Source organism: Scyliorhinus canicula, chromosome 4 (assembly GCF_902713615.1).
Source record: "Scyliorhinus canicula chromosome 4, sScyCan1.1, whole genome shotgun sequence".
NCBI classification, from domain to species: Eukaryota; Metazoa; Chordata; class Chondrichthyes; order Carcharhiniformes; family Scyliorhinidae; genus Scyliorhinus; species Scyliorhinus canicula.
Genome location: NC_052149.1, coordinates 143,508,193 through 143,765,286, shown reverse-complemented (window position 1 = coordinate 143,765,286; position 257,094 = coordinate 143,508,193). Strand labels below are relative to the sequence as shown.

The 257,094-nt window shown below is 47.5% G+C and overlaps 2 protein-coding genes and 1 pseudogene across 5 annotated transcripts; 2 read left to right on the top strand and 1 right to left on the bottom strand.

The window, feature by feature from the left end:
• Nucleotides 1-58,136: 58,136 nt before the first annotated feature.
• On the bottom strand, nt 58,137-233,564 carry LOC119965055 (transcription factor SOX-30-like). 3 transcript variants are annotated; one of them, XM_038795293.1, is made up of 6 exons: nt 233,417-233,564; nt 148,508-148,922; nt 125,546-125,785; nt 121,212-121,400; nt 87,442-87,943; nt 58,137-58,613 (listed from the first exon to the last, which is right to left on the bottom strand). In XM_038795293.1, exons 1-6 carry the CDS (start codon nt 233,453-233,455, stop codon nt 58,238-58,240), a joined length of 1,761 nt encoding a protein of 586 aa, XP_038651221.1. In that variant the 5' UTR covers nt 233,456-233,564; the 3' UTR covers nt 58,137-58,237. The 3 variants fall into 3 exon arrangements, with proteins under 3 accessions (XP_038651221.1, XP_038651223.1, XP_038651222.1); XM_038795295.1 differs by having other exon boundaries at nt 87,442-87,940; XM_038795294.1 differs by lacking the exon at nt 233,417-233,564 and adding an exon at nt 232,262-232,348.
• A 169-nt stretch (nt 233,565-233,733) lies between these two features.
• thg1l (tRNA-histidine guanylyltransferase 1-like) lies at nt 233,734-254,324 on the top strand. Of its 2 annotated transcripts, none has more exons than XM_038795292.1 (7): nt 233,734-233,844; nt 239,757-240,000; nt 243,141-243,317; nt 248,519-248,688; nt 249,805-249,893; nt 252,256-252,363; nt 253,655-253,813. In XM_038795292.1, the coding sequence occupies exons 2-7, from the start codon at nt 239,765-239,767 to the stop codon at nt 253,811-253,813; spliced, it is 939 nt and encodes a 312-aa protein (XP_038651220.1). In that variant the 5' UTR covers nt 233,734-233,844; nt 239,757-239,764. The 2 variants fall into 2 exon arrangements, with proteins under 2 accessions (XP_038651220.1, XP_038651219.1); XM_038795291.1 differs by lacking the exon at nt 233,734-233,844 and adding an exon at nt 233,869-234,048 and having other exon boundaries at nt 253,655-254,324.
• LOC119965498 lies at nt 239,049-239,166 on the top strand (annotated as a pseudogene).
• Nucleotides 254,325-257,094: the final 2,770 nt, after the last annotated feature.

Here is a 257,094-nt window from a genome sequence, read left to right as displayed (position 1 = left end):
AGTCTGCCTCCTTCTGACATCAGCGTGCTGACTCAGGAACAGGTTCTTTTTAAAAATCAATGGAGTCTTCTCTCCAGAAGAGGCAGCAGAGAGCATGTACACTGACGTCATATGCTCTGGGCGCGAGAGGGATTCCTCCATTTTGTAGCTGCCGGCAGTGCTGGTGAGAGCTCCAGAGCCTCTGGTGAACAACCCATGAAGAAGAAGCTGAAAACAGGAACAAAGAAGCATAAAGATCATTTTTTGAGGTATGGGCTTATTCATTGTACCACTGCAAATCAGGATGCAAAGTTCATGTGTGTTATATAGAGGGAAGTACTGGTAAATGAAAGATTAAAATCCTCAAAACTTCAAAGGCATTTGAAGACTAAGCATGGCGAGTTCTAGGGCAAACCTCTTGATTTTTGCAACGGATGCAGTGAGATCTTAAATCATCATCTGAAGTCCTTTGCAGAAATGTAACATTGAATGACAAAGCAAGTGAGATCATGATGACCAAGCAGGCTCACGTGTCACATTAAAGGTAAGCAAAAATGATGGGTCGTGAAATCTGGGTGGCATGGGTCACAAAGGTCAGCTGGCGTGGGTCACGAAGGTTGGCCGGCGTGGGTCCCAAATGATGGCTGGTTAGTAAAAATGTGTAGTGGGCAAAAAAATTTGAAAAACACTGTTCTATACAATTAAAGTACGACCTCACTACTCCTGTACTCAAATCCTCTTCTGATGGCTAACATTCCATTAGCCTTCCTAATAGCTTGCTGCACCTGTATGGTGTATTCAGTGACTTATGGACAAGGATACCCAGATTCCTTTGTACATCTACACTTTCCAATTTCTTACCATTTAGGAAATACTCTGCATATCTGTTCCTTCTATCCAAATGGATTACCTCACATTTTTCCACATTACATTCCACTTCCATGTTCTTGCCCAAGTGCTATATTTAACTCCTTCTTGAAAACATACAATGTTTTGGCCTCAATGCTTTCCAACAGATTAGATAGGTTCACCACTCTTTGAGTAAAGACATTTCTTCTCATTACAATTGTAAATGGCTTGCCCCGTTTCTTTAGACTATGATCCCTGGTTCTGGACTCCTCCCGCCTTCAGGAATATCCTTCCTGAATCTACCATGTCTACTCCTGTTAGAAGTTTATAGGTTTCTATGAGATTCCCCTCATTCTTATAAACTCCAGCCAATATAATCCTAACCAACTCAATTTCTCCTCTTACATCAATCCCACCATTCCAGGAATCCGTTTGGCAAACCTTCGCTTCACTCCCTCTATCGCAAGAGGATTCCTCTTCAGATAATACTGCACACAATATTCCAGGTATGGCCTCACCAGGGCCCTATATAATTGCAGCAAGACATCCCTGCTCCTGTACTTGAATCCTTTCACTATGAAAGCCAACATACCATTTTCCTTCTTTACCGCCTGCTGCACCTACATGCTTACTTTCAGCGACTGGTGTACAAGGGTCTCAATCTATCGAGTTCCCTCCATCTATAGCTATTCAGATAATAATATGCCTTCCTGTTTTTTTCTACCGAAGTGGATAACCTCATATTTATCTACATTGTACTGCATCTGCAATGTATTTGCTCACTCGCTCAACTTTTCCAAATCACAACAAAACATCTCTGCATCCTCCTCACAGTTCATCATCCCACCCAACTTTGTGTCATCTGTAAATTACATTTAGTTCCCTCATCTAAATCATTAGTACATATTGCGAACAGCTTGTGTCCTGGCACTAATCCCTGTGGAGCCCCACTAGTTACTTCCTGCCATTTGGAAAAGACATGTTTATTCCTTTGTTTCCTGTCTGCCAATATGTTTTATATCCATCTCAATATACTACCCCTAATCCCTAATGTTACACTCTAATCTTTTATGTGTGTGATGAATGTAAAAAAATTGGTATATTTAATATATTTTTTGCAGTAATGCTATTAAAACCTGTTTTAAGGTGCGTACAGACAGTATGTCTGCTGCAGCTGTTATTAAGGGCAATAAAATTGTGGTAATCATTGATTTTGCCAGCTACTCCCCGAGGCCAGTGATGGTATCGACTTTAAGGGTGTGGGGGCAGTGGAGGCAGCACTTGGAGTTGGACGATATGTCGGTGTGGGCTCCGATTTGTGACAACCATAGATTTGTGCCGGCGAGACTGGATGCAAGGATCCGGGGATGCTGGCAGGTGGGATGGTGTACTTCAGGGACTTTATAATTAGGGCCAAATTTGCAGGTCTGGAGGAGTTAAAGAAATTGTATGAGTTGCCCAAGGGGAATGGTTTAGGTACCTGCAGGTTCCGGATTTTGTGAGGAGAGAGGTGACGTCCTTCCCGGGACTGCTACCTCTGGCATTGCTCTTGTCGGAAGATGAAATAGGGAAGGGGAAGGTGTCAGATATTTATACGGAATTGATGGAGGGGGAGGGTACTACGGTGGAGGATGTTAAGCACAAATGGGAGGAGGAGCTGGGATGGAAGGTGGGGATCAGGACATTGGCTGAGGTCTTGCGGAGGGTCAACGCGTCCTCATCATGCGCGAGGTTAAGCCTCATCCAGTTTAAAGTGGTGCAAAGGGCCCACGTGATGGTGGCGAGGATGAGCAAGTTCTTTGAGGGGGTTGTTGGAACCAACAATTCTCCGGGAACTCCACGAATGCGTACTGGGGGTTGGAATGGAGGAGGCGCACCTTTTCCACAAGGGGGTCAGTTTTGTGCCCCCTGACGTGCTTCCTCAGGAGGACCGGGCCTGGTGTCCTCAGCCACGCCGGAAGTGAGACTCCCGTGGTAGTGCCCCTAGAAAAAATGAAGAGTCACTCGTGAGGGGTTTGATTTGTAGCTGTACAGAGGAGGGATCTGATAGCGTGGAGCGCGTCTGGGAGGACTTCTTGCCATTGGGAGACTTGGAGTTTTCAAGACCGGAGGGTCAGCAGGACGGTCTTCCAGACCGTCGCGTTCTCCCTCTCCACCTGCCCGTTCCCCCTGGGGTTGTAGCTGGTAGTCCTGCTCGAGGCGATGCCCTTGTCGAGCAGGTACTGACGCAGCTCATCGCTCATAAAGGACGAACCCCGGTCGCAGTGCACGTAGCTAGGGAAACCGAACAGGGTGAAGGGGCTATGCAGGGCCCTAATGACTGTGTGGGAGGTCATATCAGGGCATGGAATGGCAAAAGGGAATCGGGAGAACTCGTCGATGATGTTGAGGAAATAAATGTTCTTGTTCGTGGAGGGAAGTGGCCCTTTGAAATCGATCGCAAGGCGTTCAAAGGGCCTAGAAGCCTTGACCAGGTGGGCCCTGTCTGGTCTATAGAAGTGCAGTTTGCACTCCGCACAGATCGGGCAGTCCCTGGTGACCGCTTTTACCTCCTCGTTGGAGAAAGGCAGGTTTTGGGCTCTGATGTAGTGGGCGAGCCGGGTGACCCCTGGATGGCAGAGGTCCATGTGGATGGCTTTCAGGTGGCTGATCTGCGCGCTGGCGCATGTCCCGCGGGATAGGGCATTCAAGGGCTCGTTCAGCTTCCCCGGTCGATATTTAATATCGTAACTATAGGTGGAGACTTCGATCCTCCACCGAAGGATTTTATCATTTTTAAATTTGCCCCTTTGCGAGTTGTCAAACATAAAGGCAACCGATTGTTGGTCGGTGATGAGGGTGAACCTCCTACCTGCGAGGTGGTGCCTCCAGTGACGAACAGCCTCCACGATGACTTGCGCTTCCTTCTCGACTGAGGAGTGTCGGAATTCTGAAGTGGATAGGGTACGGGAGAAAAATGCAACGGGCCTCCCTGCCTGATTTAAAGTGGCTGCTAGAGCAACCTCTGAGGCGTCGCTCTCAACCTGAAAGGGAGTGGATTCATCCACCGCCCGCATGGCTGCTTTGGCGATGTCCTCCTTGATGCAGCTGAAGGCCTGGCGCGCCTCAGCAGACGGGAAATCGTGTGGCCTTAAAGAGTGGGCGGGCTTTGTCCGCATATTGAGGGACCCACTGGGCGTAGTATGAAAAGAACCCCAAGCACCGTCTGAGGGTCTTGGGGCAATGAGGGAGGGGGAGTTCTACAAGGTCCGGGTCTGGACCCAGGACTCCGTTCTCCACGACGTAGCCGAGGATGGCCAGTCTGTTTGTGCGGAAAAAACGCATTTCTCCTTGTTATAAGTGAGATTTAATTTCTGTGCCGTTTGGAGAAAACGGTGGAGGTTGGCGCCGTGGTCCTGCTGGTCATGGCCGCAGATGGTAACATTGTCCAGATACGGAAACGTGGCCCACAGCCCGTACTGGTCTACCATTCGGTCCATTGCTCGTTGGAACACCGAATCCCCGTTGGTGACGCCGAAGGGAACCCGGAGGAAGTGGAAGAGGCGGCCATCGGCCTCGAACGCCGTGTAGTGGCGGTCCTCCGGGCGGATTGGGAGCTGGTGGTATGCAGACTTCAGATCCACCGTGGAAAATAGCTGATATTAGGCGATCTGATTAACCATGTCTGCAATTCTGGGGAGGGGATACACGCCTAGGAGCGTAAAGCGATTTATGGTCTGGCTATAGTCGACGACCATGCAAACTTTTTTCCCGGTCTTGAAGACCACCACCTGAGCTCTCCAGGGACTATTACTGGCCTCTATGATCCCCGCACTGAGCAGCCGTCGGACCTCCGATCAGATAAAGACCCTATCCTGTAGGCTGTATCGCCTGCTGCGAGTAGCTACTGGCTTGCAATCTGGAGTGAGATTGGCGAAGAGAGGAGGGGGGGAGATGCGCAGCATGGCTAGGCTGCAGATAGTGAGTGGGGGCAGAGGCCCGCCGAAGCTGAGGGTGAGGCTCTTGAGGTTGCACTGGAAATCCAGGCCTAATAAGAGTGGCGCGCAGAGGTCGGGCAGGACGTAAAGTTAAAATTTTGAATAACTAGCGCCTCGAATTGTGAGCGTAGCGACGGTGCGTCCTTGGATTTGGACTGAGTGGGAGCCCGAAGCGAGGGCGATAGTTTGGCTCACCGGAAAAATAGAAAGCGAACAGCGTCTTACCAGCTCTAGATGTATAAAGCGCTCAGTGCTCCTGGAGTCAAAGAGGCATGGCGCGCTGTACCCGTTAATCTGGACCTCCGCCATCGAACTTCGTAGGTGCTTGGGGCGGGATTGATCCAGGGTGACTGCGCTGAGTTGCGGGCCGTGTGGTGAGTGCCCGGAGAAGTCGTATTCTTCAGATGAACTTTCTGAGCATGCCGATGCAGATGCGGCCCGTGGATCGCACGTGGTGAATGGCGAGGAAGATGGCGGCCCCCATGAGTCGCACATGGCCGGCCGCATGGTGGGGGTTTGCCAAGGTGGCGGCCCCCATGGATCGCACATGGCGGGAGGGGGCGGAGTCGGGGCATAGGCCGCAGTGTTTCGGGCCCCGCGGGCCCGCTGGTGTTGGGAGCGATTTGTTCTCTCTGCAGGGGAGTTAAAAACTGGGGCCCTTTTCGCGAGGCACACTCTGGCATAGTGGCCTTTCTTCCCACAGCTGCTGCAGGTCGCGGATCGGGCTGGGCAGTGCTGCCGCGGGTGCTGGCTTTGGCCACAGAAATGGCAGGCTGGAGCAGTTGAGTAGCTGGCTGGAGCAGCTGAGTAGCTGGCTGGGACAATAGAGTAACTGGCTTTGGCAGCGCGGTAGCTGGGGGGCCGTGCGGCACAGGCCTGGGGGGACTGCTGGTCGGGGGTCCACGATAAGGTCGCGGGATCCGCTGGAAACGACGTGAGGCTGCGGAAGGAAACTTCCATAGTGGTAGCAGCCGCCATAGTAGTGTCTAAGTCCTGGACCCCCTTTTCTTGCAGTCTTTGGCGCACATAGTTAGACCTAAGGCCCGCTACGAAAGGTCCCGCACAGCAAGCTCCCTATGTTCAGCCGCGGTAACAGCTTGATAATTACAGTCATTGGAAAGATTGTTCAATTCCCTTACAAACTCGGCAAGCGTTTCTGTAGGCCGCTGACGGCGAGTCGTAAACACGTGGCGTGCACAAACCTCGTTAATGGGCCTAACGTACATTTTGTCCAATATTGCCAGCGCTGCGGTGTAAGAACCGGCCGGATTCAGCTGTGTGGAGATTCTGTGGCTTACCCTCGCGTGCAGTAGGCTGAGTTTTTGTTCCTCCGTTGTTCCGGCGTTGCTGGCTTCTGCCGGGTAGGCTTTAAAACATCTCAGCCAGCGGGAAAAAATTTCCTTAACATCTGCATCCTGTGGGTCGAGTTCTAGGCGTCCTAGGCTTGAGGGCTGCTTCCATGATTTCTTCGGCTGTTTCCTAAGTATATTAAATTGTTGGAACCAACAATTCTACGGGCACGTGCTTGTAGGATTAGAATAGTGGTTTTAATATACTTACAACAGAGCCAGCCTGTTAGCCGTTGAACTTTCGGTGAACTGGCCGGCTGACCCTGTGGCACTGATCTTTATACAGCAGCTCCCGGGGGAGGAGTCCTGGGCAGAGCCAAGGGAGAAGCCCGTACAACTCTCGAGCATTCCCAGAGCTACTCCCCCTGGAGGTCAGGTAGTGCAACTGCACTTACAATACAGACACATGTATATACAGATTATAATCCGGTGTGAATCACATTCACCACAGGGGTGGAAGATAGTTGTGGGTGGTGCGCAGAGGGGCCAGCAAATCATGTCCATATGTTCGGGGTGTCCAACACTGAGGGGATTCTGGCAGGAATTCTCGGCTGTTATGTCCGAGATGCTGGGTGTGGGCATGGACCCAAGTCCGGAAGTGGCAATATTTGGTGTGTCGGAAGAGCTGGGAGTCCAGACAGGGAGAGAGGCTGATGTATTGGCCTTTGCATCCCTGATAACCCAAAGATGGATTTTGTTATGTTGTTGGGACTCGGAGCCGTCGAAGGGTGAGCAACCTGGCAGAATTCCTGAGGCTGGAGAAGATCAAGTTCACCTTGCGAGGGTTGGTAGAAGGATTCACCCGGAGGTGGAAACTGTTCATTGATTTGTTCAAGAAGGATTGAAGGGTCAGCAAGGGAGGGGGGGTTCTTAGGTGGATAAGGGAGTTAAAATGGGCAAGAAAGAACATGGCGTTGGGTTGGTGTTGGGGGGCTGGAGGTTGGTGGTTGTTTATTGGGTTGATGCGTTGTTCTTCTGATATTCTGTATATTTTTGTTAAAAAACCTTGAATAAAAATATTTTAAAAAGATTTTGCAGTTGTGTTCTGCTAATGGAATATTATTTATGTTGAAAGGACAACTGGGGTGAAGATAATTTATGAGGGCTATTGTGTTCGGCCCTGGCTAAACAGGTCAGGAGACATCTTGTGGGGGTAGACAAAAGAATACCTTATTCTTCGGGTAAGATAATATAATTCACGGGAAGATCCAGGTCTGTCTGAAAAGTTAGTTCTTCCTAGGATTTTAATTTGAACCAAGGGGTTTCAGTTTTGGCCCTAAAAGGTTATCTCTCCAAAGATCCTGCACAGAGGAAAGCAAGTAAAACCCTGGTTGTTAATTTTATTCATGGGTGGTATTTAAACTATGTTGGTTTTGGCTAATTGGAATACAGAGGCAGGTTTATGAAATAAATGTAAGTTTTTTCTTTTACTTGAGAATTGTAAAGCTATTTCTCAACATGGTTAATTCTGTGATTAAATTAAAGTTTGTTTTGACATAAAAGATACCTATTAGTTGATGTTACCACTCCTGTGGTGCAGTAACATTTTCTCACAGTTTTAGAAAATTGCAAATAGTTGGGTTCTCTTCCGGGATTCCAACATGTGGGACTTTGTCAAAAGCCTTCTGAAAGTCCATAAACCATAGCCAGTGGCTCCCCCTCATTAACTCCACTAGTTACATCTTTGGAGAATTCCAGTAGGTTTGGCAACCATGATTTTCCTTTCGTAAATCCATGCTGACTCTGTCCGACACTGCCACTGTTTTCCAAGTACTCTGCTGTTAAATCTTTTTTAATAGAATCTAGCATTTTCCCCACTACCAACGACAGACTGACTAGTCTATAATAAATAAAAACAAATTACTGCGGATGCTGGAATCTGAAACCAAAAGAGGAAATGCTGGAAAATCTCAGCAGGTCTGACAGCATCTGTAGGGAGAGAAAAGAGCTAACGTTTCGAATCCAGATGACCCTTTGTCATGTCATCTGTACTCGAAACGTTAGCTCTTTTCTCTCTGTACAGATGCAGTCAGACCTGCTGAGACCTTCCAGCATTTTCTCTCCTACTGGTTTATAGTTCTCTGCTTTCCCTCTACCTCCCTTATTAAATTGTGGGATTACATGAGTTACCCTCTAATCTGTAGGAACTGTTCCAGAGACTATAGAATCTTAGAAGATGACCACTAATGCACCCACCATTTCCAGGGTCTATTTCTTAAGTACTCTGGGATGCAAATTATCATGCCCTTGGGATTTTGGTCACATGTAATGTAAGAAAGAATATTTAGGTATCTCAATGATCAGCATGAAGTACTGGTTCTTAAGTTTGTGGGATCATACTTGTGTAAAAATGGCTACTGAATTTAATAATAATCATCATCATCTTTATTGTCATGGGTAGGCTTACATTAACACTGCAATGAAGCTCCTGTGAAAAGTCCCTAGTCGCCACATTCCTGCGCATGTCTGGGTACACAGAGGGAGAATTCAGAATGTCCAAATTACCTAACAGCACGTCTTTTGGGACTTGTGGGAGGAAACCGGAGCACCTGGAGGAAACCCACCCAGAAACGGGGAGAACGTGGAGACTCCGCACAGACAGTGACCCAAGCTGGGAATCGAACCTGGGGCCCTGGAGCTGTGAAGCAACAGCGCTACCCACTGTGCTACCGTGCTGCCCATCCCACTGTGCTACTGTGCTGCCCATTTGAGAGGGCCCCTGATGTGGATCATCATGCCCACCTGTACCTGAGACAGAAGCTGAGGGTGGGGGAACCACCCTGAGCTGTGATTGTGTACGTTCACAAATTTCAGGACAAAAAAAAGATTCTGAGGTGGGCCAAGGCAACTCGGGACTGTGGCTGGGAAGGGAACTGGTTCCGGATTTTCCAGGACATTGGGCTGACCTGGCCACGCAACAGGTGGGGTTCAACAGGGCCAAGGCAGCACTGTTCCAGAGCAAGGTTCAATGTGGGATGCTGTACTGTTTAAGGGCAAGGAACATTACGTTCAGGTGCCAGAAGTGGCAAATGACTTTGTCCGAGAGCATGGGCTGGGGGAGGGTAGGGACGGGACGTTTTGTATGGTTCACAATTCGTCAGGTGTATGTTAAATTGTATCTGTAATATATGTGGTGAACGTATTGTACGAACCATTCACCGCTGTATTACACTGTATCACGCTGTTGCCCATGTGGGCTCCACCTGTGGACCATTGTACTGTACTACACAGAATGGATCATGTTGGTGCCCTTGTGGGCTCCGCCCCTGGCCCCACCCCCCTGAGGGGAGGTATAAAGAGCAGCTGCCCTGTAGGCAGCTCTCACTAGCAGAGCAGTTGCAGGCGGGCTCTGTTCTAGTCGATTAAAGCCACTGTTCACTTCAACTCTCTGTCTCGCGTGAATTGATGGTCCATCAATTTAATCGACTACAACATCACTATGGAAGCAGCCCACAAACCTGACCGACTGGAACTCAAACCACAGGCCACGGAAGCCAAAGGGATTTTTTCACACTGGCTCCGATGTTTCGAGGCCGACCTCGCCGCCTCCTTCTCTCCCTCCATCACCGATGAACAGAATCTGAGCCTCCTCCATGCCCGGGTGAGCCATCGAATCTCTGTACAACTTGAGGAAGCCTCCACATACGCGAACGCCCTCGCGATGCTGAAGCACCTATACGTGAGGCCGGTGAATAAAGTGTACGCGCGGCATCTCCTCACCACTCGCCGCCAACGCCCTGGGGAATCGCTGGAGGAGTACCTACGCAACCTCAAAGTCCTCGCGCGAAGCTGCAACTATCAAGCCGTTACGGCCTCTCAACATATGGAACTCGCCATGTGGGACGCCTACGTGTCTGGAGTAAGGTCCAACTATGTCAGACAGCGCTTGCTTGAGAAAGGCGCCCTCGATCTAGAAGAGACGGTAAAACTAGCCACATCCCTGGAAGTAGCGTTCCAAAGTCTCAACGCGTTCCCGTCCGATCACGCAACCCCCTCGTGGACCCCCGACCAGAGAGTACCCAGGGCCTGTGCCGCGCGGCTGCCCGCCCAATCCAGGGGTTACCCGGCTATTACTGCGGCCAGCACCAGCACCCCAGGCAGCGCTGCCCGGCTCGGAACGCGAATTGCAGTGACTGCGGCAAAAAGGGACACTTCGCCAAAGTTTGCCTGGCCAGGTGCAAATCCTTCAAATCGCAGGCCCGACTCTCGGACTCGCAAGCCCGTAGACCCCGCAGTGTGGCTGCATGCCTGCCGGCTCCGCCCCCTCCGGACGCATCATCTGCCTCGTGTTGTCCGTGGGGGAAGCCATCTTCAACTCCGCACAACATGTGCGACTCATGGGGGCCGCCATCTTGGCAGCCATCTCCCACGTGGCCCGCCACGTTCGACTCATGGGGGCCGTCATCTTGGACACCATTTTCCTCGCCGCCCGACACGTGCGACCGATGGGGGCCGCCATCTTGGCCACCATCTGCAACGCCGCCCGACACATGCGACCGACGGGGGCAGTCATCTTGGGACCACCCCATCACCTCTGACTACGCCGGATACCCGGTCACCCTCGACTACTCATGACCGAAACATCTCCGGAACTCCATGATGACCTTCCGGGTCAATGGATACGCCTTGCCTGCTTGACTCCGGGAGCACGGAGAGCTTCATTCACCCAGACACGGCAAGGCGCTGTTCGCTCCAAATCTTCCCCACACTTCAAACAATCTCCCTCGCTTCCGGATCACACTCAGTGCAGATCCGGGGGTACACTGTCGGATACCTCGCGATACAGGGCGCCGAGTACGCCGATTTTAAATTATATGTGCTCCTCGATGTCTGCGCTCCTCTCCTGTTGGGACTGGATTTCCAGTGCAACCTCAGGAGCCTGACCCTAAAGCTCAGCGGGCCCCTACCCCTCTCTCACCGTATGTAGCCTCGCGACCCTGAAGGTCGACCCTCCCCCGCTCTTCACAAATCTCATCGCCAACTGTAAGCCAGTCGCCACCAGAAGCAGGCTGACAGGACAGCATCCAGGCCAGGACTTTTATCAGGTCCGAGGTCCAGCGACTCTTGCGGGAGGAGATTATCGAGGCCAGTATTAGCCCCTGGAGAGCTCAGGTAATGGTCGTCAGGACCGGGGAAAAGGACTTGATGGTTGTAGACTACAGCCAAACCATAAACCGGTACACACACCTCTATGCGTACCCCCTTCCCCGGATAACGGACATGATTAATCAGATCGCACACTACCGAGTTTTCTCCACGGTGGATCTGAAGTCCGCATACCACCAGCTCCCAATCCACCCGAAGGACCGCCACTACACGGCCTTTGAGGCAGATGGCCGCCTCTTCCACTTCCTCTGGGTGTCCTTCGGCATCTCAAATGGGGTCTCGGTCTTCCAAAGAACGATGGACCGAATGGTGGACCAGTACGGGCTGCGGGCCACATTTCCGTACTTGGACAACGTCACCATCTGCGGCTACGACCAGCAGGACCACGACGCCAACCTCCAGAAATTTCTCCAAGCCGCCCAAGCCCTCAACCTCACTTATAACAAGGAGAAATGCATTTTTCTCACAACCAGACTAGCCATCCTCGGCTACGTCATGGAAAACGGAGTCCTAGGGCCCGACCCCGACCGCATGCACCTCCTCCTGCAACTCCCCCTTCCCCACTGCCCCAAGGCCCTGAAAAGGTGCATCGGGTTCTTTTCCTATTACACCCAGTGGGTCCCCAACTACGCGGACAAAGCCCGCCCACTGATCAAAGCCACCATCTTCCCCCTGACGGCTGAGGCCCACCAGGCCTTCAGCCGCATCAAGGCAGATATTGCCAAAGCTGTGATGCGCGCAGTGGACGAGTCCGTCCCCTTCCAGGTGGAGAGCGACGCGTCAGAGGTCGCCCTCGCCGCTACCCTTAATCAGGCAGGCAGGACAGTAGCATTTTTCTCCCATACCCTCAATGCCTCCAAAATTCAACACTCCTCAGTCGAAAAATTACGATATAGTGTATCATCCTGGGAAGCTCAACGAGCCCCCAGATGCCCTGTCCCACGGCACGTGCGCCAGCGCGCAAGATGACCGACTCCGGGCCATCCACGATGACCTCTGCCACCCGGGGATCACCCAGCTTCTCCACTACATCAAGGCCTGCAACCTGCCCTACTCCAACGAGGAGGTCAGGGCCATGACCAGGGACTGCCAAATCTGCGCGGAGTGTAAGCCACACTTCTAACGACCGGATAAGGCCCACCTGGTGAAGGCATCCCGGCCCTTTGAGCGCCTTAGTATCGCCTTCAAGGGTCCCCCCCCCCCCTCTACCAACTGCAACACGTATTTCCTCAACGTCGCTGACGAGTACTCCCACGACCCCTTTGCAATCCCTTGCCCCGACATGACCGCGGCCACCGTCATTAAGGCCCTACATAGTGTCTTCACCCTGTTAGGTTTCCCCACTTAAGTCCACAGTGACCGGGGCTCCTTGTTTATGAACGACGAACTGCGCCAGTACCTGCTCGGTAAGGGCATTGCCTCGAGCAGGACTACCAGTTACAACCCCCGGGGAAATGGACAGGTGGAGAGGGAGAATGCGACGGTATGGAAGGCCGTCCTCCTGGCCCTACGGTCTATGAATCTCCCAGTTTCCCACTGGCAGGAGGTCCTCCCCGACGCGCTCCACTCCATTAGATCCCTCCTTTGAACAGCCACAATCGAAATCCCTCATGACTGCCTGTTTGTTTTCCCCAGGAAATCCACCTCTGGGGTCTCGCTTCCATCCTGGCTAAAGACACCGGGGCCCGTCCTACTCCGCAAACACGTAAGGAGCCAAGTCCGACCCCCTGGTCGAGAGGGTCCAGCTCCTTCACACCAACCCCCAGTACGCATACGTAGAACACCCCGACGGCCGACAGGATACGGTTTCCCTCCGGGACCTGGCACCCGCAGGTTCCCCTACCTCCACCCCAACCTACCCCCCCAACCTACACCGACCAGCACCCCACCCTTACATAGCCTTCACACCCCCTCCTATACTCCATCCCCCCTTCGCCGACCTACAGGAATGAAGCTCCAGAAGACACGCTCCCAGAGTCCACGCCTGTGCCCGCACCGACGAGTTCACCACCCATGCCTGCACCGACGAGTTCGACACCCGGGCTCGCTGCGATACCAGAGCTCCAGCGATCGCAGCGCAGGATCAGGGTGCCGGACATACTGAACCTGTGAGCCCTTCACCCCTGTCGGACTTCAATGTTTTAACAGGGGGTGAATGTGGTGAACGTATTGTACTAACCATTCACCACTGTATTACATTGTATCACGCTGTTGCTCATGTGGGCTCCACCTATGTAGTACATTGTACTGTACTACACAGAATATAGAACCATACAGCACAGAACAGGCCCTTCGGCCCTCAATGTTGTGCCGAGCCATGATCACCCTACTCAAACCCACGCATCCACCCTATACCCGTAACCCAACAACCCCCCCCTTAACCTTACTTTTTTTAGGACACTACGGGCAATTTAGCATGGCCAATCCACCTAACCCGCACATCTTTGGACTGTGGGAGGAAACCGGAGCACCCGGAGGAAACCCACGCACACAGTGGGAGGACGTGCAGACTCCACACAGTAATATATCATGTTGGTGCCCTTATGGGCTCCACCCCTGGCTCCGCCCCCTTGAGGGGAGGTGTAAAAAGCAGCTGCCCTGTAGGCAGCTCTCAGTAGCAGAGCTGTCACAGGCAGACGCTGTTCTAGTCGATTAAAGCCACTGTTCACTTCAACTCTCTGTCTCACGTGAATTGATGGTCGCATCAATATATTATTGATTTTTTTGTTTGTATGTGTGATGTGACTTATGTGTGTTTTCTATTGCTATTGGGTTGTTGGTCTGTCCTGACATTGATACTTTGGTAGGATGGATTATGGGTAGTTCTGAGAAGGTGGGGGTTTAGGGTTGGATTCTTTGTGTTTCGGGTGGTGGGGAGTGGGGTTGGTTGAAGAGGGGAGTGGATGGAGTAAGCAGACTGGGGGGATGGGTAAGTTGGGTGGTAGCCATGGGGCCTTTTGTTTGGGACTCCAGGTAGAAACCACCATGCTAGTGAGATATGCTAGTAAATGGAAGCAGAGTGGCAGTGGGGTCAGGGATTGGTATCCTGGGTCTTGGGGGGGGGGGGGGGGCGGGGGGAAGGTGGCCGCGGGTGGGAAGGGGAGGGGAAGGGGATGCTGGTGACACAGATGTTTTTCAAGTTGGACTCAGGTGAAAATGGGGGAACCAACCGGCCATTGTGTGTGGGCTAAAGTCAGTTGGGGACGGATGGTTGGGCGAGTTTTGAATTAGGGGATGATGACAGACCTTAATAAACGAGGGAAGTGGAAAACCCCCGGTAAGGATTGTAGCTTGGAATGTCTGAGAGCTGAGTGGGCTGGTCAAAAGGTTAAGGATTTGGATTGGATTTTAATTTGGGTTTATTATCACTTGTCCCGAGGTACAGTGAAAAGTATTGTTCCGCGTACAGTCCAGACAAATCGTTCCACACATGAAAAAACATATGACAAACGATAGATAGACAATGTAAATACATAGACACAGACACCGGGTGAAGCATACAGAGTGTCGGACCACTCAGTAGAGAAGATGCGTGGAGAGATCAGTTCAGTCCATAAGAGGGTCATTCAGTAATCTGGTAACAGTGGGGAAGAATCTGTTTTTGAATCTGTTAGTGTGTGTTCTCAGACTTTTGTATCTCCTGCCCAATGGAAGAAGTTGGAAGAGAGAATAAGGGCATTTACGCATTTAAAAAGTCTAAGAGCATATGTAGTTATCCTGCAGGAGATGCATTTATGGGTAAAAGACCAGGTACGATTAAGGTTGGGCAAAACGTTTCACTCAGGCTTTGATTCGAAGTTGAGGAAGATTGCGATCCTGTTTAGTAAAAAGGTGACATCTGTGGTGACGAGGGTGGTGCGGGAGCCATGGGATGGGGGTGGGGGGTGGGGGGGGGGGGGGGGGGGGGGGGTAGGTTTCTGATTGTGAGTGGGGTGCAGATGGGGGTACCGGTGATTTTGGTTAATGTGTACACACCCAATTGAGGCAAAGCGGATTTTATTAAGAAACTGTTAGCATCCATTCCAGATTTGGACTCCCATAAGTTAATTATGGTGGGTGATTTTAATTGTGGAGTGATCGAGGCCCAAATCTATGGTTAGGACAGGTATGGCAAGGGAGCTGGGGAAGTTTATGGAACAGATGGGAGGCTAGACTTGTGGAGCTTTAGGCACCCGGGAGAGAGGGAATATTCCTTAATCTTCCATGTTTATCCTGTATACTTCCGAATAGATTACTTTGTTGAGGGGAAGGAATTCCTGTTGGGGCTGGTAGTGGTGGACTATTTAGGTATAATCATCTTGGGCCGCACTATGTAGATGTGAGACTTGAGACAAAGAGGGCACAGAGGCTGGGGTGAAGGTTAGATTCAGGTTTGTTGGTGGACAAAAAGTTTTGCGATAAGGTGCAATTGGCCATAAAGAACTATGTGGAATTTAATTGCGGCCACGTTCTGGGAGGCATTGAAGGCGGTGGTCCGGTGGGAGGTGATTTCTTTGAAGGCTTATAGGGATAAAATAGAGAGGGAGGAGAGGCAGAGTGTGCCTACTTTATGCATCCCATGGCGTGCGTGAGTACAAATGGGATAGACTCTTAAGTATTTTAGGCTACATAGGGGAATGAGCAGGTGTGCTCTTTGTCGCCATTGTTGTTTGCATTGGCAACAGAACCCTTGGGGATTGCGCTCCAACTTTAGGAGGAGTGGCAGGTGATTGTAAGGTAGTGCAAAGAACACAGGAAGGCATTGTGTGCTGATGATCTATTGCTATATGTGGTGGATTAGTTGGAGAGTATGGGGAGAATTATGGACTTTATGAATTATGAAGAGATGGGATGCCATGCCGTTGTCATTGGCTGGGAGGGTACAGGCCAAAAGATGAATTTGTTACCTAGGTTTCTGTTTATCTCCCAGTCTCTCCCAATTTTTCTTCCCAAGACCTTTCTCCAGAGGGTGGACGGAATGATATCTGAGTTTGTCTGAGCAGGCAAAACACCAAGGGTTAGCAGGGCCCTGTTGCAGAGGACGGGGGGAGGGGTTAGCGCTCGAAATCTGCTGTACTATTATTGGGCAGCTAATGTGGGGAAGATGAGACAATGGTGAACAGAGGGGGGGCTCAGAATTGGTGAGGGTGGAGGAGGTTTCTTGTAAGGGGTCAAGTTTAAGGGCTATGGTAACAGACCCGCTCCCATTTGCCCCAGGGAAATACACCTGTGGTGGTGTCATCAATAAAGATCTGGAATCAACTGAGGAAGCATTTTAAGTTAAGGTTGGTGTCAGTAGTGGCACCATATGTAGGAACATATGTAGGCACCATATGTAGGAACCTACAAACCTATGTAGGAACCATAGGTTTAGGCCTGGACGGATGAACACAATGTGTGGAAGGTGGCAGAGGGTGTCGAGTGAGTGAGGGACCTTTTTCGAGAGGAACGGTTTGCAGAGTTGACGGAACCTCAGGAGAAATATGAGTTACCAAGGGGGAGTGAGTTCAAGTACTAACAGGCGCGTGATATGTACGAAGGGAACTGACCCACTTTTCCCCAGTTACCAGAGAACAAGCTACTGGAAAAGCTACTAGCTCCAGATGAGTGGGAGGGAAGGGGAGATCAGAGACATCTTAGGCTGTTTGGGAAACAAACAGATAACGTTAGTAGAAATGGTTAAGTGTAGATGGGAAGAGGAGTTGGGGATCAAGTTAGAGTGGGGAATATGGAGTGAAATACTGTCTCGGGTCAACTCGACTTCTTCGTACGCGAGCATGAACCTTATTCAATTCAAGGTGGTGCATAAGGTACACATGATACGGACCTAGATGAGTGTTTTTTTTTCCCTATGGTAGAGGCTCTTTGTGAGAGGTGAAACTGGTGGGGCTTTGGGAAGCGGTGTTCAAGACTTTGTCAGAGATGTGGGGTTTGAGGTATTTTGGAGTCTCGGAGCTGCCGGGCTTGCAGGAGGGCAAGGGGGCCAATGTGGTGGCCTTCGCCTCGACTGATTGCTCAGTGAGGGATTTTGTTGAACTGGCAGTCGGCAGCACTGCTGGGGGTTGCAGCGTGGGTGGGGGACCTGCATTGGTTTCTCAGCCTGGAAAAAAATCAGGTTTGCCCTAAGGGTGTCAGAAGATGAGTTTTGCACGTGGTGACGTCCATTCCTATCCATGTTCAAGGACCTGTTTAGCACCAGTGGGGAGGGATAGGTTTAGGGGGTTATAAACGGAAACATTTTACAAACTCTGTATAACCTGTTTAATTAGAGAGGATCTATGTTATCTAATTTTGTTTGAGATTGGAATAAAAATATATATGATTTTTTAAGTTCACAGTCTGAAGAGTTACTCTGTGAGTTGCAAATCTCCAGAACTCACGAATCCATTCACCTCGTTCCACCATTTATCTTGTGCAAATCACATAGTAGGCACAAACTAGCCAAACAAAACAAGTCCATTCTGGGCAGGAATCAAGGGGTCATTCCCGGCGCTACAACTCAGCTATAAGCGGGTCCTCAGACTCCCTGCACCCCACCTCACATGGGCAGGGCACCCCCAGGCCCGATCCCTGGCATAGGCAAAATGCCAGCCTGCCACCTTGACACTGGTGCCCTGACAGTGCCACCCGGGTACCCTGGAAGTGTCAGGCTGGCACCCAGGTGGTACTGACAGGGTGCAATCTTGTCCGGAGACCGGTTTCCAAATCCCTGGGAGACCCCCCCCCCCCCCCCCCCCCCCCAAAGTGCTATCCCACCTGGCCCCCATTTTTACCGGACGCCGAGTCCTTCGGCGAAGGGGTTAGATCCCAAAGCCTTGGGTAGATTAGGTGAGCGCACATTAGAGTTACTCACTAGCTACTCACTCTAATATGAAAATTTGCCAAATATTGATCCCACCCACAATGGGCAAGATCCTGATTATGACATCTCATGAGGTCCCGCTAAATCTTGCGGGGTGTGCCAAGCCAGATTAATCCCGGAAGAGGCCTCTCCCGGCATCTAACGGCCGCGTCATGCCCAACCTTTCTGTTACTTCCAAAACTGCTGGATTTGTCCATTAATCGCCCCGTTAAACTCGCTTCAGGAATTTAAAACTCACAATTAATTGCATAATTACCCTTTTTACACCTTACTAATTGTTAATGCAATGCCAACCAATCTCTTGAGGATCAGGAAGGGAACAATTTAACCTGTTGAGTCTTGCTCCTGCATGTAGAAAATTGTTTGTGATTTTTTTTTACATTTAAATACTTGTTTTTGTCTTTCACAAATGTACAAATTAGGAGCAGGAGTAAGCCAGTCAGCCCCGGAAATTGCTCTACCATTCAAGATCATAGCTGATCTGATTGCAAACTCTGGCCTACCCTTGATAACCTTTCACCCCCTTGTTAGTCAAGAAACTCTCTAACCCTGCCTTAAGAATATTCAAAGTCTCTGCTTTCACTGCCTTAAGGATGAGAGTTCCAAAGTAATTGCTCCTCATTTCTGTCTTAAATGGGTGGTCCATTACTTTCAGTGACCCCCTAGTTCTAGATTCTCCCACAATAGGAAACATCCTCTCCACGTCCACAATGTCAAGTATCCTCAGGATCTTAAAATTGCTCTTTACTCTTCTGAACTCGAATGGATGTAAGCTTATCCCATCCAAACTCTCAAACAAGACAACCTGCCCATTCCTGGTATTAGTCTAGCAAACCTTCTCTGACCTGCCTCTAATGCATTTCCATCCTTCCTTAAATAAGGAGACCAATACGGTACACATTACTCCAGATGTCGTCTCCAGATGCCTCGTACAACTGAGGCATAACCTCTTTATTTTTATATTTCATTCCCTTCACAATAAATTATAACATTCTATTAGCTTTTCTAATGACTTTCTGTACCTGCATACTAACCTTTTGTCATTCATGCACTAGGACACAGATCCCTCTGAATTTCAGAGCCCATACAATCTCTCACCATTCAGATAATATGCTTGTTTTTTATTCTTCCTGCCAAAATGGACAATTGCATATTTTTCCACATTATACTCCATTTCCACATCTTTGCCCACTCACTACTTAACATATCTGTGTCCCTTTGTAGCCTCCTTATGCCCTCTTCACAACTTACTTTCCTACCTATCTTTGTGTCATCAGAAAATTTAACAACCATTCTGTTGGTCCCTTCACCCAAGTCATTTATATAAATTGTAAGAAGTTGATCCCTGTGTAACACTACCGTTACACCCTGCCAACTAGAAAAAGATCAATTTATGCCTCGTCTCTGTTGCCTGTTAGCTCGCCAATCTTCTATCCATGCCAATATGTTACCCCCTACACTATGAGCTTTTATTTTCCGCAGTAACCTCTGATGTGGCACCTTATCAAATGCTTTCTAGAAATCCAAGTACAGTACATCCATCAGTTCCCCTTTATCCACAGCAGATGACTCCTTCAAAGAACTCCAATTAATTGGTTAAACATAATTTTCCTTTCACAAACTCTGTTGACTCTGCCTGACTACCTTGATTTTTTTCCCCAAGTGCCCTGCTATAATATCTTTAATAATAGCTTTTAACATTTTCCCTATGGCAGATGAGAAGTTAAATGGCCTATAGTTTTCTGATATCCCTCCCTTTTTGAATAAAGGAGTTACATTTGTTATTTTTCAATCTAATGGAACCTTCCTTGAATCTAGGGAATTTTGGAATTGAAACCACCATAACAGTTATCTCACTAGCCTCTTCTTTTAGGACTCTAGTATGAAGTCCATTAGGACCCGTGATCTTGTAAGCCCACAGTTCCAACAATTTGCTAAGTATCACTTCCCTGGTGAATGTAATTTTACTGAGTTCCTCCCTCTCTTCCATTTCCTGATTTATAGCTATTTCTGGGATGTTATAGTGAAGCCTGATGCAATATACCTGTTCAATTCAACTGCTATCTCCTTACTTTCCATTAATCATTCCTCAGACTTATTTTCTATAAGTCCAAAGTTCACTTTTCCAACTTGTTTGCTTATTTAAATATGAAGAGATGTCTCTATCTTAGCCCATTTTTTTCTTTTTTCTTTCTCCATCTATACCTGATTTGACTCGGATTTACTCTCCTTCTAGTTCTTCCTCAATCCTTAAATCTTTTTTTTTTTAAATTTAGATTACCCAATTATTTTTTCCAATTAAGGGGAAATTTAGCGTGGCCAATCCACCTACTCTGCACATTTTTGGGTTGTGGGGGCGAAACCCACGCAGACACGGGGAGAATGTGCAAACTCCACACAGACAGTGACCCAGAGCCGGGATCAAACCTGGGACCTCAGCGCCGTGAGGCGGTTGTGCTAACCACTAGGCCACCGTGCTGCCCGATCCTTCAATCTTAAGAAGTCTTACAACACCAGGTTAAAGTCCAACAGGTTTGTTTCAAACACAAGCTTTCGGAGCGCAGCTCCTTCCTCAGGTGAATGGAGAGGTACCTCAAAGGCCCGATTGGTTGTCAAAGGCCCGATAAAAATGCAAGCTCCTTGTTTCTCCAGTCAGGAGGGAAGCTCACATACAAATGTCCTCTACCATTTGTCATGGGAATCCTACTCCACTGAAGCCCTGGGGCCTCGATGTCTAAAGATATAAATTGAGATCAGCCGATCTTGCTCATATGAACTCGGGAAAAGAATAGAGTGCATTATTTCTGGGATCACATGAGACTGTGTGGGTGGGGCGAAGCGACCCGTGCTCAGCACAATAATATGCAACTTATCATCATTTCTCTCATGTTGAACCTAACTTTTGAAAATACAGTCCCCTATCACCTTACACTGCCCGTGCTTATCCAGGACAGCTGCCCAGAACAGGCCTATGGCACTAACCATTTGCTGTCATCAAGGGGTCGATTGCAAAGGCACCACTTAATACCGTATTCAGCTATTTGGCTATTTTTGGCCCATTTTGAAAAGCTGGGTGGATTTCAGGCAAAAATACGACTTGGAGCAGTTTTGATCAGCTGTGCACTGTTGGCGGAAGTGTGATTATCTCAATAAGATACTGATTGAAATGACTAATAATTATTAGAGGCAATGGTGTAGAAATTTCCTCAGTTTTTTAAAAAATGTATTGACTTTTAAACTTCTTTTTTTTACAGGCAAATTGTATTAACACCAATGTTACATGCAAATTACTTTGTCTTGTGACAGTGATGCTACTAATTTAATGTCACACAAATGGCTTTCTGTTTTTTCACTCTAAAACTTAAACGCGAACCATTATTGTGTACTCTACAGAGAGAGAAAAACTTCACTGAACCTGCATTCTTGTCAAATATATTTTCATCTGCCTCGATCTTTACTCTTGTCCCTTCCTTGTCTGCAGGATCTATACCACCTGCTGGGAAATAGTTTTGGCAGCCTTTCTGTAGCTCAAGCACCTGGCCATATATGCAGAATCTCAGGCAGTCATCTTTAGACTCCAGGGGTATGCAGTTGAGCATAATCCTGACCACAAGTGCATTTTTCTTGCAGGAGTCACTGGCCATCGATCAGGAGCAAGAACCTCGGCTGATGTTCCCCTTCGTCCATGTAAACCAAGAAAGCATAAACTGATTCTCATTCAGTTGGTGTCTCATGTCAGGCACGACGATAATTTGCAAAGATATTGTGACTTTAATAAATGTAGCAACTTGCATTTATATAGTGCTTTTAGTGTAATAAACTGACCCAAACCACCTTCCAACCCACAACCACTACCTTCTAGAACGACAAGGTCAGCAGGCATAAGGGAACGCCACTTGCAGCCACCTCACTGCCCTGACTTGGAAATATTTTGCACTAAGCTTAGTGCCATTCTCCTGCCTTTTCCCCGTAACCCGTAATTGTTTCTAGTCATTTTTTAAAAATATTTTTATTGAGGCATTTTTATATATATATATACACATGAAACACAACCAAAGCCAAAAAGAGAACAAACAGGGAATATCATAACAAATAAATAATACCCCACCCTCCCTGCCGTTCCCCACTGCCTTTCCTGCCTCCCCCATTTTTACCCTCTATAACACCCACGCCCGCTACTGCTGACACCTTTACTATCCTTGGGGAAGTCAATAAACGGCTTCCATCTCCAGGCTAACCCCTTTACAGATCCTCTTGAAGCGTTCCAGCCTAAGGAATTCTGCGAGGTCATACACCAACACCCCCGGCTTCGATGACCCCGAGTTCCTCCACTCCAGCAAAATCCGTCTCCAGGCTACCAGGGAGGCAAAGGCCAAGACATCGGCCTCTCTCACCCCCTGGACTCCTGAGTCTTCTGACACTCCAAAAATCACCACTTCCAGACTCAGGGCAACCGTCACCTTCACATAACGTCAGTGAACCCCTGCCAGAATCCTCTCAGCTCCGGACAAGACCAAAACATGTGGTCATGGTTCACGGGCCTCTCCTCCCACACCTATCCTCCACCCCCTCAAAGAACCTGCTCATTCTGACCACTGTCATATGCGCCCTATGAACCACTTTGAATTGAACCCATTACCGCTGGGCAGCTCATACTCCTCTTCCAATTCCTCTAGGCTCATGAACCTGCCACCAACAAATAGGCCCCCAAACCATTCGATCCCCACCTGCCACCACCCCCGGAATCCTGTGCCCAACCACCCGGTGCAAATCTATGATTACCACAGATCGGTGCCCAGACCGAGGCACCCTCCAACCTCAGGTGCTGCCGCCACTGTTCCCACACCCTCAGGGCCGCCACCACCACCAGGCTCATGGGGTACCTGGTCGGCGAGAATGTCAGAGGCGCTGTAGACAGCGCCTCTAAACTAGTGTTCTTTCAAGAAGCTGCCGCCATCCACTCCCACCCCCACTACCCACTTCCTGCCCATGGCTATATTTGCTGCCCAGTTCATTAAATCTGGCAAAGCCAGCCTACCCTCCCCCACCATCCTACGTCCTGGTTCCAGCAGCATCTTCTTTACCCATGGGGATTTACCCGCCCACACAAATCCTGAAATCAGGGCATTAAATTTGCTAAAAAAGGCCTTTGAAATAAAAATCTGAAGGTTCTGAAAAACAAATAAAAACCTCAGGAGCACCGTCATTTTCACGGTCTGCACCCGCCAGTGACATCAGGAGCATGTCCGTCTCTTAACATCCCCCTTTGTCTGTTCTACCAACTGCGCCAGATTCAATTTGTGTAGTTGTTCCCATCCCCGCACCATCTGGCTGCCCAAGTATCTCAAGTTCGACCCCACCACTTTAAAGGGTAGCCCGCCCAGCCTCCCCTCCTGCCCCGTTGCTTGGATCAGGAAGACCTCACTCTTTCCTATGTTTAATTTAAACCCGGAAAACCGGCTGAATTCCTCTAAGGTGCTCGTGATCCCCCTGATGCCCCCCCAGTGGGTCCAAATTGCAAAGCAACAGATCGTCTGCATATAGCAAAAGCCTATGCTCCACCCCCCCACCCACACTATCCTTCTCCAACTCTCTGACGCTCTATGCGCCATTGCCAGTGGCTCTATCACCAAGGCAAAAAGCAACGGGGAAAGTGGTCATCCCTGCCTTGTCCCACGATGCAATCCAAAATACCCCAAACTCACCCGATTCGTCCTAACACTCGCTACCGACACCCTATCTGGATCCAATCCACAAACCTCTGCCCGAACCCGAACCGTCCAAGTGCTTCCCACAGATATTCCCAGTCTAACTGATCAAAGGCCTTCTCCGCGACCATAGCGACTACCACCGCCACCTCCTGGGTCCCTCAGGGGGCATCATAATCACATTCAATAAGTGCCTAACATCTGCCAACAGATGCCTCCCCTTTGCAAACCACGTATGGTCCTCCCCTATCACCCCAGCACACAGTCCTCAATCTGCGAGCCAATCTGAACTCCCTCTCAGTGTACCTGAACAGGCATCAGACTGTGGCAACTAAGGGATTTCCACAGTATCTTAATTGCAGTGTTAATGTAAGCCTACTTGTGACACTAATAAAGATTATTATCATCTTTGTCAACAGCTTGGCATTCACATTTAGCAGCGATATCGGGCGGTAAGACCCACACTGTTCCGGGTCGTTGTTCTTCTTCAAAATAATAATAATAATAATCGTTCATTGTCACAAGTAGGCTTCAATGAAGTTACTGTGAAAAGCCCCTAATCACCACATTCCGGCGCCTGTTCAGGGAGGCCGGTACGGGAATCGAACCTGCGCTGTTGGCATTGTTCTGCATTACAAGCCAGCTGTTTAGCCCACTGTGATAAACCAGCCCATAAATTAAGGATATCAAAGCCTGCAATAACATAGGGAGAACCTCCCCCTTCTCCCGTGCCTCATTGTATGCCCTTACCAGCAGCGCCCGGAGAGCCTCTGAAAACTTTTTTTTAAATTCCACAGGGAACCCATCCGGACCCGGGGCCTTCCCTGCCTGCATTGCGCCCATGCCCTCCATCACCACCACCAGTTCAATGGGTGCTCCAGCCTCTCTACCGGATCCTCCTCCACTTTGGGGAACTCCAACCCATCCAAAAATCACCGCATTCCCTCTCCCCCCCCCCCCCCCCCCCCCCCCCCCCCCCCCCCCCGCTGGGGCTCCGATTCATAAAGCCTCTTATAGAATTCCTCAAACGCCCCATTCACCCCCACCGGGTCCGAAGACCCCCCTTCCCCTCTCATCCTTCACCTTTACGATCTCCCTCACCGCCGCCTGCTTCCTAAGTTGGTGGGCCAGCATCCTACTCGCCTTCTCCCCATATTCATACACTGCCCCTCTGGCCCTCTATACCGGCCCCACTGCCTTCCCTGTAGACACCAGCCTGAATTCCACCTGGAGCTTCTGCCGTACCTTCAACAACACTGCCTCCGGGGCTTCCGAGTACCTCCTATCTACTCAAAGGATCTCCTCCACCAGCCGAGCCATCTCTGCCCGCTGCGGCCTATCCATATGCCCCCGGATCGATATAAACTCCCCACTGACCACTGCCTTAAACGCCTTCCATAGCGTGGCGGCCAAAATCTCACCCATGTCATTCAGCTCCACATACCCCCAAATGGCAGCCCTCACCTGCTCACACACCTCCTCATCTACCAGCAACCCCACGTCTAATCTCCAATGCCGGCGCTGCGCCCCCCACCCGGTCCACTTGCAAGTCCATCCAGTGTGGAGCGTGGTACATAGATACATGGATACATAGAAGATAGGAACAGGAGGAGGCCTTTTGGCCCTTCGAGCCTACTCTGCCATTCATCGCGATCATGGCTGATCATCCAACTCAATAGCCTTATCCTGCTTTCTCCACATAGCCTTTGATCCCATTCTCCCCACTATATACAGCTGCCTCTTGAATATATTCAAAGTTTTAGCATCAACTACTTTCTGTGGTAATGAATTCCACAGGCTCACCACTCTTTGTGTGAAGAAATGTCTCCTTACCTCTGTCTGAAACGGTTTACCCTGAATCCTCAGACTGGGACCCCTGGTTCTGGACACACCCATCATTGGTAACATCTTCCCTGCATCTACCCTGTCTAGTCCTGTTAGATTTTTATAAGTCTCTATGAGATCCCCCCTCATTCTTCTGAACTCCAGCGGGAAAAATCCCAACCTAGTTAATCTCTCCTCATATGACAGTTCCGCCATCCCTGGAATCAGTTTGGTAAATCTTCGCTGCATTCCTCGAGAGCAAGAACATCCTTCCTCAGAGACCACAATCGCCGAATACCCCGAGTTGACCAGCCCCGCCAGCAGAGCCTTATCCATCATAAAGTAATCGATTCATGAGTACACCATGGTCTCCCTTAGTCTCCCAAACCTCCACGGAACTACCCCCCCTCCCCATGTGTCCATGAACCCCTTTAACTCCATCGCCACCGACGACACCCTCCCCAATCGTGGACTTGACTGATCCAATCTCAGCTCGATAACCGCATTAAAATACCCCCATAATCAACCAGCGCGAGTCCAGGTCCAGGATCTTCCTCAACACCCGCCTCATGAATTCGACATCATCCCAATTTGGGGCATACACATTCACCAGGACCTCTGGCAACCCTCCAATTTCCCGCTCACCATCACAAACCTTTCCCCGGATCTGCTACTATATTCCCCACCTTAGACGCTACCTACTTATTTATCAGCACCGCCACTCCCCACATCTTCATATCCAAACCTGAGTGAAAATCCTGTCCTACCCACTCCTTCCTCAGCCTAGTCTGGTCCCCAATCTTCAAATGCATTTCCTGTAGAAATGCCACATCCATCTTCAAGCTCCTCAGGTGTGCGAACCCGCGCGACCTCTTGACTGGCCCATTCAGCCCTCTCACGCTCCATGTGACCAACCTGGTCAGGGGCCACCCTACCCCCCTCCCTTGCTGATCAACTATAACCCTTTTTGGGCCAACCCCCAGCTAGCGACCCGCAACCCGCCAGGCCCACCCTCAGATGTCCACCGTCACCAACTCCCTCCTTATTGAACATCAACAGCCCCACCCCTGTCAGCAGTCCCCCCTCCCCTAAACAACAGAACAATCCCATCCCCCTCTAAAACTCTAACCACCTGTTCACCCCCACTGCGCTGCCGCGATCTGGCTCGCCCATCTCGCCTGGCAGCCAAGCATCCTACTCCCCACTGATTCCCCTCCTTCCCTCACTTGCCATTCTGCAAACAACAATAACAATGAAAAGAAGAAAAAAAAGTGCACTTACCCTCCACAGTCCTCTGGCCTCCCACCAAAGAACCCCATACCAAAGTTAAACAGCCCCTGAGAGTTGAGAGGTTCTCCACTGGCCGTCACCAAAAAAAGAGCACAAAGCAATTCAACAAAAAGAGGTGCAGGGAGAACCAAAACCACCTCACGTTCCCTCCAAAGTTCACTGTCCTCCCTCTCCTGCCAGTTCATTATCTCTCAAAAACTCTGTTGCCTCCTTCAGTGTTCCAAAATAATACACGGGGCCGTTGTGGGTCACCCAAAGGCGAGCCGGGTATAGCATACATTCTTTCTATTCAAGTAATCATCATCTAATATCCTCTTGATTGCCTTAATTGAACTTGGCTCCACCACACTTTCAGGCTGTGCATTCCAGGCCCAAAACACTCGCTGTGTGAAAACGTTTTTTCTCACATCACATTTGCTTCTTTTGCAATCACTTTAGATCTGTGCCCTCTCTTTCTTGATCCTTTTTAATAGGGAACAGTTTCTCCCTACCTGCTCTGTCCAGCCCTCTCATAATTTTGAACATCTCTGTCAAATCTCTCCTTAGCCTTCTTCTCTCCAAGGAGAACACTCTCAACCTCTCCAATCTACCCTCATTCCAGGAATCATTCTTGTAAATCTCTTCAATCTGCATTTACTCCAAGGCATTCAGATCCTTCCGAAAGTGTAGAGCCCAGAATTGTACGCAGTATTCCAACTGAGGTCTAACTCATGTCTTATATATGTTCAGCATAGCCTCCTTGATTTTGAACTCTTTGCTTCTATTAATAAATCCCAGGATACACTTTATTTATGCCAGGTGTGCATTGGAATAATAAAGCCAAGAGGTAATGAAGGAATTAATGAGGGCGACATTAGCATAATAAAACACCCCAAAACATTAGACAGACATTGACACCAAACCAAAGAATAGGATATTTGAACAAATGATTAAGAGTGGTTGGCTTTAAGGAACGTCTTAAAGGAGAAAAGAGGGGTGGCAAGCCAGAGAGGTCTCAGATGGGAATTCCTGGGTTTATAGGGCCGAGACAGCTGAAAACATGGTCACCAAAAGTGAGGCAAAAGGAGGGAGTTGGAAAGTATAAATTGGAGGAACTTGAGAGAACGATTCCTTGAACGAGTGTAAAGCTGGAAAAGTGATATTGATAGTGAGGGGCAAATAGCGTAAGAGGACATCGGTGAAAATGAGCTGGTGCTTTGGGATGGTGGATCATTGAAATGTACGGAATAAGGAAGTTTCCTAGTCTGATAGCTCTTCCTCATTCTTCAACTATCGGATGTCTCCTACTAATGGTAAGTGTAAAGTCTTCATGGGTAGGTAAATGGTATGCTGGAATGCACACATCAAAATGCTGTCATGATCTTGACTTCTGGTAATGTTTCAAGATATCCAGGGCAAGTAAGGTCTCCAGAAGGTGTGTCTTTGTGATCTGGTCCTAAACCTAAACAATGTACTAGCAACAGCCCACCTTGGCTAATGCACTCCTGGACAGATGGGATGGTCCTATGAACAGCAGCCCACCCCACAGATGCCAACAAGATGGGGGCCGCAAATTTCGTAGCCCTCACTCTCACTGAAACAAATGATAAAACCCATCCATTAAAAAGTTGAAGGTTAAATAAGAGGGAGGAGAGGCTTGGCAGGCTGAGAATCCCGTGGACTAGACTGTGAAGTATGCATATCATTCAAAGAATGAAAAAGGCCCCAGCAGGAATGATAATCTGCAGCCCCACCTACCATAGTAGCATACCATGGATTTAGGAAGGGAAATCCCTGCAATGAAGCATGGAAACCAGCTGTTGGAACTGATCAGCCCTAGCCACAAGTTGCAGTTCCATCTGTACAGTCAGGTTTCATTAACTGTAGAGGGGGGTTACCGTGCTTCTAAATAAAGCCTTGTTGGGCGATGCTCAGGAAGCTGCTGTGGAACACGCGGAATGGTCGGTTATAGAATTTTACAATGGGGGGGAAAGCTATTTGATCCATCAAGCCTGTGTCTCATCCTCCTGCTCTTTTCCTATAGCCCTATAACCTTTCTTTTCTGAGTATTTATCAATTTGTCTTTCGAAAGCTTTTATTAAAACTGCATCCTCCAGCCTTTCAGACAGTGCAATGCAATCCATAACACACTGCATTTAAAAAACACCTTGTCTCTTCTGGATCCTTTGCTAATTATCTGAGATCTGTGTCCACAAGGTAAAACAATTTCCTTATTTCTTGCCTATCATCATTTTGAACACCTCCTACTCTGCCACTGGGCAGCAAATGTAGAAAGGGTGTGGGGATGGCCAGGAGAACCACAGCCACAATGGAGGAGACCTATATTGGAACGCCCTACAAGCATTGACCACGGCCCCACTTCCATTCCCCCCAGCAAAATATTCAAGGAGCCCAATGGTAGCTTTTTAATGGATGGGTTTTATCATTTGTTTCAGTGAGAGTGAGAGCTATGAAATTTACGGATGCTAAGGATCTGGAACCATGTCAGATACCATTTCAAACTTGTCTGCTGCGGCCCATCTGCAAAAACCATAAATTCATACCAGCAAATATAGACGACACCTGCAAAACGTGGAGCAAGGACGAAGGGATGCTGATGATAAGGGACCTGTATGTAGAAGGCAGAGTAGCGGTCCTGAGGGAATTAACAGAGAAGCTCCAGCTCCCAAAAGGGAACAGGCTCCGAAGGTTACCACTTCCTCCGCTACGAGACCACGTCGATCCCCCAGTTACTCGGACAGACTGCTAACAGCAGACTAATTAGAACAAAGAAAAGTACAGCACAGGAGCAGGCCCTTCGGCCCTCCAAGCCCGTGCCAACCATGCTGCCTGTCGATACTAAAATCTTCTACACTTCCTGGGTCCATATCCCTCTATTCCCATCCTATTCATGTATTTGTCAAGATGCCCCTTAAATGTCACTATCGTCCCTGCTTCCACCACCTCTTCCGGCAGCGAGTTCCACGCACCCACCACCCCCTGTGTAAAAGACTTGCCTCGTACATCTCCTCTAAACCTTGCCCCACGCACCTAAAACCTATGCCCCCTAGTAATTGACCCCTCTACCCTGGGGAAAAGCCTCTGACTATCCACTCTGTCTATGCCCCTCATAATTCTGTAGACCTCTATCAGGTCACCCCTCAACCACCGTCGTTCCAGTGAGAACAAACCGAGTTTATTCAACCGCTCCTCATAGCTAATGCCCTCCATACTAGGCAGCATCCTGGTAAATCCCTTCTGCACCCTCTAAAGCCTCCACATCCTTCCGGTAGTGCGGCGACCAGAATTGAATACGATACTCCAAGTGTGGCCTAACTAAGGTTCTATACAGCTGCAACATGACTTGCCAATGCTTATACTCTATGCCCCTGCCAATGAAGGCAAGCATGCCTTATGCCTTCTGGACTACCTTCTCCACCTATGTTGCCCCTTTGAGTGACCTGTGGACCTGTACACCTAGATCTCTCTGACTTTCAATACTCTTGAGAGTTCTACCATTCACTGTATATTCCCTACCTGCATTAGACCCTCCAAAATGCATTACCTCACATTTGTCCAGATTAAACTCCATCTGCCATCTCTCCGCCGAAGTCTCCAAATGATCTAAATCCTGCTGCATCCTCTGACAGTCCTCATCGCTATCCGCAATTCCACCTACCTTTGTGTTGTCTGCAAAATTATTAATCAGACCAGTTACATTTTCCTCCAAATCATTTATATATACTACAAACAGCAACGGTCCCAGCACTGATCCCTGTGGAACACCACTAGTCACAGCCCCCAATTAGAAAAGCATCCTTCCATTGCTACTCTCTGCTTTCTATGACCTAGCCAGTTCTGTATCCACCTTGCCAGCTCACCCCTGATCCCGTGTTACTTCACCTTTTGTACCAATCTACCATGAGGGACCTTGTCAAAGGCCTTACTGAAGTCCATATAGACAACATCCACTCCCCTACCTGCATCAATCATCTTTGTGACCTCTCCGGAAAACTCTACCAAGTTACTGAGACACGACCTCCCCTTCACAAAACCATGCTGCCTCTCACTAGTACGCCCATTTGCTTCCAAATGGGAGTAGATCCTGTCTCGAAGAATTCTCCCCAGTAAGTTCCCCAACACTGACGTAAGGCTCCCTGGCCTGTTGTTCCCTGGATTATCCTTGCTATCCTTCTTAAATAAAGGAACAACATTGGTGATGGAACCATCAATTCACCAGACACGTGCTTTCCGAAATGAACAGTGGTTTTAATCTACTTACTACAGAGCCAGCCTGTTACCCGTTGATGAACTCTTGGTGAACTGGAGGCTGACTCTGGACAAGGGTATTTATACAGCAGCACAAGGGGGAGGAGTCATGGGTGGAGCCAAGGGTGGAGCCCCGTACAAACTCCTGAGCATGCCCAGAGCTACTCCCCCTAGTGGTCGGATAGCGCTACTGCGCTTACAAAGATACAGTGTGAATTACCAAGTTACATTCACCACAATTGGCTATTCTCCAGTCCTCCGGGACATCATCTGAAGACAGTGAGGATCCAAAGATTTCTGTCAAGGACCCAGCAATTTCCTCTCTAGCCTCTTTCAGTATTCTGGGGTAGATCCGATCCGGCCCTGGGGACTTATCTACCTTAATATATTTCAAGACGCCCAACACCTCGTCTTTTTAGATCTCAATGTGACCCAGGCTACCTACACACCCTTCTCCAGAGTCAACATCCAACAATTCCTTCTCTTTGGATGATGCAAAGTATTCATTTAGTACCTCGCCCATTTCCTCTGGCTCCACACATACATTCCCTTGCCTATCCTTCAGTGGACCAACCCTTTCCCTGGCTACCTCTTGCTTTTTATGTACGTGTAAAAAGACTTGGGATTTTCCTTAACCCTATTTGCCGATGACTTTTCGTCACCTCTTCTAGCCCTCCTGACTCCTTGCTTAAGTTCCTTCCTACTTTCCTTATAGTCCACACAGGCGTTGTCTGTTCCCAGCCTTACAGCCCTGACAAATGCCTCCTTTTTCTTTTTGACAAGGCCTACAATATCTCTCGTTATCCAAGGTTCCCGAAATTTGCCGTATTTATCCTTCTTCCGCACAGGAACATGCCAGTCCTGAATTCCTTTCAACTGGCATTTGAAAGTCTCCCACATGTCAGATGTTGATTTACCCTTAAACATCCTCCCCCAATCTAGGTTCTTCAGTTCCCGCCTAATATTGTTATAATTAGCCTTCCCCCAATTTAGCACATTCACCCTAGGACCACTCTTATCCTTGTCCACCAGCACTTTAAAACTTACTGAATTGTGGTCACCGTTCCCGAAATGCTCCCCTACTGAAACCTCTACCACCTGGCCGGGCTCATTCCCCAATACCAGGTCCAGTACAGCCCCTTCCCTAGTTGGACTGTCCACATATTGTTTTAAGAATCCCTCCTGGGTGCTCCTTACAAACTCTGCCCCGTCCAGGCCCCTCGCACTAAGTGAGTCCCAGTCAATATTGGGGAAGTTGTTTTTACTCGTTTCCAAAATCTGTCCACCTATCTGCTCCTCAATCTCCCGCTGGCTGTTGGGAGGCCTGTAGTAAACCCCTTCTTATTCCTGATCTCTACCCATATAGCCTCGCTGCCCTCTGAGGTGTCCTCCCGTAGTACAGCTGTGATATTCTCCCTAACCAGTAGCGCAACTCCGCCACCCCTTTTACATCCCCCTCTATCCCTCCTGAAACATCTAAATCCTGGAACGTTTAGCTGCCAATCCTGTCCTTCCCTCAACCACGTCTCTGTAATGGCAACAACATCATAGTTCCAAGTACTAATCCAAGCTCTAAGTTCATCTGCCTTACCCGTAATACTTCTTGCATTAAAACATATGCACTTCAGGCCACCAGACCCCCTGTTTTCGGCAACATCTCCCTTTCTTTGTTTTCATTTACAGTAGTGGACTCGCCAACACTAAGGGCATTCAAATGGTCATTGGATAGACGTATGGATGATAAGGGAATAGTGTAGATGGGCTTTAGAGTGGTTTCACAGGTCGGCGCAACATCGAGGGCCGAAGGGCCTGTACTGCGCTGTAATGTTCTATGTTCTATGTCTGCTCTTCCTCAGAGCCATACTGGCCCTATTCCCTAGTTCTCCCTCAATGCTTTCACCTTCTGAGGTGACAGTTAATGCTCCGACATGTACGGATGAATGTTAGAAGAGATGAGGGTCCCACGAGACGAGACACGCAAAAGATGGGAGGAGGAACTGAGCATAGAGATAAGGGGAGGACTCTGGATTGAACCAGTACATAAGATAAACTCCACCTCCTCATGCTCAGGGCTAAACCTGACGAAGCTGAAGGTGGTGCACAGGGCACACCTCACCAGGACACGTTTGACTGGGTTCTCCCCGGAGGTGGAGGCTAAGTACGAGCAGTGTAAGAGGTGTCTGGCCAACCACACCCACATGTTCTGGTCCTGCGCAAGCTTGTCGGGTACTGGACCACCTTTTTTGAGGCCATGTCCAGGGTTGTGGGGGTGAGGAGAGAGCCATGCCCATTATTTACGGTCTTCAGGGTGTCCGAATAGCGAAAACGCTTTATGGGTAGAGGGGCAGGCGCCCTAACCTTTGCCTCCCTGATTGACCGCCAAAGTCTCCTGCTTGGTTGGAGAACAACAGCACAACCCAAGGCAGCGGACTGGTTGTCCGACTTAGTGGAATTCCCCAAATTTGAAAATATAAAATTTGAATCAGACGATCGGAAGAAGGCTTCCACTACACGTGGAGGCAATACACCATCCTCTTTGAGGACCTGTCCATGACCAGAAACTCTGGGGCGAGGGGGTGAGTAGGGAGGGGTGGGGAGGAGGGTCAGGAAGGAACGGGGAGGGCAAACTAAATGGGGGAAGAGGAGGATGGGGTGAGTGAAAGGGGGGGGGGGGGAGGGGAGAGGAGGCAGCACCCAAAACACAGGGGAAATACACACTACTGTAGGGGTGTAGGCGCCCAAGAGCAGCACTACAGAAGCACGCCTCCAAAAGAAGGGCAAGTTCTCCTGAAGAGGCCTCATCACCCTCGGTGGGCCTCGCCCTCGAGTACAGTGTACTAGGACTCTCCGCTTCTCCACTGGGGACAACAGAGGGGGGTCTATGCTGCGTGACCCTAAATCATAAAAGCTACCAGACCGGGCACGATCCACCACATAGACCACATCAGTGAAATGTACAGCACAGGTGTATGGTTTAACCGCATGGTGATTAGTGGGAGCCGATACTTATTTATGTTGCCATAGCTATTTCTGTGTTACGTTTTAGTTACTTTGAGCATATTTCTATTATGTTCACTACAATGGGATGCCTGTTTATACTTTATGGTATGTTTGTCACAACTGTGTATTTGGATTATACTGTTAGTATGCTTTTTTTTCTTTTCCCCTCTGTTATAAATATAAATGAAAATCTTCACTTAAAACACTTTAAACAAAAGTACGTATTTAGATGTGCACTGGCAATGCCAAGGTATACAAGGCAATGGGCCAAATGCTGGAAAATGGGATTAAAATACGGTGATTGGTTTTGATCGGAGCAGACATGATGGGCCGAAGAGCCTTTTCTCTGTTAGAGACCTCTATGATGCTATGAGAACTCCAATTAGTGTCTGTGGTTTCCTCCTCAGAACTTCCCTATGTGCGAGTTCCAAACTCCAGTCCCAAAAATCACGCTTTAAAATCTTCAACCACCGATGTCCTGTCTCCCAACTACAATATATTCAGTTGGAACTAAAACTTAATAGCTCTTTTATCTTACAAGGGCCTCCAGTTGCTAAGCAACACCCGCCAACCTCTGCTGGCCCATTTATTCTTCATGTCAAAGCTCTCTCTAAGCACAATAGAAACAGAGTTGTAACTGAATCAACCCCCACACACACAAACATCTTTGCCCAACTTGAATCTAACTATCAGTTTTACCCTTCCAGGCACAGAAACATTAAATTAAACACACTTAAAACTATACCTTATTTCTTTTTTAAAAATTTCATTTTTAATTTTAGAGTACCCAATTCATTTTTTCACATTAAGGAGCAATTCAGTGCAGCCAATCCACCTATCCTGCACATTGTTTAGGATGTGGGGGGCGAAACCCACGCAAACACGGGGAGAATGTGCAAACTCCACACGGACAGTGACCCAGAGCCAGGATTGAACCTGGGACCTCAGTGCCGTGAGGCAGCAGGGCTAATCCACTGCGCCACTGTGTGGCCCCCAAACTATACTTTATTTTTAATGTTTACCAATACAAATATAAATCCTTTGAAACTATCTTTGTTTTCCTAACAATTCCAACGATATTCTATCATGCCTGCTGCAATTATTGTTTTAGAACAGATAATTGCATTTTCATATCGCATCTCAAAAACATTTGAAAAGGATAGTGTGAATCGACAGGGGATGGTTTTTTTCATACTTCCCAGAGGGTTGAGTGTATGTTTTCATCCTACTTTGTGGAATGCAAGCTGTGTGTATTGCAGCAGTCTGAGCAGGTTTTCCATTGTCAAACCCGTTGTTTAATTTAAATTTTTTTAATCTCTATTGTCAAAGAAAAAAAAATTGCCCCTTAATTGGAAAAAAATAATTGGGTACTCTAAATTTATTTATTTATTTAAAAAGGTTTTAATCTCTTTTTGGTTCTATTGCCACCTGCCAAAACCAGTCTGGCAGATATGCCGTTAAGCTCAGTAGGTAGTGGTGCTATCGAACCTTAACTACCCTCAGTTTTTCCTTCTATTGGTGTTCAACATGGAGGAGTCCCGATTCAACAGTTAATTGTCAATTAGTGTGGCCAATCCACCTAACCTGCGCATCTTTGGGTTGTGGGGGTGAGACTCACAAAGACACAGGGAGAATGTGCAAACTCCACACGAACAGTGACCCAGGGTCGGGATCGAATCCGGGTCCTCAACGCCGCAGGCAGCAGTGTTAACCACTGCGCACCGTGCTGTCCTTAGGTTAAAACCTTCTTAACCTTGTCCTCACCAAAACATCTGGCGCAGATACCTCTGTCCACGACAATATTGGTAGGAACAACCACAGCACGGTTCATGTGCAGACAAAAGTCTCACCTTCACATGAAGGATGCCCTCCATGTTGCTGTGTGGCACTACCATTATGCTAAATGGGATAGACACAGAGTAACTCTAGCAACTCAAAACTGGATATCCGTCTGGTGCTGTGAGATATCAGCAGCACAAAAACCGCAATACAACACAATTTGTAACCTCATGGCCCGACATATCCTTTACTCTCTCATTACCATCAAACCAGGGGACCAAACCCAGTTCAATGAGGAGTGTACAAAAACATGCCTGGCACAGTCTCAGGGATACCTAAAAATGAGGAGTCAACTTGGTGAAACTACAAGGTTTGCATCTAAATGTCGATACGAAAAATTGCCCAGGTATGTTCTGTCCTCAAAATGCCGAACAAATCCAATCCAACCAAACCTCCTCCACCCCCATCAGTCTACATTCAATCATCAGCAAGGTGATGGAATGTGCTGTTGACAGTACAAACAATTCTTAGTCATCAATAACCTGCTCACTGATGTTCAGTTTGATTCTACCAGGGCTAGTTGAATTTGATTTGATTTATTGTCACGTGTACCGAGGTACAGTGAAAAGTATTGTTCTGCGTACAGTCCAGACATGTCTTTCCATACATGAGAAAACACAGGAAATACAATAAATACACAATGTAAATACATAGACACAGGCATCGGGTGAGCATACGGAGTGAAGTATTACTCAGTAGAGACGATGTGTGAAGAGATCAGTTCAGGCCATAAGAGGGTCATCCAGAAGTCTGGTAACAGCGGGGAAGAAGCTGTTTTTGAACCTGTTAGTGCTTGTTCTCAGGCTTTTGCATTTCCTGCCCGATGGAGAATAACCTGCTTGCAAGGGGTCTTTGATTATGCTTCCCGCTTTCCCAAAACAGCGGGGACAGCACGGTAGCACAGTGGGTAGCACTGTTGCGTCACAGTTCCAGAGTCCCAGATTTAATTCCCAGCTTGGGTTACTGTCTGTGCGGAGTCTGCACTTTCTCCCCCTGTCTGATTGGGTTTCCTCCCACAAGTCCCAAAAGATGTTCTGTTAGGCAATTTGGAAATTCTGAATTCTCCCTCTGTGTACCCGATCAAGCGCCGGAATGTGGCGACCAGGAGCTTTTCACCGTAACCACATTGCAGTGTTAATGTAAACCTACTTGTGACAATAAAGATTATTATTAGGTGTAAGCAGAGTCAATGGATGGGAGACGGGTTTGTGTGATGGTCTGGGCTGTGTTCACGACTCTCTGTAATTTCTTACGGTCTTGGGCTGAGCAGTTGCCATACCAGGCTGTGATGCAGCCAGATAGGATGCTTTCTATGCTGCACCTGTAAAAATTGGTAAGAGTCAATGTGGATATGCCGAATATTCTTAGTTTCCAGAGGAAGTATAGACACTGTTGTGCTTTCTTGTTCGTAGCATCGAAGTGGGTGGATCAGGACAGATTTGTTTTTAAAATTTAGAGTGCCCAATTCAATTTTTTCCAATTGGGGCAATTTAGCATGGCCAATCCACCTACCCTGCACATCTTTTGGGTTGTGGGGACGAAACCCACACAAACACTGGGGGGATGTGCAAACTCCACACAGACAATGACCCAGAGCCGGGATCGAACCTGTGACCTCGGCACCGTGAGGCAGCATTGCTAACCACTGTGCCACGGTGCTACCCGGGATCAGGACCGATTGTTGGTGATGTGCACACTTAGGATTTTGAAGTTGTGAACCATCTCCATCTCGATGCCATTGGCGCAGACAGGGGCGTGTAAGGTACTTTGCTTCCTGAAGTCAATGACCAGTTCCTTAGTTTTGCTGACACTGAGGGAGAGATTGTTGTTGTTACACCACACCACTAGATTCTCTGCTCCTTCCTGTACTCTGACTCATCTTGTTCGAGATTCAACATCCAACACAGTCGTGCCATCAGCAAACATGCCGATGGAGTTTGAGCCAAATTTTGCCACAGTCATGTGTGTATACGGAGTATAGGCGAGGGCTAAGAATGCAGCCTTGCGGGCACCCGGTATTGAGGATTATCGTGGAGGAGATATTGTTGTTTATCCTTACTGATTGTGGTCTATGGGTCAGAAAGTTGAGAATCCAGTTGCAAAGGGAGGACCAAGTCCTAGGTTTTGGAGTTTTGATATGAGCTTGGCTGGGATTATGGTGTTGAAAGCAGAGCTGTAGTCAATAAATAGGTGTCTGACGTAGGAAGTCATTGTTGTCAAGTCCTGAGTCAGTCCCTGACCTCAGTAACCCCTTGGCCCAGACATGGACAAAGGAAATGAACCGAGGAGGTAAGGTGTGAGTCACAGCCCCTGACCTCAAGGCAGCATTTGACTGAATGTACCAGTAGATGTAGTATATTTTGATCTTCAAAAGGCATTCGATAAGCTACCACACAAAAGTCAATAGGCAAACTAAGGGCTCATGCAGTTGGGAGTGGTATACTAGCGTGGATAGAGGATTGGCTGAAGAAGCTGAGAGAGGGCATAAATGGGACACTTTGAAGTAGGCAAGCCGTGAAAGGTGTAATGTCACAAGGATCAGTGCAGGGGCCTCAGCTATTTATAATCTACATTAGTGATTTTGACAAAGAGTTATGCATCTAAATTTGATGATGATACAAAGCTGGTGAAAATGTAAGCTGTGAGGAAGACATAGAGCAGTGTTCTTCAAACCTTTTTTTCGGGGACCCATTTTTACCAACCGGCCAACCTTCGGGACCCAACCCGGCCGACCTTCGTGACCCACGCCGGCCGACCTTCGCGACCCATGCCGGCCGACCTGCGCGACCTACCATTTTCTCTTACCTTGTTTGCTGCTGACAAAAATGGAGGAAATGGTTTTGGGTCCCTTTGGCCCTCGTACACGCTCCTCCAATGGAACCTGTTGGATGAAGGTGAAGCCTTCCGGTGTCGGAAAGTATGGAGTCTCCATCTGTCCAAAGTTCTGAATTATTTTCCTGTAAAATTTTATCAAATAAACACCCGCCCCCCCGAACCTGTAAAAAAAATAAAAAATAAAATGAGTAAAATAAATAAAAAAATTAATAAAACCACGGCCGAACTTGTAAAAAAATTAAATGAATAAAATAAATGAAGAAAATAAAAATTAAATGAATAAACTAAATAAATAAAAACAACTACAGAACTTGTAAAACAAAAAGCTGCAACTATTTTTTTAAAAATAGCGGCCGCATTGCGCATGCGTGACCAATTATTGGCGCGCATGCACGCTGAATGTTGTACGCGCATGCGCAATGCGGTCGAATTCTTTTAACATGTTCGCGGAATGCGCATGTGCGAGCGAACATCGTGCGCGTATGCGCAATGCAGCCGAATTTATTGGGCGCGATTCTCCCAAAACGGGAGAAATCGTAAGGCTGGCGTCAAATCCGGGCGGATTTGACGCCAGCGCGCCCCTTCCCGACCGGGAACCGATTCTGGTCCCCGGTCGGGGCTAGCAGCCCGACGCCGCAAGCTCCGGCATCACGGGCTTAACGAATTTCGTTAAGCCCGCTTGCCGGAGTTAGCGCCGGCTGATGCGTCATATGACGTCAGCCGCGCATGCGCGGATTGGAAGACTCCAACCCACGCATGCGCGGATGACGTCATCGCGTATTTGCGCGAAACCCGCGCATGCGCGGGCCGGGATGCCCCTCAGCCGCCCCGCGAATGGATACTGCGGGGCGGCGGAAGGACAAATAGTGCGCGGGCATCGGGCCCGCTGCCCGCGATCGGTGCCCACCGATCGCGGGCCCATGGCACCCTTGGCACGGCCGTGGTACTGCCGTGCCAATCGGTGCCATGGTTATAAAAAGCGAGTTGTTCCCGCCGTTTTTACGAACGGCCAGACCAGGTGTGTTTGCCGTTCGTAAAAACAGCGTAAAGGGCTGAGACTTCGGCCCATCGAACAGCTGTGAATCGCTGCCGGCCGTAAAAAAACGGCGGTAGCGATTCGTGTCGGGAGTTGGGCGGGGGGGGGGGGGGGGGGGGGGGGGAGAATAGCGGGAGGGCAGGAAAAATGTCGGGAAGGCCCTCCCGCTATTCTCCGACCCGTCGTGGGGGGCGGAGAATCGGGCCCTTTGTTTTTACACATGTTCGCGGCCGCTTGCAGCCGCCGTTATGAAAAGCCGGCTGCTGTACGGGGATTTGTGCGATCGGGAGCGCCGCGGACAACGTTTCCGCGACCCTCCCGACACCCGCCCGCGACCCACCCGCAGGTCGCGCCCTGGACTTTGAAGAACACTGACATAGAGAAGCTGCAAAGAGATATAGACAGTTTAGGTGAGTGAGTAACAAGGTGGCAGATGGAGTATAATGTGGGGGGAGTATGAAGTTATTCACTTTGAATGAGTGAATAGAAAGATGAAAATGTTTTAACAGGCAGTAAACCTGCAACTGTTGATGTTCAGAGAAAGTTGGGTGTGCTTGTACATGGAACTCAGAAAGTTAGCATGTAGGTACAGCAAACAGTATGGGAGGAAAATGGCATGTTGGCCTTATCTGCATAGGGGTGCGGCTCTGATGCCAGGAAGTCTGCACTAATGGATGGTACCGTATTTAAAGGACATTAGCCCTGTGTTAGAAATGAAATGAAAAATGAAAATCGCTTATTGTCACGAGTAGGCTTCAATGAAGTTACTGTGAAAAGCTCCTAGTTACCATATTCCGGCGCCTGTTCGGGGAGGCTGGTACAGGAATTGAACCGTGCTGCTGGCCTGCCTTGGTCTGCTTTAAAAGCCAGCGATTTAGCCCAGCGTGCTAAACCAGATGGAAGTAATCTTGCTGGAATTTTAAGAAAGGTCTGCAGTTTAAATCGGCAGCATTTGAATTTCTGTTACTCTGACACAAAAAAGACAATCCCTCCACCGAAACACAGAACCACTTGGTGGCATCAATGAGTTCAACTGAGGTCTGAGATGTCACAGTCCAGCCAGCACATCCCGTCCAGCGCTCGAGAATGAAGAAGAACAGGGTGGATGATTCCCATGCTACCATTAACTCCCCTTTTCCTTTCAGGCGCACTCCTAACTGACCTTCCCTTCGGGATGCGGAATTGGGATGTCACTTTAAGGGTTGGCGCATCTGCATCTTAAATGCGTGCTGCCTCTTTAAGTTTTGCCCTCAGCATTTCCAGGTTCTGGATTTTTTGCCTAAGTGTCTGCTCATGTCAACCCAGCAAGTCTTTACTCAGAGAAAAACTACTCCAAGAGCAACTTAATGTCCTGCTATTAATTCTCCTGGAGGTCCAAAGGACTCACAGGGTAAGTTAGCGAAGCCACATGTAAGTCACCAGCTACCATGGTGTGGGTTACTGAAGGCACAAGAGACACATGTGAGTTTCACTAAATCAGGGGAACAAGATTAAATCACATAAAATAGGACAGCACGATGGCGCAGTGGTTAGCACTGCTGCCTCATGACGCTGAAGACCCAGATTCTATCCCGGCCTCAACTCACTGTCCGAGTGAAGTTTGCACATTCTTTCCGTGTCTGCGTGGTCCCACCCCCACAATCCAAAGATGTAAAGGGTAGGCGGATTGACGTTAAATTGCCCCTTAATTGGAAACAAATGTAAAATCCACATTGAATTGTATTTAAATGATTGGGAAATGAAGCATGTCAGTAAACTCCCCACCACTGAGGGAAGGTTTTAGGGTTGCCAACGCTCCAGGGTTGGCCTGGAGTCTCCGGGAATTGTCTCCAGGACACAGCTGTGTGCAACCATGGAGAAAATCACCAGGACATTAAAAATGTCATTTTCTTTGAGCATTTTTCTTCACCATATATAAAAATATTGAGAATGGGAAAATGGCTGTTTGGCTGACAGTCAGGAATCATCCAATCATTGGGTCATGGGTCGTTTTGTTTTCCGATTGCCGTAGGAAAGACGTGTGTCATAAGGATGGATGTGTTGGCCAACTGATGGGTCTCTGTGTCTATTCGGAACCCTGGATATCCGTTATCCCTTCTCAGTTCACAAATAATGGGGCAGCACGGTAGCATGGTGGTTAGCATAAATGCTTCACAGCTCCAGGGTCCCAGGTTCGATTCCCGGCTGGGTCACTGTCTGTGTGGTGTCTGCACGTCCTCCCCGTGTGTGCGTGGGTTTCCTCCGGGTGCTCCGGTTTCCTCCCACAGTCCAAAGATGTGTGGGTTAGGTGGATTGGCCATGCTAAATTGCCCGTAGTGTCCTAATAGTAAGGTTAAGGGGGGAGTTGTTGGGTTACGGGTATAGGGTGGATATGTGGGTTTGAGTAGGGTGATCATTGCTCGGCACAACATCGAGGGCCGAAGGGCCTGTTCCGTGCTGTACTGTTCTATGTTCTATAACAGAGGTCAAGCCTGTGCTTTTTGGCAAAGTCCACTGGAACTTTATTAGTCAGCTGTAGTGCTCACTGGTAACTTTATTTTCAATACTACGTTAATAGAATTCCGACTAGCCCTTGAACAAGCTAGTCAGTTTGATTATCTTTTGCGAATATAGTGGTTGAGTTTTAAAATACAGATCGTGGTCATTCTTCAAATCATAATACACAGTATAAAATGACTGAGTGACTAAAACAAAAGAAAGATGGTGATTTAGCAAAAGCAAGCAGCAAGGAAATAGTTTTCAGAAAGAGATAGATTGATTCCGGAATGAGTTTTTCCATCCCGGGTAAGTGATTCTTAAGGCGATAATTATCTTAAGGTCTCGCCTTCCTTTCACCTGAAAATGAAAATCGCTTATTGTCACGAGTAGGCTTCAATGAAGTTACTGTGAAAAGCCCCTAGTCGCCACATTCCGGCGCCTGTCCAGGGAGGCTGGTACGGGAATCGAACCGTGCTGCTGGCCTTGCTTGGTCTGCTTTAAAAGCCAGCGATTTAGCCTGGCGAGCTAAACCAGCCCCTTATCTGATTGGCTTTAACTAATTTATAATTCACTCAATTCGGCCAATCTGTCTGTCTATCAATTTTAAGAAATATATGTATTTCAATATCTTAGTTCCACTTTCCCTTACCATTACTTGCCAATTTTCCAACTTATCACACCTGCATCTGGACATTATTGGAAAAATACAGTTTTTGCTAAGAAATTATCAGCCCTAGACTGGCTGTTACTCTAGCGACGGAACTAACAGTACTATACAACAATGTGGCCTTTTAGCTAGTTGACGCCACTGTCCTTCTAACCTCAAGCAACTTGTAAAATGTGAGAAATTGAGAGTATTATCTGGATTAACCAGTAGCGGATTCCCAGCTGTAGTTGCACTGAAACAATGCCGAATATGATTATAGTTAATTATTCTTAATACGTTCTCATTTAAACCTCTTATATCTGACTACAATAATCAATTTCTATCACCAACTAATGACTGGAGTGTGGGGGGGAAGACAGGTGATGAAACTTCCAAGATTACATTTAATCACCGTTGGCAACCCTGGCAAGTTTCATGTTTTGTTACCTTCCCTCCTCAGTCTTAATTGCTTAGTTTTCCTGTTGCTGGGATTCTGATGCAAGCTGTCCACAGAATCCATTTTTCCCACTCCAGCTGGCATCATAAAATCCAGCCTACCATGTGCAGGTTTGGTCTCCATATTTACGAAAGGATACACTTGCATTGGAGGCAGTACAGCTAAATTCATTAGATTGGTCTCTGGAATGAGATGCTCCAATGAGAGGCTGAGTAAATTCTTTGGAGTTTAGAAAAATGAGAAACAAGCTAATTAAAACATTAAATAAAAAAAAAAATTTAGCGTGCCCAATTATTTTTTTCCAATTAAGGGGCAATTTAGCGATGCCAATCCACCTAACCTGCACATTTTGCGTTGTGGGGGTGAAACCCATGAAGGCACAGGGAGAATGTGCAAATTCCACACAGACAGTGACCTGCAGCCAGGATTCGAACATAAGGTCCTCAGCGCCGTAGGCAGCAGTGCTAACCACATACAAGGTTCTGAAGGGATGGACTTGGTCGACACTGGGAAGTTGTTTTCATTGGTTGATGAATCTAGAACACAGGGGCACAGTCTCAGGATAGGGTGTCTATTGAATAGGATGGAGATGAGGAGGAATTACTTTACTTAGAGAAGTGAATCTTTGTAATTCTCCACCTTTGAGGGGATGCTCCATTGTTGAATATATTTAAGGCTGGCATGGACAGATATTTGGGCCCCAAGAAACCAAAGGATATGGCGAGCAGGCAGGAAAGTGGAGTTGAAACCCAGAATTAAATATGATCACATTGAATGGAGAAGCTGGCTTGATGAGATTATAATCTTCTCCTGCTCCTATTTCTTGCATCCAAGATGCTTAAACATTTGAACCAGGGCCCAGGTTTAGGTTGGCAGGCTTATGACCCACCCTTGTTATTCTTGGGGCAGAAGGAGAGCCTAAATATCTGACACTGAAGGCAGTGAGTGCTTTCCAGCTATTTGGCCATGGAAGTTATCAGAGTCAAACTTTGGCAGCCTTCACGGATCGAGACACACACGCAGACAATCTTTGTGTATTTATCATGTTGCTATTTGGTTAATGTAAATGTCACCAGTCTCAGAGGACCATTGGCTGCTCTCCTCTTTAAGAGCTGACTGGTGGTGATTTAATCTGAGGGTCACCACACTCAGTCGAGGGGCAAGATTGAGAAGGCGGGGACTTCATGAATAACCACAGCTGGTACAAGAATTTATCCCACGCTGCTGCCGACACTCTGTGTCTAAACCAGCCAACTGAATGAACCGGCCCTCTATTAATACCGGGGAGGCAGTTGGTGCAGTGATATTGTCACTGGACTAGTAACCCAGAGACCAAAGTTAATCCTCTGGGGTTTGATTCATAAAACATAGAACATACAGTGCAGAAGGAGGCCATTCGGCCCATCGAGTCTGCACCGACCCACTTAAACCCTCACTTCCACCCTATCCCAGTAACACAATAACCCCTCCTATCCTTTTTGGTCACTAAGGGCAATTTATCATGGCCAATCCACCTAATCTGCACGTCTTTGGGCTGTGGGAGGAAACCAGAGCACCCGGAGGAAACCCACGCAGACACGGGGAGAACGTGCAGACACCGCACAGACAGTGACCCAGCGGGGAATCGACCCTGGCTTCCAATCTTTGCTCCACCTGATCAATTCCAATCTTAATCAGGTACTCTTGTCTTTGCTTTGGAAAGCTCTCCTGGAGGAAGCTCACCAGCTGCTCGGTTGACCACTGGGCCGGCGATCCCAGTCCCTGAGTCATGCCATATTTTCCTGTGATGCAGACTCCACTCCCTTCTTTGACCAACGATTTCTCCTTTTCAGACCACTTCTGGTCCACGAATCCATACAGTGGTGGGGTATTCTTCTCCTCTATCTCACCCACTAGGGGTTTTTCACACAAACTTCATTTGAAGCCTACTTGTGACAATAAGCGATTTTCATTTCATTCATTTCATTTCATCTCCTATTTTGCCGATCCAATCCCCCATAAGTCTGGGGAAAAGGTCTCAAAGGTTCACCGCGAGTGGGAGCTACCAAATAAGCGACCACTCACTCCTTATCCGCCACCGGAAGTCATCAATTTTCAACTTTTAATATGCATATTCCATTGTATTGTTCTTTCACCAAAGGGTTATTTTATACTTCCGTGGGACATTTGGAGGCAATTCAAGCAAAATAATGTAATAATGGTTAGTGTCTGTGGGATCATGTACACAGATCTCAGTGAGAGACAACCTACCATGTTAAAATGCTAGCCAGTGTCCTACAATTAGGATCAGGTTTCCCTCATTCAAACCCTGCATGATGAAGGCGAACACAGAATCATTGAATTTACAGTGTAGTTAGAGGTCTTCGGCCCATCGAGTCTGCACTGGCCCCTGGAAAGAGCACCCCATTTAAGCCTGGACCTCCACTCTATCCACTCTATGAGGAAAGGCTGAAGGACTTGAGGCTGTTTTCATTAGAGAGAAGAAGGTTAAGAGGGGACTTAATTGAGGCATACAAGATGATCAGAGGATTAGATAGGGTGGACATCGAGAGCCTTTTTCCTCGGATGGTGATGTCCAGCACGAGGGGACATAGCTTTAAATTGAGGGGAGATAGATATAGGACAGATGTCAGAGGTAGGTTCTATACTCAGAGAGTAGTAAGGGCGTAGAATGCCCTGCCTGCAACAGTAGTGGACTCGCCAACACTAAACGCATTCAAATGGTCAATGGATAGGCATATGGACGATAAGGGAATAGTGTAGAGGGACTTTAGAAGGGTTTCACAGGACGGTGCAACATCGTGGGCCGAAGGGCCTGTACTGCGCTGTAATGTTCTATGTTCTATCCCCGTAACCTAGTAATCCCACCTAACATTTTTGAACACGAAGGGCAATTTAGCATGGCTAATTTACCTAACCTGCACATCTTTGGACTGTGTGAGGAAACCGGAGCACCCGGAGGAAACCCATGCAGGCACGGGGATAACATGCAAGATTCTGCACTGACAGTGACCCAAGCTGGGAATCGAATCTGGGACACTGGAGCTGTGAAACAACAGTACTAACCACTGTTCTACCGTGCCGCGCCTTATCCTGATACTAGCTCATTTTCATGGGTCAGGTTATCAAGCATCCATGGCAGACTCCCTCGGCCTTATAGCGGCCTGTCAGTTACCACACGGGGTGATGAGATCACACCTGGAGTACTGCAGTTATGGGCACCATATCTTAGGTTATAATGGTACCTGGGCCTACATCTTCCAGTCCCGCCCGCTGCCGGAATCTGCCCTGGGGTGGGTGGGTCTGGAAAATCGCACCCCTGGACTCCAAGGCTAAAATGTGAGATTAAACAAAAGAAGGCTTTCATTCCATGAATTTAGAATCTTATGGAATGATTTAATTGAAATCTTCAAGAGAGTAAGGGGAACAAATAGTTAGGGGTAACTATTTTTCTGGTTGGGATTTCTAAAGGTGGCACAATTTAAAAGTTAATGCCAAACTTTTCACGAGTGAAGTTAGGAAACACTTAGTCATAAAAAAGGTAGAAGAAGATTGGAATTGTTTCTGAAAATGGCAATTCATTCTCACTCATTTGTAAATTTAAAAACTGAGATTAATAGATTTTTGTTCGTCAAAGCTATTGAGAAATATAGGACAAAGGTAGCTATATGGATTTAGGTTGCAGATAAGCTGTGATCTCACGGAATGGTGGCAGAACAGTTATGAGGGTCGAAATAATTACACCTTCCTACATTCCTATCTCAGGTGTCACACCTGTCAATAAATCCCCACGATACACCCCTCCTCCATCTCACCAAGTGACAAAACCCTCTTCAGCAATGAGGTTGGCAGCACCACAGGGAATGTCGGAAATATCTATTTCGTAAGATTGCAAACCTGCAGATACCTAAATGCATCCAACTGCAAAAGCACAAATTTCCCCGACATCTCTTCCCAGCTCGCAAAACGTCCCTCCAAAAACAAATTCCACATGCCTTCCACTCTGTTTTCCTCCCATTCCCTAAACCTGGGTCTGGATTCTTTGAGCCTCTGCACCAAAATCGCTGCGAATCGCGGGTAGGGGGCCATTGACAGAGGCCCCCACAGCGGTTCTCCAAGGAAAACTGGCCGAGTTCCCGACGGCGTGGTTCTAACCAAGTTTTGCCTATCGGGAATGGCCACTCTGGTGGGAAGCGGGGGGATCCTTCACCGGTTGAGGGGGCCTCATGGACGGCCAGGCAAGCAATCAGGCGGCACCGATCTGTGGGCACCGTGATCTCATGGGGACCTACTTCTTGCATCTGGGTCCGGGGTGCGAGTCCACCATGTCCCACGGGATGGCCGCCGCAGGCCGCCGCTGTGCGCGTGCGGGGACTCCCGACCGGAAGCGCAGGGCCCGTATCCGCAGTCAGAGCTGTGAGAAGCACTCTGGGGCCTTGACGCTGGCGTGGGGACATAGCCCCATCATTGGAAAATCCCACCCCTGATGTCCAACTTTGCTGGCTCAATGGTTCACACAAATCAACACCAGCTTAGATACTGCCCTCATTTAAAGTGCTACCGAAATAGTCTCCATATCTTGAGTTTGGAGACCACCACCAGGTTCGCTATTTCCCTGGAGAAAATGGAAGCAACCCATCACTAATGCCCTCAACCCCGACCCCCTACATGAAACTGACTCCATCCGCACCCATGGAGCCTCGGGATCCCCACACCAGCCCCCGCACCCTCTGCATTCACTGCCCTGTTGGGGCTGGTTTAGCACAGTGGGCTAAACAGCTGGCTTGTAAAGCAGAACAAGGCCAGCAGTGTGGGTTCAATTCCCGTACCAGCCTCCCTGAACAGGCGCCGGAATGTGGCGACTAGGGGCGTTTCACAGTAACTTCATTTGAAGCCTACTTGTGACAATAAGCGATTTTCATTTTTCATTTTCATTGCAGTAATAAGAGATCAAGCTTAGCAATTCCAACCTTCCTGATTGCCGGTCCCTCTGAAGGACCGTCTTCCGAATCCTAGCTATTTTACCCTCCCAAATAAAGAACAAAATCAATTTCTCAACATCCCCGAAGAAGGAGTTTGGCAGAAAAACCGGCAACACTGGAACAAAAAGCAGAAACCGTGGTAAAATGTTCATCTTCGCCGACTGAATTCTACCCACCAAGGGAGACTATCCCACCTCTGCAAGTCATCCTTGGCCCTACTCACCAAGCTCGTAAACTTTAACTTACAAGGTCGGGCCAAATAACAAGCTACCTGCACCCCCAAATACCTAAAATGAGAACCTGTTAAGTGGAATGGTAACACCCCCAGATTGGCTCCCCACCCTGGCGGAGTGACCAGAAAACACTCACTTTTCTCCCAATTCAATTTGCCCCCTGAAAAAAAGCTCTAAACCTTCAACAGCTCCATGATCACCCATTGTGGGGATCGGATCTGTCACATACGAAAGAAGATCATGGGCGGGATTCTCTGATACCCCGCCGGGTTGGAGAATCGCCGGGGGGGGGGGGCGGCGTTAATCCCCCCCCCTCGCACCGGCCGCCAAATTCTCTGGCACTGGAGATTCGGCAAGGGCAGGAATTGCGCCACGCCAGTCAGTGCCCCCCCCCGGCGATTCTCCGGCACGAAATGGGCCGAAGTCCCGCTGCTGTAATGCCGGTCCCGCTGGCGTGAATCAAACCACCTCCCTTACCGGCGGTACTGGTGGCGCGGGCGGGCTCTGGGGTCCTGGGGGGACCGCGGGGCAATCTGGCCCCGGGGGGTGCCCCCACTGTGGCCTGGCCCGCGATCGGGGCCCACCGATCGGCTGGCGGACCTGTGCCGTGGGGGCACTCTTTTCCCTCCGCGTCGGCCATCGCCTCCACGATGGCCGACGCGGAAGTGACCCCCCCTGCGCATGCGCGGGGATGGCATCAGCTGCCGCTGATGCTCCCGCACATGCGCGGACTTCCCCCGGCCGGCCTAGTCCCTTCGGCATCGGCTGGCATGGCGCCAAATGCCTTCCACGCCAGCCGGCGGGACAGCAACCACTCTGGCGCGGGCCTAGCCCCTCAAGGTGAGGGCTTGGCCCCTAAAAGGTGCGGAGAAATCCACACATTTGGGGCGGCCCGACGCCGGAGTGGTTCCCGCCACTCCACCCCGCCGGGTAGGGGAGAATCCCGGCCCATCAGTGTACAAGGAAACCCTGTGTTCCCCCTCTCTCCCCCCCCTCATTATCCCTCTCCACCTACCCAATACCCTCAGGGCAATGGTCAAAGGCACTATTGCTAATACAAACAAGAGGGGGGGACATAGGGCACCATGTTGCCCTGAGAAGCTGAAAATATCCCAAACTCACATTATTTGTACAGGCACTGGCCTTAGGTGACTTATGTAACCAAACCTACAACACAAATTTAGGCCCTATCCCAAACCGTTCCAGCACCGCAAACAAATATCCCATTCTACCCTATCAAAAGCCTTCTCGGCATCCAACTTCACAATAACTTGCTGCTCTCTATCTTCCAACGGGGACAACACCACATTTAACAGCCATCGCACATTAGACGACAAACGCCTACCCTTCACATACCCTGTCTGATGCCCCCACCCAATAACTTTAGGGAGACACTCCTCCAACCTCAGCACCAGATCCTTGGTCAAATTCTTAACATCCACATTTAATTTGGAAATCTGAAGGTACGATCAACACTCCACCGGGTCCTTATCCTTTTTAACAGAAGCAAGATGGAGGCTTGCATCAATGTCTCCGTACAAAGAAAAACGCACTACCGAATCCCCAAACATCGCCACCAAAAACAGGACCAGCCAATCAGCAGACTTTTTATAAAATTCCACTTGGAACCCATCTGGCCCCGCTGCCTTACCAGTCTGCATCCGCCCAATAGTTGTCCGGACCTCCTCCACCCCCAACGGCTCCTCCAACCCTTCCCGAGCCTCCTCCTCTACTTTAGGAGACTCCAACCCGTCCAGAAACTCCACCATATCTGACTCCTCCCCAGGCGTCTCCAACCTATAGAGATTCTTGTAAAACACCTCAAATGCCCTGTTAGCTTTATCCGGCGCAGTCATTCGTCCACCGCTTGAATCTCGAATCTGAATAATTTCTTGGGAGGCCGCCTGCCGCCTCAACTGACCGGTCAAAAGACGACTGGTCTCTCCCCATATTCGCACATTACCCTTCTCGAGCGCCGCAACTGGTGCACTGCCTTATCAGTGGATAATAAGGCAGACTACATCTGCAGCTTGTTCCTACTAGCCAGGAATTCTGGAGTGGGGGGGGGGGGGGGGGTCACTCGAATACTTACCTCCTACTTCCAAGATCTCATCCACCAACCTTTGGCGTTCCTCCCTTGCCTCCCTATCCACCCACGCCTTATGCAAAATTATCTCCCCTCTCACCACTGCCTTCAGGGCCTCCCACAGTACCGAACGGGGAGCCTTCCCATTTTTTTGTTAAACCCCACATACTTATCAGGCATCCTTGCCATCTTCATACAAAATCCCAGATCTGCCAACAGCCCCACATCCAAACTCCACGCCGGCTGCTGAGCTGGCTCCGTCCCCAAAGCCACAACTACCAGGCGCGGAGGATAATCCAAAATAACTATTGATGAATGTTCTGCTTTCCTCACCCCTAGTAGCAGAGATCTCTCCATCAACAAAAGGTCGACACACAAATACACGTAATGCACCGGAGAAAATAAGGAGAATTCCCTGTCCTCAGGGGACAAAAACTGGCACGGCTCCGCTCCACCCATCTCCTTCATAAAGGCCCTTTGCTACCCCCGATGGGGCCAACAACTTTGGCTAAGGATTCAAAACACAATTCAAAACTTCCCTCAAGATCAACTGGTGTGTGTCCAAGTCTTGTATGTCAGCCAACCTCCTCTTCATGAAGGCTACATTGTCCCAATTTGGAGTGTACACACTCGCTAAAACCACCGACTCACCTTCCAAAGTCCCCGTAACTATGACATACCAACCACTCTGGTCCTCTACCACCTTCCCCATCTGAATCCAAACTCCTTTATTAATTAGTATCACCATCCTGGGTCCTGCTATCAAAGCCCGAGTGGAACACGAGACTTACCAATCCCTTATGGAGCCTAATCTGGTCCCTCACCCGAAAGTGGGTATCCTGCAAAAGCACCACATCAGCCCTCAAACTCTTCAAATGGCAGAAAACTCTTGCATGCTTCACTGGGCCCCAAACCCAGCACATTCAACTTAACCAATCGAATCAGGGGTTTCTCACCATGCCCCTCCCCCTCAGGTCAGCCATTTCCACCACGAGGGATTATCCCTCCATCTTCCATATTTCTGAAACCGGACCCCACTCAAGATGGCGCTTAGCCCTACCCAACCGATGGGACAAAGAATAACTCCAAGTCACCGTCAGCAATTTACCCCTTCCTGCTCCCCATCCCAGAAATCCCCCAGCAACTTCCTCTCAAACCAACATCTCTCTCCTCTATCCCGTTCCCTCCCAACCCTCATTCGCTCCTTCTAGGCTCATCGAAACCTTGCTAAACAGATCCAGCAAGCACAGCCCTTCCCCTCACCTCACTCCTGTTCACCAGCCAACCTCAGCCTGTGAGCGAGGTAGCCCTTCCCCACCCCCCACCGCTAGAACCCACTTCACATAAGTAAACAACAAAAGAAACCAAAACCCAAGCCACCAAACCCCAGAGTCGAAATTGCCCGACCCCCCTCCATCAACCCTGAAATTACCAAACACCCCTCCCCTTACCCCCAAGACATACACTCCCTCAAAACCAAAAATAACAAAATAAAACCCACACAAATTTTAATTACCAACTCCATACCAAAAAGAAAGGGAAAAAGAGAGAAAAGAAAAAACACACAACTTTACATTAAAGTTCCAATACAGATCTGTCCCAGCGACCAGCAAAGTCCCATTCAAACCCCTTCACTTCAGTCCAAGTCCTTGAACTTTAATGAGAGCCTCCGCTTCATCCACCGACTCGAAGAAATGGTCTTTGGAATTATGCGTAACTCTCAGCCTCGCTGTGTACACCCCACCAAAACACACACCATTCTTATAAAGTGCTGACTTCATCTTGTGAAAGGCTGGACATCTACTTGCCAATTCTGCGGCAATATATCTGGTACATACGAATACTGCTGCCATCCCACCGCACCTCCTGATTGTCCTTGGCCCACTTCAGAACCCTCTCCTTCATCCGATTGCTATGAAAACATACTATCATCGCTCATGGTGGCTCATTTGCCTGTGGTTTTGCCCGGAGTGAGCGGTGGGCCCTATCCAGCTCAATGGGAGGACATGGCCCTCCTCCCCCAACAACTTGGTAAACCTCATTGTAAAAGACTCAGTCGGCCTCGGGACCTCCACCCTTCAGGCAGCCCTGCGATCCTGTGATTCTGCCACGTCGAACTATTCTCCAGGTCCTCGACTTTAGCTCTGAGGCCCTTGTTCCTGTCCTCCACCCTCCGCAACTTGGCATTCAACGAGGACAATTGGTCATTGTGTCGCAACAGTGTCGCCTCCACTTCCTTCAGCTCCTCACTATGCTCCCACACTGTTTTTGAGGTCTTTCCCAATGCCTCCTTTATTGGGACCAATGCGTCCTCCACTGACTTTTTGAGGGTCTCCAGAATCTGCCTCCCTTGCCTTTCAAATGCTTGCCCAGTTGCCTTTCAAATTTAACCGCCATTACCTCCAGCACTTTAGCCACCATAATAGGTGCGGCCCCATCGACAAGATTACCTCAGCCATCTTCGATCCCACTGGGCTCCGCGCCTTGCTCAGCTCCTCAGGAGGGCTACCGCTTACTCCCTTCTTCCCAGTATTCCTTCTTTCGTTTTTTGACATCCTCTTACAAAAGGTTCTCAAATGGGACAAATCTGTCCACCAATTACCCCCGAGAACTGGGTGAAAAGGGCCAAAAACCATGGACTCTAGCGGGAGCTATCTTGCGTGCGACCTCTTTCTACATGTCACCACTGGAAGTTTCTGATATCCCTCAAAGTTGACCAACATTAATACACTGGAATAATGGCTGCTTGGTCAAGGTCAGGCTGATGGTCAGCACCTCAGGCAGCCCTATGTCAACTACCTTCATGGCAAAGCCCTCTATGTGAGTGTTCACCTTAAATGCAGTGATGCACTGTTTACACTTTGAATGATTTTATTTTTATATTCCAATGTGGGCCAAGTTTTGTATCTGACCAAAGAACAATCGTGTTTCTCCTGGATGGAAAGTGGAAGAACAGAATGCTGTCATAATTTTTAAAAATTGAATATGTTGTAAATACATATCTATAAAGAGAAAGTATGGGTTGATAGTTCAGGTGTATTTTCTGTTGTACGTTTTCCCCATTTTCTATTTTTAGATCTGTTGCCAGAAGTTTGATATTGATACAATTTTTTGCTGTTACTTCAAGCACTCTGACACAGGGTTGACTGGTATTAAAGTGATCCCTGTGGTATAATGGCTTCATAATTCACTGCATATCAGAATTGGGATTTGTGAAATCTATAATGTCTTATTTGTGAATAATTTCTCAGTTCACTGGAGATGTTTTCAACTGTGGTTGAAAGAAAAGGACAAATTATACCAACAGAAAGAGGATTTTATGACTTCGAATAGCAGAAAAAATATTTGAAAGAAAAGAAAAAAAGGAAGAGGGAGGAGGAAAAGAGAAAATTACTAACAAAAGAGTAAAAAAGTTGAAGAAAAAAAGGTAAGAAATAAAGAGGGGCAGCGCGAGCGCATAGTGGTTAGCATTGCTGCCTCACGATGCTGAGGTCCCAGGATCGATCCCGGCTCTGGGTCACTGTCCGTGTGGAGTTTGCACATTCTCCCCGTGTTTGTGTGGGTTTCGCACCCACAACCCGAAGATGTGCAGGGTAGGTGGATTGGCCACGCTACATTGCCCCTTAATTGGAAAAAATGAATTGAGTACACTAAATTTATAAAAAAGAGAGAAGAAAGAAAGCCATAAGAGAGAAGAGAAAGTCAAAGAGGTAAAGGAAGAGATAAAGAACATTCATTGCATTTACTTAGCAGCTTAACACATTTTCCGATTATGCTAAATCTCCTCACATCAAACAAATTATATATGAAGTGCAGTGAATGCTATCATTTAAGACTAATCTTGAAATTAATTAATGTACACGGCACCCAGCCCCGGGTCACTGTCCATGTGGAGTTTGCACATTCTCCCTGTGTCTGCGTGGGTCTCACTCCCACAACCCAAAAGGTTGTGCAGGGTAGGTGGATTGGCCACGCTAAATTGACCCTTAATTGGAAAAAAAAAGAATTGGGTACTCTAAATTTAAAAAAGGAAGAAATTAATTAATGTTGAATACACATTAGTATTGATACAGTGGCACAGTGGTTCGCACTGTTGCTTCACAGTGCCAGGAATCTGGGTTCAATTCCCGGCTTGAGTTACTGTCTGTGTGGAGTCTTCATGTTCTCCCCGTGTCTTTGTGGGTTTCCTCTGGGTGCGCTGGTTCCTTGCCACAAGCCCCGAAAGACGTACTTGTTAGGTGAATTGGACATTCTGAATTTTCCCTCGAACAGGCACTGTAGTGTGGCAACTAGGGGGTTTTCACAGTAACTCTTTCTGTATCTCACCCAAATGGCTACTCTGCAACTGTGAGTCCAGACAACAAGAGCCTGCAAGCTATTCAACCATGGAAGACGTGCATTTCAGCCTATCCCTGATCAGCAGCGTCCACAAAGGCAGTGCACACTGGTAAACTGCATACATTTACTATGTGTTGATATTCTCTGATTATTTATTAATCTCTTTATTCACATTACCTCAAAGATGGTCAGGCCCTTCAACAACACCCACAATACTCTGTCATTTTCATTAGAATGTTATCATCAATGAAATTAATCATTAAGATGAAGAGTCTCAAGTATTGCAAAAGTTTTTATCTAATTCTTATGTTCCGTGTTTTATTATTTGTATTTCTATTGATGGTGGTAAAGGTTAAAGCCAGCCATAATTTCTCTTTTCCTTTCATTGGATCCATAGAATTTCTACAATGCAGAAAAAGACCATTCAGCCCATAGAGCCGTCACCAACCCTCTGAAAGAGCATCCTGCCTAGGCCCACTCCCCTGCCCAATCTCAGTAACACCACCTAACGTGCACATCACTGGACATTAAAGGGCAATTTAGTAGGGCCAATCCACCTAACCTGCATATCTGTGGACTGTAGACGGAAACCAGAGCACCCGGAGGGAACCCACATGGGGAGAATGTGCAAACTCCACACAAACAGTCACCCAATGTCGAAATTGAGTCCGGGTCCCTGGCGCTGTGAGGCAGCAGTGCTAACCACTGTGCCACCATACGGGCGAGACAAAGTTCTATGGCGCTCCATTACCTTAACCAAATAGCTTTTTAAAATCTTAAAGTGACTGGCGGCAAATTATTTAACCACAAAAGACACGCTAGTGTACCAACTCCTGTCCTTACTCAACTTTCAGATTGTACTTTCCGGCAGAATTTTACAGAATTACAGAACGGTTATAGTACCGAAAGTGGCCATTTGCCTCATCATGTCTGAGCAGGCTCTCCAAAAGAGCAATTCACCTGGTGGCACTCTCCTGCTTTCTCCCCATAGCCCTGCATATTCTTCATTTTCAAATAATAATCCAACTTCCCCTTAAATGCCTCAGTTCAACTTTCTCCACCATACTCTCAGGCAATGGATTGTGAGTCCTAACCACTCGCTGTGTGGGGCAAAAGTTTTTCATTATGTTACCATTGCTTCTTTTGCAATGCCTTTAAATCTGTGCCCGCTTGTTCTCGATCATTCCACCGTGGGAACAGTTTTCCTTTATCCAGACACCTCATGATTTTGAATTCCGCAATCAAATCTCTTCTCAACCTTCTCTCTTCCAAGGAAAACAGTACCAACCTCTCCAATCTTGAAGTTACTGGACAAAGATCAGGAGCAGGAGCCTTAACCATTTTTTCTATCCACTAGCCAGAGCACTGAGGACAATGGCAGTGCCCCCAGAATGGTGCTCCAAATGACTTGGGTGGCTTAGTGTTACCCTGAGCTGTGTATTTTAACAACTAAACTATTGACTGTGGCCCAGAAGTACACTTTAATTGTATAGCATGGAATAGTGTTGAGCTTTGTTAATGTTGGTTTCATGAAGGTTCACTGAAGAAGGGTGCTGCCCTACAATAAACAGTGACACGGTACAAAACGTAGTGGTGTCTGCCTGTGCTGAGCCCGACACAGAGTGCTGGTCCCCAATGATATAAAGTCACCAAGCTTTCTGTGTACCTGCCTGTTTACAAACTGGATTTGTCCAACATGGTGAAAATATCCCTTTAAGAACTAGCAAAAGCCCAAAATGTCCGTTAAGAAAATTTCAAAAAGCGGTCTGGTTAAAAGTCTGGTTGGAAAGAGAACAAAGTTTTAAAGTATGAAATAAAACCAGCAAATACTGGAAATTCCCAGCAGGTCAGTCAGCACCTGTGAAGAGGAAATTGCAGGTCAATATTTCAGTGGGGAAAACCCACAGCAGAACTTTGGGTCATTGCTTCCCAAAGCATCTTTATTCATGCAATAAAAACACGCCAGAGATGGACTGCAATAAATAGAAATATTTATTATAACAATAAATATGAATTTGTGATAATGTTACAAGTTAGGGATGGCAAATTGATTCCCATCCCTTCATCGTCCATCAATACTGGAATGTTCTGAACTGCTACTACTATTTTAAAAAGATTCAAAAAAACTAATTGGTCTATGCCACAGAGTTAATGTTACTGTTAACTTCCATGCATTATACTGAATTATGAAAGCTCCCTGTAATCAAAAATATGGCGATTTCAACACTGAACAGTCCTTGATGGCTTATAATAAATAATTTTCCAAAAGTCAAAACAGCTCGGATTAAATAAATTCATAAACTAAAAATCGGTAAGGGATTTGCTCTCTCACTTTGGGCCCTTGTACCACCTACCAGTCCCTGGCCAAGGAAGTTGGCATGCAACCCGCTGCTGGGTATCGGTGCCAGTTCTGCTCTCTACTCTGTTGCTGGGAGGTATGAAAGAGCGGTCAAGCAGAGATCAGCATCAGTCTCCCCTTGCTCCATTCAGTACCTACTTCTGACAGGGTTGCCTGCTGTTGGCGAATGACTGTGCTGGGGAATGGTAAATACCAAGCCACAGACAGTCACTTCACTAGGACAGCAGCCCTGGCATTTTGGTCACCTTACATCTCTGGGTCTGAGTGTAATCATTTTATTAGATTTTTAAAATAAGCCATAATGAACTGCAACTTTTATCATATGTGACAAGGGAGCATTTTTTAAAAAAAACTATCATTTTTTAAAAATGTAGATTTAATGTTAGTTTATTAAAAAGAAACTATAACAACATGAACAACACTCACATATGTCTAGCAATAACTAGAATCATGAGCACTAACTATTAGTTAGGTGTGTTTCAACTGAATTTTGAAACTGAGTCAAAAGTAAAGATCACTGAGGCATTTTAAAATGTATCAATAACAATCTGTAACACCAACAAATTTTTCTTTTTGTATTTTTTGTGTGCAAAGGTTAAAATTATATTTTTACTGCTAGATATTTTCATGCATGGATGTTATAAACATCAAGTGCTCCCATGTGGAGACAAAACTGTGAATTCTCAGTTTGGTTTATTATAAATAAAAGAATCATCATTCCACAGAGATACTTTTTATGATGGTACGTTTAAAAAAAATTGAATAGTTTCTTTTTAGCTACAGGCTTTTTAATACTTTGCCTTCTTGTTCATCATCACTGTGGACCATCTCCACTCGTTGTGGCTGTGTTGGAGCAGACATTGGGGTTGTGAAGACATTTTCCAGTGCTCCAACATCTAACTGTGGCACGGAATTCAGGTACTCTTCTCCTCCAAGGCTGTTCGAGTGGGGTCCTTCCTCGATGCTGCTATTGCTCCTGGAGTCCGTGTTGCGTTGACAGTCATCCGGATACTCCCTAAAAGGGTAATCTCTATTCAGCGCAGAGAACATAGCCTCATGCTTCTGGTATCGGTCCTCGTAGTAGCCCAGGCATTCAGACATGCTGTTTGCAAAATCGCCATAACCATAGGGTGGTCTACTGTAAGGACAAGTACTGTAGTGGGAAAACAGATAGAATCACAGAAATGTTGTTGATAAATTATCGCCACTGACTATTAGACAACAGATAGTATAGAGCGCGTAACAAAGGAGTAATTAAACAAACAGTTTGGAGGACATTATAAACCAAAAAACGAAGGTTTAGCAAGATAATCACTACATTAACATATTGCTAAGGTTGCTGTCCTTCAATCATCCCACTGTCTCAATTTTCACCTCCCCTCCAAAGACATAAGCCTGTAACTTCCTCAAGAGTGGTAATGTCCGGCAGATTGCCACTCTGGATGGACTTATCCACGTTGAAATTCCAAAGCCCCAGTCTCGCCCAACTTTCCTCACTCGGGCTGGGTGAGACAGAAACAGCAAAGCTTGCCCCTGGCTGCATCGACGAGGAGTAAATGGGAAGAAAGAAACACACTCTTTTTGTGGCACTAGCTACCATAAAGGAGATATTTAAAGGGACAATTTAAAGGGAGAAGGTGAATTTCAAAGGAAAGTGATTCAGACAATTGGGGGGGGGGGGGGGGGGGGGGGGGTCCACTCAGCCAGTCTGAGGATGGGGGGGAGAGGGGATGGACTGGGGGTGGGGGAGGGGGTAGTGTGACAAATTTGCTGGGGTTTGGGTATTTGGGGGGTGTCCCGTGCAAGGCTCGGTTTGGGTAAGTAGATAGTTACCCAGGAGTTATAAGTGATTTTGTTTCCTCCTAACTCAGTAACGATCAGGGTAAACCTGGCAGAGCCATCCAAAGTTAGCGATTTAAATTCCAGCCCAGTGCAATTGTCCAGGGGAAAAGCTAGCACTCTAGCACTTCTGTACAACTGCAGTGTAAACCCTTACATGGGAAGTTCCTCGGTGGATTTCCCAGTGATTCATTGGGGTACCCCCGAAATGTGCCACTGGGGAACCAAGAAGTTTTGGCCCATTACCTAGGTCTTCTGCTTGTTTGACTGTTAAGCTAGATAAAATGCAGATAGAACTTGCACATTGTAACAATGTGTTCCTGACCCAGCCCAGTTTTATGACTCATGGCTTATTAAATCATGTTGGTGCATTCCCCAGCCTCCTAGAGGAGGGTTGGAGGCTGACTGTAGTAGATCTGGCTGGGTATAAGCCTGTTCATCTTAAAACGCACATGTTTCAATAGTTGTTAGGAAGCAAATAATAGTCATGACAACTGTGTGACAACTGTATGGGCAGCACGGGAGCACAAGTGGATAGCACTGTGGTTTCACAGCGCCAGGGTCCCAGGTTCGATTCCCAGCTTGGGGTCGCTGCGGTTGAAGGTGGAGGAGCAAGAGAACAGGTCCAGGTGACAGAATGTGCAGAGTGTGGTGCTGCCGGAATGTGTGGAGGGAACGAGCGCCACAAAGTATGTTTCGAGGATGTTGGCCAGGTTGGTGCATTGGGCAAAGCCCCAGAGGTGGACCAGGCCCATAGGTCCTTGATGCAGAAGCCGAGAGCACGGGCGGTGATTGTGCGGATGCACAAGTTTTTGGACGAGGAGAACCTGAGATGGGCCAAGGTGAAGCAAATCTGTGAATGGGAGGGGAATCGAGTCCGGATTTACTATGACATTGGCACGGAACTGCTGAAGAGGCGGGCGGGCTTCAAGAGGCAAAGCGGTGTTGTACAGACGACAGATTCGGTTTGGGGTGCTGTACCAGACCAAACTCTAGGTGACTCATGACAGCCAGGGGGGGGGGGCATCGCTCCAACCTTCCATCTTTTGTTTTGTTGGGAGGAGGTTATTTGTGAATTCTGGTATTTTTTCATGTAAGGTGTGCATTAAATGGTGTCAGAGCCAGAAAGGAGAAATGAAGTGTTCAGGGGGTACTACGAGAAGCTGTGTGAGGCCGAGTTGTGGGGAGAGGTGGGAGATATGGGGCAGTGTCTGGATGGGTTGGAGCTCCCAGAGCTGGAGGAGAGGAAGAGGCAGGCATTAGAGGATCGTTGGGGCTGAGGGAGGTGATGGATAGTATCAGGAGAATGCTGTCAGGGAAGGCCCTGGGGCTGGATGGATTTTGGGTGGAGTTTTATAAGCAGTTTGCAACAGAGTTGGCCCCCTCACTGGTGGGGATGTTTAGTGAGGCGGTGGAGAGGGATGAGTTGTCAGCAATGTTGTCTCAGGAGTCAATTTTGCTGATTTTGTAGAAGGGGAAGGACCCACTGGAGTGTGGGTCCTACAGGCCATTTCTTTGTTGAACACTGATGTGAAAGTACTGGTGAAGGTTTTAGCGTGTAGGTCGGAGGGGTATATATCAGAGGTGGTCTCCAAGGACCAAACAGGGTTTGTGAAGGGTAGGCAGCTCTCCAGCAATATTAGGAGGCTGTTGAATGTTGTATCACTCCGCCGGGGAGCGGGCCCTGGAGGTTATTGTATCTATGGATGCGGAGAAGGCCTTTGACCGGGTAGAGTGGAGGTACCTGTTCGAAATTCTGGGTAGGTTTGTGTTTGGGCCGAAGTTTGTGGCATGGATGCATCTTTTGTATGCATCCCCAGTGGAAGCATGCCACTGAGCAAGATGAGTTCAGGGTATTTTGGACTGCATAGGGCAGTAATGCCCCCTGTGGCTGTTGTTATTTGCGCTGGCGATTGAGCCCTTGGCGATGGCCCTTCAGGGGTCAGCCATGTGGTGAGGGATTGTGAGGAGGGGAAGGGTGCATCAGGTTTTGGTGTACGCAGACAATCTGCTGTTGTTGGTGTCGGGCCCGCTGAAGTGTATGGGCAGATTATGGGCCAGTTGGAGAGGTTTGGGGCCTTCTCCGGGTACAGGGTGAATGTAGGGAAGAGCCAAATGTTCCCGTAAATGGGGCGGTGGACCAATTTGGCGGTACTATTGTTTAAGGTGGCAAGAGAGAGGTTAAAGTATTTGGGGATTCAGGTGACACATGAGTGGGCCATGATGACAGGTGGAACTTGACAGCGTCAGTGGAGGAGGTTCAGGGGGATTTCAAGAGGTGGGATGCTTTGCACACTGTCATTGGCAGAGAAGGTGCAGGTGGTAAAGATGAATGTGCTGCCAAGGTTCCTGTTTGCCTTTCAGACCCTCCCAATCTTTCTCCCTAAAGCCTTCTTCCGGAGGGTGAAGGCACTGTTTTTGGAGTTCATATGGGTGGGGAAGGTACCGAGGATGAAGACGGCTCTGCTACAGAGACGGAGACAGAAAGGGGGATTGGACATCCCGAACCCGATGTGCTATTATTGGGCTGCGAATATGGAGAAAGTGAGGCGTTGTTGGGGAGGGAGGGGGCGGAGTGGGTTAGGTTGGAGGATGAGTCCTGCAGAGATTCTAGTTTGAGTGCCCTGGTGACAGCCCTGTTGCCATTAGCCTTGGGGAAGTATACAGGGGTTTTGACTATCAGGATATGGCACCCCTTGAGGACGCATTTAAGTTGGATAGAATGTTGGTGCTGAGAAGTTTGGGATTGAACCTAAGTTTGTGGCATGGATGAAATTGCTATACAAGGACTCGACAGTATATGTGCAAATGAACAATACAAATTCGGGATACTTTCCACTATTTTGGGTAACGAGGCAGGGATGCCCCATGTCCCCACTTCTGTTCGCGCTGGCGATTGAGCCTTGGCCATTTCACCGGGGGGCTCGGACCTCTAGAAGGGGGATAAGACGGAATCATAGGTTTGAGCCAGGGAGGATGGTTGCGAGGTTCTGGGGATGGGAGAAGAAAAGGGTAAAAGAGATGAAGGATCTGTTTTTGGAGGGGCAGTTCTCCAAGCTTGGAGGAGTTGGGGGTGAAGTATGGGCTCCAGTGTGAGGAGGGCTTCAGGTATATGTGGTGCGGAATTTCACAAGAAAGATGTTCCCAAACTTTCCGGTGGCACTGTCCTCCTCATTGTTGGAGGAGATGCTGTCGGTGGGGGGACTGGAGAGTGGGGTCATTTCGGCGAGCTACAGTAGGAATATGGAGAAGGACAAGGAGTCTACAGAAGGGATTAGGGCCAAGAGTGAGGAAGAGTTGGGGCTGGTGTTGGAGTAATGATTATGGTGCGAAGTGTTGCGAAAGGTCAATGCCTCGGCCTTGAGACTGGAATTGATTCAATTAAAGGTGGTGTACAAGGCGCATTTAATGAAGGCGAACATGAGGTGGCTGTTTGAGGGGGCGGAGGATAGCTAAGAGCGGTGTGGGAGGGGCCCAGCCAATCACCATAGAACATACAGTGCAGGTGACCAGTCAGCCCATCGAGTCTGCACCGACCCATTTAAGGCCTCACCCACCCTATCCGCAAAACCAAATAACCCCTCCTACCCTTTTTTGGACATGAAGGGCAATTTAGCATGTCCAATCCACCTAACCTTTGGACTGTGGGAGGAAACTGGAGCACCCGGAGGAAACCCACGCAGACACGGGGAGAACGTGCATGGAATTGAACCTGGGAGCCCAGCGCTGTGAAGACACAGTGCTAGCTACGTGTGCTACTGTGCTGCCCTCAACTCCATATGTTCTGGGACATAGGCTACTAAAATTAAATCAAAAGAGCCAAGATGAACTATGAAAGGCAACTAGCAAAAAACATAAACACTGATACCAAAAGTTTCTAGAAGTATGTAAAAAGGAAGAGAATAGCTATAGTAAGTGTTGGCCCTTTAGAGGATGATACTGGCGAGGTAATAATAGGGAACACAGACATGATGGAGACACTGAACCAATATTTTGCCACTGTCTTCACAGTAGGAGATAATTTTTTTCTGAAAACTACAGTTAATGCAGAGGAACTTGGTGCAATAACCATCACTAGGGAGGCAGTATTGGATAAACTTGTGGGATTAAGGGCAGATAAGTCTCTGGGACCTGATGGCCTGCACTCGAGGATATTAAGGAATGTGGCAGCGGAGATAGTGGATGCATTGCTCATGATATTTCAGAATTCCCTGGATTCTGGAAGAGTCCCAGTGGATTGGAAACACGCTAATATGACATCCCCATTCAAAAAGGATGAGAGGCAAAACGTAGGAAACTATAGACCGGTTAGCTTGACCTCTGTAGTGGGGAAGTTGCTGGAATCAATCATTAAGGAGGAGATGACTGAACATTTGGAAAGAAAAAGCTCAATCCACCACTGTCAGCATGGTTTTATGAGGGGTAAGTCATGCTTGACAAACTTGCTTGAGTTCTTTGAGGGCGCAACCAGCAAGGGGGATAATGGAGAATCTGTGGATGTAACATATCTAGACGTCCAGAAGGTGTTTGATAAGGTGCCACATAAAAGACTGATCCAGAAGGTGAGATCACAGGGGATGGGGTAGAGTACTACATTGAATTGAGGATTGGCTGACTGACAGAAAGCAGAGGGTCGGGATAAATGGGTCATCCACTGGCTGATGAACTGTAACTAGAGGGTACAGTCAGTTCAGTCCTCAAATCTCGACTGTTTACAATTTATATAAATGATCTGCAAGCAGGGACAGATTGTAATACAGCAAAATTTGTGGATAATACTAAAATAGGTGGGAAAGCAGGCAATGAGGAGGAGATAAAGGTTTTGCAGATGGAAATAGATAGGCCAAAATTTGGCAAATGAGGTTTAATGTGGATAAGTGTGAGGTCATCCATTTTGGCCAAAAAAATAGAGAGGCAAATTATTATCTAAATGGAAAGCAGATTCAAGATGCGCCTGAGAAGAAGGACCTGGGTGTCTTTGTTCATGAATCGCAGAAGGTCAGTATACAGGTACAGCATGTAATTAAAAAGGCAAATGGAATGTTAGCGTTTATTGCAAAAAAACTGGAGTATAAAGTGGAGAAGTGTTGTTGCAATTGTATAGGGCATTGGTGAGACCACATCTGGAGTATTGCGATCAGCTTTGGTCTCGTTATTTGAGGAAGGATGTGGCGGCATTGGAGGCAGTTCAGAGGAGGAAGGAGTTGACGTATGAGGAGAAATTAAACAGTTTGGGCTTATACCTGCTGGTTTTTAGAAGGATAAGAGGGGATCTGAATGGGATTGATAAAGTAAATGTAGACCAAATGCTCCCCCTTGTGGGGAAATTTAGAACGTGAGGTCACGGATATACGTTGAGGCGGTAGATTTAGAACAGAGATGAGGAGGAACTACTTCTCGCAGAGAGTGGTGAATTTGGGGAACTCTTTGCCCCATACTGCAGTGGAATCTGAGTCATTAGATGTTTTCAAGAAAGAGATAGATATATTTGTGACAAAAAAACGGGTTAATGGGATATGTGCAACAGGTGGGGAGGTGGATTTGATACCAGGAAGAGATCAGCCAATGACCTGATTTAATGGCGGAGCAGGCTCAAAGGGCTGAAGGTGGAGAAATTTTTGGAGTCATAGGATGGGAACCAGAGCTATGGATCAGAGGATAGGGTAGCTGTTGAACAGGCAGAAATAGTATGCAGCAAGTCTGTGAGGAAGGATAGACAGTTGATAGGGCAAAGTTGCACTTAGTAGAATGGGTTAAAGTGCGTCTGGTTCAATGCAAGGAGTGTCAGGAATAAGGGAGATGAACTTAGAGCATGGAACTACAATGTTGTGGCCATTACGGAGACATAGATTTCACAGGGGCAGGAATAGCTGTTAGATGTTCCGGGGTTTAGATGTTTTCAGAAGAATAGGGAGGGAAATAAAAGAGATGGGGGGAGTGGCACTGTTAATTAGGGAGTGCACCACAGCTACAGAAAAGGAGGTAATTGATGAGGGTTTGTCTACTGAGTCAGTATGGCTAGCAGTCAGAAACAAGAAAGGAGCAGTCACTTTATTGGGAGTTATCTGTAGACCCCCCAATAGCAGCAGAGAGATAGAACAGATTGGGCGGCAGATCTTGGAAAAGTTCAGAAGTAACAGAGTTGTTGTCATGGGTGACTTCAACTTCCCTAATATTGACTGGAACCTCCTTAGTGCAAATGGTTTGGATGGAGCAGATTTTGTCAGGTGTGTACAGGAAGGATTCCTGACTCAATATGTAGATAGGTCGACTTGGGGGAGGCCATATTGGACTTGGTGCTCGGCAACGAACCAGGCCAGGTGTCAGATGTCTCGGTGGGAGAGCAATTCGGTGACAGTAACCACAACACCTTGACCTTTACCATAGTTATGGAGAGGGATAGGAACAGACAGTATGAGAAGGGATTTAATTGGGGGAGGGGAAATTATACTGCCATTAGACAGCAGCTGAGGTGCATAAAATGGGAACAATTGTTCTTGGTGAAATGCATAACAGTAATGTGAGGGTTGTTAAAGGAGCACTTACTGTGAGTGCTGGATAGTTTCGTCCCACTGAGACGAGGAAGGAATGGTAAGGTGAAGGAGCCTTGGATGACAAGAGAATTGGAGTTTCTAGTCAAGAGGAAGAAGGAAGCTTACGTAAGGTTCAGGAAGCAAGGATCTGGCACGGCTCTAGAGGGTTACAAGGTAGCCAGGAAGGAACTCAAAATTGGACCGAGGAGAGCTAGAAGAGGGCATGAAAAGCCCTGGCGGGAAGGATTAGGGAAAACCCCAAGGCGTTCTACACTTATGTGAGAAATAAGAGGATGATCAGAGTGAGAGTAGGGCCGATCAGGGATAGTGGAGGGAATTTGTGCCTAGAGTCTGAGGAAGTAGGGGAGGCCCCCTAAATGAATATTTTGCTTCAGTATTCACTAGAGAGAGGGACCCTATTGGTCATGAGAACAGTGTGAACCAGGTTAACAAACTCGAACAGGTTGATATTAAGAAGGAGGATGGTAATGATCTTTGTGTCCTCACTCTCCACTGGTGTAGTACCGGATGATTGGAGGGAAGCAAATGTTGTTCCCCTGTTCAAGAAAGGAAATAGGGAAATCCCTGGGAATTACAGACTTATCAGTCTTGTGGTTTGTGGTGAGTAAAGTATTGGAAAGGATTCTGAGAGATAGGATTTATGATTATTTAGAAAAACATAGTTTGATTAAAGATAGTCAGCATGGCTTTGTGAGGGGCAGGTCATGTCTCACAAGCCTCATTGAATTCTTTGAGGACGTAACCACATTGATGAAGGTCGGGCAGTGGATGTGGTGTATATGAATTTCAGTAAGGCATTTGACAAGGTTCCTCATGGTAGGCTCATTCAGAAAGTTAGGGGGCATGGGATACAGGGAAATTTGGCTGTCTGGATACAGAATTGGCTGGCCGAAAGAAGACAGCGAGTGGTGGTGGATGGAAAGTATTCCGCCTGGAGGTCAGTAATCAGTGGTGTCCTGCAAGGATCTATTCTGGGACCTCTGCTCTTTGTGGTTTTTATAAATGACTTGAATGAGGAAGTGGAAGGGTGGATTAGTAAGTTTGCCGTGACACGAAGGTTGGGGGAGTTGTAGATAGTGTTGAGGGTTTTTGAAGGGTACAGCAGGACATTGACAGGATGCAGAGCTGGGCTGAGAAGTGGCAGATGGAGTTCAACATTGATAAATGTGAAGTGATTCATTTTGGAAGGTCGAATTTGAACGCTGAATACAGGGTTAAAGGCAGGATTCTTGGAAGTATGGAGGAACAGAGGGATCTTGGAGTCCACATACATAGATCCCTCAAAGTTGCCACCCAGGTTGATAGGGTTGTTAAGAAGGCATATGGTATGTTGGCTTTCATTAACAGGGGGATTGAATTTAAGAGCCACAAGGTTTCGCTGCAGCTTTATAAAACTCTAGTTAGACCACACTTGGAATATTGTGTCCAGTTCTGGTCGCCTCATTATAGGAAGTATGTGGATGCTTTGGAGAGGGTATAGAGGAGATTTACCAGGATGCTGCCTGGTCTAGAGGGCATGTCTTATGAAGAAAGGTTGACGGAGTTAGGGCTTTTCTCACTAGAGCGAATAAGGCAGAGTGGTGACTTGACAGAGGTGTATAAGGAGATGAGAGGCATGGATAGGGTGGGTTGCCAGAGACTTTTCCCCAGGGTGGAAATGGCTGACACGAGGGGACATAATTTCAAGGTGATTGGAGGAAGGTATAGGGGAGATGTTAGAGGTAGGTTCTTTACACAGAGGGTGGTGGGCGTGTGGAATGCACTGCCAGCAGAGGTGGTGGAGTCAGAGTCATTAGGGATATTTAAGCGACTCTTAGACAAGCACATGGACAGCAGTAAATTGAAGGGGTGTAGGTTAGGTTGATCTTAGATTAGGATAAATGGTCGGCCCAACATCGTGGGCTGAAGGTACTGTGCTGTACTGTTCTATGTTCTATGAGTAATTTTTCAGCACAATCTCTGAGGTTCTACACATGGATTTGGAGCCCGGTCCCCTGGAGGCCATATTCGGGGTGTCAGACCTGTCAGAGCTGAAGATAGGTGCGGGGACTTTAGCTGCCACTTCATTGATCACTGGCAGGTGGATCCTGCACCCCCCCCCCCCCCCCCCCCCCCCCCCGCCCATCCCTTAGCATGGCTGGGGAATCTAATTAAGTTCCTGTGCTTGGAGAAGGTGAAATTTGCTCTGAGAGAGGAAATGAGGGGTTCCACCAGAGATGGGGTTTGTCTTACATTTTGGGGATCTGGCTGCCATCAAGGGGTGGGGGGAGCATTTTGGGGGATCGGGGAGGGGAATGTTGGCCTTATTTGTCGTAAAAATGTTGAAAATTTGAATAGAAATCCTTTTTAAAAAGTTACAATACGTCTGGTATACTTTAGGGTTATTTTCAGGTAGATGGTCTGTGGCCGGGTGTCTGGTTATGCTCTAATACAGGATGACAGAATTTGGTTGGCTAATGAGAAGATCATTCAGAATATATAACAGTGAGTCTCCACTGATGACAGGACACAGGATCACTTGTTGTGATTGGCTCCTACATCTATGGTGGACCTCAACATTTTTAATCAGCAGCCAAGATTACATCAAATAAGCAAGATGTCATTGTCCAAGGGATATGGAGAGCGCTTAGTAGGTGGAGCTGAAGGCTTCAGGCGGCGGCCATGGAGTGAGTGGTCGCATATTTGGTAGCTTCCACTCGTGGTGGATCTTTTGGACATTTTCCCCCAATTTACGGTGGATTTGATTGTCAAAACAGGAGACTGGTGAAGTGGAGGAGAAGGATTCCCCACCAGTGTATGGATTTGTGGACCAGAAGTGGTCTGAAAAGGAAGGAACGTTGGTCGAAGATGGGAGTGGAGTCTGCAATACAGGAGAATATGGCGGAGGGTCAGGGACCGAAACTGCCGGCCCAGTGGTCAATGGGGCAGCTGGTGGTCTTTCTTCAGGAGAAATTTGCTCAGCAAAGAATGGAATACCTGGTTCCAATTAAGATGCGGATTGATCGTGTGGAGCAGAGACTGGAAACCGAGGACCAGGCAATCCAGAAGGTGGAAGAGCCGGTGGGCTGAGCACGAGGAACAGCTAGCCATGATGGCGGTGGAGATAGGGCTGATGAAGGACCACCAGAAGAGACTGCAAGAGAAAGTGGAGGACCTGGAGAATAGATCGCGCAGGTAGAACCTGAGGATTGTTGGCCTGCCGGAGGACAGCGAGGGATCGGAGACAGGTGCATATGTGGCGCGTATGTTCGAGAAGCTGCTGGGGAGACGTGCATTTGCTCAACCCTTGGAGGTGAACAGGGCGCACAGGGCGCTGATGAAGAAACCGCTGAGGAATGAGCCACCGAGGGTGATGGTGGTATGAATGCAACGTTTCCTGGAAAAGGAACAGATCTTGAGGTGGGCCAGGCAGACGAGGAGCTGTTTGTGGGAAGGCAACGAGCTGCGTATCTACCAGGGCTTGGATGCGGAACTGGCCAAAAGAAGAGGAGCTTTAACAAGGTGAAATTGGCCCTCTTTAGAAAAAGAGGTGACGTTTGGCATGCTGTACCCAGCATGTCATTGGGTCACTTTTTTGAGGGCCAGGAACTTTATTTCGGACGCCAGATGAGGCGATGAACTTTGTTAAAGACAGGGGACTGGCAGGTGATGGAGGACATCGAACTTGGGAGAGAGTTACTATGTATTTGACTTACTGCTAAATTTCTTTTTTTCTTCTGGTTTTGTATGTATTGTTTTGTACTAAGTTGGGGGCTGTTGCTCCATTTTGTTAATGGGTCAACTTTGTTCTTAATGGGGGATGGTGGGTGGAATTTTCTTCTTTGTGTTTGTTGGGAATTGTAATGTTTGCATATGTATGTTCGAGCGGGGGGAGGGAGGGAGATCAGTGGGGGGTAGGGTGCTTGGCGCCATGGGTGGGGCTACTAGGCTAGCTGGGCGGGCTAGCTCATGGAAGTGCAGTGGGGGGTGAGCAGGTGATCAGTTTGTTGAGGGGTTTTGGGATTGCTATTTTGTTATGAGGGAGGGGGAAGGATGGGGTGAATTGTTCTGCTGACAGGGGAGGGACTGGCGCTTGGACAAAAATTGGAGGTTGATGACGGCGGGCCTGAGGAGGCACAGGACGTGGGCTGGAGGCTGGCCTAAGAAGGGTGACCCCCCCCTCCCCCCGATCAGGTGGATCACATGGAATTTGAGAGGGCTGAATGGGCCGGTCAAGAGGGCTTGCGCATTTGAAAAGTTTGAAGGTAGATGTGGCAATGTTACAGGAGAAGAACCTGAGGATAGTGTATCAGACTAGGCTGAGGAGGGGGTGGGTTGGGCAGGTATTTCACTCGGGGCTGGACTCTAAAACTAGGGGGGTTGCGAACTTGATCAATAAGCCAGTGCCATTTGAAGTAGGGAGCATAGTGGTGGACTCGGGGGGTAGGTATGTTATGGTGAGTGGGAAGCTGGAAGGGATCCCGGTGGCATTAGTGAATATCTATGCGCCAAACTGGGACGACGTGGAGTTTATGATGTGGATGCTGAGGAAGATTCCGGACCTAGACTCACATAGACTGATCATGGGGGGGAGACTTTAACACGGTTATGGAGCCGAGGTTGGATCGGTCGAGTTCAAGGACAGGGAGGCTGCCAGTGGCTGCGAAGGAACTAAAGGGTTTATGGAACAGATGTGGGTGGTAGATCCATGAAGGTTCGGACGAACATGACTGATGGAATTTATTTTTTCTCCCATGTACACAAAGTGTATTCCCGGATTGATTTTTTCGTTTTGAACAAGGCTTTGCTGGCGGGGGTGGGGGTGCCGGGTATTTGGCGATTGATGTGTTGGATTGTGCCCCACACTGGGTGGATTTACGGGTGAGCAAGGAGGGAGGGTCAGCGCCCACAATGGAGATTGGATGTAGGATTGTTAGCGGATGAGGAAGTGTGTGGGCAGGTGTGGGAGGCCATCCAGAATTATTTGGAGATAAATGACATTGGGGAGGTTTTGGTGACAACGGTATGGGAGGCATTGAAGGCAGTAGTTAGGGGGGAACTGATTTTGGTATGGGCTCATAGGGAGAAGGTGGAGCGGGCAGAGATGGATAGGCTGGTGAGGGTGATACTCCAGGTGGAAAGAAGATATTTGGAAGCCCCGGAGGCATGACTGTTGAATGAGCGGCAGAAGCTGTAGATGGAGCTTGGTCTAATATCCACAGGGAAGGCGGTGGGGCAGTTGAGGAAAGCAAGAGAGGTGATTAATATATGAGTATGGGGAGAAGGTCAGTAGAATGGTAGCACACCAGCTCAGGAAAAGGGGGGAGGCCAAGGAGATAGGAAGAGTGAAGAACAGAGGGGGAACACTGTCTTGGACCCAGCGGGGGTGAATGGGGTGTTCAAGGAATTTTACAGGCGGTTGTATGAGTCGGAGCCCCCAGCTGGGGTGGAGGGGATGAGGCAGTTCTTGGAGGAGTTGAAGTTTCCGAAGGTGGAGGAAGGGTTAGTGGAGGGGCTGGGACTCCCATTTGGGATTGTAGAAATAGTAGAGGAATTGGAGGCCATGCATTCAGGCAAAGCCCCAGGACCGGAAGGTTACCCAGTGCAATTTTATAAGAAGTTTTCTGGGGTGCTGGGTCCACTGCTGGTGAGGGCATTTAATGAGGCAACGAAGCGGGGTGTTGTTCCCCCAACATTGTCACAGGCTTCAATCTCATTGATCCTGAAGCGGGTGAAGGACCCAGAACAGGGCAGTACGGTAGCATAGTGTTAGCATAATTGCTTCACAGCTCCAGGATCCCAGGTTCGATTCCGGCTTGGGCCACTGTGGGGTGATAGGGGAGGACCAGACGGTGTTTGTTAAAGACAGGCAGTTAACGGCCAATGTTAGAAGGCTCTTGAATGTAATCATAATGCCCTCCGAGGGGAGGGAGATTGAGGTAGTGCTCGCTATGAATGCAGAGAAGGCCTTTGACCGGGTGTAGTGGAAGTATTTGTGGGAGGTCCTGAGGCAGTTTGGGTTTGGGTAGGGTTTTGTAGACTTGGTCCGGTTGCTGTACCAGGCACCGGTGGCGAGTGTGCGGACGAACTGAGTGAGCTTGGAGTATTTTAGACTGAGCTGGGGGACGAGGCAGGGATGTCCACTCTCCCCACTGTTGTTTGCCTTGGCTATAGAGCCATTGCTGGTGGCCATGAGAGTGTCAAAGGACTCAAAGGGGTTAGTCCGGGGAGGGAGGTGGAACACAGGGTATCGTTGTATGCGGACGACCTACTCCTGTAATTTCTGACCCGATTTGGGGGGGATGGAAGAGATTATGCGGATCTTAGGGAATTTGGCTGGTTTTCGGGATATAAATTGAAGATGGGTAAGAGCGAGGTCTTTGTGATCCAGGCGCGGGGGCAGGAGAGGAGGCTGGGGGAGTTGCCGTTTAAAGTGATGGGAGGGAGTTTTCGATCATTGGGGATTCAGGTGGCACAGCGTTGGGAGCAATTACATCAATTAAATCTGGCCGGTTAGTTGAGCAAATGAAGGAGGATGAAGGTGAGACATGCTCCCGTTGTCACTGGTGGGGAGGTTACAGACCGTAAAGATGACAGTTCTCCCGAGATTTTTGTTTGTCTTCCAGTGTCTCCCTATTTTCATACCAAAGGCCTTTTTTAAGCGGGTTAATACGGTGACTCTGGGTTTGTGTGGGCGGGTAAAGCCCCACGAGTAAGGAAAATGCTGCTGGAGCGGAGCCGGTGGGGTGGGGAGTTGGTCCTGCCGAACATTAGGAACTATTACTGGGCGGCAAATATAGCCATGATCAGGAAGTGGATGGTGGGGGGGGGGGGGGGGGCGGGGGTCGTATTGGGAGCGAGTGGATGCGGCATCATGTAGGGGCACACGTTTAGGAGCATTGGTAATGGCACTTCTGCCGTTCTCGCCGGCCCGGTTCTCTACAAGCCCGGTGGTATTGGCGGCCCTGAGAGTTCGGCAGCAGTGGCGGAAGCATATGGGAGTGGAAGGAGCGTCGGTGTGGGCTCCAAATTGTGGCAATCACCGGTTTGTCCCGGGGGGCTGGTTGGGGGCTTTCGGAGGTGGCAGAGAGCAGGTACTGAGAGACTGGGAAGTCTGTTTGTTGATGGGAACTTTCCTTGTTTGGTGGATCTGGAGGAGGAATTTGAATTGCCGGGAAGAATGGATTTCGTTACCTGCAGGTGAGGGATTTTGTGCGAAGGCAGGTTTCGACCTTTCCGCTTCTACTGCCAGAGGGGATACAGAACAAGGTAGTCTCTAGAACGGGTGTCGGGGAGGGGAAGGTATCGGAAATCTATAAAGAACTTATGGAATGGGAGGGATCCCAGATAGGGGAGTTAAAGGGTAAATGTGAGGATGAGTTGGGAAAGGAGTTAGAGGCAGGTCTGTGGGAGGATGCCCTGAGCAGTGTCAACACATCCTCATCATGTGCCAGGCTTTCCCTGATACAATTCAAGGTGGTTCACCAGGCACACATGACGGTGGCCGGATAAGTAGGTTTTTTGGGGTAGAGGACAGGTCTGTGAGGTGTGCAGGAGGGCCCGCAAATCATGTCCACATGTTTTGGGCATGTCCGAAGCTTAGGGGATTCTGGCAGGGATTTGCTGATGTCATGTCCACGGTGTTAAAAACAAGGGTGGCACTGAGTCCAGAGGTGGCAATTTTTTGAGTGTCGGAAGACCCTCGAGTCCAAGGGGCGAGAGAGGCTGACATTTGCCTCCCTGGTAGCCCAGAGACGGATCCTATTATCCAAGAGGGACTCGGAGCCCCCGAATTTGGGGGTATGGGTTAGCGACATAGCTGGGTTTCTCAGGCTTGAGGAAATCAAGTTTGTCCTCGGGGATCAGTGTTAGGGTTCTTTCGGAGGTGGCAGCCATTTATCGACTTCATTGGGGAAAACTAAACTGTTAGCAGACATGATGGGAGGGGGGGGGGGTTAGGGGCTGGGGTATGGGGGGGTAGGGAGTTAGTTTAGTTTAGTTCAGGCGGGATCATAGATCATAGAACATACAGTGCAGAAGGAGGCCATTCGGCCTATCGAGTCTGCATCGACCCACTTAAGCCCTCACTTCCAACCTATTCCCGTAACTCAATAACCCCTCGTAACCTTTTTGTTTTTGGTCACTAAGGGCAATTTATCATGGCCAATCCACCTAACCTGCACGTCTTTGGAAAATGGGAGGAAACCGGAGCTACAGGAGAAAACCCACGCAGACATGGGGAGAACGTGCAGACTCAGCACAGACAGTGACCCAGCGGGGAATCAAACCTGGGACCCTGGCGCTGTGATGCCACAGTGCTATCCACTTGTGCTAGGAGATGGAGGGACTGGAGAATTGTGTGCGTAAGCCAGGTTGGCTGGGTATGGTTGTTGGCTGGGGAGGGTTGTGTTTTGCACTGAATTATGTTCACATTTGTTTTTGTACTATCTGTTATTATAAAATAATAAATGCCTTAATAAAATGTTTTTAATAAAAAGAAAGTGGAGCTGAAGCCAAAGATCAGCCATGATCATATTGAATGGTGAGCAAGCCTGACAAGCCAGCTGGCCTAGATCACCAGCAATGAGGCCACACTGAAAACCATCATTGGATAGATGTTCCTTTTTCTTATGTTCTTATGTTGAACGGATTTGCCAATTAAACTACAGATTCCAAGAATATTCACATTGTTGATTAAACGACACACTTCTTCAGGAGTTTCACCAATCAAATGTTTGGTTGAATGGGAATTCCATCTGTTCTTTAATTTTACGTAGAAATGTAGCTCAGTCGTCTGCAGCAAGCACACCAAGAGCAAATTAATATAGCAAACTGTAAAAATTCCTTTGCTCTGCTCCCCAAAAATGTTCCTTAGCCTCAACCTCGTAAACCTGGCCACCCATGTACTAAAATCATGTGTACATTGTGCATTAGCCATCCCTATGGCCTCCAAGTGGGGAGGCATTGGCGTGGTTGTATTGTCACTGGACTAGTAACCCAGAGTAATGCTCTGGAGATATGGGACGGGATTCTCCGACCCCTGGCCGGGTCGGAGAATCAGCGGGGGCCGGCGTCAATCCCGCCCCTGCCATGTCACGAAGTCTCCGGCACCGGAGATTCGGCGGGGGTGGGAATCCCGCCATGCCGGACGGCGCCCCCCCCCCCCCCCCCCCCCCCGGCGATTCTCCGGCCCGCGATGGGCCGAAGTCCCGCCACTGTCATGCTGGTCCTGCCGGTGGGGATCAAACCACCTACCTTACCGGCGGGACCAGGCGGCGCGAGCAGGCTCCGGGGTCCTGGGGGGGGGGGGGGGGGGGGGGGGCGGGGGGGCAGGGCAATCTGGCCCCTGGGGGTGCCCCCACGGTGGCCTGGCCCGCGATCGGGGCCCTCTGATCGGCTGGTGGACCTGTGCCGTGGGGGCACTCTTTTCCTTCCGTTTTTGCCATGGTCTTCACGATGGCGGAGGCGGAAGTGACCCCTCCCCTGCGCATGCGTGGGGATGATGTCAGCAGCTGCTGATGCTCTTGCGAATGCACAGACTTCCAGCGGCCCCGGCTGGCGTGGCGCCAAAGGCCGTTCCCGCCAGCCGCTGGAGCGCCAACCACTCCGGCGCGGGCCTAGCCCCTCAATGTTAGGGCTTGGCCCCTAAAGGTGCGGAGACGTCCGCACCTTTGGGGCAGCCCAACGCCGGAGTGGTTCACGCCACTCCATCACGCCGGGACCCCCCGCCCCGCCGGGTAGGGGAGAATCCCGGCCCATGGATTCAAATCCCGCCAGGGCAGATGGTGGAATTTGAATTGAATAAAAAAAATCTGGAATTAAATGTCTCATGATGACCATGAAACCACTGGTCGATTGTTGTAAAAAATCATTTGATTCACTAATGTCCTTTAGGGAAGGAAATCTGCATCCTTACCTGGTCTGGCCTACATGTGACTCCAGATCCACAAAAATGTGGTTGACTCTTAAATGCCCTCAGGGATGGGCAACAAATGTTGGCCACATCCCATGAACGGATAAGGAAAAAAAAAGGTGATATTGCCAGTTAATTTTAAAATTGGACAGTTCTAGGGGCGGCATGGTGGCACAGTGATTAGCACTGCTGCCTCACAGCGCCAGGGACCCGGGTTCAATTCCAACCTTGGGTGACTGTGTGGAGTTTGTACATTCTCCCCGTGACTAAATGGGTTTCATCCGGGTGCTCTGGTTTCCTACCACAGTCCAATGATGTGCAGATTATAGATAGATAGATAGATAGATAGAGAAATACAGCACAGAACAGGCCCTTCGGCCCACGATGTTGTGCCGAACTTTTGTCCTAGGTTAACCATAGAATTTTGGACACTAAGGGCAATTTATCATGGCCAATCCGCCCAATCTGCACATCTTTGAACTGTGGGAGGAAACCGAAGTACCCGGTGAGATTAGGTGAATTGGCATGCTAAATTGCCCCTTGGACACTACCAAAATATTAGGTGGTATTACAGGGATAGAGCGGAGAAGTGGGCCTAGGTAGGGTGCTCCTTCGGAGGGTCAGTGTAGACTCGATGGGCTGAATGGCCTCGTACTGCACGTAGGGAGTCTATGATTCTATGTATACCCACAACCAGTAGGGACTGGGTCATAATTATCCAAACTTAATTAAATCCTTTAACATTGTTATCAATTCCATGTCCCAGGGAGTAGAGACTACTGAGCCACCAAATTCCCTTAACAGATTTTCTTTTGTATAATGAGCTGGTCATGACGGGGAGGTAGGTGATGGTGGGGTGAAGGGGTGTTGATGCAGTTATCAGGTAATTATTAAAAGAGTGCTGGTTATGTTTTATGATGTGTTGAACACTGAAGATCCTGAGGGGCTGGATCCTGAAGATCCAGTGTAAGTGTGCTGGAACAGAATCATCATTCAACCTAGTCAAACACCAGATGCCATGACCCTGTGTTTCAGTTGCATGGCCAAGATGCACTATGCCTGCAAGGACATTTCAGTGACTGCTGTCCCAGTCTTGGCTACCTAAGATGGATCAGCATTTAGATGGATATGACCCCAGATTCTTTTTGACCAAAATTTAAATTGACCAAAATAATCAGTCTTTGTTGAGTCCTGGTCCCAGATTTTCACCACAAGGGAGAGGCTCCCCATTGTGGCTCAGAAATGGCTGAACTTTCTAAGTCCTGCCCCAAACCTGACATTTCCCATCTTCATGGTGACAGGAGGCCCAGGCTTTGCGCATGTGTGATTCGTGGAGGTGCCGGCCATTTACATCACAAGCTGCTTCTGCTAAAATTGAATTTTAGGAGTGTAAAACCCAGAATATGCAGATTAGAACAGGTAAGAGGAGATCTGAACTCGGTGGATTTGTTTGGACAGCCAAGGTACACCTTCAGATGGGCTCCTGGAAACCCTTTGGGAGAGGTAAGGCACCCTTTGGGATTGTTAAAAATGAACATGATTGTGCACTTTTATGTACAAACTCATCTAGCTGTCAAACAACTGTAAAAGAATGGCTCAGCTGTCAAAGCTGTCAAAGAAATGCCAAATCTGTCAAGGAACTGTCTAATGATACTGGGTGAGTTGGCATGAAGGAGGTAAATGCAAAGGATGGCAGGTGAGGGGCTTGAGTTGACATAAGGGGTATGAGGAGCCGTGGGGTGGGTACAGGAGACATGGGGGATGGGGAGAGCTGCCTGGGCTGACATGCAGTATGAGAGTATATGGGGAATGTGTATGGGGGGGGGGGGGGGGTACGAGGGGTCATTTGGATAACAAGAGATATTGTAGGCCTCGTCAAAAAGAAAAAGGAGGCATAGAAGGTAGGCCTCGTCAAAAAGAAAAGAAGGCTGGGAACAGATGAAGCCTGTGTGGAATATAAGGAAAGTAGGAAGGAACTTAAGCAAGGAGTCAGGAGGGCTAAAAGGGGTCATGAAAAGTCATTGGCAAATAGGGTTAAGGAAAATCCCAAGGCTTTTTACACGTTCATAAAAAGCCAGGGAAAGGTTGGCCCACTGAAGGATAGGCAAGGGAATGTATGTGTGGAGCCAGAGGAAATGGGTGAGGTATTAAATGAATACTTTTCATCAGTATTCACCAAAGAGAAGGAATTGGCGGATGTTAAGTCTGGAGAAGGATGTGTAGATAGCCTGGGTCACATTGAGATCTAAAAAGACGAGATGTTGGGCGTCTCGAAAAATATTAAGGTGGATAAGTTTCCAGGGCCTGATGGGATCTACCCCAGAATACTGAAGGAGGCAAGTGAGGAAATTGTTGAGGCCTTGACAGAAATCTTTGAATCCTCACTGTCTTCAGGTGATATCGCAGAGGACTGGAGAGTAGCCAATGTTGTTCCTTTGTTTAAGGAGGGTAGCAAGGATAATCCAGGGACACAGGCCGATGAGCCTTACGTCTGTGGTAGGGAAATTACTGGAAAGAATTCTTCGAGACAGGATCTACTCCCATGGAAGCAAGTGGACTTATTAGCGAGAGGTAGCATGGTTTTGTGAAGGGGAGGTCGTGTCTCACTAACTTGATAAGAGTTTTTCGAGGGGGTCACAAAGATGATTGATGCAGGTAGGGCAGTGGATGTTGTCTATATGGACTTCAGTAAGGCCTTTGGCAAGGTCTCTCATGGCAGACTGGTACAAAAGGTAAAGTCGTACGGGATCAGAGGAAAACTGGCATGATGGATGCAGAACTGGCTAGGTCATAGAAGGCAGAGAGTAGCAATGGGAGGGTGCTTTTCTGATTGGAGGGATGTGACTAGTGGTTTCCGCAGGGATCAGTGCTGGGACCTTTACTGTTCGTGGTATATATACATGATTTGGAGGAAAATGTAACTGGTCTGATTAGTAAGTTTGCGGACGACACAAAGGTTGGTGGAATTGCAGATAGCGATGAGGACTGTCAGAGGATACAGCAGGATTTAGAGTGTTTGTAGACTTGGGCGGAGAGATGGCAGATGGAGTTTAATCCAAACAAATGTGAGGTAATGCATTTTGGAAGGTCTAATACAGGTAGGGAATATACAGTGAGTGGTAGAACCCTCAAGAGTATTGACAGTCAGAGAGATCTAGGTGTACAGATCCACAGGTCACTGAAAGGCGCAACACAGGTGGAGAAGGTAGTCAAGAAGACATACGGCATGCTTGCCTTCAATGGCCGGAGCATTGAGTATAAAAATTGCAAGTCATGTTGCAGCTATATAGAAGCTTAGTTAGGTCACACTTGGAGTATAGTGTTCAATTCTGGTCACCACGCTACCAGAAGGATGTGGAGGCTTTAGAGAGGGTGCAGAAGAGATTTACCAGGATGTTGCCTGGTATGCAGGGCATTAGCTATGAGGAGAGGTTGAATAAACTTGGTTTGTTCTCACTGGAACGATGGAGGTTGACGGGTGACCTGATAGAGGGCTACAAAATTATGAGGGGCATAGACAGAGTGGATAGTCAGAGGCTTTTTCCTAGGGTAGAGGGGTCAATTACTAGGGGGCATAGGTTTAAGGTGTGAGGGGCAAGGTTTAGAGGAGATGTACGAGGCAAGTTTTTTACACAGAGGGTAATGGGCGCCTGGAACTCGCTGCCGGAGGAAGTGGTGGAAGCAGGGACGATAGTAATGTTTAAGGGGCATCTTGACAAATACATGAATAGGATAGGAATAGAGGTATACGACCCAGGAAGTGTAGAAGATTTTAGTTCAGACGGGTAGCATGGTCAGCACAGGCCTGGAGGGCCTGTTCCTGTGCTGTACTTTGTTCTTTGATCTTTGCTCTTATATTTATTTTATTTAGTTTTTATTATTTTGGTCTGTGGACCCATAATTGGGATGGGCCTTAGCTGAGACAGTCTGCTTGCCAGGACACTGTGTTCCCAGGTTCTGTATTTTGGAAAGGAGAAACCAGACTCTTCGGCACCAAATGGATCTCAGGAATCAGTTTTGGAGGGAGTTAGTCAAATGGTTAATTTGTAACTGGTCCGTGATTAGTTTCTGTGTGATACTTTCTGAGAACTTGGTAAAAGTGTTTCGACCGTGGAAGTGAAAGGAACTGTCCCCTGGTTTGCTGAAATGAAAGAACTGTTCTATTGTTCTGAAAGCAGTGAGTGCCTTTGCTGTGAACCTGAAATGGTACTGAATCTGCGGAGAAAGTTGACAACCTTGCCAGAGAAAACCATCTCAAGTTTCAAAGGAAGAAGTACCAAAACAAAAGACTGAATTTCAGAAAGACACTGATTGGAAGTCATCCGAGTGCACCAGAGATCCTTATCCTTTTATCTTTATTAATATTGATTCTCCCTTTCCACCACATTTCCCCTCTGAGATTTTTGTCTGTATGTGTATGTGTGTAAAAAGTGGGATGTATTAGAAAGGGGGGTTGGGAAAGGGGTAGTAGATAGTCAATTACATTTTCTGTTGTTAATTATAATACTGTACCTAATAAAATGTAATTGTGTTTTAAATTTTCAAACTTGATGACTAGTTTATTGGGATCATCCAAAGATCTTGGGTATTTTAAATAAAATCTAATTTCACCTGTGTTGCGACTCTGGGTCAAGTAGGACAGGAATTGACTGCGCAGCAGCCCAGGATGTCGTGACAGTTCACATAGTTTGGCATGGATTTTTCACAGGGAGTGTGTGGAGGATAAGAGCTGGAGGGCTGCTTTTTAAAAAATTATTTTTTGAATTTTATTTTTTTTGAAATAATTTTTATTCAAGTTTTCACAAATTGTCAACAATAAAAAAAAAAAAGAAATAAGAACAAACCCCCGCCCCCCCCCCCCCCCCCCCCCCCCCCCCCCCCCCCATATACACAAAGAATAAATTAACAAAGATAAATGGTATGAAGCAAATATACACACCCAATCAAGAAAAACAAACAAACCCTCATGACCCCCCACCCCACCCCGAACTCCCCCAAGTCCCCCCCCCCCCCCCCCCCCCCCCCCCCCCCCCCCCCCCCCCCCCCCCCCCCCCCCCCCCCCCCCGCCCCGGGTTGCTGCTGTTGCTGACCATCGCCTACTGCTCCGCCAGAAAGTCTAGAATGGTTGCCACCGCCTGAAGAACCCTTGTACCGATCCCCTTAAGGCAAACTTGACCCTCTCCAATTTAATAAACCCCGCCATATCGTTGATCCAGGCCTCCACGTTTGGGGGTCTTACATCTTTCCACTGAAGAAGAATCCTTGCCGGGCTACCAGGGACGCAAAGGCCAGAATACCGGCCTCTTTCGCCTCCTGCACTCACGGCTCCTCTGCCATCCCAAATATTGCGAGCCCCCAGCTCAGCTCAACCCTGGATCCAACCACCATTGACATTGTCTCTGCTTCGCCCCTCCAAAAGACCTCCAGCGCTGGGCATGCCCAGAACATGTGGGTCTGGTTTGCAGGGCTCCCTGAGCATCTACACATCTGTCCTCTCTCTCAAAGAACCTGCTCAACCTTGCCCCGGTCATGTGCGCCCTGTGCAGCACCTTGAATTGTATTAAGGTGAGCCACGCGCAAGAGGAGGGGGAATTCACCCTCCCCAGGGCATCCGCCCACGTCCCCTCGTCGATTTCCTCACGCAACTTCTCCTCCCATTTACCCTTCAGCTCCTCCACCGAGGCCTCCGCCTCCTCCTGCATCACCTGATACGTTGCCAAGATCCTCCCCTCTCTAACCCATATCCCCGAAAGCACCCTGTCCTGTACCCTTCGTGGCGGCAGCAGTGGGAACTCCACCACCTGCCGCCTAACAAACTCCCTTACCTGCATATATCTGAAGGTGTTCCCTGGGGGGAGGCCAAACCTCCCCTCCAGCTTACCCAGACTCGCAAATTTCTCATCCATAAACAAGTCCCCCATCCTTTTAATGCCTGCCCTGTGCCAACTCAGGAACCCTCCATCCATTCTCCCTGGGATAAACCGGTGGTTCCCTCGTATCGATGACCACACCGAGGCCCCCACCTCCCCCCTGTGCCGTCTCCATTGCCCCCAAATTCTGAGGGTAGCCGCCACCACTGGACTCGTGGCATACCTCGTTGGAGGAAGTGGCAGCTGTGCCGTCACCAGCGTCTCCAGGTTCGTGCCCACACAGGACGCCATCTCCAACCTCTTCCATGCCGTCCCCTACCGCTCTATTACCCACTTGCATATCATCGCCACGTTGGCGGCCCAATAATACCCACAGCGGTTAGCCAGCGGCAACCCCCCCCCTATCCCTGCTCTGCTCCAGGAACACCCTTCTCACCCTCGGGGTTTTCTGCACCCACACGAACCCCATGACGCTCCTGTTGACCCGCCTGAAACTGCCTTAGGGTTCAGGATAGGGAGGCATTGGAACAAGAACAAAAACCTCGGGAGCACCGTCATTTTGACTGACTGCACCCTGCCCGCCAGGGAGAGTGGCAGCACGGCCCACCTCTTAAACTCCTCCTCCATCTGCTCCACCAGCCTCATGAAGTTAAGCTTATGTAAGGCCCCCCAGCTCCTAGCTACCTGTATGTCCAGGTACCTAAAACTCCTCTCCGCCTTTTTCAACAGGAGCTCACCAATCCCCCTCTCCTGGTCCCCTGGGTGCACTACGAACAGCTCGCTTTTTCCCAGATTGAGCTTTTACCCGGAGAAATCCCCAAACTCCCTAAGGATCCTCATCACCTCCGCCATTCCCCCCATCGGGTCCGCCACATAAAACAGCAGGTCATCCGCATATAGCGACAGCTGATGCTCCTCTCCCCCCCGCACTATCCCCTTCCAGTTCCTTGAATCCCTCAGTGCCATGGCCAGGGGTTCAATCACCAGCGCAAAGAGCAGGGGGAACAGGGGACACCCCTGCATCGTCCCCCCGTGCAATCGGAAATACTCTGACCTCCTTCTGTTCGTAGCCACACTCGCCACTGGGGCTCATATAGCAACCTCACTCACCTGACGAACCCCTCCCCGAACCCGAACCTTTTCAACACCTCCCACAGGTATCCCCATTCCACCCTATCAAAGGCCTTCTCCGCATCCATCGCCGCCACTATCTCTGCCTCCCCTTCCACTGCCGGCATCATTATAACATTCAAAAGCCTCCGTACGTTAGCATTCAACTGCCTCCCTTTCACAAACCCCATCTGATCTTCATGTATGACCTGTGGCACACAGTCCTCTATCCTTGTGGCCAAAATATTTGGCAGCAACTTTGCATCTATGTTTAGGAGTGAGATCGGCCTATATGACCCACACTGTAGGGGATCCTTGTCCCGCTTCAGGATCAAGGAGATCAGCGCCTAGACATCGTCGGGGGCAAAGCCCCCCTTCCCTTGCCTCGTTGAAGGTCCTTACCAACAGTGGGCCTAGCAGGTCCAAATACTTCTTGTAAAATTCAACCAGGAACCCATCTGGCCCCGGTGCCTTCCACGCCTGCATGTTCCCTATCGCTTTGACCAGCTCCTCCAGTCCTACCGGCGCCACCAACCCCGCCACCTGCTCCTCCTCCACTCTCGGAAACCTCAGCTGGTCTAGGAAGCGACCTAACCCTCCCTCCTCCAATGGGGGCTCAGACCGGTACAGTTCCTCATAAAAGCTCCTAAAGACCCCATTGATACCCACCGCATTTCATACCATGCTCCCTCCTCCATCCCTAACTCCACCGATCTCCCTAGCTGCTTCCCGCTTCTGAAGCTGGTGCGGCAGCATCCGGCTCTCCTTTTCTCCGTATTCATAAACCAACCCCTGCGCCCTCCTCCACCCCGCCTCCGCCTTCCTGGTGGTCAGTAAATCAAACTCAGTCTGGAGGCTACGCCGCTTCCTCAGCAATCCCTCCTCCGGGGCCTCTGCGTACCTCCTGTCCACCCTCACCATCTCCCCCACCAACTTCTCTCTCCTCTCCCCCCTCTCCTTGTGTGCCCTAATGGAGATTAGCCTCCCAGACCACCCCTACTTGCACCTTCCCATTATCATTAGTCTCTAGGTACCTCTCTATACACCTCCGGACCCACCCGCTCACCTCCTCTACCGCTAACAACCCCACCTCCAGACGCCACAGCGGACGTTGGTCCTTCTCCTCCCCCAACTCGAGGTCCACCCAATGCGGAGCGTGATCAGAAATGGCTATCGCCGAATATTCCGTGTCCTCCATCCTCGGAATCAGCGCCCTGCTCATGACAAAAAAATCAATCCGGGAGTAGGCGTTGCGGACATGGGCGAAGAATGAAAATTCCCCGGCCCCCGGCCTTGTAAACCTCCATGGGTCCACCCTTCCCATCTGGTCCATAAACCCACTCAGTACCTGGAGCGATCAAGTGCCGCGTACAGCACCGCGTTGAAATCCCCCCCCCCCCCCATTATTAGGCCTCCTGTCTCAAGATCCGGAATCCGGCCCAACGTATGCCGCATGAACCCTGCATCGTCCCAATTCGTGGCGTATACATTGACCAGCACCACCCGCTCCCCCTGGAGCTTGCCTCTAACCATCACATACCTACCGCCATTGTCCGCCACAATGCTCGACGCCTCGAACGACATTCTCTTCCCCACCAAAATCGCCACCCCCCCCGGTTTTTTGCATCTAAGCCCGAATGAAACACCGGCCCTACCAACCCCTTTCTTAACCTTACCTGATCTGCCACCCTCAGGTGCGTCTCCTGGAGCATGGCCACATCTGCCTTCAGCCCCTTCAGGTGCGCGAACACCTGGGCCTGCTTGACCGGCCCATTCAGTCCCTTATATTCCAGGTTATCAGCCGGATCAGGGGGCTACTCGCCCCCCTCCCCTGCCGATTAGCCATAGCCCTTCCTAGGCCAGCCACGTGCCCGTGTCCCCCGCACGGCCCATTCCCCACAGCGGCAGACCCCCATCCCGACCTCCTCTACCACCTCCAGCTCTCCCTTGGCCATTCCAGCAGCAGCCCAGTCCCTCCCCCCTGCCCCCCCCCCCCCCCCCCCCCCCCCTAGTTAGGTCCACCCCTAGCTGCGTTGCTCCCCCCCATAGTACTCCCGTGAGTCAGCTGACTCCTGCTGACCCCGGCAACTCCCGCCGCACCGTCGACCCCCCCCCCACAGTGTAAAGCTACCCCTCCTGTCCCTTGCCCACAAGCAGACTCTCGTCCTTCCAATTCCACTCCCAACGCGGGAAAAAGCCCACGCTTCCCAGCTCCGGCACGGCCCCCTTCAACCCTTAGCGTGGGAAAAAGCCCACACTTTCCACTCGGCCGGCCCCGCCTCCTCTGGCGCAGGTCCCTTTTCAGGCCCAGTCCCACTAGCCCCATCTCAAGCCCCCCCCCCCCCTCCCCCCGTGAGGCCCCATCAACCCCTACCGACCATCAACCCCCCAAGCTGTTTGCCTATCCCCCCCCTCATGAGCCCATCCGGCGGGCCTAATCAAAACAATGCCCTATCACCCCCCAGAAAACAAAGAACCCCACCTCGGAACACAACACAACAATCCCCAACCATCCCCCGACCCTCAGCCTGAGTCCAGTTTTTTGGCCTGAACAAATCCCCCGGCCTCCTCCGGGGACTCAAAATAATGGTGTCAATCCTTGTAGGTGACCCACAGACACGCCGGCTGTAGCATGCTGAACTTCACCCCTCTCCTGTGCAGCACTGCTTTCGCCCGATTGTAATCGGCCCTCTTCTTCGCCACCTCCGCACTCCAATCCTGGTAGATCCGGACCCCCGCATTCTCCCACCTGCTGCTCCGCTTCTTCTTGGCCCACCTTAATACACACTGTCGATCAGCAAACCGGTGGAACCGCACCAGCACCGCCCGCAGCGGCTCGCTGGGCTTGGGCTTCCTCGCCAGCACTCGGTGGGCCACTTCCGACTCCAAGGGCCCCTGGAAGGCCCCCGCTCCCAACAACGAATTCAACGTTGTGACCACATAGGCCCCCCATGTCCAATCCCTCCAGCCCCTCCGAGAGGCCCAGGATCCGCAGGTTCTTCCGCCTGGACCGGTTCTCCATCTCCTCGAACCTCACATGCCATTTCTTATGGAGCGCCTCGTGCGCCTCCACCTTCACCGCCAGGCCTAGGATCTTGTCCTCGTTCTCCAAGACCTTTTGCCAGACCGCCCGGATCGCCGCCCCTTGGACCGTTTGGGTCTCCAGCAGCTTATCGAGTGAGGCCTTCTACGGCTCCAGCAGCTCTGCTTTTGGCTCCTTAAAACAGCGCTGGAGCAGCTCCTGCTGCTCCTGCGCCCATTGCGTCCACGCTGCCTGGTCTCCGCCCGCCACCATCTTGGTCCTCCTCCCTCGCACCTTTCTTTGCTGCAATGCTGCTTTTTTAATCGCCCCGCTCCTGGTCCAATCCGTACACTAGCAGGGGAATGTTGCTGTCCCCTTCCCACACCAGGAAACGTCGAACAAGTGCCGTTGCGGGCCCTAAAAAGAGCCCAAAACTCCTTTGCTAGCAGGAGCTGCCGAACGTGCGACTTAGCTCCACATAGCCACAACCGGAAGTTCCTTTTTTTGAATTTTCTTAAACACAGTGCCGGGGGGCAGCATGGTGACACAATGGTTAGCACTGCTGCCTCACAGTGCTGAGGATCTGGGTTCAATCCAGGCCCTGGGTCACTGACCGTGTGGAGTTTGCACATTCTCCCCGTATCTGCATCAGTCTTACCCCCACAACCAAAAAATGTGCAGATAGGCGAACTGTCCATGCTAAATTGCCCCTAAATTGTAAAAAAAAAAGATAACTGGGCACTTTAAATTTTTTTAAAAATAAACACAGTGCCGGAGAACAAGGTAAACCTTGCGCCCCATATACTGCTGCACCCAGCAGTTTCCACCTTTGTTCTGGGATTGCCCCATCCCAACTCCTATTTTAGCCCACCCATCCATACACCACCCCATCACCAACCAACAATGTGACCTATTTTTAAAAGTTAGGGTCACGGAGCCAAAATAGTCTCCTAACTCCGCGGACCCAACTCATCTACGTAATCTGGGCTTTAATCACTGCAAACTAAATTACATCAAACCTCTCTTAGTCTCGGAAGACTCATGCCGACCCAGCAACCAGGGAAAAGGAGTTAAAAGATAAGCCCATTCACCTTGCTCCCCTTTTCCCCTGTGGAATTTAAAGGTGCTCTTTGAGTAGGTAGAATCCTGACAAAACCAGGTTCCTCCCAAAATTCCTAGTTCCCGGTCATAAATCTTGCTTTCTGCTCCAGGAATTCAGGGCCGAACCCTTTACAGGTGGCCACAAAAAATATCTGATGTGAGAATCAGGTCACAGAAGCTATGGGCAGTAGTTCTTGCCACAAGATATGGCCCCATGTGTAGCAAGGGTTCAACAGACATGACAGGAGCACCGCTTGTTTGAAGGCTTTTCTTGAAGGGCCTGTTGCAAACAGACAGCGGGCATCAAGGTTGCTACCGTGGTGCTTCAAGAGCATTATGGGGCTTGCCCTTCATTTACATAGGAATTGGAGTCTCGCTGAGCCTTGCAAACAGTATGTTGCCCAACTATGTAACATGCTTCTAAACATTTAAATCACCAGGCATGCAAATTTGAATTTATGGGTTGGTTAACAGACTAGGTTATCTCCTGCAACAAGTGAAAGCAAATATATTTCCATCTCTCACTTATTGCGACATTTCAATATGAATTCTAACGATAAGGATAATGCAATTCTAAATCTGATTCCACATACCTTGACGGGAAATAGGGTGGTCCAGGCAAGAAATAAGGATGGTGAAAAGGAAATCGGGCAGCAGCTCCAAACAAATTAGCAGCATGCCCCATCGGTGGATGCTGGTAAGCATGTGGATGTGGAAGGGTTGCCGAAGGCATTGGTGGTGGATTTCTGGGGCAGCTGGAAACAGTGGGTATCTCCTTTTGTGCTGGGACTTCAGGTATGGTACTTCTGTTGTGTGTGTTATTAGTTTCATTGGTAGAATTCCTTTTGCCAACATCCACTGACATCGTAGGTATCCTTTGCTCTGAACAATTTGACACTGCACTTGGACCGGGAACCTCATGATGGACCTCATTTCTACTGTGTCCTGGAGGACAGGTGGCTGGCACAGTGGGGTGACTGGATATACTTTGCGTAGGCAGGCCAACCTGCACGGGATTTGTTTGTGGATAAAGTATAATTGAATTTGGACGAGGACCTTGAGCAACTGGCATGCGCAGAGACTGGCTTTGACCTGCTGGAGAATTAGGATATAGCACATTATAGCACAAGGCATCATGAAGCCAGTTGTAATATATTAAATTATTTTACAGCTTCAAATTATAATAATCAATATTCATCAAAAATGGGATTTAAATCAATTAACCCTAAATCATTCCTTGGTCTGAATACTTACGTCTTTCAAAATCCTCCCACTAATTAAGACACTGAATATTTCAGTGTTACAGGTCATCGATGCTACAATTTGGTGGGGAATTTTAATACTGTCCCATTCAAATTACATAAATGTTCCCCAGTTATGGACTACTGGTAATGGCTGGCTGGCATGGTGACCAATATTATTCATAAAATACAGATGCTGCATAGAAGGGACATGGGTTAATCTTCCTGATCGTGGAGTGTCACAATATTACATTGACACTGCTAAAGAAAATCCAACAATCATCATCACTGCAGTAGGTAGAAACTAGCAAAATCTAATACTGCTTATTAGAAGACCCTGAATTTCTATGAAGAGCCAAATCTCTCTCATTCTGTTCTTTGATAATGTGTAAACTAAACTGCAATTCTTTTGAACATTGCCAAGAATGTAAAAATATGTTGTAACTGAGAACAATTGCAATCAAAGTTGTATAAATCAATAACAATGTATCATTATACAGATCTGTAATTAAATAGAATTACTGTGCATAATTAAATTTAGCTCACTGGTGGCTTCCTGAATTCCTGTGGGTTTTTTGTTGTTTTTCCTTCCATTTTAGAGCTGCATTTAACGCGTCCTTTGTTGAATGTTACAGTTCTCTTTCCAGAATTTTAAAATCTATTGACGTAGCTATTACATCCCCCAAATGTATTTTCCAATTTAATTTCTGAATTCTAATATTTGTGATTTTTCATTTTATTATTGCACTTGACTTCTGGAAGTCCCATGCAGTGTTTGGAAGTGCTACACTTCCAAACCTAGTTTGCCTTAAACCATAACTATTACTAATTACACATCCTTCTCCTTCATCAATCGGGGCATTGAGCATAAAAATTGGCAAATCATTCAGCAGCTGTACAGAATCTTAGTTAGGCCACATTTGGAATATTGCGTACAATTCTGGTCGCCACACTACTGGATGCTTTGGAGAGGGTACAGAAGAGGTTTACCAGGATGTTGCCTGTTCTGGAGGATATTAGCTTTGTAAAAATAAATTTAGTGTACTCAATTATTTTTTTCAATTAAGGGGCAATTTAGCATGGCCAATCCACCTACCCTGCACATCTTTGGGTTGTGGGGGTGAGACCCATGCAGACACGGGGAGAATGTGCAAACTCCACACAGGCAGTGACCCGGGGCTGGGATCGAACCCAGGTCCTTGGTGGTGTGAGGCAGCAGTGCTAACCACTGCACCACCGTGCCGCCCAAGGGAGGTTATAAGCTATGGGGAGAGGTTGGGTAAACTCAGATTATTTTCACTGCAATGACAAAAGTTGAGCGGCGACCTGATGGATATTTACAAAACTATGAGTGGCATGGACAGAGTGGATAGTCAGACTCTTTTTCCCAGGGTGAAAAAGTCAATTACTAGCGGATATAAGTTTAAGGTGCGAGGGGGAAAGTTTAGAAGAGATGAGTGAGGGAAAGTTTTTACACAGAGGATGGTGAGTGCCTGGAACGCGTTGCCGGGGGAGGTGGTGGAAGCAGATATGATAGCGATGTTTAAGAGGCATCTTGACGAATACATGAAAAGGATGGAAATAGAGGGATATGGATGCCGGAAGTGCGGAAAGTTTTAGTTTAGATAGTATGATCAGCGCTGGCTTGGAGGGCCAAAGGGCCTGTTCCTTTGCTGTACTTTTTTTGGAGCCTTAGAGACTGTTGGAGGTCTTTAAGGTTATGGAAGGAATTCATAGGGTACATGTAGTGAAATATTTCCATTTGTGGGCAAGATCAAAACTCGGATGCAGAAGTATAACATAGTCACTAAAAATCCAATAGTAAATTCAGGATAAATTTCTTTACATACAATATACTCAGAATATAAAACACACTACAACAATCAGTAGTTGATGTGAATAGCATAGATGCATTGAAGAGAAAACTTGCGAAGAGGTAGAAAGGTAGAAGGTTCTGATAGGGTCAGCTGAAGAGGGTTCACAGGAGGCTTGTGTGAAGCATGCACGCTGCTACAGACCTGTTGTGCCAAAGGGCCTGTTTCTGTGTTGTATATTCTATGTATGTCTTTCAAAAGAGTCCATTGCATGCCGGTGGTAAGACTGTTTCCTTGAAGTTCCATCAAATAGAAATACATGACTTCCTGCAGTTGCAGCTAAATATTTTAAATTATTTTAGCAAGCTCATACAGAGTAACAGCAGGGATGTTTCCCGTAGCCTTTCCTATTTGTGGTACTCCCAGATACTGGGGGCAATTCTCCGGGCTGTTAGCCCTAACCAGGATTTCTGCTGGCCCATTGAATCGGGTGCAAGGATTCTCTCCCAAAAATAGCAAGAACTGGTCTGGACTCATTAGCATTCATTGCAATCTCAAGATTGAAGTGGAATGCTGCAGCCTCCTTGGATGCTCATGCCCACCCCAGCTGGAAATCCCGCAGGCACGAATCACTATTGGTCTCTAAAAGTGGGGACCAGGTGCCAGGGACACCGAGGGGGAGCAAAGGACTGAGTACCATCTCCACATTTGCTTCCGCAGAGGTCGAGGGGGCATCCTTCAGGGGAGGTGGGGGTCAGGAGGGTTCTTGGGTTGGCTGGAGGGGCTCAGCTCAGCGGTCTTTCTCAGGATGGGGGTTGTATGGAAAGGTCTTCCTTCTGTTGCCTTGAGAGACTTTAAACTATCTCCTAGCATGTCAATATTAATGATCTGTCAGATGAAGGTAAAATGTCTTTCCTCTGCAGTTGTCAAACCTTTGATTTCTCGCCTAGCATTTCAAGTTCAAAGATCTGTCATGATCTCTTTGATGTGTTAGAAACCTTTGAAGTGTTTTTTCCACTTTCAATTTCATTCCCGTTTAACTTTTTCAAGCCTCTGGGCTCATTGAGAAGCCCCTCTGGGCTCGTTGAAAAGCCTAAAAGCTTTGAGCTACATTTTTTATCTTCAATTTCATGGTCTACTACCTTTTAGAAGTCTCTGGATTGACCAGCTCAGTCTATTTCAAAGGATGGCTAGCTTTGTTTGTTTTTATTACTCTTAACAGTCCATTAACTCAACTCTGAAGTGCTTCCTCTTTTGAGCAGGTGTTGTCTCACTGCTATTTTTTCATAGAAGCTGTTTTTTTGTTCTGAGTTGCTTCCTCTTTTGAGACAATGTTGTTTCTAATTGTAGGTTTTTCTGCTGGGGTTTCCTCTGTGCTGAAGTCCTTCCTATAAAGGCCAGGTGTCTGAGTGTTGCTCCCAGCATCCTGGCAGTACCAACTTGGCAGGGAGAAGGGGCCTGAAGGTGAATGCATAGTGGGGTGTTGTTCATTGTGGGGGGGGGGGGGGGGGGGGGTCTTAGCAGCTATTTGGGAGTCCTTGCCAATTACCTGATAACTGATATACTATCTCGTTGTCTTCCTTGAGAAATTTATTTCAATCTTCTGAGTGCCTAGGTAGGCTATAAACAAGGTTAAAGAGTCCAACCTATCCCCATGATAGTGGCTCATTCACACCCATCAGACAGAAAATAACACCACTGGGCAGTAACTCAGTATCTATAGTCAGCACCCTGGTCTCCACTCACTACAGTTGTCTGGGGAGGCAGCGGTGTAGTAATAATGTTACTGGACTAGTAATCCAGAGGTCCAGGTATAACGCTATGGGGGCACAGGTTCCAATCCCACCATAGCAGCTGGTGGAATTCAATTCATAAAGTCTGGAATTGAAAGCTAGTCTCAGTAATGCTGCTCATGCAACAATTATTGATTACCACAAAGATCCATCTGGTTCACTATGTCCTTTAGGGCAGGAAGTCTGGTCTTGCCTTGTACCTCCAGATCCTGTGGTTGTCTCTTAGCTATCCTTTGAAATGGCCGAGCAAGCCACTCAGAAGTGCAATCAGAGATGGCAACACCCACAATGCATGAAGTCATAAATTTAAATAAAAGAGAATGACCCCAAACCTTTTGAGAGCTGGGAATACCATCACTGTCAGTAGTCTCTGTACAGATGCGAGTACCCACTTGGTGTCAACTGATTATTTGAGATGATGTTCCAGTCTTTATACGAGGGAGCTGTTTGGAGTACAGTTCAGAGTTCTGACCTACTGACTCATAGGCAGGAATACTACCACTAAAAAAGGCACACTCCGCGTTCTAAGTGACATAACTTTATTTAGAGAATGAGTGTACATGGTGTAAACAATGTGCGTTGTGTGTCTCTTAGAGATGCTTTTCTACCTTGTGCATTCTTGGTTGATAACAGTTCTGTTCAACCTAAGTTCTCCAGCAGCGATCATGTGCAACTACACTATAATGTTTTACACAATTTTTTATGATTTTCAAAGTTAGTGGGGCTGGATGCTCTGATTCTGAGACTAAGTGTTGACGCCATTGTGAAAACTGGTCTATTATGCCAGGAAAACTGGTGTCAAAAGGCCACCGATTTCCCGTTTAGCTGGGGGCTAGCAGGGAGCCGTCGTAAAGCTCGCAGTTCTAGCTGCTGATAGAGCCCCCATCACTTCTGGTTCAGAGACCACGGATGTGCACGCCGGTGGCCTGCAGCGGCCACGCCGTGCTCCATGGCGGACTCAGCCCACGGACCTGCACCACCAAAGTAGTGCCCTGCATCGGCTGCTCACGCGGAACGCCCACCCACATTGCCCCCTGCTATGAATTAAGCCCGCTCGGTCCGCCGACTGGTCCTCCCCCGACTATGGCAGCCCTGAACGGAGTCCGCAGTCGCCATGTGAAGATCCCGAACACACGTAAGCCTCGCCATCAGGAATTCGGCTGGTTGGCAACGGAGCATCGCAGGGCGGGCCTCAGGCAACAGAGGTGGTGGATACTCGGCTTAGTACACCAATTTTCAGGGGGCGGAGACTGAAAAACGGGCGACGCTCCCCATTTTGCCGGCAAAATGGATTCTCCGCCCTGCCACCGAACGCGATTTTGACGTCGGGGAGCAGAGAATCCAGCCCGTGATCTTTCTGAGCATTCAGCAGTGGACGTATACAAGTTTTTGTAATTCTACCATGATGGTTGCCTTTAGGCTATGTCCATGCAAGTCAAATTTTTCCTTAACTTGTTTTTCTGAGCTTAAGAGCCCAAAACTGTGGAAGCATTCATTGGAACAACTTTGACTGCAGTTTTTGTGGGTTGTTGCTCCCTGCTCAATGAGGATAGCAATGGACACAAACTTTCAACCATTTTATTCAAATCTGAGAGTACAGTGTCAAGAGCTTGTCAAATATAAGAACATAAGAATTAGGAGCAGGAGTAGGCCATCTGGCCCTTCGAGCCTGCTCCGCCATTCAATGAGATCATGACTGATCTTTTGTGGACTCAGCTCCACTTTCCGGCCCGAATACCATAACCCTTAATCCCTTTATTCTTCAAAAAACTATCTATCTTTATCTCAAAACCATTTACTGAAGGAGCCTCAACTGCTTCACTGGGCAAGAAATTCCATAGATTCACAACCCTTTGGGTGAAGAAGTTCCTCCTAAACTCAGTCCTAAATCTACTTCCCCTTATTTTGAGGCTATGCCCCCTAGTTCTGCTTTCACCCATCAGTGGAAACAACCTGCCCGCATCTATCCTATCTATTCCCTTCATAATTTTATATGTTTCTATAAGATCCCCCTTCTTCCTTCCCAGTCCCAGTCTCCTCAAACTCTCCTCGTAATACAACCCCTTCAGCTCTGGGATTAACCTCGTGAATCTCCTCTGCACACCCTCCTGTGCCAGTACGTCCTTTCTCAGGTAAGGAGACCAGGTGTGGCCTCATTAACACCTTATACAATTGCAGCATAACCTCACTAGTCTTAAACTCTATCCCTCTAGCAATGAAGGACAAAATTCAATTTGCCTTCTTAATCACCTGTTGCACCTGTAAACCAACTTTTTGTGACTCATGCACTAGCACACCCAGGTCTCTCTGTACAGCAGCATGTTTTAATATTTTGCCATTTAAATAATAATCCCTTTTGCTGTTATTCCTACCAAAATGGAGAAACTCACATTTGTCAACATTGTATTCCATCTGCCAGACCCTAGCCCATTCACTTAACCGATCCAAATCCCTCTGCAGACTTCCAGTATCCTCAGCACTTTTTGCTTTACCACTCATCTTAGTGTCGTCTGCAAACTTGGACACATTGCCCTTGGTCCCCAACTCCAAATCATCTATGTAAATTGTGAACAATTGTGGGCCCAACACTGATTCCTGAGGGACACCACTAGCTACTGATTGCCACCCATTAATCCCCACTCTTTGTTTTCTATTAATTAACCAATCATCTATCCATGCTACTACTTTTCCCTTAATGCCATGCATCTTTATCTTATGCAGCAACCTTTTGTGCGGCACCTTGTCAAAGGCTTTCTGGAAATCCAGATATACCACATTCATTGGCTCCCCATTATCTACCGCACTGGTAATGTTCTCAAAAAATTCCACTAAATTAGTTAGGCACGACCTGCCCTTTATGAACCCATGCTGCGTCTGCCCAATGGGACAATTTCCATCCAGATGCCTCGCTATTTCTTCCATGATGATAAATTCCAGCATCTTCCCTACTACCGAAGTTAAGCTCACTGGCCTATAATGACCCGCTTTCTGCCTACCTCCTTTTTTAAACAGTGGTGTCACGTTTGCTAATTTCCAATCCGCCGGGACCACCCCAGAGTCTAGTGAATTTTGGTAAATTATCACTAGTGCATTTGCAATTTCCCTAGCCATCTCTTTTAGCACTCTGGGATGCATTCCATTAGGGCCAGGAGACTTGTCTACCTTTAGCCCCATTAGCTTGCCCATCACTACCTCCTTAGTGATAACAATCATCTCAAGGTCCTCACCTGTCATAGCCTCATTTCTATCAGTCACTGGCATGTTATTTGTGTCTTCCACTGTGAAGACCAACCCAAAAAACCTGTTCAGTTCCTCAGCCATTTCCTCATCCCCCATTATTAAATCTGCTTCTCATCTTCTAACCAATATTTACCTCAGCCACTCCTTTTTGTTTTATATATTTGTCGAAACTTTTACTATCTGTTTTTATATTCTGAGCAAGTTTACTCTTATAATCCATCTTACTCTTCGTTTTAGCTTTTTTAGTAGCTTTCTGTTGCCCCCTAAAGATTTCCCAGTCCTCTGGTCTCCCACTAATCTTTGCCATTTTGTATGCTTTTTCCTTCAATTTGATACTCTCCCTTATTTCCTTAGATATCCACGGTCAATTTTCCCTTTTTCTACCGTCTTCCTTTTTGCTGGTATAATCCTTTGCTGAGCATTGTGAAAAATCGCTTGGAAGGTTCTCCACTGTTCCTCAACTGTTTCACCATAAAGTCTTTACTCCTAATCTACTTTAGCTCATTCTTCTCTCACCCATTGTAATCTCCTTTGTTTAAGCACACAATACTAGTGTTTGATTTGACTTTCTCACCCTCCATCTGTATTTTAAATTCCAACATATTGTGATCACTCGTTCCAAGATGATCCCTAACTATGAGATTATTAATCAATCCTGTCTCATTACACAGGACCAGATCTAGGACCGCTTGTTCCCTCATAGGTTCCATTACATACTGTTCTCGGAAACTATCACGGATACATTCTATAAACTCCTCCTCAAGGCTGCCTTGACCGACCTGGTTAAACCAATCGACATGTAGATTAAAATCCCCTATGCATCAGTTATTTCTTTGTTTATTACCTGCCACACCATAATGTTACTATTTGGTGGCCCATAGACTACTCCTATCAGTGACACGTTCGCCTTACTATTCCTGATTTCCGCCCAAATGGATTCAACCTTATCCTCCATAGCACCAATGTCATCCTTACTATTGCCCAGATGTCATCCTTAAATAATAGAGCTACACCACCTCCCTTACCATCCACTCTGTCCTTCTGAATAGTTTGATACCCTTGGATATTTAATTCCCAGTCATGACCATCCTTTAACCATGTTTCAGTAATGGCCACTAAATCATAGTCATTCACGATGATTTGTGATATCAATTCATTTACCTTATTCCGAATACTACGAGCATTCAGGTGAAGTACACTTATGTTACACTTATATTACACATCTTGTAGTAGATTCTGATGATAAGCAGATCCACAAGACGTTTATACTCAAAGACAGGTCAAGAAGAACATGCAACACTTGGGATGATTACTATGCACCTGCTGTCCCTTCACCAACTGTTTCTTCCAACTTATTTGTGCTGCCTCTTCCTGATCACTAAGTGTCATGTGAGAATATCTTTAAGAAATGGGTATTTATAAATGGGTGTGCATATAAATATCTGCAGTGAGCGTACCTTTAGGAAATGAGTGTTTACTACTGCAGTGATGTCAGAGAGTGGGTGGAGCAGGGCTGTCAGACAGCTTTTTACTTTCGTTTTAGGCTGTTTGCTGCAGGGTGTGTTTTAGTTTCGTTTTCAGTGTTGGAGCTGAAGCCAGACAGAGCAGGTGCACTGTTGATCTCTCTGCCATCAAAAGACTATATATTGATCATTTGGTGAATTCAGAATTATAAATGTTCTCAGTAGTGAATGTAAACCTAACGTGCTTTTGTTAAAAGATGTTTATTTTGTCTCTTGGTGTTGTTTGGGAAGTTATTAAGGATTACTTAGTGTTGTATTCTCTGGGGGCTGTATTTTAATTGATGTTGCTAAGATGTTCACTGTATGTTTTAATAAGTTAACTTGAGTTCACAGAATAAACATTGTTTTGCTTTAAAAAAAACTTTTCCATTTCTGCTGTACCACTCCTGTAGAGTGGGCTGTGTGTTCCCCATACCACAATCTATTAAAAGTTGTGGGTCAGGTGAACTCCATGATACACTTTGGGGTTCTCTAAACCCTGGTCCATACAAATTGGGGGCTCGAGGGGGATAATTGGATTGGTTCAGTGAACGTAAAGACAGTGAAGTGTGAGCATATTGTGGTTGCTTTTTAGGTGTGGTGTTTCAGTTTAAGTGGGGAGTGTGTTGTGGACAAATGCTCTTTCAGAGGCTCTGAAGTTTTTGGGGGTGGAGACGGTCACACGCAGTACCTTACGGACAGGGACTAAAAGCAGACTGTTAGAATTGGCAAAAACATTGCAGTTAACATTACCTGACAAAATGCAAAAAGGTGAGGTAATTATGGTGATGGCTAAGCATTTAAAGTTGCCTGAGATACAGTCTAACTCACTAGAAATTGCAAAGATCCAGTTGCAGGTTTAGCAACTTGAACATGAAAAAGAATTAAAGCAGCTTGAATGTGCAATGAGAGAAAAAGAGAACGGGAGATACAGATTGGGGAAAAAGAAATGGAGAGAGAAGAAAGAAATAAAGAAAGAATAGCCCTAGCAGAACAAAAAAAAAGAGATAGAGAGGAAAGGGAAAAAGAGAGAGAGTTTGAACTTCAGAAAATGGCTATGAAACATAACAGTCAGTTAAAATTGGCAGATGTAAAGGGAAATGTACAGTTGGTGGATAGTGATGAGGATAGTGAGAAAGAGCGTCATAGTCGAAGGCTTGGTGGGGATCTATTTAAATATGTCCAAGCATTGCAATGAGCATTGTTTGATGAGAAGGAGGTAGAAGCCTTTTTCATTTCATTGGAGAAGGTAGCTAAACAAATTAAATGGCCACAGGTCATGTGGGTATTACTGATTCAAACAAAGCTAGTAGGTAGGGCTAGTGAAGTGTTTGCATTACTATTGGAGGACGTATCTGGGACGTTTGAGGAGGTGAAAAAATCCATCTTAGTTGCATATGAACTAGTGCCTGAAGCTTACAGACAAAGGTTTAGAAATTTAAGGAAAGAATTTTGTCAAACACACATGGAGTTTGAAAGGCTCAGAGTAATTTTGATAGGTGGATAAGGGCTTTGAAAATAGACCAAACGTATGAAGCTCTGAGAAATTATACTTTTGGAGGAGTTTAAAAATTCAATTCCTGATGTAGTAAGAATTCATGTGGAAGAACAGATGGTTAAAACTGTGAGATTAGCAGCAGAAATGGCAGATGATTATGAATGAGTTCATAAATCAAAGCTTGGTTTCCGACATCAGTTTCAGCCTGTGAGGGATAGAAACTGGGGGCATGAGAAATACTCAAGTGGTAAAGGTAAAGGTGATCTGGTGGCCGATAATAAGGAGAGTGTACCTCAGATTAAAAAATAAATCCAGGAGGGTGGAAAAGAAATGAAAAGTTTCAAATGTTTTCACTGTAACAAACTAGGCCATGTAAAATCAGTGTTGGTGGTTGAAGAAAAGCATTGGGAATGCTGATGTGGTAAAATAGGATAAGACAGTGGGGTTTGTTAAAGTGGTGAAAGAAAGCCCAAGTGAAGCGAAGGAGGTGCAAAAGATTGTACAGTCTGATCAAGAGGTGATTGATAAGAAGGTGCCAGGTGTCTTTAAAGGACTTACTTGTGTGGGTAAAGTTTTTTTTTTAAAAAGACAATGTTATTGAGGTATTTTTTGGCATTGTAAACAGTAACAATATACGTTAGTGTGCAGATACCAATTACAAAAAACATAGTGCAAATAACGCAAATAGACCCGCCTATTCTTTCCCCCTACTCTACACTATTCTACCCCCCCCCCCCCCGCCGCTGATGATTAGTTGATTAGTTCCCCGCAAAGAAGTCGTGAATGGTTGCCACCTCCGGGCGAACCCCGATAGTGATCCTCGTAAGGCGAATTTGATTTTTTTCCAAGCCAAGAAAGCTTGCCATGTCCGACAGCCGTACTTCGGTCTTTGGGGGCTTTGAGTCCCTCCAGGCCAACAGTATTCGTCGCCGGGCTATCAGGGAAGCAAAGGCCACAACGTCGGCCTCTATCCCCTCCTGTACTCCCGGGACTTCTGACACCCCAAAAATTGCCACATCTGGACTCATCGCCACCCTTGTTTTCAGTACCCGGGATATAACGTCCGCAAATTCTTGCCAGTATCCCCTGAGTTTTGGACACGCCCAGAACATGTGGACATTGTTCGCTGGTCCTCCCCCACATCTAGCACACTTGTCCTCCAGCCCAACGAATTTGCTCATCTGCGCCACCGTCATGTGGACCCGGTGAACTACCTTGAACTGAATCAGACCGAGCATGGCACATGCTGCAGTTACATTTACCCTCCTCAGAGCGTCTGCCCATACGCCTCCCTCCAACTCCCCACCAAGCTCCTGCTCCCACTTGAGTTTCAGTTCCTCGGTCCCTGTGTCCTCCGCTCTCATAAGCTCCTTATAAATATCCGAGACTCTCCCCTCTTCTACCTCACCCCTGGAAACTACCCTGTCCTGGATCCCCTTGGTGGAAGGCGTGGAAAGGACGGGACCTGTCTACGTACAAAATCCCGCACCTGCAAGTACCGAAAGTCATTCCCCCTCGCCAGCCCGAACTTCTCATCCAGCGCCCTCATGTTCGCAAAGCTCCCTTCCAGGATCAAGTCACCCATCCTTCCCACCCCCGCCCTCCGCCACGCTCGGAACCCGCCATCCATCTTCCCCGGGACAAATCGGTGGTTGTCACATATTGGGGACCAGAGCGACGCACCCACTTCCTCCGCATGCTTCCTACATTGGCCCCAAATCCGCAGAGCCGCCTCCACTACAGGGCTGCTGGAGTACCTGGCCGGCGGGAGCGGCAGGGGAGCCGTGACCAGGGCTGCCAAGCTGGTGCCCCTGCACGAAGCAGCCTCCACCCACTCCCAAACCGACCCCGTACCCACCATCCATTTCCTTATCATGGCTATGTTAGCCGCCCAGTAGTAGTTGCTGAGGTTCGGCAACGCCAGTCCCCCCTTGCTACGGTTCCATTCCAGCATCCCCCTCTTTACCCGCGAGGACTTCCCCGCCCAAACAAATCGTAGGATGATTTTATTGATTCTTTTAAAGATGGACCGCGGAATGAAAATAGGGAGACACTGAAAAATAAACAGGAATCTCGGGAGGATCGTCATCTTCACCGTCTGTACTCTCCCCGCTAGTGACAGTGGGAGCGCATCCCACCTCCGAAACTCGCTCCTCATTTGCTCCACCAGCTTAGACAAGTTCAACTTATGCATCTTGCCCCAGTCACGCGCCACTTGTATCCCTAAATACCTAAAACTTGCCCCAACCAGCCTAAATGGTAGCTCCCTCAGCCTATTCTCCTGACCCCTCGCCTGCACCACAAACATCTCGCTTTTTGCCATGTTCAACATGTAGCCCGAAAACCGGCCAAATTCCCTCGGATTTCCATAATCCCGTCCATCCCTGCCACTGGATCCGACACATACAAAAGCAGGTCATCTGTGTAGAGCGAGACCTTGTGTACTATCCCCCCCCCCCCCCCCCCCCCGACCATTCTCATCCATCCCCTTGCCGCTCTCAGAGCAATTGCCAGCGGTTCTATGCCCAACGCAAATAGCAGTGGAGAGAGGGGGCATCCCTGTCTTGTCCCACGGTATAGTCTAAAATACTCAGATGTCGTCCTGTTCATCCTTACACTAGCCTCCGGGGCCTGATATAGCAGTTTAACCCAGTCCACAAAGCCTTCTCCAAACCTGAACCGTCCCAGCACCTCCCATAAATAGACCCACTCCACCGGTCAAAAGCCTTTTCGGCATCCATTGCCACCACTACCTCCACCTCGCTGCCCTCCGGGGGCATCATAATCACATTGAGTAGCCTTCTTAGATTGGCTACTAGCTGCCTGCCCTTAACAAACCCCGTTTGGTCCTCCATAATCACGTCCGGTACACAGTCATCGATTCTGGACACCAGGATCTTGGCCAGCAGTTTAGCGTCCACATTAATCAGGGAGATTGGCCTATAGGACCCACAAGCTTCCGGATCTTTTTCCCGGTTTAATATCAGCGAGATGGTCGCTGACATCATCAGGGGTAACACCCCATTGTCCCTTGCCTCGTTAAACACCCTAACCAGCACCGGCCCCACTATACCCGAGAACTTTTTGTAGAACTCCACTGGATACCCGTCCGGCCCCAGGGCTTTACCCGACTGCATGACCTTCAGGCCCCCCATTACTTCTTCAGCTCTAATCGGGGCCCCCAGGCCCTCTGCCAACCCCCTGCCCACCTTTGGAAAGGTCAGCCCATCTAAGAAGCGCCTCATCCCCTCAGGCCCCGTGGGGGGTTCTGAGGTATACAGCTTGCTCTAAAAGTCCCTGAATACCCTGTTCAATCCTGCCGGGTCTCCAACCCTGTTCCCTGCCCCATCCACTACCGTCCCTATTTCCCTAGCCTCCTCCCTCTTCCTACGTTGCTGTGTAAGCATTCTGCTGGCTTTCTCCCCATACTCATACACCGCGCCCCTGGCCTTTCTGAGCTGCTCTAAGGCCTTCCCAGTGGATAGCGCCCCCAGCTCCGCCTGCAGTCTCCGTCGTTCCCTAAGTAGCTCTGCCCTCGGGGACTCCGCATATTCCCTATCCATCTGTATCATCTCCTGCACCATCTGTCCATCTCCGCCCTATCCGTTCTGTCCCTATGGGCTCGGATTGAGATCAGTTCCCCTCTCACCACCGCCTTCAGCGCCTCCCAGAGCACCGCTGCTGAGACTTCTCCTGTATCGTTGACCTGCAGGTAGTCCTGCATGCATTTCCCCACTCTCTCACACACTCTGCCAACAATCCCACCTCTAACCTCCATTGTGGGCGCTGGTAACTTTCTTTGCAGACCTGCAGGTCGATCCAATGTGGAGCATGGTCCTAAATTGTGATCGCCGCGTATTCTGTATTCCTCACCCCCTCCAAAAAGTCCCTACTCATAATAAAGAAGTCAATACGAGAATAAACCTTGTGAACATGTGAATAGAACGAGAACTCCTTCCCCATCGGCCGGCTGATTCTCCAGGGGTCGTAATCTAATCTGGTCCGCCACTTTCAAATGTGTCTCCTGCAGCAACATTACATCCGCCTTCATAGCCCGTAAATGCGCGAACACACGTGTCCTCTTGACTGGCCCGTTTAATCCTCTAACATTCCAGGTGATCAGCCTGGTTGGAGGGCACCCTGCGCCCCCTCTACACCGATCAGCCATCCCCCTTCTTGGGCCCACCCCCTGCCCATGTGCCGCACCTCCCCTGGTCCGCCTCTTGGCAGCTCCCACCCCCGACCTCTTCCCTGTTACCTGGTGCAGTTCCCTCCCTCGTCAGCAGATCATCTCCCCTCGCCCCCCCCCCCCCCCCCCCCCCCCCCCCACCCCCAGCAACAACCCCTTGTAACCTAACCCCTGCCATATACTGGCTGTATACACAACCCCCACCTCGCTCCCATTGACTAGCTCAAAGCAACTAGCCTGGTGGCTCTCAACTCCGGCGCCACCACGTCTCCCACCTATTGTTCCCCCACTCCCTTCCCCCCCGCCCATCAACACCACCTCCCCAGAACAGCCCTGTTCGAACAATCGCTCTGGGACCGAAACAGAGAGAAAACAAACAAAGAACAAAGCTCGCCCCCACAATAGTGCAATTCAAACTGTAATGAGGTGGGCGCTACCACCCACCCCCCTCCCAACATTCCCAGAAAGATAGCAAAAAGAACCCGAACAGCCCCCCAGCACCCAATAACTTAAACTTTAACTATAACTTTGGCTTTAACTTCAAAAGTTTCAAACAGGCAAACACAAACACAAGAACACCCCCAATTTGAAGTAAAAGAGCATGCCGAACGACATCGCTAACACGAAGGGCAATCTGCGAACAAATGCAAACATCCTTTAATGCACTCTAACTTGAGACCATGGGTCCTCAGTTCGGCACCAGTCCATGCCCCTTAGTGAAGTCCATCGCTTCCTCCGGGTCGTCAAAATAATGTTGCTGTTCCCGGTATGTGACCCAAAGCCGCGCCGGGAAAAGTAACCCGAACTTGACCTTCTTTTTAAACAGGATCTCTTTAATTTGTCTGTATGCTGCCCTCCTTCTGGCCACCTCCTGGCTCAGATCCTGGTAGATGCGCAGGACACTCTTGTTCCATGAGCAGCTCTTTGTGCTCTTGACCCATTGTAGAACCCGCTCCTTGTCCACGAACCTATGGCACCTGACCACCATCGCCCGGGCCGGGCCCCCCCCCCTCCCCCCCCCCCCCCTCCCCTCCCCCCCCCCCCCCCTCCCCCCGCGGCTGCCTCACCTGCACTCTATGTGCCCTGGCAGCTCCAATGGATGCGGGGAAAAAATCATCCCCCACCAGCTTCTGCAGCATGTCTGCCACATATGCCGTGGCATCCACTCCCTCAGCCCCCTCCGGGAGCCCAATGATTCTCAGATTCTGCCGGTGAGACCTGTTTTCCAGGTCCTCCAGCTCTGTCCATCAGCCTTGATTGTTGCTCCTTCAACTTACTAATTTCCACGTCCGCTACCGTTTGGAAATCCGCCTGCTCTTCCACTGTCCTCTCCAGTGCCTGGACTTTCTTATCCTGAGCGTCCAGCCTCTGGTCCAGTCGCTCCACCGCTTTCTGGAGCAGTTCCAAATTATCCCGCTTCAGTGCTGCAAAGCTCTCTTTCATGACCTTCAGCATGTTGTCCAGTGCTGTCTGGACCATCCGTTCCGTGGTCCGTTCATCGGCCATCTTTCCTCCCACTTGAGCTTCCACACCACCTTTATTCAGCCCCTTCTTTGCCTGTTTTCGCTCCCTTCTGCTCCTTAAGTCCATACAACTCTGTATGGATTCAGATCTAGAGTGCTATTGTTTTTCACTCCAGCGCTCAAAAGTTCAAAAAAGACGGGGGAAAAGGTCTTAAAGTCTGACCGGAGCGAGAGCCACCAAATGCGCGACTTACTCCCTCATAGCCGCCGCTGGAAGTCTTGTGTGGGGAAGGTTTACTCGTGTATCCGGAGGAGTAGGTAAAGAAGTCACAATTTTAAGAGATACGGGAGCTAGTCAATCTTTAATGGTAAGAGATAAGGAGTTATGTAGTTTGGGAAGAACGTTGCCAGAAAAGGTGGTAATATGTGGAATTCAGGGTGAGAGGAGTAGTGTTCCATTACATAAGGTAAGGTTGGAAAGTCCAGTGAAGAGTGGTGAAGTGGTAGTAGGAGTAATAGAGAAACTATCTTGTCCAGGAATACAGTTTATCTTGGGTAATGATATAGCTGGATCGCAGATGGGAGTGATGCCTACTGTGGTTGATAAGCCAGTGGAGAATCAGACAACTGAGTGTTGAAGGAGGTATATCCTGGGATTTTTCAGGATTGTGTCGTAACAAGGCCACAAAGTCACAGGTTAAGACAAGTGGAGAAATCAAAGAGTGAAGATGAAGTTGAAGTGCAATTATCAGAAACCATTTTTGATCAGATGGTTGAAAAAAAACAAGAACAGGTGGAGGATGAGGTGGATATTTTTAGTTCAGGAACATTGGCGGAGTTACAACAGAAAGATATAGAAATAAAACGGATGCATCAGAAAGCATACACGGAAGAGGAATCTGAATGTACACCAGAGAGTTATTACCGTAAAAGTAATGTCTTGATGAGAAAATGGAGACCTTTACATATGCAGGCGGATGAAAAGTGGGCAGAAGTTCATCAAGTAGTATTGCCGGTAGGGTAGAGAAAGGAGTGCGAGTTGCATATGAGGTACCAGTGGGAGGTCATTTGGGAATAAGGAAAACTCAAGCTAAAATACAAAACATTTTTTTTGGCCTGGACTACATAAAGATGGAGTTAAATTTTGTCAATCATGTCACACATGTCAAGTGATAGGGAAACCTCAAGCAGTGATAAACCAGCGCCCTTAATACCCATTCCAGCATTTGCGGAACCTTTTACAAGGGTCTTAATTGATTGCGTACGACCGATTCCAAAACAGAAAGTGGGAATCAATAAATGTTGACAATAATGGATGTGCCTACTAGGTTATGAGGGGCCATTCCAGTACGTAATATTACAGCTAAAAAGATTGTGGAGGAGTTACTTAAATTCTTTACTAGATATGGACTACCCACAGAAATACAATCGGATCAAGGATCAAATTTTATGTCAAGGTTACTCAAAGAAGTTATAGATAGCTTAGGAATAAAACAATTTAAATCAACTGCGTACCATCCAGAATCGCAGGGAATGTTAGAAAGGTGGCATCAGACATTAAAGACAATGTTGAGGGCTTATTGTCATGATTACCCAGAGGATTGGGATAAAGGAATTCCATTTGTACTGTTTGCAATTAGGGATGCACCTAATGAGTCAACCAAATTCAGTCCTTTTGAACTAATTTTTGGTCATGAGGTAAGAAGACCACCTAAATTGATTAAAGAAAAATTGGTGAGTGAGAAACCAGAAATTATATTGTTGAATTACGTGTCAAATTTCAGGGAACGATTAAATAGAGCAGGTGAATTGGCTAGACAACTTTTAAAAGTTGCACAAAATGTGATGAAACTGGTAGCAGACAAGACATCCAAAGTTCGTTGTTTTGCCTGTGGAAATAAAGTTTTAGTCTCGTTACCAGTGGTAGGTGAACCTTTAAAAGCTAGGTTTGTAGACCTTATCAGATTGAAAGGAAATGTAGATGTAGGAAATGGTGTTCCAATCAAACAACATCCATACAGACTTAACCCGTTAAAATTGGCACAGGTTAACAAAGAGATTGAGAGTATGCTTAAAAATGGCATAATTGAAGTGGATTGCAGCCAATGGAGCTCACCCATAGTGATGGTACCTAAACCAGACGGTACCCAACGGTTGTGTGTGGACTATAGAAAGGTTAATGCAGTTACAAGAAAGGACTCTTATCCTATCCCACGTTTGGAGGATTGCATTGAGAAAGTGGGACCATCAGCTTTTATTTCCAAACTGGATTTACTTTAAGGTTACTGGCAGGTACCTTTATCCAAAAGGGCAAAGGAGATTTCAGCTTTTGTGACTCCAGATGGTAAATACCAATTCAAAGTTATGCCATTTGGCATGAAAAACACACCAGCCACGTTTCAACGGTTAACTAACAAAGTTGTTTCAGGATTACCCAATTGTGTAGTACACATCGACGATCTGGTAATTTTCAGCCAAACATGGACAGAACATTTGAAACATCTGATGGAGTTATTCGATCGACTTCAGGAGGCGGGTTTCGAGATAAATCTAGTCAAAAGTGAATTTGGAAAGGCCCAAATCACTTTCCTTGGCCAGACAATCGGACAAGGTTGAATGGCCCCACGGGATGTGAAAACAAAAGTTATTGGGGAGCTTCCGATACCCTCGACACGACGGGAAATAATGCGATTTCTTGGTATGAGTTGATTTTAACGGAAATTTGTACCGAATTTTAGCAGTGTGGTCACTCCACTGATGGACTTGCTCAAGAAGCGTAACAAATTCCAGTGGACAGCGGACTTTCAACAGGCATTTGACGGCCTGAAAGCTGTGATAGCCAATGCTCCTGTGTTCGAGAATTACAAGGGAACCTGCGATCAGATTGAACTAAAGTATCTGACTTTAAAGAGAAGTGCCGAGGCGTAGAGAAATGGACAGATCGTGCAGAGACCTTCTTGTTCAAAGAGACTGTCAATCAGGAAGGATTTCAATTGCAGGAAGAAGAACAAAAATGGACTCTATTATTGTACCTGTTTGTGTGTGTTGTTTTTTTTAAACAAAAAAGTATATTTACTGTATGCATTTCTTAAAGGATAGTGAAAAGGTTAAAAATGAAACCATCTTGAAGTTGATGGTTTATTTCTTTTCTTGGGGGAGGTGTCATGTGAGAGTACCGTTAAGAAATGGGTGTTTATAAATGGGTGCGTATATAAATATCTGTAGTGAGAGTACCTTTAAGAAATGGGTGTTTACTACTGCAGTGACGTCAGAGAATGGGTGGAGCTAGGCTGTCTGTCAGCTTTTACTTTCATTTTAGACTGTTTGCTGCAGGGTGTTTTAGTTTCGTTTTCAGCGTTGGAGCTGAAACCAGACAGAGCAGGTGCACTGTTGATGTCTCTGCCATCAAAAGACTATCTTTGATCATTTGATGAATTCAGAATTATAAATGTTCTCAGTAGTGAATGTAAACCTAATGTGCTTCTATTAAAAGGTGTTTCTTTTGTTGCTGGGTGTTGTTTGGGGAGTTATTAAGGATTATTTAGTGTTGTATTCTCTGGGGGTTGTATTTGAATTGATTGTTGCTAAGATGTTCACTGTATGTTTTAAAAAGGTTAACTTGAGTTCACAGAATAAACATTGTTTTGCTTTAAAAAAAAACTTTTCCATTTCTGCTGTACCACTCCTGTAGAGTGGACCGTGTGCTCCCCATACCACAATCTATTAAAAGTTGTGGGTCAGGTGAACTCCATGATACACTTTGGGGTTCTCTAAACCCGGCCCATATTAAGTGACAGTCATTAAGTATATGTAACTGGGCTGCTGATTTATTCAGGCTTAGGTGATGACTCATTGTTAAAGTGAATGTTCCTGATCAGTTACACTAGCAAAACTTCTCCATGCTCTGAGAAGAGAACAGATGAGAGATCACTAGTATGCAAACACAATTATCCATTGATTATTGTATTTTCATTACATGTCGTAAGTACTTGTGGATGGAGTTCCTGATGTTAAATATAATAAAAATTGTACAATATATGATCTGCATAGTACATACCTTATGTTCTATGCTGACATCAGTAGGACCAATGGTTTCCAAAATCTCCCTTCACATTTGCTCATGTGTAATGTTAATACATTGCCACAGCCCTTGTGGCGGTGGGCCAGCATTTGTTTAGTTTCTTGCCCTTTTTTATTAAAACATTGGCTTTTGAACATAAGAGCAATGTGAATTAATAAGAACCTCATGTGGCACCTGATGTGGCATTACTGTGTCTGCGTGAACAAATGTTTTCTTCGTTCAAAGCTTTAAAAAGTTAACATTAAAAATGAATTGTGTATATGCCCCTCATGAACAAATATATTAAGGCTGGTTTATACTATTGCCTTATTAATTCATAAAGTCTGCATTATACCTTCTCCTAGCCTTGGAAGTGGAAGACCCTTGTTTGACCAGGATAACGGTGTAATGTCACAATTTCTGAGTCCAGAACATGTTCTTATGCTGTTCTTATGTTTCAGAGCAATACTGCTAATAGGAGCTCCATATCACAATCAATAAACAGTTTTTACAAATACTTTGACCTATTTTCACCATGGTATAAACACTACAGTTGGATATAGAATAATAAATCTTTATGATTTATAGGATTTAATTGATATTAAATTGTTTGAGTAGTGTGAACAAGTATGATTAGAAGGATGTCCTGATTGGCCATTCTTCATTTATTACCATTAATGGATAAAGAAAACATGAAAGGAAAATGATGCACCATTATCATGATTTTCATCTTTTCTACAAATTAATTATTCACAGAGCAATATGTACCTCCAGTGAGTATGGATTTTCCCACAAGTTATATTGGGTAAAATTGGAAGCCACCCTGGAATTACATAATTTGGTACTGGGGATAATCCAGTATACTCATTATACTCTTAATACTGCAGGCTCTTGGAACTGTGTCTCAGGCTAAGTTTCTAGAACCCCAACAAGATGCATTTGTGATGTGAGATTGTGTCTAGTATGAGGTCATTCATTCTGTACTTGTAAATACATTTGGGTCAGGTCTCCCAGTATGTGATACAGGTAATGAACTATGTGTTCATATACAGTATAGAGTAGTAAATTAAGGCGGTACAATAGATATTGGAAACAGCTATCTAATAGATTTGGGTGAACTGGAAATGTGTTTATAACCATTCAAGTCCGGTAAGTCTATAGATATGAGGTGAAACTATATGTATTAAAGGATTAATTAACTTGTAGAAAGTATTAGGCTAGTTTGGAATATATAAAGGACAGATTGCGATGAACAAGTTTAATATATTTTTATGGAAAACAGGACATGAATAAAGAGAACTTGGTGGGTGTGTATTTAGATTTTTGTGAGACTCATCATGGAAATGAAGACAACATTTGTTAAAGAACATGTTGGTAAATGGAATGAAAGTTAGCTAGGAGACACCTTGAAGTATAAGCAAAATGGTCCGGTGGGTACAGCAATAGTGGCTTACCCAAGGATCTGTACTATTTTCCATTTATATAAATTACCCCAAGCCTTCCCCACCCTTACGTTTCCCGCCTTCCCTCAGGGTGCCATCAATAAGCCATTGTACTGGGGAGCCCGGCCTGCACAGGCACCTCCGGCCACAGCAGCAGACCCTGGGCACCGGACCCCGGATGGGAACATAACCTGGTACGGGCTCAAGTATCCTCCCCGATCCACACACACTCACCCTCTGGTTGGAGGGATATCCCCAGTGCTGAAGCCCAGCTCTTGGGTGTTTGATTGTTGGCTGCTGCCTCTGTGGAAGTGATGCCTCCCGGGTTCAGAAAGGGTGCCCAGGCATCACAGTTTGATTGGGACACTCGGCAATAATACTCGCCAGAGGCATGGCACGTCTACCCACTGGAATCCACTTGAGAGCTGCAAAGTGTTTGTTTAACAACATTGCCAATTCTTTAGTAGTAAGAGCCTTCAGTTGTGCAGCCAGAGGGAGTTACAGTGACCTTTCCCATATTACCATGGATAGGGCTGTGCCCTGGGGGTGTTCAGTGGGACGGACAGGAGTCGCCTCTGGTATGGGTATACACAATTCTGGGGTGGCCTGTTGGACCCGTGGGCACTGAGCTCCTCACTCCCCAGCCCAGGGTGACCCCTCCCCCCCCTCTCCCCCACCGATGGTGGTGGTGACCCTTCCCACCGATAGTGCCTTAACAGGCCAACTACCCAACCCCCCCAGGAGTGCGGCAGCAGCTGGGCTGCACGCCTGGGGCGAAATTCTCCGCGGACCGACATGACGCCCATTTCCGGCAGGAAAAAGCGGTGCGCATGACTCCGGCGTCCGGGCCTTCTTTTAAGCTGCCAATCTCCGTTCCCGGAAGGGCCAGCAGCGGACTGACGCGATAGGCGTCAGTTTCACCAGCTGCGGAAGTGGCGAGTCCCGGCGTTTGTGTGGTGGGGAGAGAGAGAGACCCAGTGGGGTGGGGGAAGAAGAGCGACCCGGCATTGGGGGGGGGGGAAGAAGAAGAGCGACCCGGCATTGGGGGGGGGGGGGGGGAGAAGGGAGAGACCCGGCGTTTGGGAGGGGGGGAGAGGAGAAAGACCCGGCGTTTGTTGGGGGGGGGGGTTGCGGAGTTGAGAGGGGGAGAGGGAGGGAGGGAGGGAGGGGGAGAGCCGGAGAGAGGGGAGGGAGGGAGAGAGGGAGGGAGGGAGACAGGGGAGGGAGGGAGAGAGGGGAGGGAGGGAGAGATTGGAGGGAGGGAGAGAGGGGAGGAAAGGAGGGAGGGAGAGAGGGAGAGAGGGAGAGAGGGAGGGAGGGAGAGAGGGGAGGGAGGGAGGGAGGGATGGATTGCGGCGTGGAGAGGAGAGGAGAGGGGGGTTACGGCATTGAGTTGAGGGGGGGGGAGGGGGTTGCGGCGTTGAGTTGAGAGGAGAGGAGAGGGGGGGTACCTGCGTTGCTCTTTTGTTCTCTCTTCCAAAATTACCATACATTTTCCCACATTATACTCCATTTATCAAACTTTTTGTCCACTTATTTAACCTATCAATATCTCTTTGCAAACTGTTTGTATCCCTCTCGGAACTTGCCTTTCCACCCATTTTAGTGGTGTCTGAAAATTTGGCTGCACTACATTCGCTTACTTTCTCCAAGTCATTAATATATATTGTAAAAAAGTTGAGGTCCCAGCTCTGATCCCTGTGGAAACCCATTGATTACAGATTGCCAACCTGAAAAATAACCCAACTCGCTGTTTCCTGCCCATTAGCCAATTCTCTTTCCATGTCAATATGGGCTATTATCTTTTATTTAATCTTTTGTGAGGTACCTTGTCGAACACCTTCTGGAAGTCCGAACAACACTGGCTCCCTTCTATCCACACTAGTTGAGACTTCCACAAAACTCCCAGGTCCAGGACTGTATTGAAATCACCCCCCATAATCAGCCAATGTGTGTCCAGGTCCGGAATCTTCCCCAACACCCTCTTCATAAAGCCCACGCCGTCCCAATTTGGAGCATCGTCCCAATTCGAGGCATAAATGATCATCAGGACCACCAGCATGCCCTCCAACTTCCCATTGACCATCACATACCTAAACCCCCCCCCCCCCCAGAGATTGGCTACAATGTTCCCCACCTCAAACGCCACCCTCTTACTAACACCACTCCCCATCATCGGCCCCCATCGAAACCCACCCCAAAATACACACCCCATACATTTACAATGAACACAAAGCTCCTCTCCAAAGTTTAATACCCTCAAACTCCTCCCAGTCCATGGTCCCTCAAAGTCCATCGCCGACTCTGGTGAGTCAAAATAAAACTCCTGCTTCTGATGTGACATCTACAAGCGGGCAGGGTACAAATCCCCGAACTTCACCCCATGGTAGATCCGCAACTCACTCCCTTCCCACGTGCATTTCCTGGTCTACCTCACCCATTTCAGAATTTTCTCCTTGTCCAAAAAACGATGCAGCCTCACCACCATCGCCCTTAACGGCTTCCTCACCTGCGGTCCCCTCCTCAGCGCCCTGTGTGCCCGATCCATCTAGAGGGCCCCCTCCCACATCAACTTCACCAGCATACTCACCACATACTTGGCGGCCTCCGTTCCCTCGATAAGCCCAGGCATCCTGACGATCCTCAGATTCTATCTCCTGGAGCAGTTCTCTAGATGCTCCAATTGCTCCCCAGCGAAGCCATCCGCTCCTCATGCTCCCCCACTACCTCCTTCACATTCTGGATCGCCAGGTCCTGACCCTCCTGCCTCTGCTCCACTCTCTCAATCGCAGCTCTGAGTGGCACCTCCACCGTAGCCAAATTCTCCAAAGCCTCTTTCCTCTGCTGTTGGAATTTGTCATTCAAACTACTGGGCAGGCAGTGCTGCCCCTTGCCCTCTGCCATCTTCACCTGTGGCACACCTGGAAAACTTTTGCTCCAGCTGCTCTTTCTCGTGGCACTTCTTGTCCTTTAATCCATTAACTGACACACCAGAGGAGTATTACCTTTTGTCCTCAGAAAACCTTGAGTGGGAGCCACTTAATCAATCACTCACTACACGACTGCCACCGGAAGCCAATGTTGTTTGCTTTTACTCATTTTGGTTCCCCGAAGCTTACTAAAATCACTTACTTTTGCTTCCTATATACTTTTTCTTCCAACTTAATACACTCCCTAACTTCCTTGGTGATGCACGATCAATAACTCCCGAAGCGAGGTTGTAGGACTTTATTGAAGGCTTTATTGAACTCGATGTTTCCCCCAGCAGTGCAGGTACAGAATGCAGCAGCTAGGGAAACACAGACTCTTATACTCTGCCTTACTGGGCAGAACCAGCAGGCAGGCTTCACCAATGATCTTACTGTATCAGGTACCTCCAACACCAATGATCTAACAGCATCGTGTACCTCCAACCTAGGTACCGTAATACCCCTAATACCGACTACCACATTCACCCACTGTTAAAAAAGAGTCCGATGGGGGTGGTGGTCTCGCGTTATATAGTGGTGGAGGTTATGGCGGTACCCGTCGGTGGTACAGTGTTTTGCCTTTTTACATGTCACACAAATTATTTACAGTTATTTATTTACAGGTACATTCATAATGAAGCTATTAGTCGATCGGGGGCCCTGGCCGCCCTCTGTGATTGTCGCAGTTTCGGCGGTGATGCAGGCGCCGGCTCGGGGCATCCATGACTCCGAGAGCGTGGCTTCTTCAGCTTCATCACCCCTGGATGGGACCACTGGAAGGACCGATCCCCCTGGGAAGGGGGCAGTCGTGGGGTGCGCCAGTGGGAGGATGGGTGGGGTTGGTGAGGGGGGTGTGGGTGGGGATCCAGCGGGCGCCAGGTCCCGGAGGGAGACCGTATCCTGCCAGCCGTTGGGGTACGCCACATAGACGTACTGAGGGTTAGCATGAAGGAGGTGTACTCTCTTGACCAGCGGGTCCGACCTCTGCGCCCGCACGTGTTTGCGGAGCAGAATGGGTCCAGGAGCTGCCAGCTAGGTTTGGAGCGAGATCCGGAGGAGGACTTCCTAGGAAGACAAGGAGACGTTCATGGGGTGTTTCGTTGGTCGTGGTACACAGTAGTGATAGAATGGAGTGGAGTGCATCGGGGAGAACCTCTTGCCAGTGGGAGACTGGGAGATTCCTGGACCGTACGACCAGTAGGACGGTCTTCCAGACCGTTCCGTTCTCCCTCTCCACCTTCCCGTTTCCCCGGGGGTTATAACTGGTCATCTTGCTTGAGGCAATGCCCTTGCTGAGCAGGAATTGACGCAGTTCGTCGCTCATGAAGGAGGACCCCCTATCACTGTAGACCTAGGCAGGGAAACCGAACAGGGTAAAGATGCTGTGGAGGGCTTTAATGACAGTGGCAGCGGTCATGTCGGGACAGGGAATGGTGAGCGGGAACCAGGAGTACTCGTCAATCACGTTCAGGAAGTACGTGTTGCGGTTGGTGGAGGAAAGGGGCCCTTTGAAGTCCATGCTGAGGCGTTCAAAGGGGCGGGACGCCTTCACCAGGTGCGCTTTCTCTGGCCGGTAGAAGTGCGGCTTGCACTCCGTGCAGTTTTGGCAGTTCCTGGTGACGGTCCTGACCTCCTCGATGGAGTAGGGCAGGTTGCGGGTTTTGATAAAATGGAAGAAACGAGTGACCCCCGGGTGGCAGAGATCATCGTGGAGGGTCCGGAATCGGTCCACTTGTGCGTTGGCACATATGCCGCGGGATAGGGCACCAGGAGGCTCGTTTAGCTTCCCGGGACGATACAAGATCTCGTAGTTGTAGGTGGAGAGCTCGATTCTCCACCATAAGATCTTATCGTTCTTTATCTTGCCCTGCTGTGCATTATTGAACATGAAAGCTACCGACCGTTGGTCAGTGAGGAGCGTGAATCTCCTGCCGGCCAGGTAATGGCTCCAATGCCGCACAGCTTCTACTATGGCTTGAGCCCCCTTTTCAATGGAGGAATGGCGGATTTCGGAGGCATGCCGGGTGCGTGAGAAGAAGGCCACTTTGCTTCGTCGAGTGTGGCCGCCAGAGCTACGTTAGATGCATCGCTCTCAACTTGGAAGGGAAGGGATTCATTGATTGTCTGCCTTTATGTGACTGAAGGCCTGGTGGGCCTCTGCCGACAGGGGGAAAACCGTGGATTGGATTAGTGGGTGGGCCTTGTCCGCATAATTGGGGACCCACTGAGCGTAATATGAAAAAACCCCAGGCAACGTTTCAGGGCCTTGGAGCAGTGTGGGAGGGGGAACTCCATGAGGGGGCACATACGTTCGGGGTCGGGGCCTATGACTCCATCATGCACTACGTAGCCGAGGAGGGCTAGACGATCGGTGCTGAATACGCATTTCTCCTTGTTATAGGTCAGGTTAAGGAGACTGGCGGAATGGAGAAATTTGCGGAGGTTGGTGTCATGGTCCTGCTGTTTGTGGCCGCAGATGATACGTTGTCAAGGTACAGAAACGTGGCCCGCAAACCATACCGGTCAACCATTCGGTCCATCTCCCGTTGGAAGACCGAGACCCCATTTGTGACACCGAAGGGAACCTTTAGGAAGTGGTAGAGCCACCCTTCTGCTTCGAATGCAATGTACTTGTGGTTGTCCAGGCGAATGGGGAGCTGGTGGTAGGCAGATTTGAGGTCCACCGTGGAAAAGACCTTGTATTGTGCAATCTGATTGACCAAATCAGATATGCGGGGGAGAGGGTACGCGTCGATCTGCGTATACCTGGAGATGGTCTGACTATAATCTTAGACCATCCTGTGCTTCTCCCCGGTGTTTACAACCACAACTTGAGCTCTCCAGGGGCTGTTGCTAGCCTCGATAATACCTTCCTTCAGTAACTCCTGGACTTCCAACCTAATGAAGGTCCGGTCCTGGGGGCACTGTACTGTCTGCTCCTGGTGGCGACGGGTTTGCAATCAGGGGTGAGGTTTTCGAAAAGGGAAGGAGGGTCGACCTTGAGGGTCGCGAGACTGCAGACAGTGAGGGGGGGGGGGGGGGGGGGGGGGGGGGGGGGTACAAGGCCGCCGAATTTAAAGGTTAAGCTCTGGAGGTTACATTGGAAGTCCAATCCCAGGAGTGTGGCAGCGCAGAGGTGAGGGAGGACATAGAGTCGGAAATTCTTAAACTCTCTTCCCTGGACTGTGAGGTTAGCTATGCAGTACCCCTTGATCTCTACAGAGTGAGACCTGGAGGCCAGGGAGATTCTCTGGTTAACTGGGTGTATAGGGAGGGAGCAGCGCCTTACTGTGCTGGGGTGTATAAAGCTCTCTGTGCTCCCAGAGTCGATCAGGCAGGATGTCTTGTGTCCGTTGATGAGTACAGTCATCGTAGCGGTCGAAAGTGTTCGGGGCCGAGACTGGTCCAGAGTCACCGAGGCGAATTGTGGCAGAAGCTGATGGGATTCCTTGGGCGGTGTGCGGTCATCTGAATCGGGGTCTTGAGACTCAGCCAAGATGGCGCCGCCCACGGGTCGTACATGGCCGGGGATGGGCAAGATGGCGGCGTCCATGAATCGCACGTGGTCTCTGGGGAACAAGTTGGCGGCGCCCGGGGTCCGCACATGGCTCGCGGGATCGAAGATGGCGGCGCCCACAGGCCGCACGTGGCCTGTGATGAGAGTAATGGCGGCGGCCCCGGTTTGCCACCAGAGACAGCGGTGACCGCCCGGTCCTGGCATACCGCCACGAAATGCCCCTTTTTTCCACAGCCCTTGCAAGTTGCTGAGCGGGCCGGGCAGCGTTGCCGGGGTGCTTGGCTTGCCCGCAAAAATAACATTGGGGCCCCCTGAGGTTGCCTTGGCAGCTGCCCTGCACAAGCTTGTGGGGGGGGAGGGGGTTTGGGGGATGCGACGGAATTGGCTGCGGGTGGGGTCCACGCTGCCCATGGGGCTACCACGCGGTCGGGGATGTACGCTCGGGCGTTGCGGGAGGCTACGTCTAAGGAGCTTGCGAGGACCCGTGACTCCTTGAGACTCAGCTTAGAGCTGTCCAACTTCGCACAGAACTAACCCTAATGCACTCTATGAATTTGTTGTTGTAGCTATCATTTCCAGCTTTAGTAACCCATTCAGATGAAAATGAGGAAATTACATTAGGTTTGTGCAAGATGTTGGTTAGGTTTCAGTTGAAATGCTTGTGTGTAGTTCAGGGTACCACAAAATGTAGGTCAATGTTTTTGGTACTACAAGTTTTTAAAAATTTGTTCATGGGTCGTGGGCATCGCAGGCTGTACCAGCATTTATTGCCCATCCCTAATTGCCCTTGAGGGACAGTTAAGAGTCAACCACATTGCCGTAGGTCTGGAGTCACATATAGGCCAGACCAGGTAAGGATGTCAGATTTCCTTCCCTAAAGGACATTAGTGAACCAGATCTGTTTTTACAACAATCAACAATGTTTGCATGGTCATCACTAGACTTTTAATTCCAGATTGTTATTGAATTCAAATTTCACCATCCTGCAGTAGTGGGATTTGAACCTGGGACCCAGAGTACTCTAGGACTCTGGATTACTAGTCCAGTGACTATAGCAATCTGCCACAGCCTCCCCCAAAGTGCATTTATGGTGTCAAATGCCATTTTGCTGAGGGCATTAGCGAGCATGCCAGGAGGGTCTGGCAGTTGTAGATAGGCACAGGAGGCAGATCATGATGCCAATCAGTGTGCAATGCTGATTTGGCTCCAGTTCTGCCATTTTGGGTCTCAGCATTGAAGTTAATGCTATCTCTTAAGACACACAAAGCTGTTCAGCAGCAAGAAGAACTCACCCCTTCATTCCCAGCAGTACTTAAAGGGAGCATCAACTACTTTCAGCCTAGTTGTTGATTGAATTTCTTTTTTAAAATTCCTTTATCAGAGTTACAAAGCCAGAGCTCAGAGTGTGGACAGGGACAAATCCTTAATCCAGCTCCTTCCCTGCCCCAAAAAACAATTCACATTGAATCCAATTCACGGTCCCCACAAGTTAGACATACCAGATCCAGGTACTTGATCTCACGCTCATCTTAGCCAAAAGGCCGAGAAGCGATGCCGATTGAATTTCTAATGGCTCTTGCTATAATTATAGAAGTGTTTGGTGAGTTGTTTAAAGTTGCAACGTCTACAGCAAGTGTGTGGCACGTATGGAATGACTTTGTCCTGATATCAGGTACTCTGCACAAAGCACTTGCTCCCAGACATGGGCGTAGTTGTTTTCACCTTCCTTGGCTTGCAGCATGACAGGGAGAATGAGCAGAAATGAGACAGAGCAGGACCAGCCGCTGGAAGAGGGACAATGAGGAATAAGAGTGAAGGGCTCTCACCAGCAGACTACAGTTGTCCAATGTGTTCAGCGAGCAATTCTCCACCTTGAAGTTCAGTGAGGCACAATATGCAAAATGCCTCTGCTTCACAGAATTCTGCCACTTCCAATGAAGGTGACCATAACTATGAATATTTACACGTTTGCAGCAGTTAATATTTGAAACCTTTTCTATTATACCATCCACTGTTGGAGAAGGGGGGTCCCTAAGCCTGATTTCCAATAGAACTGAGTACATTATATCCCCATTTTCCAGAGAGAAACAGGTGGTATGTGCATGGGACTTTGCAAAGATTGCAGGTTTCCCCATGGTGCAGGGTGCCATTGAGTGCCTGCACGTCATTTTGCAAGTGGCGCATGTCAACTTTGTGATGAAATATAACACGAATACTCCTTCAAAATCAGGTGTGTGGCAATTTATGCAGGTCAATGCTTGTGATCCTGGCAGCTGCCTTGATGCTTCATTCTGAGGCAGTCTGCTCTGCCATCTGAATTTGAGTGCGAGGGGGAGGGCAAATACCGTCTTCCTGAGAGAGGGAACATCAGGTTCATGTTCTATGATACCACAGCAACTCCTTCGAGACAACACCTCAGCCTCTGGTTATTTGTTAGAAGACAGATTGCTGGACTGCTGTGACACCCTAAAAGCCTCTTCAAACACTGGTATCAGCAACTATAATGCATTGTCTGAGCCAATATAGCAGGGAGCTGAGGCTGCATGAAAGCACACACAGCTTGTAAGCCAACAAGTTGACTTTGCATGCCAGAAGTCCAAGTTTCTACTACAGTACTCAGGCATTGGAAGCTTAGACACTGGCCATGAAAAATTGTATCTTGGTTGGATCTGCATAGATTATTGTGAATCTGACCATGGACTCCAGGCTGGAGGAGATGGACTCTAAGCTCCATCTGTAGTTCTGTGCGAAGTTGGACAGCTCTAAGCTCCTTTCTGGCAGGGCTCTAATGCATCAAATGTTTCATTGTTCATACTCATCAGCTTTTTTCTGTAGGCCACAACATCAAGTCCTTATCGGAGTCATCAGCAGCAGAGCTCAATTGTAAGCTTACCCTCTGGCGAGCTGACACCTGTATTATCCTTGTTCCTTGCCCAGGCGGAAGGCCACTCATGCCCGGTATCCCGTATATGCAGATCCCACTTTACTCCTTTAAAGTATGCACAATGTTAGTAAGTGAGTTAGTGGATATGAATGTGAGAGCGAGTGTCAGTGTTTCTTCTTCATCACTGCTTTCTTGCTCTTCACCTCTTTCCCTTCCACCACTGCCTAGCCAGGTGGCTGTTCTTGGATATCTGAAAGGAGAATGATACAAGGGTAGGGTTGTGATGAGGGATGGGGAGAAAACAAGGGATACAAGCTTATTCCATCTACACCTTATAAATCAGAAAAAATTGTTAGATGAGGGGGAATTTGGAAGTAAGAAGGAGGTCGAGATGTCTTCTTATTTTTATGTTGCAGAGTGACCAATATCATTATTGTAAAATAACTTGATTAGGAACACAATATGTACACACATTGCAGGCCTGTAGCCTGATTCCAACTCACATTTACAAGTGCTATCTGACCGTTGACCTGCCCAGATCAGGTGACCCTACAAAGTACTGAGTATACCATATAATATCTAATACTGGAGTACCATAATCACTCTAAAATCATGGCAGGTGTGAACATTTCATCAGCTTCGATGGTTCCAATCCGCCATTGCCTTGTTCCAGGGACTGGTTTAGCACAGGGCTAAAGAGCTGGCTTTTAAAGCAGACCAAGGCAGGCCAGCAGCACGGTTCAATTCCCGTACCAGCCTCCTTGAACAGGCGCCGGAATGTGGCGACTAGGGGCTTTTCACAGTAACTTCATGTAACATCAAGCCTACTTGTGACAATAAGCGATTTTCATTTCATTTTCATTTTTCAATCGTGACTGCTCCAATGCTCCTTCTCCTCCATGGGGGTAAGGGCATGTGACAGCGTGTGTTTGACATATCTATGAATGTGAGGTATGAGTCGAGCTTGCTAATAATAGAGATAGTTGGTCAGTGAGTGCTCAAAGTGTGGCGGACTGAGCAGTGTGACTCTAGTGACCATGACCACTGTGTGATGTCTTTGAACTGCCTGTGACACCTTATCCAGGACCTGGCCAATGTTCCTTCTAATTTCCCTTGGATGTCTGCTGACCACTTCACAATCCTTTTAAGATTTCTACCTGATCGTGGATGAATGCATCTTAAAGGGAACGCAGCTCGTGCAAGACATATTTGTTCCTTGCATGGCACATTCCTGATTTCTAAACGATCTTACACACGCGAAGCCTAGAGAGATCATTGCCCCTGGCTATATTGACTGCAATGGCTATCTGATCCCACTGCTTTTGTAAAGACTGTCCTGGCCCCTGTGGATCAATTATATTTCTTCTGCTCTCCACATCTCACAACACGACGTTCAGTGCAATAAAAAAACTGCATGAAACTACACTAGTTCCCCTCAGTTTTTTCAGGTTTGCAGTGCCTGATCAGCATTACTTAGAGGAACCACTGGAGGTTGTTGAGGAACAGGTAACCTCTTGTTTTTAATGTACCTTCATTTGAAGCCAGGATGAGTCCTCTTCTATCTTCCTGTCTCCATTACAATTCTGCGGATTATTGCTCACCCATGTTTGTCCCCCTTCAGTTCACCTTCACCTCTCCCAGGACTTATCTCTGAGCTAGGGCTGGCTGAATTGACTATTCCTCGGCTGACGAGCTGTTTCAGGTCATCCGGTTGGCAACTGCAACTTGCCGGTTTTGTAAATGCAAAGTCTGAGATCCAATTTCAAATGAGCCTCCGGCCTTCTCCCTGAGGCAGACATAGCAGGCGCAGCACCAATTTTAACTTGGAGGAACAGAGAGATGGAGAGAGAGGAGGGGAGGAATCAGGGAATGATAACAGCAGGGCAGAAGCAGGCAGAGGATAAGCAGATGGAGGAAAGGAAGAAAAGTGGGGAGGGTGGAAGGGGGGTAGGAAAGAAGAGCTAAGTGGAGGAATGGGACTGGGAGAGGATAAGTGGGAATAGAGGGGCAAGACGGAGACGGCAATGATTAAATAAATAAATTGCATGAAACTAAAAAAACAGCAAAGAGGAATAGATAAAGTTAAGAGGAGGGACAGGAGAAATTCCGATAGAGATGAGAGGCTCTTTAGCCATCAGTAGTAATGGTATGGATAGTGGTGAACGATTTTGACCTCAATCAGAAGCTCGGATGGGGTGGATACTGGAAGTTCCATTGGTCTGGGGGCAAAATTGAAAAAGTGATCTGTGAGAAAGTCATTGAGGGGGGAAGAATTTGCCTCAGAGGAAGGGAGGCATGTTGATTGGCTATTTAGGCCTCGGTGGGGTGGCTGGAAAAATGCAGACAATTTTTGTCCCAGGTTGGGGCACAGATGGTCATTTATTTATTTTGTTAATCTGTGCCTTCCAGAAGGATCAGTTTCAGTGAACCTGTAGCCATGTCCTCTTTTCACCTCTCGAATTGTATTCGTGACGTGCTCAGCATTTTAAATATGGTTACTAATTCTGCGTCCATTTCATGGACCTGAGATCGCTTTACAGTGATTCTGTGTGTCTGATGAATGGCTTTGGAGTCGTTAAGATAGTCGAGAGCTATTATACCAAATATAGTGCGACCCCACTATTTAGAATGTGTTTTGTTGTGCTTATAGTACCATCTACTGGTACCATTAGAATCTGGAGCTCACATAACATTTTAATTACATAATATAGTTCACTGTTCAACACGCCAATTACATATTTCACAACTTACCAATAACCGATGGACGGTTGACATTAGTCTGTAAATTTGGAATAACCACTGAGTATGTGGCAGGCCGATAGGGGTAAATGGTTGCTGGAGTTGTCGAAACAATATTTTGACCACTTCCAGGAAAGACGTTTGAAGGAACACCCAGTGCAAAGCGTTTTTTCTTCCCTGGTCGTGGTTGGTATACCCATCCTAAAGAGTCAAATTAATATAGTATATAAAAATGTCAGATGAAATTTGCACCAATTCACATGTCAAACTGTAATGGACTTGCACAAAATATATTATTTGACAGTTTGAGAAAAGAAATATCACTTATTCACTTACTGAGTTGGGTTGATTGAATGTTGGATTGGGGCCCAGATGATTTTGCACCCAAGTACCCAGCAGGGTCATTCTGTCTTTTACCCCTCAGAAAATGGTGGCACTGTTGCCTCACAGCGCCAGAAACGTGGTTTCTGGCGTTGGGTGACTGTGTGGTGTTTGCACGTCCTCCGCATGTCTGTTTGGGTTTTCTTTGGTTGCTCTGGTTTCTTCCCATAGTCCATAGATGTGCAGGTTAGGTGCATTGATCATGCTAAATTGCCTCTTAGTATCCAGGGATGTGCAGGTTAGCTTATGTGGTTACAGGGATAAGAGTGGGGGAGTGGACCTAGGGCAGCATAGGACAGCATGGCAGCATAGTGGTTAGCACAATGGCTTCACAGCACCAGGTTCGATTCCCAGCTTGGGTCACTGTCTGTGCGGAGTCTGAAAGTTCTCCCCGTGTCTGCGTGGGTTTCTTCCAGGTGCTCTGGTTTCCTCCCACAGTCCAAGGTTGTGCAGGTGTAGGTGGATTGGCTGATAAATTGCCCTTAGTATCCAAAAAAGGTAAGGTAAGGTGGGGTTACAGGGATAGGGTGGAAGTGTGGGGATAGGGTGGAGGTGTGGGCTTAGGTAGGGTGCTCTTTCCAAGGGCCGGTGCAGACTCAATGGGCCGAATGGCCTCCTCCTGCACTGTAAATTCTGTGATTCTGTGAGTGCTCTTTCAGATTGTTGGTGCAGACTTAATGGGTCGAATAATAGAGATAGTTCTGCACTGTAGGGATTCTATGAAAATGGATAACATTCAAGAGCATGACGGGGAGCCAGAGACTGCAAGAGCTGTATGTATTGCAAGGTGTTAGAAGTAGTTTCTTCAAGGCTACTTAATAGCTAGCAATAGAAATGGAGTTCCGCATCACTTCATACAAGTAGATCCTACTGTGAATGAGGAATTCTGACTCCTTGTGAAGAATTCCATTTTTTTGCATATTGGTACAGTTTCTTTTTGCATAATGTTTACAGATGTGCAGGTTAATGTAAATGAATCTGTTTCAATCTGGACCTTTCAATGTTCCCTTTCTAGAAAGGGAAGGCGGGTGGAAAACCTGGAGAAAAATCAGGACACATGATTCTCTCTGGAAAGATTGTGTTTCCTGGTTTTCCCCGCCCCTCACCGGAATGTCATGAGGTTCACGAACAAAGGGCGGGAATCTCATTTCAAAAAATGTTAATACATTTAAATATTATTAACGGACTCACTGCCACATGAACCCCCCTCAGTAAATATTTATACTTCGTGGCACAGTATACAACAGGTTTGGCCAAGGGAGAATCAGTCGAGGGAATCCCTCTGGTGCGTACAGGTAAACATAGACCCGGGGTGGGGAGGTTGAGGGGGGGGGGGGGGGGGGGTAAGGCGCTGGCACTAAGTGACGGGAATACCGGCGATACTTCCGCAGTGGTGGGGTGGTGCAGACTGCCGACAGTGATTGTCGAGAGGTGGGGAGGAAAATGCTAACAATGATGGTCGAGGGGTTCGCGGGGAGGCAGATGGTAGAAGCCTTAATACCTCAGTGGTGTGGGCTAGGGGACATTAGGGGCGGGATTCTCCAACCCCCTGATTGGTCGGAGAATTGCCCGGGTCCGGCGTCAATCCTGCCCCCGCTGTGTCCCGAATTCTCCGCCCCCGAGATTCGGCGGGGGCGGGAATCGCACCGCGCTGGTCAGCGGCCCCCGCGGCGATTCTCCGGCCCGCGATGGCCGAAGTCCCGCCGCTGACAGGCCTCTCCTGCCGGCGGGAATCAAAACACCTACCTGACCGCGGGATTGGTGGCGCGGGCGGGCTCCGGGGTCCTGGGGGTGACGCGGGGCTATCAGACCCCGGGGGAGTGGCCTGGCCCGCGATCGGGGCCCACCGATCGGCCGGCGGGCCTGTGCCGTGGGGGCACTCTTTTTCTTCCGCCTTCGCCATGGTCTTCACCATGGCGGAGGTGGAAGAGACCCCTCCCCTGCGCATGCGCCGGTATGACGTCAGCAACCTCTGACGCTCCGGCGCATGCGCGGACTTACGCCGCCGGCGAAGTTCTTTCGGCCCCGGCTGGCATGGTGCCAAAGGCCGTTCACGCCAGCTGGCGGAGTGGGAACCACTCCGGCGCGGGCCTAGCCCCTCAATGTGAGGGCTTGGCCCCTAAAGGTGCGGAGAATTCCGCATCTTTGGGGAGGCCCGATGCCGGAGTGGTTTACGCCACTCCAACACACCGGGACCCCCCGCCCTGTTGAGTAGGGGTGAATCCTTCCCTAGGTTTCAGTGCTCATCAGGCATCCTTTAAAGGTATTGCCGCCATCTCTCTGGAGCGGGTTGACGGCTCTATCAGGTTTCGGCCACCAGAGTAACGGCATAAGCCACGGCCACTCATTTGTTTTCTTTAAACAGGCTTAAGATCTGGAGAGAAAACTGGTCTGTGCAGCTGGAGAGTTACATGCCAGTTTTCAGTTTGAAACTTTGCTAAATTCTGATAAGATTCCACCCAAAATGTTCTAATGTGGCTACACTTAGAATGCTAAATATTGGGCTTGAGATTCAACCTCGACTCCAGGTACAAAGCTTGATGTGGGGCTTAAACCTACAAACCTTTGGAGAAAGTGTATTAACCACGATGCCAGGACTGACCATCATCAGAGGTAACTCAATATCACTTATTTTTTCTCAGCATTTCTGGTGAAGCAAAGTGTCCAAAGTATCCCTCTCAAAGGTTATTTTATTGACAGAATTGTTTTGGGATTTTTTGGGTGGGATTTACTGCCCTTCCCACAGTGTGTTTTGTGGTGGCTCATCATTGGAAGGTCAACAGGTTTCCCATTGTTTGCACCCTCCACTGCCAGGGAACCCTCAGCGGAGTGGGTCATTGTCAACAGGACAGAAAATCCCGTTGGTGGAATAGCCAGAAAATCTCAGTCAACATTTTATTTAAGCTGCAAACATGTAGTTAGATCACACAAAACAACTCAGTGACATTCCTTAATGGTGATAGCAGTGAGAAACTATTGAAATTCTTCACTGCAATGGGAAATTTTAAATTTATTTATCAAGGGCAAGTGGTATGCTTCTAATAATATTTTTACATAGACTTTGGAGGAGCATTGTTCATGAAAAGTACTGCTCCTATATATCACATAGAACATTCAGTGCAGAAGGAGGCCATTCGGCCCATTGAGTCGGCACCGGCCCACTTAAGCCCTTACTTCCACCCTATCCCCGTCAACCAATAACCCCATCTAACCTTTTGGACACTAAGGGCAATTTATCATGGCCAATCCACCTAACCTGCACGTCTTTGGACTGTGGGAGGAAACCAGAGCACCTGGAAGAAACCCACACAGACACGGGGAGAATGTGCAGACTCCGCACAGACAGTGACCCAGCAGCAAATCGAACCTGGGACCCTGGAGCTGTGAAGCCACAATGCTAACCATTATGCTACTGTGCTGCCCGCACAGTATGCCTTCTGTTTTCAGTTTTAATTCTTCCAGCTGAATGTTGACACCAGAAATGGCTGGGTTGGAGTTATGTCAGATGCTAAAATTTGAAAAATGTAAAAACCCAATTCCAACTCACCTACTTCCAGGAACAGCTTTGGGGAGAATAGCTTTTACAGCACTCCTTGTGGGCCAGGAGAAGCAAAGGTGCTTCCCCAGCTCTCACGTCCCTCAATCTCCACTCACCCCCATACAAAGATCCCAGAATCGGGATTCTGACTACCTCCCGGGATCGGACAATCTGCAACCCATCCTGAGGATTGGGAATAAGATCTACCAAAGTAGATCAATGGAAGCCAAGTCTGTTAATCAAGCTGACTTCTGAGTTGGAAACCTTTCAAGTACAAAAGACAGGAACTGACTCCCAAACACATTCCTCCACCGTCCCCCCCCCCCCCCCCCCCCCCATCCCCCCCAGCTGTCTAACCCATCCCTGTTCATATTGGCCTTCATTAAGGCTAATAAATCTGCTACTGTTCTAACTACTTCTAACTCACCAGGAAATTCTTCCCTGTGTTTCTCTTTTATCTTTTGTGCTTCATCATAGTAGGGTTTCTTCTGCTCTTCAGTCAGCTTGTTCCACTCCAGGCCAAGTTGAACACTAATTTCAGCATTATTAGCATTGGGGTTTGCCTTGGCTAATGATGGTCTGTGAATCCGTGCCCAAACCATAAATGCATTCATCGGCCGTTTTATGTGACCACTTCGATCTTTGGAGGGTGGCATATCATTGATTTCTAAAACCAGAACAAAGGAAGAAAATTCGGATGAATGTGTAATTGTACAGGCGGTTGAACAAAATGGTATAATTGGAGTGTCACAATCTATTGAGGTGATTAAAACAAAAGCTTTTAAAAACTTGAAAACACCAAGTTGTGCTTCTGGGAAAATCTAACTACACATTGAAACAATTAAACTGAAATTGTCGTGGGAAATAGTACACACATAAATTCTAATGTACAATACAATTGCGTCAAAGGTTGTCAAATAGCTAACAAATTAATCTGTCATTGGATTCCTGCAAATAGTCACTGGGTAAATATACAATTTGTATTGTACTGAGCGATATAAACCAAAGTATTCCTCCCTATTGTTTTTCTCCTTTGCTCACAGTACTGATGCAAATGATGTAGAGATGCCGGCCTTGGACTGGGGTGGGCACAGTAAGGAGTCTTACAACACCAGGTTAAAGTACAACAGGTTTATTTGGAATCACGAGCTTTCGGAGAGTAGCTCTTTCATCAGGTGAGTACTGATGCATGCAAGGTTACAGATTCAGATGCACTGTTAATTACTGGTATCCTGCCCAAACGTACAGGCTGGAATTTTTCAGCCCTGTCGTAATGGAACCCACCGTGGAAGATGTGGTGGGCTAGCCAAAGGCCCTCTGACTTTCAGCAGGACCGCAGGATACTGGCAGTGGGCAGGGTCCGGAAATCCCGTCCTTTAAGTTTAAACCTAAATGTTGAACAATGTTGGAGTAATGGAGTTCAACCTAGTCCAGCTCACAGCTGCCCTCTTCTCAAATGTACTTTCTGACAGGAGAGTGTCCAAAGACATTAAAGGACATTGGTTCAATTTTCCCCTTTCTAGCCACACTGAGGAAAACGGACATTAACTGACTCAGAATAATTTCTCTCTATGCTAAATTTCTTCGCTCAAGAACAGCTTTTAGGAAAACAATTGTTTTCAAATTGGCTGCTGCAACTGCATACTAGGAACTTGGCATCAATTCTTTTTGCAGAACAGAAGTATCTGATAGAACCCAATAAATCCAGCATAGTTAATAACTGACAAATAGATGCATCTGGGAAACCAATCATCACATATATCTGGGAGCCAGCTACATTCATTCAACAATTAGTAAACAAAGATGGGCTATAAATTACTTTGCCCCAAAAATGAGTGTGGGGATCGAAATGCGTAAGTGGAATGCAGAAAGCATGCCAACCCGGTGCTAACTACAAATTGTAATGATTTCTGCATGCAGTCAGAGGTTCCCACGCTGTTCATTGGCTGCAAGCATCAATATTGTTTGTAAGTTGTATTTCTTAAAGCCGACCTGCTCCTCTTACAGGAGAGAGGTATTGTCAAGGTAACAGGTGCTGGAATTGATTTTGACCAAGGAACGTTTGAACATGGGAGAGAACAGCCCCTGGGATTGTGGACACTCTGCAGGAGGTCCTGTTAGAGTAGGCAGAAAGGAGGAGAGACATCTTGTAACCTCAGGAGGCAGGAGGCCCTCCATACACATATGAAAAGACAGTGGGAGCAGTTAGATTTAGGTGCCAAGGATTTGGATGCAATGCCAGAAGATATTTGGCTATCTCACATGGGTGGGCCATATCACTGAATTCATTACAAATGCCATACCGTGGGCAGGAAGGTAGCACAGTGGTTAGCACAGCACAAGGGACCCGGGTTCAATTCCCGACTTGGGTCACTGTCTGTGTGGGGTCTGCATGTTCTCCCCATGTCTGCGTGGGTTTCCTCCGGGGGGTTCCAGTTTCCTCGCAAAAGTCCTGAAAGACGTGCTTGTTAGGTGAATTGGACATTCTATATTCTCCCACAATGTACCCAAACAGGCGCCGGAGTGTGGCGACTAGGGGATTTTCACAGTATATTCTTTGCAGTGTTAATGTAAGCCTACTTGCGACACTAATAAAGATTATTATTTTACCAACTGCACCACTAGCCTCAACCATTGCTGAATTCACCACACCCACGTCATTCAATTCCTGTCAAACAGGACTTATACCTAATGTGTTGACCGTCACGCTCGTAGCACTGTGGTAAGCTTCAGACCCACATCGCACAGCTTACACACACTGGCAGCTGCCACATCACCTAAACAGACTTCATGACACGCACTGACAAGGTGTTAACCTTGGGTAGGGTGCTCTTTCCAGGAGCCGGTGCAGACTCGATGGGCCGAATGGCCTCCGTCTGCACTGTAAATTCTATGAAAAAAAACTTGGCACTGGGCTTTGCACAGTGCTTGCAGTCCATTCTTTCCATCATGAAAGTGTGGCCAATTCATGGGAAGACTTGCAAACTCAACCATGAGGCAGTATGTTATGGCTGCTGCTTCAGGTTCCATTACAGCACAAGCAGGAACCATATTATCATAGAATTTACAATGCAGAAGGAGGCCACTCGGCCAATCGAGTCTGCACCGGCTCTTGGAGAGAGCACCCTACACCTCCACCCTATACCCATAACCCAGTAACCCCACCCAACACTAAGGGCAATTTTGGACACTAAGGGCAATTTATCATGGCCAATCCACCTAACCTGCACATCTTTGGACTGTGGGAGGAAACCGGAGCACCCGGAGGAAACCCACGCACACACGGGGAGAACATGCAGACTCCACACAGACAGTGACCCAAGCCGGGAATCGAACCTGGAACCCTGGAGCTGTGAAGCAATTGTGCTATCCACAATGCTACCATGCACCCTAATATGCGGGTGCTACAGTGTAATCTAGGCTCTGTCATGCAAGATTATCTTGCTACCATGCAAATTCAGACTACTGCCACCATGAGTCCAGATTCAAGTGTTCAAACCAGCTTCGAAGGGAAATATAGCAGTCTGAAAGGATTTTTTTCATAGGCTGTGGATTTTCCTAGTAAGGCCAACATTTACGGTGACTCCCTAATTGCTCGAGTGGTGAGATTGATTCTTAAACCACTGCAGTCTACGTGGTGTAAGAACTCCCACAGTGCTGTTTGGTGGGTGCTGTTTGGTGGGTGCTCCAGGATTTTGATTAAGGATTCATGAAGGAATTGCAATATATGTCCAAATCAGGGTGGTGTGCGATTCGGAAGGAACTTGTGGGTGGTGGAGTTCTATCCATATTCTAACCTTATCCTTCGAGGCAATTAAGGTAACTACAAGTTGCAGGTTTGTGAGGTATTGTTGAAGATTACTAGTTGTTGAGGTGTCGAGCCAGGGAGTTACAGTAGCTCTATAAAGCATGTTTCCTCTCTCAGAATGACAGAATTCATCCTCACACCACTTTCTCTCCGTCAGTGGCCTTGCTGTCGCATGTCAGTCAGGCGGCCCAGACTGCTTCATCCCGTGCTAAGATGGTGCAGTCTGAAGCTGGGCCTAGGTCCAAAGCTTCTCCTGGTTATCATGGTGTCCCACTGAAAGTTAACAGCTTTTTATATTCTATGCCTCAGATCGTGTTTTTGGGATCCTTAAGGGGGAGGGGGAGCAGCCCCAAGTCGTGGTCCACATAGGTACCAACGACATAGGTAGGAAAAGGGATAGGGATGTAAGGCAGGAATTCAGGGAGCTAGGGTGGAAACTTAGAGCTAGAACAAACAGAGTTATTATCTCTGGGTTGTTACCCGTGCCACGTGCTAGCAAGTCGAGGAATAGGGAGAGAGAGCAGTTGAACAAGTGGCTGCAGGGATGGTGCGGGGGGGGGGGGGGGTTTCAGATTCCTGGACAATTGGGGCTAATTCTGGGGTAGGTGGGACCTCTACAAACGGGATGGTCTACACCTGGACCAGAGGGGTACTAATATCCTCGGGGGGAGGTTTGCTAATGCTCTTCGGAAGGGTTTAAACTAGTTCAGCAGGGGATTGGGAACTTGAATTGTAGCTCCAGTACACAAGAAGCTGAGAGTAGTGAGGTCATGAGTAAGGTTTCAAAGTTGCAGGAGTGTACCGACAGGAAGAAAGGTGGTCTAAAGTGTGTCTACTTCAATGCCAGGAGCATCCGGAATAAGGTGGGTGAGCTTGCGGCATGGGTTAGTACCTGGGACTTCGATGTTGTGGCCATTTCGGAGACATGGATAGAGCAGGGCGAGGAATGGTTGTTGCAGGTGCCGGGGTTTAGATATTTCAGTAAGTTCAGAGAAGGTGGTAAGAGAGGGGGAGGGGTGGCATTGTTAGTCAAGGACAGCATTACGGTGGCTGAGAGGACATTTGATGAGGACTCGAATACTGAGGTAGTATGGGCTGAGTTAAGAAACAGGAAAGGAGAGGTCAACCTGTTAGGGCTTTTCTATAGGCCTCCGAAAAGTTCCAGAGATGTAGAGGAAAGGATTGCAAAGATGATTCTGGATAGGAGCGAAAATAACAGGGTAGTTGTTATGGGGGACTTTAACTTTCCAAATATTGACTGGAAACACTATAGTTCGAGTACTTTAGATGGATCCGTTTTTGTCCAAAATGTGCAGGAGGGTTTCCTGATGCAGTATGTAGATAGGCCAACAAGAGGCGAGGCCATATTGGATTTGGTACTGGGTAATGAACCAGGACAGGTGTTAGATTTGGAGGTAGGTGAGCATTTTGGTGATAGTGATCACCATTCGATTACGTTTACTTTAGCGATGGAAAGGGATAGGTATAAACCGCAGGGCAAGAGTTATTGCTGGGGGAAAGGCAATTATGATGCGATGAGGCAAGACTTAGGATGCATCGCCTGGAGAGGAAAACTGCAGGGGATGGACACAATGGAAATGTGGAGCATGTTCAAGGAACAGCTACTGCGTGTCCTTGATAAGTATGTACCTGTTAGGCAGGGAGGAAGTGGTCGAGTGAAGGAACCATGGGTTACTAAAGCAGTTGAATCACTTGTCAAGAGGAAGAAGGAGGCTTATGTGAAGATGAGACGTGATGGTTCAGTTGGGTCGCTTGAGAGTTACAAGTTAGCTAGGAAGGCTCTAAAGAGAGAGCTAAGAAGAGCCAAGCGAGGACATGAGAAGTTTTTGGCAGGTAGGATCAAGGATAACCCTAAAGCTTTCTATAGGTATGTCAGGAATAAAAGAATGACTAAGGTAAGAGTAGGGCCAGTCAAGGACAGTGTGGGAAGTTGTGCGTAGAGTCCGAGGAGATAGGAGAGGTGCTAAATGAGTATTTTTCGTCAGTATTCACACAGGGAAAAGACAAAAAGTTGTCGAGAATACTGAGATACAGGCTACTAGACTAGAAGGGCTTGAGGTTCATAAGGAGGAGGTGTTAGCGATTCTGGAAAGTGTGAAAATAGATAAGTCCCCAGGGCCGGATGGGATTTATCCTAGGATTCTCTGGGAAGGTAGGGAGGAGATTGCTGAGCCTTTGGCTTTGATCTTTAAGTCATCTTTGTCTACAGGAATAGTGCCAGAGGACTGGAGGATAGCAAATGTTGTCCCCTTGTACAAGAAGTGGAGTAGAGATAACCCCGGTAACTATAGACCAGTGAGCCTTACTTCTGTTGTGGGAAAAGTCTTGGAAAGGTTTATAAGAGATAGGATGTATAATCATCTGGAAAGGAATAATTTGATTAGAGATAGTCAACATGGTTTTGTGAAGGGTAGGTCGTGCCTCACAAACCTCATTGAGTTCTTTGAGAAGGTGACCAAACAGGTGGATGAGGATAAAGCAGTTGACGTGGCGTATATGGATTTCAGTAAAGCGTTTGATAAGGTTCCCCACGGTAGGCTATTGCAGAAAATACAGAGGCATGGGATTCAGGGTGATTTAGCAGTTTGGATCAGAAATTGGCTAGCTGATAGAAGACAAAGAGTGGGGGTTGATGGGAAATGCTCTGACTGGTGTCCAGTTACTAGTGGTGTGCCACAAGGATCTGTTTTGGGGCCGTTGCTGTTTGTCATTTTTATAAATGACCTGGAGGAGGGTGTAGAAGGATGGGTGAGTAAATTTGCAGATGACACTAAAGTCGGTGGAGTTGTGGACAGTGCAGAAGGATGTTACAAGTTACAGAGGGACATAGATAAGCTGCAGAGCTGGGCTGACAGGTGGCAAATGGAGTTTAATGCAGAAAAGTGTGAGGTGATTCATTTTGGAAGGAATAGCAGAAAGGCAGAGTACTGGGCTAATGGTAAGATTCTTGGTAGTGTGGACGAGCAGAGTGATCTCGGTGTCCATGTCCATAGATCCCTGAAAGTTGCCACCCAGGTTGAGAGGGTTGTTAAGAAGGCGTACAGTGTGTTAGCTTTTATTGGTAGAGGAATTGAGTTTCGGAGCCATGAGGTCATGTTGCAGTTGTACAAAACTCTGGTGCGGCCGCATTTGGAGTATTGTGTGCAGTTCTGGTCGCCACATTATAGGAAGGATGTGGAAGCATTGGAAAGGGTACAGAGGAGATTTACAAGAATGTTGCCTGGTATGGAGGGAAGATCATATGAGGAAAGGCTGAAGGACTTGAGGCTGTTTTCGTTAGAGAGAAGAAGGTTAAGAGGGGACTTAATTGAGGCATACAAGATGATCAGAGGATTAGATAGGGTGGACATCGAGAGCCTTTTTCCTCGGATGGTGATGTCCAGCACGAGGGGACATAGCTTTAAATTGAGGGGAGATAGATATAGGACAGATGTCAGAGGTAGGTTCTTTATTCAGAGAGTAGTAAGGGTGTGGAATGCCCTGCCTGCAACAGTAGTGGACTCGCCAACACTAAACGCATTCAAATGGTCATTGGATAGGCATATGGACGATAAGGGAATAGTGTAGCGGGACTTTAGAAGGGTTTCACAGGACGGTGCAACATTGTGGGCCGAAGGGCCTGTACTGCGCTGTAATGTTCTATGTTCTATGCTGCAACCATTAAGGTAGCAACACACAGGAGCACTGTGTCAGGCCAAGGCACATGGAAAGGAACATATAAGGGTGATCAGTTGACATTTTTACATACTATGGCATGTTTGATTTATAAATTTGATTTGGAATGTTTATTTTGTGGTGGCTTTAACTTTTGCATTGTGACCAAGTGGACTTTGTGATGGTCAGGAACAGAAGGAAGGTAGGAATGGGACTGTTGTTGAATGGGGAATTGGGGCTATGTTTGCTGGTATTGCACTCTGCTGTGTTGTTCAGGCAGCCTGGCAAAAAAGAAGGCTTGCTGATTGTCTCCTCCCTTCCTTTTTCCTTCTCATCCTCTCCCTCTTCCTGTTGCTAGGTAAGAAGTCCTACAACACCAGGTTAAAGTCCAACAGGTTTGTCTCAAATCACTAGCTTTCAGAGCATTGCTCCTTCCTCGGGTAGAAGTCTTACAACACCAGGTTAAAGTCCAACAGGTTTGTTTCAAACTCATGTGCTCACCCCAGTCCAACGCCGGCATCTCCACATCAAGCCTTCCTCAGGTGAAGGAACAGTGCTCTGAAAGCTAATGATTTGAAACAAACCTGTTGGACTTTAACCTGGTGTTGTAAGACTTCTTACTGCGCTCACCCCAGTCCAACGCCAGCATCTCCACATCACATCTTCCTGTTGCTAAGCTGTTTACCATATCATTGATGAGCATGTGCAGCAGACCATCACAAATCTTGACCACCCACCCTACTGGGGACTGCAGGGCACCTCCAGTGTAGGTAGGAATGTTGTTTCAGCACCCCAGTGGTTTACGCCATCACATTTTATGTGGTAGCGTAACTTTCATTAAATACATGTTGCCCGCCGAGGTCCCAGGTTCGATCCTGGCTCTGGGTCACTGGCCATGTGGAGTTTGCACATTCTCCCCGTGTTTGCGTGGGTTTTGCCCCCACAACTCAAAAATATGCAGGGTAGGTGGATTGGCCACGCTAAATTGCCCCTTAATTGGAAACAAATAATTGGGTACTCTAAATTTATTTATTTAAAAAAAATACATGTTGCCCATGTGTGCATGGGATGCACATCAGAGTCATCAGCCATGTCATCAGTGGGTATCCCAGTAGGCATCCTCTGGTTTTTCGTAGTGGCTCAAATCCAGCTGGCACAGCAGACTGCAACAGAATGAAGGCACTGTGACTGCTACTAGGGCACCAGGCATTGGTTTGCTGTGTTTGATTGCACTTCAGCTGGACATTGAGGGAGTGGAATCCCTTTTTGTTGCAGTATATCTCTGATTAGAAATGGGATGGTTTTTCAATCCAAGGTCAGGAATCCAACCCCAGATCATTTCCTGGTCCGGACCACGCTAGTGACATGTCAAAATTTGCAAATGTAAAGCCCCTAATTGGCCCTTAAGTGAGTTTGGTATCCAATAAAAGACATTGGGAGTGGCCTGGAGGGGCCTCATCATTGAGGGCAGTTTAAAAGGTAAATGGCAGCCAGAACCAGGCTCTGAGCATAGAGCTTAGAGGACCAGCACTGACCTAGGGAGCCATCCCCAGCGTGTCACATGCTTTGCTGATGCCTCCCTTGAGACTTTGCCAAATGCTGTCGCCAAGTGAAGAGATCTGCTCTTCCTAAATCTGGAAGAGAAAATCGTCCAAGAGGGCCTGAATAGACATGGGGAAGAAGGTCAGAATCCTGGGAATCACAAGGAGGACATGAGTGGTCAGAGAGTCAAAGTTGGTTACAGCATGGAAACAGACCCTTCGGCCCAGCATGTCCATGCCACCCAGTTTCTATCATTAAGCTAGTCCCGCTTGCCCGCATTTGGCCCATTTCCCTCTATACCCACCCTGTCCATGTAACTGTCTAACTGCTTTTTAAAGGACAAAATTGTACCCGCCTCTACCACTGCCTCTGGTAGCCAGTTCCAGATGCTCACCACCCTCTGTGTGAAGAAATGTGCCCTCTGGTCTCTTTTGTATCTCTCGCCTCTCCCCTTAAACCTATGCCCTCTAGTTCTAGACTCCTCTACCTTTGGGAAAAGATGCCGACTATCTACCTTATCTATGCTCCTCATCATTTTATAGACCTCTATAAGATCACCCCTAAGCCACCTACGTTCCAGGGAAAAAAGTCCCAGCCTCTCCTGATAACTCAGACCATCAGGTCCTGGTAGCATCCTCGTAAATCTCTTTTGCACTCTTTCTAGTTTAACAATATCCTTCCTATAATAGGGTGACCAGAACTGAGCACAGTATCCCATGTGAGGTCTTACCAATGTCTTGCACAACTACAACAAGACGTCCCAACTCCTGTATTCAATACTCTGACCAATAAACCCGAGCATGCTGAATGTCTTCACCACCTTGTCCACCTGCGACTCCACCTTCAAGGGGATATGAATCTGTACTCCTAGATCTCTTTGTTCTGTAACTCTCCCCAACTCCTTACATTAACTAAGTAGGTCCTGCCCTGATTTGATCTACCAAAATGCATCACCTCACAATTATCCAAATTAAACTCCATCTGCCATTCATCGGTCCACTGGCCCAATTTTTTAAGATTCTATTGGAATCATATATAACCTTCTTCATTATCCACTGCGCCACCAATCTTGGTGTTATCTGCAAATTTACTAACCATGCCTCCTACATTCTCATCCAAATCATTTAGATTTAGAACAGTACAGCACAGAACAGGCCCTTCGGCCCTCGATGTTGTGCCGAGCAATGATCACCCCACTCAAACTCACGTATCCACCCTATACCCGTAACCCAACAACTCCCCCTTAACCTTACTTTTTAGGACACTACGGGCAATTTAGCATGGCCAATCCACCTAACCCGCACATCTTTGGACTGTGGGAGGAAACCGGAGCACCCGGAGGAAACCCACGCATACACGGGGAGGACGTGCAGACTCCGCACAGACAGTGACCCAGCCGGGAACCGAACCTGGGACCCTGGAGCTGTGAAGCATTGATGCTAACCACTATGCTACCGTGCTGCCCCATTTATATGCATTAAGATAACAGTGGACCCAGCACCAATCCCTGAGGCGCACCGCTGGTCACAGGCCTCCAGTTTGAAAAACAACCCTCCACAATCACCCTTTGGCTTCGGTCGCCAAACCAATTTTGCTACTTCACCCTGGATTCTGTGATTTTTAACCTTTTGCAACAACCTACCATGCGGTACCTTGTCAAAGGCCTTGCTAATATCCGTGTAGACAACGTCGACGGCACTGCCCTCATCTACCTTCTTGGTTACCCCTTCAAAAAACTCAATCAAATTCACGAGACATGACTTTTCCCTTACAAAGCCATGCTGACTTTGCCTAATTAGCCCTGAGGGAATGCTTGTAGGGAATGCTCAAATGCTTGTAGATCCTGTCCCTTAGAATAACCATCTAACAACGTACCCACTACAGAAGTAAGGCTCACTAGTCTGTAGTTCCAAGGCTTATCCCTACAGCCCTTCTTAAACAAGGCCACAATATTTGCTATCCTCCAATCTTCAGGCAACACTCCTGTGGCTGTCGATGATTCAAATATCTCAGCTAAGGGGCAGGCAATTTCCTCCCTAGCCTCCCACAACGTCCTGGGATACATTTCATCAGGTCCCGTGGATTTATCTATCTTGATGCGCTTTAATACCTCCAACACCTCCTTCTCTGTAATATGTACACTCCTCAAGCCATCACTTTTTATTTTCCCAAGTTCCCTAACATTCGTGCCTTTCTCAACAGTAAATCCTGACGAGAAACATTCATCCTGAACAGATGCCGGAATGTGGCGACTAGGGGCTTTTCACAGTAACTTCATTGAAGTCTACTTGTGACAATAAGTGATTATTATTATTATTATTTAGGACCTCTCCCACCCTTTGTGGATCTGCACAAAGATTACCTTGTTTACCTTTAAGAGACCCTACCCTCTCCCTAGTCACTCCTTTATGTATCTGGCAAAGCTCTTTGGATTTTCCTCAGCCTTATCTGCCAAGACAATCTCATGTCCCCTTTTTGTCCTCCTGATTTCTCTCTTAATTTTATTCTGACAAACCCTATACTCTTCAAGGCATCCACTTGATCCCAGTTGCCTATGCATGTGATATGCCTCCTTCTTCCTTTTGACCATGTCTGCCTCCTTCTTCCTTTTGACCATGCATAGGCAGCTGTGTACAATGCAGAAAGTGCATCAGTGGTCTGATAAGGTCTGGGCAGTGAGTGACAAGTGACACCTGGGTGATAGGCTTCTAGCTCTGTATAAATCAGCATGCATATAAGCAGAAAAACTCTCCTTAACATTATCAGATCAACTGGCCAGTTGCATCACTGAGATGTCAGCAACACTCACACATGGAGCCTTGTTGAACAGGGAGTATCACTGAGGAATGAACCATCTCATGTGAATGTTATGCTGGAATAGGTGAGGGAGAGGAGTCTCTTCATACATCACCCTGTCTTCATTGTGCAGGACAAGAGGGCACATAATTCGAGAGAGGTACTTCACAGACTGGAGGTGGTGTGCCACAGCTTCATATGCTGACCCTGATGGAGGAGATAGTGCTGAAGATGACGAGGGTGCCATTGAATCAAGCCGTGAGCGATGGTGAAATGGGAGATCATCCACATCCACTTTATACCCTGAAAACTGACCAGATTCCGCTAATGTCCCCATAATCCTTCTAATCCCCTTCCCCTCCCAGCGGCTCTGAAATATACAGAAATAGATCATTCTGTATAGCAAGAACTGTGCTCCACCCACCCTCCACCCCGCACTATCCCCTGTCAGACCCCCAACGTTCTCAGTGCCATCGCCAACGGTTCTATAACCAGGGAAAACAGCAGCGCGGAGAGTGGACAACCTTGCCTCGTTCCCCGATGTAGTCTGAGATATCCTGAACTGATCCGGTTTGTCCACACACTCGCCACCGGTGACTGGTATAACAACTCGACCCAGTCCACAAACCCCTGCCCAAACCCAGACCGCCCCAGGACCTCCCACAGATAGTCCCAGGTGCCTCCCCTTCACAAACCCCATCTGGTCCTCCCCTATCACCCCGGGCACACAATCCTCTATTCTCGAGGCCAGGATCTTGGCCAATAGTTTGGCATCTACATTTAGCAGGGAAATCGGTGTGTATGACCCACATTGTTCCGTATCATTTTCCCATTTCAAAATGAGGGAGATCGAAGCCAATGACAGCATAGGGGGGAGTTCTCCCAGCTCCCTTGCCTCGTTAAAAGGCCTGACCAGCAATGGACCCAGTATGCCCAAAAACATCTTGTAGAATTCCACCGGGTACCCATTCGGCGCCGGGGCTTTGCCCGATTGCATCGCCTCCAACCCCTCCACCACATCTACAAGGCCAATTGGGGCCCCCAAGCCCTCCACCAGCTCGTCCTCCACCTTCGGGAACTCCAATCCCTTTAAGAACTGCCTCATCACTCCGGCCCAACTGGGGGTTCCGACTCATACACCTTACTATAAAATTCCCTAAACGCTCCATTCACCCCCTCCGGGTCCTATAGCATCTTTCCTCCTGTGTCCTTCACTTTCCTGATCTCCTTGCTGCCTGCTGCTTCCTCAACTGGTGCGCTAGCATCCTGCTCGCCTTCTCTCCATATTCATGCACTGCCCCTCTCACCCTTCTCAACTGCCCCACCGCCTTACCCGTAAATATTAACCCAAATTCCATTTGCAACCTCTGCAGCTCCTTTAACAGCCCCGCCTCCGGGGCGTCTGCATATCTCCTGTCTACCTGCAGGATTTCCATCTCCGCCCGCTCCGCCTTCTCCCTATGTGCCCAAATTGATATTAACTCTCCCCTAACCACTGCCTTCAGTGCCTCCCATACCATACCGGCCGAGACCTCCCCCCTATCATTAATTTCCACGAACCCCTGGATGGTCTTCCTCACCCTATCACACACGTCTTCCTCCGCCAACAGTCCCACGTCCAACCTCCATTGCTGCCTCCGACACCAACCTGCCCCTTTTTGTTCACCCACAGATCCACCCAGTGCAGGGCGTGAGCCAACACCACTATCGCTGAATACTCGGCATCCACCACCCCCGCCAGCAAAGTCCTGTCAAATACACAAAAGTCAATGCAGTGCACATGGGAGAAGAATGAAAACTCTTTCGCCCTCGGTCTCCCAAATCTCCACGGATCCACTCCCCCCATGTGCTCCATGAACCCCCTTAGCTCCTTTGCTACCTCCGACACCCTCCCTGACCTCAAACTCAACCAGTCCAGTCTCGGATCCAGAACTGCATTAAAATTCCACCCCCATAATCAGCCGATGCGAGTTCAGGTCAGGGATCTTCCCCAGCACAGGCTGCATAAAATCAACATCATCCCAGTTTGGGGCATAGATATTTACCAATACCACTGGCAACTACTCCAGGTACCCACTTAACATGACAAATCTCCCCCCAGAGTCAGCCACTATACTTGCCACTTCAAATGCCACCTGCTTGTTAATCAAAATTGCCACCCCCCTCCCCCTCACTTTAGAGTCCAATCCCAAGTGAAATACCTGCTCTACCCACCCCTTCCTCAGTCTAGTCTGGTCCCCCACCTTCAGATGCGTCTCCTGAATCATAGCCACATCTGACTTTAAGCTTTTAAATGTGCGAATAAGCAGGACCTTTTAAAAAAAAAATAATTTGTATTGAAAAATTTTGAATTTATACAACAACATCAAACCATACTAAAATACCAACGATAACAGTAATGACAACAATCATGAACCTTCGCCCCTCCTCAATGAACAACCCAACATATTAACGACAACTTAAGTTAACACAATGTTAAGTTACATAACCGTAGCGAAAAAATATAGAAACTATAATAAGGAACACCCACCCCCCGGTTGCTGCTGCTTTTGACCAAGATACCTATCTTTGTGCCAGGAAGTCCAGAAAAGGCTGCCACCGTTTATAGAACCCTTGTACTGATCCTATCAGGGCAAATTTGACCCTCTCCAATTTTATAAATCCCGCCATGTCACTGATCCAGGTCTCCACACTTGGGGGCCTCGCATCCTTCCACTGCAGCAAGATCCTCCGCCGGGCTACTAGGGACGCAAAGGCCAGGATACCGGCCTCTTTCGCCTCCTGCACTCCCAGCTCCACCGCAACTCCGAAAATCGTGAGTCCCCACCCTGGTTTGACCCTGGATCCAACCACCCTCGACACCGTCCCCGCCACCCCCTTCCAGAATTCTTCCAGTGCCGGGCATGCCCAGAACATATGGGCATGATTCGCTGGACTCCCCGAACACCTGGTGCATCTGTCCTCACCCCTAAAGAACCTACTCATCCTAGTCCCGGACATGTGGGCCCGGTGCAGCACCTTAAATTGGATGAGACTAAGCCTCACACATGAAGAGGAAGAGTTGACTCTCTCCAAGGCATCCGCCCAAGTCCCGTCCTCTATCTGCTCCCCAAGTTCCCCCTCCCATTTAGCCTTCAGCTCCTCCACTGACGACTCCTCCACCTCTTGCATTACCTTATAGATGTCAGACACCTTCCCCTCTCCGACCCACACCCCCAAAAGCACTCTGTCCATCGTCCCCCGCGAGGGCAGCAAAGGGAATCCCTCTACCTGTCGCCTAGCAAACGCCTTTACCTGCAAGTATCTGAACATGTTCCCTTGGGGAAGCCCAAATTTATCTTCCAGTTCCCCCAGGCCCGCAAACCTCCCGCCAATAAACAGGTCCCTCAATTTACTGATGCCCACCCTTTGCCACCCCCTAAATCCCCCATCCTTGTTCTCCGGGAGGAACTGATGATTGCCACCCAATGGAGCCTCCATCGAGCCCCCTGTTTCCCCCCCTATGCCGTCTCCACTGTCCCCAGATTCTTGGGGTCGCCGCCACCACCGGGCTCGTGGTAAACCTCTTAGGGGAGAGCGGCAACGGCGCCGTTACCATGGCACCCAGGTTCGTACCACTATATGACGCCATCTCCATTCTTTTCCACGCCGCCCCTCCCCCCTCCATCACCCATTTATGCACCATTGACACATTGGCCGCCCAATAGTACCCCAAAAGGTTGGGCAGCGCCAGACCGCCTCTATCCCTCCCTCGCTCCAGGAAAACCCTCTTCACTCTCGGAGTCCCATGTGCCCACACAAAGCTCAAGATACTGCTAGTCATTCTCCTAAAGAAGGCCCTGGGGATAAAGATGGGCAGGCACTGAAAGAGGAACAAGAACCTCGGAAGCACTGTCATTTCGACGGACTGCACCCTCCCCGTCAACGACAATGGCAGCATGTCCCACCTCTTGAACTCCTCCTCCATCTGATCTACAAGTCTGGTGAAATTATGTTTGTGAAGAGTCCCCCAGTCCCTGGCCCCGGCACCCTCAGGTACCTAAAACTCTCCCCTGCCCGCCTAAGCGGGAGCCTACCAATTCCTTCCTCCTGGTCTCCAGGGTGCACCACAAACACCTCGCTCTTGCCTAAATTTAGTTTATAACCTGAAAAGGTCCCAAACTCAGTTAGCAGCTCCATCACCCCCGGCATCCCTCCCACCGGGTCCGCCACATACAGTAACAGGTCATCGGCATACAACGACACCCTATGTTCCTCCCCACCTCGCACCAAACTTCTCCACCTCTCTGAATCCCTCAGCGCCATCGCCAGCAGCTCGATTGCCAATGCAAACAACAAGGGGACAGGGGCAACCCTGCCTGGTCCCTCGGTAGAGCCGGAAGTACTCCGACCTCCTCCCATTCGTGGCCACGCACGCCATCGGGGCCTCATATAGCAGCCTCACCCATCTAATAAACCCTTCACCAAATCCAAACCTCCCCAACACCTCCCATAAGTACCCCCACTCCACTCTATCGAAGGCCTTCTCCGCATCCAGCGCCACCACTATCTCTGCCTCCCCCTCAATCGCCGGCATCATGATGACATTCAACGATCTCCGCACATTCGTGTTCAGCTGCCTTCCCTTCACAAACCCTGTCTGGTCCTCGTGTAGAACCCCTGGCACACAGTCCTCTATCCTGGTGGCCAGGATTTTTGCCAGCACCTTGGCATCTACATTGAGGAGAGATATGGGCCTGTATGAACCACACTGCTGGGGGTCCTTGTCCCTCTTTAAGATTAACGAGATCAGCACCCGCGACATCGTCGGGGGCAAAGTCCCCCCTTCCCACGCTTCATTAAGTGTCCGCACCAGCAAGGGGCCCACTAGGTCCACAAACTTTTTATAAAATTCCACCGGGAACCCATCCGGCCCCGGTGCCTTCCCTGACTGCATCTGCCCGATCCCCTTGACTAGCTCCTCCAGCTCAATCGGCTCACCCAACCCCTCCACCTGCTCCTCCTGCACCTTCGGGAAAGAAAGCCCGTCGAGGAACCTCTTCATTCCCCTCCTCTCCCCCGTTGGCTCCGACCGGTACAGTTCCCCGTAAAAGTCGTGGAAGACCTCATTCACCTCTACTCCCTTCCGCACCACATTCCCACTCTTGTCTCTCACTCCAGCAATTTCCTTTGCCGCATCCCGCTTGCGGAGCTGATGAGCCAGCATCCTACTCGCTTTTTCACCATGTTCGTACACTGCCCCTTGTGCCTTCCTCCACTGTGCCTCCGCCTTTCTAGTCGTCAGCAAATCAAATTTAGCCTGCAGGCTGCGCCTCTCCCCCAGCAGTCCCTCTTCTGGTGCCTCTGCATACCTCCTGTCTACCTCCAGCATCCTTCCCACCAGTCTATCCCTCTCACTCCTCTCCCTGTGTGCCCGGATGGATATCAACTCCGCACGAATCACTGCCATCAGGGCTTCCCAGGCCACCCCCACCTGAACCTCCCCCGCATCGTTCACTTCGAGGTACCCCTCAATACTTGCCCAGACCCTCCTACACACCTCCTCCTCCGCCAACAACCCCACATCCAACCGCCACAACGGGCGCTGGTCCTGCACCTCCCCCATCTCCAGCTCTATCCAATGCGGAGCGTGATCGGAGATTGCAATGGCCGAATACTCGGCCTCCTCCACTCTCGGAATCAGTCCCCTACTCACCACGAAGAAGTCTATCCGAGAGTAGACACTATGTACGTGGGAGAAGAAAGAGTACTCCCGTGCCCTCGGCCTCACAAACCTCCATGGATCCACCCCACCCATCTGGTCCATAAACCCTCTCAGTACCTTGGCCGCCGACGGCCTCCTACCCATCCTAGAGCTGGACCGATCCAGTGAAGGATCCAACACCGTATTAAAGTCCCCCCCTATGATCAGACCTCCAGCCTCCAGATCCGGGACCCATCCCAACATACGCCTCATAAAGCCCGCATCGTCCCAATTTGGGGCATACACACTAGCAAGTTCCACCTTCTCTCCCTGTAGCCTGCCCCTAACCATAACATACCTACCCCCTTATCCGCCACCACCTCCGATGCCTCAAATGACACATTTTTCCCCACCAGAATTGCCACTCCCCGGTTCTTCACATCCAACCCAGAGTGGAAAACCTGCCCCACCCATCCCTTCCTTAGACGGACCTGGTCCGCCGCCTTCAGGTGGGTCTCCTGAAGCATTGCCACATCTGCCTTTAGCCCCCTCAGATGAGCAAGTACCCTCGACCGCTTCACCGGCCCATTCAAATTTCTGTTTTGGGCTCTAAAAAGAGCCGAAAAGTCCGTTTGAAACGGGAGCTCCAAAATGTGCGGCTTCCTACGTCATCGCCGCCACCGGAAACCCATAAGCAGGCTCTTTTGACCGGCCCATTCAACCCTCGCACATTCCATGTGATCAGCCTGATTGGGGGCACCCTGCCGATCAGACACTATCTTTAAAGTGTGCCCCGGTCTGCGTTTGAGATGAACTCCCCCCCCCCCCAAGCATCAAGGCAATCACCAGACTCCTACCCCCCAGCACAAGCACTGGACTATCAAACCCCTAAACATACAAGAATCGGGCGACCTCCCCACCCCAGCACACAGACATCGGGGCAATCCTACCCCCACAGGCATCAGGGTGACGCCCGACACACATATGGAAATTCCCCCAAATGGGGCTCCCCAGAGGGCCTGCTTCTGGCAACGCCACCCTGGCCAGCGGGTAGTGCCCTGCATGTCCCTCTCCCGTCAGGGGTTATACTTACACCTTTGCACCCCGTGGCAGGTTTCCCTTGACTGCTTCAAGTTTTTCTAAACTTGTTGTGAACAGGTATGAATATTCAGTGAAGTGGGGGTAAAAGCACATTGCTGGAAAGCCCATTAACTATATTAAAATTTATTGAAATGAGGGTGGCAACCTCATTATGTCACCGGCGAGGGGCTTGGGAAAATGGAGATCTTGCCGACGTACATAGAACATAGAACGATACAGCGCAGTACAGGCCCTTCGGCCCACGATGTTGCACCGACATGGGAAGTCAAAAACTAAAGGCCATCTAACCTACACTATTCCATTATCATCCATATGCTTATCCAATAAACTTTTAAATGCCCTCAATGTTGGCGAGTTCACTACTGTTGCAGGTAGGGCATTCCACGGCCTCAACACTCTTTGCGTAAAAAACCTACCTCTGACGTCTGTCCTATATCTATTACCCCTCAATTTAAGGCTATGTCCCCTCGTGCTAGCCACCTCCATCCGCGGGAGAAGGCTCTCATTGTCCACCCTATCTAACCCTCTGATCATTTTGTATGCCTCTATTAAGTCACCTCTTAACCTTCTTCTCTCTAACGAAAACAACCTCAAGTCCATCAGCCTTTCCTCATAAGATTTTCCCTCCATACCAGGCAACATCCTGGTAAATCTCCTCTGCACCTGTTCCAAAGCTTCCACGTCCTTCCTATAATGAGGCGACCAGAACTGTACGCAATACTCCAAATGTGGCCGTACCAGAGTTTTGTACAGCTGCAACATGACCTCATGGCTCCGGAACTCAATCCCTCTACCAATAAAGGCCAACACACCATAGGCCTTCTTCACAACCCTATCAACCTGGGTGGCAACTTTCAGGGATCTATGTACATGGACACCGAGATCCCTCTGCTCATCCACACTGCTAGAAATTTTACCATTAGCCAAATATTCCGCATTCCTGTTATTCTTTCCAAAGTGAATCACCTCACACTTCTCTACATTAAACTCCATTTGCCACCTCTCAGCCCAGCTCTGCAGCTTATCTATGTCCCTCTGTAACCTTCAACATCCTTCCACACTGTCTACAACTCCACCGACTTTAGTGTCGTCTGCAAATTTACTCACCCAACCTTCTGTGCCCTCCTCTAGGTCATTTATAAAAATGACAAACAGCAACGGCCCCAGAACAGATCCTTGTGGTACGCCACTCGTAACTGAACTCCATTCTGAACATTTGCCATCAACCACCACCCTCTGTCTTCTTTCAACTAGCCAATTTCTGATCCACATCTCTAAATCACCCTCAATCCCCAGCCTCCGTATTTTCTGCAATAGACGACCGTGGGGAACCTTATTAAACGCTTTACTGAAATCCATATACACCACATCAACTGCTCTACCCTCGTCTACCTGTTCAGTCACCTTCTCAAAGAACTCAATAAGGTTTGTGAGGCATGACCTACCCTTCACAAAACCATGCTGACTATCCCTAATCATATTATTCCTATCTAGATGATTATAAATCGTATCTCTTATAATCCTCTCCAAGACTTTACCCACAACAGACGTGAGGCTCACCGGCCTATAGTTACCGGGGTTATCTCTACTCCCTTTCTTGAACAAAGGGACCACATTTGCTATCCTCCAGTCCTCTGGCACTATTCCTGTAGCCAATGATGACATAAAAATCAAAGCCAAAGGCTCAGCAATCTCTTCCCTGGCTTCCCAGAGAATCCTAGGATAAATCCCATCAGGCCCTGGGGACTTATCTATTTTCACCTTGTCCAGAATTGCCAACACTTCTTCCCTACGCACCTCAATGCCATCTATTCTAATAGCCTGGGTCTCAGCATTCTCCTCCACAACATTATCTTTTTCCTGAGTGAATACTGACGAAAAGTATTCATTTAGTATCTCGCTTTTCTCCTCAGCCTCCACACACAACTTCCCACCACTGTCCTTGACTGGCCCTACTCTTACCCTAGTCATTCTTTTATTCCTGACATACCTATAGAAAGCTTTTGGGTTTTCCTTGATCCTACCTGCCAAAGACTTCTCATGTCCCCTCCTTGCTCGTCTTAGCTCTCTCTTTAAATCCTTCCTCGCTTCCTTGTAACTATCAAGCACCCCAACTGAAACTTCACGCCTCATCTTCACATAGGCCTCCTTCTTCCTCTTAACAAGAGATTCCACTTCTTTGGTAAACCACGGTTCCCTCGCTCGACCCCTTCCTCCCTGCCTGACTAGTACGTACTTATCAAGAACATGCAATAGCTGTTCCTTGAACAAGCTCCATATATCCAGTGTGCCCAACCCTTGCAGCCTACTTCTCCAACCTACACATCCTAAGTCATGTCTAATGGCATCATAATTGCCCTTCCCCCAGCTATAACTCTTGCCCTGCGGGGTATACTTATCCCTTTCCATCACTAACGTAAAGGTCACCGAATTGTGGTCACTGTTTCCAAAGTGCTCACCTACCTCCAGATCTAACACCTGGCCTGGTTCATTACCCAAAACCAAATCCAATGTGGCCTCGCCTCTTGTTGGCCTGTCAACATATTGTGTCAGGAAACCCTCCTGGACACATTGTACAAAGAACGACCCATCTAATGTACTCGAACTATATCTTTTCCAGTCAATATTTGGAAAGTTAAAGTCTCCCATAACAACTACCCTGTTACTTTCGCTCTTTTCCAGAATCATCTTCGCCATCCTTTCCTCTACATCCCTAGAACTATTAGGTGGCCTATAGAAAACTCCCAACAGGGTGACCTCTCCTTTCCTGTTTCTAACCTCAGCCCATACTACCTCGGAAGAAGAGTCCCCATCTAGCATCCTTTCCACCACCGTAATACTGTCCTTGACTAGCAGCGCCACACCTCCCCCTCTTTTGCCCCCTTCTCTGAGCTTACTAAAACACCTAAACCCCGGAACCTGCAACAACTATTCCTGTCCCTGCTCTATCCATGTCTCTGAAATGGCCACAACATCGAAGTCCCAGGTACCAACCCATGCTGCCAGTTCCCCTACCTTATTTCGTATACTCCTGGAATTGAAGTAGACACACTTCAAACCACCTACCTGAACACTGGCACCCTCCTGCGAAGTCAAATCTGTGCTCCTGACCTCTATACTCTCAATCTCCCATACCCCAAAACTACAATCCAGGTTCCCATGCCCCTGCTGAATTAGTTTAAACCCCCCCAAAGAGCACTAACAAATCTCCCCCCCAGGATATTGGTGCCCCTCAGGTTCAGATGTAGACCATCCTGTCTATAGAGGTCCCACCTTCCCCAGAAAGAACCCCAGTTATCCAGTGACTCTTGTTTTCTGACTCTCATGAGATTTTGGGCCCAGGCTGCCGTTTACACTGACGGCTAACGCAGGCTCAAAATTTCCCATTGACCTTAGGGTTAACATTGTTGCTTCACAGCGCCAGCGTCCCAGATTCAATTCCCGGCTTGGGTCACTGTCTGTGCAGAGTCTGCACGTTCTCCCTGTGTCTGCGTGGGTTTCCTCCGGATGCTCTATGGGAGCTCACTCCCACAAGTCCCGAAAGATGTACTGTTAGGTAATTTGAACATTCTGAATTCTCCCTCCATGGACCCGAACAGGTGCCGGGATGTGGCGACCGGAATGTGGCGACCGGAATGTGGCGACGAGGGGCTTTTCACAGTAACTTCATTGCAGTGTTAATGTAAACCTAATTGTGACAATAAAGATTGTTAAGAGTATTAATATAATTATTAAAAATTATATGGGCAAGAAAAGGGTCGGTTTCACAATTTGCATTCGTAAGCTTGGGCCAACAGCTGTTTTGGGAATTGCAAATATGTGTAATTCAGTAAAAACGTGTTTCTGAGTTATCCCAATCATGTAATTGCCAATACTCACACTTGAATGATGGTCAGTTCAGTGAGGTACTGCAGACAGCCTTAGAATTGTAATCCAATTATAACTAGCAGAAGACTTTGAATTCAGTTGAAGAATGAAAAGGGAAGAAAAGCAATTGGGAAAACTACAGCAGGAAGTATCTGTTAATATATTTATTGAACCAACCTTTTAAACAAAAAGTCGCCATACACTGTATTGCCTCCAAAATGCTGGGTCTCTCCGAACATCTACTTAAATATCTGGCATCAGTCTCTCTCTTAAATATTCACAATATTTCGAAAAGGCATGGGGCTGCAGTTGTCATCTTAAAGATTTGCACGTTGTTGTTGGATGAGCTCAATTCTGGCCTTGGGTGACTGTGTGGAGTTTTCACATTCTCCCCGTGTCTGCATGGGTTTCCTCTGGGTGCTCCGGTTTCCTCTCTCAGTCCAAAAATGTACAGGTTAGGTGGACTGGCCATGCTAAATTGCTTCTTAAGTGTCCAAAAGGTTAGGTGGGGTTACTGGGATGGGGTGAGTTCATGGGCTTAGGTAGGGTGCTCGTTCGGAAAGTTGGTGCCAACTCGATGGGCCAAATAGCAGCGATTTTATGGCACAAAAACTGATATTTAAAACGCCATTAAAAAGGGTCTCAGAGCAAAAATTGATCATTATATTTTAAAACATAAATAGCAGCATTTCAAACTAATACAAGCAACAACATGTTGTAGTGGAATCACACTGTTTGACATTGTAGTTCTACACAACAACCGAAGAGGTACAATCCATGAACATTTATTGCCGACATTGCGGCTGGCTAGCAGAATTTGATTTCGATATTAGAAATAGATTAAAAAGAGTGCAATCAAATAAGGTTTAACAGAAGACAAAATTAGATTTTCTTATATGGAGAAAAGATGAAGGTACCTGCTTCTGTAGGAGGGACAGTAAGGGGAACATTTATAGTATTGATCTTCAAGGATGGATCCACTTGTGTTTGTAACCTGATGTCGCCCAGATTGTTTGATGTTAGTGGTCCAGATAATTTGGCAAATTTGACCACGTCACATGTGGACGATGATCCTTGAAGCTGAAGTTTGATTCCAGGTGGAAGTGGGTGTAAAGTTATAGGAAGTTTCAGATCGCTATGTTGCGACCCATCGGTCCCATTTAGATCCTTCAGGAACAATAAATCTTTAGTCTGTTGAGCGCCTCTGCTGCAACCAGGTTTATAATGCTCATCATCTTCTAATTTTATTTTTTCAGTCACATGTTGGCCAGCAATATTTTGATCACCAAAGTCTTTTCTTGAGTTTAACCCTGAAACAAACTTATTTTCACTCTGAAAAACAAATAGAAAATTATGTTACATTAAAGGGAAAATCTGGTATTATAATGGCTCTTAATGACTCAATTGATTAAAGGGCCACCATTTATTGTGATACTACTGTAGAAAAACTAAAAGCTAATAGGTTCCATTCCTGGACCGCACTATGTGAGCGGATGTCAACGAGGGAAACAATGAGGTGTGGAGACTAACATTATAGTCACAGGATAACAGTGGGGAAAATAAATCCTGCCTCCCAAAGAGTATGGTGACTCATGGTGGAAAATGCATGTGTATGAACGTTTTGTTAAGAATGAGATCCAGAATGTGATCCATGACTGAAAAGCTTGTTGAGACTCATTGCTGATGTTTGCACGTGAAACCGTATGCCAGCAAAAGCAAGTGCTTTCAGGATATGAAGAGGAAGGGGAATATTGTTACCTCAGGCAAAAGATTAAGAAAATGGAGTTAAGGGAGCATCATCCAACAATAGGAGTTTCTGTTTGTTGCTAACCAAACCAATCGATCTTAAGAGGGATCTTAGAAGGGAGGTAATAAGACATAACTAAAATCCCAAAAAGGGTAAAGTGCTTTCCCCTCTTCGGGGATAGTGAATTCCTTAAAATAAAGGATGCAAAGGCAAAGGTCAGTAATAATGTTAGAGGTTCGCTTCTAATAATTCTTGCTGCTTTTGCTTCCATTTATGTGAAGAATATAGCAAAAAATAGTTCTGTTTGAAGACCAAGACTTTCACTGCTGCAGCAAGTTTACTGTTGTTTTCAGTATTGTCATCAACATCAGAGGAGCTGTCCAGGGATGCTTCTCAAATGTAGTACCATTCGAGGTATTTTCAATGCTGGAGGCCCAACTTGGAAGGCTACAACGTAATTGATGTTTTAAAAAAATCAAACTTACAAATCAGGTAAGAGAACATTTTCTCATAAATGTTTTCCTCTAGGCTTTCTATCCCTTTTAATCAAATAGATCCCTCCCTCTAACCCACATTGCCCAAATGACCCTAAATCTAAAGCTATGTAGACACTGTACCATTTTGTTATGTTACAGAACAGGCCTGGTCTAAAAATCCAGAGACACAAGTTCAAATGCCACCTGCCAATTTTAATTCAGTTAATACATCTTCATGCCTCTTTTACCTCTGGATTTGATTATTCCATTGTAGTCCTGGCTGATCTCCCACACTCCCAGTACCTAAATTTGAGGACATCCAAACCTCTGACACCCGTATCCAAAATCACACCAAATCCTGTTCACATCTATGCTCACTGAACTACATTGGCTCCTGTTTAAGCAAGATCCTAATTTTAAGGCAACAATGCCAACCTATTATAAGGGGCTGCAGAGGGATGGTATAAGTGACTGAGTGTGATTATCATGTTAATCAAGGTGCGAAAACAAGCATCCAGATGTGGAAAACTTTTCAGTTTGCTAGCATGGGAACTTTTCTCCAAGACTTTTTTCCTCGTGATTAGAAAATATCTACAGGACAGGAGGACCGACAAACAACATAGAAGCCAACTGTGAGTTAAATCATGTGAGGTGTAAAATGGATGTCCTCCCTAAACGGGAAACCTATTCCCACCTGGTGTGTGCAAGGTTTAAATTGGGGCGAATATCACTTATGATAACAGAACAGCCCTATTTGTTGTCCATCTTAAGTAACTGAAATTAGGAAAATTCTATTTGTATATTGTTGTTCGCAGTTTCACATTGATAACTTGAATCATATCAACACTGAAGTTGGTATAAAGGTTCTGCTTGGTGTTGTACTGAGCCAGTAATGAACCAGGTTTGAGCAGCGTAACTGATCTCAGGTGAACGTGCTATACTGATCATAGTGCCAGTGAGCTAGTTATGGACATGCACTGAAAAGTACACACTGGGTGAGGACAAAATCAAGTTTTAAAAAAAGGCGGAATTTTTCAGTCCCACTTGCGCCGATACCCAGCCTTGGAAAATCCTGGCCATAATTTATGTCTTGACATACCTCATCTTCCCTACCCTGCTGAACACTTGCGAGCATGGGCTTTCTGAAACTCATTCATGAGCAAAACATACTAGAGCGTGTGAAACAATACTTATCCATGTATTAGCATCTTCAGAAAGGGGAGGGGAAAATTGGAAGGGGTCAAAAATAATACGAGAGACACTAACCTCCAAAATAATCTTGTTGAATCAACTAAGGTAGTCTGATATTGGGAAAAAGACTGGATGTGTTATTCCAGGACATGGCAATGAAACATATGGATGTAATGCTAATGAGCACAGTCACAATTCTCAGGTGTTATTATATATGCAGACGTTATATTACAGAACTGGCTTCAAAATTCAATCCAATGTAGGGTAGCACAGTACCACAGTGATTAGCACTGCTGCCTCATGGCGCCGAGAACCCAGTTTGATCCCGGCCCCAGGTCACTGTCCATGTGGAGTTTGCACATTTTTTCCATGTCTATGTGCCCCCCCCCCCCCCCCCCCCCCCCCAACCCCCACAACCCGGAGATGTGCCTGGATTGGCCACGCTAAATTGCTCTTTAATTGGAAAAAATAATTGGGTACTCTAAATTTAAAAAAATTCAATCCAGTGTACATCAGTCAATTTGATGAAATAGGTCAACTACTCTGGAGCAACATGTGTGCGAAAGGAAGTTTTTATTTACTTTTAAACTTAGTTCAACAGGTATTCTTGATAGTTTGGGTATTTTGTATTGAGAAATTGAGAAATAATTAGAATTCAGTAATTGCCAATTGGCATTTGTGCTGACACAAATACAGGTCTTCAACCATAGATTTGACAATGCGCTGTGCTTTCCGGCTCCCCCACCGTGTGTTTTCTGGAGGCAGGGGCAGTGTGCCATTGGCTGCCGATCTTCTGGTCCCACCGATGTCTACCGTGTTTTGTGTGGCATGCTTGTCCCTCCACCAGGGAATCTGCCGTGGGGGGGGTCACTGTCGGTAGGATCTTCCGAGCCTACCGGCAGGAAGGGCCGGAAAATCCTGTTCGTTATTTCAAATCCATTTCCTTGTTTGGGGAATACAACCAGAGAGCCATTTTGGTAGCTTAAATAAACTGAGCCTTGCACCACTATGCCAATAGGTACATTTATATAATTCTCCTCTCTTTTGTAAATTAGGGAATTGAGTCCATTGAATAAAAATACAGACGTGTCCCCGACGAATAATCTGTAAATGCATCGGATCCGATTATACCTCTGTGCAGTGGTTGGGGTTTGAATAGGTTAAAATAGAGCCATTGTTTCAAACTGTTACACAGTGTATAATACAATGGATGGATTTCTCCAATGGCGGTGGGAATCACCGGTCCTGCCGGCAGCGCACTATCTCCCATGGGTTTCCGGGCGACGTGAGGTAGCTTCAATGGGAATTCCCATTGCCAGTGGTGGGACCAGAGAATTGTGCCGCCAGGAAAACGCAGCTAAGAGGCCAGAGAATCTCACCTAATATTTAAAAGAAACTTCATGCATCCAACTTGTAGTGAGCACTACAAACAAGCTCAAAAATAGTGTGCTGTTTTAAAAATTGAGTACTACAAATAAAGACACTGTGGGCCAGTTGGAAGGCTAGATTGATATACAATTCAACAACAAATTCTGCCATCAGTGGCCACCATATGTAATGTCTACAAGAATCATTGCAGCCACTCGCCAAAGCTTCTTCACCAGCACCTCCCAAACTCATGGCCTCCACCACCCAACAGGTCAAGGCTAATGAAGGAACATCAGCTCCAGAATCCCATCCAGGTCACATGTCGTCAAGATGTGACATGGCACTATTCCTGTATGGTTGTCCAGCCAAACTCCTGAGACTCCAGACCTAACAGCATTAGGGGAGTACCTTCACCACATAGACTGCAACAGTTCAAGAAGGCAGCTCACTACCAATTTCTATGTTCCCTTGCCAGTGATGCCTACATCACCAGAATTATTTTTTGAAAAATCTAAATGCATCAAACTCAATGATGCATGGTCATTATATTTTGTGCCCTTTTCTGTCACTAGGGATTCATAAGGATTCATGTAAACCTCAACTTTTATACAAATAGGGGTGTAATGATGCACCAATAATCTTTTTTAGATATATTTGTTCTAGTTTATTTTTCTGCCTTTAATGCTTTGGCATTATACTATGAACGACTGAAGCATGTTGGATGTGTACAATCATCTTGAGTTGAAGAGCCTGAAGCAATAACCTTGTATTATTGCTTTAATTATGAGGAAATATTATGCTATATCCATTGATCCACAGTAAAGCCACACTTAGAAAGAGCACATTTTTTGATTTTGTTTCTCTACTTGTTCTTGGAGTGTGGGTGTCACATTCCTATTTGCCTTTGAAAATGGCTCCTCGGCCATTTCAGAGGGTAGTGAAGAGTCAACCACATTGCTGTAGGTCTGGAGTCATATGTAAGGCAAGGATGGCAGATTTCCTTTCCTAAAGGACATTAGTGAATCTTACAATTAAAGTTTTACAGTCAATTATTAATTTAATTTAAATTCCATCAGCTGCCATGTGTGATTTTAACCCATGTCCCCAGAGCACGGCCTGGGCTACTAATAAGTCTTACAACACCAGATTAACCTGGTGTTGTAAGACTTCTTACTGTGCTCACCCCAGTCCAACGCCGGCATCTCCACATCAGGGCTACTAACCCAGTAACAGTACCACTGCACCGTTACACGCTATGACTTGTACCCCTCCTGCCTCCCAAGAACAGTTATGCATTCTAAGTGTGGGACTACTAAATTTGTCTTATACTAGCTAAAACAAAATCAGAGAAGGATGTCAAATTTGTGATAGTTCATTCTATTTCAAAGAAAAGTAGAGTTTAAGAAAATATAGTAGAAACAAAACTAAATCTGAATTAACTCAAAATTAACAAAAGAACAGAAAAATAGATCACTTAGTTTCTCGAGTCTGCTCCACCATTCTATTAGATTATGGCTGATCTGTACTTGAACTGCCTAATTTTTCTCCATAGCTTTACCTGATAAAAATGTATCAACCTCAGTCTTAGCATCTATATTGAATATCCCTCCAAAGTTAGAGATAGCAGGTGTTGAAGGAAATTCTTTTTGTCTCAAGTTTAGTTGGAAATGAAAAATCTCCACTCAGGGCTTCCTGTTCTAATTTATTGTCACAATATGTGAAGAAAATGATGGTGCTTTTATTCTTTGCAGTCTGGTAAATAAGACCTTCAATTAAGAGTTTTAAAAAAATTCTAATTTGCTGTCTTAAATATTAAATAAATCACTTGATCTATTGCAAGTTATTATTTTTTCCTCACTCGAAGAAAGGTGGTATTAAGACCAGGCGCGCAGCAGAAATCCAAGTCCCCCCTTACCTCTGCAACAATAGTTCCAGTAGTGCTATATACAATTATCAAAATTATATTTACTTGTTGACATCCAGCTCAGAACCGTAGAACTGTAAGAATGCCATTCATCTGGATTTGTAAAAGGTAACAATGTCAAATAGTGATGCATCCAAAGGAAGTATATTTACATGATCAAAGGAAGAGAAATCCAGTACACTCTAATTTGTGGAACATGTCTTCACTGATTCTGGTGTTGTCATTTTATCAACTTTACAATCTGAATCGTTGTTATACACAAAATAATATCCATTACAATATTAATTGATAGCTCCCAAACGTAGACAAAGGTTCTTGGTCTGCAAAGATTTGCTTTTTCATAAATTTCACATGTTCAATACTTAGAGTCTTACTGTTAAATATTTTTCAGGCAATGCATATTAGAATGTGAATTAAACAAAACCTAGCTTCCTATATCTATATAGATGATACTTGTGGTCAATAAAACAGGAGTTCACAGAGATCTTGGATGAGGGAACTGTAGCGGTCACCTGTAGCTAATGTGGTTAAATAAATTGTTGATATTTGAGGAACTAAGTACACGGAGGAACAGACATTCCAGTTTTGACATGAGTACGAGGAGAAAATCTCTCAAATGGAGGTATCTTCCGCAGGCTGGACATCGAGGAACATATGAACAATGGATGTTGTACTTTCACTGCTCCACCATAATCCAAGAGTATGAAGATAAGAAGGTATAGTCCAATATGCCAAAGGATAGTTAAACAGAGAGACCTTGATGCACAGGCTCAACCACAAAAACTGAAACAAGTAGATTGCAATTTTTTGCAATGTCACAAAGCGTGGTTGTCTCAGAAGGTCAACTGTCCAATTGAAATGCTGCATGTCATTGTAAAAATCCAGTAGTTCTCCTCTATATCATGCCAAGATGTTGCCATGTATATCTTTGCAGAATCAACTGAAGGTTACCTTCAGAAAAATGTAGGGGAACCATCCAATGGCAATCTAGTCGATGTGCCATTCATCCTGAAAATGATCCTGTGGAGGGTATCTCCAATGAAGATTTCTCCCAAAGTTCACAGATAGGTGCAAGTGTAATCTGTAAATAAGAAAGCATGGAATGAGAAAAGGCCCTTCAGGCCATCAATGTTTTTTTCCCCCACAAGCCACGTGTAATCCATTATATCATGGATACCACCAAATGTATTTATTTGCTTCAGGGAATGTTCGGCAAAATATTTCCCTGACCGCCAGTAAATAGAAGGAAAACTCCACAAAATCTAATTCTGTCCACACATCCCCCACAGCCATCAATTCAACTTCCAACCAGACATTTACTCTGCCTTTTTATGAGAAGCTAATTGTTATTACATTAACTACTTTACTAGGAATCTATCCCACAGATCCACTGTGCTGTGGGAGTTTTGTTTAATTTAGTACTTGCTGTGAACGTAGTCTAAGTTAAACAACTTGCTTACATCTATATTACTCATACTTGCAAACATTTTGAGGGCTTGTACATGAACAATCTTCTTTTCTGTGATTAAAACAATTCTGAATGCTGCAATCATCAAAAAACAAAGAATACAGCACAGGAACAGGCCTTTCAGCCCTCCAATCCTGGACCAGTCATGATATCAACCTTGGCCAAAACCCTCAGCACTTTTGTGCCATATCCCTCGATACCCATCCTATCCTCTCGTTGTTACTCTTCTTTCAATTCTCCCTAGTGCATCAATTCTACTTCTAGACACTATGATCTCAATAACTAAAGAGTTCAAATAATGCAATAACCAACAATAGAATCTCAACTCTTGATTATACTACTGGTAACAGTTACCATTGCAGGGAATGGTTAACAATCACACCTAAATATATTTTATTAATGGAAACACATTAATGTGCCCATTTCATGTTTCTTGTTCTCCAATGTTCATTAGGTCTAATCACATAAAATCTAGCTGCCATTCCTTAGACAGTCACCTAACTTGCTCCAGTTCCATGATAACAATCACCTACTTCAGTCATATATTAACAACACTAGGTGCAAGGTCAGACCCATAGTGCATAAAAGGACAAAAGTTGCAAAGAGCAGTATTGTAGATCACATAAATCAAGTAGTGATCAGATGATGGCAAAATTGGATTGCAGGACCATGTAGATTGAGCAATGAGAAGACTAAGGGAGATAAGGAGTTCTGATGTCTTGTAAAGCTACGACAATCGAACAAATGATTAAATAAGTTTTAAATCCAGAGTGAGTGTGTAGCCTCAAAGAAAGCTTCTTGCAGAGAGACCAATATAAATAGGGTGATTGCAATTTTGCTTCAATTCTAACAAGAAATCTGGCAAGTGTTAGAAACGTATGATGAGATATGGAAGCAGTATTCCAGTCTTGGATAAATTAAGGTTTTATTTGGTTTTGGTAGTTGGTGCAGAGAAAATAAATATTTAGCAAACAAGTTTCTTGCAGGCAACTAGATCAATAGAGGTTATCTGGGAGTTCTAGTCAAGATTATTGCGTATAGAAGAGCATAAATGGAAATAGCAGCACTAAACTGGATTTTCAAGAGGCATAAAAACACTGCATTTTTGGAGATCTGAAAATAGATTTTCAAGAGCTATTGAAGACATGGAACTGCCCAAGATGACTCAACCACCATATTGCAAGAATGTTTCAAATGGGGTCATGAAATCTGAAGAAAGCTGCTGAAGATTTTGAGTGGGATCATCAGGAAAATGGTGAGTAGCGTTAGATGGAGAATATAAAAGATATCTAATAAGAAAAAGAAACAAAATGAGTTTACACAGCCAAACCATTGAGAACACCAAAAATGATGAGCATCGATATGATGAGCAATCTACTAAAGCACAGATTTGAGAAGAACCTGCCAACCATGAATGGAACTTTGGTAACAGACCTTACGGTAACTTTTTTAAAAAGCAGATGATGCCAGATTGCCAAAGGTCTTGGATCTGTTGATGGTGATGACTAGTGATCACCTGAAGTTCTAGAGTTAAGCAAATTAGGAATGATGATCCACAATCTAAATATAATTTCAAAAATCATTGTGATCACACTATATTCAACATGTAGCTTGTCCTTGAATATGTACTTCCCAGTTCCTTGCCATCTCTGCCACAATTTCCTGATTGAATCATTCCACCCTGCCACAATGCTGAAATGTTCCAAACCAAAATCATGAAAGACTGTGATTACGGTATATTATCATTCTCATGTATCTCAGATCTCTGTAGTCTTTGACATAGTCGATCAACTATTCTCCTCCAAATGTTTTGCTAGCGTTGTCCAGCTTAGAGTAAATACCTTCATTAGAATTCAATCATAGAATCTCTAGCAGTGGTTCTGTCATATTGAGAGTCCCCCAAGGATCCTCCTTGGAACTGTCTTCTTCCTCATCTACATGTTGTTCTTTGGCAACATCTCTGCAGACATGGCGTAGTTTCCACGGTACCCCATGGATCCTCCTTGGAACTGTCTTCTTCCTCATCTACATGTTGTTCTTTGGCAACATCTCTGCAAACATGGCGTAGTTTTCACGGTGTGCTTGTCGATGGCACCCAGCCCTATCTCTTTTCACCTTTTACCTAGTTGTTTGGCATCCAGTTTTTGGTGAGTCATAATTTCCTACAGATAAACAAAATGGGAAGACTAAACCCATCAGCTTTGTTGCTCGTTACAAACTCCAGACCCTTGACCCAACTTCAATCACCCTTCTCACCTACTAAACATGACAACATATTGTTTGACCTGAACTATGCTTCTAATCTCATTCTTTCTATCACAGTCTGACTACTCCCACCTCTAACGTTAGCCTCTTTACACCAACCCCAGCCCATCTAATATTGAACCCTCAACATGCCCTTATCAGCTTAAGTCCCTCAACTATTCTAATGCTCACCTAGAAGGGCATTAATAAACTTCAGCTCATCCAACAATCTGTTGTTCAAATGCTATCTTCACCAAGTACCAACCCCCATCAGTCCTGTTCATGATTTTTCCCAGCTACCTCCAAGTTAAGGCTATCATCCTAGTGTTCAAATCCTTCTCCTGCCTCAACGATCCCTCTAGCAAATAAATACATTCCTCAACTCTGTTTCTTTGGCTCACTCGTCTTCCTGCATCCTCCCATATCTTCACCTTTGCACCCATATCAGACACCTGGAACCCAGCTTCTGATATGGCTTCCCTGAACTTGTCAACCTCTCCAGTTCCATATTTAAAACCATCACTAAAATACACCAATTTGACCAAGCTTTTGTTCACCTCATCAAATACCTTCTAATTTGGCTCAAGTACCCACTTTTTCCTTATGTTTCCGTGAAGTTCCTTGGGATGCTCTCGATGTTAAAGGTGCTATTATAGCTAGCTCAAATCACCCGAGAGCCTACTTATAAGAAAAGAAGACCATGATCCACTTTACTTTTATGTCCCATGGTACCACTTTGTGGAGAATCCTTCAGTGAAGCTAATCAAAGTTAGGAAGTCATAGTTTGGCTGTGTGTTCATGAAGATTAATAATGGACATTTATATGATGATAGTACTGCTTCATCAGCTCTGTGAATTATATCCACATTCACATTGTATTAACCACAATATGGCAGCCAGTCTACAAAGAAAAATATATTTTTCTGACATATTTAATCATTGCAAGTTACTACAACATATTGTCGTGAAGATAAATAGGTAATACTGCTAGGTTTGCCATTCAATGCTGTTGCTTTACTTACTTGTAATTTTTTTGGCTGGGAAATCACATTCTATCCATTCTGTTTTCAGTGTTTTCTTTTCACCTCCTTCCATGTCATTTTACCCCCACCTTCAGTGTTTGATTGTCTTTGAAATATGCAATGTGTGTGTACTCTTGGTGTTCTTTCATCTTATAGATCTTGATGATAAGAACATACTCACACCAAATGTATCTTTGTACATGCCTATCACACTATAATATGTTGTTTCTGCTCTAAAATAATTATTTTGCATTTATGGCTAAGTATGTATTCAGAAAAATATACTAATATTATATTATACACAGGTTCATTGCAGTGTGCCCAAAACCACTGGTCTTTGTACAATATATCTCGACAGCTGTCAGCATAGTTGATGCGACATTGATTTTTTTTAACCATTAGAGTAAATTTCATTATTTAACATCAAGCGCACTTGTCAGATAATTGTTCAGAAATTGTAATATTACTAAATTTAATGGAGCACATTTCAGATCGTCAATAGCTGGCCAGACCAACGAGCCACAAATTGCTGGATAATGATTATGCATTAATGATGATCTCCATTATTGGTAAAAAAAAACTCACAATTTGCAGAAAAACAGATATGTGTTAAATTCCATTTTTCACAAATTGCTAAATCATTTGAACCGTTATAATAGTCAAAGCCGATAAACCTCCCTTCCCATTGTGAGACTCTGCATTGGAGTTAATGGTGTTCATGAAATTTCCTGCTTTATGATGTTAAAATAAATCTGCCAGAAAACAAAGAATAGGGATTAAGGATTGCTACATGGACTGGCAAAAGGTGGGAAATAGCATTTCACATGGATCAATGCTGATATCACTGCTGCTCATAATTTTGTGAGCATGATTCAATGGAATTGTTTCTAAGTGTAGTAGTGATTGGGACCTGCCGCGAGCTTCCCGGAGATCGGGCCGGCAAGGCCGTCACCGTTATCCAGCGTTAATTGATCCAATTAAGGAGGTTCCACAGGCGTCACGCCACAAATCATTGTTCGCCAGCCGATTCGATGGGACCACGCTCACCAGCCCCCTGCTAAGGTAGATCAGCACATAAACTGCTCCTGCACAGCCAACCGGACACAGATCGCAGTCGTGCCGCCGAGGCAACTGGCCCCATGATTTGGGGATGCAGACCCTGGGAGGCTCCTAGAGGCGTTTGAGGCCAGGAGGGATGTTCAGTTCCCAATGGGATTCATGGAGGGTAAGTCACAAGGGATCCAGTGCCGCCTGGGAGGAGGCTGTCAGCTCAGCTGTGACACCAGGAGGACTGGCACCCAGTACCGCAAGAAGGTAAACAACCTATACCGGGTGGGATGGGTAAGTTGGCACAGGCCCTCCACATGGGAATGTGCCAGGCACCGCCCCCACCCAGCACCATGCCCTAGGCCACCCATGCCATACCCTCTTCAACACTCCCCCCCCTCTCTGAAAACTTCTTTTCACTTTCCACCTCCCCGCCCCTCTGGTGAACCACACGTGTGGCTAACGATGCCCTCTGTATCCCTGCAGGAGAAGTAGAACGAGGACCCAGACGGGCGGCCGGGGTGTCAGACATCAGGATCCTCACCACCTTCGAGTATGGGCCCTGGAGGTTATGAGGGTGGCGGTGGACAGAGCAGTCACCGATGCGGTGGTCTGCGTATGGCACAAAATGGAAGAAAGCTCTTCACCTTAATTCATGCAAACTCACCTACCCTTACCATTTCATATGGTTCTTTACTCTCATCCTTCAATCACAGCTAAGGCTAATTATTTCCCTCAAATGCTTTACCACTCACATTCTCCTTCCAGTTCTACTTGGTTTTGTATCCACTCTCGGAAAATATTCCTCCCTTAAAATGGCAAACATGTGCTTAAAATCTTCTTCCCTACTCCCTTCCAATCTATTAAAATCTCAAGTGCAACGAGCTCATAGATTTCATTATCACCAAGATTAAGAACATACATTCAAATGCCACTGCCACACCCTTCCCTTCCCCTAGCCCTGTCATAATATGCACTCATGCTCATAATGAGATACAGACAGGCAGTGATGGACACACACAGGAACCAATCACCACACAGAATACAGAACAACCAATCACCAGGCAGGACACCACAGGGTACCTTACCAGTATAAAACACACGAGGCAGGAAGGCTCAGCCTCTTCGTACTGATGATAGCTGTAGCAACAGTCAGGGTGCAATGTACCGTCAGCTCCTCCTACACATGGCACAGAGCAAGTCTGGGCAAGCCAGACCAAGGTTTGCAAGCTTAGATTAATAGCGTGTCGACCCAAAGCGAATTGTGTACATTACTCGGCAAGTTCAATAAAGCAGTGTTGAACCATCTATAGCGTTGGAAGCCTGTTTTCAAGTGATACTGCATCGAATTGCAGTCCGTGTTGATCCAACATATATAACACATCATGGTACCAGGAAACTATTAACTCTAACGGACCTGCCTCGAGTAAATCTGAAATGACCAGAAAGCAAGTGGCAAACAGCCAGCGGTATGGAAAAGATCTAGGCCCCTCCGCAGCTCCGATCTCCGGCAACCTCTGCGCCAACTGGAGGGTCTTCAGACAGAAGTTCCTCCTACACCTCGTGGCATCCAACCTTGAGGAAGCATCAGATGCCAGGAAAATTGCGATGCTGCTGTCGACGGGGGGGGGGGGGGGGGGGGGGGGGGGGATCATGCCATCCACATCTTTAACTTGCTCATGTTTGCCCAAGGAGAAGATAAGGCAAGTTCCAGACCATTCTACAAAAATTCGACAGCCACTGTGAAGTCGAGCTAAATGAGAGCTTTGAACGGTAGATCTTCCAACAGAGGCTTCAGAGTAAGGACGAACCTTTTCACTCCTTTTTGACCCATCTCCGCATCTTAGCGCAGTCATGTAACTATGACTCGACTGCTGATTCCATGATCTGGGATCAGATCGTTTTCGAGGTCCATTTCGACTCCCTGCAGGAGCAGCTCCTTAAAATCAAATGTATGACTCTCCCGATCACCATCGAAACGTGCGTTGTCCATGAACATGCCAGAAATCACTACGCCCACATCAAGGCGGCAGAAACGGCAAAACTAGCCTCCCACGAGACAGAAAGTGTACAGGCCATCGCTAAGCTGCAGGGCCTGAGCATTGAGGAGAGTGGCCGTTTCACGGGTTTCAGTGGCTGTTTCGCAGGCTTTCCACGGGGCTCCGCGCAGGCGCACCGCGACTGGGAGGACAATGCGGCCGGAAATCCTACTACGCATGTGCGAACGTTGGCCCGACCGCACTGTGCAGGCGCGAAGGCGCACGGAACGCACTGACGTCAGCATCATGACGTACCAAAATTGTGGCTCCGCCATTTAAAGCAGCAATGCCCAGCCAAAGGAAGGCAATATCTACAATGTGGAAAGCCTGGGCATTATGCGGCCTTATGCAGGTCCGCTCCACCGGTCAAAAGCCAGCGATCCCAGCTGCAGCGCAGACCTGTCCACCGCATACAGCAAGGCATGCAGGATTCCGATCCCAAAAGCCCAACAGACCCAAATGATGACTGCCTCGAGTCTCCATATCAGGTGGGCATTATCACCACACGTGAGAATGTCTCCTCCACTCATGCAAAACGCCCCTCAATCCTAAGTGTGGATTCTGGTGACGAATGGCGCGCTGTGAATCAGTGCAGAATCCAATTCAAACTGGACACTGGTGTGTCTGCAAACCTCATATCTTGGGCAGACCTCGACAGCATCCAAGACCAACACAAAATTCTTCCGCCAGCCTGCCAGCTCCTTAATTACAATGGCAATGCCATAGCTGCTAGTGGATCGTGTCATCTAGTTGTATCCCACAAGGCAATCACAGCGACGTTAAGATTCAAGATTGTCAGGCCTGACAAGGCATCCCTGCTCGGTGCCCATGCATGTAACTCCTTAATCTGGTACAGCGAATCCATGCCCTGTCCTCTGCACCTCTGACTGCCTCATCTCATGTGAATCTACAGGCTGACATAGACGACTTCCTCGCGCAATATCCCGATGTGTTCGATGGGATGGGCACGCTCCTGTATCGCTACAAAATACTACTCAAGCCGGATGCCACCCCAGTCATTCATGCACCATGCCGGGTGCGGGCTCCTCTAAAGGATCGTTTAAAAGCGCAGCTGCAAGAGCTCCAAAGCCAGGGCATCATTTCAAGGGTCACAGAACCAACAGACTGGGTCAGCTCCATGGTCTGCGTGAAGAAGCCCTCAGGCGAAATACGAATCTGTATCGATCCCAAAGACCTCAATCGCAACATCATGAGGGAGCATTACCCGATCCCGAAGCGGGAAGAATTAACCTCTGAGATGGCACACGCCAAATTCTTTACCAAGCTGGACACCTCACGTGGTTTCTGGCAGATACAACTGGACGACTCCAGCAGGAAGTTCTGCACGTTTAACAATTCGTTCGGCAGGTACTGTTACAACCGCATGCCTTTCGGTATCATTTCAGCCTCCGAAGTTTTTCACCACATAATGGAGCAAATGGTGGAGCGCATCGAGGGTGTGCGAGTCTATGTGGATGACGTGCTATTCTGGTCCATGAACCCCGTGGAGCACATAGATCGGCTCAAACAGGTCTTTAAAAAGGGTCCACGAGAGTGGCCTCAAGCTAAACAGGGCCAAATGCTCACTTGGTCTGTCACCAATCAAATTTCTGGGTGACCAAATATCCCAGCAGGGTGTGCAACCTGATTCCGACAAAGTAATGGCAATCAATGCCATGAAGACCCCAGATGTCAAGAAGGCGGTACTACGCTTCCTGGGGATGGTGAATTTTCTGGGGAAACTCATTCCTAGCATGGCATCCCACACCACAGCCCTCCGGCATCTAGTAAAAATGACCACAGTATTCCAGTGGACACCAACACATCAAGCGGAGTGGATGGAGCTCAAGGCAAAGCTCATCACGGCCCCAGTCCTGGCGTTCTTTGACCCGACCAAGGAAAAAAAAATATCCATGGACTCAAGCCAGGACGGCTTTGGTGCGGTGCTCCTCCAGAAAGATGACTCCTCGTCCTGGGCTCCAGTGGCATACGCATCCAGGGCCATGACTCCGTCCGAGCAAGGGTACGCACAGATTGAAAAGGAGTGCCTGGATCTCCGAACAGGAATCCTTAAAGTCCACGATTACGTATACGGTCTGCCAAAGTTCACGGTGGAAACAGACCACAGACCTTAGTCCACATCATCCAGAAGGATTTAAATGACATGACGCCCCGGCTACAGCGCATTCTTCTGTGACTCCGCTGATATGATTTCGACCTCGCCTATACAGCGGGCAAGGAGCTGATAATCATGCATGCCCTATCCAGATCCATCACCACACCCTGCGAACATGTAGACTTCATTCGTCAAATTGAGGCACAGGTACAGATGTGCGCCAGCAACCACCCGGCCACTGACAAACGTGTCATCCAGAAACGAGCAGAAACTGCCAAGGACCCTCTGCTGCAAAGTTAATGCACCACCTCGCAAATGGGTGGCGCAACGGGCAATGCCCCCAGTTTTTTAATGTCAAGAATGATTTGACGGTTGTTGAAGGGATCATTCTGAAACTGGATCGAATTGTTACCCCCCACAGTATGCAGGCCATGGTGCTCAAGCAGATCCATGAGGGTCACCTTGGAGTCGAGAAATGCCAACGCAGAGCTCGACAGGCAGTTTACTGGCCTGGGATCAGCCAGGACATCTCCAACATGGTCCTCAATTGCATCACATGCCAGAGATTCCAACCACCTCAGCCCAAGGAGACGCTCCAACAACATGAGCTCTCCGTGGTCCAAGATGGGAATAGACCTCTTTCACGCAAATGGGTGTGACTATGTACTTCTGATCGATTCCTTTTCGAACTACCCAGAAGTTGTGAAGCTGTCGGACCTCACGTCAAAATCAGTCATCAAGGCCTGCAAGGAGACGTTTGCCAGGCACGGTATACTACTCACAGTGATGAGCGACAAGGGTCCACGTTTCCACAGCCAAGAGTGGTCCAACTTTGCACAATCCTGCCACTTCAAACATGTCACATCCAGTCCCCATTACCCCCAGTCAAACGGGAAGGTGGAAAAAGGGGCCCACATTGTCAAGCAGCTGCTCTGCAAGGCTGCAGACTCTGCATCTGATTTTAACCTTGCACTGTTGGCATACAGGGCAACCCCTCTGTCGACTGGTCTGTCTCTGGCTCAACTACTCATGAATCGCAACCTGCGAACTGTTCCAGCCATCCACGTTCCAGACCTTGATCACCTCACGGTGCTGAGAAAAGTGCAGCGACTCAGGGACCAGCAGAAGATCACGTATGATGCTCATGCCACTGATTTGCCTGTGCTGGCTCCAGAAGATGTTATTCGCATCAAGCTGCCTGAGGGCTGAAGATGTCATACACATGGACTTCAGTAAGGTGTTTGATAATGTTTCCCATGGCAGGTTGATGGAAAAAGTGAAGTTGTATGAGGCTCAGGGTGTACGAGCTAGATGGATAAAGAACTGGCTGGGCAACAGGAGACAGAGAGTAGTGGTGGAAGGGAGTGTCTCAAAATGGAGAACGGTGACTAGTGGTGTTCCGCAGGGATCCATGCTCGGACCACTGTTGTTTGTGATATACATAAATGATCTGGAGGAAGGTATAGCTGGTCTGATTAGCAAGTTTGCAGATGATACCAAGATTGGTGGAGTTGCAGATAGCGAGGAGGACTGTCAGAGAATACAGCAAAATATAGATAGATTGGAGAAATGGCAGATGGAGTTCAATCAAGGCAAATGCGGGGTGATGCATTTTGGAAGATCTAATTCAAGAGCAGACTACTGTATACGGTCAATGGGAGAGTCCTGGGGAAAATTGATTTACAGAGAGATCTGGGAGTTCAGGTCCATTGTACCCTGAAGGTGGCAACGCAGATCGATAGAGTGATCAAGAAGGCATACAGCGTGCTTGCCTTCATAGGACGGGGTAATAAGTACAAGAGTCGGCAGGTCATGTTACAGTTGTATATGACTTTGGTTAGGCCACATTTGGAATACTGCGTGCAGTTCTGGTCGCCACATTACCAGAAGGATGTGGATGCTTCAGAGAGGGTGCAGAGGAGGTTCACCAGGATGTTGCCTGGTATGGAGGGTGCTAGCTATGAAGAAAGGTTGAGTAGATTAGGATTGTTTTCGTTGGAAAGCGGAGGTTAAGGGGGGACCTGATTGAGGTCTACAAAATTATGAGAGGTATGAACAGGGTGGATAGCAACAAGCTTTTTCCAAGAGTGGGGGTGTCAATTACAAGGGGTCACAATTTCAAGGTGAGAGGGGGAAAGTTTAAGGGAGATGTGCGTGGGAAGTTTTTTACGCAGAGGGTGGTGGGTGCCTGGAACGCTTTACCAGCGGAGGTGGTAGAGACGGACACGATAGCATCATTTAAGATGCATCTAGACAGATATATGAACGGGCGGGGAACAGAGGGAAGTAGATCCTTGGAAAATCGGCGACAGGTTTAGATAAAGGATCTGGATCAGCGCAGGCTGGGGGGGGGGGGGGGGGGTGCGAAAGGCCTGTTCCTGTGCTGTAATTTTCTTTGTTTGTTCTTTGTTTGAGGGAGGTTTATTCAGCCCCAGTTGTTGTTGTACGACAGGCTGCCCCCAGGTCTTTCGTTGTTCGCATGGCTGATGGCTCCATTCTCAGGTGCAACAGAAAGTTGCCTGCCCACCACCCCCTGACCACACCCCTCTGTATGTCGAGACGCCTCCTCCGGACATTTCAAACCACAAGCCCGCCAATCTGGCAGCAATCCCGCCTGTCGAGACACCGGCGCCCCCCCCTGCCACCTCTGAGGCGGTCGACAAGAATCCGTCGCCCACCACAAATACTGGACTTATCGACTTTCACTGTGTAAATTTTGTTCACCTTGTTCTGTATATGCACGATAGACACCTTCCCATGTATATATGTTCACTCACTCACCATTTTGCACATAGTCACGCATGTAAATACAAGCACACAGCCACAAGCATCCAAAATTTATTTAAAAAGGGGAGATGTCATAATATGTACTCATGTTCATAATGAGATACAGACAGGCAGTGATGGACACACAGGAACCAATCACCACACAGAATACAGAACAACCAATCACCAGATAGGACACTACAGGGTACCTTACCAGTATAAAACACAAGAGGCAGGAAGGCTCGGCCTCTTCGTACTGGTGATAGCTGTAGCAACAGTCAGGGTGCAATGTACCGTCAGCACCTACTACACATGGCACAGAGCAAGTCTGGGCAAGCCAGACCAAGGTTAGCAAGCTTAGATTAATAGAGTCTCGACCCACAGCGAACTGTGTACATTACTAGACAAGTTCAATAAAGCAGTGTTGAACCATCTACAGAGTTGGAAGCCTGTTTTCAAGTGATACTGCATCGAGTTGCAGTCCGTGGTAATCCAACATATATAACACATCAAGCCCAACAAACATAATGTCCCCCAAAGCGTCCCCTTGCACTAGTCATAAACTTGCACCTTTCTCTAGTTTCTATCCTATCTCCCAATATGCTCTCAAAGTTCATCTTGTCCATTGAAACACCACTTACTCTTTCGACTCAATTCCTACTAAACCACTGACCATCCTATTTGCCTTACTGGCATCCATGCTATTTGATATTGGAAACAGCTCCCTAACCTCTGGTACCATTCCCCACCCAATATCAGTTATCAGCATTCCCTCCTCAAAAATTTCATCCGTGACTCCTTTGTCCCTTCAAATGACTGCTCCATTCCAACTTTCCTATCTTCTGCAAAGTTCTTGAATAAATTGTCACTTCTGTCTGTCTTGCCTGCAACTCAATACATGTATTTGAACATCCCCAAACAGGTTCCAGCCCTGTCATAGCACGGAAATGGTCCTAATGAATGTTACAACTGACTTCCATTGTGACTATGGTGCACTATCCCATCTCATTCTTCTGAACCAGTCTGCTGCCTTTGACATTGCTCACTATACCATCATCCTCCAATGCTTCAGCTTTCATTGCCCAGCTGAATGGAACTACCATCGCCTGGTTTCACTCTGATCTATCCAGTCATAATCAGAGAATCTCCCTCAAAGCCTTTTCTTCATAGTTCCATCTGGACCCCTGCCCCCAAGGATCTGCCCTTGATTCTCTCCTATTTCACATCGACATACTGTCCCTCAGAATCATCTGAAAACACAATGTCAGCTTCCGCATGCACACTAAGGACATCCAGCACTACCTCATCACCATCTGTCCTTAACACTTTCACAACCTCATTGTTATCAGGTTGATAATCACTCTAGCATGAGAAGTGATTTGCTCAAATTCAACACTGAGAAGGCCAAAGCAAGGTCTGCAAACTCCACTCCTAAGCCATGGATTCCACACCTCACTGGGTCAGGATCAACCCAATTTTCACAAACAGGAGCCTTAGTTTGACAGTGTTTCTGAATGCACATTTGTCTCTATCACCAAAAACACCTACTTCCACATCCATAACATTGCCCGTCTCTGCCTATGCCTCAGCTAATCTGCTGCTGAAATGCTTACCAATGTTTTTGGTGCCTCCAATCTTGATTATTCGATGTATTCTTGGCTCATCTTCCATCTTTCATCCTCCACATACACTAATGTAGAATCCACAATAAGCAGAACGCAGAGACAATGGAAGAAATTAAAGACCACCGCATATTCCAATACACTTCCAATATTCCTCCACTCCCTTAAGGGTCTCCTTACCTAACCTGCACCTAGGCTGGTATTTTTATACAGCTTAGGGTCTCCTTATAAAGGGGAAACCCCGCCCCTTAAAGGGGAAGTCCTGCCTCCCTTAAAGAGGAAGTTCATATTCCGGGGAGATCATGGGAAATCGTATGGTCCTGGGACCTCAATTGGGTTATTACACTCCTTTCCCCCTCCCTCCACAAAACAATATGGAGCAACGTCCACATCCATGGGTATGTGCGCTGGGCCTTTCGGCCGTTTCTCCTGCAGACAGCGTTCAGGTACAGACCTTACAGTGTCAGGAGGTGTATATCGGACCGGGAGTAGCGTTACGTGATGAGCATCTGGGGAGCGGCGGCAACCCTGGTGTGGTCATAAGAGCTGGCTCAGGCGCCTCCGGCGGTGGCAGAATGTCCATCTCGGTCTCTGAATTGGAGCTAGGTGTTTTTTTTGTTCGGCATCTTGGTGCCGTGCAGTGGCCTGTAGTGACCTGTGTCCTCCTCGGTTCGGTCCTGAGCGCAGCGGACCTTTCCGCCAATATCTGGATAAACGAGACACAAACCGGTGTGGAGGCGGCGATCCATCGACATTTTGGCTTGCACGATGCCCGTCGTAGGATGCAGAATAAGAGCCTTGCTAAGTGGGTCCCCCAGGTTCCCAATGTTTGTTTTTCATTCCGAGCTTAAAAGTTTGCACTTCCCGCATGGTGAAGCTGTGTGCTATGGGACGGTCCTCACGTGATGGATCCTATTGTGACACAAATTCCGCACTTAAACGGCGTACCATTGTCTGATACTACTAACCCGGGTATGCTGTGCATGCTGAAAATGGCCTGAGTAGTCCAGGCTGTCATCTTCTGTATCTTGAGGACCTCCATCCACTTGGAATGGGCTTGAAAAGCACGAGGAACATTACCCTCTGAAAGGGGCCCGCAAATTCTATATGGAGGCGAGACAACGATCGACCTGGCCATTTCCACAGGTAGCGCGTGGCTGCAGGAGGAAACTTTTGGTCCGCCTGACAGTGGACGCAGTGCTGGGCCACTCGCTCAATGCCTGCATCGATGGCGGGCCAGCAAACGTAGCTTTGAGCTAACTTTTTCATGTTGGACATGCCGAGGTGTCTATTGTGGAGGTCCATCAGGAACGGGCCACGGGCATGCAATCCTCTATGCGAAGCTCCTGTGTGGTGTAGGCCTTCAGGTCCTGTGGTAAAGCCTTGTGCTGAGTCTCGTGGACGCGAGGTAGCTGAGAGTCAGCCTGGGTACACTTGTGGATGCGGGATGCCATGACTGGTAGCGAGTCCATAAAATGGAGGTCGGCAATGAATTCGCCGGCCGCCGCAGGTGTAGGTGACCTGATCGGCAAGGGCAGATGCTTAACCTGTCGACGAAGGGAATTTTGGCCGCAGAGTGGTGCTCCAAAATACAGTCATATGCTGCGAGCAGCAATGCCGATTGTTGGATTCAGACAAAAGCAATGGGCGTGGGGAAATAAACAAATTTTAAAATCGCGCAATCCTCCTTGAAGGGCCCTAGGAGGGACTGGTGGTCCATGAAAATGGGGAAGTGATGCCCGTAGACACATTGATGCAATTTTGTGACCCCGAACATGACAACCAAACCCTCCTTCTCAATCTGGGTATATCGCTTCTCTGTGTTGGCCAACGCTCTTGAGGCGAAGGCGATGGGACGTTCAGATCTGTCGTCTATGGCATGGGCAAGCACGGCCCCGACGTCGTACAAAGAAGCATCGTAGGTCAACAGGATCGTTCGGGATGGGTCGAAGTGGCTTAGCAGCCTTGATGAGGAGAGTTGTTGTTTCGCCTTGACAAAAGCCACTTCTGCTCTTGCCCTACTTCCCGTGTTGCCCTTTCTTCAACAGACGGTGGAGGGGGCTAGTGCTGGTCAGGTTTGGGAGGAACTTTCCAGGGTAGTTTTCCAAGCCCAGGAATGAACAGAAGTCCTTTGAGTCACCTGGTCTAGGAGCCTGCCAAATTGCTTTTACCTTCTCTTCCACCGGGTGCAAGTATGGTGGTCTACGCAGTAGCCAAGGTACATTACTTCAGCGGCGTTGAATACACATTTCCCCAGCCAGGTGCAGATGCCGACTTCCTCAAAATGCCTCAGCACTTGGGCCAGGTTTTGTTTGTGCTCCTAGTCGGCTGAGCCCATGATCAGAAAGTCATCGAGATAGACTGCCACCCGAGGTAAGCCTCGCAGGTTAACCGCCATTACTCGCAGGATATTTTCCATGATTGCACACACGGAGGAAACCCTAAAGAGCAGGTTGGTGTATTCATATAGCCCCCTGTGTGTGTTCACGGTTACAAAGTGTCTTGACTCGGGGGCCAGGACCACTGGAGGTAAGCGTGACTCATGTTGATTTTCGTAAACATGCGCCTACGCTGAGCTTCACGCTTCCCATTCAGATAGCTGTACCAGGTGTATGATGCCCAAATTCCCCATCTGTCCAACTCAGCGTTCACCTTGGGTCGTAAGACATATGGGACAGGTTGGGCACAGAAATAGTGCAGGTGAGCCATTGGGTCCAATGCTTATTCGGGCCACTATCCCATTGATGGTGCCCAAGCCATGCTGGAACACGGATGGAAACCTTGGTAGAACTCCTTCAGGGCCATGTAGGTGCATGCGGCACACTCGCTGCCAATCTAACCGCAAGTGGTGTAACAGTCATGCCCCGGCAAGCTCAGACTGCTCCCTTGGACCACCACTAGAGGAAGGATGGCAGACTGTTGACCATACTCGACGGGAACTGTTGAAGTGCCCACTATTGCCAGTGGTTCCCCCTTATAAGTGGCCAGCCTCGTGTTGGTGTCTGACAGTGTCAATGATAGAAGGCCAGACCGAATGCAGTCGAACGTAAGGCGACTGACTAGTGACATTGCTGCCCCAGTGTTGAGTTCCATGCAGATTGGGTATCCATTAATTTACAGGGAGATCCGGATGGCACTACACTTGGCGCACCATACAGTGTAACTGGTGGTAGGGGCTGTCGCTGTCTTCCACGTAGTAAGCTCTGTCACACGGGGGGTGGTCGCGCTTAGCAGGTAGAGCCTCATGGGGGCCTCAGTTTCTCTGCTTTCTGCGGCCTGTCATGGCCCCCATTGGCTTGTGGTCATATTCTTGTTCCTCGTGGTTCGGGGAGAACGTCCGGCTTCTATTATGGCGGTCTGCATTCCTCCGGTAGGTGTCCCATAGTAGGGGGCCGGCCTCGTCAGTTCTAGCCGAGTGTGTTTGGTGCTTCTTTTGGCGTCCCAGACTGAGCACTGCCAGTCACTGGAGATCGTCGACCCCTTGTTCGGCGCTCTCTCTGCAAATAGCTATCTCCACCGCTTGTTGCAGGTCCAGGCCTCAGCATGCAATTTACATCGCGTGGCGTCCCGGAATGTCTCATTCAATGTCGCTCCGAATTCGCAAGTCTCAGACAGTTTTCGGAGGTGGGCCAGGAAGTCACTCCGCCTGAGCCTGAGCAGCCGTGTGGAACTGGAAACGACGTATGATGACAGGTGGTTTTGGGTTGAAACGCTCCCTCACCAGGACCACCAGGGTAGCGAACGACCCGGAATATAATATCTTTTATTGCTGGTGATCGCATTTTTCAGAGAAAAAGGTTCACGTATTCCACATATTTCCCCCAATTGTTTGTACCTGCGTTAAAAGGTTTCAGCGTTCTATGAGCGGCATTTTGGCAGCTAATAGTTGGGCCTGCCAAAGCCTAAATTAGGTGGGCCGGCGCGTAGTAACCAGTGTCGATGGAGCTCCATTAAATCATTGTCGCCAGTGTTGAATCCACGATAAGCAGAATGCACAGATGATGGTAGAAATTACGAACAAGGTTTATTCCAATGCAATTGCAATATTCCTCCACTCCCCAAGAGTCTCCTTCCCGGACCTGCACCAAAATCGGCATTTATATTCATTTACATATCATTAGTGCGTTTGACGCAGTATGCTCCAGGCCGCCGCCCTCGAAGGCAGATGTCACGGGGGCACTGTTTATTAATTTCAAGTATTTACAAACAGGGACTCGATGCCATGGCAGCTGAGGGGGAAAGAAAATGTAAGCAAAGTTTGAAGTGTTTAAAAACTGTAGCGCTTGCTGGGGGGGAGGGGGGTTGGCTACCAGGGATGGGGGGAGTAGCGGGGAGTTACTTGGTGACAAGCTCCATGGATTCAGGGTGTCCCCCTTAGGATCATTTCCCCTTGGAGCCTCGCTCAGACTGCCATTGCTGCAGTATTTTTTCAAAATCGCACAAGTTAACAGGCCCCTGCCTGCTCAATGTGTCCTGTAAATGTTCACAGAGCCTCTGGTCATTTGGGAGCCCACCCAGAGGGGGCCGCCCCTCTGGAAACCCTCAGGCCCCAGCTGGCCCATCAATGGGATGGACGTGGCTAAGCTCAATCCGTGGCACACCAGGTGCTGGCACTCCTCAGTGCACTCATCAGAAGCGCAGCCCCAATGCAGGGGAAGCAGGAGGATAGCAGAATAAACAAAGGACACATGCACCGTGGCCTTTGGCACCCTCCTTGGCACACTGCCCCTCTCAAGGCAGAGGCCTCACCAGTGACACTATCAGCTAGCCTACCCCTCAGGACCTCTAACTGTCTCCAAGGCCTGCCTGCCCACTGCGTCCCTGGTCCCATCCATCTTTTCAGGGTCAGGTTGTCACGACCTGTGCATCTCACCCAGGGCCCACATCACACTGTACTCAAGCTCCCAGCAGATGCCCACTTCCGTCACTTACCCCTATCTGTAGGACCTGCCCACACACAAACCTCTTAAGCATAGAGGCGATTGGTGGCACACAGAGGCCCTCTCCACTGCACAACCAGGTGCCACCCAGCTGGTGGCATAACACATGGCCAAACCAATGAGGATACCAATAAGGATCAAACTGGGAAACAGGACAGGGGCCACCGAGCCTATCGCTAACACAGGTTGTAGCAGCCACCAGTACCCCTGTTGACAGGAACGGGAGGTGAGGATAGACACAGGTTGTAGCAGTCACCAGTACTCCCTGATGCCACTCACTGCTGGGGACGGGGTGCAGCTGGGGATGGGGTGCAGTGCGGAAGACAAAATGGCCTCAGGGTGGGGTGGGATTGGGAGGGACATGTGGAGGGTGAAGCTGAAGTGCAACTTAGGAGTCACCATGTAGCCTGTTGGATCTGGATGGGCAAGGGAATACTCATCTTGTTAACATGTTTTCTCTTTTCCACCCCTGCAGAGAATGAATTTCAGAGTAGGGCCAGGAATGCTCATTATCTGCCTGGCCCCAGCTGCCGTTGCGGATGCACGACGGCTGGACGCACAGGGCCTGCTTGGGGAGGACCCTGCACAAGAAGAGGCTGCTCCAGAAGAGCAGGGGCCAGCCAGTGATGCTGGAGAGTCGGCCATCCAACAGGCCGAGGAGAAGGTATGAAGGAGGTGCTGCAACAGGCCACGTGAATTCCATCAGCGCCTGTCCTTCATGGACCTGCTGGACCATGTGTGCCGCAGAAGACTCTGGCTAACCAGGGAGACCATCACCTGGCACTGCTAGTCCTGGAAGCCTGCTCCTGTCTCAACCAGGGTCTCGATGCCCTCAACCATGGAGCACAGAGGCTGGGCCACGTCCCTCAGTGAGTGAGATATGTCCCTCTGCGCCTTGGTCATGTCTCTCTGCACCTTGGTCGTGTCCCTCTGGGACTGTGCCACATCCCTCTGTGCCTGGCCCAGGTCAATCTGCATCTGGACAATGCTCTTGATGCCCTCAGCCATGACCCTTTGTGACTGGGCCAAGCTCTGGAGTGCCGCAGCAATGTCCATTTAGGCCCGGTACATGGCTGCCTGTGACTGAGCTCCCCTCTCCTGAGCCTCAGCCATCAACCACACAGTGTGCCAAGCTTTGGACATCTTGACCCATGGCTGTAACCTTTTGACCCAAAGCTTCCACAGTGGACGCCACCCGTTCAGTGTTGGCCTGGGTACCACACAGTGTTGGTACTGTCTCATTCACCTGAGGTGGTTGGACTCCTCCAGCTGCACTTGCAGGCCCTGGAAGATTGCTGATACCCCCTCCTGTAGATCCTAGCTCTGCGTTTGCATCTCCACCAGTGATGGAATCATAGAATCACAGAATTTCTACAGTGCAGAAGGAGGCCATTTTGCCCATGAGTCTGCCTGATCCTCTAAAAAAGCATCCTCCTTAGTCCACTCCCCTGCCTTATTATCGTAATGTAACCTCGACATCCCTCGACACTAAGGGGCAATTTGGCACGGCTAATCCACCTAACCTGCACAACTTTGGACTGTGGGAGGAAACCCGAGCACCCAGGGGAAACCCACGCAGACACAGGGAGAAGGTGCAAACTCCACACAGTCACCCAAATCAGGAATTGAAACTGGGACCCTGGCACTGAGGCAGCAGTGCTAACCGTGCTCCATGGAATCATTCATAGAATCATAGAATTTACAGTGCAGAAGGGGGTCATTCGGCCCATCGAGTCTGCACTGGCCCTTGGAAAGAGCACCTCCACTTTATCCCCGTAACCCAGTAGCCCCACCGAGCCTTTTTGGACACCAAGGACAATTTAGTGTGGCCAATCCACCTAACTTGCACATCTTTGGACTGTGGGAGGAAACCGACGCAGACACAGGGAGAACGTGCAGTCTCCGCAGAGACAGTGACCCAAGCCAGGAATAAAACCTGGAACCCTGGAGTTGTGAAGTAACAGTGCTACCCACTGTGCTACCAAGCCGTCCCTTCCAGAGGTGTCAAACCTGTCCAGACTACAGCTGGTTCCTGGGGTCGGGCAGCCGTCCGACCGTCCAGTCCCTCAGGAGTGCCTGCCACCACTTGATCTGCTGCAGCATGTGTGACGTACACTCCAGAGGTGACTCAGGAGCCTCTTCACTAAAATTGATAATGAACAAATGCCAACAATATAGAACCCCTCATTTACACCCCTCCAACGCAAATTCACTTTTTATAAGGTCAAAAATTGCAGCAGGCCCCCCCTCCCAACTAAACAGGATGTGCGAGCGATCAGCGAAACAAAGGCTACAAATCCCCCCCCCCAACCGCCTGCAGCTCCGGCTCATCCGACACCCGAATGTGGCTTCCGGGGGACGGATCTCCATATCGACATGGAAGACTTCCGAGATTGTACTGAACACCGTCCTCCAAAACCTTTCCAGCTTCGGCAGGATCACACTTCACAGGATCCTTGTCCTTCTTTAACAACAACAAGATAGAAGCCTGCCCCATTGTTAGGAGCAAGACATCCCTATCCATCGCATCCTCAAAAATTCCCACCATCAAGGCGCGAACTTGTCCTTAAATGTTTTATAAAATTTGACCGGAAGCCTTCGGGTTCCATTGCCTTCCCCGTCTGCATCCTCCCAATCGCCACCTTCACCTCCTACTCCCCCACCGGCTGCTCCAACCCTGCCCTCTCTTCCTCTCCCAGCCTCGGACACTCCAGCCCATCTAGGAACATCCTCATCTCCCGCTGCTCCTCTGGTGGCACTGACCTATACAAACTCCTATAAAATTCCTCGACTCTGCTACAGAGCCATCACCGATTCCCTATCTCCCTCGCTGCGGCCTCCCTCCGGAGCTGACCGTCCATACATCCTGCCTTTTCCCCATACTCGTAGACAGCCCCCTCACCGTTCTCAACTGGTGCACCGTTTTCCCCGTGGACAATAGGTCAAAACTCACCTGGGACTCCTTCCTCCTTGACAGGAGACTGGGTCTGGGTCCTCCGCGTACCTCCCATCCACCTCCAGAATCTCTTCTAACAGTTGTTGGTGTTCCTCCCTCCCCTCCTTATCCACCTTAGCCTGAAATGAGTTCACCTTCCCCCTCATTACCGCATTCAGAGCCTCCCAGACCACCGACCGTGAGACCTCCCTGTGCAATTAAACCCCACATACTCCTCGATTACCTTTCCAATCTTGTCACAGAATCTCTAGTCCCTTAATAACCTAACATCCATTCTCCACCCCGTGCATTCTCCACATCCTCGCAACCCCCCCTCCCTACTATCAAATCCCGAGTGAAACACCTGATTCACCCAAGCTTCACCTGATCTTCACCCTCAAATGGGTCTCCTGCAGCATCACCACATCAGCCTTTAAACTTTTGATCTCTTCACTGGTCCCCCTAACCCCCTCACATTCCACGTCACTATTTTGACCGGAGGGTCTCTCACCCCAGCCCTTTCTATCCGCCATCATAACCCCTTTCGGCCCTTCTGGCCAGGCCCGCCCCATCTTATTTTTAAATGCATATTATTCCAAACTTATATAAAAGTTTACAAAACTTAAACAATTCGAGGCGAAAACTCCCCAACACACTATACAGTTCGCATAAATCTTTCCCTTTTTCACCTCCTTCCAGGTGGCACTGTGGTACAGTGATCAGCACTGCTGCCTACGTCGCTGAGGACCCGGGATCAATCCCGGCCCCGGGTCACTGTCTGTGTGGAGTTTCCACATTCTCCCCGGGTGTGCGTGAAAGATGCGCAGATTAGGTGGATTGACCAGGCTAATTTGACCCTTAATTGGAAAAAATAATTGGGTATAATTTTTTTTTTAAATTCACCCCCCTGACCCTTCCCCCTCCCCCCACCCCTTGCGACGAACAGGTCCTTAAACATGGACACAAACACCCCCCACTTTCCCACGAAGCTCACTGCTGAACCTTTTTATTCGAACTTCATCTTTTTCAGCCGAAGAGAGTCAGACGAGTCCCCCAGCCAGGCCACCACTCCTGGCAGCGTTGCTGACCGTCACTTCAGCAGAATTCACCGCCGGGCAATCAGAGAGGCAAAGGCCATGACGTCGGCCTTCCTCTTCTCCATCTGATATCCGACTATCGTCCCCAAAGGGCTCAACCTCTTCCCCCACTATCCTTGGGCGAAATTCTCCGACCCCACGCAGGGTCGGAGAATTGGCGGGAAGCGGCGTTATTTCCGCTCCCGCAGGTTTTTGAATTCTCCCGCCGGTCATAAACCGGCGTTGTGCAAATCCCGCCGGCAGCCTGTGAAAACAGCTGGCGCCGGCGGGATTTCATTTTTTTTAAACTTACCTCAAATCTCCGGCCCGGATGGGCCGAAGTCCCGCCACTGGGAGGCCTTCTCCCGCCGCCGAGGTTTAAACCACCTCTGGAACGGCGGGCTCAGCGGCGCGAGCAGGCCCCCGGGGTCCTGGGGGGGCGGGGGGCGATCGGACCCGGGGGGGTGCCCCCACGGAGGCCTGGCCCGCGATCGGGGCCCCCCGCTCACTCCGCGGGGCAGTGCCGTGGGGGCACTCTTTCTCCTTCCGCGCCGCCACGGCCTCCGCCATGGCGGACGCGGAGGAGAACCCCGCATCGCGCATGCGCCGGCAGTGACGTCAGCGGCCAGCTGCCGCTGACGTCACTGCCGGCGCATGCGCCGACCGCCGAAAGCCTTTCGGCTAGCCCCGCTTCTGACTGCGCCGGGTGTTTGCGCCAGTCTTCTGGTGCAAACTGCTCCGGCGCGGGGCTGGCCCCCAAAGGTGGGGAGAATTCCCCACCTTTGGGGAGGCGCGACCCCTGAGTGGTTGGCGCCACTCCCCTACGCCGGCACCCTCCGTCATGCCGGGTAGGGGAGAATCCAGCCTCTTGTTAGCACTGCGAACATTCCCGCGCAGAATCTCTCTAGTTTTTCGCAGCCCCAGAATATATGGGCGTGATTCGTTGGTCCCTGCCCATACTTCACACACTTGTCTGCCACTCCCTGGAAGAACCCACTCATTCCTCCCTGAATATGTGTATGAAGGGCAGCACGGTGGCCTAGTGGTTAGCACAACCGCTTCACGGCGCTGTGGTCCCAGGTTCGATCCCGGCTCTGGGTCACTGTCCGTGTGGAGTTTGCACATTCTCCTGCGTGGGTTTCGTCCCCACAACCCAAAAGTGTGCAGAGTAGGTGGATTGGCCATGCTAAATTGACCCTTAATTGGAAAAAAATAATTGGGTAATCTAAATTTATAAAAAAAAAGAATATGTGTATGACCTTGAACTGTATCAAACTCATCCTTGCGCACAAGGTCCTATTTACCTTTTGTAGCGCCTCACTCCATACGCCCCAGTTTATCTCCCCTCCCAGCTCCTCCTTAATCTTCACCACCTGCTTACCTCCCTGCTCACCCCATCCTTTTGTTACCCTCGAACTCCTCCCCCCATCCACCCAGCCCCTCCTATCTGCCATCAGCATGTCCCCGGGCCCTGCCTCATCCTTTTGTTACTGCCGAACCATCCCCTGCCCACCCAGAATCCCACCATTCACTTCCTCTTGCAAACACCTCTCCTTGTATCGATCCCCTCCCCCCACCTTTCACACCTCCCAGGCCCGTCGAAACCTGCTCGACAGGCTCCAACGACTGCAGCCCTTCCCCCCACCACACTCCTGTTCACTACCCAACCTTCTCTTGCTAGTGCGGAGAGTCCTGCCAAAGCCCCCTCTCCTCCAATTCCTCCCCTCAGAAACCTAGCCCACATACCCAACAATCCCCCACTTCCCTTCTCTTAAAGAACAGTGCAAAACCACCCCGCAGAAAAAAGACTTAAACCCAAAAACCCAATGCATGTGTGGACAACAATAAACAAAGATAAACTACACTTCTCCATTCAAAAGATAGAACAATCAAAAAACGCCCCCATCCAATACAAAGTAAAACCACTCCATGCGAAAAATCACAATCCCAAACCCCTCAAACCAAGCTCCAGTCCCAACTCTCATTTCAGTCCCAGTCCTCAGCCTTCACGAATGCCTCCTCTGCCTCGAAATAGAAATCTCTCGAGTTGTGCATCACTCTCAACTTCGCAGGGTAGACCACTCCAACCCTCACACCATTGCTATACAGTGCCACCTTCACCCGTTTCAAAGGCCACTCAACTTCTCGCCAACTCTGCCGTCAAGTCTTGGTATACTCGTATACTAACACCTTCCCACCTCACCTATCGCCTCAGCTTCACCCAACTCGAGACCCCTTCTCCTTCACATGGAACTTTTAAAAGCGGATTATGACCGGCTTGGTGGCTCATTTGCTTTCAGCTTCAGCCTGAGCGACCAATGCACCCTGTACAACTCATAGCGAGAGGGATCTTCCCACTCCCCCATCAACTCTACCAGCATCTTAACAAAGTACTCGGTCGGCCTCAGGTTCTCCACCACCTCAGGCAGGCCTATGATCCACAGATTTTGCCTTCTTGACCTGTTCTCCATGCCCTCCACCTTTGCTCTGAGCCCTTTGTTGGCTTCTGCCACGCTCTGCAGCTCCTCACCCATTGAGGTGAACGGGTCACTGTGCTGAGACAATGCCTCCTCCACCCCCTTCAACTTCTCCTTGCTCCCGCCACTCAACCGGCAGCTTCATCACCGCACCTTTACGGGGCAATCGCCTCGTCCCCTTACTCTTTCGTCGCACCCATCATCTCCCTTCGCAGCACCTCTAAGTGCTTGGTGAACTGCCTCTCAAACTCCCCCGCCATCACCTCGGTCAGAGATTCCACTGATGGAATTGGCCCCACCCAGTGACCCAGCCTCCACCTTTCTTATTGCCGGACTCGCCAAATCATTCAATGGCGGACTTTCCCTCGCCCCCTTCTTTCCCGTGTCCTTCTTCTGGGTCTTCGACATCTCCCACCTTCCTTATACCTTCCCACACCAACTCATTTACAAACTACGCCTGAAACCGGGTATAAAAGTCCAAAAACTAGAGTCTCCAGCAGGAGCCACCTAACGTGTGACCTCCACCTACTTGCCGCCACCGGAAGTCCACTCCGCATGGTGAGGCTCGCGGCATTGACTATCTCTGCCACCTTCACCCAAGTCCGGTTGAAATCCTGTCCACCCTGAGGAAGAGGGTATCCCGCCTCACCTCCATTGCGTCAAACATTCTGTCCAGCTCAGCATCCGCAAATCAGGGGACAGCTCTTCGTTGGGCCATCTTCTTAATTGGAATCAGAGGGTGTAGGGGGTGGAGTGCTTATTAGCAGCACCAGCTTGTGAAAGTCTCCAGTGCCAATTCTGGCCCTAGCGAATCTGCCACTGGTGGGCATGAGAATTGCTGTAGATTCACATGGGCAGAGTGCTGACCCATTAGCATGTCATGAATTCCTCTGGAAACAGCGCCCCCAATGGGAATGCAGACCTCACTCAATTCAGTCCCAGCGTCAACACTTCATCTCGCATATATAGATACATAGAAGATAGGAGCAGGAGGAGGCCTTTTGGCCCTTTGAGCCTGCTCCGCCATTCATCACGATCATGGCTGATCATTCAACTCAATAGTTTAATCCTGCTTTCTCCCCATATTCTTTGATCCCATTCTCCCCAAGTGCTATGTCTAACCGCCTCTTCAAAGTTTTAGCATCCATTATTTCCTGTGGTGATGAATTACACAGGCTCACCACTCTTTGTGTGAAGAAATGTCTCTTTATCTCTGTCCGAAATGGTTTACCCTGAATCCTCAGGCGTAACCCCTGGTTCTGGACACACCCATCATTGGTAACATCGTTCCTGCATCTACACTGTCTTGTCCCGTTAAAATGTTATAAGTCTCTATGAGATCCCCCTCATTCTTCTGAACTCCAGTGAGAACAATCCCAACCTAGTTAATCTCTCCTCATATGACAGTCCCGCCATCCCTGGAATCAGTTTGGTAAACCTTCGCTGCACTCCTTCGAGAGCAAGAACATCCTTCCTCAGAGAAGGAGACCAAAACTGCACACAATACTCCAGCTGTGGCCTCACCAAGGCCCTGTATAATTATATCAACACATCCCTGCTTCTATACTCACAACCTCTCGCAATGAAGGCCAACATACCATTAGCGTTCTTTACCGCCTGCTGCAGCTGCATGCTTACCTTTAGTCACTGGTGCACAAGGACACCCAAGTCCCGCTGCACACTCCCCTCTCCCAATTTACAACCATTCAGGTAGTAATCTGCTTTCCTGTTTGTGGTGAATGCAATATGATAATTCACACTATGTCTTTGTAAGCGCAGTAGCGTTATCCGACCACCGGGGAAGTAGCTCTGGGAATGCTCAGGAGCTTGTACAGGGCTCCACCCATGACTCCTCCCCCTAGTGCTGCTGTATAAATACCCTTGTCCAGAGTCAGCCTGCAGTTCACTGAGAGTTCATCAACGGGGAACAGGCTGGCTCTGTAGTAAGTCGATTAAAGCCTATATTCATATCGGAAACACGTGTCTGGTGAATTGATGGTTCCATCAATTTAATCGACTTAAGAACAGCAAGATCGATCCTGGAATCAGCCCTCAAGCTTAGACGTCTGGAACTCGACCCGCAGGATGCAGAGGTTAAAGAAATTTCTCCCACTGGCTGTGGTGCTTCAAGGCCTACCTGGCAGAAGCGAGCACAGCCGAAACGACAGAGGAACAGAAGTTGAGTCTCCTGCACACGAGGGTAAGGCACAGAATCTCTACACAACTAAACTCAGCCGCTTCATATACTGCGGCGCTAGCAGTACTCGATAAGATATATGTGAGGCCCATTAACAAAGTTTACGCACGCCATGTGTTCACGACTCATCGCCCAGTACCGGCTCTTTTCCACGGTGGATCTGAAGTCTGCATACCGCCAGCTCCCAATCCGCCCGGAGGACCGCCACTACACGGCATTCGAGGCCGATGGCCGCCTCTTCCATTTCCTCCGGCTCCCTTTCGGCGTCACTAATGGTGTCTCGGTGTTCTAACAAGCAATGGACCGAATGGTGGACCAGTACGGGCTGCGGGCCACGTTTCCGTACTTGGACAATGTCACCATCTGCGGCTGTGACCAGCCGCAGACCACGACACCAACCTCCACCGTTTTCTCCAGACGGCACAGAAACTGAATCTCACGTATAACAAGGAGAAATGCGTTTTCCGCACAACCAGACTAGCCATCCTCGGCTATGTCGTGGAAAACGGAGTCCTGGGCGCAGACCCGGGCCGTATACCCCCCCTCTTAGAACTCCCCCTCCCCCATTGCCCCAAGGCCCTCAAATGGTGCTTGGGTTTCTTTTCCTACTACGCCCAGTGGGTCCCTCAATATGCGGACAAAGCCCGCCCACTCTTTAGGGCCACAGATTTCCCCTGTCAGCTGAGGCACGCCAGGCCTTCGACGGCATCAAGGAGGACATCGCCAAAGCGGTCATGCGGGCGGTGGATGAATCCACTCCATTTCAGGTAGAGAGCGACACCTCAGAGGTAGCTCTAGCAGCCACTTTAAATCAGGCAGGGAGACCAGTCGCATTTTTCTCCCGTACCCTCTCCGCTTCAGAACTCCGACACTCCCCAGTCGAGAAAGAAGCACAAGCCATTGTGGAGGCTATCCGTTACTGGAGGAACTACCTCGCAGGTAGGAGGTTCACCCTCATCACCGACCAAAGATCGGTTGCCTTCATGTTCGACAACTCGCAAAGGGGCAAAATTAAAAACGACAAAATTCTGAGGTGGAGGATCGAACTCTCCACCTACAATTACGACATTAAGTATCGACCCGGGAAGCTCAACGAGCCTCCGGATGCCCTATCCTGCGGGACATGCGCCAGCGCGCAGATTGACCGATTGAAAGTCATCCACAATGACCTCTGCCACCCTGGGGTCTCCCGGCTCGCCCACTACATCAGGGCCCGAAACCTGCCTTTCTCCAATGAGGAGGTAAAAGCGGTCACCAGGGACTGCCCGATCTGTGCGGAGTGCAAACCGCACTTCTATAGACCAGACAGGGCCCACCTGGTCAAGGCTTCTAGGCCCTTTGAACGCTTCGCGATTGATTTCAAAGGGCCACTCCCCTCAATTAACAAGAACGTTTACTTTTTAAACGTCATAGACGAGTTCTCCCGTTTCCCATTCGCTATCCCGTGCCCTGACATGACCTCCCACACAGTCATTAGGGCCCTGCATAGCATCTTCACCCTGTTTGGTTTCCCCAGCTACGTACACAGCGACCGGGGTTCGTCCTTCATGAGCGACGAGCTGCGTCAGTACCTGCTCAACAAGGGCATTGCCTCGAGCAGGACTACCAGCTACAACCCCAGGGGGAACGGGAAGGTGGAGAGGGAGAACGCGATGGTCTGGAAGACCGTCCTACTGACCCGTCGGTCTAGAAAGCTCCAAGTCTCCCAGTGGCAGGACATCCTCCCAGACGCGCTTCATGCTATTAGGTCCCTCTTATGCACAGCGACCAATCAGACCCCTCACGAGAGGCTCTTCATTTTTTCCAGGGGCACTACCATGGGGTCTCACCTCCGGCATGGCTGAGAACACTGGGCCCCGTACTTCTGAGGAAACACGTTAGGGCACACAAAACCGACCCCCTTGTTGAAAAGGTGCGCCTGCTCCACTCCAACCCCCAGTACGCGTTTGTCGAGTTCCCTGATGGCCGTCAGGACACGGTATCCCTCCGGGATCTGGCACCCGCCGGATCTAGCACCCCCTCTACCCCCACAGAAGGACCTTTCACCCTACACCCCATGCTGCCGCCCCCTCGCGCTCCCGAGCCTGCGAGCTCGCTCCACCAGTTCCGCGCACCCGCGCCGGCCAGCCCCCAGTCCCCGGTCGAACCAGGAGAGTATGAAGCTCGGATACAACCCTCCCTGGAGTCCACCATCGTACCCCAGTACACAACACCCATCCAGCCACCGCAAGAGGCTGCAACCCCGGTGCTCCGCAGATCACAACGGACAATTCGACCACCGGACAGACTGATGTTGTAGTCCACCACCCCCACCGGACTTGATTTTTTTGCAGGGGGTGAATGTGGTGAATGTAATATGATAATTCACACTATGTCTTTGTAAGCACAGTAGCGTTATCAGACCACTAGGGGGAGTAGCTCTGGGCATGCTCAGGAGCTTGTATGGGCTCCACCCTTGGCTCCACCCACGATTCCTCCCCCTAGTGCTGCTGTATAAATATCCTTGTCCAGAGTCAGCCTGCAGTTCACTGAGAGTTCATCAACGGGTAACAGGCTGGCTCTGTAGTAAGTCGATTAAAGCCTATATTCATATCGGAAACACGTGTCTGGTTAATTGATGGTTCCATCACTGTTTTTGCTTCCAAAGTGAATAACCTCACACTTATCCAAATTATACAGCATCTGCCATTGATTTGCCCACTCGCCCAACCTGTCCAGATCATGCTTTAGGATCCCTGCATCCTCTTCACAATTCACCCTCCCATACGGAGAATGTCAGCCCACCTTATGTTCAGCTTTTACTGGCCACAGAGATTAATTTGCTTGTATTTATCATTAACCCCTCTGCGTTTCACTGTGTTTTTATATTCATTCAAAATTATTTCACATAGAATTGTTGATTAATGGAATGCTTTGCCTGATTTTGTTGTGAATGCTGAAAACGTGGAACTGCAGAGTGTGGTGAACTCAGCCCAACGCATCACACAAGCTTCCCATCCTCTCATTGATTCTGTAGACACCTCCCACTGCCTCGGAAAGGCAGACAGCATTGTCAGAGACCCTTCACACCTCTTCCAGACCCTTTGCCCTCTTCCAGACCCTTCCATCAGGCAGAAGATACAGAAGTCTGAAGACCCGCACATCCAGACATAGGAACGGCTTCCCCATAACTACCAGACTCCTCAATGACGCTCCTTTGGACTAATCTGTTCTAAGAACACAATTCACGACGCCCTATGCTGCTCTTGTTTGGCCCTTGTTTCACACTGTAATCAATCACTATTTGTTGATATACCATTGTCAATATACTCTGTTGATTATTCTTTTGTCTACTATGTACGTACTGTGTACGTTCCCTTGGCCGCAGAAAAATACTTTTCACATGTGACAATAAATTTCAATGAATGAATGAATCAATCAATCAAATGTTGTGACTTTTGGAAGACTTCTTACAAACATAGGGTGGCTGCATTAGCCTGGTGACCCAAGAATCCCGCCCAAAGTCAATGGAGTTCTCCATTGTCCGCCTCTCATCCATGGCGTACTCCATGGCGTACTCATCACCAGCTTCCCATCCACACGAGTGACCGCAAGTACACCGCATTCGAGGCAGATGGGCACCTCTATCATTTTCATAGGGTTCCATTCGGTGCCACAAATGGAGTCTCGGTCTTCCAACGGGAGATGGACCGAATGGTTGACCAATACGACTTACGGGCGACATTTCCGTATCTTGATAATGTCACCATCTGCGGCCACGACCAGCAGGATCACGACACCAACCTCCAAAAATTCCTCCGTACCGCAAAACTCCTTAACCTCACTTACAATAAGGATAAGTGCGTGTTTAGCACCAACCGTCTAGCTACGTAGTGCGTAACGGAGTGATAGGCCCCGATCCCGAACGCATGCGCCCCCTGATGGAACTCCCTCTCCCCAACTCCCTCAAATGCTGTCTGGGCTTCTTTTCCTATTACGCCCAGTGGGTCCCGAATTACGCTGACAAAGCCCGCCCCCTCATCCAATCGAATACTTTTCCACTGTCGATGGAGGCCCACCAGGCCTTTAGCCGCATCAAAGCGTATATCGCAAAGGCTACGATGCGTGCTATCGATGAGTCCCTCCCATTCCAGGTCGAGAGCGACGCGTCTGATGTAGTTCTGGCGGCCACCCTGAACCAGGCGGGCAGACCCGTGGCCTTCTTCTCCCGGACCCTCCATGCTTCCGAACTCCGCCATTCCTCGGTGGAAAAGGAGGCACAGGCCATAGTTGAAGCTGTGCGATACTGGAGGCACTATCTGGCTGGCAGGAGGTTCACTCTCCTCACAGACCAGCGGTCAGTGGCCTTAATGTTTGATAATGCACAGAGGGGCAAGATCAAGAATGACAAGATCTTGCGGTGGCGGATCGAGTTGTCCACGTATAACTACGATATCTTGTATCGTCCTGGGAAGCTCAACGAGCCTCCTGATGCCCTGTCCTGCGGTACCTGTGCCAGCGTGCATATTGACCGCCTCCGCGCCCTCCATGCGGACATCTGCCATCCAGGGGTAACCCGCTTCTACCACTTCATCAAGACCCGCAACCTGCCCTACTCCATCGAGGAGGTCAGGACCGTGACCAGAGACTGCCACATTTGCACAGAGTGCAAACCGCACTTTTACCGCCCCGAGCAAGCGCATTTAGTAAAGGCGTCTCGCCCTTTTGAACGTCTTAGTATGGACTTCAAGGGTCCCCTCCCCTCTAACAATCGCAACACCTACTTCTTAAACGTGATTGACGAGTACTCCCGCTTCCCTTTCGCCATCCTCTGCCCTGACATTTCCACAACAACCGTCATCAAGGCCCTCCTCTCCATTTTCTCCCTGTTCGGTTACCCCGCATACATCCACAGCGACCGGGGGTCCTCTTTTATGAGTGACGAACTGCGCCAATTCCTGCTCAGCAGGGGCATCGCCTCCAGCAGGACGACCAGTTATAACCCTCGGGGTAACGGGCAGGTCGAGCGGGAGAATGGCACAGTCTGGAAGACCGTCCTACTGGCCCTACGGTCCAGAGATCTCCCTATCTCCCACTGGCAAGAAGTCACCCTGACACCCTCCATTCAATTCGGTCTCTCCTCTGCACTACCACGCTACTCCGCGCTAACCTGCAGTACGCGTACGTGGAGTATCCCGACGGTCGGCAGGACACGGTCTCCCTTCGAGACCTGGCACCCGCTGGCGTGCGGCCTCAACCCCCCACACCAACGCCCTCCTCCCAGTCCCCATTCCCCCCGCCACCCCCTCAACCCACCGCACAGGAACCCGCTCCCCCAGCCAGAGTTTCACTGGCACCGACCAGGGGTACGGACACAGGATCACAACCGCCGCTCCCGGAGTCAAGGACGGCCACCGGCCCGACGTCATTGGTCATTTATGTCTCTTTGTAAATATCAAGCATCATTTCATCAAAACAATAACCCACAAAAGGTCATTCAAATAGCCATGGTTTTAGGTTCTAAAGTCACAGACTACCCAAAATGACGGTGAGCTCAAGAGTTATATTACGGTATTTATTAAGTAAATTATTAAGAAACAACAGTTTAAATATTATGCATAAGATAAATAGACAGGAAAAGCATACAACTGTGACTGGTGAGGACAATTTACTGGCCCCAAAAGATAAACAGATGGATGAAGCCAATTTCATGCAGCAGGAGGCAGTGGTCTCTTGTCTGAAATGTTCTTCTCCATTGTGCTGTCTTCTTGAACTAACCAAGGTGTTAGAAAGTTTTTTTCCTAGTCTTTCTCCATTTATAGAAGGCAGCTGTCTGACAAGGAATTCTCTCTCAACCCCCGAGCACCCGTTAATATACTTTTATTTCCTGGGGCTGTTGTTAACCCTTTGCAAATCACATGTTTGAGTTCCTCTGGCCAATAACCAAAGGACAGATACCCAAATCATCACCACCTCTCCGTCCATCACTTTGGCTGAGGTTATCTTTTAGCTTGTTTTAGCTGGGCACCATTTGTTAACTCCTGTCAGATACTTGTATCGATAAGAGGGTACAGGATGCTATTCTATTAACTTAGGAATGTCAACATGGAAAGTTGTACCAGAAAGCCGCGCCATCAAATCCCTGAGAGCACTATTGCGCTTGGTTATTATCTTTGTTTGCCTCTGTCCCTGGCTGCAAAGAAGTTTTTCAGAAGAGAAAAAATATAACCTTCCAAGGTTTTTTCAATTCAGGAACCATGGGCGAGATTCTCAGTTTCCCGACGTCGATTTCGGGCGGAGAGTCCATTTTTACGATGGAATTGGGGGCGGCGCTTGTGTTACGCAGGTTTTGCTTGTTCTGCCCCCTCCAAAATCATCGCAGAGCGTGCCGCACGCCATTGGGACGGCCTCAGGATGTCACCTAAAGGTCCTCTCCTGTTGGGCCAAGTTCATGACGGCGCAGGGGACGTGTGAGCCCAGCCGCGCGGGAACCCGGCATGACGGCTGTGGACTGTGTCCAGTGCCGCCACAGTCAGACGGGAGCCATGCTGCTGGCCGGGGGGCTTCTGTGAGGGCTGGGGGTGACCAGGAGTGGCGAGGGGGTGTCCAGGGGGGCACTATTTGGCAGGTCGGATCTGCGCACTCGGGCGTCATATTGTACGGCGAGCCGCTGCAGGTCGGCGCCGTGCGCGTGCGTGGCGACGGACCTGGCAATTCTCCAACTGATTCTTTCGTGGAGGCCGGACATTTTACGTGGTGCAGCTGCTAGCCCCTCACCGTTCGCATGCAGCAGTGAGGGGGCGCTGGGAACCATGGGCGAGATTCTCAGTTTCCCAACGTCGATTATATGTAAAACGCCATATGTACTTAGCCTCAGAATCGGAGAATCTGGCCCCATTTCTTTGGAAAACTGTATTTCACTGTTATTTAAGAAAAATTATCAAGGGATACCAGAAAATTATAGTTCAGCTGGCCTTACATTTCCTATTTGGGAAAGTAATTGCTTGTCTCTAATAAAGGATAGGGTGAGTGAACACCTTAAATTTTCAGCTGATCAAATAGAGCCAGCATGTATTTCTAAATGCCTGTCGTGTCAAATCAGATTGAGTTTTTGAAGAGGTGACTAAAAAAATGGACAGGGGATTGTTAATAGATGATATTTTTGTGGACTTCCCAAAAGCATTGATTGTACAGCCTGTGAAATAAAGTTGAAGTTTGTGGAATTGAAGACAAACTATAGACCTGGCTCAGAAATTGGCTCCACGCAAGAAGCCAGAGATAAAGGGCAGGCACCCCAATTGACAGGATGTGACTAGTGGTGTTCCACAAAGATTTGTCTTGGGGCCTATTCCATCATTCAATTAGACCACAGTTTAACGACACCTCAACTTAATTTAAACACCTGTGCGCCATATCCCTTAATACCTTGACTAAACAAAAATTAATCAATCCAAATCTTGAGCGGTTTAATGGAACAAGATTTTCACTGCCCTTTGTTTGACAAAGTTTTTTATAATTGTAAGATTACATCCTCTTGTTCTGCACTCTCTTGTTCTGTCTTCCCAATATTTATTGCAGTTTTGAATAATTATTCTGCACAAATAGAGTGAAATGTCACCAGAGTCCATTGTGTAACTTATTAGGAAACTGCTGTTGTCTTGTTGCATATTGAATTTTATAAATGCATTTATGCTTGCATTTATGGAGCATTATTGATAACCTCAGGACAACCTAAGGCACTTCACAGGAATGGATATACTTTTGAAGTGTAGCTTCTATTGCAGTGAAGGCAAATGCAGCAACCAATTTGTACACAGCAAGGTCCCACAGGATAAATTAACAGATAATCTGTTTCACTGACATTAGTTAAGGATTAAGTGTTGGCTAGGACAGTCATTTTCAAAGTCAGGGTCGCGAACTGCGGGTCGCGAGGCCATGAGTCGCAGCATTACCGATTGCGGAAAGTTGTGCTCAACGGCCGCGACTGGCTTTTACAAAAGCCAGCTGCAACCCCCTCAGCAGTGCGCAGGCCCAGAGCCCGGTGGGACAGACCGCCTCCTCCTGACGTCAAGCGCGCTGACTGAGGGGCAGAGGTTTTTCTTAACACGAATACAGTTTTTAAAAAAATCAATGGAGCCTTCCTGCTTGCGGCAGGGAGCAGGTACACTGATGTAACATGCTCTGGACATGAGAGAAATGTCTCCATTTTGTCGCTGCTAGCAGTGCTGGTGTGAACTCCAGGGCCTCTGAAATGAAATGAAAAAATTAAATGAAAATTGCTTATTGTCACAAGTAGGCTTCAAATGAAGTTACTGTGAAAAGCCCCTAGTCACTACATTCCGGCGCCTGTTCGGGGAGGCTGGTATGGGAATTGAACCGTGCTGCTGGCCTGCCTTGGTCTGCTTTCAAAGCCAGCGATTTAGCCCTGTGCTAAACTAGCCCCATGGTGAACAACCCATGAAGAAGCAGCTGAAAACAGGAACAAATCAGCAAAACGATGATTTCTTGAGATATGGGTTTATTAATTGTGCCACTGCAAATCCAGATGCAAAGTTGATGTGTGTTATATGCAGAAGTACTGGCAAATTACAGATTAAAACCCTCAAAGGCATTTCAAGACTAAGCATGGCGAATTCGAGGATAAACCACTTGATTTTTTTCAACGGATGCAGTGAGATCTTAAATCATCAGCTGAAGTCCTTAGCAGAAATGTAACATTGAATGACAAATCAAGTGAGGTCCTGAGGACCAAGCTGGTTCACGTCACATTAAAGATAAACAAAAATAGAGGGTCGTGAAGTTCGGACGGCGTGGGTTGCGAAGGTCGGCTGGCATGGGTTCTGAAGGATGGCAGGTTGGTAAAAATGGTTCACGAGCAAAAAGGTTTGAAAAACGCTAGGTTAGGACATTGGGAAAATCCTTAGCTCATCTTCAAATAGTATAGATTGGTATTTGATGGTCGGCATGGACATGGTGAGCCGAAAGGCCTGTTTCTGTACCATATGACTCTATGAACTCATTTCTGTATTTATCCTATTGAATCCCTTAACCATTTAAAAAACTTGAAGAAATCGCTTCAGACCATTCTAAACTCAAGGAAATATAAACCAAGTTTACATAACATGGCCTCATAAATTATTTTGTGAGTGGACCTGTTGGTGGATGCTGAATGCTAACTCGCTCACTTTCTCCCATCTTCCTCTGAATATCAAGCCACCATTTTCCAGACCATCACTGACCAACCTGCTCTGGAGATCTTCCTTCACCCACAGGCTCCACCCTACAACAACAACTTAGAACAATTGACATTTAGCATGGCAAACAAAATGTCCCAAGGCATTTTCTCAGAACATATTCATCAAAATTTGACACCAAGGTACAGAAAGAGATATCAGGACAGATTATCAAATGTTTGTCCAAAGATTTAGGTTTCAAAGAGCATGCTAAAGGAGGGAGAAACAGAGAGGCGGAGAGGGTTAGGGCGTGAATTTAAGGGCCTCAGTGATAATATGGGGACCAGTAGAGTAGTGACTAAAATTGGAGAGGCACCAGGTGCTAGACTTGGAGGAGTGCTGTAACCTTGATGGGTGGAAGAACTGGAGGAAGATACAGATATAAGGAGGGGATTTGAAAAGATGGATTAATATTTCTACATAAAGGCTTTTCCAGAAAGGACGCCACCATGTAGGTCAGCAAAAACAGCAGTAAGGGGATGGATGGGACTTGGTGCAAGCTAAAAGCGGGACAGCAGGTTGTTGGGTGAGCTCAGGTTTATATATGGGCAGCACGGTAGCATAGTGGTTAGCACTATTGCTTCACAGCTCCAGGGTCCCAGGTTCGATTCCGGCTTGGGTCACTGTCTGTGCGGAGTCTGCACATCCTCCCCGTGTGTGCGTGGGTTTCCTCCGGGTGCTCCGGTTTCCTCCCACAGTCCAAAGATGTGCAGGTTAGGTGGATTGGCCATGATAAATTGCCCTTAGTGTCCAAAATTGCCCTTAGTGTTGGGTGGGGTTACTGGGTTATGGGGGTAGGGTGGAGGTGTTGACCTTGGGTAGGGTGCTCTTTCCAAGAGCCGGTGCAGACTAGATGGGCCGAATGGCCTCCTTCTGCACTGTAAATTCTATGATATATAGGGTGGATGACTGAAAGTAAACCGGGAGAGCATTGGTCAAGTTGATGAGAATTTCAACAGCAGATGAGTTGAGGCAGGAATGGTGTTCAGCAATGCTATGGAGTCGACACTCTTGACAATGAAGATCTATGGTCACAAACTCATCTTGGTGCCTCTGTTCAGTCCAAAAGTGTGGCCCTGAGCATCCACGTCCTTGCCATTTTAATTCTCTATATTACTCATATTCTTGCCTCTCCATCTTCAGACTCTGACAATGTTCCAACGAAGCTCAATGGAAACTTGAGGGATAGAGCCTCATCTTTCAATTAGACTCTTTAGATACTGGGAGTCACAGACTTATTTCCAGCACGGAAAGAGCATGTTCAACTTATTGTACCGTACCGCCTCTCTGCAGAGCAAACCAGTCAGTTCAATTCCCTTACTTTATACCTGTAGACTTATAATACTAAAATGCATGAGAAGTAACATATAGACAGCATGCCTTCAAGGATGTAACACTGAGTTCAACAATTTCAGGTTACAACTCTGTTATCACCATTGTGGGTCTTATCTTGGGTTGTCTTTGGTCAGGATCAATTGAGGCTGAGAACGAGGGCACTGTTCAGCGAGAATATTGAGGGCCACCTCAATTCGTTCTTTAACCATTTTTGAGTAGCTGTGCAGTAATTTATGTGTCCTATAAACTGCACCGTGTCAGTCATTTTTCTTCACAAAATCTCGTAGTCACCTCGCAAGAATTAACGATTTTGCTTTGTCCCTTCTGCACAGTCTCTGATAACGTTAAATCCTCTCCTGACTGTACAAAATCTGATAAAATCTCCTCTGAGACTCCTACAACAATGCAATCCTGAATTAATTTTGTCTTTTAGGGCTCCAGCTCCAAATTCGCAATTTTAAGCAAATCGATATTGGATACTCTAAAATTATTTTTAAAATGTTTTTATAACATATCTTTGTATGTTTCCTCAGATTGCCCTGTTTGACCAATACATCATCACTACTGCCTATATCGTAGAAAAGGGTACTGACCTGTTGCTTGCCAGATTTCTCTGCTAATCCCAAAGTGGTTCTGCATCAGGAAAAGCTATGCGGCAGTTTATCACGCTTGATCAGAGCCTTTCATGTGTTCGGAACACTTTGACAAGGGCAGGATTTTCTCCATGGCTTTTCCTCACTTTCGCCTTTCTTCGAGTTCTATTGCTGTTTTTCCTGCATTGCCCTTCCCTCACAGTAATTTTGCTTACTGCTGAACTTTTTTGCCCCTCTCTGCAGAAATCTTGGGATTTTTACTCGGTGCTTTTTCCATTGTCTTTACTGTGGCCACTATCAGTTACCACTGTTGTGGGTCTTAGCTTAGGTTGTCTTCAGTCAGGATTGATAGAGGCTGCTGCAGGCAAGGCTGCTGATAAACTTTACCTTTTATGAAGCATTCCTCTAACTATATACAGGACAGGGCTTAGTACGATGCTTCACGCAGAACCATTCCTTAGTATGCTCGGTTATCATGTGACTACTGTATATCACTGATAATGTAGACTGTTTATCTACATTGTTAATATTAACCCTTCACGTTACAATAACCACGGCTCCCATATTTTGGTTGACTGGTGCTGGTTAAGGTTTATTATGATCCCGTTCCAGACCCAACATTTGCTACGATACCGGACGGAAACCCCAATATTGTTTTAAATTTGTACATCTGTGAGGAAAGGATACTTCGCTCCAGGAGTGACTCCACGCACAAAATAGGATGTAGTGTATAAAAACAAACTCCATTATTAACATAATGTTAAACTAACTTTAAAAGCACAGAAAATATAGTTTACAATTACCAGTTAAACCAGTGTTTTTCAAACTTTTTTTCCCGGGACCCACTTTTGCCAACTGGCTGCCCTTCAGAACCCACGCCAGCTGACCTTCAGGACCCACCTCACGTTTGCTAACCCAGTCTAACTTGATTCAAGGGAGTGTTTGAGACTTGCCCAGGCAAGGGAGGGAAAATAAATTATTAGGTTTCCTGTTCTTATTCACTATCCAGTATCTGGTGCATTAAATATGTGTCAACATTGAGTGAGGGCAGGATCATATATGCCTGAGATGTCCTAAAGCTCACTGTCCAGAGCCACACATGAAGGGTAGTTAATCATGGAAGATACTTGAGGGGGCAGCACGGTGGCGCAGTAATTAGCACTGCTGCCTCACGACACTTAGGACCCAGGTTTGATCCCGGCCCCGGTCACTGGCCGTGTAGAGTTTGCACATTCTCCCCATGTGTGCATTGGTCTCACTCCCATAACCCAAAGATGTACAGGATAGGTGGATTGGCCACGCTATATTGCCCCTTAATTGGAAAAAAAATTGGGTACTCTAAAATTTAAAAAAAAATGAGAGCCACCAACAATTGTGAACCTATATTTATCGTGTGATACTGCCACGAGGAAACAAAGAATTGAATGAAGACGACTGAGGTGAGGAGAAAAAAGAACAGATATCAGTGGGAGAGAGCCATATGTGGTTCTTAGAAAAGAACTGCCAGAAATTTGAAATTAGTGTTATTAAAATCTTGATTTATAATTGGCTCAAGTGCAATTCAATTATTTGATGGAAGTTTATTCAACTTCAATGTACACCATTAGAAATGAGTTCACCAATATTGATGAATGCTGACAACACTAATACTGACCCACAGGCAACTGACAAACTAACTGCTCTGGTTGTCATTAATCAGACTAATGGACATTGAAAAATGCCAACAAAGGGTCCATGGTGTTTCACAGCGGGAAAATCGGTGCAAAACCCTCACCGATTCTCCTACTGGTGAGGGGCTAGCACTGGTGCTGCGTGAATACATGTGGAATGTTCGGGAAATGGTTGGAGAATCGCCAATTCTGTGCTGCATATGCTCAGGGCTGACAGGCTGCAGCCTCACGTACGCCTACAACCCCCCCCCCCCGCCCACACGCGCGGACAAGATGGCGCTGGTTGTGCTGGACCGCGTACCCGCCTGGCTCCGTCCCCATAGCCCACCTCATGGCCACCCCCCAGCACTCACCCCAGCTCTGGCAGATGCCCCCCTGGCCAGCGGCACGGGTCTCAGCCAAGTAGTAAAAAGTGTGGTAATGCAATAGTTATGGGGAAATTCAATTGTAAGGGGAGCAGCTAGCTGTTTCTGTGGCCGCAAATGAGACTCCAGGATGGTGTGTTGCCTCCCTGGTGATAGGGTCAAACATGTCTCAGAGCGATTACAGGACATTTTGGTGGGGAGGGTGAACAGCCAGTGGTTTTGGTACAGATCGGTGCCAACGACATAGGAAAATAAAGACATATGGTCCTAAAAGCAGAATACAGAGAGTTAGGAAGAAAGTTGAGAAGTCAACCTCAAAGGATCTCAGGAGTACCACCAGTGCTAGTCAGAGTAGAAATATCAGGATATATTGGATGAATACGTGGCTGAGGAGATGGTGTGAGGGTTTTAGATTCCTGGGGTATTGAGACCGGTTTTGGGGGAGTTGGGACCTGTACAAACTGGGTGGGTTACACCGGGACTGATGTCCTTGGGGGGGGGTACTTGCTAGACTGGTTGGGGAGGGTTTAAAAATATGGCAGAGGGATGGGAACCTATATACGGTTTCAGTGTAGGGGGAATCAAAGACAAGAGAAAAAGATAGTAAGGAGAATAAGAAAAGTGATCGGCAGAGAAATTAAAGACAGTAAGGAGAATAAGAAAAGTGATAGGCAGAGAAATTAGGGGCCTGTATCAGATAATGACACTAAAAAAAATAGTAGGGATGGATCAAGGAACGTTATAAGGACTAGCCTTAGGGTTTTATAGCTGAAAGCGCGGCGCATTCAAAATAAAATGGGTGAATTAGTTGTGCAGATAGATGTAAAGGAGTATGATAAAGTTGGGATTACGGAGACATGGCCCCAAGGTGACCAATGATGGGAACTAAACATTGAGGGCTATTTAACTTTTAGGAAGGACAGATATAAAGGAAAAGGTGGTGGAGTTGCATTGTTGTTTGAAGAAGATGTTGACACAATATTGAGGAAAGATATTAGCACAAATGATGTTGAATCTGTCTGGGTTGAGTTAAGAAACACCAAGGGGCAAAAACCATTTCTAGGAGTGGTATACGGGCCACAAAACTGCAGTGGTAATGTTGGGAATAGCATTAGACAGGAAATCAGAGGTGCATGGGATAAAAGAATATTGGTGATTAGGGATGACTTTAAACTGCATATCGATTGGGTGAGAAAAATTAGTCACAGTGCAATAGAGGAGGAATTTTTGGAGTGTATACAGGATGGTTTTCTGGACCAATACACTGAGGAACCAACAAGGGAATAGGCCATCTTGGACTGGCCGTTGTGCAATGAGAGAGGATTAATTAGCAATCTAGTTGTGAGAGAACCCTTGGGGATGAGTGATCATAGACCAAAGATAGAATTTTTTATTAAGGTGGATCGTGAGGTAGTTGATTCTAAAATCAAAGGTAATTATGGTGATATGAGGCATGAGCTGAATATGATGGATTAGGAAACATTACTGAAAGGAAGGACAGTGGATGGCCAATGGCAGCTATTCAAGGAATGAATAGGTGAACTCCAAAAGGTTTTATTCCCATTTGGCGGAAGAGTAGAAAGGGAACTGACCAAACCATGGCTTACAATGGATATTAGAGGTAGTATTAGATTCAAAGATGAGGCATACAAATTGGCAAGAAAAAATAATAAACCTGAGGATTCGAAACAGTTTAAAATTCAGCAAAGGTGAATCAAGGAATTAATTAAGGGGAAAATACAATATGAAAGTAAGCTAGCAGGTAGCATAAAAATGACTGCAAAGGTTTCTACAGGTATGTAAAGGGAAAAAGATTGATAAAAACTATTGTAGGCCCCTTATAGTCGGAAACGGAAGAATTCATAACGGGGAAAAAATAAATGGCTGAGGAACTAAGTTGATACTTTGCTTCTGTCTTCACAAAGGAAGACATGAATAATGTACCAGAAGCTCTGAGAAACACAAACTTCAGGGAGGAGCTGAAGGAAATTGGTATAAGTAAAGAAATGGTTTGGGGGAAATTAAGGGGATTGAAGGAGCTCAAATCTTTAGGGCCTGATAATCTTCATCCCAGAGTACTTAAGAAAGTGGCCCTAGAAATACTAGATCCATTGGTGGTCATTTTTCAAACTTCTTTGGACTCTCGAATGGTTCCTACAGATTGGACGGTAGCTAATATAACCCCACTATTCAAAAAGGGAGGTAAAGAGAAAACAGGGAATTTTAGACCAGTGAGCCTACCGTTGGTAGTAGGGAAGTTGCTGGAGTCCATTGTCAAGGGTTTCATAGCACAACATTTAGAAAGCACTGGTGTAATCAGACAAAGTCAGCATGGATTTACGAAAGAGAAAACATGCTTGACAAATTTACTAGAATTCTATGGAGATGTAGCTAGTAGAGTTGACCAGGGAGAACCGGTGATGTGGTTTATTTAGACTTTTAGAAGGTTTACAACAAGGTCTCAGTGCATGGGAATACGGTTAGTGTTTTGAGATGGATAGAAAGCTGGTTAGCAGACAGGAAGCAGAAAGTTGGAATAAATGGGTCTTTTTCCGATTGGCAGGCAGTGACTAGGGGGTATTGCCAGGGTCTGTGCTAGGACCCCAACTGTTCACATTATATATGAATGATTTGGATGACGGAACTAAATGTATTATCTCCAAACTTGCAGATGATACAAAGTTGGGTGGGAGGGTGAGCTGTAAGGAGGATGCAGAGATGCTTCAGTGGGATTTGGACAAGCTGAGTGAGTGGGTATATGCATAGCAGATGCAGTATAATGTGGATGCAGTATAATATGGATAAATGTGAGGTTATCCACTTTAGTAGCAAAAATAGGATGGCAGATTATTATTTGAATGGGTGTAAATTGAGAGAGGTGGATAATCAGTGACACCTAGGTGCCCTTGTAAACAGTTGCTGAAAGTAACCTCGCAGGTACAGCAGGCAGTAAAGAAGGCAAATGGTATGTTGGCATTCATAGTGAAGGGTTTTGAGTATAGGAAAAGGAATGCTTTATTGCAATTGTACAGGGCATTGGTGAGGCCACACCTGGAGTATTGTGTGCAGTTTTGGTGTCCTTATCTGAGGAAGGATGTTCTTGCTATGGTGCAGCAAAGGTTTATCAGGCTGATTCCTGGAATGGTGGGACTGTCATATGAGGAGAGACTAAGTCCATTCGGATTATATTCATTGGAGTTTGGAAGAATGAGAGGGGATTGCATAGAAACATATACATTACTAACAGGATTAAACAGGGTAGATTCGGAACCTTTAGGATTGAGGTGAGGAGAAATTTCTTCACCCAGAGAGTGGTGAATCTGTGAAATTCACAGATATACCACAGAAAGTAGTCGAGGCCAAAATGTTGCATAATTTCAAGAAGGAATTAGATATAGCTTTTGGGGCTAAAGGGATTAAGGGATATGGGGAGAAGACAGGATCACGGTATTAAACTTGATGATCAGCCATGATCATAATCAATGGTGGAGCAGGTTCAAAGAGCTGAATGGCCTTCTCATGCTTCTATTTTCTCTGTATGTCGATGTACTGCAGCAGTCACATACATACCCTAACACAGGCTTTTAACCATTACAGCACCTGGTACACAGAATATATATACCAATTTCTTATATTCGTCACAGATTCTGCTGATGCCATTTAAACGTTTGCATCTTTACTTGTCCCATCACTGCCCCTTTTACCTAGCACCATCATCCCTTTTGAATCACTCTTTCCTTCTACCCTATCAAAGACTTTCCTTGTTGCTCTTTCCTCCCCTCCACATCTCTCACCTTCCCTGGTCTCTGCAACTGCTTAAAAACTTGCTACCTCTCTAATTCCTCCTGTTCCGATGAAAGGTCATCAATTAACTCTGTTTCTTTTTCCACAGATGCTGTATTCAGATGATGCTGCTTTCCACCTTCCGATATATCTTCCTAATTCCTGAACCAAGGACACCCTTCCACTGTGGTTGACCTGCCTTTTGACCATGTCTGTCCCATTTCCTGCACTTCTGATCTACTCTCCTTCCCTGAACCACAATAAGATTCCATTTGTCCTCACCTTCCAACCACCTGCACTTCCTGTCTTTTATATTTTTCCGACTGCTGGAACTGAACATGGTCTGACCAACTGAAGTATTACTTTTCCATTTTTTGTATTCCAGTTTTTTCACTTAAAGGCCAAAAATCCATAAATATTTTTTATACTTGAACACTAGCTTTTAGCAATGGTGCACCTTTGCCTCATCGCATTAATCATTACTTACTTCTTTTGCTCCATTTAAAGATTTTTGATCTTGTTTAAAGGGGGTAGTCTGAAGAATATGAAAGAAAATGTCCTGCATTCTTAAGTATATTGAACAGTCTTCCCATGAACAAAAATAAAATTATATAGGAATATATAAAAATTATTTGTTTGAAACTGTTTGCTTTACTCTCTTCTTTCAATTTTTTTTAGTTGTAAACATGCAGCTCTTCAGCTTCAGAATATCTGCTTTGTGTTAGGGCACAGAAATAGTCAATATGTCTGGAAAGTCTAGTAGAACAATTGAAATCTTCAAGGAAACATCACACCTATTTATCTCAATTGTTCTACAAAGCTTGTATTTCCGGTAGCATAGTAGTTAGCACTATGACTTCACAGAATCTCAGGTTCGATTCCCGGCTTGGGTCACTGTCTGTGCGGAGTCTGCATGTTCTCCCTGTGTATGCGTTGGTTTCCTCCCACAAGTCCCAAAAGACATGCTGTTAGGTAATTTGGAAATTCTGAATTCTCTCTTTGTGGACCCGAACAAGTGGCAGAATGTGGCAACTCGAGGCTTTTCACAGTAACTTAATTATGTAAGCCTACTTGTGACACTAAAGATTATTACTGTATTATAACAAATGGAGCCTTGTTTGGAAGACAGAAGGAAACAAAGTTCTCCAGCTCAGTACAATCGAAGGCCATTAAGATTAAAATACCAGGCAGTGATGGCTTTTGGTAAAGATCATTACAACAAAAATCCAATACCATTATCAACTGAGCAAGACTTCCATTATTAAATGGGAAATAGTAAACTTGTGAGCTGCACCTTGATGTTTTACATCATTTCAAAATGTTTGAGGACAACAGTAATAGAATGTGACCAAACCAAACTCCTTTCTTATATAGAACGGCCTTAACCTCATTAAAGGCCACTCGTTTCCTCCCCAGCTCAGCCCCCACGTTCTGGTAAATCTTCACGAGGTTTCCTTCCCACTTTGAGTCACGGTGTTCTTTGGCCCACTTCAGGACCCTCCCCTTCTCCCTAAAGCTGTGGAATTGAATAATGATCGCTCGAGGTGGCTCGTTCAGCCGAGGCTTCTGCCAAAGTGTTCAATGGGCCCTGTCCAGTTCTGGAGGGACGTGAGAGCATCCTCATCCACCATCTTCCCAAACATCTGTGATAGATATTCTATGGGTTTCAGGTCCTCCACCCCCTCCGGCAACCCCACGACTCTCGAGGTTCTGCCTCCTTGACTGATTTTTGAGATCATCGGCCTCAGCCTTTAATCCCTTATTCTCATTGGCCGCCACTACTAGCTCTGCTTCCAAAGACGCAAGCTGCTTACCTTGGCTCGTTAACGCCTTCTCCACCCATTCTAGTACCTCACCCAGGATCTTTGCTGCCTCAGTGATCTTGTCAAGTTTCACCCAGACAGGGCTCAGCACTTTCTCAATCGATTTTCGTAGACTCTCCCAACACCAACCTCCATTGCTTTTCGAAGTGTTTGTCAAACTCCTTTGTGAATACACCCGAGAGCATGTCTGCTGTTATCGGGATGGCCGTTGTCAATAATACTAACATTTCTTTGCTGGCGAACTGCACCAAGCCTCCAAGTCCGCCGAAGAATGACCTTCTATGGGTTCTTTGCTTCCTTTTCCTTTTCTTTTTGGCATTTATTTGGTGCAGGAACACTATTATCAACAGAATGCTTTACTGCAAAAATTCCTTAAAAATGCAGATCCTGGTTAGAGCAACCTAGTGAGCGACCTCCCCTCCCATGCTGCAACCGGAAGTCCAAACACAAGTGTTAAACGTTACAGAGAGATATTTGGTTGCAAAAATGCATTAGACCAGAATAAAACTCATTCGGTCATTTTCTTCAGGTACGGACGTTCAAAGGCATTTGATAAAGTATCACATAACTGACTTACTTGAGAAATAGAAACATATGGAATTAAATGGATAGTGGTAACTTAGGTTAGTAATTGGCTACAAGGTATCAGGGTCATGGCTTTTCTTGATAAGTCATATAAAACTTGTACTTGGGCAGAGAGAGTAAATTTTGAAGTTTACAAGTGATATAAAAAGAATTTTACAAGTGATACAAAATTTGGCAACATGGTAACTAGTGAGAAGGAGACTTCAGGAATACAGATGGCAGGTACAATTCAATGTAGATGAGTGTGAACCATTTCACTTCGGGAGGGCTCTTTGGGAAAGGCAGTATAATCTAAACGGTACTATTTTGAGAGCTGCAGGAGCTAAAGGACCTGGGGGTACATTGTCACAAGTTCTTAAAGGTGGCAAACACAAGTTGATAAGGCGGTTAAGAAAGCTTACGGGATTCTTCAGGATTGAACATAAAAGCAAGTTATGCTGAACTTTATATTGAACATTGGTTAGGCCTCAGCTGAGGTATTGTGCACAATTCTGGGCACCAAAATGTTTCCATCAAGGATTTGGATTTTCCAGTGGGAGGTGGAAAACAGGAGCTTGCTCTGTTTTTGTGCCAGACATCTGCCTCCTGTGGAAAACAAAACGAAATTTGGATTTTCCCTGGGATGAGTCTTAAATTCATAAGGTGATGGGCTTCTTCATACGTCAGGCCTTCCATCCTGGGAATTAGTCTGGTGAACCTTCACCGGACACCCTCAATAGCAAGAATGACCTTCCTCAAACAAGGAGACCATAACTGCACACAATACTCAAGGTGTGGCCTCACCAAGGCCCCGTATAACTGCAGCAAGACATCCCTACTCCTTTACTCAAATCCTCTTGCTATGAAGGCCAGCATGCCATTAGCTTTCCTCACCGCCTGCTGTACCTGCATGACAACTTACAGCGACTGTTCTGCTCCAGTCGCCAAGCAGTTTGCGATCCAACCGGCCCGCTCCCATAGCCGAAATTGAGATCTTGCCGTAGCGTGGCAAGAAACCAATTTTCGGCGTTCTCATACAATTAACGAAAACCACCCCATATCCAATGGCCTCCTGTCATTTAATGGCCTCCTCAGCAAGTGGTAACGTTGGCGCTGATTAATACACATTTTGAATAACAAGAACATGTTGGAAGGTTTTCTGTGGGGAGCCGAGGAGGTGAGTATCCACCTTTGCCCACAGGCAAAGAGCCCGGGATGCTGGGCTTGCCATGCCAGTGCTCATGGGGGGGGGGGGGGGGGGGGGGGAACCCTCAGGTGGGGGACCCTCCACAGGGGTGGGCTGCCATGGAAGGGTGAGGAGGTGTGCTGGGGGACAACCGTTCGCGACACAATGCCAACCACTGGAATGCATGATCCTGTTCCTGGGGCAACCATTGTCCCTGCCTCTCTGCACCACCGACCACCGATAACCACCACCGACTGCCAACGCCTCTGGCATGTGGCTGAAAGCTATTGTTGATAGGCAATTGGCAATTGTGGTTAAGTGAGCACTTCACACCATCCTAGTGGAGTCCCGTGGGTGGGCGGGCCTTGTAGCATGTGGGAGTCATTGCGTAGCATCCCAATCAAACCTTGATACCTGACACTATGCTTGAACACTGAGGGAGGCAACATCACACACGCAACATCCAAACACCCAGGGATGGGACACAGCTCCGGGGAAATGCCCATGGCCGGAGGGTGTGTGGGTGCCATGAGGAAGAGGGGGGAAGCATGGAGAGATAGGCCAAGGGTCCGGGGGTCAGCCTGCATTGCGGAAGAAGGTGACTGAGGCATCATTCTGGTTGTGCAGAAAGGTGTTTATTGTGTTTGGCAATCCCCCATCCTCCCAATGGTGCTGCTCTCTCCCCCACCCCGACCCCCAGCCTCTCCCTAGCCCCCACCCCCAGTGCCGTCAGTGATATTCGATGTTCTTTGCCCTCCTAGCTCTACGACTACATCTAGGTGTGTCCCCAGAATGCATATAGGAGGTGAAGGCAGCTAGCTGCTTAACTCATCCCGTGGCCTTCAATGCCCCCGGCAGACGTTCTCTGGGGGTGCTCTGGGGCCAGAGGGCCCAGATTTGCTTGTCGGCGGCACATGCACAGCTGTGCCACCCTGTCCCGTGTGCTGGCTGTGAGATGGGGCCTCGTCAGAGGGGTGGAACTCAGGGGAGCTGATGGTCACCATCCCCACTTCATGGGACAGGTCCAGGTTGGCACTCAGCGCCCCCTCCCCCTGATCAGTGCCCATTGGGCCCTGGGTTCATCTTGGGATGGAGGGACAGCTGGTTCGAGCTCTGGCTGCCCCTGCATCATCTAACTCTGCCAACCCTGGTGGTTCCCCATGGTCCGCACCATTATGTCGACGCCCACAGCGATGCTCCTCAGTGACTGGGGCATGCTCTGCACTGCCTCGACAATGCCCACCTGCGACTGATACAAGATCCTCAACGCCTCGGTCATTCCCATCTGAGAGCAGGACATGTCCCGCAGAACCTCATCAAGGTCAGCTTGGTACTGGACGACATCCTCCAGCGAGACGGACATTCTGTTGAGACTCTTAACCATGGCCGTCACCGACTGTGCAATGACTGGGACATCTTCACTAATGGTGCCGACGTCTTGCACCAAGCTATTCACTGCGGTCCACAACCTAGCAGTGTTGACCTTGGTGCCACGCATTGCCAGTGACATCTCCTGCACCCGTAGCCCTTGGACTCCTTCAATTGGCTATGGATTTGCTAGAGTGTCGCTGACATCTCCCTCTGAATGTCCCGGCTGCTCCCTAACATTTCCACCAGCTCTGGGACACTCTGTTCCACAGGCTCAACATCAGGCTGGGACCCAGCAGGTGCCTGAGATTCAGCAGACCTCCAACTGCTGCCTCGTCTGGGGGTTCCTGCCTCCACCTGGTGTGGATCAGCAGCAGTGTGTGCTGATGTACACCAGAGTGTGCCCAAGAAGCCTGACCACTAACATTTCCCACCAAGATGTGTGTGTCTGCGCTGGTGAAGGGTGGGGCTGACAGCTGTGCCACGACCACAGTGGCATCCTCAGAGTTCTCCTCCGAGGTGTTCTCTTAGGAGACTGGATTTGGTGCCGCCTGGGATGGGCTGTCAGCGTCTGCTGGAGGACCTGTGGGAGAATGGACATGTGGTCAGTAGGAGGGATGGGTCAGTCAGTAAGGAAATAAAAACTCACTTTTGACAGATCCTTCAGGTGGGGCCCGGTGGTTCCTCACCTCTGCGGCGTCCTCCAGCCTCCATGCTGGTGACCGCTCTGTCCTCGCCACCCTTATCACCTCCAGGGCATGCTCCTCAAAGGTGGCGAAGATTCTGATGTCCGGCACACCACTGCCAGTCTGGGGCCTCTCCAGTGATTGTGGGAGAGCTTTCCCTGAGGAGATACAGAGGGGACACTGTTAGCCACACACGGGGTTCACAGAGAGGGTATGAAGGAAGAATTGAAGGGGGAGGAGGCGATGGAAGGAAGAGTTGGGGAGGTTGAAGATGAGTAGACGCTCCCGTGGGGAGGTAGGGTTGTTGGTCGTGCTGCCTGGCGTAGGTCACTAACCTTCTTTCTACACTGGAGGCCAGTCCTTCTGGTCACATTCCAGGCACTCACAACCGCCGCCACCTCATTCCAGGTAGCATTAGCTGCCTTATGGCTGATCCTCCTGGACCCTCAGGGGAACAGGACATCCGTCTTGGCCTCCACAACATCTACCAGCTTCCCCAGCTCAACATCTCCGAATCTTGGGACTGGTCTCCTCTGCGCCATTGTTGCGAGCTGGCTGGGATTGGTTGAGCAAGTGCTGGTGAGCCTTCATTTGCGGCGAGAAGCCCGTGAGACCTCGATAAATGGCCCATTTAACATTCAATAGTGTTGCTGGCCTCACTGGGCCGAGTGCCAGGAAGCTTGCAGCAAATCTCGCTCGCTACAACACTTAGAAATCTTTCCAGAGAATCGCGCCCAGTCTCCAAAAGGAGAATCTCGCCCTGTATGTGGATACGTACCGATGTGGATCTCAATGAAAAAGCCAGCAAGAAACACCCCGCCAACTTGCCCAAAATGGCACTTAGAATTTTTTCCATTAAATCGCATCCTCTATGTTTTCAATGTGATGTTGGCACAGCACTGTAGTGGCACAGGTTCTGCCATTGCTGATATACTTCACAATTTTTAATTTTAGTTACACATAAGCAATTGAACACACAGTGAATTTCGATTAGGACAATGAAAGTGCATTGATTTAATTGATTATTGACCAGCACCCATGAGGGAGAGGAGGAAGGGGCTATTCCTGGAGGTTGAAAGCAATCGCATCATGCAGCAGTGGCATCCTTCTGTTCAGAGTTAACTTCCTCTGCCTCAAATCCCTCCTCCCTTCTAACCCCCACTCCTTCTCCTCCTTCGATGAGTTGTTTCCTTCCGGGGCCTCGCTATATTTACGGTCCACACCTCTTTGGAGAGCATTGTTATGGAGAGTGTAGCAGACCATTGCTGAGATCCTTGCAGCAGGGTATTTCAGGGCACCACCTGAATGCTCCAAGCACCGGAACCATTGTCCTGCGAGCCTGCAATGCTCTATTGGTTGTGAATCTGGTGTGTTGTTTGTTTTAAAGTATTGGGCATATTTCAGTAGGTCTAATTTATATTTGTAGTTCTAAGAATTTATTAACAAAGAACAAAGAAAAGTACAGCACAGGAACAGGCCTTCGGCCCTCCAAGCCTGTGCCGATCAAAATGCCCCAACTAAAAAAACAAAACCTTCTGCCCTTACTCGGTCTGCATCTTCTATTTCCTCATTATTTATGTACCCATCCAGAAGCTTCTTAAATGTTCCTAATGTGCCTGCTTCCACCACAGCCTCTGGCAATGCGTTTCAGGCACCCACCACTCTCTGCGTGAAAAACGTACCCCGCACATCTCCCTTAAACTTTCCCCCTCTCACTTTGAACCGGTGCCCCCTTGTAATTGACAATTCCACCCTTGGAAAAAGCCTCTGACTATCCACCCTCTCTATGCCTCTCATAATTGTGTAGACCTCTATCAGGTCTCCCCTCAGCCTCCGTCTTTCCAGTGAAAACAATCCTAGTTTATTCAATATCTTGTCACAGCCAACACCCTCAAGACCAGGCAATATCCCAGTGAACCTTTTTTGCACTCTCTCCAAAGCTTCCACGTTCTTCTGATAATGTGGTGACCAGAACTGCTCACAATACTCCAAATGCGGCCTAACCAAAGTTTTATATAGCTGCAATATGATTTCCCAACTCCTGTACTCAATGCCCCAGCTGATGAAGCAAGCATGCCATATGCCTTCTTAATCACCTTGGGCACCTATGTTGGCATATTTAGAGAATTGTGTACCTGCACACCCAGACCCCTCTGTATGTTAATCTTCCTCCGGGTTCTGCCATTTACAGTATAATTCATACCTAGATTTGATCCACGAAAATGCATCACCTCGCATTTGTCCGGATTAAATTTTATCTGCCATTTCTGTGTCCAAATCCCGAATCCATCGATATTCTGTTGTATCCTCCGACAATCCTCAAAAATTATCAGCAACTCCGCCAATCTTCTATCCACAAATTTACTAATCAAACCACCCACACTTTCCTGCAGATCATTTATATATACTACAAACAAGAGATCCCAGCACTGATCCCTGCGGAACACCACTAGCTACAGATCTCCAATCTGATAAACGCCCTTCCACCGAAGCTCTCTGTCTTTTATAACCAAGCCAGTTATGTATCCATCTAACCAGCCCACCCCACATCCCATGTGATTTTAGTTTTTGTACCAATCTGCCATTTGGGACCTTGTCAAAAGCTTACTAAAGTCCATATAAATTACATCCACAGCCACTCCCTCATCAATATTCTTTGTCACCTCTTCAAAAAACTCAATCAAGTTGTTGAGACGTGACCATCCCCATGCAAAACCATGCTGCCTGTCACTAACTAGTCTCTTTTCCTCCAACTGTGCATATATCCTGTCCCTCAGTGTCTTTTCCAAAAGCTTCCGCACCACTGATATCAGGCTCACCGGCCTATAATTTGCTGGATTATCCCTGCTTCCTTCCTTGAACAAGGGGAACAACATTGGCTATTCTGGAACGTCACCAGTGGTCAAAGATGATGTTAAAGTCACAGCTATTTCTCTCCTTGCCTCCCGCTGTAACCTGGGATAGATCCCATCCCGCCCTGGGGACTTGTCTACCATAATACAATTTAGGATACTCAACACTTCCTCTTTGATATATTGAGTGATGTGATTTGATTTATTGTCACATGTACCGAAGTACAGTGAAAAGTATTTTTCTGCAGCAAAGGGAACGTACACAGTACGTACATAGTAGACAAAAAAGAATAATCGACATAGTACATTGACAAATGGTACATCGACAGTGATTAGTTACAGTGTGGAACAAGGGGCCAAACGAAACAAATACATGAGCAAGAGCAGCATAGGACGTTGAGAATAGTGTTCTTACAGGGAACAGATCAGTGTGACGGAGATTCGTCTAGGAGTCTTGTAGCTGTGGGGAAGAAGCTGTTCCTATGTCTAGACGTGCGGGTCTTCAGACTTCTGCATTGATGCACTATCAATTATGACGAGACGAGAGTAGAGTGTAATCGAGGCTTTATTAAGCAGAGATGTGTAGCCTCCTGCAGCTGCAGCCAAAATGGCTGCAGCTCGGTGAGCCCACACATTTATGCTCCGCCTACTGGATGGAGCCAGCAGGCAGGGATCTACCTTCGTACCTGCAGTACAGGAGCCTTACTGTATTACATCTTGTATGTGATTATATACAACAGTGGTGACTACCACATTCACCTCCTGTTAAAAAAGAGTCCAGCGGGGGTGGTGGAAAACTATTTACATGCATTTTAAGGTAAACATTTTGGGGAAAGTTCACAAATTCAGCCGATCGGGTGCCTTGATCCTCCGTTGTGAGTGCTGCAGACCCAGTGGCCATGCAGGCGTCGGCTCGGTCGTCAGTGATTCCAGGAGCGTGTAGACCTCATCTTCATCCCCGGGTGGGACCAAGGGGAGGATGGATCATCCTGGAGCGGGGGCTGTGGTGAGGTGCGCTGGGGGAAGGAAGGGTGGCACCGGGGCAAAAGGGGGTTGTGAGGACCCAGCTGGTGCCAGGTCCCTGAGGGAGACTGTGTCTTGGCGGCCGTCGGGATATGCCCTGGCGTACTGTGGGTTTGCATGGAGTAGCTGTTCCCTCTCTCTCGTCCAGTGGGTCCGCCTTGTAGAGCCGCACGTGCTTGCGGAGGAGAACGGGTCCTGGAGCTGCCAGCCACGTTGGGAGCGAAACCCCGGAGGTGGACTTCCTGGGGAAGGCAAGGAGACGTTCATGGGGGGTTGCATTAGTCGCAGTGCAAAGTAGCGATCGGATGGAGTGAAGGGTGTCGGGGAGGACTTCCTGCCAGCGGGAGGCCGGGAGATTTTTGGAGCGTAGGGCCAGCTGGATGGCCTTCCAGGCCATCCCATTCTCCCGCTCCACCTGCCCGTTTCCCCGGGGGTTGTAGCTGATCGTCCTGCTCGAGGCGATGCCCTTGCTGAGCAGGTACTGACGCAACTTATCGCTCATAAAGGAGGAACCCCAGTCGCTGTGGATGTAGGCGGGGAAACCAAACAGGGCGAAGATGGTGTTGAGTGCTTTGATGACGGTGGCAAATGACATATTGGGGCATGGGACGTCAAAGGGGAATCTGGAGTATTCTTCGACCCCGTTAAGGAAGAACGTGTTTCAGTCGGTGGAGGGGAGGGGCCCTTTGAATTCCATGCAGAGGCGCTCAAAGGGGCGGGGGGCCTTCACTAGATGCGCACGGTCTGGCCGGTGGAATTGCAGTTTGCACTCAGCGCAGACCTGGCAGTCTCTGGTGATAGCCCTGACCTCCTCAATGGAGTAGGGCAGACTGCGGGCCTTAATGAAGTGAAAGAACCGGGTGACCCTTGGGTGACAGAGAGGGTCGTGTAGGGTCCGGAGTCGGCCCACTTGTGTGCTGGCACATGTACCTCGGGATAGGGCATCGGGGGGCTCGTTGAGCTTACCGGGGCGATACAAAATCTCGTAATTGTAGGTGGAGAGCTTGACCCTCCACCTCAAGATTTTATCATTTTTGATCTTGCCCCACTGCGTGTTATTGAACATGAAGGCAGCCGACCGTTGGTCAGCGAGGAGGGTGAATCTCCTGCCGGCCAGGTAATGCCTCCAATGCCGCACAGCTTCTACGATGGCTTGGGCCTCCTTCTCGACGGAGGAGTGCCGAAGTTCGGAGGCATGGAGGGTGCATGAAAAGAATGCCACAGGCCTGCCTGCCTGGTTGAGGGTGGCGGCCAGAGCGATGCCTGATGCATCGCTCTTGACTTGGAAGGGGAGCGTCTCGTCAACCGCGTGCATCGCGGCCTTGGCGATGTCGGCCTTGATACGGTTGAAGGCCTGGTGAACCTCGGCCGTCGGGGGGAAAACGGTGGTGTGAATGAGTGGGGGGGCCTTGTCCACATAGTTAGGGACCCACAGGGCGTAGTATGAGAAGAACCCCAGACATCGTTCAGGGCCTTGGGGCAGTGGGGGAGGGGGAGTTCCATGAGGGAGTGCATGCGCTCGGGGTCGGGCCCTAGAACCCCATTTTTCACCACATAGACGAGGATGGCTAAGCGGTCTGTGCTGAACACGCACTTCTCCTTGTTGTAAGTTAGGTTGAGGAGTTTGGCAGTGTGGAGGAATTTGGATAGTTTAGCGTTGTGGTCCTGCTGGTCGTGGCCGCAGATGGTGACGTTATCCAGGTACGGGAAGGTGGCCCGTAGTCCATACCGGTCAACCATTCGGTCCATCTCCCGTTGGAAGACCGAGACTCCATTAGTGACGCCGAAGGGAACCCTAAGGAAGTGGTAAAGGCGGCCGTCCGCTTCAAATGCAGTGTACGGGCGGTCCGCCTTGCGAATGGGGAGCTGGTGGTAGGCAGATTTCAGGTCCACTGTCGAGAAGACCCAGTACTGTGCAATCTGACTGACCATATCAGATATGCGTGGGAGGGGTATGCTTCGAGCTGTGTGTACCAATTGATGGTCTGACTGTAGTCAACGACCATCCTGTTTTTCTCCCCAGTTTTCACAACTACCACTTGGGCTCTCCAGGGGCTGTTGCTGGCCTCGATGATGCCTTCCCGCAGCAGCCACTAGACCTCAGACCTGATGACGGTCCTGTCCTGGGCACTGTACTGTCTGCTCCTGGTGGCGACAGGTTTGCAATCCAGGGTGAGGTTTGCAAACAGAGAAGGGGGGGTCGACCTTAACGGTCGTGAGACTGCATACAGTAAGGGGTGGTAGAGGCCCGCCGAATTTCAGAGTGAGACTTTGGAGGTTGCACTGGAAGTCCAGGTCGAGTAGCAAGACAGTGCAGAGGTTGGGGAAGATGTAGAGCCGGAAGTTGCTGAACTGTGCGCCCTGGATGGTGAAGGTGGCAGTGCAGTACCCCAGGATCTCCACGGAGTGGGATCCGGAGGACAGGGAGATTGTTGTGTGATGGGGAGCAGCTTGTCTGAGAGGGAGCAGCGCCTTACCGTATCAGGGTGGATGAAGCTCTCTGTGCTCCTGGAGTCAAGAAGGCATGATGTCTTCTGCCCATCGACCTTTACCGTCGTCAACGCGGTTGCGAGGTTGTGCGGCCGGGACTGGTCGATCGTGATGGAGGCGAGCTGTAGCTGGTGTTGGAAGGCCCCGGCTGGTCGGCGGCAGCTGCAGGCGATGAGCGGCCCAATGAGGTGCCTGATGAGCAGGGGTCCCGAGGCGTGGAAGATGGCGGCGCCCCCAGGGCGCACGTGGCGGGCGGCGTTAAAGATGGTGGCGCCCACGGGCCGCACGAGGCCTGATGGGGGGGAAGATGGCGGTACCCACGGGCCGCACGTGTCCTGAGGCAAGCAAGAAGGCGGCGCCCACGGACCGCATGTTTTCTGAGGCGACGAAGATGGCGGCGCCCACGGGCCGCATTTGGGCTGCAGGGGCGAAAATGGCGGTGCCCACAGGTCGCACGTGGGGGGTGCAGGAACAATGGGCCTCGTTACAGCGGCGATCGAGCGGGCCTGGCACACAGCAGCAAAATATTCTTTCTTCCCGCAGGCCTTGCAGAGTGCACTCCGCGCCGGGCAGCGCTGCCGGGGGTGCTATGTCTGTCCGCAGAAGTAGCACTTGGGTCCCCCGGGGTTGGCTGGCTGCCGCGCGGCGCAGGCTTGAGTTGGCTGGGGGCGGTCGCTGGTGGGGTCCACGATGGGGTGTTCGCTGGTGGGGTCCACGATGTCAAGGAGGGGGGGTGCCGTGCGATCGGCGGCGTACGTTAGTGAGATCGCGAGTTTCTTGGTTGCCGCGAGGTCGAGGGTAGCCCCTTCTAAGAGGCGCTGGCGGATGTACGCCGACCCTATGCCCGTAACAAAAGCGTCTCTGATTAGGAGTTCAGAATGTTCAAAGGCTGAAATGGCCTGTCAATTGCATTCCCTCGCCAGGGCGTGCAGGGCACGCCAGAAATCTTCCACAGACTCACCGGGGAGTTGATGCTGTGTGGACAGGAGGTACCTGGCGTAGAGTTTGTTGGTCTGCTCAGTGTAGTTCTCTTTCAGCAGCGCCATGGCCTCAGCTTAGGTAGGTGCGTCCCGGATGAGGGGAAAGATATCGGAGCTCAGCCGTGTATACAGGATCTGGAATTTCTGTGCCTCGGTGGGTGGTTCTGTCGCAGATCCGATGTAGGCTTCAAAGCAAGCTAGCCAATGGGCGAAGGCCGACTTAGCGTTGTCTGCTTGAGGGTGCAGGCGATCAGGCTTGATGAGGAGGTCCATTGTTGTAAAATCTCTGCTTAATAAATTGATGCACTATTAATTATGATGAGATGAGAGTATAGAGTAATCGAGGCATTATTAAGCAGAGATGTGTAGCCTCCCACAGCTGCTGCCGAAATGGCTGCAGCTCGGTGAGCACAGACATTTATACTCCGCCTACTGGGTGGAGCCAGCAGGCAGGGATCTACCCCCGTACCTGTAGTACAGGAGCATTACGGTATTACATCTCGTCTGTGATATATACAACAATGTCTGGATATGCGGGTCTTCAGACTTCTGCCTGTGGAAGGTCTGGGAGATGGAAAAGCCTGGGTGGGAGGGGTCTCTGATAATGCTGTCTGCCTTCCTGAGGCAGCGGGAGGTGTATACAGAATCAATGTGCGGGTGGCAAGCATGTGTGATGCGTCGGGCTGAGTTCACCACACACTGCAGTTCTTGCGATTTAGGTCAAGCAGTTACCATACCAAGCTGTAATGCAGCCGGATAGGATGCTCTCTATGGCACATCTGTAGAAGTTTGTGAGAGTCGATGCAGACATGCCGAATTTCTTAGGAAGTTGAGGCGTTGTTGTGCTTTCTTGATTATTGCATTAACACAAGTGGACCAGGACAGACTGTTGGTGACATTCTCAAGAGTGGTCACACACCTATCCCTGACCTCAATATCCGATATGTCCTTCTGTCTTTGGGCAGCACTTAGTGATCAGCAGATGGTAGTTCTTCTGACCACCTGTGGGATCCCCACTTCCAGCATCATGAAGAGCCTGGCACACCCCACACTCTAAGACGTTTGAAAAGCTAGTGCCGTGCATGGCAAACAACTATTACCCAAGCCATTAATTATTGTAACGAGGTACTGACTTAATGTGGCCGAGAGGACCTCAGGGGAGTCAATTACCGAGTTTTTGGCATGATTGCATACAGTGGCAGGGTATTATGACCACTAGCCAACCCTACACAAAATGCTACAGGACTGCCTAGTATCCAGAGTAAATAATATGGCGAACCAGTGGAAATTGCTAGCTGAGACGTTGCTGGACCTAAAAAGGGCTGTCAAGATCTCCTTCTCATGGGTGTGTATAGAGATAGGAGTCTGGGAACTCTGGGGAATGTCAGGGAGGGAGGTAAACAGTGTAGGAGACCCTCACTACCCCGCATTCTGGTTCCCATCATTTTGAAAATTCCACTCTTTGGCAGACTCGATGCATTCGATGTGGGTGTAGAGGACTGAACTTAGTACATGGAGCGTATGTGCTACAATTTTAAGGCAAATGCTATCCTTGGGGGTGATCAGCAGATGGTAGTACTTCTGACCACCTGTGGGATCTCCACTTCGCCTCGTAGAATTGGAACCCTGCATAGGCCCGAACACCATCAGAACCAGGCCCATTGGTCAAGGGTCACTACTGCCAGGTGGGACGCCTCCCCGGAATCAATGGAGGACAATACAAGGCAGTGCAGCACTTGTGACTGACAAAATCACAGGGATAGGAAACCGCAGGTCAGCTAGAAAACTTGCCGCCCTACCCGAGGGAGAGGCCAGCCCAGAGCCCGGACCCTCCACTTAGACGAATCTGATGAGGAATGAGTTCTCCCAGTGAGCCAGAGAAGACACAGCCAGAGTGAGACACAGCAAAGAGTGAGTTTGGGAATTTGAAGCTAGGTAGGAATTCGAATCTGGGTGGGGAGGAGGTGCTTTTCATCCCTGGTAAGTAACTGGTAAGTAGTTTGTCTTCTCATTTGTACATTTATTTATTCTTTCGTTTTTTGGAATTGTAGTTGTATAAGTTAGCCTAAGGTTTAAGACATGGCAGGAGATCCCAGACCTGTGTCATGCTCCTCGTGTGCGATGTGGGAGCTCAGGGACACGTCTACTGTCCCTGACTCCTTCATGTGCAAGAAGTGTGTCCAGTTGCAGCTCCTGTTAGACCGCTTGATGGCACTGGAACTGCGGATGGACTCACTTTGGAGCCTCCGCGATGCTGAGGACGTTGTGGATAACATGTTTCGCGAGTTGGTCACACCGCAGGTGAAAGTTACTGAGGTAGACAGAAAATGGGTGACCAAAAGACAGAGCAAGAGTAGGAAGGCAGTGCAGGTGTCCCCTGCGGTCATCTCCCTGCAAAACAGATATACCGCTTTGGATACAGTTGAGGGAGATGGCTCACCAGGGGAATACAGCAGCAGCCAGGTACATGGCACCATGGCTGGCTCTGCTGCGTAGCAGGGCAGGAAGAAGAATGGCAGGGCTATAGTGATAGGGGACTCAATCGTAAAGGGAATAGACAGGCGGTTCTGCAGACTCAATCGAGACTCCAGGATGGTATGTTGCCTCCCTGGTGCAAGGGTCAAGGATGTCTCGGAGCGGCTGCAGGACATTACTGGGTGGGGGGGGGGGGGGGGGGGGGGGGGGGGGGGGAGGTGAACAGCCAGCTGTCGTGGTGCACATAGGCACCAACGATATAGGTAAAAATCGGGACGACGTCCTACAAGCTGAATTCAGGGAGTTAGGAGTTAAACTAAAAATTAGGACCTCAAAGGTAGTAATCTCAGGATTGCTACCAGTGCCACGAGCTAGTCAGAGTAGGAATGTCAGGATAGATAGGATGAATGCGTGGCTCGAGAGATGGTGCAACAGGGAGGGATTCAAATTCCTGGGGTATTGGAACCGGTTCTGGGGGAGGTGGGACCAGTACAAACTGGACGGTCTGCACCTGGGCAGGACTGGAACCGATGTCCTGGGGGGGGTGTTTGCCCAAGCTGTTGGGGAGGGTTTAAACTAAAGTGGCATGGGGGTGGGAACCAATGCAGGAAGTCGGAAGGTAGTAAAACAGGGACAGAAACAAAAGGCAGTAAGGGGGAAAGTGTAAGGCAGGGAGGACATAGTCAAAAATCAAAATGGGCAACAGTACAAGGTAGAGGGGAGCTCAGTCAATAGGCCCAGTAATACTAAAAGGAATAAAACGGGAAGTAAAAACATAAATTGTAAGCGACAAGGCAGGTTGTTACATGAAGATATGGGTTCAACGACAAGGAAAATTAGGAGAAAAGTTAAGAAGAAATATAACTTAGGAAAGGTTACAGATCGAGGTGTTAAAATTCAAAACAGAGGTATAAAAGCCAACAAAAGTGTACTTTACTTGAATACTCGTAGTATTCGGAATAAGGTAATTGAGTTGATGGCGCAAATCATCGTGAATGACTATGATTTAGTGGCCATTACTGAAACATGGTGAAAGGATGGTCACGACTGGGAGTTAAGTATCCGACGGTATCAAACTATTCAGAAGGACAGAGTGGATGGTTATGGAGGTGGTGTAGCTCTGTTATTTAAGGATGACATCCGGGCAACAGTAAGGAATGATATCGGTGCTATGGAGGATAAGGTTGAATCCATTTGGGTGGAAATCAGGAATAGTATGGCAAGAAAGTCACTGATAGGAGTAGTCTATAGGCCACCAAATAGTAACATTATGGTGGGGCAGGCAATAAACAAAGAAATAACTGATGCATGTAGAAATGGTACAGCAGTTATCATTGGGGATTTTAATCTGCATGTTGATTGGTTTAACCAGGTCGGTTAAGGCAGCCTTGAGGAGGAGTTTATAGAATGTATCCGCGATAGTTTCCTGGAACAATATGTAATGGAACCTACGAGAGAACAAGCGGTCCTAGGTCTGGTCCTGTGTAATGAGACAGGATTGATGAATATCTCATAGTTAGGGATCCTCTCGGAAGGAGCAATGACAATATGGTGGAATTTAAAATACAGATGGAGGGTGAGAAGGTAAAATCAAACACTAGTGTTTTGAGCTTAAACAACGGAGATTACAATGGGATGAGAGAAGAACTAGCTCAGGTAGACTGGGAGTAAAGACTTTATGGTGAAACAGTTGAGGAACAGTGGAGAACCTTCCAAGCGATTTTTCACAGTGCTCAGCAAAGGTTTATACCAACAAAAAGGAAGGACGGTAGAAAGAGGAAATAAGGGAGAGTATCAAATTGAAGGAAAAAGCATACAAAGTGGCAAAGATTAGTGGGAAATTAGAGGACTGGGAAATATTTAGGGAGCAACAGAAAGCTACTAAAAAAAGCTATGAAGAGTAAGATTATGAGAGTAAACTTGCTCATAATATAAAAACAGATAGTAAAAGTTTCTACAAATATATAAAACAAAAAAGAGTGGCTAAGGTAAATATTGGTCCTTTAGAGGATGAGAAGGGAGACTTAATAATGGGAGATGAGGAAATAGCTGAGGAACTGAACAGGTTTTTTGGGTCGGTCTTCAAAGTGGAAGACACAAATAACATACCAGTGACTGATAAAAATGAGGCTATGACAGGTGAAGACCTTGGGATGATTGTTATCTCTAAGGAGGTAGTGATGGGCAGGCTCATGGGGCTAACGTTAGACAAGTCTCCTGGCCCTGATGGAATGCATCCCAGAGTACTAAAAGAGATGGCTAGCGAAATTGCAAATTCACTTGACTCTGGGGTGATTCCGGCAGATTGGAAATTAGCAAACGCGACACCAGTTTTAAAATGAGGTAGGCAGAAAGCAGGTAATGACAGGCCAGCGAGCTTAACATCGGTAGTAGGGAAGATGCTGGAATCTATCATCAAGGAAGAAATAGCGAGGCATCTGGATGGAAATTGTCCCATTGGGCAGACGCAGCATGGGTTCATAAAGGGCAGGTCGTGCCTAACTAATTTAGTGGAAGTTTTTTGAGGACATGACCAGTGCAGTAGAAAACAGGGAGCCAATGGATGTGGTATATCTGGATTTACAGAAAGCCTTTGACAAGGTGCCACACAAAAGGTTGCTGCGTAAGATAAAGATGCATGGCATTAAGGGTAAAGTAGGAGCATGGATAGAGGATTGGTTAATTGATAGAAAGCAAAGAGTGGTGATTAATGGGTGTTTCTCTGGTTGGCAATCAGTAGCTAGTGGTGTCCCTCAGGGATCAGTGTTGGGCCCACAATTGTTCACAATTTACATAGATGATTTGGAGTTGGGGACCAAGTGCAATGTGTCCAAGTTTGCAGACGACACTAAGATGAGTGGTAAAGCAAAAAGTGCAGAGGATACTGGAAGTCTTCAGAGGGAGTTGGATAGGTTAAGTGAATGGACTAGGGTCTGGCAGATGGAATACAATGTTGACAAATGTGAGGTTATCCATTTTGGGAGGAATAACAGCAAAAGGGATTATTTAAATGGCAAAATATTAAACAGCTGCTGTGCAGAGAGACCTGGTGTGCTAGTGCATGAGTCGCAAAACGTTGGTTTACAGGTGCAACAGGTGATTAAGAAGGCAAATGGAATTTTGTCCTTCATTGCTAGAGGGATGGAGTTTAAGACTAGGGAGGTTATGCTGCAATTGTATAAGGTGTTAGTGAGGCCACACCTGGAGTATTGTGTTCAGTTTTGGTCTCCTTACTTGAGAAAGGACGTACTGGCGCTGGAGGGTGTACAGAGGAGATTCACTAGGTTAATGCCAAAGCTGAAGGGGTTGGATTACGAGGAGAGGTTGAGTTTACTGGGACTGTACTCGTTGGAATTTAGGAGGATGAGGGGGGATCTTATAGAAACATATAAAATTATGAAGGGAATAGATATGATAGATGCGGGCAGGTTGTTTCCATTGGTGGGTGAAAGCAGAACTAGGGGGCATAGCCTCAAAATAAGGGGAAGTAGTTTTAGGACTGAGTTTAGGAGGAACTTCTTCACCCAAAGGGTTGTGAATCTATGGAATTCCTTGCCCAGTGAAGCAGTTGAGGCTCCTTCATTAAATGTTTTTAAGGTAAAGATAGATAGTTTTTTGAAGAATAAAGGGATTAAGGGATATGGTGTTCGAGCCGGAAAGTGGAGCTGAGTCCACAAAAGATCAGCCATGATCTCATTGAATGGCAGAACAGGCCCGAGGGGCTGGATGGCCTACTCCTGCTCCTAATTCTTATGTTCTTATGTATGCAACTGAATTGCATTCCCACACCATAAGTTGGCCCATCAGGATTACTGTCCAGATGGCGTTGGACACGGGAGCCGCAGTTTCGCTAATTGGAAGCCAGACCTGCGAGACCGAGTCTGCTGGGCCATGACTGCCTGCAATGTTTCCAGTTGGACTGGCAACAGATGTTATGGATGAGCACCGGAGGACTTTACAAAATATTGGGGAAGTACGCTGAGGTCTTCCAGGAAGGGCTGGGCAAAACTAAGGGCACCATGGGATATGAGGCGGGGCTGACGTCAGGGGGCAGGTGGGATGTGGTCCTTTATTGTTTTTTGTTTTTTTTATTATAAATTTACAGTACCCAATTCATTTTTTCCAATTAAGGGGCAATTTAGTGTGACCAATCCACCTACTCTGCACATTTTTGGGTTGTGGGGGTGAAACCCACGCAGACACGGGGAGAATGTGCAAACTCCACACGGACAGTGACCCAGAGCCGGGATCGAACCTGGGACCTCGGCGCCGTGAGGCCACGGTGCTAACTACTGAGCCACCATGCTGCCCCTTGGTCCTTTATTGTTTATTGAATTGTTCTGTTGTTCTTCTGCTTTTTTTGTGTAAAAATACCGTGAATAAAATATTTTCTAAAAAAACGTTTGCTGATTGGGCAGCACCAGTAGTCCCGGTACTAAAACCTGACAAAACCATTGCCTGTGCGGTGATTATACATTGACCATCAATAATGTCTCCAGTCTGGACAGGTACCAATGCTGCGGATAGAAGACCTATACATGAAGTCGGTTGGGGATCATTCCTTTTCCTAGCTTGACTGAGTCATTCCTGTCTCCAGCTGGAGCTGGACGCCGAATCTAGGCATTACGTAACCACTAACACCTACAGGGGACTGTATGACTGCACAAGACTGCCACTTGCAGTGTCATCGGCTTGTGCAATTTTCAGCGTATTGATAACACCTTGAGGGGGCTACTGCATGTGACAGTCGACTTGGATGATGTCCTGGTCACCAGAACCACGGAAATTAGCACCTGAGCAGCCTGAAGGAAGTCCTCTGTCAGTTTTCTGAGATGGAGTCTGTCTCAAGAGGGGAAAGTGAGTTTTTAACGCCAATGAAGTTACATACTTAGGGTATTGTGTGGATCCGAAAGGGCTACGCCTGGTAGAGGAGGTGTGTGCAATTAGACAATTAGGCAAGCCCCCACTCCAGAAAATGCGACAGAGTTATCGTTGTTCTTATGTGTCGTAAACTATTACAGGAAATTTATTGCTGGCCTCATGACCATCCTTGCCCCATTGCATGCACTGCTGAAGAAGCACCAAGAATGGGCATCGAGAGGGCCTCAGGAGGATGCTTTTTTTAAAGAACATTCTTTTCCAATTAATGGGCAATTTAGAGTGGCCAATCCACCTACCGTGCACATCTTTGGGAAGTGGGGGTGAGACCCACACAGACACAGGGAGAATGTGCCAACTCCACACCGACAGTGGCCAGGGGCCGGGATCGAACCTAGGTCCTTGGCGTCATGAGACAGCAATGGTAACCACTGCACCGCCCCCAGGAGGATGCTTTTGCCAGGGTAAAGCAGCAGCTAACGTTGTCTGTATTATTGCCACATTAAGATCCCTCCAAGACTCTTTTGGTGAAATGCGATGCCTCGCCTTACGGAATCGGTTCTCTATTGTCCCCCTGCATGGCTGACAGAAGAGAAAGGCCGATAGCATTTGTGCCAAGGACATTGGCCACTGCGGCATGCAATTACGCCCAGATAGAAAAGGAAGGACCGGCTGTTGTATTCACGATGAAGACATTTCATCAGTACGTGTATGGGCATTGATTCACCATTGTGACGGACCACAAGCCGTTGCTAAGGCTTTTTAAATAGGACAAGGCGATCCTGTCAATAGCACCCATCCAGCTTGTCATGCGAGTGCCCCTTTAAGAAAGGATTGTGTCTTATCACATGGCTTCAGTGATGCCATTGTGTGGGTGGAGCTGAGCTGTGGCTGTGTGAGATTTGTGTTTTCACTTTCATTTTGACTGCTGTGCTTTTTCCTGTCTTTCTATGTTTTCAGTTTAAAGAGTTGTTCCAGGAAAAAAAAACATTGATTATAGCTATCTGCTTTGGTAATTTCAAAGATATAGTTTGCTTTCCGGAAGGAGTTTAAACCTGCTGGTGAGACGGGGTCAGAATCTCAGGGAAAGCCAGTCTCATTCAAGTGAGAAGGCACAGTGCTGGGCCACGCCCTTGAAAAGGAGTTTTTTGTTTCTGGGATTTTGTTTTACAATTGGAACAGTGAAGGGGAAATTAATGAAGTCATATACATAGATTCCTGTAGCCGTGTGTTTATGTTTGTAATTGACAAAAATTCTTTCTGTTTGTTTATTTATATATATATATATATATATAACATAGAACAGTACAGCACAGAACAGGCCCTTCGGCCCTCGATGTTGTGCCGAGCAATGATCACCCGACTCAAACCCACGTATCCACCCTATACCCGTAACCCAACAACCCCCCCCCCTTAACCTTACTTTTTAGGACACTACGGGCAATTTAGCATGGCCAATCCACCTAACCCGCACATCTTTGGACTGTGGGAGGAAACCGGAGCACCCGGAGGAAACCCACGCACACACGGGGAGGACATGCAGACTCCGCACAGACAGTGACCCAGCCGGGAATCGAACCTGGGACCCTGGAGCTGTGAAGCATTTATGCTAACCACCATGCTACCGTGCTGCCCTAAATGTTATATGTTATATGCCCTATATGTTAACTACGTTCTTAGAATAAAGCTTGTTTTCACTAAAGTGTCTTGGAAAACTGTTGAATCACACCTGAAAGAAAGACTCTCGTGCTATCTTAGCCAAATTCAACATCGAGGCTGTAGGTTGGGTGGACTTTATAATATAATTTGTATTTTCTAAGCCCTGGCCCATAACAGGCTTCAGCGATGGGCCCTGTTGCTGAGCGTATAGGGACACCTTTGATCATCGCCCACGCATGCAAATTACAAACATGGCCGCATTGGGCAGGTTCCCACTGTCGATGCACTCCCTGTCCTCACTGAAAGTTGACAAAGTCGCTACGATACTTGACTTTATGGACACCTTAACTGGGTGGCCACATGCAAAAGATGCGGGACGCACTTTTTGTAGCTTGTGCTGGGATCTGCAGTTTTTAGGCAATTTTGCCTGTTTATTCAGGTGATATTCATTAAAAAACATTAAAAGACCGATACAACAGGTTATCCCCGTGCCGAATTCATGCCCAAAAGGAAGGGGAAAGAAACTAGGAAATCCAGCGTAGATATTCCTTCAATGGACTTGGCTGCCTCATGGAACTCCACGGTAGCAAAGATGGTGAGGGCCAATAGATATGCTATCGGACGTGCTGGCTAAGGAATTCAATACACAATTTGAAATACACTCTGAGGAGCAGTGGAAGTTGGTCTCGGAGACATTATGTAAGTCGATTGAGAAAGTGTTGGGCCCGGTCCAGGTGGAGCTTGATAAAGCCATTGCGACGGTTAAAGAACATGGTGAGATTCTGGAAGGTATTGAAGAAGCGTTCATGAGCTGTTGGAGGCCAAGACATGTAGTGGCTGCCAATGAAAATAATAGGTTGAAGGCGAAAGTCGACGATATTCGATACGGTCCATCGGATGCTCAGGAAGAAGCCTCAACCAAATGAGCCACCTCTGGCGATGATCATTCAGTTCAACAGTTTTCGGAATAAAGGGAAGGTCCTGCAGTGGGCCAAGATGGACTACGACATAAAATGGTATGGAAATCTGATAAGGATCTATCAAGGCACGGGGGCAGAGCTAGCAAGGAAGTGGATGACCTTTAACAAGGTGAAGCCACTCTCTATAAGGAAGGGTGTTTCGATTCGGAGTGGTGTACCCAGTGAGGTTGCGGGTTGCACACGAGGCTAAGGACTTTTAAGATACCTGAGGAGGTGGAGGACTTTATTAACAAACATGGACTGGGGCCCAATTAAACAAAAGGTGTTGTTTGGGAGATTTTGTTTGTGCTTTCTTATGAGGATTTTGGGCTGAAGTTGGGGGCGGGGGCGGGGGGGGGGGGGGGGGGAACATATTTTGTATGTAGTTGTAGATATTCTGTCGTTATAGCTTGTTTTCTCTGTTCCTGAGGATGACGGGGGATTCTCGATGTTGTATGTTTCATGGGTCCCTTTTCTTTTCAGGAATAGTTGATCCTCGTGTTGGGCAATGCTGTTGTCCTTTTCATTGTCCTGGTGGGAGCTACCTCGCTAGCAGTGTATAATGCTGGCGACAGGAGTGAGATGCTGCAGCCATAAAACCAGTTCGATCTGGTTTGGTGTGTATAGTGTCGTGGTTGAGCGGGGGTGGGGGCAGGGAAAAGAGAAGCTGTGGTTCTGGTTCCAGTTTGGGAATTTGGGGGCAATAAGGGGGAATGGGGGAAGAGATTAATTGGTTGATCTAGAACATTCTTTGTATTTTTCAGAGGGCGGGGTTGGCTGCCATCTTGGGAGGACCTTTGAATGATATCTCTTAAAATCATTATTTATTTGTACCCGACGGTGGAAATGGCTGATTCCGGAAGGAAAGAGGTGGGAAAACCCCAATTTGGCTGGTCATCTGGAATGTAAGGGGAATGGGTGGTCCAGTGAAGACATTAAAAGCTTTATCTCATCTAAAGAACTTAAATGCTGATGTGGCGTTTTTGCAGACCCATTTGCAGGTGAAAGATCTGACCAGACTCTGGAGGGGGTGGATAGGGCACGTGTTCCACTTGGGCGTCGATTGTAGAGCCCGAGGCACGGCAATTTTGATTAATAAGTGAGTGCCCCTATTGGCCACCAGATTTGTGGCGGACCCCAACGGTGGGTATGTGATAGTAAGTGGGTCCTTGGCAGGTACTTTGGTAGTTATGTTCAATGTGTATGCCCCTAAATGGGATGTTTTGCCATTTATTAAGGGTTTGCTGGCCTCTATCTCTAATTTGGATACACACCGGTTGGTCTTGGTGGGGGTCTTCAATTGTGTGCGGGAACTCAAAGTGGATCGATCGAGGCTTAAATCGCTGACACTCTCGAGGATGGCGAAGGCGTTTCAGACCTTCAAAGGCAGGGAGGTAATGTTGCACCTGTACAGGGAGCTGGCGAGGCCATACCTGGAGTACTGTGTACAGCTTTGGTCTTACTGAGAAGGGATGAAGGGGTGTACTGGCACTGGGAGGGGGGAGGGGGGGGGGGGGGGTGCGCGTGCAGAGGAGGTCACGAGGTTGATTCCTGAGTTGAGAGGATTGGCTTATGAGAAGAGACCGAGTAGACTGGGACTATTCCCATTGGAATTTAGAAGAATTAGAGGGAAATCTTATAAAATTATGAAGGACATAGATAAGATAGAAGCAGGGAGGTTGTTTCCTCTGGTGAGTGAAACTATAACTAGGGTCCATAGCCTCAAAATGAGGGGGGGTAGATTCATTTGATTTGATTTATTGTCACATGTACCAAAGTACAGTGAGAAGTATTTTTCTACGGCTGAGGAACGTACACAGTACGTACATAGTAGACACAAGAATAATCAACAGGGAACATTGACAAATGGTACATCGAGAAAACAGTGATTGGTTACAGTGCGGAACAAGGGGCCAAACAAAGCAAACACATGAGCAAGAGCAGCATAGGGCGTTGTGAATAGTGTTCTTACAGGGAACAGATCAGTCCAAGGGGGAGTCGTTGAGGAGTCTCGTAGCCATGGAGAAGCTGTTCCTATGTCTGGATGTGCGGGTCTTCAAACTTCTGTACCTTCTGCCTGATGGAAGGGTCTGGAAGAAGGCAATGCCTGGGTGGGAGGGGTCTCTGATAATGCTGTCTTCCTTCCCGAGGCAGCGAGAGGTGATTACAGAATCAATGTGGGGGTGGCAAGTTTGTGTGATGCGTTGGGCTGAGTTCACCACACTGCAGTTTTGTGCAATCTTGGACCGAGCAGTTGCCATACCAGGCTGTGATTGCACATCTCTATTGCACATCTGTAGAAGTTTGTGAGAGTCGATTCAGGACTGAGTTGAGGAGGAATGGCTTCACCCAAAGTGTTGTGAATCTGTGGAATTCCCTGCCCAGTAAAGCAGTTGAGGCTACCTCGTTAAATGTTTTTAATGGCAAAGCTAGGTAGATTTTTGAACAGTAAAGGAATTAAGGGTTTTGGTGAGAGGGCGGGAAAGTGGAGCTGAGTCCACAAAAAGATCAGCCATGATCTTATTGAATGACAGAGCAGGCTCGAAGGGCCAGATGGCTGACAACTGATCCTAGTTCTTATGTTTTTATGTTCACCAGCAGCGCGTTTGATTGGTTTATGAAGACAAATGGAGTGTGGCACATCGGCACGGCAATAAATCAAGTTTCCTCAAACAGGCTGGCCGAGCGAGCGGTGCAGGCCTTCAAAAGAGGAATGAAGAAACAGACCATAGGCTCCGTGGAGACAGAACTAGCAAGGTTTTTGTTCAGCTATCGGACCACGCCGAATACCGCGGCTGGCATAGCGCGGCAGAGCGGTTGATGGGCCGGATCCGCCTCAGCCTCACGTTCCCTGATATTGATGGGAAAAGTACAACATGGTCGGACCTGCTGAGGCGAAGCCAAGGCAGGCGGACCAGGAATTTCAAACCGGGAGAGGCAGTATACATCCAAAACATCGGAGAGGGTTCCCGATGGATTCCAGGGACAGTGGACCAGCAGATCGAACCAGTTTTGTACCAGGTGAAGACGTGAGAACAGACAGTGCCAGAAGCACCTTGACCACCTCAGGAGCAGGGAACCAGTGCTAGGCCACGCCCCATCAAAGGAACTGTTTTCCAGCCACGTCGCCCCGACACATGGGGCCCAGGGGGTGTTACCCCCTGGGGGCCCCGACACTGAGATGGGAGAGTTGGTAGGAAATGGAGACCCAGGCATCCGAGGCTTCTGACGACGACCTGGCCAGGGATCAGTCACCAGTGGTGCTACCTCCCAGGCGATCATTGAGGAAACGTTCCCTGATGCGCTATATGCACTGCAGCCCAGCCCAGCCTACGCCACTGGATGTGCAGCCGCGGGCGAAGAGGAACAGGTGTCCTCCTGCTCTATATTCTTCAGAGGGACTTACGGACTTCGGGCGGGGGGGGATGTTATTAACCCCACGAGACCCTCGGGACGGCTTGATTAATATCCGTGGGCCTCGTGGAGTATCAGTTTCCACAGCTATCAACTGACCTAACTGTGAACAGCTTGTGAGAGCTGTGTTTTTCTCTCTCTGCTACTACGAGTTTCAGAGTAAGGCATCCAGATAATCATCCCTGGTCTGCTGAAATTAATCCAGGCAATCCTCAAGTCTCAGTACTTGCAATTTCCAGGAAGCAAATGAGCCATTATCTCTTTCCCAGTATCTTCTCGGCCGATCAGGTCCACCTATGAAAAAGGGGTCTGACTCTTCAGCCTCACAAGCCATCGCAGCTGTTAAACCAAACCTCAAAGTTTCAAGCCCTGTACTTCAGGGGAAAGGAATTCAAAGAATAATCCTGCAACAATATCTCAGAGTGTGGTTGGAAATCTCATCTTTACGTATCTTTTTTGTTTTCTTGTGTTTAATGTTTTGTATTTGCAATTTAGTTAACGTTTGTTTAAACTTTATGACACACGTGCACGATAGGACAGTAGAGCATTTCATTGAGAAATATTCCATTGAGAAAGAAAGACTGCATGAGAAGGATACACCATTAGTGACTAACCAAGGAATTTAAAGATAAAATTAAATTGAAAAAAAAATACAACACTGATTAGTGGCAGGTCTGAGGTAGGACAGATTTTAGAAATGAGCAAAGATTGACAGAAAATAAGAAAGGAGAAATTAAAGTATGAGAGAAAGCTAGCCAGCAATATAAAACAAGTTTCTACGAGTACTAAAAAGGAAAAGAGTAACTAAAGTGAGCATTGGTCTCTTACAGGGTGAGACTGGACAATTAATAATAGGAAACAAGGAAATGGCAGAAGTGTTGAACAGGTATTGTGTCTATCTTCAACGTAGAAGACACACACAAACCTGCCAAGAACACGTGAAAATCAAAAGGTAAAAGGGAGAGAGGAACTTAAAACAATCACAATCAGAGGTACTGGGAAAACTCTCGGAACTAAAGGCTAACAGGGCCCCTGAATCTGATGGCTTTCTTTCTAGGGTCCTAAAAGAAAAGGGTGCAGAGTAAGTAGATGCATTGGTTGTGATCTTCCAAAATTCTCTAGATTCTGGAAAGGTCCCAGTATATTAGATGATTGTTAATGTAACACCTCTATTCAAGAAAGAATGGAGACAGAAAACAGGAAAATACAGGCCAGGTGACTTAATATCTGTCATATGGATAATGCTAGAATCCATTACTTTTAAACTAAATTTAGAGTACCCAATTCTTTTGTACCAATAAAGGGGCAATTTAGCGTGGCCAATTGACTTACTCTGCAACTCTTTTTGGGTTGTGAGGGTGACACCCACGCAGACACGGGAAGAATGTTCAAACTCCACACGACAGTGACCCGCGGCCGGGATTGAACTCGGGTCCTTGGCGCCATGAGTGCTAACCACTGCACCACCATGCTGCCCTAGAATCCATTATTACGAAAGTAATAATAGCAGGACATTTAGAAAATCAAACAGGCTCAACATGGTTTTGTGAAAGATAAATTGTGTTTGTCTAATTTATGAGAATTCTTTGAGGATGTAACAAGCAATGCGGATAAAGGTAACCTGTAAATCTGGTGTGCTTGATTTTACAAAAGGCATTCGATAAAGTGCCATATCAAAGATTACTTCATAAAATAAGAGCTCGTGGTGCAGACAGTAACAAATTGGCACAGATAGAGGATTGGCTAGTTAACAGGAAACAGAGTAGGGATAAATGGGTCTTTTTCAGGGTCGGTCATTGGAATATTCTCCACTTGCCTGGATGAGTGCAGCTCCACCAACACTCAAAAGGCATCACACAAACCTGCCTCCCATCCATGGACTCCATATAGGCCTCCCGCAGTCTGGGGAAAGTGGACAGCATAATCAAAGACCCCTCCCACCTTGCTTACTCACTCTTCCAACTTCTACATCCTCCCCGTGTGTGCGTGGGTTTCCTCCGGGTGCTCCGGTTTCCTCCCACAGTCCAAAGATGTGCGGGTTAGGTGGATTGGCCAGGCTAAATTGCCCTTTGTGTCCTAAAAAATAAGGTTAATGGGGGTTGTTGGGTTACTGGGATAGGTATACGTGGGATTGAGTAGGGTGATCATTGCTCGGCACAACATCGAGGGCCGAAGGGCCTGTTCTGTGCTGTACTGTTCTAATTCTAATTCCATCGGGCAGAAGATACAAACGTCTGAGGACACGCACGAACATACTCAAAAATAGCTTCTTCCCCGCTATTATCAGACTCCTAAACGACCCTCTTATGTACTGACCTGATTAACCCCTGTATGCTCCACCCGATGCCGGTGTTTATGTAGTTACATTGTGTACCTAGTATTGCCCTATTATGTATTTTCTTTTCTTTTCTTTTCATGTACTTAATGATCTGTTGAGATGCTCGCAGAAAAATACTTTTCACTGTACCTCGTACACGTGACAATAAACAAAAATCCAAATCTCCTTGATTGCCACTGCATCCACCGCCTTATACATTCACTCCCTCCACCACCAAAGCATAGTGGCAGCATTCTGCACTGCAGCCACTCGTCAAGCCTCCAATGAAAGCGCCATCCATACCTGCAACTTCTACCACCTTGAAGGACAGCAGATGCATGAGATCACCACCACCTGCAAGTTCCTCTTCAAGCCACTTGTTATCCTGACTTGGACCAATATCGCCGTTTCTTCACTGTCACTGGGTCAAAGTCCTGGAAATTCCATCCCAACAGCTCTGTGGGTGTACCCGCACCACATTGACTACAGTACATCAAAAAGGTGGCTCTTCACCCCTTCTCAAGGGCAATTAGGGATAGGCTATTAAAGCTGGCCTTGCCAGCAATGTTCAAGTCCCAAGAGTAAATGAAAACAAAACATTCTTTAACACTTAGACTAAACTGAATAAGGAAAATTCCATGAAATACTACTGTTTAACATTAGAAAATATTGTACAGTTTAATTTTGTTTTTGGGAAGACTATTCAATACATTATAGAATGCAGAGTATTAAACATTAAATATTTCAAACTATCGACTTTAAACACCAGCCTATATTTATACAGCGCATTTAACATAATCAAACATCCTAAAGTGTTTTATAGAAATGTTTTAAATCAAATTGTAACACAGAACCACTTATGGCAATATTGGGGAATTGTCACACATTTTTGAGAAATGTTTTAAAGGAGGAAAGAGAGTTAGAGAGAAAATCTAAGTTGAGGGAGAGAATTCCAGAGCTTAAAGTCAAAGCGGCTGAAACCACAGCAACCAATGGTGAAGCAATTAAAATCAAAGATGCTCAAAAAGCCAGAAATCATGAGCGCAGTTATTTTAGAAGTTTGTGGGGCTAGAGAAAGTTACAGATATAGGGAAGGGCAAGACCATAGAGGGATTTGAAAACAAGGGCGGAATGATGTGTGTGCGTGCACGTCCCGGGGGGGGGGGGGGGGGGGGGGGGGGTGTTGGAATTGGTTGGACATGGAGGGATGGAGCCAACACAGGTCTATCTGCCCTGCAGCCATAAAGTGCTGTGGGATTGTTAACAAGGGTTGAATCATACTCCTGCCTCTGGCCGATCAGCCTTCTAGAGCTGCCACCAGCATCATCAGTCCTGGCAGTGCCAGGAAGGTGCCATGGCAGCTTTGGGTCTGCTGGTATTGACAGAACCCGAAGGCCCTGGAACAGCTAAGTCTGGAGTCTTGGGCCGGGGGTGGGGGGGATTGGGTTTAAGGGAAAATGTGGGCAGTAAGGAAGGGGGGGGGGGGGGGGGGTTCAGTCTCAGGGAGTTTGCCCTGCGATTGGCAATGGGCAGTCCCAAAGAGCACCCCCTCATTAGAAATTTATGTTTAAAAATCGGCCTTCCCACTACCGTCCTGCTGCCCACTCCAAAGGTATTATGGAGTAGGCAGAATATCGGGATCATTGGCATGATAACAAGCCTACTTGACCCTTAATTAGTCAATAGACTCGCTGCAGTACTGAGAGGTTATTTGACCCTCCGAAACAGCACCCTACCTAAAGCCCACTTCCCTCCGCTATCCCAGTAACCCCGCTTAACCTGCACATCCCTGGACACTGAGGAGCAATTTTAGTATGGCCAATCAACCTAGCCTGCACATCTTGGACTGTGGGAAGAAACAGGAGCACCCGGAAGAAACCCATGCAGACATGGGGAGAAAGTGCAAACTCCACATAGACAGTCACCAAGGCTGGAATTGAACCAGGATCCCTGGCATTATGAGACAGCAGTGCTAACTACTGTGCACCATGTTGCCATTTGTTCATTGAAATATGGCGGGCAGGCTGCTGGTTTTGGCACCTGCCTGCACCCATTATTATGAGGGTGGGTGGAAAGGTGGTGGGATGGGTGCCCACCCTATTTTACGTGACCTCCCGTTCCCCTGCGGGAAACATACCCACCAGGGGCGTGAAAAGTATTTCCCAAGGATGAGAATGTTTTAATTAAGGAACTGCTTACCCAAGAACCATTATAGGTCAGCAAGCACGGAGGTGATGGGTCAACTAGATTTAGCATTAGTAAGAACATTGGCATCTGAACTTTAGATGACTGGCAGTTTTTAGCGAATAGAATGTGGCAGGCTGGCCAGGAGAGCATTGGTAGAGGTGTGGGTTTCAGCAGTAGGGGAGATAAGACTGGGGCAGAATCTGACAATGCTACAGAGGTGTAATAGGTGGTCTTAGTGATAGTGTGGACATGTTGTTGCCTGGGTGGGGAAGGGGAAGGTGTCGGATATCTACCAGGAGCTGTTGGAGGCGGAGGAAACCCTGGTGGAGGAGCTTAAGGGCAAGTGGGAGGATGAGCTATGTGAAGAGTTAGAGGCGGGTCTATGGGCGGACGCCCTAAGCAGGGTCAATTCCTCCTCTTCATGCGCCAGGCTTAGCCTAATACAATTTAAGGTGGTCCACCGGGCACACATGACGGCGGTGAGGATGAGCAAGTTTTTCGGGGTAGAAGATAGATGTGCGAGGTACGCAGGAACCCCAGCAAACCATGTCCATATGTTCTGGGAATGCCCGAAGCTCAGAGGGTTTTGGCAGGGGTTGGGGAAGGCAATGTCCACGGTGCTAGGAACTCGGGTGGTGCCGAGTCCAGAGGTAGTGATCTTTGGAGTGTCAGAAGATCCGGGAGTGAAAGAGGCCGACGTCCTGGCCTTTGCCTCCCAGGTAGCCCGGAGACGGATCCTGTTAATGTGGAGGGACTCGAAGCCCCCGAGTGTCGAGACCTGGGTTAGTGACATGGCTGGGTTTCTCAGCCTCGAGAAAATAAAGTTTGCCTTAAGAGGGTCAATTTGGGGTTCTCTCGGAGGTGGCAGCCATTCGCCGACTTTCTCGGGGAAAATTAAAATATCAGCAGAAGCAGCATTCTGAAGGAGAGGGGGGCGGATAGGTGTTAGATGGTTGAGGTGCATGAAGATTGGGTAGGGTGGGGAAATGTTTATTTTACCATGTCAATGTTATTGTTTTTGTTATAAAAATTTTGCAAATACCTTAATAAAAGTATTTTAAAAATGTGACACCACGGTCACAAACACTCTGGTTCAGCCTCTGACAGTTGCCCTGAGATTTAGACAGCTAAAGAAAAGTACAAGTTTATGAATATAACGGGAAGTAAATACTAGGGATGGAGGATCTTCAATTAAAAAGATAAGGAAAATATGTCTGGAGGCAAGTCATTTTCTGATAATTTGTTTTTCCTTCTTATTCCAATAAATCTTTTTAATAAAGTTTTAGAAGTACGTGCATCTATACAGCACCTAGCATCTGGTCAGGATACCCGAAAGTCCTTCATGACCAATTACTACGTGGTCTCTATTATGTGGGTAAATGTATAAGCCATTTTGCACACAGGAAGTTTGCAAACAGATCGAGAGATGCACTAACACTTGAGGCAGCCACCGCAGTGGCGCAATGGGGAGAGATCACTGACTAACACTTTTAAGTGATAGTATACGAAGGCTGAAAAATTTGTGGAACCTCTCGAACTATGCACCTGACATGGAAAGTACATTTATGAATAACAAGAGTATTACAATTGTACAGAGACATCCAAGAGTGGAACATACTGTATGGAGGTAAGTTGAATTTTATTGTACTTTCTGTCATGTTCAAGTTCAAATATTTTGTAACGTACTTTTACAAAGCTTATGAATAGAGTTGATTTCCAGGGGGAAAAAACTTTCCAAACAGAGCAAATGAGATAAACAAGCAGTAGATTTGCCTTGGTGATGCTGCTGCTGATGGATGAACGTTAACCAGGAAACCGCAGAAACTTCCTGACTTTCTTCAAGGAGCCAAGGACTCTTTTACATTTAAAGAGCTCATACGAAAGGCAGCATATCCAACATTTCAGCATTCCTTCAGTACAATACTGAAGTAATGTCATAGATTGTGATCTCAAGTACTGGGTTTGAACACACAAACTTGTGAAAGGGACAAAAGAGTTATTATTAAGCAAAATTGAATCTCAACAATAATCTGCTTTTGGAAAAACAGCAGTGTGAAAGCTATTAGAAACCTCCTTAGTACCCAAAACCAATGAAATGTAGAAGTCAGTTCAATTTTTAAATAGGGAAATTGTTAATTATATTACAATATAAAGCATGTATATGTGCTTTTTCTTTAAACATTTCGAAGACGGCTACCTTGACAGTTTCAACGTGATGTAGTCCAAGTCTCATCTGCACTTCTTTGCCACACAAAATGCCAGAAACATGAAATGCCCAATTGCCACACTGAAAGTCCCATTTTCTGATAATCAAGTGCAGATTATCACTCAATAAATTTGCAATGCTTACATCACAATTGGTAATCCCTCAGTGAGCATGTCATCCCACCTTATCAACAGGGAGTGTCCTGATTGCCAATGCCTGCTAGGATATCCAAGTGCTGACCCAAAACACCGGAAGTGAAAAGTAATAATGCTCCCCATATCAACAGAATGATACCAGCTCAACCTGGGTTTCAGATTCTAGTTTGAAGCCACCTAAGCTCTTGTCCTGTCACTTGAGACACCACCAGGGCTTTTTGACAAGGCTACATTTTTAGCAAGTACCAAGAGCTAGCTATCAATCTTCAAACCCTATGGCTCTGATTAATAAATGCACCACCACCTATTTGGTGAACCCTAGCATTGGTTTAAATATTGGTAACACTTGTTTGTTTCCCCATTACAATAATTGAAACTCCACTCCCAACCATGCAATTAGATGTTTACAACAATTCACAATGGTTCCTTTGTATTATATTCCCATGGCTAGGCTATTACCGTACCCAACCTTACAAGACCAAGCTTCAGAGCCTCCTGACTAACCATCAGTAGCTCAATTCATCCATATCCTCTGAAGGGCTGGGGGAGGAAAGGGGGAATCCCCATACCTGCTGCTAGAGAAAGTTACCAGCAAATAGCAGAACACACCACCCACACAAGGCTTTGTTGCAGAATAATTTCCAATTGAAATGCAAGACAGAGAAAGGACACCTTTGGGTCAGACAAGAGAGAAGACAAATGGTTTAAGAGAACCCCATCATGTTTTGGTAGAACTTTAGTTGCCTCCCCCCCCCCCCCCCCATTCAATACACCATTGACAAATTAGTCTTCTAATTCAGTGCCATAGAGAAAAGTCCTGAATTCTCATGTGGGTGCCATTGGTTTTGGGTGGTTGAGAAATAAACCAAACTCATTTTTACCCTCCTTTCCCAAAAGGGATTTTTTTTCCAGCCCCCTTTGGTCATTTGACAAATGTTTCCCAATGCCGTTTTTCACCTGCAGTCTCTCCTCCTTCTGCCTCCCTGTTTACCTGGATTGCTTTATTCGGAGATGCCTCCATTGTGATCATTATTTTATTGTGATCTCAGTCAATGGGATCCTTCTTCACTCCACACTCACTGCCCTCACCCTTTTGTTGGTTTGTTTCGTTGGTAACAAACGGATCGAACCTGTTTGAAAATCATTGGCCCGGCACGTGTCCCGGCGCCGCGTCACAATCGGGAGGGAGAGCGACGTCACCGTGGGGCGGGGCCAGATGTGGGGAGGGGGCGGGGCGACCGGAAAATGGGGCGTGGTCGCGCCTGCCACTCACCGCCTCCGTCGCCGGGATGTACCCACTGGAGCAGGAGAGGGAGAGCTGTGAAACTTTGAAACGTGTCGGAGTACAAAGCACTCACGGATGAGGGCGAACTGGAAACGGACGACTGAGAACACGATTTATATGTTTTCCAACAGCTGGTTAAATTTCCCATTTATCGATATTTTTTATTTGGTTATTTATTGTGAGAGATGAGCCCCCCCTCCTTCTCCTAGCTGGAAATGGTTTTGCTCGGAGTCTGAGCGCGAGGCCGGCGGTTCTGCGCAGCCTCAGAGCACGCAGACTGCAGGCCGCTCGCTGAGGGGAACGGCTTACTGGTGTTGTTGGAGAAGGGTTTCTGTCTGGTAAATATACTGGAGCCGCTTGCTCAGTGGGCAGTTCAAGCCTTGTATGGGGTGATAAAGATGGCGATGCTATCCGGGGGGTGGTTCGGGTGAAGCAAACCCCTGGGGGTCCCCACAGGCAGCTGTCTGCACAGTGGTTAGCGCTGCTGCCTCACAGCGCCAGGGATCCAAGTTCAATTCCGACCTTGGGCTCACTGTCCGTGTGGAGTTTGCACCTTCTGCGTGGGTTTCCTTTGGGTGCTCCGGTTTCCAAAGATGTGTAGGTTAGATTTGCCATGCTAAAATTGCCCCTTATGTCCAGGGATGTGTGGGTTGGGGTGAGGTAGTTGGCCTGGGTTTGGTGCTCTTTTTTTGGGGGGGGGGGGGGGGGGCAGTGCAGACCTGATGGGCTGAATGGCCTCCTTCTGCACTGCAGAGGTTCTGTAATTCTAGGATAACCATAGGCAGTGGGGGTGGAGGATGGCACTGGAGCGTGGGCGTCTGTGTTGGGGTGTTGAGGTTGGAATGGCACTGGGAATGGAGATGATATGGGCTGGGAGTGTCATGGGGAGTTGCTTTTGCAGGAAGTAGCAGGAAGAGGTGTTGGGGCCATATTGCAGGCTGAGAGGGTTGGGGAGAGTTACGTGTGAAGAAATGGCCTTTTGGGTGCTAGAGAAAATAACTTTAACTTTTCAAACATCCAGTTTGAGTTTCAACCACAGATACAGGGTGATGTTCCCTTGACAGCATTCTGTCAAGCAATCCCAAGGCAGGTAAGATTCTTAAGGGGCTTGGCAGGGTAAATGCTGAGGACTTTTTCCCCTCATCATAGAATTTACAATGCAGAAGGAGACTATTCGGCCCATTGAGTCTGTACCAGCCCTGGGAAAGGGCACCCTACTGAAGCCCATGCCTCCACCCTATCCCCATAACCCAGTAACCCCACTTAACCTTTTGGACAGTAAGGGGCAATTTTGCATGGCCAAACCACCTAAACGGCACATCTTTGGACTGTGGGAGGAAACCCACGCAGACACGGGAAGAAAGTGCAAACTCTTCACAGCCACCTGAGGCCGGAATTCAACCTAGGAGCTGGGAGACAGCAATGCTAACCGTTGTGCCACCATGCTGCCCATAAAGTCTAGGACCAGAGGGCATTGCCGCAGAATAAATAATAAGACTTGACAGGGTAAACGCGGAGAGCATGTTTTACCCTCATCATAGAATGAGATGAGGAGGAATTTCTTTGCTGAGGGTTATGAGTCTTTGGAACGCCTTACCACAGAGAGCTGTGGGGAAGAGTCCTTGTGAATATTTAAGATTGAGATAGATTCTTGATTAGGAAGGTAATCGAGGGTTATAAGGAAAAGGCGGGAAAGTGGATGTGAGGAATTTTGGATCAGCCATGATACGATTGAATGGCGGAGCAGGCTTGAGGAGCCAAATGGCCTACTCCTGTTCCTCTTATTGTTTTATACGCAGGTTACATTGAGTAAAGCTTCCTCTATCATCTTTACAGGGAGTCTCAGCGGAATGCATCAGTGTGACAATTTTCACATCCAACACTGTGATTCCTGCCAGTTCGTTTCGAGTTTACTAATCAGTCCTAAGTGACAATATATTTGCTGCAATATGAACAGACCTTTCCTTCTGTGTGGTGACTTTTACGTATTGCACCTGTCGTCCTCTCCTCTCCATTTAATACTGTTTTAAAATGAGTAATACATGACCATATTTGACAGGAATGTGAAGCGATGATGTGCTACTTGACATACGGACGTTTATGACAGTTGTGAGATTCATAATCCAACAGAAGGCACAGAATTTACAGTGCAGAAGGAGGCCATTCGGCCTATCGAGTCTGCACCGGCTCTGGAAAGAGCGCCCCACTTAAGGCCACGTATCCTGTACCCCAGGAACCCCACCTAACCTAAGGGCAATTTAGCATGGCCAATCCACCTAACCTACACATCTTTGGACTGAGAACATAGAATCAAGGTGGATACTGAAAGTACAAAAATTATTTCTGAAAATAAATGGGGGGAATAATTTAGTACCCAATATAAAAGAGAACTCGAAAGCATAAATTCATAAATAATACCAGGGCAGTTGAAGGAAGAGTTCAACTGAATAGGGACCAAAAAGGAGATCTTTCTTGTCAGTTGTCGTATTAAATTAGTTCTTGCATCTGTTTTCACGGAAGAAAAGGACACTGCTGCTACAGTAAAAATAAAGAGGAGGCCTTTGAAAGACGTTAAACATCATCTAGTCTGGTAACATGCACCCTAGGTTACTGACCGAAATTGCAAAGCTCAAGCAACAATTTTCCACTCCTTAGAGAAGTGGGGAGGATGGTGGTTCCAGAGCACTGGAGGACTGAAAATATTACACCCCTTATGAGCAGGCAGTGGCGTAGAGGTATTGTTGCTGGACTAGTAACCCAGAGACCCAGAATTGTGCGGGTTCAAATTCTGCCATGGCAGACGGTGAAATTTGAATTCAATTTTAAAAATCTGGAATTAAAATCTGGACCAGTCAGTTTAATGTCACAGGTGGGGAAACCCTTAGAAGCAATAATTTTAGGACAATTGAATGCCATGGAATTAAAGAGACTGTGTCTACACAGATAGAAAACTGGCTAAGGGATGGAAAGTATAGAAAATGATCAATGGTTGTTTTCCTTTCCATTGCAGGGATAGTGTGGGTTCAGTATTTTTAGCGTGGGTTCAATTCCTGCCTCACAGCGCCAGAGTCCTAGGTTCAATTCTAACCTTGGGTGACTGGGTGGAGTTTGCACACTGTGTCTCCCTGTGTCTGCGTGGGTTTCCTCCAGGTGCTCCGGCTTCCTCCCACAGTTTAAAAATACGCAGGATAGGTGGATTAGCCATGGTAAATTGCCCGTTACCAAAGATATTCAGTTATGTGGGGTGATGGGGACAGCGTGGGGGAGTGGGCCAGACTCTTAGCTGAATGGCCTCCTTCTGCACTGTGGGGATGCTATGGCTGAGGTTACTCATGAAGGCCCTGCCTTTTCAACCTTGCCCCTTGCCTGTGGTGTGGTGACCCTCCGGTTGAATCACACCCAGTCAGCTCTCTCTCAAAGGGGAGAGGCTATGGTCCTCTGGGACTATGGTGACATTTCAAGTTTTTACATTTAGTACTGTGACAACTGCTCTTTTTCTATTCATGACCTGGACTTGAATATACCAGACAAAATTTAAAGTAGGTAGATGACAAATTGGAAATGTTGTAAATGGTGCAGTGGGTGGTAATGGATTTCAGACAGACATATACTGGTGAAATAGGCAGACAGGTATTATGTACCATCCTATGATTCTAACCCTTGAGCAGTAGAAGTGGTGGGGGGGATACCAAACCTACAGTCCAGATGAATATGAATATTTTCAGGTCTTGATGCACTCTCCTTTTGCTCCCACATACTCTTGTATTCCTCCTTTTCGGATTTTTCTGCCCTTCCCTTTCATATTTAATGTGAAACATTTGCAACCATCTTTAGCCAGAAGTACCAAGTTGATGATATTCTCTGCTCCAACATCAGAGAAGCCAGTCTTGTCAATTCGATGTGATCAAGAATAATGGCTGAAAGTGCTGACACTCAAGGCTGTGGACTCAGACAACATCCATGCTCCAGAGCTAGCTGCAGTACAAACACAACACCCAATGTGGAAAATTGTCCTCTGTTTAAGATCCTCTTTTCTTTTCTCCCATTTCAATTTAGTGGCTGCACTCCTCTACTTCTCCCAGTCCACATTTCTGCTGCTCCTGGCTGTGCAGCATGTGATGCTGGCCACCCCACCCCTCGCTGCGAATCCCAAATCATCAGCTCCTAGTTCCTGCTCTTTCCCTTTGCCTCCTCTGCTTCCTAAGACATTCCTAGCCTCCATCTCATCCCTACATAAACTTTCTACCCCATCCACCCCCCCCCCCCCCCCCCCCAAAAACCCCAGAATAGTGAGACACCACTGGATTTCACATCCACTCCTTCCTGCCACGTGCTGAGCCCCCATCTATATAGGACACCATTCTGGATAATAACATCCACCATTCCTGACTCTCTAGCCCCTCTGGCTATGCTGTGGCCCCAGCTCCCTACAGCATCAGTAGGGTGATCTCACTGCAAGAAGCTCAGTCAAATGACTGTCAGTGTTATTTACAGATAGGGCCATGGAATCCCATGCCCTTCTCAAGAGTACCGGTCTGGGGTGTTTTCTGTGCCACATGCCAGGCAAAGACTTCTTTGTCCTTTGGATGAAGCTAAGCAAGTATCCAGTCCTGGTTGATGGTGGTTGAGAGGTTGACTTTCTCTACTCTGGATGTTGGATGGAGAGGCCTCATTACATAAGAGCCCTCGTTTTCACCTTTTTTGGGTGGCACAGTAGCATAGTGGATAGCACTGTTGATTCACAGCACCAGGGTCCCAGGTTTGAATCCTGGCTTGGGTCACTGTCTGTGTGGAGTCTGCACGTTCTCCCTGTGTCTGCGTGGGTTTCCTCCGGGTGCTCCAATTTCCTCCCACAAGTCCCGAAAGACGTGCTGTTAGGTGAAATGGACATTCTGAATTCTCCCTCTGTGTACCCGGACAGGCGCCGGAATGTGGCGACTAGGGGCTTTTCAGTTGTCATGAATACAAGCCTACTTGTGACAAATATTATTATTGCACCCTCACATGTACCTGTGGGCGATGTGCCTTCAGTTGCAAGCTGCCGTGGTAATTTGAAGGCTTTTCTGCCGTTTATAATTTGCACAATTTCAAAGGGAAGTTTGCATCCATCGTAACAAAAGTTATCAGGGCTGTCGGTGTCATTTTTGACAGGGTTGTCTACAGACTTTACTGTTCTTTTAGAAGCTCAAGGATAGAGCTTCAAGGGGAAGCAGAGTGCTGAGAGAGGGTAAGGTAAAGGGGGAAAAGAAATGCAACTTCTTAAGTTCTATCAACTAGTAAGTAGGGATGGATGAAAGTACTGCCTACCTTTTAGTAAAGTTATAACCAGCTGATAGATGCCTACGGCCACACCACTCTGAAAACGCCCGATCTCGTCTGATCTCGGAAGCTAAGCAGACTCGGGCCTGGTTAGTACTTGGATGGGAGACCGCCTGGGAATACCAGGTGGTCAGGCTTTTGCTGCCTGTAGATGCTGCTCACAGCTCTGTACATTAACACTGTTGTTAATTCATTACCAGTTTTGCTACTCGCGACTGCACTCACTCTCACTTTCTTTTGCCTGTTTCTTTGCTGCACTTACTCCTGCAGCTACACAAAGGGGTGATGTTTGGTCCAGGGTTGGGGAAGAAAAGCAAAAGAAAATAACATGGAGACATCATACATCAAAACACTGAAGCATGGGTCTAGACTGACACTTCCTGAAATTCCTTTTTTTGTGGCCTATTAATTTAAGTGTGTTGGCCTATAAAGTATTCTGCGAGGCAACATAAAGGGGCTGACTTGCACTGGATCTTCTGGGTTACTGTGCAGTCACACGGCTTAGAAGAAGCATTGGGCCAGACGCACGTCCTCATAACTTTGTACGGTAATGTGTTGGCATATTACTGATTGTGGCCTTCAAGCAGGATGCTAAACAATTTAGGATTTTAATGATTTATTGATGCCAGCTGTGACTCTAAATATAAGATTTTTAAAAACGAGAACACCATAAACCTTTGTGCCTAGTGCAGTTTGGCGATGATAATAAACCCCTTTACTTTTGCAGGTTGTCTGATGCCATATTTGCATGGACTTTTAAAAGCTGCAGCTACAGTCGGTCTTTCCAGATGCAGTAGGAAAACAGGTGGAGTTAGACGTGGATTCTTTTGGGACCTACTACATGTCCGTGCTCAAAGTCGCAAAACTATGGCTAAAAGTAAATTTGAATATGTTCGCAACTTTGAAGCTGATGATACCTGTCTGCAAAATTGCTGGGTTGTGGTTCGACTGGATGGCCGGAATTTTCACAAGTGAGTGGAAAGCATATTATCGTTCGATACAGACTGATGAATTGTGGAAGAGAAATGATTCATTGTATCCTTAAAGCACTTTGAGGTGTTTTATGCAACCCCTAGATTTAAAATCCATCTAAATCACTGCTGCTGGTGTCTCAACTCGCAACAAAGACTCCTTCATGAATCATTCAAGTTCATTGACCTACTTTTGCTGCTGGTCCAGCAACAGATGTACAAGAGGAGGCCATTCAACCCCTTGAGCCTGTCCCATAATTTCATTAGATAATGAATGGTCTGCATCTTAACTTCACCCTCTTTCCTTCACTCCATATCCTTATCTACCAAATATCTGTCACTTTGTTATACGGTTATTAATTGAGTTAGCACCTTTTTATATTGGAGAGAGTTCCACATTTCTACCACCTTTTACACAAAGTGTTTGCTAACATTTTTCTCTTGAATGACTTGGTTCTGATTTTAAAGTTATGTGGCTTTGTCATAGACTTCCCCATCAGCAGACAAAACTTATTTACCTACGATTTCCTCATACACCTCAATTCCCCTCTTAACCTTCTGTGTTCCAGGAAATATAGGCCAGGTTTATGTTGTAGGAACAGGATTAGGCCATTCAACCCCTCGAGCTGTCCCACCATTTAATGAGAACATGGTTGATCTATGGCCTAACTTCATACGAAACTTTATCTTTATCCTCTAGTGAGAGCAGATGTGGTCTAACTTTGTTTAACTGTAGCAGAACTACGTATTTTATTATTCTAGGCCTCTAGTTATAAAAGCTTATCATTCCATTATCTTTTCAGATTATATTTATTATATAATCTTATAAGATTATATTACCTATTACATTTTGGTTACCTGTGTGCATGAACCCTAAAATACCTTTGGACCTCCATCATTCGCTATTTAAATAGCCCTCACATTTATCCTTTTTTATTGGTCGAGAATCAATGACCTTGACCTTGCACTCATCTGCATTGAAATCCATCTGTTAACATTTCATGAAGGCCATGCTTTTAGCTGTTTGTGTCCATAGATAAAATTCCCTCCCTATATCTCTCCATCTCTTTTCCTTTAAAGATATCTTTAAAACCTACCTCTTTATCCAAGCTTTTAGCCACCTATCCTAATGTCTCCTTTAATTGATCATGGAATTTACAGTGCAGAAGGAGGCCGTTCGGCCCATCGAGTGTACATCGGCCCCCGAAAGAACACCCTACCTAATCCCACAGCTCCGCCCTATCCCCATAATCCAACAAACCCACCTAACGTTTGGACACTAAGGGGCAATTTAGCGTGACCAATCCACCTAACCGCACACCTTTGGACTGTGGGAGGGAACTAGAGCACCCGGAGGAAATCCATGCAGACACGGGGAGAACATACAGACTCCGCATAGACAGTGACCCAAGCTGGGAATCAAACCCGGGTTCCTGGTGCTGTGAAGCAGCAGTGACTGCTACCGTGCCGCCCCCTGATGTGAAATGTTTTTGCTGCGCTTTACCTTATTGAAGACTTTATATAAATAAAAGTTGTTAATATCTTCTTGAAGTGTCAGAAACATATCATTCTGCCAGCAACAATCCAGAAGCAGGTTCATCTGTTTTCTTTGTCAGTACTGATTGAGGGGTTAAATGTTGCCACAGTCATCTCTTGCATCCATCTGAACATACAGGGTCTTGTTTCAATGTTGTCTAAATGGTATCTGTGATGATGCAGCACTCTCATTGTTATATGAGACGGAACTCAACTCAATGGGGCTGAAACCCATTTAATCAAATTCAGGAGGCGAGTGTTATCAGCTGAGCGGTCGTAAGCATGATGTTTGTCTGGGCATTAAACAGAATGGTATCTTGAATAGGTTGATGATGTGTTAACCAAGCTTGTCAGTATGCCGTTGCACACTTAGATTGGTACGGTTTTAATTTTCCTTTATTGAGCATTGTGCATATTGATATTGCAGGAGATTAAAGTTTTAGAAGAACAGGAGATAAATCGGGAAGCTGAAGCTAGGTGACACCAAGATTCAGTGAACGACTGAGGGGGAAAGAGTTCCATGGTTTTGAGATTCAGAAAAGGAGAGGAATTTTTAAATTCACAATTCAGTGGCATGTGCAAGCTTTCATGTCACCAGTCACTCAAAATTAGTCAATGAGCACACTCTAAATCACGTATTAGAGGTTGATTTAACTTTGTGTGCTTATCAAGTCATTTTTGTTTCAAAAGAGGCTTTTTACTGAAATGCTGCTTAAATAACACATGAAAGCAATGAAACTTAAAGCCTCTGCAAGCTAATGGTTACAGAGAAAAGAATAGAGTAGGTGAGTGATTGGACTCATTTAGCGACCCAGAAGGTGTCGGTTCAACTCTCAACATAACAGGATGTTAACTAAATAAATCTGGTCATTTGTGGGCTAGGACCAGAATATAAGCTCTTGTTAAAATTGTTGTTAAAATCCAGTTGGTTCACTAATGCCCAGAAGCTGGCTATCATTTACCTGATCTGACCATTCAGGAGACATGTTAGGAAGCCCTTCACGCAAAGTGTGGTAGAAGTTTGGAACTCTCCCACAAATAGCAGTTGAAGCTAGACCAGTTGTTAATTTTAAATCTGAGGTAGATTTTTGTTTAGCAAAGATAGTTAGGCCACAGATCAGCATGATCTCATTGAATGGCAGGACAGGTCCAAAGGGCTGAATGGCCTACCGCTGTTCCTATCTGTGATGCCATGCTGGAGGAAAACGGTAAAAGGCAATGAATACTACTTTACAAATGCAATTCCGAATCCTTTAAGCAGAGTTTCATGTAAGACTAGCTATCAATGTTTGTTGACAAGACCTAATCAGTAAAAAAAAAAAACCACAAGCTGGGATAAGAGTTCAATTACCCTGGGGAGCCTTAGAAGGAAAATATTCTGGTTTTGACCCGTGGTCAATTATTTTGCAACTTGACTTAGGGATTCTTCTGTTCCTGAATTAGAGGCAAGGACTTCTCCTTTTATCATGTCGCGTAGGACCAAAGCTTTGCATCCTTGTATAATATGTTTGTTTTCTAAGTTCAGTTTTGTGTGCGCAAGTGCTGCTGTTTGAAATGCCTGTCTTTTGGTCAGCTCTTACTTAAACTGTTTTTTTTAAATTCAGATTTGCAGATCAGCATGGTTTCAAAAAGCCCAACGATGAGCGGGCCCTCCAGTTGATGTCCAAATGTGCATTAACTGTCATGGAAGAACTGAATGACATTGTGATCGCCTACGGCCAAAGTGATGAATACAGCTTCGTTTTTAAAAGGAAAAGTAACTGGTTTAAGAGGAGAGCAAGGTGCAGTGTACAAATAGAGGCTTTCACTTTGGACTGGTTTTCTGGTTTCATTTGCTTCAGATGTATTGTGGGCTAAGTTTCAGGGGAAGCAATGATGTGTCTGTTAAACACAGTGGTTACATGTATTGATATGAGGAAAAACTGGAAGAATGGAGACTCTTTGAATTGAGGTTGGGGAGATTATTATGAGGTAAACAGGTAAGAACTCAGATTCAGTAACTAGAACGCAAACATTTAAGATTCCGAGAAGGTTCGATTTACTTTCATGTGGAGGATGTTGAAAGTTGGAATGAGCAAATACATTCTGTAAGGGGAATAGGTAAGTATTTCAAAAGGAATTTAAGAGCTTGCAGGGTAATGTACATTAGGAGAAGGACATTAAACCTTTTGAGATGGTTCCTCCATTCTGTTAGATCATTGCCAATCTGTTCTTAATTCCATCTACTTGTTTACTTCCATATCCCTTAATATCCTTATTTTATTTTAAAAAATCAACTGGGGCTTGGGGGTTGTTACAATGCTTCCTGATATCAGGAATGATCCAGTTGATCTAATTCTAACTTTAAAATTATGCCACCTTGTTCTGGACCACAGAGGAGAAATAAGGTAACAAGATAAACTGACACATTTAATAATTTTAAAGTATCATAGTCCTTAATCTTTTATACTTTAGGGACTAAGCACCTAGTCTATCCTAAAAAAATAGCTAAGATATTTATTTCTTCAGGAAAGGAGGGAGATAGAAAGCAGAAAACTATAGGCCAGTTAGCCTAACATCTGTCATAGGGAAAATGCTGGAATTTATTTTTAAGGGGGTTATAGCAGGATACTTAGAAAATCATAATTTGATCCGGCAGAGACAACATGGATTTGTGAAAGGCAAATTGTGTTTGACTAATTTATTAAGAGTTTTGGGGGAAGGAACAAGCAAGGTGGATAAAGGGGAACCTGTAGATGTGGTGTACTTAGGTTTCCGGAAGGCATTCAATAAGACACTGCATCACAAGCCAAGAAAACATGGTGTAGGGGGTAACATCTTGGTACAGATAGATAAAGGTAAAGTCGCATTAGTCCGATATGACCATAGGCTGCTTTCCCCTTTTGAGGGAGTGAGCTAACTGGTGGTGATTTAATCGAAGGATCGCCACACTCCCGGCAAGGAGCAAGGTAATCGAAGGATCACCACACTCCCGGCAAGGAGCTAGGTTAAGAAGATAAACGATTGGTTAACTAAGAGGAATAAATGGGCTTTTTTGGGTTGCCAAATTGTAACAAGTGGAGTGCCATAGGGATTGGTACTGGGGTCTGAACTTTCTATATTGATGATTCGGATGAATGGACCAAATCTGTGGTCGCTAAATTTACAAATGACAGACACCAAGATATGTAGAAAAGTAAGTTGTCAAGAGTGTCTGTAAAGCAATAGACAGGTTAAATGAGTGAGCAAAAATTTGGCATGTGGAGTAAATTGTGGGAAAATGGGAACTTGGCCACTTTGGCAAGAAGAATAGAAAAGCACTATACTACTTAAATGGAAAGAGATTGCCGAACTCGGAACAAGAGGAATCTGGGTGTCCTCGTACATGAATCATAAGTTAATTTTTTAAAGCTCATTTACGGGAAGTGGATGTCACTGGCTAGGCCAGCATTTATTGCCGATACCTAATTGCCCTTCAGAATATGGTGGTGAGCCACCTCGACTGCTGCATTCCTTGCGGTGTAGGTACATCTACAGTGCTGTTAGGGAGTGAGTTCCCGGATACAGTATGCAGCAACAGCAAGTGATTAGGGAGGCAAATGAAATGTTGCCATTTATTGCAAGGGGAATGGAATATTGCTGTAACTTTACAGAGCATTGGTGAGACTAAATCTGGAATACCATGCACGGTTTTGGTTCCTTATTTGAACAAAGATATTGCATTAGAAGCCGTTCATAGGTTAATTCTATTCATTCCTGGGACGTGGAGCCTATTTTATGAAGAAAAGTTGAACAGGTTGGACCTGTATCATTTGGCGTTTAGAGGAACGAGGGTTGATCTTATTGCACCATACAAACTTGGACGTGATAGGGTGGATACCGGGAGGATGTTTCCACTTGTGGAACTAGACTAGAGCTAGTGGATACAGATTAAGAATATGAGGTCTCACTTTTGTTATGACATGGAAGGTGGTTTTCACCCCCACAACCCAAAGATTTGCAGGGTAGGTGGATTGGCCACGCTAAATTGTCCCTTAATTGGGGATGGGGGGGGGGGGGGGGGGGGGGGGGGGGAATTGGGTACTCTCAATTTATTTTTAAAAATGATATGGAAGGTGTAATTGCAGGCTAAACAAATCCCAAAGGGAAACTTTACAAGCTATTGCAACAATTTTACAGCGAGAAAATGCATGTACTGAAGTCAGGAGCCACAAATTCCAATAATAGATTTGGAGATTTTAAATATTGAATTAAAACATTTATTAACTAAAGGAAACTTAAACACACAAAAAGATTACATTATACAGCTAAAAATTAGTCTCGCAGAACATCCCCCCCCCCCCCCCCCCAATAATATTTCTACTTGGTTAGGCTCACAAAATAGGCACCCATGTAGGCAACAGTCCCAATAGATATTTAATCTATTAAAATGTCAGTAATACAGTAGTCCCCCTTTATAACGCGGGTGTTGGGGTCCAAGACAGCCACCCGCGTTGCATCCGAGCTGCGGATATCCACGATGGGGGTTTTAAATTTATTTTAAAATCTATGCATGCGCTTCCCATTGTGAGTCTACGGGGGGCGGCTCACACAGCCTTGCCTTTGAAACTGACATGCAGCGCAGGGTGCAAGCGCGTGCGGCAGATGGGGTGCAGACAGCAAGACCTTGTAAGTTCCTGGTAAGTTTCTGTGGGTTGTTTTAATTAGATCCACGATGGGGGTTTTAAATTTATTAAAAAATCTATGCATGCGCTTCCCATTGTGAGTCTACGGGGGTCTGACCTCTCCCCCCGCCCCCCCTGTCTGCACCCCATCTGCCGCACGCGCTTGCACCCTGCGCTGCATGTCAGTTTCAAAGGCAAGGCTGTGTGAGCTGCTCCTCTCTCACTGAATCTCAGTGAGAGAGGAGCAGCCGGCAGTGTCAATTTCAGCCGGCAGTTTCAATTTCAGCGGCCGGCTCACTTTAATCCGGAGAGGGAAGCTGACAGTTGGGGTCCATAAGCTGTATATCGCGAACCGCGGTATAACGGGGGACTACTGTATTACCACATGCACCCACTGTTGCAATAGGGAAGATATATCTCTCAGTTTTTCTCTCACTTTGCTGTGGAGAATTCCAAAAGCTTCCGAAACCCTTCTGTCTGAAAACAACAGCCAGTACCTCATCACCGATCTGTTCCAGCACACTCTCCAAGGTCTTACATGGCCACTCCCCCAGCCTTTCCTTTAACATTTTTTTCCTATTTTATCTTAACAACTTTATCTTTAAAACTATTGCTCACGACATCACTCTGAACGTAACCATATTCTCTGTTGCCCCCATCATTGGGTCAAATAAAACTTAATAGGCTTTCCCAAGTTTACTTATGGCCTTTCCTTAAGTTGTCAACTTCTTCTTGCCTCCCTTTGAAATTCACCAGCTAAAAATCCAAATCCTCACTTATTTCCAAATGCACATTTCTGCCTTTGTTGTGTTTGCTTGGAGTACATCCAACTTAGCTCGATGCACTTCAAATGCCTGATTTTCACACCTAGCCCCTTTTAGTATAAATGCCATAGATGCTCAGTCCTTCGCTTAATTAAATTAGTAACACAAAGGCGCACACAGCATTTCCACAAACCAACAAAATATGCAGAAAATATTAGAATAACATTTTCAAACACTTTTCAGACGAAGATTAGAATTTTTTTTCTCGATAGTCTGGTCTCCTCAAAACAATGGAAAGTGGGTCATTGAGGTTATTCAAAGCTGAGTTAGACAGATTTTTGATAGACAAGGGAGTCTATGGTTATGGGTACAGATAGCAAAGTGGAGTTGAGACCACAACCAGATCAGCCATGATCTCATTGAATGGTGGAGCAGGCTTGAAGGGCTGTATGGTCTCCTCTTGCTCCTAAATCCTATGTTCCTATCCAATCTGTCCTCCATACCCATTTAGCCCTGGCATCATCACCAGAATGACACTCCGCAGAGAGCTGGCATACAGATGATGTGCTGATGGGTGTCTCCTTTCTGTGAAGGCTTGAGAGACACTGAGAGATACAATCTGCTTATCATATTCCACTGTATTAACTATTGTTTATGCTGAAGGGTTAAATGGGAGAGGCTTGTCCGTTTGGTGGTGGGAGAAATATTACTTCCGGAGTTGGCTAATGTTTTTTGTTACTGCAATCAGCTCCTGGATTGCTGCTGGGGTTCAGTGACAGCACATCTTTCTCAAGAGACTGTTCTTCAATATTATCTGAGACAGAATGTTGGTAGGCAGCTACACTGCTTCTTTAGCATAGACCATTATTTATCCTCTGATCTGCCAGAGAAAAGAACCCACCAATTAAATGCCCTGATTTAGAGGAGCTAAATCAACATAAGCCAGGATCAAGCATTGGGTCTACCTAACATAAATACATAGAACTTACAGCACAAGAAGTGGTATTTGGCCTAACTGGTTCTATGCTGGTGTTTGTCTTCTCCCATTTTATTTCATCCAACCTATCTGCATGTCCTCTTATTCATTGCTTCCTCATGTACTTATCTAAATTACTCTATGCCATTTGCCTCACTCTCCATGTTGTGGTAAGTCCCACTTTCTAACCATAAAATACCACTGGGGTTGCATGCTTGCCGATGGAGCCAAAGGACAAATCTTTTCTCAGAACCAATGTTTCACAGCGCCAGGGACCCGGGTTCGATTCCCGGCTTGGATCACTCTCTGTGCAGAGTCTGCACGTTCTCCCCGTGTCCGCGTGGGTTTCCTCCGGGGCACTTCGGTTTCCACCCACAAGTCCCAAAAGACGTGCTTGTTAGGTGAATTGGACATTCTCTGAATTCTCCCTCAGTGTACAGTAGTGTGGTGACTAGGGGATTTTCACAGTGACTTAATTGCAGTGTTAATGTAAGCCTACTTGTGACTCTAATAAAGATTATTAATATGGAACAGGTAACGAGATAACTGGAACTTCATTTTCTATGAGATTGACAAATCCTTTTTTTTTCTCCCAACAGCAAATTCATAAGCCATGTGGTGTCCCAGTTTTCTTCCAGCTTTGTTTTCTACTGGCAAGATTACTTTAAAGATCAGGCCCTCTTATTTCCACCTGGATTTGATGGAAGAGTTGTTCTGTATCCTAGCAACCAGAACCTGCGAGACTACCTAAGCTGGAGGCAGGCAGATTGTGAGGAACTTAACTGGATTGTTTTCTTATTTGCTACTTTAAACACCATTTAAAGGCTTTGCCTCTTTGCCCTGATACAGGATTTTGACACTGATACCTCAGCCTAGTGGCCATTGCTCACATGAACCTTCATGAGTGCTTGCTCATCACTAAAATGGGATGGGATCATTGCAGCGGATATATGCGTCCATGTGCGTTTGTGTACTAAAGTCTGATAGAGTGTCTGTGATCACTTGGATGCACTTTCTACTGTTTCAGCTATAGTACTTGCAGTCCAGGCTAATCTCTTCCCAAAGCCAGTGACCTGACATGCAGCTGTTGCCGCAGCTGACACAAGGTACCTCAGCGTTGTCTGGGGCACTATCGTGGTCAGTGACTCAAAGAACATAACACATGAATTAGGGGCAATTCAGCCTCTCGAGCCTGCTCAGCCCTTCAGTACGATCATGCCTAGCTTATCTCGGATTCAACTCTACTTTCCTGCCCGTCCTCCATAACCCTTCAACCCATTACTAATTAATAATCTGTCCCAAATTTACTCAAATGTCCTGGTATCCACCACACTCTGGGGTAGTGAATTCCACAGATTCACGACCCTTTGAGAAAAGGAATTTCTCCTCCTGTGTTTTAAATCTGTTACACCTTATCCTAAAACTATGACCTCTTGTTCTAGATTTCCCCACAAGATAAAGCATCCACTCTACGTCTACTTTGTCAATACCTTTTATCATCTTAGATACTTCAATTAGATCTATTCTCATTCTTCTAAACCAGAGAGAGTATAGGCCTAAACTGCGCAATCTCTCTTCATAAGACAAATGCAATATCTCTGGAATCAATCTAGTGAACCAAATTATCCAGTTGACTGGATAATTTTGTCTTTTTCCTGTTTCAAGTGAACATAATATGAAAATTCCAACCCTCTTCCAAATGTCCTTCCAGTTGAAAGATTAGTGACTGCTTTGTGCCATAAGATGGGTTGTACTTTTTCTGTTCAAAGTGCATGAATTCTGTCACCTTCTGGGCCATTGTATACATCCATGTGGATTTGTATTGAAATCAATTATTCAGAATATCCTGCTTTTAAATGCACTAACAGTAGTTTTCTGTCAATAGGTCATATTAATAACCTTTACAACACAACCTTTTGGGCACTGGTGCAGCAAGGTGGCTTATCCAATAGCGAAGCTGAAGAGAAATTAAAGGTACAGAATTCTGACTTGCTATTCTGTATGGGTTAGGACTGGGATGGCTTAATGTATGTGTGCATGGGTGTCTTTTTCCTCACTCATTTTCTCTTCCTATCTTCTAATGTGGGGTATCAAGCTGTTGGGAATATATCCCTTAATCAGTTTTCGGTTTGTAAAATGCTAGGAATAGTGAATAATGGTGATTATAGGGTTAACAGGTTTAAGCGTAGAATAAAAAGCAGGCAGTATAATGTTGGCAAAGTGGGAGGGCACATCGGGTATTAGCATGTCTGCTGAGTTGATAATTCCAGGATGAGCACATCCTCAAGTGCTAACAGTTTGGAGAGATTGGAAATGGTAACCTTTATGGGTGGCCTAACTGCTCAAGAATGTGAAATATTTGCAGGATAATGAACAGATTGAGCTGCTGTGCACGTGCATGAGGTGGGGAACGTTGTCTACTTGACTGCCAGCACCCTTAGGCATTAACATCACAAACTAACCTATGCTAACCTATATGATAGATGCACTGGAAAACTATTGGGACCCTAAATCTTCTTAAGGAGGGGCTACCATAAGAGGTTGGAAAGCTTAGTTCACAATGAGGAACCAGTTGTTTGAGAGTTTAAATGTACCTAACTAATAAACCCGATATAAGCAGCACTTGTAATAATTTGATAAATAAAGATTAATGATCAGGTGGATCCCTCTCCTGAGTCTACATGCTTGTACTGAAGTAAAAATTGTCCTATCAAGCCACACCAAATGTGTCTTGCTTGCAGAGATAACAGACCACCTGATTGTGGAGGACCTCGGAGTGAAGTCCAATTGTTTTCACATTAGTATCTATATAAGTGCACTTCCAGCAGAAGTTGCTACTTAATGATCAGGACTCTTAGACATAATGTTTACTTTTTCACATTCATTGCTGAAGGCTACTGCTGACAGCTGTAGTACCTCTATGGGAAAGAGGTACTTTAAATTAAAGGCCTTTGGAGGACGAAAACTTGGCACAATACAGTTCGCTTTTGGATCTTTCCTGCATTGATAGCTGGCTCTCTTGGGTCAGGAATTGATGTCACTTTGGTTAATTTGATGGCACTGTCAACTCAGTTGGCAGGTTGTGAATTCATGCCCTCATCAAAACCCAAGGTAACAATCTAGGCTGATACTTCAGTGAAGTACTGAGGGAGTGCTGCACTGCCGGAGGTGCAGTCCTTCAGGTGAGATATTAAACTAATGTCTTATCTGCTTGTTTAAGTTGAGAGTAGAGTATCCATGGTATTATTTAGAGAATGACAGAGTGCTGTTCATGTGTCCTAGTCAGCACCACCAAGAATAGGTTTGCTGTTTCTAGGATCTTTGTGTACAAAATAACTGCAAATTTGCCAGTACAAATCCTTGCAATTCAAAGTAACTCTTGTGCCAAATTGATTTGAGGGGTGTATAACATTCATTCAATACGAATGCAAGTGTTTAAATTTTAAGAACCAATGCTAGTGATTGGCCTCAGGGCAATCACTCTGCTCATTTCTCCATAACTCATGATCTTACACTTCCTTTTTCAGTTGTTTAAAGGAATCTTCCAGCTTTCAAATTCAAGTTGTCCAACATAATTTTCTTTCTCCCATTTGGTCTACGCCCCTTTAATTTTCCTTCAATCTTCCTCTTCAGCAGGTTCTCGTGTTAGAAAATGGCCCACCCAACCTTGTTGCATTTTCTTGATGCTATTCCCTAATGATTGTTCTTCCTCCACCATCCTGAGAACTTCTTTGTTGTCCTTATATTTTTTCCCCTCTGACCCACTCCATCCTTCTTCAGAACCACATTTCACAACTTTCTGGTCTTTAGCTGTCTTTTCTCAAGATCCGTATTTCAGCCCAGTACAACAAGACACCGTCATTGAATATATTCAAGGCTGAGTTAGAGAAATTTTTGATCTTCAGGGGAGTCGAAAGTTTGAGGGAAAGACAAGAAATTGGAGCTGAGGCCATGATCAGTTCAGCCACGGTCACAGTCCTGGTAGCTCTCCTCTTGAGCTCACTGCTCATTCTTCTGCAGAAAAATTCTTTATATTTGGAAAATGTATTATTTGGCATTGCTATTCCAGCTCTGGCTTCTTTCTGGTAGTAACTACCTTCTGATCAGATGTTTCCCAGCTACTTAAATTGCAATAGCTATTCCAGCTGTTGACCTTGACTTTCCTGTCATTATTTCTTCCAAACCTCAGCACTTTTGTCTCCTTTCCCCATTTCATTCTATCCATTAGTGTCTGCAGATCTTGTGCTGTGCTTGCCACTTTAAGAATGGCTTTTTAAAAAATTGTAACTTGGAGCGATTTGCTGAATGATGTATTTTGTTTTAACTTTTGGCACAGGGGACTCTTGCCGGAGAAAAAAATGACATTTTATTTCTGGAGTTCAATATCAACTACAATAACGAACCGGAAATCTATAGAAAAGGAACTGTGCTGATATGGCATAAGGTGAGATGTTATCGTATAGCTAACATATTTTGTTGCTAATATACCAACCACATTGGATGTCCAGGATTTACGCACAGCAGTATTTCATTGCTAGTTCGAGGCTATCCTACTCAGCTGCCTCAGTAGCTCCCTCCTTGTGTTCCCCTCACCCGGAGCCAAGATCAAAGCTAATGGAGGGAGGACGCATCATAGGAAAATATGAAAACATAGAAAAAAATAGGAGCAGGAGAAGGCCATTTAAGCCCGCTCCGTCATTCACATGATCATGGCTGATCATCGCAACTCAATAGCCTAATCCCATGTTCCCCCATATCCTTTGATCCCCTTCGCCCTAAGTGCTATGCCTAACTGCTGCTTGTTGGGTGGCACAATAGCACAGTGGTTAGCACTGTTGCTTCACTGACCCAGGTTTGATTCCCAGCTTGGGTCACTGTCTGTGCGGAGTCTGCACGTTCTCTCCATGTCTGCATGGGTTTCCTCCAGATGCTCCTGTTTCCTCCCACATGCCCTGAAAGACATGCTTGTTAGGTGAATCTGACATTCTGAATTCTCCCTCTGTGTACCCGAACAGGCGCAGGAGTGTGGCGATGGGGGGATTTTCTTGCTTTATCACCTACATGCCTGTCCTTGGCAATGCTCCAGTGAAACCCAAAACAAACACTAGGAGCAGCACCCCATCTGCTGGAGGGCCTCACGGTAGCATGGTGGTTAGCATCAATGCTTCACAGCTCCAGGGTCCCAGGTTCGATTCCCGGCTGGGTCACTGTCTGTGTGGAGTCTGCGCGTCCTCCCCGTGTGTGCGTGGGTTTCCTCCGGGTGCTCCGGTTTCCTCCCACAGTCCAAAGATGTGCGGGTTAGGTGGATTGGCCATGCTTAATTGCCCGTAGTGTAAGGTTAATGGGGGGATTGTTGGGTTACGGGTATGTGGGTTTAAGTAGGGTGATCATTGCTCGGCACAACATCGAGGGCCGAAGGGCCTGTTCTGTGCTGTACTGTTCTATGTTCTATGTAAAGTGGATAGTTTAAATGGTTTCAGGGGACAATTTGATGATCTTCTGGAGAGTGTTGAGTGAGGAAGATATGAAGTTGATCTTTGAATAGAACAATATTATTGGGTCTGAATGTCTTTTGTACCTCAATGTTATGTTTTAATGTGCATTTGGAGTGAGATTTATCTTGATCAGATTGTGGTTATTAAACTCCTAAAGCCATGTGAAATAAAGATCAAAATTTACTAATCCTATGAATTTAATGGTGAGATCTCATTTTGAACTTTTTTATCCCATTTAAGGTTGAAGAAACTATTGATAAAAGGATCACAACTCCGGATGCACCAGAAGGGAAAAATGTTGTGGTTAAAAGAACTCGCAACAAACTACTCCCATTTCATATGGACATCATTGGAGATAAGTTCTGGGAGGAGCATTCACGGATTCTTGATGACAGCTAAGCAAAAGACTTTTGCTTTACTTTTCAGCTCTTGTTGGTGCTGTGCCGGATTACAGACCAACAAGTACTGGTGGTGCTCATGCTATCTTTTTCAGGTGGTTATTTTTGACTTTGAGTTTTATATACCAGGGATGGAGGGATGTTACATCATGGTCAAGCCAAACTCCCCGTCTGGTTCCATGATACATGGGTGTACCTTCTGTTGGAGTTCACTGGATAACAGGCAGGAACAAGAATCCTTTGGATTTTTTTCTTTCCTCGTCTCCCTGACCAAAGAATGCTGAGGCCAACCATCATTCCGTGCTAGCACGGAACTATTTTGGAAGAGACTGTAAAATTTGAGCTGGTGCCCCATTTAAAGTTGAATTTATGTATAGCTTTTTAATTTTTTAACATTGTGCTTTTGATAAATGTCTTTGAATGAAGAAATGTAATATTATGGCTGTAATTGAGGTCTCAAATTCAGGTTAATCATTTCTAATTTATTAAATGTTGGCAACTTTTTAAAATATCTTCCCCTAATGAGTTGTGTTAGTTGGAATTGTTTGACATTGTACTTTGTCAACTTGTTTAATTATTTATGCACCGTATACATACTTAGCTGTAAAGTCAAGCTGACTTGCTTTGTAGACCATTGTGCAAATTTGTGGAACATTTTTAACCAACCTATTTTTTAGCTATACATTGTTTTCTTTGTAGTCATGAATATCTGAGAGAAATGTCAAGACAGAGAGTGGAGGCAAATGACTTTGTGCGGGCTGGCTGGATGCTGTCGTATATGTTGGTCTGCATCCACATGGATGATATATGGGTCAAATTATTACCTTTGATGCTTGTGATTAACAGTGACTACAACTTCTATTTATATAGAGTTTTCATATTGTAAAACAATCTAAACTGCTTCACGGAGGGGAGGGGGGGGGGGGATCCAAACATAACAACACTGAGCCTAATAAGCTAACATTAGGTAAGCGTCAAGTTTAAAAAGGAAGTTTTTTAAGAGCATCTCAAAGAAGAGCTGGTGGGGCTTAGTGAGGGAATTCCAGATTTTAAGGTCAAGACAGGGTTTTTCAAAGTGCAGGTTGCAATCTATGGGTGTACGGAGGGCATGGAGCGATCGGTCGCAGATTTCCCGCAGTGGTCCCTAACGCGAGAGAAGCACCCAAAGGTCGCTACCAGTACTTAAATTGAGAATGGAGGCTGCTACCGGACTTATGAGAACAAAATGAGGCAGGATCTCACATCTGAATCTGTTGGAGAGAGCTGCTCAGGAGAATCCACAGCAATGGATTGTGTTAGCTCCGTATAGAGCTCCAGGGACTCTTGTGAACAGCTTAGAAGAAATTTTACTTGGGAACAAAGCATTATAAAGATGATTTCTTGAAGTATGGTTTTGTCAACTGTGCCAGTGCAAATAAGGATGTAAAGCCCATGTGTGTTCTGTGTAGGGATGTAATGAGAGAGGTTTCATATTTTAAATGGCGGGTGAAAAATTCCTTCTGAGGGTACCGGAGACAGTTATTAACTTACAGCTGACTCTAAATGAAAAGACTATGCTGCAAACCTGACCTGTGGCAGCACAATTAAAAACATGCCAAAAGTCCATGAGGCTGTCGGCATTCTGGATTGCATCTCCCAGCGTATCCAGTCCTGAGTAAATCGAGCATTTTGTTGCCCTTCACAATGCCCTACATGTGCGAGATTGGATTTTCCATTCTCACAAAGATGAAGGAAGTGGCTGAACACTGCATCTGATATGTGCAATACCCTCTCGTCCTGTGAACCCGATGAGCGAGATCGTGAGGACCAAGGACCCTTTTGCTTTAACATAAGTGAATGTGGTGTGGGTAACGAAGATCGGCGGAGGTAGGTGGCGAAAGTGGGTCCAGGAAAAACACTGATCTAGAAAGTGCAGGCACAGTTACCAATGTTGCTGCAAAGGAAATTGGGAATGATAGCACAGATCACTGACAACTGTAAAGCTGATAAGAGATTAGAAATGGGGAGATGTGAGGCCATGGAGGGATTTAAAAACTAGGGTGAAACTTTTAAAAATGGGAAATAAAATAAAACAATGGCTCCTCAAGATATTCAATAAGATTGTGGCTTCTCTGATCATGGTCTTAGCTCCAATTTCCTGTGTGCGCCTCGTCCCTCTTGACTCCTGAAGATCTAAACTGTCGAGCTTAGCCTCGACTATATTCAATGACCCAGCGTCCACAACTTTGTAGAGCAGAGAATTCTGGAGACTAAAAGGGTGCGCAGTTGGGGCAGCAGTGTAGCATGGTGGTTAGCATAAATGCTTCACAGCTCCAGGGTCCCAGGTTCGATTCCCGGCTGGGTCACTGTCTGTGTGGAGTCTGCACGTCCTCCCCCTGTGTGCGTGGGTTTCCTCCGGGTGCTCCGGTTTCCTCCCACAGTCCAAAGATGTGCGGGTTAGGTGGATTGGCCATGCTAAATTGCCCGTAGTGTACTAATAAAAGTAAGGTTAAGGGGGGTTGTTCGGTGACGGGTATAGGGTGGATACGTGGGTTTGAGTAGGGTGATCATGGCTCGGCACAACATTGAGGGCCGAAGGGCCTGTTCTGTGCTGTACTGTTCTATGTTCTATGTTCTATGTACTCCAGGTGTAGTCTCAGCCACGTGCTGTACAGTTGTCATGTCTTTCTGACATGATGTGGAAATGCAGGCGTTGGATTGGGGTGAGCACAGTAAGAAGTCTTACAACACCAGGTTAAAGTCCAACAGGTTTGTTTCGAATCACTAGCTTCTGGAGTACAGTTCCAGAAACATTATATATATATATATATATATATATATAGACAAAGTCAAAGATACAAGACGATACTTTGAATGCGAGTCTTTGCAGGTTATTAAGTCTTTACAGACGGAGCAACTGGAGAGGGATAACCACAGGTTACTCTATCTTGGTTTCCAGGTTGCGGCGTCTGCTGTAGAGCTGGTGTACCAGGGGTTGAGGAGTGTGAGAGAGGTGCGACGGCAGAGCCTCTCGGTAGTATATGTTGTAGGTCGACTTGAGTGGGTTTGTGATCTGTAGCCCTTTCGGGATCTTGTCTTTCTTGCATCTTTGTAGAAACTTAATGTCAGTGTCTATATGCGCCATCTTCTTGGAGATCCTCTCCGCTTTGAGCGGGCGGTTTGTGGTGTCGATGGTAGCCATGATGTGGACAGGTGGGCGTTGGACTAGGGTGAGCACAGTAAGAAGTCTCACAACACCAGGTTAAAGTCCACCAGGTGTGTTTCGAATCACTAGCTTCCAGA

What these genes read in the sequence shown, in the direction of transcription:
- LOC119965055 (XM_038795293.1), bottom strand. Translation starts at nt 233,455, where the DNA reads ATGATCACAATGGAGGCATCTCCGAATAAAGCAATCCAG. An exon ending in CTCCGAATAAAGCAATCCAG is followed by an intron (nt 148,923 to 233,416) that starts GTAAACAGGGAG and finishes TTTGTTTTTCAG; the next exon opens with AGTGAAAATAAGTTTGTTTC. An exon ending in CAACCGTCCATCGGTTATTG is followed by an intron (nt 87,944 to 121,211) that starts GTAAGTTGTGAA and finishes CTAATTCTCCAG; the next exon opens with CAGGTCAAAGCCAGTCTCTG.
- thg1l (XM_038795291.1), top strand. Translation starts at nt 239,765, where the DNA reads ATGCCATATTTGCATGGACTTTTAAAAGCTGCAGCTACAGTCGGTCTT. An exon ending in AAGCTGGAGGCAGGCAGATT is followed by an intron (nt 248,689 to 249,804) that starts GTGAGGAACTTA and finishes TTCTGTCAATAG; the next exon opens with GTCATATTAATAACCTTTAC. An exon ending in AAGCTGAAGAGAAATTAAAG is followed by an intron (nt 249,894 to 252,255) that starts GTACAGAATTCT and finishes CTTTTGGCACAG; the next exon opens with GGGACTCTTGCCGGAGAAAA.